Source organism: Papio anubis, chromosome 2 (genome assembly GCF_008728515.1).
Source record: "Papio anubis isolate 15944 chromosome 2, Panubis1.0, whole genome shotgun sequence".
NCBI classification, from domain to species: domain Eukaryota; kingdom Metazoa; phylum Chordata; class Mammalia; order Primates; family Cercopithecidae; genus Papio; species Papio anubis.
Window position 1 is genome coordinate 172,697,078 of NC_044977.1, and position 288,358 is coordinate 172,985,435.

Below are 288,358 nucleotides of genomic sequence, written 5' to 3' on the forward strand. Positions count from 1 at the left end.
GTGAGTCGAGATTGTGGCACTGCACTCCAGCCTGGGTGACAGAATGAGATTCCATTTCAAAAAATAAATAAATAAATAAGAATATAAAACACCCAATCAAAAAATGGGCAAAAGATTAGAAGATGTAGAGATGGCAAATAAGCACACGAAAGGTGTTCACCATTATTAGTTATTCCTCAGAGTCAATATGCATCCTAAAACAACAAGGAGGTAGAGTGCGGTGGCTTACACCTGTAATCCTAACAATTTGGGAAGCCAAGGTGGATGGATCACTTAAGGTCAGGAGTTCAAACCCAGCCTGGTCAACATGGTGAAACCCCATATCTACTAAAAATACAAACATTAACTGGGTGTGGTGGCACACACCTGTAATCCCAGCTACTTGGGAGGCAAAGGCACGAGAATTGCTCGAACCCAGTAAGTGGAGGTTGCAGTGAGCCGAGATCGCGCCATTGCACTCCAGCCTAAGTGACAGATCAACACTCTGTCTCAAAAGCAACAACTATAATGAGATAATCACTAACACCCACTAGAATGTGTAAAATTTTAAAAGGCGTGGCCATATACTAAGTGCTGGTAAAAATGTAGAGCAACTACAACTTTTATATACAACTGATGGCGATGTAAAATGGTGCAACCACTTTGGAAAACAGTTTGACAATGTCTTAAAATATTGAATATATACCCATCATATGACCCATCCATTCCTCTCTTAGAATTTTACTCAAGATAATTGGTAGCATATATTCACATAAGGATTTGTGCACAGATGTTCATAGTAGCTTTATGTAACAGTAACAAACTGAAAACAGGCTGGGCGTGGTGGCTCACATCTGTAATCCCAGCACTTTGGGAGGCCAAGGCAGGAGGACTACCTGAGATCAGGAGTTCAAGACCAGCTTGGCCAACATGGTGAAACCCTACGTCTACTATAAATACAAAAAAAATAAAAAAATAAAAAAAAATTAGCTGGGTTGGTGGCAGGTGCCTGTAATTCCAGCTACTCAGGAGGCTGAGGCAGGAGAATCACTTGAACCCGTGAGGTAGAGGTTGCAGTGAGGCAAAATTGCGCCACTGTACTACTCCAGCCTGGGCAACAAGAGTGAAACTCTGTCTCCAACAAAACAAAACAAACAAACAAAAAACTGAAAACAACTCAAATGTTCGTCAGTAGCAGAAAGGAAAAAAGCACTGCTCAACAAGGAAAAAAACAAACTATTATCTATTGTAAAAAAAAAAAAAATTATGGATCTCAAAATAATTATGTTGAGCAAAAGAAGCCAGCGTAGGAGAATAGGCAGTATAAAATTATATTTATATAAAATTCTAGGAAATATAAACAAATCAACGTGGCAGAAAGTAAATCAGAGTTTGCCTGTGGTCAGAGGATGGGTTGGTGGGGAAAGGCAGGAGGGAAGAATTACAGAAGAAGCTTTTGGATGTGAAAGATATGTTCGTTATATTCTTTGAGATAATAATTTCCCAAGTGTACACATGTGTCAAAATTTATAAAGTTGTATAGTTTAAATATTTTCAGCTGGTATATGTAAAGTAAACCTTCTAAGAAGCTATAAAAGTGACCCATAAAAATACTAGCATAATGGCATAGATCTCTGTTAAAACCTCTAATTAAGTGATACTGACTTTTATCAAATTATACATGCTACCTAAAACCATGCACCTTATGTAAATTTGTACATACCATTTGTATCATCCAAAACAAATACTTATTGGGGCAGAAAAACCACATAATGCCTGCGCCCAATTCTAGCATTATATTTTCAGAAGTGGGAAATGAAAAAAATATGTAAATTGTGAGGAAGAAACTAGACAGATTCTGTTCTTTATGATTTCACCATTAACCTTGTATTAGAGAGGACAAATTTGTTTGAAGAAATTAATGTCAGATCTTCCAACTTCTCAGATCTGACTGGGCTCTTGAATTTTCAGAATATTGCACTTGGGTCGGCTGACTATGATCATCATCCTCACCCAACTAAAAGGCATAAGTGCTTCATTTGTGCAGAGTTGACACTGAATACAGAGCATATTGAACACTGCACACAATTATCCCCATCCTCCAGGAATGCAATGTCTCAGAACATGTGCAATGTCAAAAATGAATGGTCTTGTCAAGATAATTCTCAGCACTGGATATGTGGCAGGAACTTATCTTTTCCTTGGTGCCATTGGGTCAGTGGAGGGCATCAGTTTTAAGACAACCCCATTGGCTTTTGACAAAATGATGTATTTGCGGGCATTTGCCTTTAACATTTTTCTTTTTTGCTCAGGCTTTTAGCTAAATGTGCAAATAGCTTTTCCAATCAGCTTTGTGTTTTCCTTCTCTTTCCCAACTATTCCCACCCCAGTCTCTAGTAAGCACCACTCTACTCTATGAATATGACTTTTTGGATTCCACATATAAGTGAGGTCATCTGGTATTTTTCTTTTCTTTTCTTTTTCTTTCTTCATTTTGTATTTATTTTTATTTTTTTGAGATGGAGTTTTGCTCTTGTTGCCCAGGCTGGAGTGCAATGGTACAATCTTGGCTCACTGCAACCTCCACCTCCCGGGTTCAAGCAATTCTCCTGCCTCAGCCTCCAAGTAGCTAGGATTACAGGCATATGCCACCATACCCAGCTAATTTTTTGTATTTAGTAGAGATGGGGTTTCACCATGCTAGTCAGGCTGGTCTTGAACTCCTGATAGCAGGTGATCCACCCGCATCAGCCTCCCAGAGTGCTAGGATTACAGCCATGAGCCACTGCGCCCCACTGGTATTTGTCTTTTTGTGCCTTGCTTATTTCACTTAACGTAAGTCCTCCAGATACATCCATATTTTTGCAAATGGCAGGAACTCTTTCTAAAGCTGAGTAATATCCCATGTGTATATACTCTACATTTCCTTTATCCATTCATCCATTCATCCAATGATGGTTGATTCCATACCTTGGCTATTATAATGTTGCAATGAACATGGGAGGCTGGGTGTAATGGCTCACGCCTGTCATCCCACCATGATTACGTTGAAAGGCCGAGGTAAGCAGATTGCTTGAGCCCAGGAGTTCAAGACCAGCCTGGGTGACATGCGAAACTCTGTCTCTTCAAAAACAAAATAATAATACAAAAAGAAATTAGTCAGGCATGAAGTCATGGTAGTGCACACCTGTAGTCCAAGCTACTTAGGAAGATGAGGTGGGAGGATCACCTGAGCCTGGGAGGTCGAGGCTACAGTGAGCTGTGACTGCACCACTCCACTACAGCATGGGTGACAGAGTGAGATCTTGTCTCAAAAAAACGAAAACAAAACAAAATATGGCAGTACAGTGCAGTTGATATCTCTTTAATATACTGATTACATTACCTTTGGATACATAACCATATTGGGATTGCTAGATTATATGGTATTCGCTATGTATATTGACATCAGTAGCAGATAATCCTAAGGCAACCCAAGGTATGTTTGAAAATTTCTAGGCTTTAGATGGAGCACCTAGAAGACTGGGACAAGGTCTGCATCACTTCTACATAGTACATTTCTTGGCATGAAGTACTCCATGAATGAATGAATGAATGAATGAATGAATGAATGAATGAATGAATGAAAGAAATAAAAAGTGTACTTGTTCTTCAAAAAAGTATGTTCCAGATATGTAAATGGTTTGCATCGTGTATTGTCTACTGCTACATAAAACACCCCCAATAGTGCGCAGCTTAAAACAATGAACATTTATTATTCTCACAGTTTCTTTGGTTCAGGAATTCAAGAGTGGCATAGTTGAGCTATCTGGTTTAAGGTTTCACATTATATATTGCAGTTAAGATGTCAGTCAGGGGAACTTGCAGTGAGCCAAGTTCACGTCACTGCACTCCAGCCTGGGCAACAGTGCAAGACTCAGTCTCAAAAAAAAAAAAAAAAAAAAATGTCAGCCAGGGCTGTCATCATCTGAAGTCTTACCTGAGCTAAAGGACTCTTCCATAATAGGTTGTTGGTAGGAGGTCTCAGCTCCTCACCATGTAAGCCCCTTTATACAGCTTCATGGATTCTTTATGATATGGCATCTAGCTTCCCCAAGAATGAATGGTCCTAGAAAACAAGGTGGAAGCTACAATGATTTTTATGACTAGCCTCATAAGTCACACCCCACCATTTCTGCAATCTCTTATTGATACTCAGGCCAGTCCTATTTACTGTTGGAGAGGACTAACAAAACCATTAAATAGCAAAAGAGGAGAGTCAAGAACACTATCTTGGAGTCTGTACAGGACACTATGCTTCAGATTCATTAAACCATTCCACTATCTATTGTGACATTGACACCTACACACTCCTTGAACTTTGTCAAAAGCATCATCTTCACTATCACTATGATTTTGTGCCCTTCATTTACCTGTGTATATTAACCACAGGTTCTTTTGGTAGGTACTCAACAAAAGGAATCGATGAACTTTAATTGAAAGACAATAAATGTGTGTACTGATACTGTTGGTACTCCACTCAGATTCACTCTGATCCTAATCCTTTTTACTACTTTTATTAATTCCTCTTCTGGCTTCTCTTTGCTGTTGCCTGCACCTGCAGCTCTTTTTGAAAGACTTCTTTCTAGAGCCACTTCACCTTCCTACACAGAGAGCTGTAAATGTCTGAAATTCTGTGTCCCCTTGGGGCCATTTTTAGCCAGTACCTGAATGATGTGAGAGTATGATATTCTAGCTCACTGGTTTTGGGTTAAAGGTAAATTATGAATGACTTACTAGAGATTCTCTTTCAGAATATGACTGAAGCTCTCTGCCTGATATCACACCTTGTTTAATTTCTTCTTCTTCACACCCCTACATGCCACACATTCCAGTTTCTCCTGAGATCCCTGCCCTGAAAAAAGATTTGCACATGAATCTTTGTCTCAGATTTTGATTCTGGAAAATCTGACCTAAGAGAAACTATATGCTTATAGCCACAAGGAATGGAAAATTCAACTCAAACAGGTTTAAACAATAAGGGAGGTTTATTGGCTCAGATAACTAGATATTTTTGTGACAGGGAAAGTCTCAATGATCAGTGATGATGTGAAGTACACGTTGTCTTTATGTCTTTCTTCCCTCCCTAATGTTTCATCTTTAAGCTGCCTTCCCACATGGTGGAAAAATGGCTGCAGTACTGCCAGCCTTTACATCAGCAAAACATCATCCCTAAGAGGAGAAGCCATCTCTTAGGATAGCTTCTTTACAAAAGCAAGAATGATTTTTCCCCAGTTTTCTGAAAAAAAAAAAAAAAATCACCTTGTATCTTTTTTTGTCTTGATTTGGGTCATGTGTCTAATACTTTACCAGTCTCTGTGAACCAAGGTGGTCACTATGACAAAGGAAATAGAGATAAACAATTGGATTGGTCCCACCAGTGCCCACTTCTGACTTAAGGGTAGGGTCATCTTCTCCACAGAAACAGACAACTGAATGTCAACCTGGGTCCTGTTAGAAAGTCAGAATTGGGGGCTAGATGCTAAACAGGCAAGAAATAAATGTTCTATCCACTCCACTCTGGTAGAGTCTTAGGAAGAGTTTCATGACATTGGCTTTGGAATGGAAAGAAAAACCAAGACCTTAACTCTCTGGAAGAGCACATGGACCCTGTATCAGACCGTTCTGACACTGCAATAAGGCACTACCTGAGCCTGGGTAATTGATGAAGAAAAGGTGTTTAATTGACTCACAGTTCCACAGGCTGTAGAGGACGCATGGCTACAGAAGTGTCAGGAAAATTACAATCATGGCAAAAGGCGAAGGAGAAGCAGGCACATCTTCACATGGCAGAGCAGGAGAGAGAGAGAGAGTGCAGTGGGGAGTGCTACACACTTTTAAACAACCAGATCTCCTGAGAACTGACTCACTATCACAAGAGAAGCAATGGAGAAGTTTACTCCCATGATCCAGTCACCTCTCACCAGGCCCCTCCTTCAACACTGAAAATCACAATTGGCATGAGATTTGGGTGGGAACACAGAACCAAACGACATCAGACCCTCTTTCTAAAGTTGCACCGCCTTAATGTTTCTCAGGACCAATCAGTTTTGCTCTTGGTTTCTTCATCCAAATATTAAAATTCCTCAGAGCACAACTTTGATTGGCACAGCTTTGTTCAATCATTATGACCAAAGGGACAGGATCATCCAGTAAAGGCATTGCTACCTCAGGTCCACTCTTACATGCTAAGGCCATTCCCAGAAAAGGAAACATGGCTGTTGGAAAGGCATCTCCTCCTGGAGGTGGTTATAACCATGCAATGCCCTTAGGGATAGGAAGCTAATTAGCCTCTGATTGGATTCATCTTCTTTCTCAGGACTACATTAACACCATTAGAAGCCCTGAGGTCTGATTACCACACCTCCCAAATCACCACTTATAATTCAAAGTGGAAACAATTCTTACCATAACATCAATGTGGAGATTTGATAAAATTGTGTGATTTTGCATGTTCAGAGTTTCAATGCTTTTTTTTCTGATTTTCTTAAAGCGCCATTAGTACTCTAAGCCTTAGTTTACTGTTCTTTTTTAGTGATCCAACATGGATTGCTGTCATAAAGTATGCTAAATAATTCAGAATCAAACTCAATGAATACAGTAAGTACATAGTGAAGCATGAGTAGGGGTACAGGAAATGCAAGAGTGCTGTCTCTTATGCTGCCATTATTAAAGAACACTGTACCAGGCCCTGCTGATGACCCTCCCAATTTTGTCAGTGCTCACTATGTCCAACACTCCAAGGGTTTCCTCCTGCTTGCACCTGCAACTTGACATCTGAGTATTTTCTCTGACCAAAGAAGTATGCTTAGCCTAGGCAAAGTCCTGTGGAGTTAATGTCCCTGGAAACAATTTTTGGCCAATAAGGAATGTGATGAAAGTTAAATAGTCTACTTCTCCTGTGGGACAACTGTGGCAATTCACAACCGTCTCCCAGAGTCTCCCAGCAACACTGAGCCTCATTTGATTACATTGGATTTTTCCCTTCCTGGACTCCCTTCTATTCTTTTTGGGTGATCCTCAGGATTATCTTTCAAATAAACTTCTTGTAGTCAAATCATTAAATCAGAAGTCTGTGGGAACTTGACCAAAAACAGACTCCAGGGAGAGGCTATAACCAAGGGATGGCTGTGGCCTGGCCACTTAGAACTCACTTAAGTTCTATTTTCTAGATGAGGTGATAAATTCACACTAGGACACAACCTCACAGGAAGAGAAACTAGACTCTCTCCATACACTGTCATGATCAGTGTTTTAGTGTTAAACTCTTATCTAAGTATACATTACTACTGATATGCCAGAAATTCAATGAGTAATTTTATAGTGAGACAGGGTTTGTTCTAGGACGCAGTATACTTTTCTGTCTATGGTGCCCCATCAAAGTGCCTGAAACCCAGTGAGTAATCATGAAGTTGCTACACTGACATTGTTATAGAACAAAAGGAAATAGGTATTTGTAACATCATTTATTTGGGCCATGATGATGTCTGATGAACCTCCCCTGCCCTGCAGTAGAGACCTCTCTTGGCGAAATTCTTGTGATCCCCAGGTTTAGAGGCTCTCTCTGCAACAACGGTAAACTGTTCAGTTGGTATCTCAGAGTACAGCAAATTACCGCTTTTAACTGAAATATTCCTTCTCTACGTGGAACAACCAATCTATAATCATATTCCCTGGCACGCAGTCTCCTCTGCATAGTGTGGGCTCTTTTTTATTTTCACTCAAGGACAAGTATTTTCATTCCATCTTTCCAAGTATTGAGTAGAGACCTCACTATTGCCTACGTACTATTTTTTTAAAACGTTTTTATACTTCATTCTCTTCCAAAAATAACTTAAGATAGCTCAAAGTAATGCATGCAACACCACAAGAAAATATAAATTAGAAACAGGTGATGGAAAATATAGGTAAAATCAAGAGATATGTCAAAAAATGGTGCTAAAATGATATCAAACCAACATGACAGGGCATTTTTGACTCTTAAGTTTTCTTAACACTGTTTAAGAGATTAAATCTACAAATATAAACCCACTTGTAGAAGTTCCAGTGTTCCTATCTCCTGGAAACCAACGTTTGTTCTCTATCTGGGACACAAGATCTTTTGCTCATCCACACAGGAGCCTCCACTGAATTGAAGGTAGTGTATGTCCAAAGCACTTACAAGTGTCCTTGCCACCTTCAATCAAAACAGTCATACCCAAAGTTATTGTTCTCCTCCTCTTTTTGGATCCTCTCCACCAAGAAGAAACAGAATCAGAGAAGTGCCATGAAAATAAATAGAGCTAGTGTTATGTATTTATTTCCAAGGCCTTTACTTCTGACAAACAGTAGCTGAAGCCTTTTATCATTTGAAGATAATTAAGCTGAAATTATGAATGGCTTTGCTATTATTCAAATAATGCAGGCACTTTCACCTCCCTCCCTTTCTATACCCTCTTCCCCATTTATATTCATGGTGACAATTTCTAGAGCTTTTCTCTTTGATTTCCTTACAATGAAATTCACTAAGAGGAGAGCAGAGAGGTTTTTAAGGGGAACTGGAAGCTTGACAGATTACGACGATTTAAACTATTTTAATTAAGTCCTAAATGCTTTCAGAGTACACAGCAAACCAACAATAATAACAAAGAAACAGGAAAAGGGCCTCAGCTTTATGGTCAGCAAAATAAATAAAATGAAGTAAACCTATTCTGTTTAATGCAATTTTTTTTTTTTTTTCCTCATGCTGTGCTCACATGAACGTGTCCTGGAATTTTTGTTCTTGTTGTTATGTGTACTGCAATAGAGCTGTCCAAGCAGCAGCCTTCTCTTCAAATCTTGTCTCTCAGATATGAGGTCGTGGCATGCTGAAATGCCTATCTTCAGCTTTCATTTGTTGTAAGAAAAGATAACTGCATTTCAGAGATGCATACAAATCTCACTTTTCAGGCCAAGCTGAAAGCTGCCTGAGTCCATCTGATTTCCACACACAACCTGATCACAGACTGAAGTGACCAACGAGCTACTCTTTGACATTTCATTTTAATTTTTCTGTTAACATAGCAGTTATCAAAACGGTATCAATCTCCGAGGCATTTTTTTAAGTAAAGGAATACATGCCATTCTGAATCATTTATTTAAAAGTGCCAAAGCCATTCTGAGGGGTTTTAAGATATAGAAAAGTGTTTCCAAAAGTAAACCAAAACTTCCTTAATAATTCTCAGCTTCCTATCTCTCTATAATGGTGGTAAGGCCAATAGCTACCACGTAAGACTGATATGAGAATTAAAAGAGAAAATAAACATAAAGTGCTTTGTACAGGATCTGACAAATAGTAACGACTCATCTAATTAGTTATTTTTATTAGCAGCATCTTCTTTTTTATAATGACCATATGTTGAGCACACATTCTGTCATGTGCTATAAAAGCACTTTTTTGTATTAATATAACTATCTATTACCTTTACAAGAGCCCTGGAAAACAAGTTCTATAAAATTTGCCTTTTCCTGATTATGGAATAGTATATACCCTTTGTAGAAAATATAGAAAATGGAAAAAAAACTGTGCATAAGAAAATAAAATAATCTATTATCCAGAATTAATCACTTTTAATCTCTTAGTATGTTTTTTCCCAATTATAGCCTTTACATATATATATACATATACTTCACATAATTGGAGCCATGCTGCAAACAAATGTGATCTCTCTTACTGACTTCCTTTATAGCATGAGACATTTCCTAGAACACTGCATATTTTAAAATAATATTGGCTATTACCCACGCCATTGAAATAATGCATAATAATGTATTTAACATGCTGCAAGGTAGCTACTGTTGTTCCCAATTGGCAGCTGGAGATACTGAAGCTAAGAAAGCTGAGTGATGTGCTGAGACAGAATAACTTATGGGGAGGAGACCCAGGATTCAAAACCAAGTCTGTCTGACTCTAAAACAGATGCTCGGATGCCCCTTTTAAATGTCATTGACCTATCCTGGAGGTCACCAGCAGACATTTCTGTACATACCCATGGCTTTTTGTCACTCTACAGGAAGCATGCTTGGCTCCTATATGTCACAGCCTGGAAGTGCCTAGGAGCTAAGGTTCTAGGAGTACCCCTCCCAGGATGCAACGAAAGTTGGTACCTAAGTACCTGACATTCCTCACCCCCTAGTGGAAAATTTCAAGGAGTGTCCCAAATAGTACCTAGTGGGATGGAGCATCTGCTGCTCACAGTAGTAACCTCATTTGTACATGCTTTATGGTTCTACTCCCTCCCTGTTTTCCTTTCTCACTCCCTTACAGTGCTTCCCAAGTAAACAATGTGAGCAAAAATCCTTGCCTGAGTGCTTCCTTTTGAGGGATAGTCAAAATAAGAGAATCTCAGTAACACTCTCACTCAGAATCCCTCAGAGTTGCTTGGGCTCTGCCCCACAAACACTCCTTTGCTTATCTTACCATTTCACTATTAGATGAATCTTTTTCTGGTGACCACAGCATTTGCAATATAATGATTTTCATGCTTATCGGCTTCATGGCTTAGAAAGTATATTAGTCCATTCTCATGCTGCTATAAAGGACTGCCTGAGACTGGGTAATTTATAAAGAAAAGAGGTTCAATTGACTCACAGTTCCACGTGGCTGGGGAGGCCTCAGGAAACTTAGAATCATGGCAGAATGGGGAAGCAAACATGTCCTTCTTCACAGGATGGCAGGAAGGAGAAAAATGAGTGAAGGGGAGAAAAGCTCCTAATAAAACCATCAGATCTCATGAGAACTCACTATCACAATAATAGGATAGGAGAAACTGCCCCCATGATTCAACTCTCTCAACCTGGTTCCTCCCATGACACGTGGGGATTATGGGAACTACAATTCAAGATGAGATTTGGGTGGGGACATAGTGAAACCACATGAGGAAGTTATTCCATTTTTTTAGTTTTATTCTTCATAGCAAACCTATTAGGTGAGCATGTTAGTTCTTATTAGGCCCATTTTATAGATGAGGTAAAATTGGCCCAGATAGGTTAGTGATATCACTTAAAGTCTAAAAGAAAGTTTGTGACTATTTTCTGTTGAATCCCATTACATAGATTCTCTATTATGCACCTTGGCTTGCTCTATATTTCACAGTCTGGAATAATATGGAGAACTATGACTGAATGATAATCAGAGAATGAATAATGACCTATTGATTAAAAATAAATAAGACTGTTATAGTGCTTAATACTGTTAAGTTTTAATGTTTTTCCCACAAATTCAATAAATTAGTAATACAGTTTGAACAGCAAGGTGTTTAACCTTATCTGCTAAAAAAAAAAAAAGATAAATAAAATATGAAAAATAAAGGTCACAGTTTAAAAAAGTAACTGCCTCTCCCCTTTTTGTATACATTTCTCCCCTTTAGAAAACTTCCTGTTAGAGCTAATTAATTGGTCAACATAAGATCATGTGCAAAAGGTACTGTATTCTCTGTGGAAAATTTTGAATTGATAGCATAAGATGGAGTTGCTTTGGGCAAAAGTCTGAGATTTCAATCACACCAAAACTACAGAGGAGTTATTAACACGTATAAATAACAACCAGCACATCTCTCACGAACATGCAAAACTTATTGATTATCTCTTCTCTTGAGGCTGTTCCCCAGACTGCAACTCTGTGTTCTGTTTTACTTAGGTTCTCAATCTTAAAGAATCCCATCAGTCCTCCCATTTCAGACTACACTCCTTGTGGATCTTCCTTAATCTAAAACTGAAGATCTCTTATTTTGTTTGGACTCCAGCCTCTTATCTGTAACTACCAGCTGGAAATTTTAATTTAAATATCCTAGTATGGCTTAAAACTCAGTATGTGTAAAAGCAGACTTTTGAGTTCTTTCCCAACATGACTGTCTATGTCTATACACTCCTGTACTCTAAAAATCTTGTGTCTCCTTTGACTCATTCTTCTTTGTTCTCCCCTCCCAACGACTAATTCTATCATTTTTTCCTATTCAAAATGGAATACCATTGCCACAACATCATATAATTACCTCTGCCTGAGTCACATCAACAGCCTTCCTTACCCACTGAGCCCTTCCCTGTCCTCCAGTTTCATGCTCCTTCGTGTATCATTGGGGCATGGGACCAAATCCCCCACTGACTCCATGCAGCAAGTGTAACTTCTTCTGTGGGATTCTCAAGATCCTTTCTAATATGTCCCCATTTTGGTCCAACTCTATTCTTTTCATTCTGCTATATGTACTTTCAGTTTTGATCAATGTCCAAAGTCCCAGAGATCTCTGGTCACTGATCAGAGTTCCGCTCACTTTTTTTTTCCATTATTTTACACAGGTGCATAATATAGAGGTTCCCTAAAGTCGGGGTTTAATTCCTATTCTCTGTTCATAAATGTGCCTACCACAGTGTTAAGCACAAGTAGAAGCTCAATAATTATTCATTATCTCATTAAGTTAATGTCTACAACATGATTTTTGAGAGTTAAGGAGTGCATATTTCAGGTGCCAATTAAAAAAATCCACTATACTGGATATGCATTACAGTTGGTGCAATGCTTCAGGGTTTATAGGCTGGGAGGGACTCTGTGGCCCACTCCTCAGGCAGAAGTACATTGTTGCTCAAGCCAATGATTTGGTTGTCAGAAGGCACAAAGTCCAGGCTCAGGATCTAGTGGGTCAACTCTCTAGTTTCTGATCATATTCCATATCAAGATGTTACTGATTTACCCTGGAACAGAGAGGGAAAGGATAGTATTGGGGGTGTCTTGCCTCTTATCCTCTCTGTCCACTCAACCAAGACCTCATTCTTGCTGAGTCCAATTCTGTTCTCCTGGCTGTAGAAAAAAGAACAAAAAATAATCTTGTATCTGGAAACAGGAAAACAAATACTGCATATGGGCTCATATTATAAGTTGTATCTTTTATATATGAGTCGCATTGCTTGAACCTGACTACTTAGAAACAGAGTTGAATTCAGAGTCAGTGGTCCCCAATCCTGGCTGTTGATCAGTGTCTTGGAGGGAGAGAGGTTGGATTCAAAAACACTGATGCCTGGGCTCCAACAACCACAGATAAGGATTTGGTAGCTCAGCAGTGGAGCCCAGGCATATGCAATTTTTAAAAGCTCCCCTGGTAATTGTGAGCATCCGGGGTTGGAAACCATTGTTCTAGATGTAGCAGCATGAGGTGAGTGAACGTTAAAATTCCTCTTCTGTGTTAAAAGCCTACAATTTGAATGAAGAAACCCATTGCTGTATCAAAGAAAGTGCTTCTGGGCTAGGAAACATGGCTTGATGGAGGAAGATTATGTTCTATATCCCATATCACTCATTTTGATTATCCAACATCGTAGGCTGTAATACAGCTATATGCTTAAACTACTCTCCTTTAGAAAGTTAAAGGAAATAGACCTGTTGGCTTGTATTGACTGAGGATTTTGAATGACTATAACTTGCAAAACCTATTGACCTCATACATTGTAGCTAAGAAGTATTTTAAGCCTAATCAGAAACTTCCTTTTAAATCTTTTCAAGTCGATAAGGTTCAACATTAAATCAACAAGTAGAAGAGGTTCAAGTAGAAATTTGTCAAACAAGGACAAATTCAAATGATGTTCACTTAAAGGAAATTGATGTACAAAGAGGGAAAGAGAAAACTCTACTTTCTCAAAATAGTGAACGTCATAATTTCCCTATAATTCCTGGAATGCCTATCATCTTCTCTTGTGTTCCCTTCCATTTTCCTATTCAGATAATATGTTTGTATTTCCATATGAAATGTCAGATTACATCACTCGCCCACCCATTACGGAAGTTACCTGGAAATATTTTGATCTTCCACAGAAAGTCTTTATGCATTCTTGCCACCACCATTAGTGTGTTTTCAACTTAAAGTATCATCAAATGAGTTTTCACTTTGAAATAAACATAATCGTTCTTAGAAATGGAAGAAAGTGTTGTTTCAGAAAAGAGCTGACTCTGTGGCTGGGCTCCTGGGAGTGTCCTTTATAGACCATTGGTACTTACCCAATCAAAGGACTTCACAAACGTGGAGACTGTTGATTTCAAGGAGCCTTATGGGAAAGTTCATTTTCCACTTCAAAATAAAGCCCAAAGGATTTGAAACTTTATTAGGTATTCATTCCTTTGGGTTAATTTATTGCTAGATTTTATTTAGTTAACCTGTTCACAGTTATTTGTACCATATTCTGAGCTAGTTCATTAACCACTTTCTGCTGTGACCTCCAGCTGTTATTTTTGTCTGGATCAGGGAGAATAAGATGGGTGGAGTCATTTCAGGATGTATCAAATTGATGTGATAACTATGGGCCCCTCAATAAAAGGGCAGGAATTCTACTATAGCAATTGAAGATATCTGTCTGAGCAGTGAAGTAGGACCACGTGAGGTCAAGAAAATTGTTTCTCCAGGAGGTCTAACACATTATATAATGTGCAAATACATACACTTAGCCTCTAACTTTCTCTACCTCACTTAGTCACAGACTGGAAAAAGAAAATTGATAAGCTCTTGGACTCTACATGCCTCCATCTGGATTCTTGGGGATTTTCTGAGTGAATTGTGAAGGTCTTGTTTACCATGTATTTGACCATCCTTTAAAAAGTTTTCAACTGGAGCCCAGCATGGTGGCTCACGTCTGAAATCCCAGCACTTTGGGAGGTCAAGGAGGGTGGATCATTTGATGTCAGGAGTTCAAGACCAGTCTGGCCAACATGGTGAAATCCCGTCTCTACTAAAAATACAACAATTAGCCAGGTGTAGTTGTGGACACCTGTAATTTCAGTTACTTGGGAGGCTGAGACACAAGAATCTCTTGAAACCAGGAGGCAGAGGTTGCAGTAAGCTGAGATCACACCACTGCACTCCAACCTGGGTGACAGAGCAAGACACCATCTAAAAAAAAAAAAAAAAGAAAAAAGAAAAGAAGAAGAAAAATGTTTTCCACTGTACAATAGTACTAAAATGGAGAGAGAGAAATGTAGTGTGATTTTTCTTCAGCCTTCCCCCCTACCTTGAGATAGTCCTAGGCAGGATGACGGGTCTGCAGTGTGAACTCTTCCCCAGGTCTGACTGGGCAACCCAGAAGTCTGACCAACTCGAAACAGCAGAAGGATGTACAAGCCTAGGAGAAGGTTACAAGACAAGTTTGCAGAAAAGTTGGAATATCACCTGCCATGTTCTCCCGCTCACTAGGGCATCATTATCTTTCAACTCATCCAAGGGGACCCCTTGGACATATTAGATCCTTTACACAGTCAATCATCAAGCACAATCCATGTTCCACTAATGTTCCATCAGTGACTTCTCTCCTCCATACACTATAGCACTTCCACTTATTCAGACCTTCATTGTCACCTGGGATACAGCAGCTTCATTCTACCTGATCTCTCTGTGACCAGTCTCCGTCCCTATTAATCCACACCCCACAATATGGCCAAAAATATGTCCTAAGAACATAAATTTTCTTTCCTGAAACTTCAAAGATTTTCTCATCACCCAAGGAGGATTTTCCTAATAATGGGACACTTGGCACTGGTAGCTCTGAGAATGCTTTTAGAGGCCCATGATGACAGCGTTACCTCATGTTAAATCCACAGCAGCAACTTCTCAGATCCCTCTCCACTCTTCTACGGGAAAATTTCACTGTAGGAGTGCTTTATGACTGTCATACTCTTCAAAAACCTGCTCATTTCCTTTTTTAGCCAAGAGATAGTAGGCTGGGGCTCAGAGTTGTCTTTAGGCAAAAGTATCTAGAAAGAGCGTAATAATATAGTTTGGTTTTACTTTATGGGTTTCATTTTCTTGTATTTATGACAAATGGTATGGGTTATTATTTACAATGGTAGTAGAATTTTCTTATAGAGTAAGTTTATTTAGTTTAAAAGAAGGTGAGTCCATTTAAAGACCAATTAAGTAAATGGTTAAAGAAGAGATACTGCAGTACTCAGATCTGGCAAAAATTGTGAAGTTGATACTGAATGACTGAAGTTTGGAAAGCCCTGACTTTAGGGGTTACAGTCTATGCTACTCAACATGGCATTTGAGGACTTCAGCGTACGTTCCCACTTCTCCCTCTGGTGACATTGATGACCACCTTGTCCTCTCACTGTATTGTGTCACTGTGCTGAGTGGCACATGCTAGAGTGAATGCCTAGAGTCCTTCCCTCCTCCTCACTTACCTGTGACTTCCAATTCTTTGAGTCTCAATTTTTTGTCATTGTTGTTGCTCAAAGAAATCTCCTGACATCCCATCTCCATTGCCTATGACAGTTGGCTTTTCTGGATTCACTTATTCTTACTCTACTATATGTCAAATCCACCCACACCTCTCACCGTGCTCCCATGGAGCATTTAGTTTAGTATGGCTGCAAACCCTGTAAAGGAATGATGTGCCATTCTCCACATATATAATATCTAAGTAATCTCCATAATAATAATACTAGAAAGGAGAACTGTGATGCTAATATCACAGATATGAGAATACCAAGATACAGAGATTAACTTTCTCAAGGTCATAGAACTACAAATGGATAGTACCCAACTATGCCAAGGGGAAGACAGGGGAGCGGGATACTTTTTGGATAGGTGCTGTTGGTTCAAGCCACATTCAAATGTAAATACATCTGGATATCACCATCTTGACTATTTGCCACCATACAGAGGAATGCAAAGGCATCAGAGACTGTGCCTGCAGCCAGTAGTGCCGAAACTCTTCTCCCTTCTGTCTGTGAGGCAGAGATGACACAGTCTCTGAGTGCACATGGTCCCAGTCCCTGAAAGGAAGCAACTGTGATACTGTGGGAGACTCAACAGCAAAGACATTGACTAGTGCCTATGAACATTGCTGCTGGATACTGCAGGAGGCAGGATGGGAGAAGCAGATTACATTTCCTTCATACTTTAAAATAATTTAATTTTTTCTCATGCAGTCTAAATGCTCACTGCTTTAGACTAGCAGTGTGTTTTCATTTCATTTCATTTGCACTATCTAATTTCTGCTCACATCCACCCTGAGATAGCTAGCCTTTTCAAATAAAGTCAGGCATGCTTTCTTAGTCTACAGTTAAGAAAACTGAAGTTCAGAGAAGCTAAATTTTGTCCAAGATCGCACAACTGCTTAATTCTGAGAGCTGAGGGTTGAATCTGAACTGCTGGTCCCGAAACCAATGCTTTTTCTATAATGCCATGTGTGTTCCCATAAGGAAGAGGTCAGAGTTGTGTTGTTTTGTATTCACATTACCTCTGAAAGTGTCATACCAGCTGGCTGGGGATTATTTCTAGTCTAAAATGGTATGGGAAAAGAAAAGGATCACTTACAACAAATCCTAGACTTGATGTCTTCATGAACCACAATTCAGCAAAACATTCTGTGGAATGGTTGTGTCCAGATTGGCATTGCTGTGAGAAATCATCAGTGCTGCCACTGGGAGCCAGAAAAAAAAGTCCTTCCTGGTATGGCCAGACAGCCTCTCTGCTTTGTGACCCATCAGTAGGGTCTAAAGTTCAACTCCTTCCTAATTTCTCTTCTGCTGCTCATTCCCCACTAACAAGTTCAATCTCAACAGCTAGGGCACTAGCAATGTCGAGTCTCAGCAGCTGGGCTCTGTGCCACTGTCTTCAGACAGTGATGCAGAAACTAAGCATCAACCATGGCAAAAGGCTGGTAGAGATATAATATCTACTGTTTATGATGCAGTGTAGAACATGGAGCCATTCCCTCAGCCCCTTCTGCCCTCTGCCTCAAAGATGGACTTCCATTTCCATTTGATTGAGGGAACAGATTACCTTCCTTGAATGTGTCCATATCCAACTTTATCTTCTACCACACACCCGTGCTTTACTCTCACCAGACTCTTCTACATTTTTCCAGGGGGCTCACGACACTCATGCCCTCATGACCTTTAACAATTTCTTCATCTAGAATTACCTGCCTTATCTTTTCCATGTCAAAAAAAACTCTGCTTATCTTTAACACTCAACTCAAATACCACCTCTCTGGGGACATTCTCACTGTTTCCTCCTCTATTCCTCTTCTGAAACTCTATAACTCCTTAGTTCTTACACCTCATATCATAGAAGTTACGAGCACTTGCTTTAGAGTCATAGAGTTAGGCTCAAAACCAGTACCTCCAATTACTGATAATAATACTAAGAAGCCCATCAATTGCTCAGAATATTTCTTCACTCATCTTAGAATAGGAATAATAATAAGATCCTCTTCAGGAGACTGGTTAGGAGCTAAATGGCATGGAATAATAATATACATTTATCATAATGCCACAATGTAGATAAAACACTATAATAATTCGTTTTACTTCTTTTGCTACAAATAAGATTTCCCACTCCATACTTTGCAGAGCAGTTACTTGGATACATGCCATACACTCATTGCAGTGGGTTCAGTCTCTAGGCCTCCCAAAAGGATTGAGTGGGGAAGGGAAGAAATGATAAGGATATGAAGATTGAAGCAAGTACAGATTTTTATTTGCCATTTTCTGCACATCAGAAAACTACTGTAGACTCAACAATGTGCTCCTGCTCTTCCAGTTGCAGTCATTTAAGCCAGAATATCTATGACTTTGTGAGTACAACCGCTTCCTCCTCAAGGTCCCTGATACTGTGAAGAATCTGGAATTCCTGATCCCTGCCAAAAAAAGAATACTGCCTGCCAAAGAGGTTGCAACTCTGGATTTTCCCAGGGGGAAGCCATAAAGATTCCTCACCTCATTTCTTAGAGCACTCTCAAGACTAGCGTCTTAAGGCTTTCCTGTTCATAGGTCCTAATTTTAATTCCCAAGACCCAGAAACATACCTGAGAAGTGTTGGCTAGGAGACATTCCAGTGGGAAATGTTAGTCTCTCTGTGAAGATAGCTAATACTTACACAGAACTCACTCTGTACTAGGTACTTTTTTTTTTAAAAGGGCTTTAAAGAGTCTAACTCATTTAATTCTCATAGTGATCATAAAGGGTAATCACTATTATTATCCTCATTTTACAAATGAGGAAACTGAGGCATGAAGAAGCTAACTTACAAAGATTGCACAACTAAAAAGCATTCGAGCTGGGACTCAAACTATAATCGCACCTCCGAGCCATGCCCCATTAAAAAAATAGGCAGACAGCTGGAAAGTCACTTATACAGATGTAAATTTAAATACTGATTTAAACTCTCTCCTTGAGACTCTGATACACTACCACTTTCCCTAGTACCTGTTCCGCCCTCTTCCCCAAACTACCTTAGGTGCCACTTATTTATTTTTCTCTTATCATTCTGCATCCACCTCAACCCTGGATCTCCCCACCCCTACCCAAGACTGTGGACCCTGAAGAACAGATAACATTTTTATTCATCTTTGCCACACCATTGTCTAGCAAAATGCCTGACACAGCAATATTTCGAGAATAAATGAATAAATGATGGAGGCTATATATCTGTCTATTAAATCTATGGGAATCAATCTATGCTATTTCATTTCTAGAGAGTAGGGACAGTCCTTTTTATATCTTCATACCCCCCTAAATGATTAGTAGCTATCTCATAATAAAGGCTCCTTGAGTGCTAGTTGAAAGAATAAATGAATAAACAACCCTTTTCTGGAAGTCCTGGTAAATCTTGCCCCTGCCTCTTTCTCTGTTCTGTGTCTCTCTAATGCTTTAGCCCCCACAGGCTTCATCTGTGTAGCTTATTCATGTTTAAAAATGAAGATGACACTCTACGGTCTTAGAAATATTCTAGACTCCAACTGCTATTTTTAAAAGGGACAAGTGCAATTGTGGTTACAGATCTATGTGAGGAACAGCAGGAGTTTATCATTTGTTGGTGCTGTGGAATAATTCCAACATTTATGGTTCATTTCTCCCTTTCTCCTTCATCGTGTTTTCTCAGTTCCCAAGCTTGATAATGTCCTGCCATGTTATGAGAAAAATAGTACTAAATCTGATGGCAAGTCTGTGTTTAGGGAGTCCGGAAACACATTCTCTCTCTCTCTCTCTCTGTGTGTGTGTGTGTGTGTGTGTGTGTGTGTGTGTTTGTCTCTTTCTCTCTCCTCTCCTCTCTCTCTCTCTTCTCATCAAAAATGGCAGAGGTGGGGGCCGGGGTGTCCTGAGAGTAGTTAACTACCCTCACCATATTGTATCATTAGGGGCACTGTAGAGGATCCAGAAATAAATAATTTAATATAGCTTTTCTCTTTCTCTTTTTCCTGGTCTCTGAATTAAGGAGAAGATGACTAGAAATGTCATCCTCTACACTCTACATGCCAATATTTAGCTGGTAGGGAAACCTGGAGCCAAGGGGTCTGTTGAGTCCCTTTTAAGTGACAGCATAAAATTCTAGTAGGTAACAGTAGCCAACCTGTAAGGTGGCCCACAGTCATCTCTGCCTCCTGGTATGCATGCCTTCATACAGTTCCCTCCCGTATTATACTAGGGTTGGTCTCTGTGACCAATAACCCAGTAACACATAACAGAAGTGATGATGTGTCACTTCCAAGATTAAATTCTATATCTGCTGTGACTTTCATGTGGGTCTTGCTCTTTCTGTCTCTCAGGTCATTCACTGTGGTGAAGCTAGCTCTGTGTCTGTAAGCAGCCCTATGAGCATGCCTGCATGGTAGAAAACTGAAGTTAATTACCAACATCCATGTGAGTGGACTTGGCTCTTCGAGCTCATCAAAGCATTGGGATGACTGTAGCCCTAGACTGTAGTCAAGATGTAAACATCTTGACTGTAATTTCACAAGAGATTGTCAACCAGAACTATCCATCTAAAATGTTCTGATTCCTGATCTCAGAAGCTGGGTGAGATCATCAATGTTTATTGTTATAAGCTGTTAAGTTTTGGAATAACTTGTTTTGCAGCAATAGTCAACTAATGCAGCCTTGTGGTTAATGCAAGGAATTGAAATCAGACTGGGGTTGACATTGCCACATTTTAGCTGTGTGAATTCTGTGGGTTCCTTATTTCTCTGAATTCTGAATTTATCATTTAAAAACAGCAACCTCAACTCATAATACCTACCTCATACAGATATGATTCAATGGGGAAAATACGTGTAAACACACTTAGCACTGTGATTGCCACATAGTTCAGTGTTCATTAGCTCAACAGTAATTTAAAGAAACTCTCAAAATAAATATAAATATTTCAAAACCCTCTTTTATCGCCATTTGGAGTACAGCTAGTTCTAATGTAAAGCAGTGGAGAAAACATATTTACTAGTAAGAATTCAATGAGCAGTACAGATGAGATGGGCAGGAAGTAGGTGAAAATGTTGGTTGTCTGGTAGTCTAGAAGGGAGCTCAAAGCCTGATTCATTTGCATATTAATGTAAATTCCCACAGAGAGATTTTTAGCTATCCAGTAGGACCTGAACACTGTTTGCACAAAGGCCCAAACCCTGATGAGATGTCCTGCTTGTAGAGATTTGAATCTTTTCTCCTTTATTTATGGTTTAGCCTCAGGAAAATCCCCATTAAACATGAAGACATAGTTTCTCATTACACAAACGGAGACACGGAAATGCAGAGAATTTAGCCTCTTGCCTCAGGTTCCCAGATAGACATGCATAGGATTAGAACCCTGGTCTTCTGCTCTGCCTCCGAGTCGCCTGCGTCATCTGTGAGTTGCAAGGAGACATCCCGGAGCAGCTGAGACACATTCAATCCCTTATGCTTGCTTTGCTAAAAGGAGAGTGACTATGAAGCCAAGCATAGCAACTTATGTCTAACACATGTTAAGTACGACTCAGGCCAAATGTATTGCCTGGGAATTCCGCTCAGTGCTCTGATTCTCACTCTCTACATGTCAAAAGTAGTTTCTGCAGAGCGTTAGCAGTGACAAACCCTGTAAATCTAATTGCTCCTCAGGTGGTCTGGATGTGGTCTGAGGCTACCGTTAGGCTCATTTCATCATACTGGGGTCACCACTGACCTTTTAATGCTTCGATGCTATTGGAGATACTGTGATTTTGGTGCTGGGATGCTGCTGACCTCTTCATAGTTCTGTGATGCTGAGGTTGCTGCTGAATTTGTCAAGGTTTGGTTCTATAGTGCCAGGAATGTTACTGATTTTCTCATGGTCAGAAGCAGCTTGCTGAAAAGAAAAGCTTTCCTGTGCAGATATTAATGGGAAGGATTTGCCAGCTCCATACTCACCTTGCACGTGAAGGCTCTCTCATGATTACAGCCCAAATTGAAACTCAAGAGTCTGCAATGGTTGCTGGCTTTGTAGAATAATTCTCCCAAGCTGCCGGTTTTACACAAACTTTTTGGGCTATTTTCCCAGGTTTCTCAAACTGGAGCTCCAGATACAAGAATTTGTTAGATACACATAGTTTACAACAGCATGCTCAGAATGAGGACCAGCTAAAGTCACTTTTCTCTGTGCTGGTTTGGGGCATGCTCTGCTTGTTTCAAAGGCCATAGCCATGGAATGCTAGAGAGTGTGGTAAGATTGGCTAGTCACCAGGGTAGTGCTTACCAAAGTGTCTCAGACATGTTTATGTTATTCCTTTATGATCTGCATGCTCACCACTTTAAGTCTTTCCCCCTCCCAACTTTATTGAGGTGTGATTGGCAAGCAAACACTGTATGTATGTAAGATGTACAACATGATGTTTTGATATGTGAATACATTGTACAGTGATTCCTCCAATCAAGTTAACCTGTCCATCACCTCACACACTTTAGTGAGAACACTTAAGATCTATTCTTTTAGAAAATTCTAGTATATAATACATTATTATTAACTAGTCACCATGCTGTATATTGTATCTCCAGAACATACTCATTTAACAATTCTGACACATAGTCCCCAATTTCCCCACCTCCTGCCCCTGGTAACCACTGTTATACTCTCTATTTCTAATGATCAACTTCTGTAGATTCCACACATAAGTAAGATCATGGGGTATTTGTCTTTCTGTGTCTGCCTTATTTCACCTAGCATAATGTTCTCCAGGTTCATCCATGTTGTCACAAATGGCAGAATTCGCCTTCTTTTTAAGCCCAAATAATATTTCCTGTAATGCATACACACACATATACATACACATACATTTTATCTATCCTTGCACCTATTGACAGACACTAAGGATGTTTCCATATCTTGCCCATTGTGAATAATGCTGCAATGAATATGGAGTGCAAATATCTTTTGGACATGCTGCTTTTATTTAAGTGCCTACTCAGCAGAGGGATTACTGAATCATATGGTGGTTCTATTTTTAATTTTTTAGGAACCTCTATACTATTCTATATAAGGCTTGTACTAATTTACATTTCCTCCAACAGTGTACAGCGATTCTCTTTTATCCACATCCTCACCAACACTTGTTATTTTTTGCCTTTTTGATAACAGCTATCCTAACAAGTGTGAGATAATATCTTGTTGTGGTTTTCATTTGCATTTCCCTGATGGTTAGTGATGGCAAGCACCACTTCATGTACCTATGGGTCATTTGTATGCCTTCTTTGGGAAAACATCTGTTCAGATCCTTTCCTGATTTTTTAATTGGGTTATTTGATTGACTGGTTGGTTTTGCTGTTGAGTTGTGTGAGTTCCTTACAGATCTTGAATATCAGCCCCCTATCAGATATACAGTTTCCCAATATTTTTTCCCATTCAGTTGGTTGCCTTTTCATTTACTGATTGTTTTATTTCCTGCAGAAGAACTTTTCTGGTTTGATGTGGTGCCACTTATTTATCTTTCCTTTTGTTGCCTGTACTTTTGGTGTCAATATTCATTACCAAAACTAATGTCAAGGACCATTTCCCTTATGTTCTCTTTTAAGATTTTTACAGTTTCAGGTCTTATGTTTTAGTATTTAATCTATTTTGAGTTTATCATCGCTCTTTCCAAATGTTGCTTACTTAATGAGACCTTTCCTGGACCACTCTATGTGAAAGTGCAGCTCTTCCTCCAATACTTCCTCTGCCCTTCCTTGCTGATCTGTTACTCTTCGGACTTATCACCTTCTAACAAACTAAATAGTTTATTTTGTTTACACTAAAATGTGTGGCAAAATATTTCATTTGTTTATTTACTCTGGGTTCTCAGAACCTAGAACAGTGTCTGAGAACTCAAATATACTAAGTAAATAATGATTACATTAATTAATATTGACAAAATTAAGAGAAGGAACACATACTTTGCTTTGCAATCTTTTAACATCACTAGTATATTATATCTTCTTAATATCCATGCCTTCTTAATATTCCCTATGCCTTGCCCCATTTTGATCCTCACCCCAGATTGGCATAGTCAGCACTATTATTATTCTCACTTTGATAGAAGCCAGGCTCGGAGTGGTGACATAATTTTGCTAAATTCACACAGCTAAGAAGTGACATAGCTCTGGTGTGAACAGGCATCTGACTGCAATGAGCTGTGACTCTTGAGTGTTTTCTTCTTACTGATGTCATTAGCGACTTAGAGGTGATCCACAGAAGAATTCTGGAAATCAAAGTCTTAGATGTTTTGATGCCCAAACCTTAGTCGTTTTCCCCTTTCTTTTGAGGAACAATACATTAATCAAGTACTAACCATTTTACTAGAAAGAAAGATCAGGAGCACATAGAGAACAAAATCTTCTTTGCTTTTCTTATTAAGCAATTTCACATCTTGGAAAACATCCAGGTGGAAGCATTGGGTAACTTCAGGCTACTTGGTGGCTTGTGGGGATCCCTCCTACAGTACCCCAGCTGGCTTTGTTTCCCTCTCAGCACAATAATGTGGGGTGTAGTGAGCCAGGCTACCACTGGATGGGGCTCCACATGTCCAGGCCTGTTGCTCCAGAGAACCAGAGATCCATTCAGGGACCTCGGGAAAATGTTTGTTAATAACAGCAGGGAAAGTTCATTGACTCAGACAGATATGGGTTCTGATCTCAGTCTTGTTGCTTGTCATCATGGGACCTTTGTCAAGTTAATTAATGTTTCTAAGTCTTGGTTCCTTAAATAAAAAATAGGGTCAATTCTGGTGCCAGACTGCCTGACCTAGAACTCTGGCTCCTCTACTAGCCAGTTGTGCAACTATAGGCCATACTGTTAATGCTTTGTGCCTTGCTGTCCTCATCCGTACACAGGTATAATTTATTATGGCGATGTGAGAATTAAACTAGTTAATATGTGTAAAGTACTTGGAAGAGTGAGTAGGCGTTACCATTATTATATTATCTGACTCCATTGTTTATTATTAGCACCAAATGAGATACATATGTTGTCTTATGTTTTGGCCTCCCTCTGAAGTAGGCCCTGTGATAAAGATTTGAATGCAAGTGGTTTGTCTGGGAGAAGGTCTCAGGAAGCACTGGTAGGGGGCTCAAGAAGGAAGAGAGAAAAGAGGAGGCAGGTCACAAAGTATGCTAATGGTCAGGGTCCTGTTGCGGACATTAGAGACTCTATTCTGCCAGGGACCCCTGGGAAATAGGGAATCTGTGCCTGAGAGCTACCTCTCCCAAGCGGTGAGGAACGTGCTTATTCACCTAGTCATTGCCATCCATCACTGATTGAGAGTTGCCTTAGCAATATTCATTCCACCTCAGTTCTGAGTTCAGTTTGCAGACAGATTATGTGCTTGAGGCCAGAAAGGCTATGTGGTGAGCAGCTTCAATATGCACAGATGAGTGCTGAGGGGAGGTGGGGGGACTACAGTCCTGCTACAGGACAAGTGTCAGATACAGAACCTGGCTTACAATGGGTTTTCAATAAATGTCTGTAACATTCAATCTACTCTTTTTAAAAAAATCTTCTGTGTCCAGGTTCTATTCTTTATGTCTTTTCTGGCTATACAAGGTGATTCCTCCAAAAGGGGTGAGACAGAGATTTGAGGGCAAGTGGTTTATTTGGGAGATGACACCAGAAGGCAACAATTGGGAAGGGGGAAGTGAGGCAGGGGAGAACAGGCAGCCAGTAGAGGGTATGTTATAGATCAGAGTTCTGCTGTGGGTGACTGAGGCTCAATCCCTCAGGGGGACCCTGGGACAGTGCAGGGCACACCTCAGAATCAATCATCTGTGCAAAGGAGCAAGGATGCTGTAGGATGTTTGTCCACCAAGTCCCTGTCAGTCACCGGATGACGGCTGCTTTGAAGCATTATCTCTCCAGTGTGAGGAAGAGACTTTGCTAATCTCTCTCCTTGCCATCATGTTTCAGTGCGTGCTTAACCCAAATTGAGAGCTGTTAAAGCCCTGGTCTACCCAGATTAGGAATTAGAAGTTAGTGATTTTTGTCCAGCTCCTAAGTACATATTCTCTTGTATCAGAAAGCAGTGTAATCAAGTTCTGGAAAAGCACAGTACATCTGGGCTATTACTGCTCCACCTTTGGCCTCCCCTTCCCCGTTAAGACACCACAACACTAGGCCTGTCCTTCCTGATCTGCCAAAGGCGACATGTTTGCCAGACCCTGCCTGACTATGCAGACACCTATGTCATCCCGACAGAGCCTCCAGCAGACTCTCAGGATGAAAACTCTGTTCATCTCAGTATAAATATCCTCTGCCATGTGTTGTTCACAAGCCACATCCACAGGGCAAGCACATCCCAGAGAACTGAAATTCTAGTTGCTGATGCCAAATGCATTTTCAGGAATGCTTTAAAGTTGAACCACATTGAATCAAACTCAGGGCTCACATTTCTGGTGAGCTCACCCCATCCTGGTTGGGTTATGTTAACTTTGTAGTAGTGTAAACACATGGAACCAAGATGAAACAGAGACGGCTCTGCCAGCACGAGCCTGCTTTAGAAGTGGGGGCACACTCACTGGGAAAAGGTTAGTTGCCTGTGGGATCAGTCCAATGCCATCACCTTCTGGGAACTCGTTATCACAGAATAGCTCTAATGCAATTGGCTTGGGAAGAGGTATGTATGACATCACCTTTGCATGTACTCTTCCTTCTAAAAACATGTAAAATATGTTTTAAATTAATTCCTATTCTCAGCTATTCTTTTTCTACATCTGCACCCTTTGCTCAAGCCACTCTAGTTTATAGGCTATTCACAGAGTCATCAGCACATTCACACCACAGAATTTTGGCCCGTACCATTCTTCCAAATGGAATGCCTTGCTCCCAGGCAATGCTGCACATCCTGCCCATGGTCCCAACTCAGTTGAGTTTCTAATCTTTTTCACTTCTGATGAAATCAGTTGATCTTTCATTCATGGTCTCATTGCAGTCAGCAGAAACCTATGTAATAGCACTTTAATTATTACATTTGATATATGCAGTTGCTTTTCCTAGGTGAATCATGGACTACCTGAGTGCAAAGACTGTACCATTCTCATCTTTATATGCCACAGAACACAGCACACTCTAGGCACACAATAAATATGTGTTGAATTGAGGACAATTCACACAATGAAACTGAAAGAATATTAATTATCTTAAAAATAACCAGAGAGCACACAAGAAACTTCTGGGGGCACCTCAGACCTATAAGAGACATGGCAAGAACCACAGGGCATAGGTCATACATGACATTCTTAAAATATTCAGAAGTCTTTTTGGAAAGATAAATTTAGACAGATGGAAAAATACCAAGTAACTCTTTGCAGCATATGATTAGTGCCAAAAACAACATAAATAATATTTATTTAAAAGCCAAGGATGCAAAGGAGAGAAAAAGAGAGAGTATTTACAGACGTGACCAAGGATAATCACTGTTGTAAGGTGGAGACTGAGTTGAGCCATGACGAACAAGTGGAGACTTAGGTAGGTGGAGAAGAAGCTGAGAAGGAGGAGAAAACACATCCACTCACAAAATCTCTACTGTCACAGAGAAAAACCTAAATTCTGCAGTCTGTCATTCAGGCCTTTCCTATCCAACTGTATAGCTGTACCTACCTATAGTCATGTGTCCATTGAACCAGAACTTCTCAGCACTTAGTATGCAAAGGCATGGTTTTATGCACTACAGATACAATGTTGAGCCAGAACAGTTACTGAGCTTGTGTCTTGGTGGAATTGATAGGTGATAAATAAACAATATGTCATCTATGGTGATGCTATAGAGAGTGACAAGGGTGGTCTATTTTGAATAGGATTGTTAAGAAAGTTTTCTCTGAAGAAGAGATACTTGTGCTGAGACTTGAAAGGTGAGAATAAGTTAGTCATCCAAAAAAAAAGGGGAAGAACTTCAGGTAGAAGAGCAGGAAGAGTCAAAGTCTGAAGATGGTAACAGACCTGTCTTCTTCAAGGGTCATAAGAAAACCATCATGACTGAGATAAGGGGTGTGGTTAATGCAGGTGTATTATAGCAAAGTCAAGACAGCACAAAGCTCTGCAGGCCAGAGAAAGGGATTTGGATAGGAAAGCTCTGCAGTATTCCATGTGAGTAAAGGCCATGTCCTGGGTTAGAGCCACAATAGTGGGGATGAAGATGAATGAATGGATTCCGAGTTCACTTCAAAGTAGAATGAACAGACCTGCTGAACCCTCACCTTGACCCAGTTCATCAGTAACCCATGTTTCATTCCAGCTCCTTTCATCCTGCATACCACACTCCAGCCACAATAGACAACTTAGTTGTCATTTTTTAAACTCTCCTTCTTCCACCCACATACAAACCACATCATGTTTCTAAGATAGAGATTATCATTCATAGATGGTTCTCAGGGCCATCCAATCTTTTTGACCATTGAAATATTATTTTCTCCCCAAAGGCCTCCAAAATCCTCCATTAGAATTTATCTCCTTTCCTATACTCCCTTTTTACTTTATTTATAGCCATCATGACAATCTGCTTTAAGGTGGAAATATTAATACATAATTTTTGTCAGTCTTGGTAGTTAGATTCAACTGAGTGTCTCCCTTGGTACTGCTTTGGATGCAGTAAGCATTCAATATGTGACATATATATATTGAATTTAAATAAATGAAATAAAAGCTAAAAAGTCTGGTTTTTCAGCTTGAAGAACTTAATTCCAGCTTTCCTAGAATAATGATATCCTGATGGTAACAATGATATGATGATGACAATGTTAATCATAATCATAATAATGATACTGGTTATAACTGTTATTCATTTAACACATATGCTGGACACTGTGTTAAGCTGTTTAAAGGTGTCATCCCCACAACAAACCTGTGACACAAGATTTATTATTATTTCCTTTTTCTCGATGAGGAAGCCGAGGTATAAAGAGGTTAAGTAAATTACCTAAAATCATAGAGATAATAGGGCAGGACATGGAGTTAAACTCAGTGCCTTTACTCTCAGAAAACTTGCTCTGAGACAGATCATCATGATGGCTGTTTAAAATATCAGGTGTTGGGAGATAAAAATTGAGCCAGAAAACAAAGTAGGAGGCTCTGGCAAGAGATGGTAAGTTTGAATCAGTACAATTCCCACAATGGAGAAGAGAAGATGAACTTTAGACATATTTATGAGGTGGAATTGACAGTAGTTGATGACTAATTGGATGTAATGAGTGACAGAGAGGTAGATGAAGACCATGTCAAGGTTTCTGTTTAAGGCAGTTGGCTATTTGTTGATGGCATCAACAGACTTTGTGGAGGAAGAAAGACACTGCAGAAAAAAAAAAATAGTTGAACATATCATGATTTGATGTGTTGAGACTGAGATACCTGGGAGGCATCAGTTCTGGCATAACACTTGTAAAACCTTGAATGTGTTGCAATGATATTAATATATTAGGAGATAATTTGAGTATAACAAGAATTTTGCATTTGCTTATGTGTGATTTCATCCACAAAAAAACACTAGGTGAAGGCAGAAAACTGCACACCAGTGAATCAAACTACACAGGAATACCAAAACTTGCACACATGCCTACCTCAAACATCTACCCACTATCCCAGTTTGCAGCATTTGTTTGTTATGAGCCACACCCATCCATATCTGGTTTCACAACTTTCCAACTGATTTTACATAGCCCTCTTTCTACCACTTCAGGGTAACACAGAGTACAATGATTTCAAATCACATTTCTACAAGCAAACTTCAAGCCCTCTTTAAGGTAAAGTGCCATATTTGTGATAGTATTTGTGCATTTATTAACCATTTAATATGTGCAAAATTGTGACATTGCTTTTCTTAGGTTTCTATCTTTTTCTCTGTGTCATTGTCTTAAGTGTATTCGGCTGCTGTAACAAAATACCATAAATCCGGTGGCTGGCTTATAAACAACAGAAACGTATTTCTCATAGTTCTAGAGGCTGGTAAGTTCAAGATCAAGGCATCAGCAGATTCAGAGTCAGGTGAGGATTCACTGCCTCATAGATAACCATCTTCTTATTTGTAACTCCCATGGTGGAAGGGGCAAGAGACATCTCTGGGGTCTCTTTTATAATCCCATGTATGAGAGCTCTAGCCTCATGATTCAATCACTTCCCAAAGGCTTCACCTCAGAATACCACCACGTTAGGGGCTAGGATTTCAAGATAAAAATTTGGGGGAAGATACAAACATTCAGTCCACTAGAGTTACTGGCTGACTGTTCTTCTAACTCTGATTTTCCACAAGTCCTACTGTTTTTGTTGCATGATTTTGCATAATGTTGGAATTCATAAGTCACGTTATAGCAGAACTGACTGTGTTTGGTTGAAAATGGAAATACGGATCTCAGAAAAGGGACAAGATATAGATTTTGCAAGATTTAGCAGGTCAACGGTAGTCAAGGACATGGAAATGGATAAGAGATCTCTGAGAGAATTACGGAAAAATAAAAAGACTGAGGGAAAGACTGTGGGCAAGACTGTGGGGAACACTAGCATTTACATGGACAAAGAGCCAGTAAAAGAAATTTAAAATGAAGTACTGTGAGAGGAAAAAGAACCTTGAGAAACAATGCTGGGAAACCGTAAGGGAAGGAAATTTCTAGAAAGAAAATATGGTTGTGAAAAGAAAAGGTTGTGCAAATCAAAACCACAATAAGATACCATCTCACATCAGTTAGAATGGCAATCATTAAAAAGTCAGGAAACAATAGGTGCTGGAGAGGATGTGGAGAAATAGGAACACTTTTACACTGTTGGTGGGACTGTAAACTAGTTCAACCATTATGGAAAACAGTGTGGCAATTCCTCATGGATCTAGAACTAGAAATACCATTTGACCCAGCCATCCCATTACTGGGTATATATCCAAAGGACTATAAGTCATGCTACTATAAAGACACATGTACACGTATGTTTATTGCAGCACTGTTCACAATAGCAAAGACTTAGAATCAACCCAAATGTCCATCAATGACAGACTGGATTAAGAAAATGTGACACATATATACCATGGAATACTATGCAGCCATAAAAAAGGATGAGTTTGTGTCCTTTGTAGGGACATGGATGCAGCTGGAAACCACCATTCTCAGCAAACTGTCGCAAGAACAGAAAACCAAAAACCACATGTTCTCACTCATAGGTGGGCATTGAACAATGAGATCACTTGGACACAGGAAGGGGAACATCACACACTGGGTCCTATTGTGGGGTGGGGGTAGAGGGGAGGTATAGCATTAGGAGATACACCTAATGTAAATGACAAGTTAATGGGTGCAGCACACCAACATGGCACATGTATACATATGTAACAAACCTGCACATTGTGTACATGTACCCTAGAACATAAAGTATAATAATAAAATAAAATAAAAAAGAAAAGGTCAAATGAAGTATGTTGGTCAAAGAGAGTGAGAGTTAAGAAATAGCCACTGGACTTTGTCACTCAATCATTGGTTCCTCTTTTTAGCCACAACCAGGTGAAGAGAACCTTTACCTAAAAGAGCATAGACATCAGAGCCCTTTAACATTAAATTCAGAGACATAGAGTAGATGAGAAGTGTTTTATTCAAAAAACAGGGTAAGCAGGATTGGAGGAAAGAGGTAAAAGGGTATAGTAAAACGTACCAGACTGAGGCTTAGGAGCTCTGCTCTACTCTTGCATCTGTCACTTACTAGTGGCATGATTGCAAGCATTTCCTCTAGGCAACATTCTCCAGAAATACTTCCTTTAATTATGATGTATCTTTATTAATGGTGTAATTTATAAATCTATCTGGAGCATTTATTGTATTTTTTCCATTTTTATAAAGAGTTGTTTATTTAGCATAAATGATGGGGTAACCACTTCTAGGGAAACCAGGTCTTCTGGATCATAAGGCCAAAAGTGAATCATCACCTACTTGGCAGCAATATAATATAATTGTAGGCAAAACACTGCATTGAAAGCATGAAGAATTGATGGTTAAGAAAGTATACACAGAAAACAGGACCCTTGATCAGAGGTTGGCATACTGTGGCTCGCAGGCCAAATCTTGCCTGCTGCTTGTTTTTGTAAATAAAATATTATTCAACACAGCTATATCAATTTATTCATATATTGTCAATAACTGCTTTGAACTACAGTGGCAGAATTGAGTGGCTGCAGCAGAGACCCCAAGATTCACAAAGCCTGAGGTATTTACTATCTGGCCCTTTACAGAAAAAGTCTGCTGGTGTTTGCCCTAGATCAAAATGAACATGAAAGATCTAAATGAGCCTGTCCAACCAAGGTTAGATGAGTGAACCAAGTTTACCAATCCAAAGTCATGAACTCTTCATTCCACAGCCAAGGTCAAGATCATAAATTCCATAGCCATAGGTTTGCAGGAGCATGAAGAAACTCTGAGTTATTAGTACTGAATATCCAATAAACAAGCTAAACATGATAAAATATTTTTAAAATTCAATATTCAATGTTTCAAAAAGCATTAATATATTCATCATAGGAAAAAATAAAACTTTATTGGAATTTCAAAAATTTATTTTATTTTTTATTGCTTTAATTTAAACTGCATATGACAGGTGAGGGCAGAGACAGGTAACTCCAATTTTTCCATGCTTAGGGCCTCTAAGGTCTTAAATCAATGCAAGGTCTTAATTGTGTCTCAAGGACTAGATGTTAGAGGCAGACCAACAAAATGTCATCAGCTGTCATTGTAGCTACTTTTCTTGTATTTCTATTCCCAAACCACCAACTGTCTTTTAAGGTTTTGTCATAGCTCTTCCGCTTTCCAATAGGCTACCTCAGTATAAATTCAAACTCTATTATATTCGTCTGTTTTCATGCTGCTGATATTTAAAAAAAAAAAAAAAAAAAAAAAAAAAGAGGTTTAGTGGACTCACGGTTCCACATGGCTGGGCCTCACAGTCATGGTGAAGGTAAAAGTCACGTCTTACATGGCAGCAGACAAGACAGAATTGAGAACCAAGCAAAAGGGATTACTCCTTATAAAACCATCAGATCTCATCATTCACTATGATGAGAAAAGTATGGGGGAAACTGCCCCCATGATTCAATTATCTCCCACCAGGTCATTCCCACAACACATGTAAATTATGGGAGCTACAACTCAAAATGAGATTTGGGTGGGGACACAGTCAACCCATATCATTCTGCCCCTGGCCCCTCCCAAATCTCATGTCCTCACATTTCAAAACCAATCATGCCTTCCCAACAGTCCCCCAAAGTCTTAAATCATTTCAGGATTAACTCAAAAGTCCACAGTCCAAAGCCTCATCTGAGACAAGTAAAGTCCCTTCCACCTATAAGCCTGTAAAATCAAAAGCAAGTTAGTTACTTCCTAGATACAATGGGGGTACAGACATTGAGTAAATACACCCATTCCAAATGGGAGACATTGGCCAAAATGAAGAGACTGCAGGCCTCATGTAAGCCCAAAATCCAGCAGGACAGTCAAATCTTAAAGCTCCAAAAGGATCTCCTTTGACTCTATATCTCACATCCAGGTTACACTGATGTAAGAGGTGCATTCCCATGTACTTGGGCAGCTCCAACCCTGTGGCTTTACAGGGTACACCCTCCCTCCCAGCCGCTTTCATGGGCTGGCATTGAATGCCTGTGGCTTTTCCAGATGCACAGTGCAAGCTGTCAATGTATCTACCATTCTGGGGTCTGGAAAATGGTGGCCCTCTTCTCATAGCTCTACTAGGCAGTACCCCAGTGGGGACTTTGCTCTATGTGGGGGCTTCAACCCCACGTTTCCTTTCTGCACTGCCCTAGCAGAGACTTTCCATGAGGGCCTTGCCCTTGCAGCAAATTTCTGCCTGGACATCTAGGCATTTCCATACGTCATCTGAAATCTAGGCAGAGATTCCCAAACCTCAATTCTTGATTTCTATGCACTGGCAGGCTCAATACGACATGGAAGCTGCCAAGGCTTGAGGCTTGCACCCTCTGAAGCCATGACCCGAGCTATACGTTTGGCCCCTTTTAGCCATGGCTAGAACAACTGGGATACAGGGCACCAAGTCCCTAGGCTGCACACAGCAGAGGGGCTCTGGGCCTAGTTCATGGAACCATTTTTTTCCTCCTAGGCCTCCAGGCCTGTGATAAGAGGGGCTGGCATAAAGGTCTCTGACATGCCCTGGGGACATTTTCCCTACTGTTTTGGCAATTAACATTTGGCTCATTAATTATGCAAATTTCTGCAGCCAGCTTGAATTTCTTCTCAGAAAATGAGATTTTCTTTTCTATGGTATCATCGGTCTGCAAATTTTCTGAACTTTTATGTCTGTTTCCTTTTTAAAACTGAAAGTCACCTCTTGAATGCTTTGCTGCTGAGAAATTTCTTCTACCAGATACCCTAAATCATCTCCCTCAAGTTCAAAGTTCCACAAATCTCTAGGGCAGGGGCAAAATACCACCAGTCTCTTTGCTAAAACATAGCAAGAGTCACCTTTACATCAGTTCCCAACAAGTTCCTCATCTCCATCTGAGACCACCCCAGCCTGGATTTCATTGTCTATATCATTATCAGCATTTTTGTCAAAGTCATTCAACAAGTCTCAAGGAAGTTCCAAACTTTTCCACATCTTCCTGTCTTCTTCTCAGCCCTTGAAACTGTTCCAACCTCTCCCTGTTACCCAGTTTCAAAGTCACTTCCAGATTTTTGTGTATCTTTTCAGCAGCACCCTACTCTACTGGTACCAATTTACTGTATTAGTCTGTTTTCACACTGCTGATAAAGACATACTCAAGACTGGGAAGAGAAATGATTTTAATGGACTTAGTTCCACGTGACTGAGGAGGCCTCACAATCATGGCAGGTGAAAGGCACATCTTACATAGCAGCAGACAAGAGAATTGAGAGCCAAGCAAAAGGTGTTTCCCCTTATAAAACCATCAGATCTCGAGACATTCACTATAATGAGAACAGTATGGGAGAAACCACCCCCACGATACAGTTGTCTCCCATTGGGTCCCTCCCACAACACATGAGACTTATGGGAGCTACAATTCAAGATGATATTTGGGTGGGGACACAGCCAAACCATATCAGTCATCATTTTCTGTTACTTTGGGTGAAAAACTTAACCTGTTTCTGCCTTCTGTTTATCATCTATAAATTGGGGATAGTTGTATTTACTCAGGAGATAATCAATATAAAGTGCTTAGAACAGAATCTGGCACTTATTCAAACATTCAGAAAATGTTAGTTGTTATAAATGCCTATTTAAATTCCGAATATACTTTCTTCAAAGAATATTTAATAAAAACTGAAAAAGGACAGTTGGGATAAATTAGTTTTTTCTCTATCAATGTTGGATCTTTGCAGTAAAACCATGTATCATGTTCTAATTTGTATAAAATGGTCTTTTATATCCACTATTCTATTCATAAGAATACAAACCACTTTTGAAAATATTTCAGTACAGAAGGAAAGGAAGAGAAGAAACACTGACTAATATTTCAAGTGGTATGCTATATAATATTATCTACTTACATCATTAGAATAAGCCTGTATTATTCCCATTTCACAAATGAGAAAACCAAGGCTTAAGAGTTACTTTTTAGCTTGCTCAAAACACATAGTGGATAGCCCTGCCATGACCCCAAAGATTGTCCTGGTTTCCTTTGGCTTTATCAATGTTACTCAACAAGGAATCATTTTACCTTCCAGAGGACATTTGGCACTGTGAGGTTGAAGAGGTGGAGCAGGCATGCCATTGACATCTAGTAGGTAGAGGCCAGGGTACTGCTAAATACAGGTATTTAACCTGTATTCGTTTGTTCTCACACTGCTAACAAAGACATACCTGAGACTGGGTAATTTATAAAGGAAAGAGGTTTAATGGACTCACAGTTTTACGTGGCTGGGGAAGCCTCACAATCATGGCAGAAGGCAAAGGCACATCTTACATGGCAGCGGGCAAGAGAGCATGTGCAGGGGAACTCCCCTTTATAAAACCATCAGATCTCATAAGACTTATTCACTATCACGAGAACAGCACAGAAAAACTCACCCCTTTGATTGAATTACCTCCCACTGGGTCCCTCCCACAACACGGGATTATTACAACTCAAGGTGAGACACAGCCAAACTGTATCAGTACCCTACAATGCACAGGACGGCTCCAAATTATCTGGCCCAAAATGTGCGTAGTGCTGAGGCTGGGAAACCTTAAGCTGCATTAGAGAATTGTTTTAAAAAGAATATTAGTAAAACAAAATACCTGCGAATAAGATTTCTAAAGGACTTGCTGAAATGGTTTCAGTTGATCGTTATTCAAAGTTATTGGTAAATAGACTCTTTTTAACTTTTAAATTTGATGTTTAACATCTTTTCTTAGTTTTGTCCACTATTCTCTGAGACTTATTAGTACGACTCTTTGTAAAAGGCTTGGAGAGTTTCAAGGAGAGAAGATGTTATTTGGCTTTACAAATACCATGTGGACATTGCCCTATATTAGCAGAATTCCCTCAGAAAACCCTCAAGATGCCAGACATGATTCCCAAGGCCACTGTGAATAATGCTGTGCCAAGCAGTGATACTTAGAGAGGGTAATATGGGGTATTTTTTTTCTAACTAATTGTATTTGTGATTCACATCTCTTTGAGCCACTGGCAGACAGGCAAATGCTGTTGCTCCCTCATCCAAGTGCCCTTCAAAGTATAGGGGCACTTCTTCCCCAACAGCTGTCATGATTGTTGGTTGCTCTGGTCTCATAGCTGCCTCCTTCTTAGAGAATTGTCTTCCATGGAGTGGGAGCTCTTCACCAGGGAGGTGACATCCCATCCTATTGAGCAGCCAAAGGCCAAGGACTGCCAAAGGGTATGAAAGGCTGGTTTCCTTGCTTTTAGGAGGACCAATTCTGCAGTATACTTCATATTCCAGAGCTCTGCATAAGGTCAGACTAAGGCTAGATTCCTGTTAAGACTACATCCTAGTTTAGATTCTTCTTCTGACCCTATTCTGCTTTCTCTCCTCCCCTTCTCTGGACAGTAGCTCCTAATAAAACACTTTCACCAAAATACCCACCGCAGGCTCTCATATTATGGAACCTGACCCAAAACACACGGGGTCCATATATCCAAATGGTGAGTATTACAGGTGCTTCTTTCTCCATAACAACATTCTCCTTGCTCTGCTACACCTCTGTGGTTCTTTAGCCAGGGGCTTAAAGATGATGTATGGGGACAATCAGAGCTAAGAAAAGTTTGATTAGAGATGACAGCATATTTTGCTTGCTAATCAGAGGACTTCTGGGAGCCTGTCTCTCCAAACTCAAACTTTCCTCTGAAAGAAGTTTGTTTCCTTGGCCTGAAACCAGACCCCAAGGCAATTGCAGTTTTGTCAGACTCCCAGCTCCCATCAAAGTTAATGAAGAGGAATTTTCCTTACTTCACCATTCCTACTGAGTTTACACATTTAATATTGTCAGCACAAAATAGTCCATAAAATTTGGTATCCCTTAATAAGGGTATTAATTATATCTTCTGTGAACAGATGAAATTGAATGTTTCCCCTTTTGTCCATGATACCTGAAGTATTAGAAAAATATCCTGACCTATTTGTAATACTCAGTCCACAAAGGTATGTTCACCAAATAATAAACAGAACAATTAGGACTATTTCTTAAGTATAATTTTGAAAACAATACTTGATGAGTGTGGGATTTTCTTTTTGGTAATGTTAGGCTTTTAAAATGCACCACCACCAGGGTAAGAGGAAATTTATGATTTTTCTCTCCACTCTGACCACACGCACATTTCTAGCGGGATTTTCTTTTGTCTAAGTGAAAGTATGCATTCATTTGTTCACTCCTTGCACATTATTCTAATAATTTTTCTGTCCAGGCACTGTTTTAGGCACGAAGAGACAAAGATGAGTAGACAAAACCCCTGCCCTCTTGGAGCTCACTTTCTCATAGGAAAACAGATAATAAACAGAATACACGAACAAAATAATATTAGCTATTGATAAGTGAAATGAAGGAACATTCAGCAGACTAACCCCTCACTTTAATGAAGGGGATAATAATTTAATAATTTAGTTAAATTCTTAACTAAAATTTAACACTTTGTTTAAGATTGTGACTTAATGTTTCTCTAATGAGATGACAATTTAAGTGAGATATGTGAATGAAGAGAGGAAGTAAGATATTTGGGTAATTGGGGAAGAGGTTTTTAGGCAGGGATCAACTAGTGTCAACTCCTTGATATTAAAACATAATTGGCAGGTCCAAGGACCATGGGAGAAGGTCAATGGCTGGAGCACAGAAAGCAACATGGAGAGTGGGGTAGGCAATGAACTACTGCATCCTACCAGAGGTGCTAACAAGCTTGGACAAGTCAGTTCTCCATAACCTCCCCCATGGCAGGAAAATTAGCTTTCTTTGGCCCCAGGTACTAAATGCCAGTAGCACCGAGCTTATCATGACAGCCAAAAATATGCCCCACACATTTCCAATAGTACAGTGGGATATAGTGTTAGTCTGAGTGGAGAACTAAGCTTTATAACAAGGAAGTGACATGATCAGGTTTTCATTGTTAAAGTTATTGTGGCTGCTGAGTTGAAAACTGGCTGAATAGGTACAGAGCTGAAGAAGATATACCACTTAGGATGCTAATGCATCGGTCCATACTAAAGATAATGATGACCAGAACTAGGAGTCATCAGTGAAGGTGACAAGAAGCAGCTGATTTGGGCATCTAGTTTGAAAATAGAGATGACAAGATATGCTGACATTGGAAGTCAAGTGTGAGTGAAAGAGAAGAGTCATAGAAAACTCTAAGGCTTGCTGTTGTTATTACTATTCTTGATTTTGCTTATAAACAAGTGTTAGAAATAATTTAGATAGCTATTTTATCCTCTTTTTGTCAACTTTGCATTTATTGGCATGTTTGTGTGTGTATGTGTGCACACATGCGTGCACATACTTTTACATTTGAAAGTGACTCTGTCACTGGGTTTCTCAGCCTTGGCACCACTTTGTTGGACAGCTATTTTGTGTGTTTTAGGATGTTTAGCAGCATCCCTGACCTCTACCTGCTAGAAACAATTAGTGCCTTCCAGCTTGTTGTGACAATGAAAAATATGTGCAGACATTGCCCAATGTTCCCTGGGGCACAAAATTGCCACTAGTTGAGAATCACAGCTCTAAGCAAAAGTGACAATGAGTCTGTGGCCCTGGTTCTGCCTCTAACTGTGTGTGCTTGGGCAAGCCACTGCACCTCTTGGGGCTCTCTTGCTTCCTGTGTGTTTATCATAAATCTCAGTAAGACGTCTGTTAATCCAAGTTAGAAGCTCTATAAATTGGTTAACCAAGTTCTTTCTGGGGAATTAACTTTCACTGAATTTCAAATGAATAGAGCCTCAAAACTATCTTATTAATATAAACATAAAATTAGTTCCTTCTGTGAGAAAAAAAACAAATGCCCTTACCAATTTGAGGATTGATTTTGTCAATTTAAACTGTAATCTAAACAGATATAATTTGCTATTGGGCATTCTCAGATCCTTAAATAGTTTCCGTAATTTGCCTATTTTCAAAGGACAGTTGAGGACTTATAGCCACAGCTGTCCGCGTGTGTGAGAGAGTGTGTGTGTGTGTGTGTGTGTGTTTTGTGGGCTTTACCAGGCAATTTGGTGCAATAAAGTTTAGCTTTTGGTTGAAAATATTGATTATAGGCACTGCTGATAATAATTTTGCTACATCACATTTGTTTCTTTGCCCAATTAGAGCTGTCCATAAACGGACAGATAAAATTGTCAAAACAGACAGAAAGATTTAGTGACAACCTCTTCTAAATTATTTTACAAAACTCCTAAGAATTTTTTGAAACTATTTCCTCTAAGTAATTGTATGATTTTTCTCATCCACTCCAAACTTTGAAGTTGAAGAGTGTTCATCATCTAAAGAAGTACTGATATAAATATACTGAGGCTGATATAGGTCCACCTCTAACCTCTCATCAGAATGGAGCTGGAACCATAGCTTAGAACTCTTCTTCTTTAGGTCTTGAGCTTTGATCACCATAACTGCAATGCCAGATGCTGAGGAAGCAGGCAAGCACAGATTTATGGGATGGGCTATAAAAGTATATTTACAAATAATGGATAGAGCAGAAAGTCAAATGACATGGCTACATATGTGTGCATGTGATGTAAGATGGCTTAGAGCTATTCTCTCTCTCCCTCCGTCTGTCTCTCTCTCTCTCTCTCTCTCCATCTTTCTCTCTGTGTGTGTCTCTGTCTCTGTGTGTGTGTGTGTTCTTTATTTGGATGAGCTATATGCAGAGTTTCTTCTTTATGAAATCTATAGATGCTTTTTTATTAAATGAAAAAGATAAATCAATTTGCTATATTTAACCTTGCATTCTAGCTTCTCTAAGTTTGACCCCTGCCAGAGCCATTTAAGGGAAGTAGAGTCATCTGAATGGAATGTGTCTGCCCCTTTTAGGCTTTTCCTGAATTCTAGGAAGCCAGGGATTTCTTTCCTGACCTTATTCAGTGTTCAGTTCTTGATGCTAAATGGTGGATTGATTTGTGGCATTGATTACTTTAAATTAAGAATCTATGTGTTTAGAGTGGTACCAATGGGGCTGGATTTGGTGATTTTGACAGGCATAACCTTGAGATGATGTTCATTATTCCAGTAACAACGAGGCAATCAAGCTTCAGGAAAATGGCAGTGATGTGGCCCACCCCAAAGAAGATCCAAGATTTATGGAGCATCTTGACTCTGAAGAGCTCTGTGGAACAGGGCTCTATCTGGAAAAGTGTTTGCATAAGAAAACGGAATACATTCACAGCCTAAGGCAGATCATCAGCATACCTTAGAATCCATTGGACCTAATTATCGGAAGTTCTAAAATTCTCATTGGCCAGACGAATTTCAAAGAAACGATTACTCTTTGTTCTTTCATTCAACAAATATTTCAATGACTAATTTTCACAAAGCTCAATGGTAGGTAGCAAGGGAAATACAAAAGTGAATAGGATATACAGCCTACCCTTAAAGAATGTGTAAATTGCATGGGTCAGATGATCATAGATAGTTTTAACCATATTACATACACATGACAAAATAAAATGTGTTTTATGATAGAGGAGGTGGTCAAACATTGTAGAATAACAAAAAATGCAATCAATTCTAGTTACAAAAGGAACTGTGTGTGGATTCCTCCAACTCCAAACAACTAAATACCCAATTAAAAGTGGCTTAAACCTATTCTGGAAATCTTGTTAAAATGCATGTTATAATTTAGTATTTCTGGAATACTGCCCAGGCTTCTTCAGTTTTAACAAGTTCCAGGTGATATTGATACATCTGGTCCACTGACCTCACTCTTTGAGTAGTAAGAACTTTTAAAATAAGATTTTGTATTATCTTATGTAACCAAAGTTTGGATGTAGGTGGTGGCCTCAGTAAGGACACAGGGTCATTCCATTGTTCCACTCCCCTACACTGGCTTTTCCCTTAAGGTCTCAAGATGGCTGCATTGATTCTAACCAGCACATATAGACATGGCAAAGCTCATGATTAGTAGGAGAAGAAGGATACTGCTTCTCTTGTGATCTTTTTATAAGGAAAAATGTCTTTGCTAAAAATCTCCCAGCAAGCTTCTTCTTAGGTTTCCTTGACTGGAATCGTGTCTGTTTCCCATTCTTCACTGCAAGGGCATCTGAGAAAGTAGATTTTCAGCCTCTGTAAAGAGAAATCGGCTCTACTGGAAGAATGGTGGACAAGATGATGGTCCTTGGGTGAAAAACCAACCATGTCTGCCACCGTGAGTCTGGGGCTCTGTTAGTCATGGCAATTCTGAAGGGCTAGAAATGCCTCATTAAGTTAGTACAAGGAAGGGATGACTGGACTCCATTGTATCATGGGTCACTTAGATAACGCCATATACCTTAATTTACCTCAGAATCTTCTTCTCTTATTGGTCTATGCTTCCCCATACCCTCTTGTCTTCTTGATTCAGAGCAGCAACTTTTCTTACCTGGAGTGTTCATATGGATTGGCTGTGTCCCCAACCAAATCTCAACTTGAATTTTTCCTCCCAGAATTCCCACATGTTGCGGGAGGGACCCAGGGGGAGGTTATCAAATTACAGGGACCAGTCTTTCCTGTGCTATTCTTGTGATAGTGAATAAGTCTCTCCAGATCTGATGGTTTTATCAGGGGTTTCCACTTTTGCTTTTTCTTCATTTTCTCTTGCTGCCACCCTGTAAGAAGTGTCTTTCACCTCCCGCCATAATTCTGAGGCTTTCCCAGCCATGTGGAACTCTAAGTCCAGTTAAACCTCTCTTTCTTCCCAGTCTCATGTATGCCTTTATCAGCAGTGTGAAAATGGACTAATACAAGTACTGTGATAGCGTCCTAAATGGTCTCACTATTCCCATCCCTTTTATACATTCCCACTATGTTGAATACAGCTGTCAAGAGATTTCTAGCTTGAAAATGTGCTTGTGATACAATTTGCTCAAAATTATATTATGGCCCCCATATCTTTTATTTTAAAATGTTAACTCTGTATTACAGTCTTCAAGTCTCATTATAATTTCCTCTCTGCTGCTTCTCTAGCCTCACCTCTCAATACTCCCCACTAAAAGTCAAAGTCTTTTTTTTTTATCTTTTTTTTTTTTTTTTTTAAGTCAAAGTCTTTGATGTTTAAGATGATAAGAGAAAAATTCTGCTATAACCTATGATTAAATTCTGTGGGTAAACAGTTTTGTAGTAAAAACATTCTTTTAATATCTCTGCAGGTTATGAAAAGTGATGATTGAACTTCCCTTTACTTGGAACATTGACACTTACCAATCCATCCTGCATGCTAATGCTTCATCATCAAGGCCATCCTTAAATATGGTAGGAGGCTTTAATAGTGAGAACTCCAGAGCCTTTTTACTGCCTGTAGGGGGAAAGTCACTTGGAGTCAAAGTTTTTATTTCCTTAATATTATGCTTAGGTTGCCTTCCCTTTCATGATTTATTAATTTTTCTTTCTGGTTTGCTCCTTTTCAAAATACATGATTTTCATTATTATCTTTCCCTCCTCTTATTACTTTTATCATTCTGCTAGATATAACTCATAAAATATGCACTGTTTCCCTCCCTGTTCCCCACCTTCCAAATATCATAGCTTTAGTAAAAATTACAAGTATGCATATGACATATTTCAGGTGCTTAGTAAATGTTCTTTCCATTCTCTTCCTTAGGCATGTATTGAGCACCTTGTATCTGGTTTGGTGGTAAGGAGATGAAGACCCAATACATGGTCTCAACCTTTAGATGATCACACTTGAGTTTACCAGGACAATGCTAGTGTGATTATAGACATGTTGGAAGAATGTAGATTGAGCATTGAGAATGAGAAGGAAATAGTCCTTAGGTCTGCCTGGAGAATCAGGAAAGGGAGCTCAAGAGGGTGTTAATGAGAGACACACAAAAGATGAGAAGCTGGCTGAATGAATTGGACGTTCCAGGCTGTATTTCAATGAGAGGCACAAGAATGTGGTGAATTTTGGGGAACTGTGAGCATCTAAGCTCAGTTGTACCACAGAAGAAAGAAGAATGACAGGGGGTGAGGCTAGTGAAATAGGCAGACAGGAGATTATAATGAGACTTGTGGGCTGTGTAATGAAGTTAAAATGTTATCATGAACCATTGAAAAATTTTGAGCAAGGCATGTCAGTCACATTAGCAGACTAAAAGGATCACTCCAACTGCTGTGCAGAGAATGGAAGGGAGGTAAGGGGAGAACTAGGGATGGTGAGACCTTTTAGGAGAATATTGAAGTACTCAGATGAGAAACAATAATGTTATGATTCAAGACAACAGGTGGGAAGAGGAGAGAGAGATGGTGTGCTGTGGGCCATTAGATAGTTATTTAGGAGGTACATTTAGTTGCATTTGGTGATGCACATGGAGGGTAAGGGTGACCTAAAAGTGAATATGTGGTGTGTGAAGAGAAGAATATAGCTTTCAGGTGTACTCATTTTGGAAAGATCTTTGCTTGCTGAAATCGTTAATGGCTCCTTGTATACATAGTTGTGTGCCAAACAAACCCAACAACCTGTAAATACAACTCAACCTTGATTCCTGTTAAAACTCCAGCAAGCACCTCTCTCCGTTTAACTCTTGAGGAACTGAGTACCATGGTTCATAGAAGCGGGGCATTGGCTGCGAGTAAATATTGTGCTTTTTCTCTAGGGTATGATCTCTATTTTTATTGAGCAACTGTCAGTAGGCCATGCAACACTGCCAACAACACACTGAAAATAGAATGAAGGCAATTACCTCAGCAAAGATTAACGCAGAAAGTAAAATTGCACTTATGTAATACTCATCTTTCAGCCACTGAGACTAGCCTTCGGTTGGTTTCTCTGTGTCTGTGTGAACATCATAACAGAGCAACAGCATCCGTGCCCATGTTGGAGGAATCTGCCCTCTGTTTCACTCCTTCTTCCTGTGTTCTCTAAAGCTTTCCTCGGAGCAGACATCAGAACACTGAACCGCTCCCACTGATGATCTCCCAGTAAAATGCTGCAAACAGATGAGAGATAATATTAGCTAGCAACATATCAGCACTCTTCTAGTGTTTGGCAACTGCTTGTCAGTAAACTTCAGGAAAATGCTTGCATTTTGAGAGAATGTCAGGCCTGAGTGAAACTTCAGAGACAGTCAAGCCAATCCTCTCATTTTACGGAAGAAAACACTGAAGCCTGCAGGGATTAGATGGCTTGTCTGTGGTTTCCTTAGTCCCTTTTAAGTTTAGATAAAGGACTGAAATCCCCGCCTCCACTCCAGCAAGGGCATTTCCTCCACACCCTTGGCTTCTTATGATGAAATCAGGACCACAGGGAAAGCTTCCCTGTCAAATCCCTGAAACACCCCCAGTGGGTGGAGAAAACTTTACAACAAAAGAAGAAAATAAACCCCATAATTAGAAACAGAACTGACTCCAGACCAACTAACAGAAATATTGTGCTGGCTTTCACGAGTTCTACGGAAGAAGGAAAAGAAAGCCTGCATCAGCACCTCGAGGCTTACATGTGGGTCTGGTGGAATGCTACCATTTTCATAAAACACACACAAATAACAAAAATGGCTATGATGGGGTGCAAAAGAAACAAGAAAAAACAATTCCTGAGGAGGGCCACATTGGCATCAATTATTGATACCACCTTGCTTTATTTTTTTTGCCCAAATCTCTGGCATTGAAAACTGAATTGGCTTAATATGTCTAGTAAATTGTAGTAATAGGGATATTAACTACATCTTATTGGGCCAAATCTTACATCTGTAAAGTATATATATAATATATAATGTATATACAATATATATTTATATATAAAGTATATATAATATATAAATATATACTATATACATAATATATATACTCTCTATACATTATATATATAATGTGTACATATAATATATATATCTCTCTCCACATGAGCCCCTGTTTTAGTTAGAGGGAGAAGGATGAGGGGGAAAGAGAATATTTGCCAGATACAGTGGTGTCATATATAATATCTCAATTGATTATTACAACCTTAAGAGATGACTATTTTATATTTACAGAGGAATCGCAAAGATAGTACAGAGCTCTCATATATCTTTCACACAACGTTAACATTTTGCATAACCATGTGGGGCTAACTTTCACCAGTTTTTTGAGGTATAATTCACCTACTTAAAGAATATACCTCAATGGCTTTTATTCACAGATATGGGACAACCAACAGTTCAGTCAATGCTAAAACATTTTTATCACCTCAAAAAGAAACCTCACACCCTTTAGGTATCATGTTTTTCATCTCCAACTCACACCACAGCCCTAAGCAACCACTAATCTACTTTCTGTCTCTGTACATTTCTCTGTCCCAGACATTTCATGTGAATAGAATCATACAATATGTGATCTTTCGTGACTGGCTTCTTCTTCTACTTACCATAGTATCATGGCCCATCCAAGCTATAGCATGTATCAATACTTCATCCCTTTTTATGGCCAAGTAATATTTCATTATATGGTTATAATATATTTTCTCTTTCCATTTGTCTGTTGATGGAGACATTTGGGTTGTTTCTACCTTTTGGCTATTATGAATCATGTGAAGCTAATTTTGATGGAAATTAAAATGTCCACTGTATTGCAAATAAAATTGATTGGAAACGCGATTTCAGATCTATAAGGACTTTGATATGTCCTAATACCTTACTTTTGAAGTAAACTGACTTGTTCATTCAGTCACTAACTAAGACCTTCCCCAAAGGGCAAGTCCTTAAGCGCATGCAGAGTGCAGTCTGAACACGTATGTCCTATGAACTTGACATCCTCAAAAGAGATAAATGTAAGGATAATTTTCAGTGTCTTCTTTTAAACTCTCAGTCAGGTAATTTGACCCTCTCTTTCAGAGTTCAAGAGTGAATGGGCCAGAGAGATATCTTAGTTTGGGTTATCCCAGATGCAAACCTTTGGGATAAGTGTGTGAATTCAAGAAATTTATTTGGAAAATTCTGGTAGAGGTGTAGGGCAGTGAGAGAGGGATGGGAAAGAAGCCTATAAAGAGTTCGCTTTGGGGCAAGCTAGTGTTGTGTGTAATGAGTGCTTAATCATACAGAGGACTTCTGGGGCACAGTGTACAACATGCCTTAGAGACAACCCAAAAGAGGAGTTGTGTGTGGATATTTATCCATCAATTCTCATCAGTTATTGTTAATGGAGCAGTAAGTCCCCTAGCACTCCTCAAAAAACCAGGCATAGAGAAGCAGGTGCTTCCTTGCAGTTGGAAGCTGTGGGATTGAGGACAGAGACACAAAGGTGATGTGCTAGAGCAGCAACAACTACAAGAGAGTGAGGCATTATGAAGTCTCCTCATGGGAAGGCAAGAGGAGCAACAGTAGAGCTTCCATCCTGATAATGAGACTTTCAAAGAAGACATTGATGAATACTGAGGCAACACCATAGACCTCCACTTACTTGTCTATAAAATGGGAACTAATTCTTTATTCATAAAACCCTTGATATTTAAAGCTGCAATTATATATGAAGCAAAATACCAGTCTAGCTCTACCCCTTACAGCTTAATACCTCAGGAAAGATTTCTATAAACACATTAATATGTGACTGTGGGATGGTAGATAAAACACACATTTTGGAGACAGATGATCCTGGGTTTAACCCCTAGCCTCAATACAGAGAACCTCTGTGCCCTTGAGCAAACTGTTTTTATCTATGAGAACAACTCCTCTCAATCCACAGTTCCCCTCCATCCACACTCCAACGTCTGGTAAAAAATGAAATGAAATTATGACAACATTTTAGCACGATGGCTGTTGTATAGCATGAGTTCAATAAGTGAGAGTTTTTCATATTTCTACTGGGGTTAAGAAAGAGATGCAACAAGTAAATATATTAACTCATTCAACAAATATTAATATCCTACCCTATGTAGAATTCTATTCCAGTTGTTGGAATATAGTGACAACGGATCCAAATCTCTGCCTTCATGAAGTCTACATTCCAGTAAATCACAAACACTGGGATCACGTTTTCATATTTAAGGTCCTATTTTTATTGTCTGGAAAAATAGGTTCAGTTTATGTTGCTTTTGGGCTTTTAACTTTGAAAAATATAAGCCTTACATCAAAGCATCCCAAAGTACTTCTCTCCAACTTTTAATTAAACATTTTCTGAGAGTCATTCCTCAAATCTTTCTTTGATGTTGCATTAGTTGAAAGCTTTTAGGTCCCAAATGATGGAATGAAAAGTTGAATGACTTTAAGTAAAAAGGGAAACTTATTGAAATGAGTGTATACATAAAAGTTATAGGAGAAACAGAGACATGGCTGGACCTTTGAATAGCTGCATCCAGGGGCATAGAAGCTACAGGGAATTGCCCTGTCTCTCACATCTGTACCTGTGTGGCAGCTTTATCACTCATACTGCAGTGTGGCTTTCTCCACATGGCAGACAATACACCTGCTCATTGCACCTATGATTTATATCTTGCAGCTTTAGCTACCAGAGAGGTTAACCCAACCCTCCTAGTTTTCTTATACAAAATTTCCAGAGAAGAGACAGTTCCACCTTGGGGCAAGGATTCTCTATTAGATCATGCAGCTTTGTAGTTACATCACAGTAATTATGTGACTGGGGCACTCCTAGAATCATTTAGGTATCCATACTATCTGTTAAGACATAGAACCCCAAGAAGGTAGATTCTCATGTCACGGTCGCCTTTCTGGCAAGAAGAATGTATAAACAGCAGCTCTGAAAGTTGGAGAAATAAACAAATAATAGAGCTAGAAGATATCACATCTTATTCAGTCCACACAGGTGTCCATTAGTAGAAGTGAGTCAACAGTACATTACTTTCTGCAAATTTGTCCAGTACATCCAAAACAAACACATTAAAAAGGAATGATTTACCATTTATGTGTCAGGGAAGTAATAATAATGTATGTATTACACATATTAATGTTCCTGTGTGCTTCTAAAATACTGTGGAACTTCAAAACATTTTCCAGTTTCAGGGATTAATTAGCTTCCCTGTGAAGTAGCTCATGACCAATATTGCCATTTTGGAAAATGAATGATTGAATTAGAAAGCCAAGGGATGTTGAATTACTCATTTTTTCAATAGGGTATATCAAGCACATGCTTCATGCATGTCTCAGGGCTGAGGGTTGTGGGGACATAAACTGAAAAAAATCTCTGCTCTCAAGGAACTTAGAGTCTAGTAAGAGAGGGGGACTTCTCAACATTGAGCCCTAATACAAGTCAAAACAAGGCTCAGGTAAGATGGATAAATATGAGAGACTAGAGGAGGTGATGAGATAGGACTGGGAAGAGAGTTAAATTGCAGAGGCTTTAAAAACACCATGAGAAATTTAGTTTCCCTATGTGAAGACATAATTAATTTTTTGATATAGAAAATATTATGAATTCATTTATTGACTAAGACTCCAATTGTTGATGAAATTATCTCAATAAATGAAAGAAAAATTTATCCATTTGCCTAAGTCATTCAAATGATCCATTAGTCCACTGGTTCAGTTTGCCTGGTGTGTTCTGAGCTAAAATTTATGATATTGTTAGAAGACTGGATGAATTTGTACAATTGATACAGCTAAACTGTTCAGGTTTTCATTATCTGGAAAGGGTCTGACCCCTGTTGGAGCTCTCCTGGTGAACCCAACTGCTATGTGGTGAGGAAGTCTTTGAGAACCTATGGTGTGATGCACATGGAGAACCCCGCATGAAGAGAAACTAAGGTCCCTGGCTCTCAGCTCCTGTCGGATGCTCAACCAATAGCCAACAGCCAACACAGCCTATCAGGTATATGGTGAGCCACGTGGGAAGTGGATCAGAGGTGCACCTTCTTCAGATTCAGGTTAAATAAATGATGGCTGTTATTTTAAGCCAAGAAGTTTAAGGATGGCTTGTTATTAGTAGTTAACTGGAACACCTTGTACAAAGGATTCATGATAATCATATCTTCACATTTTGATCCCATTCATCCATTAGACAGCAGAGTTTCAGGCACCTCAACGATTCAGATTTCAGAAAATCAATTCCTGGGCTCAGAGAAATGCATTTTCATTTCTGTAAAGAGTTTCAGAGAGGGAATACAATTTAAAATTCAAAGAATTTCCTTTACATGAAATATGTTCTGGAACATACTGATTTTTCAATCGTGTGTCCCTATTTCTAAAGAAAGTTAAACTGAAAACACCAATAAATCATATTCCCCTCTGTATTTCTATAACATTTGTAATATACACAGACAACTTGTACAAACCATCCATCTCTGACCCACAGGGGCCACTAAAGTAGACGTGAAGGTCCTGGCCCTGCAGCATTAGGCTTCCTTTCTAGTTCACTAATCAAAAGTTACAAATATAGCTTCTGATCCTTCCTTTTCCTCTCTCCTTCTCTCTGTATTGGCTGTCAAGACAAGGCAAGGGTAGCAACCAATCAGCTCTTTATATTAAACAGCATATTTTGCTGAGCTGGACTTGACTTCTGGTTGCTACAAAACAAATCTAAGTTTACATCAGAGGTGACAAACTCCATGCCCTGTCGTTTATCCTTTTTATAGCATGGGTGACACCAACAGTCAACAAGTAATGTTGATGACTTGTTGATGAATCAACAAAAACAGAGAACTTCCAAATCTAGAGGTTTCCTGTGTCCATAGTTAGTAGTATTTTAATTAAAAGACAATTAAATTAAAAACAAATTCTGCTGTTATTTACTATATAATTTTACTTTATGATTACTACAGGATTATATTTTTTAAAAAGACACCCCAAATCCCAGTGCCAGCAGAGATAGCCACTGGTAATGTTGAAGTATATCTTACTGTAGAAATGAGTCTATATACGTATATATTTTTACCAGAAAATATATCATACCTTAACCTCATGTTTACACATTTGTTTGCCAAATAAATCTATTTAATATATTGAGATTTTCTGTGTATTAGGCACCATGCTAAGTGCTTCATAAATGCTATTTCACTTAATTGCAACAATACTACAATGTAAATAGCATCAACCCAATTATACAGTCTATGTATTGGAGGTTCAGGTCCATAATCACAAAGTCAGCAAGTAGAAATGCCTGGTTTCAAACCCAGATTTGTCAACTCCAGATTTTATTTTTTACTATTCTACATCTCACTTTGTGCACCTGAAATTTTTGACTAAAATTATATTACAACCATAAATCATGATAATATTCACCTATTCACCTACAACATTTTAGTGTCTGACTGATATTCCATTGGATAGATTTACAAAATATTTTTACCATTCCTCTCTTGGTAGACTTTTGAGTTTAGTTTTGTTTCTTTTCAATTTTCCACTAATATAAACAACACTGCAATGAATACCCAGGTAGATAAATCTTGTTGCTCAACCTCAGTTATTTCCTGAGGATGAATTTGAAGAATTAGAGTCACTGGAAAAATGAAGTGTAAAAATGTTATGCTTTCAACAGCAATGCCAAATTTTCCTTCAGAAAAACTACACCAAATTACCTACCTGCTATCCAAATGTATCTATGTTTGTGTTCTAAAATGTCTTTTAAAAAACAAAAATTTAAAAAAAAAAACTTTAAACCACAGTCTTTCAAATCACAGTATCATAATGTCTCAGAGACAGAAGATAGCTTAAGAGTCATTTAGTCTCATCTCCTGCATTATGGACCTACTTTTTCATGGAGCATTCCTGATCTGAGGTATCTATCTTGTAATTTGTAGAAGGTGGGACAGAAAAGAAACAAGCAAATTTAAATATCCTTAAACTACAAAGCAATTTTCTTCACCTCTCAGCGATGTAACACTGTTCAAACTGTTGTAAAATGCATCCAGAATAAGAGTGCCTCAATAGAAATGAGGAAACTGGCAGGCTTTCAACATACTCGACACGGGTCATGAAATAATCAAGATTTTTTGGTCTTTCTCCACTTGGAATGGGTTTGCTCTAGGTGCTGGCAGCTGAAAATATATGCCTTGCTCTATGCAGTTGCTCAGCAGCTTGGTTTTCTTCCGCTTTTGGGAATTCAGAAAACAGAGGTGGGTGGTCAGTGGAAGAAGACTGATTGTCTAGAGACCAACATGAATTAAATATATATATTTTTTTACCTTTCCAGTAAAGGGACTGTGAGTCTAGCTGGATGTGTGGCTCCCTCCACCACACCCTAAATCAAAAGTTTCATCCCTGGAGTCTTTAATTCTAGAGCCAGTGAGATTTAGCTCATATTGAAGGAGAAAATGACCTTCAACTGGATAAGCTTTCCTGGAGTACCCATTAGATACAAAACACTGCTGGATGTTGCAGTGAGAACAAACAAACAAAAAGCACAGGGAATACTCATATGTGAGTGAAGAGATAAATCTATAAATATATAAGTTCCGCAAGTTATTGGCAAATAAAATTCTGAGAGGGCAAAGGGAGGGGAAAGATTTCTTCCTCTCTGTCAGAGGACTGGGGTAGTGGAAAAAAGCTGTAGAGAAAAGGTGGTATTTGTAGAGTCTGGAGAGCCGGGTTCCTCTGCCCCAAATTGGTGTCTAGTGCAGATATGGTAAATAATTAAAATCATGAAATAAGAACATCACTAAAACCAGTAATTTGACTTACTCTTAAAACACACGCGCAAACGCGAGCGCGCTCACACTCGCGCGCGCGCACACACACACACACACACACACGCACAATGGCGTGCGCGCGCTTTTTAAGGGGCCTAGAGACTCCATTTCGGCTGCACATTAAAGTCATCCCAGGAAGGAGAAGGGAAAATTGAATTTCACCTTCTTCTGCTTTAGAAAGCTAGACGGGTTGAGGGTAGGGATCAGGGACCACAACTCAACCCCGAAACTTTGGGCTTCCAGAACTGCAGGGGAAACTGATTCTGAGATCTGACAATGGAACCTGGGGCGGGAGGGGGGTACCTTATTCATAATCCTCCCTCACAATAGAGGAGCACAGTACTCGGCACCCAGTAAACACTCATTTGTCGAATTGATTTTAAGCCTCCGCTTTTCCCCCGAGGAGGGCAATCAATCCATTGCACGTTTTGCTCCTTTCACCAGTTTAATTCAGCTCTGATCTCAGTAGTTAGAAAAATGGGGGAAGGAATGGGGCCATAGACTGCTGCAAGTAGAGCTGTGTAAGGGGGTGCGAGGAAGGAAGGCGAGAGCAGCGGAGGGAGTTAATACTCCTACCTCAGCTGGTCTCCTACAGCCAACGCTCAGCCCCCGCCCCCTCTCTCCTTTCCGGACCCCCCAACCGCGAGGCGAGAGAGCAGCGCCGGCGAGGCGCTGGCTGGACTCTGACTGTCACGTTAATTCCCTGCTGCTTTTCTAGTCCCCAGCCGCCTCGCCCCTCCTCCCTCATCCCCAGGCTGGGTTTGGAGGCGATTTCCCTCTAGTGACTGAGCCGACTGCATCTGGGCAAGCGGCGCTTTGCCTCTCTCGCGTCTTTGTCTGCTCTTCCTGCAAGGCTACGGCGCCTGGAGCAGGGTCTGCAGCGGCCGCCGCAGCAACGCGAGCCAAGTCGTGCCCCGCACGGCAGCCCGGGGCCGCACCCTCGCTCGGTGGCGGCGCCCGAAAACGCCAGCCGCGCCACGCACTGCCTGCGTCCCGCGACCCAGCCGCCACGCACCAACCCCGCCGCCTTCGCCCGGAGCCAAGCCCGCCGGGCCGGCCCGGTCCCAGGTGGGCAGCTCGGCTTGCAGCTGGTTGGAGGTGGCGGCCGCTGCAGCCCTGGCAGCGCGCACACCCCTAAGCATACGCACCCAACGCCTCCTCCCTGAGCCACGAGGATGGAGCAGCCACCCCGGCCCGGGACTGGCGCAAGGTAAGGTGCAGCCGCCTGTTGCTTTTCGCAGCGCGCGGGATCATCCCTCTCCCCGGGTACCTAGGCCGTCCCTCCAAGGAACAAGTAGAGAACTATTACCTCAGTTCTAAGCCATGCCTTTCTAAGCCCCCCGATCCCTTTTGCGCAGACCCTGGGAGAGACCTCCTCCTGGAGAGATACAGTCGACCCTCTTTGCTCCTGTTCAGCCGGCTGCTATACAATAGTCTGCAAACTTTTGTGACCCTTCCCTGCGCGGTGCTCACCCCGTGCTGTGCAAGTTGCAGGTTTAGTTCTTGCATTCGCCCTTCCCCCAGCCCCTCTTGCCATATGCATCTGCCCATTTCTCTCTGTGTGTTTTTGCCAGTCGACTTTTCACTCCCCGCAGCTCTGGCTCCTGAGGCGAGGGTTTGGGACCCAGCAGTGCTCATCCTGCCTCTAGGAGCTCGGTAGGGACAGGGAAGGTGAAATAAGAGAGGTGGGACGTGGAGGATGGCTGCGGCCACCCCTGAAGCTTCGTCCAGCGCTATGGGAGTCAGTCCATCCTTGCACACGCCACCCCCAACTCGGCAATGAAACCTTTGGAGTGGCTTGCGGCTGTGCGCCGTGGGAACTGCAAGTGCAGATATGGGTGGGTGAAGTAAGTGGCTCAGGGAGGGAAAGGCTGCTCGTGCGGTGGAGGAGGAAGCTGAGGGTCGGGTAGATCTGCCCACGGTTGAGGGAAATGAAAAGGTACTGCTAATGTGGACGAGGGGCCAGCCCTGAGAGGCCATCTGACGAAGAGGAAAAGGGATTTGAGTCCAGAGGGCGCTGGCCTGGGTATGTAAATACAGATGGGGGAGGGGCTTGGGTACCTGGGGGCGCGTGGAGACAAGGAGTGGAGCCCTGGAATGCCGGGCCCTTGGGTACTTGGGAAGGCAGGCTGCTCAGTGCCTGGGATGGGGCGATCTCCCTCCCCATAAGCAAACAAACCTCCCCGCGAGAATCTGAATGCGTTGGCATCTTGGGTGGTGACTGAATGGTCAGATCGCGGACCAGGGATGCTTCTCCATGCTCTAAGAGGACCATAGTCTGCTCTCTTCTCTGGCACCCGCTTGCTTCTACGTTCCTTCACCTCCGCAGCCAGGTCGGTAGACCCACGCCCACCTTCTCTGCCAGGCGCTCGGGAGTCAAGGATGTTTCCGCAGCCGCAGTGTAGGAAGGGGACTCCTGCCTCCCAGGGGGAGACGTGTGTGCGGGGTAGAGGGGAGTCCCCAGCGCCCGGCGAGTAAACAGGGGTCCAAAGTGGTTGGAGGAGAGCGCAGGAGCGGAGGCTGCGGTGGGAGCCACTTTCCCCCGCCCCTCCACAAATCGCACCTGGGCGGAGCGAGGGAGTGGGGGGAACCCAGTGCTGCGCCCGGGAGGCTGGGGAGCGCAGAGCTGGAGGGCGCGCAGGGAAACGCAGAGCTAGGAGGTGTGGGCCTCGGGTGAGGGAAGACCCAGCTCTTAGACCTGGGAGCCCAGGCAGAGGTGGATCTGCCCACCTTGCAGTTTCCAGGTAGATCCTTCTGGTGGTTCCAGATGCTCTGGCAAATGCAGGAAGGGGAGGTTCTTTTCTCCTGTGCACCCCAGCAATCTGGAGTGCAAGACCGTTTGCGGGAGGGGGCTTAGTCAGCTGTTTCGAAGAGGCAGCCTCCCCTCCCTTTTATCCACCTAGCCCCCTATTTCCGGGTGGGGGCACAGTGACTTCCAAGGACAGTAAGCACCTCACTTAACCCTTCTCTCCCTGAGGAGGTGTATGCTCCTCTCCCAGAGGTGCCTTTGGCTGAGAGTGGATCCCTGGTTCTTAGTAGCCCTATAGGGAAATATTTGGTTGGGTGGGTTTGGAACCCTGTACAACCTTTAGGTCCTCCCTGTTCAGACCTTCCACGTGCAGGCTTTTCTTACTTTCTCCGCGGGTGCCCTACAGAGGACTCCTGCTCCTTTGTACCAGTTGGGAAAAAGCAAAATTCAGAGCAGTTCCTTTTTCTGGGTCCCTCGCCTTGGCCACATCGAAGGAAACGTCGACTCGCCAGGGCTCCCGGGAGAAATCCCGAGGTCAGTCCCTCCCATTCCGGGGCACCCCTGGAGCAGGTAGCTCCCTGCCTTAGCGGTGGCAAACTCCAGAGCCCCAAGGAGCAGAACGGGGATTCCCTGCGCTCAGGCTCCTGGTGCAGTTCCTGAGCACAAAGGCCACACCCTCACAGGACAGGCCTGGTGAGAGAGCCGGGCTTCTTCACAAGCACCTGGATACCTGAGGTAGGATCCTAGACTTAAAACTCACACTCCACGAGATTTAGCTCTGACCCCCGCCCCGCCCCCTCGCTGGGCTCATTTCTTTCTGAATGCTTATCTGTCGCCTGAATTTGCGCTCTGGCCACTTCTTTTTGCATGTCGAAACAAGTTAGAATATGTCCCTTGGTAACTTGAGGAAAGACTCCAGATCCACATCAAGGTGGGTTTATTTCAGGTTGCTGAACCGTGCTAGGGAGACAAATAGTAATGTAACAATCAGCGCTAGCTAGCGGGTGTGGAGTTCTTACTCTATTCCAGACACTATATGTGATATTGTGTATGCTTGTGTTAGATTTAACCCTCACAACAGTCCTGAAAGATGGGTAGAGATACTTATCTCATGTTATAGATGGGGAAACCCAGTATTGAAGAAATCAAGTTGTCTGCTTATTGGCATTCAGCCAGGAAATGGTGGGGCTGATTGGTCTGGTGAGCAGAGAACACTGAGTATGTCCCATACTCCCAGCCCTATTTGGTACTGAAAACCCTTTGTCTAGAAGGAAGCATGAGCGAGGCCCCTAACCCTTTACTCCAAACTGCAGGGGCATCCTGTGAGTGCCAGTCCTGGCCTGTGAGCCCCTGTGACCAGAGTATTGGGAAGACTGATGTTGCATATCGCCTGTCTCAAAGTTTGGTATAGTGGAATACTAGTACTGTAAATCAATTTACAAAACTGGCTACTGGTACTGGACTTCTCTTCTGAACCTTTCGTAGACATTCTCTTTTTAAATAGGAAGATAAATGGAAGGAGGGATCCAAATATGAACAGGGATTTGCTCTGTGGTCAAGAACTAGAGGCAGTTTTATGTAGCAATTGTATTCAGCAAATGAAAGCCTCTCTCTGAATTGAGTCACAGAATTAGAGCTAAGAGGAATCTCAGATGTCATCCCACCCAATCCAGACTCAGGGAGGAGATTCAATGCTGAGCTCAAGGCCGCTTGGTGCATTTGTAGCGTAACTAATGCTAGAACCACTGCCTTTTGACTGTTGCTCAAATATGGTACCATTATACATAAATAAGTTATGCTCACTCCCGCTATTTTTTTTAGCATCTTAAAATTAATTAGGAAAATAATTTTTATTTTAAAAAGAGTGTTTTGCTTATTTTCCCATAAATGCTTCTCAATCAGCATAAGCAGAAAAACTCTATATCATATATAATGAATAAGCTGCCACAAATGTGACTCTTTTTGCAAAAATAAAAATTTGCAGAATATTTATAAGTCTTCAGATCAACAAAAATTAACTATGTAAGCCTCCTCTGGATGATTCTAAATAAGATTAAATGATTTCTAATGATTTTAGCAAAGTCTTCTGTTAGATTGAGTTGCTTCATCCTTCCATACTTCCAAGTATTTGTGAAAATAATAGGGAATTTTTCCTATCACAGGAAACATTCTTTTGAATACAATGGCATGAATTATTGGATTTCTCGTGGATTTTTGACTTTTCATTAAAGTTTATGCTGATGTAAAGCTGAGGCAAAACAATATATTTCTGTACTTGAGGCTCAGAAAGAGGAAAAATAGTTCTTTGTCACTTCCAATAATATTTGTCACTTCCTTGCCTACCTAGCCCCTTCAACAAAGGGGGCTTTCTCCAGTCACTTGAGGATTTCATACACCTTTAAGCATTTCATGAGACAAAGCTCTAGTTTCCAAGAACACCTCATGTCTTTTCTCTATAGTACCAGGATGTCCTCTCTTTGGAGACAAACTAACACAAAGTCAATAGTAATATTGACTATGACTACAGTAATAGTCATAATCAATAGGGGGGATAGAAGAATCCTGTTTTTCAGAATCACATCAGCAGGGCAAGAGTCATAGACAGATGGTGGAAACCTGGTGCCTTTTATGTCACCTGGAATAGGATTTCTATCTCTAATGCTGTGGCACACTAGGACCTAGGTCATCCTATAGTGAGGGAGGTGGAAGAAGAAAAGAAGAGAGTGAGTCAACATTATTGTCAGAGGAGGGATGGGTGGAGGAAGATGGAGGTGAGGCTTGGCTGCTGAGGGACCCAGGTGTGACCAAAATGCCCACAGAGATCCAGCATGCACTAAGAGCTGCTCGCTCTTCTTCCTTTTTTTCCTACCCCCAACCTCAGTCTGCCTTTTGTGTCAGGTCGACTGTTCTGAATCCCCAAGACCCCAGTTATCTCAAGGGGAAGCATTCATTTTCCAGAGAATTCATTAGAAACCAATTTTGTTTTCATGCAAGTAGGAAAAACGTGCACAGCTGCCCCACTCTTCAGGAAGAGCCATTCAAAACCAGATCACCCAGAAGGGTGACCTTCTGGAGGTGGGGATACCAGCTTAGTTGAGTTGCAGCAGTGTTAAAGAAAAGAGATGTAACACTGAAATTAAGTGTGACAATATCCGAAAGAAATGGTTTCTGTCCCAGGGACCACAGGAAAGGGAATCCTTTGGAACCTGGGCAGACATTCTGGTGTCCAGTTCCTAGTTTATTCATGGGAGCTGTATCCTTATCTTACTTATGTGGTCCAATCCCCTCTACTTATTTTATTGTGGCTTCTATGTGGTGCAGTATCAAAAGTCCCACATCACACATCTTCTGGGGAAATTCTTTGGGGTGTGCCTTTATCTTAAATCATATAAATATGAGTTTGTTGACATTTAGAATAACAATTACTATTAAGCAATATGCTCTGAGACAAAGGATATGAAAAAATAAAAACTTTTATTCAGAACACAATGAATAGATATGCTTATACAATACACAGTATGAGTTAAAAGTCTTGGGTTAGATATTTGAAAATAAAAAATAATCAAGATTTAGAATATCTGATCTTGACTATTTTTAATAGCAAGAGAAGCTAAATAATAAGGTTCTGTAGAAAGAGTTTGAAGAAGATACTAAAAAAAAAAAAAGCTGAGAGTAGGACCTGAGAAGCTTTACCCTTATTGATTTTATTTTAAACAAATATAAAATATCTTAATCTATATTTAGATTTGAATAATCCATAAAATTAATAAATTTTGTATTTATTTTATTATCTGCCGATTGTGACTTTGTGAACTTTATTTGATAAGTGGTTTGGAGTCATGATGGAAGCTCTTATACCTTAGATGTTAGTATATATCTACATATACTTTATAAAAACTTAGTGAGTTAATACATCTCAACACGACAATGACAAAATGGTCATTTCATATGAGAATGAAATCTGGAATCTTCTCAAAAGCTGATAGGTTTGAACATACTATTTCTCCACCACAGCCGGTAAGTTAATAGTAAGAGCCATATAGTTCTTTCAAAATAGCTAAAGGAGTAAATACTTAAAAAAAAAAAATCCTCCCCAAATAAAACCAGATTTTATTCTTTAGGAGAATAAATGAACAGATTAGGAAAGGTTATGAAATTTACAGTTTCATTTTATCCTAAGCTCTCTCAGCTACCTTTTATGTTAATACTTGTCCAGTGCAAATGTCACTGCATTTTCAGACAGTTTAAAAAAATGCTTTAGATGCCTTTCATTAGAAATAAAATGGAAACAAATATTTCAAATATGTGAAGCTATCCTCAACCATGGAGTAATATTTGACAAAGTGGTAAGTATGTTTCCAAATACAGATTAGTTTCCTTTTATTCTCTTTTCCTCCTCTACCTCCCGCCCCTCCACCCCGTCTCCTTCCTTCCTTCCCTCCCTCACTCCCTCCTTCGCTTCCTTCCTTCCTTCCTTCCTTCTTCCTTCCTTCCTTCCTTCCTTCCTTCCTTCCTTCCCTTCTTCCTTCCAATTTTAGGTCATTGATAGAAGAAATATTCAGTAACTTACTGGGAGAGACTGCTATAATAGTTCAGGACAAATATGTCCTCTGGTGAGGGCCGTGCTGAAGGCACAGTGCATAGTTCTCTAAAGCTAAAGCACAAAGGTCATGAGGTCTCATGGCTTTCCCCTGAGTCTTCTAACCTGAGCTCTGATTTGGAGAAATAATCATTGTATAGGCCTGCTACAGAGGGCTCCCCCTGTTAGCAGTGACTAAGCAGTATGCTTTTCCTATGCTGCACTGGGAATTTATGCACTGAGAAGAGTCCTGGTCCAGGCTGCTGATCTTCCCTAGATGTCTGGCCATCACGGATTATTAAGTGGAATACTTTTCACCCTTTCCACAATTATATTTAAGCTTAGGGTTTCAAAGCTTTTATTTTCCTGCTACTATGTGTTGTGCGGTCATTTATTGGAGTGGACAGTTTGTTATTTTAACTGTGGCTCAGAAAAAGTATCTGCTAGTAAACTGAAAATGATTCCCAAAGGGAAGATGTACTGTGGACTGTTGATACTCAATGCTTCCGCTACAAAACCTGTGAAAGGGGTATGGTGTGTGGCCAGCCAAGTCAGGAGGGCCAAGCTAGAGGCAGCAGACAACAGCACAGAAAGGTGGGAAAGGTGGGAAAGGTGGGGGCAAGAGAGAAAGAGGAGTAAGAGAAGCATGGCAAAACAAAAACAAAAACAGCAACCACAAAAAACCTACCCAAAGGAAGAGAACCCGATACTTAGCACAGTAAGACTAAGAAATACCTGATAGTAAACCTAAACCAAAGGATAAGGGGGGAAAAAACCAAAACAAAACAATAAGAATAAGAGAAAGCAAAAAAAGAGAATGGGAGTAATAAAGACTGAAAGAAGAGGCTTATAAGATAAACGAATGCACTAAATAACACTGCATAGCGTAGATAATTCACAGGCAGCCTAGCTCCCCAGCCAGAGGACAAGGTCTCTTTCTCACATATCAGAGTGCCACATTAATGTGGCTTTATCAATCTCCAGGCCAAGGTCTTCTCTGATTTACTCCATGGTGCACTTTGACAGTCTGACAAAGCCTAGGGGCCCTGGAATGGTGTGTTTAAATGCATAAAATATAATACATATGATTATAGCACAAACCAATTTTATTGAAATATCTGTTTATCGACTTATAAAAGAAACCACTGTTACTAATGTATGTGCTTCTTACATAATGCCTCTATAACAAGATCTTGTAGTGGGACTAGTGGCTAGTATTGTTTCGAAGTAGGAATGGGCATACATGCTCCTATGAGATAACTATGGCAGCTGTAGTGTGATATGAAAATATTTATATTGGTGACTTAATCACTAGTACTGCTACTATTGAGGTTTATGGCCTGTGTTCAAAATGGAATGAGATGGTACATTGCCGTTTAAGCTTCACAAAGTTGTGATTTTTTTTTCCATGCAGGTTCATGAGTGCGTTGAATTCTATTGGTAGATGCCTTGGAGGTCTCTGACCCCAAGAACTCCAGACAATGGCAACCATATAATTTATCATTTCCCACTGGGACACTTTGGCGAATGAAAGGGCTCTTAGTTGTTTTTCCAAGACAGTAGGTATAAATTGGGACAGGCCCAGGCAAATGGTAATACAGCTGCTTTAGCACTCTGGGATCTTCTAGCGGCGTTAGCACTTTGGGACCTTCCTCCCCAGATCAGTTTTCACTTCTCTGACTCGGGAAAGTGGCTTTTTCTGCTCTGTTCTTAGGGATCAAGACTGTGGATAGTGGTATTGGAAAGTAGAGAAGACCTTCAGCTGGAAAAGGATCCTTTATCAGGGCCACAACCAAGATATGGGATGCCTTTGTGAGAAATGAAAAATGGGCTTCCTTGGAGCAAAAATAGCCTCCTGGATCCTGGCCCGATGAACCCTGGCTTGTGTTTTAGCTCCCAGTGGCCCCCTTGGCTAGGTTCACTGTAGCCTTGGCCAATATCACCTGAAATGAGGGTGAATTATCAGACTCCATTGCATTTCAGCCAAAAGTTTCAACTCCCCCTCCAACAATTTCTCTTGAGTAGACTTGCCAAAATAGTTTTTAAAGATTCACTTCGTTTCCCTTCCCACTTCCCAGTTATCAGGAAATGGCTTCGGCCCAGGCAGGTAGATGGAGAACCATGGGAAGAGGTCAGGATCTGAAGAATTTTTAGAGTAGATAATAAGGCCTTGAGTGATAAAGAGGGAACTGTGGTCCTGGAGTGTTTGCTAAACAGATGGCTCATGTTGTCCAGTGTTGGAAGATAACAGAATGTCCCTGCTCCTGGAAATTAGCATGTTTTTGTTTGTTCTGTTTGATGAAATAGAACCTGCTTAGTAGAAGAAAAAAACTCTTCTAAGAAAGCTTTTGACTTTGCAGGGGTGGCGACATCTCAGAAAATGCCCTCTTTATGTGCGTATAGACTATTTGGGAACCAGGCAACCTAGTTCTAGTTCCAGTTCCAGCTTTGACTGTAACCATCTCTGTGGCACTGGGCTGGTTACGTCAAATGTTCTGGGCTCTACTTCCCCAGTAAGAGGAAAGTTAGGAATTAAATGATTTCTAAAGTCCTTTTCAGTTATATGTGTATATAATGTCAAAGATGTGTCTGACATTGTTTTATTTTTACTCCATATGATGTCTTCTCTGTTTAAGTTAATTCAGACTCATTTCTTTGCTTAGGTCTTCCAGCCCTTACATGTTACAGATCCAACAATGATAGATGGACACTCTACAGTCCTGAGGGTCTGTTACACCTGGAGCACTTCTGGGAACCTACAATAAAAGGATGAGGGGGAGTGACACAGAGAGAGAAATAGCTGACCGGTAAAGGGACAAGGTACGAAGGGGTGAAACAATTGATAACTTTTCTTGCGGCAATAATTGTCATGTAGGCAAGATATAGGAAGATGAAGAAGGGTTCCTTAGATTTTGACTATGTACTTGTGTCCAACTCTTTATAAGCATACGATCATATCACTCTCTGCTAAAATCCTTTAAATTACTCCTGCTTGCATATAAGAGGATTGCATCCTTAGTATGGTTTAACAGGTCCTTGTTTAGCAATGGGCAGGTCTACGCAAACCTATCCCAAAGTTCAAGGAAGCTGAGAGACTGAAGAAAGAGGCTGACAAATCTAGTTTATCAGAAAGAAACCTACAATTGGGACTTAGGAACAGAAGTCATGTCTGTATGTCAGGCGATAGCGAGACAAGATAATTGTCATGTAGGCAAGATATAGGAAGATGAAGAAGGGTTCCTTAGATTTTGACTATGTGCCCATCTTGGTGGATCCCTGAGCCATTACCCACTAGACCCAGGGTTCACATATTATAGGAAAGGGATGATTCCGAAAGGATTTGTAGAACTATTGAATATGGTAACATCAAATTTGTTTGACCTAAGGGCAGGATTTATAGTAAGTAAGTGCCCGCTCTTACACAAGGAACACTAGATAAGTGGAAAATCTTAGAGGCCTTCCAGGAACTGAAGTTAATCAGAAGTCAACATGGTGGATTAGCATCCAAGATGGAGTTGCTTTGGCCTCCACAGTCCTTTGTCACCTGGCTGTTACCTGTCACTTTATGTGCCATTTTCCTTGGCATACCCTGTGCCCTGGTGTGTTCGAACTGGCCCTCTCCAACTCTGTAATCAGATATCACGTTGGCATCATGAAATCAGTCATGGTAGGAGGATTTGCACCACTGTTTATACTACGAAGCAAGCATTTTCCCTTAGAAAGCTGGTTGTAGAGTTTACAAGCACATACTGCTGCCCCTACCCCACCAAAAGACTCGATGCCCCTGCAACAGAAAGCACTTTTTCACATCTGCCTCCGCCGCCATTCCCTATTGCTGACAGTTTATCTGTCCTCCCCTCTCTTCTTCCTTTCTCTTCTTCTCTCTCTCCCTTTCTTCTATCTAATTATTCATCCACCTACACACCCACTCATTCATCCAAAGGTAGCCTGACTACGTTCTAATTAATCTGCCATTTAATAGCTGAGTGAGTGACTGTGGGAAATTTTTCTAACCTTTAGTATGTCTCAGTTTTCTCTATGTGAAATGGGTATAATAATAGGTAGTTGTGAGGCTTAAATGAATTAACATGAACAAGGTGCTTTTTAACAGTATCTGGCACATGAGAAGTACTACTTAAGTCATTGTTATTATTATTGAACAAAATATTATTGATTGCTTACTGTGTACTCAGCACTGAATGTGCACAGATGAAAGCAGGTTTGTAAAACAAGCATAAGAAAATGTTCAAGAACCCTGAACAAAGCCTGATTATCCCAGGGGTATCAGAATTGACTTCATGGTCAATTCTTCGTGGAGCCAGGTCCATTTGAACCGCATCCTGGAAGAAGATTATGTATACCCACCAAATTGATAAGACAGATGAGGTTATCCCAGGAGGAGGGAAAGCACAGACACAGGAAAAGGGAACAGAATAATGACTTGTTAGGGTTTTGTGTAGCTGAGCATGAGGTCACAGACAGAGGAGATCTTTGATCAGCTCTGGGTTATGGCAAGATCTTCCAGGAAGTGAGCTGCAGTCTCCTTTTAGTCCTTTTTTTTTTTTTCTCCTGTTGCCTGCACCAGTGTAGGTCTGAACTTTGGGTTTTCCAAAAGGTGTCAGAAGTCCATATTTTCATGTGTAAGATCCTAATGTTTGGTAGAACCAATTCATTTAAAACATAGTAGAACTAACTAAATTCAAAACAAAATAAAACAAAACAAAACACATATGCAGGCTATACTCAGCTTTCCACAGAAAAGTGGAGCCCTGGGTTTCCAGGCTTGGTTAAGGATGATAAGCTCTGCAGTTGAGATTTCTGATTTTGAATATGATTCTGCCATTAGCCGTGTGACCACAGGTGAGAGTTTCTTAAGCTCTCTGAGCCTTGGTTTTCTGCCAAATGGCTATATTTCTTGTCTTTCATACCTTGCTGTGAGGAGCTTTTTGGATGATGGAGATAAAAGTCCTTGCAAAGAATCAGACAAGTGTTAGAATTCTTCCTGGGTCCTAGCATGCTGTGGCAGAGCCATACACTCAGTACAGCCCTCAGCATGGTTTAAGTCACCCAAAGACACCTGAATGTCCTCACCTGCCTTGTTAATTTTAACAATAGATGGGGGAAGAAAAACGTAGGTGTATTTTTCCCCTTTATTCTGTTAAAAACATCACAAGGAGCTTGACATTCCATTTTGAAAGTCTGTGTGTCAAAGATCCAGCTAAGAGTTATTTATTGATTCTGCATAGATTCAGGGTGACAGAGAAAAGGTTCATTTCACCTCGACATGGTGTGTGTTTGTTGTTTCCTTGAGATGGGGGGGGGGATTCTCTGAAAAGGCATCTGCTGCACTACTTGTTAATGGGGGTTATGTCAAAATCTGCACTTGCATTTGTGTAATTTCCCATCTTTTGATCCCTTTCCATTCCAGGCTGGCTTTGATCATAAAGGCTTTTAAGGAAATGATCAAACCCTATAAAAGTCAAATTATTTCTGGTTGAGGGGCTGAGCTTGGTGAATGTTGGCTTTGACACTGCTGAGAGTTGGATATGTACCCAGCTTGCTTCACTGGGGCTGGCTAAAAGCTCTGTGTAATTGCAGCTTTGCAAAAACTCCAGGCTATTATAATACATTGAATGTTGGTGTTGTCTGATTTGTGTTATCTTTATTTGTTTTGTTGTATTGCCTGATTGAACATGATCATAAGAAGCTTCAAAGATACAGGCAGACCTTGAAATAAGGATACCTAACTTTCAGAAGAACATTCATTATAAGTTTTGGCTCCACTGCAAAAATTTTACTACCTCTGTTTCTGGAACTGACCTGAGCCTCAGAGTCTGTTTTAGTCTCCTCTGAGCCTCAAGCCACCTGGACCTCAGGACTGCAGTGTCTGATGCCTCTATAGCTCCCGTTTCCTGCCAGTTTCTGGAGCCCTGTTCTCCGAACCACTGCAGGAGTCCCAGAGGGGCCAAGGTTCCTCTCCTCTGAGGTGGATTTGAGACACCTTGTTCTACTGAACTAATATTATAGATGAAATAGCACATTTGCTATTAAGGAAGTATCAAAGTCCTAACCCCCAATGAGATGGTATTTAGAGACAGGGCCTTTGGGAAGTAATTAGATCTAGATGAAGTCATGAAGGTGGGGTCCTCAGCATGAGATTAGTGTTTTTACAAGAAAAGACACCAGAAAGCGTGCTTCCTCTCTCTCTCCGCCTGCACGCACCAAGGAAAGGCCATGTGAGGACACAGTGAGAAGGCGGCTGTCTGCAACCCAAGGAAAGAGCCTACACCAGGTATCAACCCTGCTGGTATCTTCTCCAGAACTGTGAGAAATGAATTCCTGTTGTTTAAGCCACCCAGTCTATGGCAATTTGTTAAGGCAGCCCTAACTAAGACAAGAAATTAATGTAGGTTAGCCTGGGCATCTCATCACCTTGTAAGCATCTCTTGGGATAAAAATGGACCTCGCTTTTGCATCTGTGTATATCACAAGTCTGGCCCATAATTGGCACTCAGTAACTATCTGTTGAATGAATCAATGAACACTAATGATTTAAGTGAAAAAATCCAATTTATAAATAAACATTTAGCGAACAGTTTATTCTAGTGTTGGGGACTTCCTGCAATCATGGAATAATGGTTTGAGATGAAGAAAAAAATAAATTATTTTAGGATGCACACACACACACACCCCCAAAATGTTAGCAACCTCTACTTTTTTTACTAGCTCACCCCACAGTGACATAATGATAGGAAAATAAATACAGTCAGCATGCTTTCCTATTTACCCAGCATGCAAGCAAATGACTGTTTCTAAGCATTTGCAATTTCATCAAGATCTCTTAGAACCATTCTCTATAAAGAGATGCTGAATTGAGCTGCTGACCTGCCAAAACCTAATTAACTTGAGTTTAGTAAAATAAAGAAGTCCTTTAAAAAAAAAAAAAGAGAGAGAGAGAGAGAGAGAGAGAGAATTACAGGAAGGGAATTCTAAGGTCCCTTTTAATTTGAAATCCCCAGTGGGCAGGTTGCCATAGAAGGATGTGATTTTTCTTACAAAATAGTGACTTTAGGATTTTTTCTTGTTGCTCTTAGAAATTCCTCAGACACTATGAGGAGTATACTCCATGGCTTTTGCCATTTGAGAATGGAGAAGCAATTTCCTCAAGATGCTATTCATCTTTATTCATATCTGGATGCAGATGAGTTCAGAATGTGTGGGTGTGGGATTTGAAGAGTCTGAAGTGCTTAGGTAACAGTTGGCATGCCAGTTGTGTAATGAAGAATATGTATTGACAATATTAAATTGTGGGCTAAATCTCATTTTTTAGTGTTAAAAAAAACACACACACAACAAAATTTCTAAAAGCTACAGTGTTGTTTTTATGCCAGGGGTGTTTCTAAATGTTGGGACAACAGTGCTGAAAAATATGGGCCTCCAATATGCATCACTTTCTTCTGCCCAGCCTGGGTTTAGTGTGGAAAGCCCATATAGCTTTCTTTTTAACTGGAGAGTGCCGTAGTCTTTCTTTTCCTTCCTTCCTTCCTTCCTTCCTTCCTTCCTTCCTTCCTTCCTTCTTTCCTTCCTTCCTTCCTTCCTTTCCTTCTTTCTTTTTCTTTCTTTCTCTCTTTCTTTCCTTCCTTCCTTCTGTCTCTCTCTCTCTTTCTTTTCTTTCTTTCTCTCTTTCTTCTCTTTCTTTCTTTATTTCTCTCTCTTTCTTCTCTTTCTCTTTCTTTCCTTTCTTTCTCTCTCTCTCTCTCTCTCTCTTTCTTTCTCTTTCTTTCTTTCTTTCTTTCTTTCTTTCTTTCTTTCTTTCTTTCTCTCTCTCTCTCTCTCTCTCTCTCTCTCTTTCTTTCTTTCTTTCTTTCTGACAGAGTCTAACTCTGTCACCCAGGCTGGAGTGCAGTGGTGCAATCTCAGCTCACTGCAACCTCCGCCTCTTGAGTTCAAGCAATCCTCCTGCCTTAGCCTCCTGAATAGCTGTGATTACAGGTGCCTGCTACCATACCCAGCTAATTTTTGTATTTTTAGTAGAGACAGGGATTCACTGTGTTGGCCAGGATGTGTTTCTAAATGTACATTCATATTATATTCAGCTGAGTGAAGGAAATGGCATCAGTAATAACAGGTAAGAATAATTCACTTTTCATATTGAAGAAGAGCCTACCGGTTTCTAGAAAAATTAGTGGTAATTTATTGAGTTACCATGAAGTTGTTGTTTGCTTCTCAGGCTCCACCACCTCAAATTCACCATCAACTTCTAGGGCTTTATCAGGTGAAACTTTGTGCCATTACTTCTTTTATAAAGTCATGTTCTTTTCTCTACCTTACCTTTCCTTCGTGTGGATGGCAATGAAGAGGTCTTCTTTCTACTCAGTTGTAAATTGACCGGGAAGTCTGGGCACACTGTGTCCAGGGCTAGGAAACGTTTGCGGATTCTGTGGATAGCAGGCATCTCTAGTAATACGTGGATATTCAGGGTCCTAGATTAGTCATGGAATGCCTAGAGCAGGAGATTTAGCCATTTTTCCTGCTATAGATCCCTTTGGCAGTCTGGTGAAACCTATGTACCCTTTTTCAGAATGATATTTTTAAATTTTAAGAAAGTACATAGGATTACTAAAAGCAAGACAAATAACACAAAGTACACTGAATCTCACAGAATTTACAACATTATGGATGACTAATATCATCACCCAATGTATCATCAATAATAATCTTAAACTTACTTTAAATAACACATTTCAACATTTTGTTTAACCATCAGATGTGTTTGAACTTGCCTGGTCTAGACTTGTAGCCTACATGTATATCATATTCCAAACAGCAATAGTAACTTTCGAAGAATCAAAAATTCTCATTTGAACTTTCCAATTTGCAAAATTGTAATGACTAATTTAAATGCCTGACTTCTTTCCATTGATGAAGAACAAACAAGTATGAATAAGGAATTCCACAAAGCATTGTAGATGTCTAAATATCTAGGGTGGGATAATGCATCTTCCACCTTTCATGACTGAATGACTGCCAAGTGAAGAATTGACCAATACTTGTCTCTATATATTATGAGGTGCTATGATCAGGAGAAATTAACTATCATGACTTTAATGTCATGATGTAAAAAAATAAATTTTCAGGATTTGTGGAAGAATTGTATTGTCATATAAAAAGAACATTGTGACTTTTATTGGTGATGTCCCAGATATATAATGGTAGTGTAATCTGTTGCCTGCCTTTTAAATGGAAGGAAATGCCAAATTTCAATTAAGGGTCAATGGAAAGAAATGAGAAGAGATCCTACACAGTTGTAGATCCCTTACATTCTGGCCACGGCCTCATCATGGACCTGTCGGACCCTGAAGTTAAAAACTTCTGTCTCAAAGTGTGAACCAATACCTGATGATGTGGAAAATAACAGCTAAAACAGTTCTCAGAAAAATAAGACCTACAGATGGGATTATAAAAAGAATGTCATTTACTGTTTGTTAACTTATTTAACAAAAACGCCATAGTTCAACCTAAAGTTTGCAATTGACTTCATAATTGGTCCCTTTGGAGAGAGATACTGTTGCCTTTATTCAAAATAGTATTGAGTCTTCTCTGAGAAGCAGTGGTATAATATTTTGAATATTGTCATCAATGTTCATTCTTAAATGGTTTTGGGTTGGTTCTGGTGTTTTGAAATAAGCCAAAGTCAATTGAAGTAAGACTACTGAATGAAGAAGGTAATCAAGGTGTGTGAACACCAGACTGGGACTTGAAAATCCTAAGGATTTTTTTGGAAGGGGCTCATCAGCTACCCTGAAGGTTGCTTTGTAGCAGGTGGAGACGAGGTAGGGATGAGATTCAGAAAGGACTGCATTTCCAAAATGATAGCATCCTTGGAGTCAGCTTATAATTCCCTGGAATGACTACTTTATAGAGGAACACTCATTTCCCTCATTAAATAGTCCCATTCTATATAGAGCTGCACTGTTCAATAGAAATATCATGCTAGCCACTTGGGTAATTTAAAATTTTTTTCAGTAATTGCATTAAACATGTAAAAAGAAAAATGTATACTTAATTTCAGTAATATACTTAATCCAGTATATTCAAAATTATCGTTTTGACTTTAATCAAATAAAATGTATTAAATTTTACACACTAAGTCTTTGAGATCTGGTGTTATATTTTATACTTACACCATGTTGCACTTTGGACACTAAGTTTTCATCAGAAATACTTGACCTATATTTAGATTTTATAAAATTTACAGTTGAAAAAAAAAGTTCATATGTCTAAGTTGTTTCAAACATACTTAAACATTTTCCAATGGCTGAATTGGATATTAGTCTTTAAATTTAAATTAATCACAGTTAATAAACTTAAATAATTAGCTCCTCAGTTACACTAGCTACATTTCAAGTGCTCAGTAGCCACATGTGGCCAGTGGTTACTGCATGGGACAGGACAGGTGCAAACTATATGAAGAAACAATTGGAGAGGAATTCATAGGCACCGCATGGGCTTTAAACTCACTGGAACCATTAGAATCATGCTTGTCTTTCCAGTTTTTTGTTGTCTTTTCTATGAATCACTTTGTTTAGTCTTTTTGTTAATCTGATATTTTTCCAAAAATCTCCCCACTTTCTCTTTAGAATCCTTTTGTGTGACCCCTCCCAAAGGCCTTTCCTTATGAGTATTTATTATTTATATCCAGGGACACCACTTGGTCTCTGCTTCATAGACAGAAGGTTCAAGGGTGAGTTTTTAGGTGACTAGATGAAGACAGGAAGTTAATGTCCCTACACCAAGTCAGGATGGATAAACAGCTAAACCACAGGAATAAATGTTCCTTGCTCAGAGCCCCACAAGGCAGCCATCACTTTTGAAGTATCTCTGCTTCTGATTATGAAGATTTGGTGGATTTGGTGTGGGATGTAGGAAACTGCATTTTTGTTAAGTTTCTCTTACTCTCCCTACTCTCCCCACTAAGTGATTCAAAGAGCCTAATTTAAGAATTGTTACCCTAAACCCCTCCCCTCCCACTATATTCTTTTTAGCAGTGGTCCTCAAGCTGTGTTCTTCTCTCTTTGTGAGATCACCATGTCTTGTTAAATTGAAGAGTTCTAGGCTCTGCCCCAAGTCTGCAAATCAAAATATCTGAAAGCATGGCACTAGGAATCTACTTAAAACAAAACAAAACAAACATACCCCCAAAACTCCCTAAATAATTGTTATGCCTTATTAAAACAAACAAACAAACAAAACACTGCTTTATGCAGACCCCAGCTTAGACATAAAGAATTTGCTAATCCCAGCCTTTCTCATTCATCCTCTTTTCCAGTAACTGGCATTTAAAAACCCATGTCATATTTATTCTGCCTCCCCTCTGTCAAGGTTATTTTTAAAATATGGGACTGGGATACAAAGGTATAGATCATGAGGTCCTGTTTCTGATCTCAGAGAGCTTGCAGATGTAGGAGGAAGAGATAGAGACCTGTGGAAAACTGTTTATAAAGCACTACAAGTGGAGTACTGCATGGCATGCTGAGCGTAGAGCACATGAAGAGCACAAGAGTCATATCCACTGGACTGTGAGCTGGTGAAATGGCTTAGAAAGGACTTTGGGCGGGCGCGGTGGCTCAAGCCTGTAATCCCAGCACTTTGGGAGGCCGAGGCGGGTGGATCACGAGGTCAGGAGATCGAGACTATCCTGGCTAACATGGTGAAACCCCGTCTCTACTAAAAATACAAAAAACTAGCCGGGCGTGGTGGCGGGCGCCTGTAGTCCCAGCTACTTGGGAGGCTGAGGCAGAGAATGGCGTAAACCCGGGAGGCAGAGTTTGCAGTGAGCCGAGATCGCGCCACTGCACTCCAGCCTGGGAGACACAGCGAGACTCCGTCTCAAAAAAAAAAAAGAAAGGACTTTGGGAATCCTGAGTTGATCCAGGAAAGGTCAAATTGGTGTTCTGCCGGACAGCTAGAGGCAGGGAAGGACACCTGGAGATTTGATATGAATTAAGGTGTGAACAGGGAAGCAGGGCCCCTGTGAATGACATGGAATAATAGATTTATTACTAGAATAAACAGATCTTCCACAGTTGTGGGAGATACTTGGAATGCAAAGGTCTTGCAGAGCACAAAAAGTCACTCAGTAGGGACCATGAAGGAAGCTGGTGAAGAAATCTATGGCAGGTATTGCCTCTACTGCTGGTGGTGGGACTGAAGTTGCTCTAGGTCAGCAGGGCTCAGGGAAGAAGAAATTGGGACTGGTGTGAGGAGAAGCAAGGGCAAACTAGAACTTATGAGGATGAACAAGGACCTGTGCCCCAGCAGCATAGGTGGCCTAAGGAGAAAGCAGACACCCTTTGCCCTGGAGCTGCACACCCAGACTGGGAAACTGGGGGTGGAGACCCAGGGGGCTGCGGAAGAACTGTGGGCTACTTGTGCTCTCCCCAACACTGCCAGCCAGGAGATCAGCAGCAATGTGTGTTAGCTGAGATAGTGCCTTCCAAGGGTAATTCTGCATAGCATGTCTGCCTTCCAGATCTCAGGATGACTTTTCTCAAGGCCAGCCTCAACTGGATTCCCACAGGAAAGGGAAATCTGGGAAACACGGTCCTACATAGCTAAGTCAACACGATAGAAAACCACTGCAGTTGGCTTAGGAAACCTGAGCTGGTAGTGGCGAGATGGAACGTGGGCATGTTGGGGCAGGGGACTGAGGTGGGATGGCAGGGTGTTAGCCTATGTACAGCGGTAAAGCAGCAATGATGACCTTGAGGAGTTTTATCCTCTATATATTAATGGATTTAAATGGAGGAGTAACTTGATAAAATAGATTTTCTTTAAAAAAATAATACATTTTAAAAAATCAAATTTTTAAAAAATCAAAAAATTTTAAATGTCAGAACAGTTTTCAAACTTTTTGGTATCAGAATCCTTTTAGACACTCAGCAATTACAGAGGATCTTAAAGAGGTCTTGTTCATGTGGGTTATATTTATCCATATTCACTATATTAAAACTTAAAACTGGTAACATTTTTAAATGTTTACTAACTAATTGAAAAAAGTAAACCTACCACATGTTAACATGAAAACACATTTTTATGAAAAAAATTATGTTTTGCAAAGGAAAAAGTATTTCCTGAGAAGAGTGGTATTATTGCATAGTTCTGCACGTCTCCTTCATATCTCGCTTAATAGAAAACCGTTGGATTCTCGTATCTGCTTCTACATTCACTCTGTTGTGATATTCCATGTCAGGAGCCTTCAGAAAACTCCACTGTATGTTGTGAGAGAGAGAGAGAGAGAGAGAGAGTAAAAAAGGCATATCACACCTTAATCACATTGTAGAAATAGTCTCATCTTCAGGAACCCCCTGCAAGAATCTTAGGGACCTCCTGGAGTCCCTGGACCAAACTTTGAGAGCCACTGGTGTGGTGGAGAAGATGGCTCTACCAGCAAGTGGAGATACCAGCAGGCCTTGTAATAACTTAGGGGAGAAAGATGAAGGCCTGCACCAAGGTGTATCTTCAGGAAAGGAGAAAAGGATGAATGGGAGAGAAGCTAAGGAGACATAAGCCATAGAACTTAATAACTCATAGGATGTGGGGATGGAGAAGAGGGCAGAGTCTCTGAGAATGACTTGGCCAAATGAATAGCTGGATGTCAGCAGGCTGCTGGTATAGGTATAGGACATTACTCAGCCACCTTGACCCCACACAAGTCAGTTTCTCTACAGGCTTTGACCCAGTGAAAAGGAAGCAGGAGGTCCAGCCCTAGGTCAATGACTGGACTTTAAGAATATCACTACAGGAATTAAGATGGGCAGAGTTGGCTGGGCACAGTGGCTCATGCCTGTAATCCCAGCACTTTGGGAGGCCGAGGTAGGCAGATCACAAGATCAGGATATTGAGGCCATCCTGGGTAACATGGTGAAAGCCTGTCTCTACTAAAAATACAAAAATTAGTCAGAATTCCTGACACTTCAGACCTGCTGTATATCCCAGACAATGAGACAGAGGCCCAGAGACCCTTGTGAGTTGTCCAAGATCACACATCTAGTGGGTGGCAAACTGGGAGCTGACTCTAAACGCCCAGGCCAGCTCATTCCACCACTCCATGTTGAGTCCTGGGCTGACATAGCCATTTATATATAAAACCATCTATACAGGTATAGTCCTGTTCCTGTAATCCCAGCTCTTCAGGAGGCTGAGGCAGGAGAATCACTTGAACCCAGGAGGTGGAGGTTGCAGTGAGCCGAGATCACACCACTGCACGCAAGCCTGGCGACAGAGCAAGACCCAAAAAAAAAAAAAAAAAAAAAAAAAAAAGGCAGAATTTCCAGAAGCATTTAAGTGTGGGGTGGTTTAGTCTGCGATGTTCACAAATGCAGCGACACAGGGAAAAATAATTGGTTGGTGAGTGACAAAGACAACAAGGGATGAAGTTTGTAAAATGCCCTTCTCCTTGGGGCTGGACACATTCATGGTTGTAAGAGCACTTGGGAGGGACTCAGGAATCCAGAATGGTGATGTGGTTTTGTATACACACACACATGTGTGTGTATGTGTGTATGTATACATGTATATGTATGTATATACATATACATGTATACATATATATATGTGGTTGTATGAAAACACATATATAAAACTGTATACACTAGACATGTACGTGTGTGTGTGTGTGTATATATATATGTCTGTGTTTATATGTGTGTGGTATACCTGTATAGATGGTTTTAAATATAAATGGCTATGTCAGCCCAGGACTCAGCATGGAGTGGTGGAAAGAGCTGACCTGGGCACTTAGAGTCAGCTCCCAGTTTGCCACCCACACACCCACTAGCTGTGTGATCTTGGACAACTCACAAGGGTCTCTGGGCCTCCGTCTCATTATCTGGGATATACAGCAGATGTGAAATGTCAGGAATTCTGTGATACGATGTGCCTTTTTTACAGGCCACAGAGAGTGATCTTCTGGAAGACACAGGGATTCCGTCACTGTCAGAGTTTGGCTAAGTAGCATTTTCCTGAGCCCCTTCTCAATCTTGTCTGTTGAATGATTTGGAAATGAATAAGGACGCAGTCAGTCTGATGTCAGGGGACTATATATAGCAGCTGCATGTCTCAGGAGTTGCAGGTCTTGTCATTTGTTTGGATATGGTCCCCAGTTTGGCCGGGCAACCTTGGCATTTTCTTGTCTTCTTAGTTCTTGAGAAGCCTTTTCTTACCAGGTAATTCTGCATAGACACACATTCATGCACAAGTATGCACACACATATACACACACAGAGCAGTTTGACCATGCTCTGCTCAGCATTTCCAAGTATACCACTGTGGTGTGAAAGGTGGTTTAGATGTGTACGAATTGTTTTTTGATATTTACATATGCTTTGATAAGTATTAGAAAAATAAAACAAGCATAACAAAGCCATTTATGCAGACATTATTTCTTAGGATAAGGAATCATTTAAATAAGTAACTTGACTTCAAGAAGAAGATTACATAAGTATGAACACAGGTAGAGCTTAGATATAGCAGAAATCTTGAAGGTAGTATTTGAGTGACTAATATGTGGGAAGTACTAACTTAATTGTGTTGATGAGGCTTTTGTTCTAACAAATTCAGAAGAGGAGAGTGCCCTACCAGGTAATACCTGGTACCTATGTCAGAAGTGTTTTTATTCATTGATTTGATAACTCAGCCTAAAAATTCCTTGGAGAATCTGAGTTATTTCACGTCTACTTCATATTGGTCATATCTGGTACTTAGAATGTTAGACTTTAACCTGGATACAATTAGGGGGCACAATCTGACACATTTAAATGAGGAAAAATTATGCAAAGCAACTGACCCTGGAATCTACGAAAATGTCAATGTTACCAAGGACAGGGGAAAAAAACCATGCTGGGGAACAGTTCTAAATGAAAGTAAACTAAAGAGATATGACAATGAAATATAATGTGTGATTCATAATGGAACCCTGGATTAAAAATAAAAAGTTATTAAGGGGATTTTGGGACACTTACGGAAATTTGAAAACCCACTGCTCATTAGATATCAATTTTGACCTAGGTATCAATTTTGGACGTCCTAAGTGTGACAATTGCAGAATAGGACCATATTCTTGGTCTTAAGACATTCATATTGAAGTATTTAAGGATAAGTACATCAATGTCTACAACTAACTCTCAAATGGTTCAGCCAAAATACACATACATAAACATATACTCACACATATAATGCCCATATATACATAGATAATATACACATATACACATGCATATCAAAACATAGACCTGCAGACACATACACATACAGACATACATACGCACATGCATAGATACAGACAAAGACACAGACATCCATCCATACATATATCTATACATGGAGAGGGAAAGCAAACATGACAGAACATTAACAATTGGTCAACCCAGAGTGTTTATTTGCAATTCTTGCAACTGTTCAGTAGACTTAGACTTAAATTTTCCAAATTAATAGTTGCAGGAAAAAAATTAGACTTTTTGAGTTAAAGAAATCTCAGAGATAAATCTAAGATGTTTGTCGTGTGGATTAAGTAGCAGGTGTTGAGAACTTGGATAAAATTTTTGAGCCTACTAAAGAGGATGTTTACATTGTGCAGAGACCTGTAGTTGCTTCTCAACTATTCCACAGACAAGAGTCCCTCCACAAAGTAACTATGAGACATAAAGATGGTCTCTGGTAAGCAAAGAAATCATTTAAATAAGTAAATTGACTTGCTCAGACAAACTCAGCAAAGATGGTTCATAGTGACTGCCTGGATTCTAGCTTGCATAGACTTTACTGTAACAGCTGATCGAACAATACTATTACACACAGAATGGCCTCTGCTATTATATATGTATATATATGTGTGTGTGTATAATTTTCATTCAATAAATATTTTTGAATGCCTACTATGCTTCAGGCATTGCTCCCAGGGTCTGGAGGTAAGAAAATTAAGATCCTACTTCTCAAACACATTACTTTCTGGAGTGTGAGGGATAGAAAATAGCCAAACAAGCAATTAAAGGAATGGAGGTATTTCAAAAATTGCAATCTTGTAATGGAAAAACAATTATGAGGGTATCATGTCAGAAAGTGATTGAGGATGGGTTCTCTGAGGAGATGGCCAACCGTTAAGATTAGAAGGAAGAGTATTTTATTTTCCATGTCTCTGCTATTTATTCCTAATTCCCCCAACCTTTGAGTTTGCCCTAATATCAAGGTCAAAGGCCTTCTGAAACCTGACCATTCTGCTGGACTATCCCAAGATCTGTTTCTGACTGTGGTCCCTTCCAAGTGACCATACAATGTGGCCAACCCAAGGGTGTGCGCTTGTTTCCTTGTTCTCTTGTTGACGAATGCAGATGTTCTTTATACACTTATTCACAATGTAGGCCACCTCATCTTTATGATAAACTTTTAAAGAAACTTAATCCAAAAAAAACCACAGAAATCTCCTCATTTGTTCATTCTGATACATGGTGATGAAAGTGAGTTATAATCCCTGAATAATGCAGCAGGAAGCCTTCCAACCAGCGACTTTCAATAATGCCACATTGGCACCCCTCTGAATTATTATCTGCTTTTACTAATTCAATATGACAGGTTTCTAAAGCAATTTGAGTTCATGTAAAAGCAGTGAGAGAGTATTCAAACTTGCTTGAAGGAGAGTGAGGGTAAAGAACTTATATTGCATTCTCCTTGCAACACCGATCAAGATCCATTTGGATTCATTTCCTGGAGGCATTAAGTATGTTTTATCTTTCTTTTGCAGTCACCTTTTCAGTTTCCTCTGATAATTACATTCTATCTGCAGTGCTTGAATTTACCCCAGAGTGTAGAACCAGTGAGCTGATTCTTCAGCCCAGAGGCCACTAAGGATAGGAGGCTAAAAAAAAAACAACAAAAAAAAAACAAAACAAAAAAAAACAAAAACAACAAAAAAACTGATTTTAACATGCAGGCCAAAAAATATGCCCCTCATGCAAAAATCACTCAAGAGATAGGCCAGCAGGTGAAGAGGATCCTATGGAGGATTCAAAATATCAATGTTTTTTCTATTTCCCCTGTTTCCACCTGGGTGAACCAAAGCTAGCCTCCAGACGGTAGGGTGTGAGTGAGGCAGTGTGGTGTAGTGTCAGATATACAGGATTTGGACTCAGGGAACCTAATTTGAGTCCCAGTCCCACCACTTATGGCTGTGAATTTGGCTCAAGGCCTGGCCCATAGTAAGTACTCAGCAAATATGAGCCCCACATCTTCTTTCTCCATCTTGATTCTTTTTACTAAAGTGGGTAGCTCCTTCTCACCTTTCCAACTCATCTCTTTCCATCCGCTCCCTCAGCTACAGCCATACTGGCCTTCTTTCTGTTTGTAGAACATACCAAGAATCTTCCTGTTTCCAAGCTGCTGAACTTACACTTCCTTCTGCTTGATGCCTTCCTGCCTCCAATCACCCCATGGCATGCTACTCACTTTTTTCAGTTCTCAGCTCAAATGTCACCCCTAAGAGTAGCCTTTCCTCCCTTGGTCATCCTCCAACACATGTTACCCTAAGGTTTTTCTTCATGGCGTCTCTCACTATCTTAACTGTTTTGATGACTCATTTGTGTTTTGTGCATATTGTCAGACTCTCTCAACCCAGAGTTCCTGGGAGCAGAGACCATGGCTTTTGTGCTTTCAACCTTGTATGCCACCACCTGGCACATACTAGTTGCTCAACAAATATTTGTTGGATGGAAGTTACTTGGAACTCTAAAAGAAATGGAACAGCCTTGAAGGGCTGTTCTGAAAATCAGATAACACAAGGCTTCTGGGAGTGCCTTAGAAATTATAAAACATTATGTGAATAAAATGTATGATTAAGCCTTCCCTACCTGTCCATGAAGAAACCCTTCCATTGCCCCAGCCCAAATTATCCTCTTCATATTCTTACAGCGTTATGCATCACTCTAAAGATACAGCATTTCTGACACATGATTTAACGCCTGATATGGCTCATTGGCAGGAGTTTCAAATGAAACTTGGAGGAATTTGAAGCAAGAGAAAAAAATCTCCTAGCTTGGAAATTGCCACTAGGCAAAGAATTTACAGGTGTAAACTTCAATCCCATGGAGTACACAGAGCATGCCATGTTCACACAATATCCAGCTTCGGAGGGAAGCTATTAAGAATTTAAGCTACATATAGCTTCCCCGCACCAAGCTTTGCTTAAAGAAAATGTCATATGCCTGTGTTTTGGGGATGAGGAGGCAGAAATCTCTGCAGAGGAGAGTTCAGCTTGGAGCAAGCACAGGGGTACCATGGCCCATTTTTGTTCATTGTGTTCCTTGACTACAACGGTGCCTTGATGAAGGATTGGACTGATGAGGAAGGAGTACATCTTGCCCATGTATGGTATAAGAAGTTTGGGTTATTTATTTATTTATTTTTTCATCTACTTACCTTTGTGGAAAATTTTCAACCTTTACTATTTATAACCTTTTCAGGCTTCAACCAAGATGTACTATGTTGGCTTTGAAAGAGCTTGATTTAAATTGTGGAGGGAAAGAAAGGGGATTTCAGAAATCTCAATCAGTTATTCATGATGTTTAGAAAGATGCGTGTTTTTTTTTTAGAAGTGTGGAAATCGTCCTAATAAAGACTAAATCAGACAGCGATTGGCACTGATTTCAGAAGGTAGAAACCCCTCCTTCCCTGTCGCCTTGTAGATACAGTGCAGAATAGTACTGTGCTTTTTTGTACCCACATTCCATTTTTACACGAAATGAAAAGAGCTTTTTTTTTGTTTGTTTCAGTAAAAACTAAAATCTCCAGTTTTCAAGAAAATGAAACAAAATCCTGAACCTAGTAGAAATCATTTTACTTGGGGCTTTCAAAATGAATACTCTCCATTTTTCTTAAAATATCAATAAAAGGATTTTGAATCCAGTCTGTGTTTCTCCTATCCCTTCCCCAGAGAACCAGAATCCTGCCCACATCTCCTTCCATATGGGCTCTCTTTGTTTGATTCCTAAGAGGACCCCTCACACAAATGCCCATGTCTACTGGGAAAAATGTGTATAGCACACAAAGATTTTGATGCTTGATTTGTAATGTTTAAGCTGTAGCATTTTAATTTTTAATTTGAGTGCTTTGAAGAATGGGCAGTTGCAACACCGAACTTGTAATATGGACTCTGCCTTAACATCAGCAAATGATCTGTAATAAAGACAATGAATATACTGGCTCTCTTAAACCCTCCAAGCTTCCATTCCTCCCTCGAGGCAACTCAAAAATAAGAATGGGGCATTTTTCTCCACTTGAAAGCTGAAAGTTTCTTTTAGGGAGCTTTGTTTGAAGAAAGAGGTGGATTAAGTAGCACAGAATAAATCACATATTAAGTGCAGCCCTGAAATACAGCTCATTTAGAGGATTAAAACACAACCTTTCAAAAAGTGTTTATAATACAGGCTACTTATGTTCTTGAGAAAAGAATTAGAAATTGAGTATAGATCTATGCCTAAAGGGTTCCAAGGGTTTCATCATCTGACTTAGGACTAGCCTGTCCCAAGACAGCAAAACACTGAACAGGATTTTGCTGTTCACACAAAACATCACACAGGTAATCCACTTGTTTGCTCGTTTTCTTTTTTTTTTTTTTTTGAGACGGAGTCTCGCGCTGTGTCACCCAGGCTGGAGTGCAGTGGCGCGATCTCGGCTCACTGCAAGCTCCGCCTCCCAGGTTCAGGCCATTCTCCTGCCTCAGCCTCCGAGTAGCTAGACTACAGGCTTCCTCGCCACCACCGCTGTTTTTTTTTGTATTTAGTAGAGACGGGGTTTCACCATGTTAGCCAGGATGGTCTCTGATCTCCCTGACCTCGTGATCCGCCTCAGTTCCCCGCCTCCCCAAAGTGCTGGGATTACAGGCTTGGAGCCACTCACCATGGGCCTGTTTTGTTTGTTTTGCAAGGATGGAAGCCTCTACTGGTCTTTGTGGAGGAACTACCTTTGGGGTTCTAAGATTAAAAAAGAATTATTTTGCCTCTCTGATTTCTCCTCTATTTTGTTTCTTTGGGAATATTTAGTTGAGAATATTTAACATGAAATACTTTATCAAGGAAGTGAGGAGAACATTCCTAGATCCCAACTGTGTGACTATTTTTCCCCAGATCCCTGTTTTCATACCCTCAAATTAAAAATAAAATCAAACTCTGAGTTTTAATTTCATGGTGTTGCCTAATGTCCTGCATTTTCACCACATTTGAAGGTACAATGTCTCAACTCAGACCTTAACACTTCGTGCCTGTGTCCAAATTCATTCCTCCTTCTCCTTCTCCCTCTACCTCATACTTCACATCACTGATAGATTCATCATGTTAAAATACCACTTTAATTTGGTTACTTCCTTGTTTAAGGCATTTGGTGACCTTAAACTATGTATAATGCCAAATGCTTTAGCCTGGCATCTAAGGCCACCCTATGGGCCTGTTCTCCTTCTCCTAAGATGTTGCATGGTGCTATTCTGCGCTCATGTTGAACATCATCCAAAATGTTTCTTTACTTCTTAACACACTCTGCCTTTTGTACCTCCCTGATGGAGCCCCCACTTGGAACTGGCTCCCTCTTTCCCTCTACTTTTCCAGTGCAATTTCATCTTCTTAAGACCCAGGACAAACGCAAATACAGAAGTTTTCATTGACCACCTGTGATGAAAATAATTCCTCTTTTAAAATAAACTTCTATTTCTTTAATTTATTTGTTCCATGTCTTCTGCCTATATTTCTATGTTTTCTCTCTCAAATTTGATTATAAAACACTTAAAGTCTGAGACCATGTCTCATAGCTTTGTGTGTCTCCACTTACTGCCTACCTTGTCATCTTACACATTGTAGATACTCAGTAAATATCTGTTACCTGCTCTCAAAAGTAAAGTTATGTTCTTTCTAAAAAACATGAAGGTTGTATGGCTCCCATTTCTGTGAGTATTAAACAAGTTTTTCTGTTGAGCCTCAGAGATTGTGTCAGGTTTTTTTGTTTGTTTGTTTGTTTGTTTGTTTGTTTTTACTTCCAGGATATATATGGGTTGCTGGATTCAGAGTTTGAAAGGTCCAAGAGGGAGAGTGTGTAAAACATATTTGGAAGAAAAGATCATGCTAGATCTGGAAGTGAGGAGAGAGGAGTCACGCAGCTCCCCCACCAGTGGCAGACTGAGGTCAGGCCAGTGGGAACAGCACACCCTGGATACAGGCAATAAGCAAGTACAGAGAGAATTTGAAAATATTGTAAAACCAACTCGGAGGTGTTTTGCTTTTTATTTTCACCAAACACTAGCATTTCCAAATAATGTTAGTGATAAAATATCCTTTCTTGTCCAAAATATTTTGTTGTAGTAGTTACTATTAAATTTTAATAATGTCTGTTAGCTCCAAGTAGCTCATTATTATTATTTCTGCTATTATTAGTTAGTAAACACTGTATCCTATAAGAAAATTAATTCAGAGAAGCCCCAGTTATGCCCACTGACACAGGATGTTTGGTGAGTGCACATTTTTTTATACGTAAAATATATTTGTTCCATTTCATGATTATCATTGAAAATCATTTGGTCATATAGAGAATGGGTGTAATTAAAAATGAGTTACTCTGAGACTTGTAAGTACTAGGAATCCCTGTGTATCCAATGTGCTTTTGTTTTACTGAAGAAGAATTTTCTGGGAGGTCATCAGAGAAGGTTATATCCAAACATCACCTCATCAGAGAGGGTTTCTGTGACCAACTGTATGAAATATGTAATCACTCCCTTTTATTCTCTGCCTTTTTCTCTGTCATTTTTACCTGTTTGTTTTTCTTCCCATGCTTGTCACCACCTGAACTATTATAAATGAGCACGTGTGGTGTGTACCTGTGTGTATCTGTGTGTATATTTACTTGTTTAGTATTTGTCTCCTCTGTTACTCTCTAAGTTTCATGTGGTCAGAAAATTTACTTTATCAGTGCTGTATTCTAGACACCGGTGAGACAATCTGGCATAAAGTCAATACTTAATAAATATCTGTTGAATGAATGAATGAATGAATGAATGAATGAGAGAAGTGTAGTAACGTATTCTGAAGAGACAATTCATCTCTTCTCTCTGGGGCTCATTGAAGTAAAAAGAAGCTGAACTTTCAATGGGTTACAGAAATACCCTTTTGCCTTTTTCCTAGCCTTATGAATATGGTCCTCTTGAAGTAGATGGAAATTGACTCAACTTTCCTACCTGTCAGTTCAGCCTGTAAGCCTAATTCAGGAGGTTACCTTATAATAAAAATGGACATATATTGAGAGTTTACTAGCGTTAGACCCTTTAGTACATATTATCTCAATGAATTCTCAAGAATAACCACTTTACAGATGAGAAATGACATCATATCTCATTAGAACTTGCCCAGGATCCTGGAGCTATCAAAAATTGGATTTGAACCCAGGTCTAACTGCAGAAGCAGCTCTTAAGTGTCACATTCTCTTGATGCTTTGCTGCCCCTACTACAATTTTACTGGGCAATGTTGGGAGTGCAAGTACAAAGTGGGTGAATCCACAGCACTTCCCATGAAATGGGAGAAAAGTCAGAGTGTTTTCAACCAGCTGAGGTAATGTTTGGCTTTCTGCAAACCCTACAGAACACTGTACATATGTGGAATAACACCTGCATCATCAACTGGGACTGCTCTGTCCCTGAGACTGGGAGGGAAGGACAGCTGGGGCCTGCTAAGCAGAGCCCAACCCTTTATGGGATCCTTTCCCGTTCTCACAGTCTCTGCTGCCTTGGCACCTGTTCCTGCCAGCATATGCTGCCGGGAAGTGTTAGATGTCACCGCACAGCTGTGAAGTGGGGCGGAAGAAAGAAGCCAAAGGAATCTCACAGGAGAGCTGGGAACTAAACGCAAGCCTGCAGAGGGGTAGTAGAACAGAGTGTGAGCTCAAATCCTGCAAGAAGAAAGGAGAGTCCAGTGGGGGGGGAAATGTATAGGAATCCTTTAGCCTGCAATCAATGGTACATAAAGACAGTGAGACAGTTTCCTACGTCCATGTACTAAGTATGTCTCTGCAAAGGCACACATTATTTTCTATCTCATTCCTTGGATTACTCACTTCCAAAACCCCTGTTTTTCTTTTTTGAAAAATCACAGATGTTTTAGAGATTTCAAATCAACTTTTTAAAAAGTACATAATTTTTTATTTAAAAGTGTAAAATTCTAACAGTTATAACAGCACTAATGAAAGTAAACAAAGCATCTCCCCAGATTTTATTATGCTAAAAAATATTTTTATTTCATTCTGCATTCTTCCCTTTCTAGTTCTTGTCTATATCCATACATATTTTTATTATGGCATAATCTCATATCTCCTATGTGCTGAAATCTATTTCTGGAGATAACTGTCATTTCCACCAGTTCCAGGCATTGCTGGGTCAACAAGAAGGGGATGGGGATGACAGTGTCCCCTAGCAGATGCATACTGAAGGAGAAGTGGCCTCAAAACCTTAGGCCTAGCTTGTGGGGTTAAAAAAAAATGAATGAGATATCAGGTAAGGTGCTAAAGATGACGAAACAAAAATGACTAAAAGACTGGATGAAAAAATTCAATAGACATAAGCGGGGAAAGAGGAAAATGAAGGAAGAAAATATTAGTAGGAATTAATGAAAGGAGAATGACTTGCATCTCCTTGACATTCAGTTCAGCTGGTTTGTGTTAGTCAGAACCTGTACCTGAACAGTTCCTCCATGAAATCTAGAATTTCTGTCATTTTTTTTACAGACAGGAACAAAGACTTCAAAAAGCTGATTTGAAATATTCTCAAAGATGAGCTTGGATATACATGTGAGTTCAGATGTTGCAGAAATTGATCTGTCATTAATAATGGTTTAGGAGAAGCTGACATGTCATTTTTCACTGACTTAAGCCTCTGGGAGGCTGAGAGAGATGAAGTATAAAACAAAACATGTAAACTGTCAAAAGGAAGAACTCACAGAAAAAAAAATAAGCTGACAGTGTCCTTTAAACAACAGTAAGATAACCTGAAGTCTAGCTGAGATTTTTGAGAACTCTTGATCATGCTGGAGGTTTTAGGCCTAAGTCATTTCTCTGAGTACGGCTCAGGACCAGGTGTCAGATTTTCACTATGAATTATCATGTCACCCATGTAAACTCACTGTGAACGGTTTGTTTTTGAGAGCAGACTGTACCCATATGTGTGTCCTGAAGTAGATAGCGTGACCACATGGAAAGATACTGTATTGAAAACAATAGTTCACCTAATAAGTGACATTTAGTTTATTAAGAAGTGAATTATACTATATGGATACTGGAGAAAAAGTTTATAATGCCCATACCTGGTGGCACCAGATGGCTATTTTTTTCCATGTCTAATTAACAGCCTAAAATAGCCTGTGTGATACATTTCCTAGATGGGGAAACAGTCCAAAGCCTGGCTGAATTGCTGTGATGTTTTCCTGTTCCTGGTGATCTGTTTCTAATAACCTGCAAAATAATGGAATAGAATCATGATTTAAAATCTGTCAGAGAGTTGGGTGTCCTGGAACAAGACCAGGATGGACTTCAAAAATGCTGAAGTGGCTGTTTAAGTATTTCTTGAATGCTGTTCAAGTATTTCTTGCTATTCCATCTATACTAAGGCAAGCAGACATAAGAAGCCGGCTGTCCGATAGTGGGGCTTTGAGAAGATTGTGAGTGTGTGCAACATTTCTTCTCAAGTTTTGCTGCATGCTAGAATCTCTTAGAGAGCTCTGGAAAACATCCTAGGTCCAGATTGCACTATATATAAATTAAACCAGAATTTCTAAGGCTGGAACTAAGGCACCAGTAGCTTTAAACTTTTCCCAGGTGGTTCTGATATACAGCCATAAAACAAGGCATGGTATGATAAATGCAAATGAGGATTACCTGTATGCTCTAGGAGTACTTCAGAGAAAAGAGAAATCAGAAAGACTTCGTTGGTGGGGAATAAGGAGGATGTTATAGGCAGAGAGAACAGCATAAGCAAAAATAGAGATGAGAAAGCATGTAGTGGGACAGTGCAAAGTTCTTTTTGGCTATAGCCTGGAGACATAAAGGAACAGCAGGGGAGAATATCAGAACATCAGAATATTCTGTAGAAGTGCTTGGATACCAGGCTGATGCAATCTTATTTGCCATTTCATAGGCAAAAATAATCATTGGAGAAAGAAGGTTTTGTTTGTTGGTTTGTTAATGAACATAGTGCTAGTGAGTAAAAAGTGCCTGGAAAAAAGCAAAAATTATAAACCTGTGTCATATTAGTGGGCTGTTGTTGCTTTAAAGTGGCATTTCCTAACTTGAGTCATTGCCTTAGCATATTCATAATTTTTGAATATAATTGTCTAATATATTTTTAAAATTACTTAGTTTTACTTAAAATATATCTATAAAGGATATCTACCTCTTCATTTATTGATCAATCTATCTATTTAGCTATCATCTATCTATCCATGAACATTTATATTACTCCCTCAATGGAAAACTAATATTGCTTTTCATAAGTTGAAGTTTAACCTTAAAAATCAATACCATAAAAATAAAAATGGTTTCTTCTTAGATACTCCCATTTGCTGCAGTGAATTAAACAGTGAAGAATTTCTTTATCTAGTAAAGAAATTAGTAGGTATTACAAGAAAGAAATAAGCCTGTAGTCATAGAACAAGCATTATGACCCTATCGTTAAAGTCAACGACCAACTAAAAAGGAAATACATTTCTCTCTTACCCTCTGAAGCTCTGTTAAAGCCTGTGAGAGGCACCATAATGTCTGTATCTTGAGTTACTTGCTGTTTGTTCATGTAGACTATTCGTAAAAGCCAAATTCGAGCCTTCTTACAATGGACATGACTAAGGCATTTAGTCAAATGACTGATAAGTAGATCTTACTTGATAAATTGGCCTAGGATTATTAGTAAAACCTGGTAGTACTGAAGGCAAATATTCTTTTTTTCCTTTTCACTAACTCATCTATCCTGTTTTCATTAACAATACTTACCTTTATCTTTTTAGTTATCTTTCATAGATGTGCCCTTTTTATAATACTAAGTGAAGCAGAGCTCATATCTCCCATTCGTCATTATTAGCCACCCTATTACCTTCAACTGCAATTCTAGCTGTGTCATGGTGACAGAAATGCTCAGTAGTGCATTATATTAATAATGTCTACTGGTTACCAAGTTTCTGTCATATGCCAGGGACTGGGCCAAGGTCTGTGCCAAGCATATCACACACATTGTGATATGGTTTAAAATTATCCATGACCTTATTGCTATTTATTATCACCTTTTTACAGACAAGGAAACCACGACTCAGAGACTCAAGGACTAGTCAAAATGTTCATACTAATAAATGATAGTGCTGGACCTCAGACTAAGGTTCATTTGACTGCAAAGCTTGACCTTATCTACTTCTCTATTCTGCCTCCAACTGACTATGCCTGGTTGTCCAGCTTATTTTAGCTCAATGATTTATGAAAGCCCTGAAGAATCACTGCAAGGATGGATTTGATAGTCTCTGTAAGGCAGAACAAGAGGTATATCGGTGCTGCTGCTGCTGCCACTGCCACTGCCACTGCTGCTGTCCCAAATGAGCTGACATGCAGGATGGTTGTGTACTGCAGCTAAGATCGTCTAATCACTATAGCAAATTGATCCAAATATGTAATGATTCACATTACATGATTGTCCAGGGCAGTTTGAGGTTGGTGGTAAAGTGGGACGGGAAGGTAAGTTTACTCCATGTAGTCATTCAGGGAGATAAGTTGACTCTAGCTCTATTATTGTGTATACATGGCTATACAGATACAGAGTAACTGTTATCTCTGTTACTGTTAGCCAGAAGGCAACTAAGAAGAGCATGCATAGGACGATTTTATGGACCAAGTTTCAGAAAAGACATGAATTTCTTGCACTTCCATTCCACTGACCAGAATTCTGTTACATGGCTACATCTAACTGCAAGAGAGGCAGTGGAATATTGTTAAGCCAGGTATCCAAGAAGAAATGAATTTTAGAGAGCACTCGTATTAGGGAAGCAGAGGAAAGCACTTAAGACTAGAAATCCACAGACTGGGATTTGAATCCTGACAACCATTGCTAGAGTCACTTGACAAGTTACTCATCTGAAAATCAGAATCAATGGCTCCTGTTGCTTTCTACTCCACAGGGTAATTTAAAATCAAAATTAGAATGAAATAAGATGTGTGGGTATGCTTTGTAAAGCAAGTTAAGATTTAACATGGGACAAGAGACAAAGACCTAGATTTTGGAATAGAATCTAAACTCAGATTCTTTTTTCTGCCACTTTGTAGCTATGCAAGCACAACTTGGCTCTCTGAGATGCAAAAACTTTTTCTATTATTTAGGAGGAAAAACACTTGCCTCACCTTTTTTATAGGATCCAGAGTATACAACTCAGTAGCACATGATACAGTGTTTAAATATCATTAAATATCAGAGGGATATAAAATATTTGTTTTTAATATAATCAGGGCCTTCTGCTTAAGAGCTTATTGCTTAGAGAATGCTTTCCAAACCACACACTCCCAGCTTTTCCCTCCCATCCTGAATGAAATAAAAATAGTAAATTTTATCAAAGAACTGAAATAGATGCTCACTCTCAACTCTCACCTTTAATGCCTATAAACTCTGTGAGAGAAAAGCTTGAATCACCTCCATGTTTGAAATTCTTAGCATTCCAGGTATGTAGTGCATACCTGATCGATTGAATCCTACTTATTGAATTATATTCAATTTCAAAATTTACTTCGGGTCAATGACAAAAGTGTCCAGTAGTCTGACACAACAGTAGTGACTGAGTCTCCTGGGATGCAACATGGACCTCTTACAACTCCCATGTCTCTCTCTGAGGGTAAAATTTATCCTAAGCGATCACATTCTAACTTTCTTATTTGCTAAGTCACTTCTCTGAGTTGATGGTATTAGTCATTTAAAAAGATTCATGCCTGCTGTCATGCTTTGAGTCGCTCCAGAATTAGTGATTCATTAAGTTATTTTCCTTTTCCTCCTTTTTCTTTTTTCTTGTTGAAGTCCCTTGAAACTTCTTAATTCCAGCCAAGGCGCTCATTACCTTCGAGGCTGCCCTCTGAGCTGCATTTGACAGAGGGATGATTGTCTGGCTTGGCTTTTCATTCATTTCTGGGCTCACCCAACTATGAATCGACAGGCATAGCCTGTTCTTCTAAATGCGAAATGAGATGACTCACTCTTATTTTTCTGAGTTGTTGCAGGTGAGGCCGAATCTGCCTTTTCAAACTTTGATAAGTAAATACCAGGAGATATAAGAGAAAATCAGTGAGAGACTGGATGCCTTTAGTGACAGAATAATTGCTGCATTATATCATAGTACCGACTATCAAATTTGGATAATCTTGACTTTACCCAAGCTACTGAACACCTAGCAGAGTGTCATCCTTTTAGTCAGCTTTTTGGTATTTTTATTTTTATTTTTTGAGATGGAGTCTCGCTCTGTTGCCCAGGCTGGAGTGCAGTGGCATGATGTCAGTTCACTGCAAGCTCCGCCCCCCGGGTTCATGCCATTCTCCTGCCTCAGCCTTCTGAGTAGCTGGGACTATAGGCACCCGCCACCATGCCCGGCTAATTTTTTGTATTCTTTAGTAGAGACGGGGTTTCACTGTGTTAGCCAGGAAGGTCTCAATCTCCTGACCTTGTGATCCCCCTGCCTTGGCCTCCCAGAGTGCTAGGATTACAGGCGTGAGTCACCGCATTCAGCCAAGTCAGCTTTTCAATGAAACATAATTTGCAAATAAAGTGTCTGCAGAGAGATAGCCCAATGCTTCTCAAATTTTCATGTGCACAGTAATTACCTGGGAACTTCTTAAAATGTGTTTTGATGCAGTGGATCTAGGATGGGGCCAGGGATTTGGCATTTCTAACAAGTTCTCCAGGGATGCTACCAGTACCACACATTGAAGAGGAGGGAGAGTTGAGGAGACAGGTCTTATTCTTATCAAAGCCTCATTCTTTATACAAAACACTTTCAAATGATGTGCTCTCTTTGACAAAGAGTAATAACCAGGCTGTACCTATGAAAATAGATGAAAAAAATTGCAATCAGGGGAAAGTGTGATCTGTTGTGTGTTTTTCAATCTACAGTATTTTTACAAAGTGCCACCTCTAGGTCATTGTGAGTTTGCATACTTTAGGCAGCTTCAAGTCTGAGATTGCATCTACACTGACAATAAAGAGGAAAATAATAGATTGTATTGCGTTTGAGGGGTGACATGGACATGACTGCAACAAATTACCTGAAAGAAGGATGGTTAACTGTAAGAGGACGGCTGTATGCGGATCTGCAGACAATTTAAGTATCTGGACTAGAATCAGGTGCTGACTTCCTAATGATTTTGCACAATGCATTGGGAGTTTCAGGAAATGCTGATGTAGATATTGGAAACTTAACTTTACAAATATATTCTTATGTTAAAAATGGGAGGTGGAAGTAAATATGTATGTGTGTATCAACTAATAATAACCATAACCATATGTATGCTGCCAAACACTTTGCAAATACTAACTTATTTTATCTTCACAACAATCCTATGAAGTAGGTACTATTACTGTCTTCACTGAATAAAGAAACTGAATCGCAAAAAGGTTAAGTATGCTGCCTAAATCAGCAGAGCTCAGATTTTGAATCAGGGCAGGCTGGCTGCCTGGCCCATTCTTACCATGCTCACATATGGAACTCACACACTCAAATACTCATGTGATTTAAGTTCAGATTCTTCCATTTGCATTTGTCCTTGAATAAGTCCTTTCATCTCTCCATCCCAGTTCCACCATCTGCAAGGTGGGCCTAAGATGCCCTGGCAACCTCTCAGGATCTTTGGAAAGTTAAAATAAGATAATACATACGAAAGTTTATAAGTGATATACAGATATTAAGACAGATTTAAGAATTCAATGGAAACTGATAAATAGTGCATTCAATTACCATGGAGATAATTTGAATAGTAGTTTGTAAATATCCACTTTATGTTTCTTTAGTCTCTATTTCTATATTTTCTACTTCTTTAGGAAGAACCGGTTTTGCCTGGACACACATGTGAAAAACAATACAAAAAAAAAACCTCTCTTCTTGGATTTACTTTGTTTAGATTTTCTGAAAATAGAATGTTCTACAGAGGCTAAAAACCAATGGAAGATCCATCAGCTGATTTCATTCATTCCTACGTTGTGAAAGATTATCCCCTGTAGAGTCTTCTCCGAAGTGTTAGCCCATCTGGGTTGAAATTATTCTCTAATGCCTCCTGTATTTAGCTCTTTCTTTTGGAAAGGTGTTTCATGATGAAAGCAATTTCACCATAGAATTGTGCTCTCAGATGTAGCCCATACTTTTTCTTGTTGCCTTGCCTTATTTCCAACAAATTTCTCATTCTGCAAAAACCCTCACTTTGCTTAGAGTTTTAATCTTCCAGCTGCACACATTTTTCTCCCTCCAAGTTTTAGTAGGAGAAATATACGGCTCCCCTCATAATTATATTACTCCATCCCTACTAAGTCTAAGATTTCAGAGGACCCGATGACACAGAATTGTGATTCGAAAGGACTATGGGGAGTTTGCTTGCGTTGCTGTGTCTGGTTCCTGGATGCAGGTAGTATAATTGCCCCTTGATTACAGATTCTCTTTTCTCTTTGTCAGAAAGGCATGGTAGAAAAGCAAGTAAATTTTAAGCCAGAACTTCATTCTATTTCATTTCATTTAGCCAGACCAAAATTTGTTTCCTTTTAGGCTGCACACGATGGTAAGTCTTTTAGAGTAAAGGTTAGGGTTAGATATCATTAAGTCTCTTAAATAAGTTATGAAATGCAAAATAGAACAAAGATTAAGTGATTTTTTCTGTGTAAACAGGTAACATTTTAAAGCTGATTTAATAAAAGGAGAACCATCACACATCATCATTTTCCTTCAACTGTGGCTTCTAAGATAGGGTTCATTTAGGTTTTTGAAGTGGCCAGTATAAGATACTTGAGTAGTCAGTACGTGCCTGAGTCTTCCAGAGCATTGCTTGCTTGGAGTATTGTTCTAGAGCAAATGTTGACAAAGGAAGATGGTCTTTTGACATATCTAGATGTATATTACTGATGTAAAAAAAATCCAGACACTATAGAATAATGGTCAAAGATGTAGACCTTGAAGTCAGAGATCACTCAGTCCAAATTCTGCTTTTATCATTTCTGACCTGCATAACTGAGTTACCTATTTTGCCCAGACCTATTTTCTTATTTTTACAATGGAGATAATAAGAATATATACCATGGGATTGTGGTGGGAATTATATAATCATACTGTATGGCATATGGTAAATATATTTTAAAGTAATAAAAATTATCCATATAAGAGTTACTTTTTAGATAATTTTACCCTTGAGCATTATTAATGTGTGATCATAATAGCTTCAAACATTTTTCTTAGATATTTGAACAATTTGAAAAACATCCTGAATAGACTGTGAGTGTCAAATCAGTCAATAGAAGTGCTGACCCCAGGGGTATGTACGTCAATGACTGAAATCTCCCCTAACACTTGCACACACAGATATTAGTTTCTGTTTAGGGGAAGGTCTTGTTCAAAGGGAATACAAAGTGTTATGGCTCCCAATGTGCCGTCAAAAGTCTGATTCCTCTCTTAAGTCTTGCACTGCATACAGAAATGAAGTCTATAGAGCAAGTGCTCATACTTTATCCAAAGTTCACTGTGGTTTTCAGTTCATCTTGTTCCTTCATGCTTAAATTGGGAGAATGCTGATAAATCAGAGAATGACAAATGCCACTCAAAATCTTCTTCCTCACATCCAAACATTCTTAATATTTTGGTGTTTTTTATGTCTTTACGTATGTAGTTGTTGTTAATTGTGATCATACTATATGGGTAATTGTGTATCTTCCCTTTTTACCCTATTTTTAAAAATGTTTCCAAGCATTATTACTAAGTCTTTATAAACGTCATTTTAATGGCTGTATAACATCACATCAAATGGATATATCATAGTTACTGTAGTCAACTTTATAGAGTAAAATATTTATGTCTTCCCAGTTCTTTCCTGTTATAAACACTGCTGCCACGAACATCTTTGTGCATGCTAATGCTGCAGTGTTTATAGTAGTGGTCACACTGTCCTGAATATGACAAATTTATAAAAATCATTACAGTTAGAACTTGGTTGATGCAGCTTCCATTAATTTCCTACACTGCTTTTCCGTGTTTGCTTGGATTCTTCCAGCTCAGGATCAACACCCAAAGTTGTTTTCTGACATTTCTATGCCTTTTAAGGACTGGGAGTCAGGAATTGCAGAAAGGACCAGAATAAAGAGATGTTTTCTCAGAGTTATAGGTTCTGACCTCTGTGACTCCTCAAAAATTAGCAATCCCCTGAGTATTCTGGGGTTCCTCTGAGAAATCTTGTTGTCCTTAACATATCACCCCAGCGTTTACTTCTCTGTTCCAAAATCCAGTCATACCATTAAAGAAATATGAATTTCCTATCTTTCTTTTTTCTTTTTCTTTTTTTGAGACAGAGTCTCGCTCTGTTGCCCAGGCTGGGTGCAGTGGTGCCATTTCAGCTCACTGCAAGCTCCGCCTCCCGGGTTCACGCCATTCTCCTGCCTCAGCCTCTCAAGTAGCTGGGACTACAGGCGCACACGCCACGCCTGGCTAATTTTTTATATTTTTAGTAGAGACGAGTTTTCACCGTATTAGCCAGGATGGTCTCAATCTCCTGACCTTGTGATCCACCCGCCTCGGCCTCCCAAAGTTCTGGGATTACAGGCATGAGCCACCACGCCTGGCCGCATTTCCTATCTTTTAATGAAAGTCCTCCTTTACTCCTCTTGAGTTTGATAATTGAGTGATTTTTTCTGGCTATTAATGCTAGCTGGTTCTATCTTATTTTTTCCTGGACCATTATAGTCAATTAAATTTATTTACTGTTCTTAGACTCTCTGCCATGCCCAACTTGTGCTCCACATTCTGGGATTTGGACAGTTTAATGCAAGAAAAATATTCTTGTTTGCTAGGACTGATATTCATCTGATATGCATGAGTATGAATATACAGTTGTTGAAATATTGAAATGCATTGCTACTGATTAAAGATTTTTGCCACTCTGTTCCCTTAAAGTGCCCCCATTCACCCTTTAACTTCCTCCTACTCCTACTATACCCTGGCAGCCCCAGCCCCTCGTCTGAAATCTCTCTACCGCTGAAGCTACAACATTGTCCATTCTGATTGGTTGCTGTCTAAGTCATTAGATAGATAGATAGGTAGGTAGGTAGGTAGGTAGGTAGGTAGGTAGGTAGGTAGGTATGTAGGTAGGTAGATAGATAGATAGATAGATAGATAGATAGATAGATAGATAGATAGATAGATAAACGGGCATGTATGTGGGATGTTTGTATGAGTGAGTTTTAACATTACCCTTGCTTTATTCAAACTGGGATTTGAGTATGTAACAAAATTTCTTGAAGAGAATGTGGCTACAATGGTGGTGGGAATGTCTCTTGAGTCCTACCACTGCTTTTTCTTGTCACCAACTCAGCCCACTTGTTTAGTGAACAGTCTTTTCTCAGGTTGGTGGTGGGATGATAAGGCCAATAGACATCATTGTTTTTAGGAAGGCCTGAAACTGGTTTCTTTTCCTGTTGCTAATTCTTTTATTTTATGTCATGAGGATTTGAAGTCAAATGGAGCATGAGGAAGGAGGGACATGAGGGTTTGCAGCTGTGTTACTCAGGAGGTGCCTTCCTGGGAATCAAGAGATTGAACCCTTAGGCAGAAGGGGAACCAAGTTCCTGTGCCGGCTCTGCCACCCTTTCACATTGATTCCCAGTGCATCAGACTCTAGAGGCTAGAGCTAGATTGAGTTGGGCTTTAGGCCCTCTCATGCATGATTCCAGTAAAAAATTCTTCCAAAGCATTTCCATAGGTTTCTCCTTTTTTGTAGCCAGCTTTTAGCTTGACTGAGTTCTGTCTCTGGCAATATTTTTGTGCCAGAGTTAGGTATTGTGTTTGCTTTTGTTCATATAGTGATTTGGGGAATTCGTTTTGCAGCTTGTTCTGTTGAAAGCTCACATTAATAATGATTTCACTCCCCCCACCCCAATACACACATGCATCTTCATTTTACTATCTGCTCTTCTAGTAAACTTTTGCATATCTCTATGTCTAATTCTCTTAAGAGTTAGAATTTTGTTAATTACTAAAGAAACACTGAAAAATTGTATAAACTCTCCATTGAATGTAATCATGCCTAAATTGTATTTAACTGAAAGGGCATGTTTATTAATTGTACCTGGTGTTTTTGTTGATTAGGCAATTCTATATCAGTACTAATCAGAGGTGCCTTGCATTTTTCAGCACTGATGAAACTTTCCATTGACTGTGTTGATTTTGAATATTAATTGTATCTAGCTTTCCCAAGGTAAGGGGCGATTCTCAGTGTGGCCGTTTTAGTCTTCACTCTGAACTGGCAAGATGAAAATGGTTATGCCTAAGTTAATTGCATCACTCAAGCCAGAAACCTGGATTTGTCCTTGCCTTATTCCTCCCTGTCAATCAGTACTACAGGTATTCAGTTACCATCTTGCCAGTTTGGGCTCCTACATATTTCCTGGGTTCCATATTCTCCTCCAGTTCAGAACCTTGCCATGTCTTGCATTTTCACTATAGCTTTTGATTGGTCTCCCTGCTGATAAAATTGGATTTTCACTGTAGCCTTTTATTGGTCTCCCTGCTGATAAAATTGCCCCTTTTTAATTCAACCAGAGGATTTTTCTGTGAACACATTTGAACATGTATTTTCATGCTTAAAACCTACCAGCACACACCCATCACCCACCAAATAAAGGCCACACTACTTAGAAGGACACAGAAGTCTTCCTATGCTACAGAACTTCCCAATTTTTTCACTTTATCATCTGCCCCTCTCTAATTTGAACTAGACACCACATGAACACCAAATTATGCATGGTTCTTCTCTGTCTCTTACTCCCATGTTTTGGTCCATGAGTTTTGCTGGAATACTTCATTCACTTTTCATACCTTGAAAAGTCTTCATCCACATTTAGGAGTGAGCTTGGCCCATTGCTTCTTCTAGGAGTTTTGGGTAAAATTTTTTTCCTACCACTGTTGAGAATTTCAGTGTTGTTACATATACAATATCCTTTAAAGTGTCTGTCCCCCCAGCCCCACCACTACTGCTACTACCCCTAGCTTTCTAGGGGCAGAGAAAGTCCTATTGATCTGGTTATCCCCAGCCTCTAGTGCCATGTGTGGAGTCCAGGATTATTGCTAATGTGATGCCAGATCACCAGACTGTAACCAATAAAGTTGAGGTTTTCATGAAAGAAGGTATTTTTGGTTTACTTCCCTAGAAGCAGATCCTATGCTGAAGATTCACATGAAATTGAATTAGTAGGAAGTGGTCCTGTGAAACACTAGTTGGGTGGTGGGGAAGTGAAGAGAAGGCCAAGAAAGGCTATGCTATGAAGAGAGACCCACAGAGATTAATTTTGGGTCAGTTCTGTCATGGAGTTCTAGGAGACAGTTTAGATTTCACCTCTGATTTGTTCCCACAAGGAGTGAGGCAGCTCTCACGTCTATCAGCATTGGTTAAGAGATGCTTCCCTCAAAATGTAAACTCCAAGCCACTTGACTCTCCATGTGTCAGTGGGTCTGAAAATTGAACATGTATCAGAATTACTAGAGGGCTTAATAAAATGCAGATTGATGGGCCCCTCTTCTACAGTTTCTGATCTACTGGGTCTGGGACAGGGTACGAGAATTTACATTTTCAGCACATTCCTAGGTGATATGGATACTGCTGGTCTGTAGATTATACTTTGAGAAGTACCAGTTTAAGCAAAATGGGCTGCAGCAGCCTAAGGGCCATCCTACCATAAAGGTACGGTCAGGCTTTTGGGAGTGAAAGCAGCACTATAGAATCTGCTGTATTTGGAGATCATTAAGAAATCTAAGGGAATGTGGGCAGAGCATCCTCAGCATCTCCTTCTGAAGACTGAGCCATGACTAATGCCCGGGAGGCTCTGAACTACCCAGAGCAGAGTTCTGTGGCCTCATTTCTAATCCAAGGCCAGATCCCAGTTTGAAGGACTGGCTTATCTCAGGATTTAACTTCTAAATCAAACTTCACTTTGCTTGATTGAAAAATCACATTTACTTAACTATTTCTTCCTATCGTTTTTGTTTTCTTCTTGTCCTTCTTATTGTGTTCTGCTAAAAATACTTTCTGGAGGCACCATCGCTTTGTCTTGTTGATGTGTTTTTCTTTCCAGCTTACTTCCTTTTGTGTTCTCTTTTATTGTAATCACCAAAACAACTTCAAAACATTGCCATCTAATCAGAAAGGCATAGAGTTCGGTATTGACAAGTATAGAAAAGAGAGTTGAGGCAACAAGCTATAAAAATATAGTGTGAAAAATAAATAAACAGACACTAAGTTTGGCTAAATGACCAAGAAAAAACATGGAACAATAAATTATTTTCTTGATTTGCCAGGCATTATTTGAAAGCCAGTGAGAAACCTTTTGGTAATTGTTGAAATTCCAGTCAAACCTTAGGTATGCTTTTTAAGCTAAAAGAAAGTTTTCTTCACTGTATTGATCTTGGTTCTTTGTAAGAGTTCATGGAACTCCCAAAGGCATGTGATGTTCACCAGAGTAGCTCATGTCCTGGAAAATCTGTCTAACTAGGTGCTTTGAAATAAATATGAGAGAGCTAAAAGTTTAATGTTATAATTATATCTGACATCATGCTCAAATGTTTGCAAAGATAATAAATCATTCAAGGATTATGAAATAGTCCTTTGGCTATACACCATCTTCATTAATTCAAATCAATTTAACAGAAACATACTGAGAACGTATTCTGTGTAAAACCAGGGGAAAGAGTGAAGGAGAGAGAACCATGGAGAAAAGAGGATTTATATCCATAAGTTTATCGTGGGATGCCTTTGCAAGAGTACTGAGTATGATCTGGATCCTAAAATTAGTCAAATAAATTTAGAAAGACTACAGAGAAAAAAGACGTCAAAGAAGAAAGCAGAGTAACCACAAGGAAAAGGTGAAGACAGATTATTAATAGTGGAGAAGAAAAAGAAAGGAAAATATATGGCTGCCTTCAAATTTATAAAAGTCTATTATAAGACAATTATTTTTCAGTCATACCAAGACAGAAGAAGTACATGTCAAAGAATTTATCTGATAATAGAGAATGTTAAAGATTGGGGGGATTTTAAGGGTGTTCGTAGAAGGGAGGGTAATAATATTTATTAGATCTCTACTACAAGCTCAGGGCTTTGTACCTATTATCACAACCAATCCTGCCAACTACTTGGCAATAGATAGTGCTATTTTTAAATGAAATTAGAAATTTACAATGGTTTTAGTTGTACAGAAAAGTGGTAAATATAGAACAGGGAGTTCCTGTATACCCCCACCAAGTTTCCCCGTTGTTCACATCTTATATTATTCTGGTACATTTGCCACAATTAAGACTCCAAACTGGGTTACATCACTATCAATCAAACTCCAAACAATATTTGGAGGTCGCCAGTTTTCCCACTAATGTGCTTTTCTTTTCCAGGATCCATATTACATTTAGTCATCATACCACTCTTTTCTCCTCTGGTCTGTGACAGTGTCTCAATATTTCCTTGTTTTTCATGACCTTGACAGTTGTGAAGAGTCAGGTATTTTGTAGAATAGAAATTGTTGTTTTTAATAGAAATGTGTCAACTACAACACTTTCATCAAATATAGGGATTTTAACTAAAAAGAGAGGTATTACTAACAACTTTTGCCAGCAACAACAATTATAACTAAAAATTAACTATTTTTTAGTGATGCCTGGGGTCCTTGAATTCTACTAAAATGTCCTTCTGTGTTTTTTTTTTTTTTTTTTTTAAACCATTGTTAGTAAAGTCTCACTTTCAAAAAAAAAAAAGCTCCAGTTGAGACTGGTATACCCAATCCCATGACCTTTCAGCCCCTGGGAGATTTGATGAGGATGCTAGCCTTCTAAGTGAATTTTGAGAATCACTAATACTTGATATCCACTAACTAGACTTAGTGCATTGCTAAGTTTGTTAAGGGTTCTCATTCTATATTCTGTTAAAATGCCTGGGTTGTCATGCAAAGTTCCATACCTCCTTTAAGACTGGCTTTGGCTGCAAATACAGAGACCTGAAAAAAAATTGGCCTGCATTTACAGAGACTTAAAGAAAGTAACAGTTTATTCTTTTCTCACCTAGCAACAATTTAGAGTAGGCAGTCCAGAGCTAGAAAGGGAGCTCCTGAAACTATTCAGGGACATAGGCTCCTTCCATATCACTGTTCTACCATCCCTAAAGTATGGCCCCCAACCAGTCTTCTGATCTAGAAGGGCTGGTGAAGCTCCTGTCATCACATCCACATTCCATGGAATTGGATAGAGCAAAAGAAGGGTGTGCCTTGTCTCTTTAAAAAAGATTTTCTGGAAATATCATATAATATTTTCTCTTTATATCTCATTGACCAAAACATGGTCACATGGGAACTTACTAAACGAACAGACTGAGAAATATAATCTTCATTGTAAGCAGTGCTGTGCCTGGCAAAAACAGGGTGTCTCTTGTCAAAGAAGAGGATGAGCCTGGGCGTTGGGAGACAAACAGTGGTCACTACCACATTTGGCAATGTTGTCCAACCCCGAACATATAAACACAGATCATTGGATTACCAGCAATTGTTAATGCACTGTCAATATTGAATTTTTGACTCAACAGTGTTTTGAATCTGCCATTAAATTTTGCATAAGTAGTGTTCGGACATATAATTTTCAGAGTACATGATGGGGCATTTCTGGGTTGCAGTTAGATACTATTATTAAAAAAATATGAGTCTGCTCTCTTTGTAATCTTCATGGGGAATACATAGAGTAGGTTAGTTTTCTTTTTTCCCTGCATTAACGAGCCCTGTTGAAAGAATCCGAGAGCGTTTTTTTCATAGGATGTGCTCTGAGAAATGACTAGACTTTTCCAAAGAGTAGCAAGCAAGAAAGCTATGAGGGGCCATAACAGAGCCAGAGCTGGTTACTTAAGGGAGTGATTGGGCATGACATTAGAGAGCTTAGTGGTGCAGGATCAGAAAAATTTGGGGGCCATGAAATTGCCCAATAGGACAATGGGGGATCCATTGAAGGACTTCAAGGAGTGTGATAGGATAAATTTTGCAATGGAAATATAATTGTTCTGGCCAGAAACTCAGTTTTTGTGGAATGTACATTTAGTTTTAGAATGCACATTTAGGTTTCCATAGTTTTCTACATCACTGTAAAGAAATAGGTCCCCCAGGAACAAGGAGAATCAACTATTAGGGGTGTTTTCCAAGAATCTGGGTTTTTAAGTTTACAGAGGATTGCTAAGGCCTTTTTAATGTGGCAGCATTGAGAGCTTTTGTTAACTTGTTTGCTTTGCTTTTTTGTTGCTTACTTTTACTGCAAAAGGATAAATAATTATTGTTAAAATTTTGGAAAATACAGAAAAGCAAATAAAATTCCCTAAACCATTTTAGCCAGCAATGAACAGTTACCATTTCAGTATATGATCCTCTGGCTCTTTTTCAATGCATGTAGACTGCAAATTTTGCTGAATATCATGCTGGAATGCCTTCTATAAGTCTATTTTTATATTATGAGTATTTAATAGAAGAGAAGGGGTTCAGTAGTTCCTATTTGGCAGCTGAAGAACTCTAGGGAGCTGTGGATTGCTTACAAGGGTCCTCAAATCCACATACTTATCAAGCATTGTCTATAGACTGAACAAATTAATATGTCATATACACTTGTTCAACCACTAAGTAAACATGCAAAGATGCTACTCATTAAGATTAATAAATGCAAGTTCATCCAAAAGTCCTACTGAATTTAGAATAGCTTGCTGTCCTTAGTTATTTCTTTTAGTCAGTGAACATTAAGGAGCTCAACTATTTTATGGATGTTCCAATGTATTCTTGTGTTTGTGAAGCTGAAAGCAAAAATTTGATGGGGAGACGAGTGTCGTGCAGAGCTATTGCTTTTTCCACTATGCCATTTCTGAGCTCATGCCAGTTGTGTGCTTCTAGAACAATTCCTTCTTCAGTTTTCTCTTTTCATTACTTTCATTAAGATGGAGTGAACTGATTGCATTGTTGGTTGGGCCTTCTTCCATAATTGGATTACAAAACTCAACTAGCTTTACTAGATCTAGTAAATGAAAGATTTAATTCTTCAAGCAAAAATATTGTCTAAATTTACAAGTATTTGTGAAATAAGGAGATGGTGAATATTACCTTTTTAATCCCATGATAACCCCAAGAATCATGTAGCTGAACTCCAATTTTCACTAATTGGTTTATTTTTATTTTCTAAGATTTACTCTGTTAGTAAAATCTGTCTTATTTGAAGACAGCAAACCAATAACTTGGAAAATAAAAGAAGTTTCCTATTTGCCATTTAAAGAAAAAGCTATTTTATACTTCATTTATTTTCTTTCCCCAAAGTTGAATCTTACTTAATGTCATATGGTTGCTGGCGAAAGATGATTTTTTTTGGATTTCCATAAGTGGCATGTGCTAACAGATATCCCTCACAGGCTGATTATTTTATTTTAGTTTATGTTGGTTTGGTTTTGTTCAGTTCAATTAGATTCAGTTTGCTTCCTTGAGGATGGGGACTGGTTCCCAGGTGAGAGTCCTCCTTATCCACACCATTACATTCCAATGTTCATCACATTTTCTTGAGCTTAATACAATGCTCCTTCCCCTCCCTCCACCCTGCTCTGCTTTTTCAAGTTATTGGAATTAATATTCCTGATGTTTTCTGGACCTGACTGGGTCTACTATCAGTTTAGAGCTTCATGCTAATCACTTTTTTTCTTTTGTCTCATGCATTTTTGTCTTGTGTGTGCTGTTAATCCAGTTCTTTCATCACAGGAGAAGAAATGAGGGTGGTTTAGGAAAGGACGTGCATTTCCTGGTAGATGCTCAGTTTCAAAGAGAAGTCATTTCCTCACTTTGCCTTGCAGAAATGAGAGAGAGATAAAGCAGTCTCCTAGAATACAGACAGACACATCAGTAGTATGTTTCCAAATATAACTGAAGGGATTTGGTTTTGTGTCCTGACCCCTTCTTCTTACCCATTGCACGCTAGAAGGTCATAATAGATTATACAGTGTAATGTTCATTGTGTTATGATTCTGAAGGCTTGATTTCTTGTTCATTCTACCACCTATCTTTCAGCCAATTATTTCTTTCTGAGCACTGGGTTTTTTAATCTATAAAATGGAGCTAAGGATATTACTAGGTTGTCTGGGAATCCCATGAAATACCACATGCTCTATAAAAATATCAGTAATTATTACTATATCAAAGGTTTTATTAAGCTGGAGGCAAAAAACGTTTGTTTCATTATTGTGGCGAGAAGTAGTGAGTCCACATATGAATCTCATTTTACTAGTTAACTGTGTGACCTTGAGTAAGTTCCTTAACCTCTGTGTGTCTCAATTTCCCCAAGTATAATATAGAGATAATCATAGCTACTACTTTAGTAGGTTAAGAAAATGGAAAGCAATAATCTACATGAAAAATTCAACCTGGTATTGAGGACATAGTAAAAGCTCAATAACCATTAATGGTTTTATTATCACATGCAAAGAACTATCAAGGAGAATTCTGGTGCCTTAGTTCTTTTATTTAATGTGTGTTCATAGCATGCTATGGCATTTGCCTAATACTATACTCAGTATTGGGAGAGGTGGGCACAGTCTACCTTCTCATGTATCTTATAAATGTGTGTGTGTGTGTGTATGTGTGTGTGTGTATATGTGTGTGTATATATATATATATACACACACACGCACACATATATATATATAGAGAGAGAGAGACGAAGTCTTACTCTGTCACCAGGCTGGAGTGCAGTGGCATGATCTCAGCTCACTGCAACCTCTCCCTCTCAGGTTCAAGAGATTCTCCTGCCTCAGCCTCCCAAGTAGCTAGGACTACAGGTTCGTGCCACCACACCCAGCTAATTTTTTGTATTTTTAGTAGAGACGGGGTTTCATCATGTCGGCCAGGATGGTCTCAATCTCTTGACCTCATGATTTGCCTGCCTCGGCCTCCCAAAGTGCTGGGATTATAGGCGCGAGCCACCGTGCCCGGCCATAAAAATAATTTGTATACTTGGAGTGATCAACACTAGCTCTTTTCTGCAAATGAAGAAAATAAGTCTTAGTATGTGAAGCTACTCAGGATTTGAAGCAAATTAATTTAACCAGAACCACACTTTGGGCCTTTAGATATCTGCCCTAGAATTCTTTCTCTTATATTTGCAAACTTGGGGTTGCCATCCTTCCTTGACAGAAAACTCCCAGAAAGGCCAAGAATTTAAATGTTGTTGTTTTTGAACACAAGATCTATTTAGGCAGTTGAAAATGGAAACTCTAGTAAACTAACAATGACTCATTGTTAAACGCATTTTAAACACATTTTAAAGACCTTACAATAACATGTTCTCTGCACCTCAACACCCCCAGCTCCAGGCTTTAGACAGTTAAAGAAGTTGTTGCTCAGTAACTGAGGTGTTCGTTTATCATTTTGTTTTATGTTTTAATTAACACAGTGAATTTTGAAGAAAATAGTTTTGATTTTTTCAAAAGGCAAAGCAGAAGATACTAAGAAAAGAAAAAGTGTCACAGCCTTTAGTTTAATATCCTAGAAATCACAGTCAGTACTTTGTTTTGTTTTGTTTTGTTTGTTTGAGACAGTGTCTCGTTCTGTCGCCCAGACTGGAGTACAGTGGTGTGATCTCAGCTCACTGCAAGCTTCGCCACCCAGGTTCACGCCATTCTCCTGCCTCAGCCTCCCGAATAGCTGGGACTACAGATGTGTGCCATCACGTCTGGCTAATTTTTTTGTATTTTTAGTAGAGACAGGGTTTCACTGTGTTAGCCAGGATGGTCTTGATCTCCTGACCTCATGATCCGCCCACCTCGGCCTCCCAAAGTGCTGGGATTACAGGCGTGAGCCACCACACCTGGCCGTACTTTTTTTTTTTACAGGAGAAGGGTAGTGATTAATAGGTTGCAATAGGCCATGCACTTTTGCCAGTCTGATTTCTTATATTTATCCTTCAGTTGGTAGCTCAGTTCTTAATAGTTTAGTAAGACTTGGTTATGATGTGGAGATATGAAAATATCTCCTCATAATTTCATGTTAATTGTAAATAAACCAAAACAAGTGGCCCTTCACATGAGGGCCTGAGAAGACACGGGGAAGACCACTTTTTTTTGAAACGGAGGATTAGTTCTATCATCCTGTTTCTGAACTGGCAGTTTATACTCAGTTTCTGCTCCCAGCCTCCAACCTAGTCAGCCTAATGGTAATAACCATTTTTATTGTTAAATGTAAAGTCTTAAATTTATTATCCAGTTTCTGTTAGCAAATGTAATCTCAGCCCCAAATCTATTGCTCCAATTACAGTGGCTATGTTATGTAGCTGCTTCAGATTTTTGGATTCAGTATATTTTATCTTTTCCTTTTTCCCCCCTTTTCATGTCTTTGAAATACATTTCTAATAGAGTATATCCAAGTCTTTATGGAACATCTTAATTCAGAAATGACTCCATAGTACGCTTTGTTTAAGGGCCACTTTTTGGAGCAAGAATATTGTTAATACTCCACCAGATCAACTGTACAGAATGACTTTGAGGGAACAGCATTTCTCCTTCAAAATGTGAAATGAGGGTTCTGGTTGGCGATTTATTGTCTAAAAATTTTACTCCCTAGTCCAGTCTCATAGCACCTGAGAATCAAATTTCTAGCCTCGGCACATGTCAGTGTTGCCATGTGAAATGAATCTTAGAAATTACTCTTAAATAAAACAAAGATCTGCTGCAGTGGCAAGCAATCGTTTTCTGCATAAATATAAAATCAAGAAAAATCAAAGTGGTCAGAGGTTGCTTTTATTTTTTTCTAGAAGTCATCCTTTAAAAAAAAAATCAGAACATGCAGTATTGAAAACTGAGTTCATACAGTCTTTTATTTCTCTTATTTTAAGGTTTTCACTTCAAACTATACTGATTATAATGCTATGCCTTTAGATACACTTTGTGTGAGATGAAAATCCAACAATGCTGAAGAGGGTATTGGGAGATAGGTAGATGGGGAGAAAAAAATAGTACCAAGGTTGAGCTACAGAACAAAGAAAATGTACTTCATTTCATGTTAAGTTTTGTTCGACTGCTTGGAGAGGTTCTGAGAAGCAGTCTTAGAAAATTAGGCAGTGCAATAAGGTATGGTGGACACAAATACTTTCTGGTGCTTGCCTATTTTATATGTCTTCTTTGCCTATAAAAGAGATGAGAATAGTCCAGTGGTTTCAGTAGCCCGACAGCATGGAGTGGAAGCAGTACCCTCCATCTTGCTTCCTGGCTCGGGTCTCTAAGCTGCTCTCCCTTCTTACTGTGTCGTATGCCCTGGGAGATCCCCCTCATATTATCCCCATCCCTACCTCCGCCCACTGAAGAACAGCCTCCTCCACTCAAACAGGAAGTCTACACAAAATCAGTCAGCTCTAGGAGAGTTTTCTTAATGCAGTGCATTAATTGGTGAGTAACACTCACCCTGTCCACTTTTTGAGGTTCTTGTTCCTGAAATTGGTCCCTGGTTTGTGAACCACATTGGAAAGCCAGCCAGACTGTAGGAGACCCAATTTCATCTCCTAACCTAGTGTAGATTGTAAATAACAAATAATAAATACATAACAAAGAAACACATAGGCTTGTCGACGATGAGCTTTTGAACTAAGTCAACTTTGTGATTTAATAGAAATCATTTAAATCACTTGAATTTTTGGAACAAGCATACTCTACATTTTATAGACGAGGAGAGGTTTATGTTGAGTTAGTTTTTGGATTACTGATGCTGTACTATCAGAAATATGATGAGTTTCATCACTTCCAAAAAAGTTAATTAATGGAGAAGATCCCTCTGAAGTCTGTGGGAGGTTGCACTATCTTCAATTCAACAGGTTAATTATGAATATTTGGTAAATATTTTTTGTCATGCTGTCATAGGACAGAAGCAAAACATTTACTTATGAATGTAAAAACATTAACATGAAACTAAGTGGACTAAAATAAAATTTAAGCTTTTGACTAATTTAGCCAGATCAAAATAAAGTAAAATATTGATATTATGCAAATGACTTAGTACTTGGCTTCTATTCTTGTTTTCTTATAAAAAGGAATGAAGGTTGCATTTTAAAATTTCTAAATGAATTATATATTTCAAAACAAGTTTTCTCAAAGAATAAAAACATTCTATCTATTCTATTCCTGATGTTAAAATCTAGGTTATTCATGGAAGCAGGGCCTATATTCTCCCTTGTGCCTAGCACCACATACAGGATTTGATAGTAAATACATACATAAAATAAATATTTTAGATGACTAAATGAAATTGTAAGTACCCACTAGATATCACAACCAGGAAGCCCCACAAACAACTCAGATTGGGCATTTCTAAAAATGAACTCATCCTTGCTCCCTCCTTATTTGCTCCAACCTACATCCTTCTCCCTACTTCTTCTCCCACGTTTTCCTTCTCAGTGAAGTCACCTGGCCTAATACCTGAGTATCAGTGTAGACCAGCGCCTGTCTATTGTTTTCCTGAAGATTTCCCAAATAGCATGGGCTTAAATATAATTTAAAAATGATTCCAAGTAGTTTTATGTTGGGCTATTTTATTGATATTCCATGACATGACTTGAAATAATTGGAAACACCCTGGGGTATCACAGGCAGAAAGAACAAGAAATCCTCCTCTCAACATGTTCTAGTCTTTGATCTTTGTTTTCTGTGTGCTCTAGTAGTATGTCTTCCTGGTGTGGTTCTGCCCACCTGATTCTATTGCATATAAGTAGATACCTATTTAAGCAGGTAGATACAGGTAGGAGCTTTTGTCATTTTCTTAAAATAAAATGGATACATTCAGGTATAGCATATAAACAAAGCCAGTGATTCTTAAAATCAAGTCTGCATGTGTCTGTGATACCCCAATCAGATGAATTCACCACTGACAAGGTTGAGGTTGTGAGTCAGGCCTATGCTATGAACTCTAGGTGCCACATGCCCCTTCCTGGAGTACTTGCTACCTTCAGCCAGACACACACTGTGCCAACTACCCACTGTCTTCCTGGCGCTCCAAAGAGTGAGAATGTAGGAAAAGCGGTTGGTGGCATGGAAACAATTAATTCTCAACTTCTTTCAGTTTGCCCAGAATATTCCAAGCTGTGTGAAGAAGCCCCAGTGACTGTTTTTTCCATTTTTGCCAAACAGCACGTGAAACTGGAAGTTTGACAAAGGTATTGATAAAAAATAAGTTAATTGGAATAACTGGTTTTTTTTTCTGGCATTGTTGAATATATATGCATATATCTGAATATATACTCAGGTTGGCAAACATGTATCAGTTAAATAATTACAGCATAGTTAAAGGAAAATTGTTCTAATTTAAAATTTGAAAATATACAGTGTTTTTAAAAATAGGTTGATATGAAACACCTTAATTATTGTTTCTTGGGGAAAACTAGCCCTTATTCTAGAATGTTTATCTTCTTATTCTAGAATGAGAATTCTTATCTAGAATGAGAATTCTTATCTAGAATAAGAATATCTTCTTATTCTAGATAAACATTCTAGAATGTTTATTTTCTTTATGATGAAACATATCATTTCTTTTATTAAATAATGGTGGTAGTTGGTAAAATAAAATGTGGCAATCTGACATCATCCTTTGTTCATTTCATTTTTATATTTGCACATCCATGAACACTGATCTGGCAGTGTGATTTATAAGGAGGAGGTCCAGGCTTCACTGTAGACATGCTCTGGGTAGAAGTGTAGAATGGAGGTGTTAGTGCTTCCAAACCACAATATAAAGCGGGGTTGGGCAAGGTGTCATGCTGGAATAGAAATGACACTAGTCTAGGGGTCAAGAGCACACATTCTTATTCTAGCCCCATCACTGATGAGTCAAGAAGGTGAGTCATCAATCTCATTTGCAAAATGGAGACAAAAACCATACCTTCCTTCTTCGCAGGGACATTGAATAATCAAAGAAAATTGTGTGCATGAAGTACCTTGATAACTGTACAGGGCTATGCAAAAATAAGGCACTCATCATACAAGGAAGCCCTGTTTTTTTTGTTTTGTTTTGTTTTTTTTCTGGAGAGTGGGAATGTGAGGGGAGGGTTGATACTGAAAATAAACACCAGTATTCTGGTGTACTTCCCATAAGCTGTACTTCCCATAATCTTTCATACCAGGGTGAATCTAAGGGAGGTTCAGCTAGTGACTGGTAGTGGTCACAACCCTGGGCAGGAGGCACTGTGTGAGGTGTTCATTTGCCTGTGATCGACTTGCACTACTGCCAGGGAGCAGGCTGCTCACTAGCATCCTACCTGCATTAGAAAGGCTGACAGGTTTGTATGTGAGGAAGGGATGGCCTGTGTGAGTCAAAGCAGATTGGACGGTAGGCCAGCTTGTTGGGGGACACTGGGAGCATCCCTGTGCCAGTGGCATAGACCTTTGAAGAATATTTAGAGCATGTAAGGACAATAATGCCACAAGACCAAAGAAACCAATGTATACATATGACACATTCTTATTGTCAGCCAAAGTTGAATATAAATATGATAAATAGCCTTTTTTTGTTGTTTTGCCTTTTTTTTGTTATTTTTTTTGTGAGACAGGGTCTCACTCTGTCATCCAGGCTGGAGTGCTGTGGTGTGATCATGGCTCACTGCAGCCTTGACCTCCTGGGCTCAAGTGATCCTCCCACCTCAGTTCCCGAGTAGCTGGGACTACAGGCATGTGCCACCATGCTTGGCTAATTTTTATATTTTTCTTCTTTTTTGTTTTTTTTTGTAGAGGCAGGATCTCGCCATGTTGCCCAGGCTGGTCTCAAACTCCTGGGCTCAAGTGACCAACCTGCCTTGGCCTCCCAAAGCGCTCGGTTTATACGTATGAGCCACCATGCCCAGCCAAGATTGGTATTTTTAACTGTAGTTTTAGGTACATTTGAAAGTCCAAGAAGCATTCCTGTGAAATTTATCAACATATGGGAAAAGTAGTGGAATTCACTGGGTGAGGTGGATCACGCGTATAATCCCAGCACTTTGGGAAGCTGAAGTGGGTGGATCACTTGAGGCCAGGAGTTTGAGACCAGCCTGGTCAACATGATGAAACCCAGTCTCTACTAAACATACAAAAATTAGCTGGGTGTGGTGGCACACGCCTGTAATCCCAGTTACTCGGAAGGCTGAGGTAGGGGAATAGCTTGAGCCTGGGAGGCGAAGGTTACGGTGATCCAAGATCACGCCCCTGCATTTCAGCCTGGGTAACAGAGTGAGACTCTGTCTCAAAAAATGGAAAAAAAAAAAAAAAAAGTAGTGGGATTCCTGGTCAGTGCTGATGCCTGAAGAATCAGATTCTGAATCCTGAGTAGCATCTATACCGAAGGTTTGTACCTAAGAGCCAGGGGACCCTCAAAACCACATGAGAAGCATGATGCTGGTTCTTAAAGTTTACTCTGAAAGAAGGATTGGAAAAGCACCACAACAGGAGGATATTAAATCATAGATTCATAGAACCAGATATAAAAATGACTTTGGGGGTTATCCAATACCCAATTCATATTCTGTTGACAGTTAGCACAAAAGCCTTTAAGAATAAAGAGAGAATAAAGACTTTCTGGGAAGAAGAATTATGAGTTGTTTCATAAGTTCTTTCAATGAGAAAGACGTGTACCTTTTCTCTTTCTCATTAAAAACAAAAAGTGAAAACTGAAATTCCTCTAACATCACATCTTCCAGGAATATTTGAGTGGGCTCTGTTGACAACAGGTCTGCTATCATACAACAAATACAAATGTATTTGATGAGAAAAGATCTTATCAAATCCTATGCTCACGAATAAGACAGCATAGGATTGTTATGCATAACCATAACCTGGACAGCTAGAACCATTCATTCATCCATTCATCAGTTATTCATTCAGTTATTCAAATATTTAAACAGAGTTGGACAAAATCCTCTAGGTTGGACAGTCTCTCATCTGGGTGCTTCTGCAAGAAAGATGATAGCAGGTAGTCTTGGTGTGACCACAACAGCCAGAGCGATCTTTTCAATATGTAAATCAGTTCATCTCACTTCTGTGATCAAATCCCAGTGGCTTCTCATCATGCTTAGAATAAAATCCAAACCTTCTGGCACAGTATTTGAGATCTCCATGGTCTCCCTGCTGGCCTCGCCAAGCCTGTCTCTACCACAGTGCCTCTGCCTGCTTAGCTGCAGTCACACTCAACTTTTCACTTTTCCTCAAAGAAGCTGAGGGTGGCTCAGGGTCTTGGCACATGGTGTTCCTTCTCCTGGAGCTCTGTACCTTTCACTGTCTTCACAGATTGTTTCCTCACTTCAGTCAGTTCTCTGTTCAAGTGTTACCTCCCTGGGGAGGCTTCTACTAACCTTCCTATTTAAAATAGCACCATCCACTGCAACATGTTCCGTGCTTTTATTCTCTTTATTGTTATTCTGCTTGGTAGTTATTATTTCTCCTGACATTACATCATGTATTTGTGTGTCACCTGTCCTCCCTGCCCTCCTCCACCAGAATGCAGAGCTTTATGAGTGCAGAAACCTTGTCTGTGGTGTTCTCTGCTATAGGCTCATCATCAAGAACAGTCCCTGGCATGTAGGAGGCTCATAAGAAAATATCTGTTAAATGAGCAAATAAATGAATGAGAGGGAGTGATTAAAGGATTTGGGTTAGGAGAACAAAAGTGTGTCACATAACAGAGAACACAGAATCCCTGAGCTTCATTTTCTCCACTGGCCACTATCCCATCCTCTACAGAGCTCACTTGCTTTTCTTCTTCAGCCTGCAGAGGAGGCCTAAGCAGAGCGATTCAACTTTCATGTGCAACAAATTTCCCAGATCTTGTGAAAATGCAGATTCTGACACAGTAAGTCTGAGGCAGGGCTTGAAATTCAGTATTTCTAGAACTCTCCCAGGTGACACAGATGCTGCTGGTTCACAATCCAGGGAAGGGCAAGTATTACAAAGCCAGCCCTACAGGCACAGGTGCTTCCCAGCCTTTCCAATACCACCTCTCTGCCCCCACTTCCCAGTAAAAACACCCATTGAGGCAGGAAAAATTAAATGTACAAATTCTCTTCTTGAAGTTTCTGTGTTTAGGAATCCTGTTAAGTTGTGCTTTTGGAATATTTATCTCATTAATCTATTTAGGAAATGGTTTGCATCTCTGTTTTAGAAATAAAGTAAAAGAACATTCTTAGAGGATTTCTCCTATTTGAGGTGTAATGCCACGAGCAAAGATTGTAAATTTCCCCAAGGGGTCTGGGAAATAGAAGTTTATATTGCATCCATTTGTGGGTAGGGTAGCCCAGAAATGTCACACATATCACACCTCAGTAGTTCCCCAAAGCCTCTCCATCATTCCATGTCACAGCGTGCAATTCCTACTCTACATCCCAGTATTGTCCAAATAATTGACCTCCCATATCTTCACACAGAATGTCGTAAGCCTGTGCATAAAAATATGCCAAGATTATTCGGCATTGCATTTGGTAAAGGAAACTCTATAGCTGATTTTTCCCTCCTTGTCTCCAACAGCTTTGTTTCATTGTGACCAGAAGATACAAAGTATAGTCTAGCCCAGACAGGGGATTTATTTTGGCGCATCCTAAAATACAGAGTTCCAAATATTTCAGAAAAGCATCCTAATCTAGAAAGAAAGTGTTATCTTTCCTATTTCATTATTAATCATAGAATTTAGTTTTGGAAGCCAAAGACCAAAGTTAGCATTGGACAGAGAAGAGAAAATCTGTTATTTTGTTCTCTCGAATATTTATTTTTATCACTTATATACTACAAAAGACAACTGAATTATTGTGGTCTGGAGTAGGCTTTTTTAAAAAATAGCTTTTGAGGGAGGAAGAAGAAAGGAAGGATAGTTTGGAAGATAATATCTAGTTTCTGTTCTTATTGACATTGCTTGTACTTTTTTATTGTTCTTTTGATGTTTATGGAAGTGCTTTTAGACATAATTAACATAATGTGAATCCTTTGGGATCACACTGAATTGTATTAACGAACATAATTATAGGTGTAGATTTTGTGGGGAGAAAAATGTGTCCTATTTAATATGTAGTTTTAACAGGGAAATTGACTTGAAAACTAAGGCTAAATTAAATATACTTATGAGAACATATTAGTAGCACATGTAACCTCTCTTCCTCACAGTCTACTAGGGAAGAACAGGCATAAACCTCATTGTGTCTGCTGAGCAAGAGACAATATTCCATAATGTTTATGAGCTCAGGTTCCAGAATTGGCAGATTTGGATTGAAATCAGGCTTTGTAATTATTAATAATTCAAGCAAGCTTCTCTGAGACTTGATTTTTCTTATCTGTAAAAGGGGATCATAGTGATTCATATCTTTCAGGGTAGCTCTGGAGGTGAAATAGGATAACATGAAGTGTATAAAGCCTATAGTCCCAAATAAGGGCCAAATAAATGTCAGCCCCTACAATTATAGTAATTATTCTTCTCAGTATATTATCATTAATGTCAATCACTGTCAGGCACTAGAGTAGCAACCAGATGGTTGATAGATCTGGTAAAAACAAAAGTATTTCTAAAATAAGCCAAAGCCCCTTGAATTGAATATAGTAATCCTCACTTATCCTCAGGGGATACATTCCAAAACCCCCAGCAGATGCCTGAAGCCATGAATATTACTAAACCCTACATATACTATGTTTTTTCCTATACATACAAGTTTTTGTGTATACATTTCTTGTCATATTATATCCTATGATAAAGTTTAATTTATAAATTAGACACAATAAGATATTAACAACAATAAATAATAAAATATAATGATTATAAAAATATTCTTAATAAAATTTATGTGAATGTGGTCTCTCCCTGTCTCTCTCAGAATAACTTATGGTACTGTATTCACCTATTTGGGGACTATGGTTGACCAGGGGTAACTGAAACCATGGAGAGTAAAACCGTGAATAAGAAGGTACTGTGGTTAACTCCCAATCCCTTCCCACACAAGACTTGCCAATAGCTTTGTAGCTGCCGTTTCCTCTTGTCCAACTATTTTTCATGCTTCTTTTGTTTTTCTTACATGTTACCTAGGCTTGAGAACCCCTATACACATAGCTTGCCTCTCATTACTGCCGCCCTTTTCCTGGCAAACTCTCAAGTTCACTGCCTCTCCTTTGCTTCTCCTGCCACCTCTCCAACCTCAAACTTTCATGCATATGTACTTTGTCACTTGCAGAAAAGAACTGCTTTGGTTGCTTTCTCCAGTCAACTTATTTACTGAATAACTGTAGTTATTCATTACTACATTTCCTTTTGCCTTTGTTCCTGGTGGGAAGACCTATTTATTTTCCCCCAGGAAGTCCTGTCATTGAGATGCGAAAGTATGTTTCCTGGCCAAGTGCCACCAGAAAGACAGTGCCCAGCCTGGAGAAAAACTAAATGCTCCTTTTGGTGGGGCTGTCATTCAGTTTTAAGTACCACTGGGCCTCTGCACAGCTCCCCTCTCAGGGTTCTTACAAAGTGGCATTGCCTCAGTGGATAGTTTTCCCCTCCCCATTGCATATTGCATGTGGCATTCAGCTGCTGCACATTAACAGTGTCAAAAAATTGCTGTGTTTCCTCTTCTACATCAATTAGCTCTGTATTTCCTGTTTCACTTTTCCATTTTGTTTACCCCAAACAATGTAAAATCTGAGAATTTCTAATTTATACCCTGTGTTTCTCTCACAGGCATTCTGCAGCCTGTAAGAATGACACACAAAAACAATCCTATCTATAGTTTTTATGTCAGTTTTTAAACTCCAGAAGCTCAGTTCTGATATCTTGTTTATTCCAGTCATGCTTATTTGGTTGCAAGCTGTTCTGGGACTTCTAGGGCACCATTTGGGAATGGGAGGAGGTTAGGAAAGGTCAAGACCAAGGAAAGAGAAACTAAGAGGCTGTGGTGCATCCCTTGTCCCATCAAGGAAGAGGGCAGCAGTTTAAAATCACACTACAGTCTAGGGGCATCCTTTGTCCCATCAAGGAAGGAGACAGCAGTTTAAACTACATTATAGGACCAGCTTACTGCACGATGGCATTTCAATACCACAACCATCTGATCTGTTGGGTAAATTGTGGCAGCAGCAGTTGAAATATCCAAATATTGGCAAAGCCAGATTTGAGTAGTTGTAGCATCATAGTTCTTTGGGGCCCATCAGTTTAGGCCAAACAGAAGCTCCAGCAAGGTCTGGAGAAATAAAGAAGGGGGTTGGAAAAGATATGCTATGAGTTGGATCCCCAGGAGGCAGAGGTTTATGGCAGGTCCTCACCAGCGAATGTTGAACTCCAATGAGGAATGAAAGCACAGCCATATTCAAAGTCCTTGTCCATGAGGTTAGGAAGGCTGTGGCTGGGTGGAACCATACGTGTATAAGGTTGCACCCTGTTGAAACAGTGAAACTAAAAATACTACCTTCTCAAAGCAGAACCAGTCCACCACTCTGATCAGCCCATTAGTTATCAATTCTTCTGGCCTAAGACAGCAGCCTTGCCAGCTTTTCATTTTCTATCTGCGCCCCCCCCAACCTCATTTATTTGTGTAGAGGTAGGATGCACACTTTTCCTAAGATATCTGCAGCACAATTTCTCAGGAATAAGTCTCTATTCTTACTTTAGAGCACTTTGTCAGACAAATCTTGGCACCAGCTCTTTGGGTTCCTTTTTGAGCATAAGTCATACTGATGTCTGACAAAAGCTGATCCTTTGTCCACAGGGCTTGTTTCTCTCAATATTTTCTCAGGATCCTTCTGGCTGAGTTGTCTGCTATGGACTTGTCCCATTTCTCCTGGTGAATCAGCCAATTTAGATGATTTGCTCAAGTTATTCAGTCAGGATCACGGTCGGATGAACAATTCCTTGGAATCTTTATTCTCCACGTTTTTTGAAAACAAAGTTGGGAAAGTTCCAGCCCTCTCTATGCTTTCACAAAGCTTTGTGCTCTCTGATAGTATCCATAGTATCCAAGGAACCAAGGGTGAAAGTAGATTATATGTAACTGTCAATCCCATGGTTCCCAGTGAAATTAAGTCAGTCTCAATCTATATGGCATTTAAAGGACTGTGCGGTATTCAGAAATGGGCAGGTTGGCTGGAAAATTATGATACTATCCTTGCCTTGACCATGATATGTGCTGCATCTGTGCTTACTCTTTTCTATCTCCTTTCTGACAATTTCTGGTTCTTTACTTCAGCTCTCTTTCTGACTGCCTTAGTCCATTTTGTGCACTATGACAGAACACTGAGACTGGGTAACTTATGATGAACAGAAGCTCATTTTCTCACAGTTCTAGATACTGAGAAGTCCAAGATCTAGGTGCTGGCATATTGCAAGGGCTCTCTTGCTGCACCACCACATGGCAGAAGGCGGAAGGGCAAAGAGACAAAAAGGAGGCCAAACTTGTCCTTTTTTAATGGCATTAATCCACCTAGGAGGGAAAGCCCTCATAGTTTAATCAACTCTCAAAGGTATCACCTCTTAATACTACGGATAGCACTTAAATTTCAACACGTGTTTTGGAAGGGACAAACATTCAGACCATAGCACTGACTTTCTATAAACATATGTAATATGTTCAGAGTGGAACTCATTATTCATTGAGATCCCTGAGTTCACCAGTAGCAGATCTTTGTTACTCCATTCTCACATACAATGGAGTGCTTGCAGTCACTCAAACACAGGGGTTTTTCTTCTTTTTTTCTTTTTCTTTTTTTTTTTTTTTTTTTTTTTTTTTGATGGAGTTTTGCACTTGTTGCCCAGGCTGGAGTGCAGTGGTGCAATCTCAGCTTACTGCAACCTCCACTTCCTGGCTTCAAGTGATTCTCCTGCCTCAGCCTCCCGAGTAGCTTGGATTACAGGCGTGCGCCACCACACCCAGCTAATTTTGTATTTTTAGTAGAGATGGGGTTTCACCATGTTGGTCAGGCTGGTCTCTAACTCCTGACCTCAGGTGATCCACCCATGTTGGCCTCCCAAAGTGCTGGGATTGCAGGCATGAGCCACTGCACCTGGCCCACACAGGGTGGTTGTTGTTGTTTTTTGGGGGGTTTCATGTTTGTTCATTTGTTTTTGCCTTCTTGATTTTACTTGACTTTCTTGTTTTCTAAAATGATCACCTCCCTTTAGTCTCTGCTTGTCAAAATGCTACCTGTCTTACTAGTATGTGACCAAGGACCAGTCATTATATTTCTCTGAATCTTAGTTTGTGTAAGGAGGATACCCAACTGTAACAGTGAACTTAGGCTCAATAATTCTGTGGTAAAAAATGAACCTCAAATCTCAGAAGCTTAAAAGGACAAAAGTTTATTTTCTCATTCATGTTGTGTGTCCAATATGGATCAGTGAGGAATATGGTCTTCCTATTTACTCATGGACCAAGGAATACTGGGGTTGGGGGTGGGGGGTTTGGGGAAGGCCTAAAACTCACACAAGTTCTGCTCAGACTCATCAGCCAAAGTGATTACATGGCCACACTTAACTTCAAAGAGATTGGAAGCTGGGCATGGTGGCACAGGCCTGCAGTCCCCACTACTCATGGGAGACTGAGTCAGGGGGATCCCTTGAGCCCAGGAGTTTTGGGCTGTAGTACACTGTGATCACACCACTGCACTCCAGCCTGGGTGACACAGTGAGACCCAATCTCTAATTAATAAATAAATAGAAAGAGTGGAGGGGGCAATCCTACCACTTCCCAAGGAAGAAAAACTGAAAATTTTGCAAAGTATAGTAATGATGAGTCCACTTCTGTAAAGGTACATTATAAACCTTAAGACACCACTCAGATGTAAGGCGATATCAGGATACTTCCTCTTTGCAAGAGCCAGCTTCAGTGTGGTGAGAGAGAGGGCAAGAGAGAGAACTTCAATTGACTTGATATGCTTTTTGTTTGCACAGCCATGATAATAGTGAGAGAAAGTCCGATGTAGTGCTTAGCATGGATTCTACATGGGTTCAAATTCTGGCTTAGTCACCTACCAGCTCTGTGACCTTGGAGGAACTAATTTCAGTGTGCCTCAGTACTTCTTTTTTTTCATCTGGAAAATGGGGATAATGATTGTAAATAACTCAAAAAATGGTTATGAGTATTAAATAAGTTAGTCATTGTGAAGATATCAGAGTAGTACATAATACCATACAGATATTTGCTAATTAAAATGGACTTATGCCACAACACAGACTGTTTTGCAACTGGCATTTTTTTTCTTTTAATATTAAGACATAGTAGACTCCCCCTCTCTCTCTCTCACTCTCTCTCTCTATATATATATTCACATATATACTTCAAATCTATACAAGCTTCACTCATATATATATGTGTATATATATCTATATACCTCATTTTTTAAAAAAACTATTTACTATTACTATTTTATGACTATACCTTAATTTACTTAGGCAGTGCAATTGATGGAAATTTCATATACAATAATTCAGAAGGATCTTAGTTTCATGAATCTCCATTAACTGAGCAAGTTGCCTGCTTTCCTCCTCTTGACTTGGGGTTTAAATACTGTGTCCCATTTAGTGGTTCAGTGGGGGGACATGCCCAGATATGCTCCACTGATAACTTAGTCCAGTCTCTCAGTTATGATATGTTTTTCTGGTGGCAAACATTCTCTAAGATTCTATTGGAAATAGCTCTCTCAGATAGAAAATACTAAGTTCTTAGGCTTAGTCCTCCCCCCCCCCCCCCCCACTTTGAGACGGAGTCTCGCTCTGTCACCCAGACTAGAGTGCAGTGGCCAGATCTCAGCTCACTGCAAGCTCCGCCTCCCAGGTTCACGCCATTCTCCTGCCTCAGCCTCCCAAGTAGCTGGGACTACAGGTGCCCGCCACCTCGCCCAGCTAATTTTTTGTATTTTTTAGTAGAGATGGGGTTTCATCATGTTAGCCAGGATGATCTCCATCTCCTGACCTCGTGATCTGCCCGCTTTGACCTCCCAAAGTGCTGGGATTACAGGCATGAGCCACCATGCTCGGCCAGTAAATGGTTATTTCTTAATTTTCCATGCTCCTTATGGTAACTTCAACCCTGCTTGTTTAAATATTTAATTTGAAGCCCAATCTTTTTATTCAGTTTCCATTTGGATCATTCATAGCCTTTTTCTCTTTGGCATCCCCCATCAGCCTACCTGCATTTCTTCTTTGATGTGTTACATAACTTAACTTCTTGAGATATATACCAACCTCATTCACAAAAGTACATATTCAGCTCAGAAAAAAAGTGTTAAGAAAAGAAAAAAGCCAGAGTGGGCAAAGATTAGTGACTATTAACTGTTGCATGTTAAGATCCTAGGGAAGAAGACTGAGATGGGATTTGGCATGCAAGAGGTTTATTAAGGAGTACCCTTGCGATCAACATTTGTGAATGGGGTGGGAAGGAATGGCAAGAAGGGGAAGATGAGCTGTGATGCAGAACCAACGACAGCCTCAGCCAACCTCACAGCCAGCTCTGGCTCTAGAATGGTCCTTCAGGGCTGTCCCATATTAGGCTGAGGGAGCCAGACCTTCATCCTCCCCCACTGGTCAGTCATCGGATGTGGGCTGTTTCTGGAAGGCAAAGTGTCTCTCTGCCACAGAGACAATCCCTGAAGCGGTCACTAATTGAAAACTCTCTGCAACCTACACTCCCAGAAGCTGGGGCAAGCCCTTTGTTGCAGGGTCATCTAGGTGGTACCTCACAATGTCCACCACTGAGAGCAGGACAGGGCACTGGGGACTGTAGTCCAACCCTTTCTTATCTTTTAAGTGCAGGGAGAAAAAGACGATTCCATTTGCTCCAGGGTTCTGTTCTCTCCCTGCCATTCTACCTGTGTTGGTAACAGTGGTTTTAAAGGTCTTAATGCATTTTTCTTCTGGATTTTAATACAGCCTTTGCTTGCTTCTGCTTTTGCTGTCCTTAGCATAATCTTTTAAGGAAATGTCCTCTTTATTTAAAATGTTTGCTGCTATGACAATCAGTGTATCCTCTGCATTATAATTGCTCTAAATATGTTCTCAGCATTCCTTTCTCTCTAGTTCTGAGGGTATAGTATGCTTCCAAATATGAGTTTGTTTAATAAAATTTGGGCTTCTCTGTGTGGCATGCTGCCGCTGAGCATATAATTGCTTTTTCTTTTCTTTGAAGAAGCTACTGTTAGAGGGAGCTACCCCCACTTCTTTTTTCATCCCAGAGATCGTTTCCATACAGCCCACTCGATATTGCCTGGCAGCATGGGGTACAAGAATAGCAAGGAGAATTGAAACCCACAGAAGAGCTGCAGCCTCCTCCCTTGGTGTACTTGTGAGCTGAGCTGCTAACAAGTGGTAGAATCTATTCATTTGAATTTCAACTTCCTTCATTTCCTCTGTCTTCCCTCTGGTGCTGGTGATAATGAGCAATGAAAATGACCCAGGACTCAGGAGATAGATCGAATGGGAAGAGTATCAAGGGTTGAGATAATCCATAGTTTGAATAAGGAAGAATTAGCCTTGGCTCCTCTGCTTCCTGCAGCTTTATCTCATTCCACAGCAGCCACTGGATGGAACCACCAAACAAGGACATGCTTCACAAGTAGCCTCTGGGAAGACTTTTGTCAGATTCCTCCTTGCTTTGGTGATATAAAGACACTTCATTGAAGCTTCCATCTTGGTTACATCAGAAGGCGGCTCAGGTATCCTCGTGCACACAGGAGGACATAACATGGAAGTTTTATGATAACAGATTAATAGAAAAGGGATGAACCTACAAAGATATATCCAGATGTGGACCCATAAATTATGTTGAGTAAAAAATAATTAAAATACATCCACAGCTCTTTCTAGACATCTGGGCATCTTTACTTTTCTGGTCAGCAGAAAAGAATGCTCCCTTACACAGAAGAGCAGGCACACATTTTAAATAGAGAACCACAGAAAAAATAATATTTGCTGCTGCTTTGTGCCAAGGGTAAAAGCTTGACTTGGTCAGGGAATATTTGCCAGCACCAATAAAAAATAATGACTGTTTCCATCTGCATTAGCCTATTCCAGGATTGCTATAAAAATACCTGAGACTGGGTAATTTATAATGAAAAGAAGTTTAATTTGTTCATGGTTCTTCAGGCTATACAGGAAGCATGATGCTGGCATCTGCTCAGCTTCTGGGGAGGCCTTGGGAAGCTTTCAATCATGGCACAAAGCAAAGGGGAATCAGGCACATCTTACATGGCCAGAGCAGGAAGAAAGAGAGGGAGATGCCACACACTTTTAAACAACCAGATATCGTGAGAACCCATCATGAGAGCAGCACCAAGGGGATGGTGCTAAACCATTCATGAAAGATCCTCCCCTGTGTTCCTATCACCTCCCACCAGGCCCCACCTCCAACACTGAGGATTACAGTTGAAAATGAGATTTAAGTGGGGACACAGATCCAAACCATATCACCATCTCACCCCCATAATCACTGCCTAGAGTACAATTTTTCACCACTTTCGTTTGTGGCTGTAGAATGACAAGAACAGCATTTCCACAAATAATTGTTGGTCAGTTGTAAACAGATGTGCCTAGATCCCCAAACAGATAAGAATCTACTACCTGCAAAGTAGAAGAATCAACTTTTAACGTCATCAAGGCCTCAGTTATCCCATAACCCATTATGAGTGCCACCTTCCACAGGTGGAGAGACCTCAGTGTCTGCAGACCTGTGATGTTTCCTAGACTCCAGGGAGTTCCAGCAGCTGAGCATGAGGAGCCCTTATAGACTCTCAGATGCTCCACCTCCCTAAGGGTTGATAATGATGTCTTTCCTTCTAAGTTGGAGACAAAGTAGGGGAAAAGAGAGAAATACTGGTACATTTAAAGTGAAATATTTACTTAGTACAGATTCAGTCTCTCCCTGACTCTCACTCTTTGTAAATATTTTACCTTCATGTTTTGACTAGATGTTTCTCAAACTTGTAGACCAGGCTAGCATCACAGGCTCAATAACAGTGCATCTGGGATGCCAAGACCAGTCCTGACATGTTAAACAATGGTGACCTTCTCATGGAATCTGACCTCCCACTGACAGTGGCCATCCCTGGGTGGCTTTCTGGGAGAGTAGAGGTATCATCTTCTTGATCTTTCCAGATTTTAGGTTTCATGAATTACATACTGTTGTTTCCATTTCTCCAAAGTGAGAGGCTCTCTCCTTTTGTTTTGAACCTGATTGTGCAAGGAGGAGCTGGTAATTAGTGTCTCACTCTCTCTCCTGCTCTTTCTCCATTTCCATATGGACTTCCATAAAGAGGTGGCCAAATCTGCATTGTTAAGGGTACAGTGGCCCACCCCCGGGACTTTTAGGTTCTCGAGAGGCTTCCACCATCTTTTCAGCCATCCAGATCTTCATTGAGCAAACATGTTCTGAGCACAGACTGTATTATTTGCTCCAAGGTAGCTCTGGGATGCCCACAGCTGTAACAGTCAAATGGTCCACAGGCCCACCCACACATGGGTGTTTTACTCTGCTCTGTCCAGTCCTCCCATCTGTGACTTTTGGTGTTGGTGAATTGGAAAGACAAAGAGGAGGAAATGCTCAGGGTGGATTGTGCCTCTGCTTAGACTGAATGTTACTAAATCAGGGAATTGAGGAGACCCCACTTGGTTCCCCACCACCTTCCTCCTCTTACATGCTATGACTCTGCACAAAGCAAAAGCCATAGGCATGGTAAACATGTAATACATGGGCATACCTGACCAAACACAGGTTTGTTGAGCTGAATATGGATAAAAATTGGTTTGATGTAGTAGCAATTTGGTTATGATTCCTGAAACCACCCCAGATGCAGTGAAATTTGTGACTTCATGTTAATATGATGATGTCTATTTTTAAAAGATTGTGCAAGTATCTAAAGAAGGCTAGATGAAGATTTACATTATCTTGTTCTGGAAATGGCTGTCTCTCCTCTGCTTGACTTTCTTAGTTTTGCCTGCATGGATTCCTCCTGTCTTTACTAATCTTACCTGCCAGCTGGTTCACCAAGAGAGAATAAATACTAGTTTGGAGAATGCCAATCTGGTTTTATTTAAATTGATGCATTATGTCTGAGCAAGGAGATAGGGAAAGTCTTACTGCATCATGCAGACAATTAAATGGGTTTGGAAAGTTTTATTTGGTTCATTGTTGACAAAAGCTAAGTCCCTAGGTAGCTGTTAATTTTTCCGGGTGCTTCCCAGAGGAAAATCAACTCAGAGCAACATTATTTCTCTGTGGAACTTCAACGAACTGCACAGTATAGAAAAGATGGGTGGTAATCTCAGTTCTGATTTTCTTTTTTGTTCTTGGGGGTTTCCTTACTATGAAAGGAAGATTTCTCTTGGTTGGAAAAAATCTATGTCTAACTGAGAAGATAAACTGTTCATGTGATAACAGAGAGGCAAGAACATTTCTAGGCTATATCCAAGTAATTGGTTTAAAAGGGTTGCCTAGTTATCTATTGGCATAATTAGGTAAACAGGAGGCAGCCTATCTGATTATCTTACTGTTAGAATTACATTTCCATTGGTAGTATTTAGGCAACTTTTTGTATGACTTCATTGTTCTACAAATATTAGTTGGTTGGTTTTTCCATTCTGTCATTTTCTTTAAGGAATGAGGACTTAAGCTTTTATATACATACATATACATGTATGTATGTATATGAATGTGTGTGTTTATATATATGTATGACAGGATAAATTCAATGAGGACAACTTGACCTTACATGATCCCCATGTGGTCACTGAGAAGATGAAATTTGAAAATTTACATTAGAATGCTTCAGAGAATGGAGAATCTAATTCTGAAATCAAGGGGAAATTATATGAAGGTTAGGGATAATTTATACACCACTTTACTTCTACCAAGAAATTGGAGGGATAGTTATTCCATTTGATTTGATGCACAGTGGTTCTGGAAAAGAAAAATGAAGAGATTCACAAGAGCAACTTTGTTTTGAGATGATTCTTGAAAATTTGGCTTTCTATTTTATGCTTCATTTGTGTAATCTATCTCAACTCCAAGCTGCTTACCCACCTCACTGACTCTGTAACCAGATTTTTGACTTCGTGATTAGGAAATAAAAACGGGAAGGAAGGATAAGTGTTATGTGAAAATAACTTCTCCATCCATCTCTAATTGAAATCAGCATCCAGGTGTTGGTTTTAGGTCATTAGTCTGGATAATTCAGTGAGAATTTGCATGATGCCACAGTTCTGGACAAGGTTTGTTGGGGAATCAATGGCCAAAATGAAATGGGGGAGAGCACTCTTGATAGCCTACTCTTCAGTCATGGATAATGGAGAGTGGGCTCCATTTGATGGAAGCCTTTTGCAGACATAATATTGGGTGAGAACCTTATACTCTCCACATGCTGGCAATACTCCTGAATTAACAGAATGTTATTTATGTCAGTTCTGTTTCATCAGAATTACCGAGACATGTCATTTAAATTCTTCACTGAATCTCTAGAATCTTTTGTTTCCTTTGTAGTTTTCTCTTTGATGTTTGTCTTTGTGTTTGCAAGAGAGCTTCTGAGAGCTACAGAGAATCAACAGGTACTAGGATGGCTATCCACACATGTCCACTAAGATGACTATATGCCACACAGGCTCTATTTCCAAGAGTTTGTTTTAAAAAAAAATCACTCAACAAAGAGAAATAGCTAATATTTATTTTGCACTCACTCTGCCAGGTCTCATTCTAAGTATTTTACCTAAAGAATATCACTTAGTCCTTTCCACCAATAGAAGAAATAAGTACTGCTGTTATACTCATTTTACAGATGGAGAAACTGAGGTAAGGCAAGGTTAATATGGAAACTGGGGTTTAGACTCAGATAGTCTGACTTCTGAGTCCCTGGTCTTAACCCCTGCACTACACTAATAGAGCACTAATTCCACACCCGGAACTGTGCTAGACACCGGGGATATGTGAACAAACAATATTTAAATTTTTTATTCAGATTAAACCTTAGAAGTGCATGGATAGCTTTCATCTGTGTATCAGTTTTTCTCAGCTGCTTGAAAGTTACCATAACAACTTAGAACATTATTGACTGTCATGGTCAGCAAATAGAATTAAACAATTTGGTATCTAATGACAATGGAACTGCTGTGTCCTTCAGCATTGAGCCATTACAATACTTTAAAATGAGGTTTCTACTATGCTTTTATTAAAAAGCATACTATTCTATTAGTTGTTAGTGCATATGTGTGAAACAAATATCAGGGTTTGTGATAAAAACATAAATATAAATATGTTAACTTACTTAATTGATAAAATAGCCATGTGTATCAGTTAGCTTTCTCCACATAACAAGTATTTACAAATTCAGTGGCATTTATTATTGCTCACAAATCCATGAGTAGCTTGGTGGTTCTTCTAGTCTTGGCTCATTAGCCTACGGGTCAGCTGCAGATCAGGTAGCTGGCTCTAACGATCAGGCTGGTTTTCCTATATGTTTGGAGGGTGGCTGGCTCTAGGCTTGGGATACCTCAGCTAGAACAACAGGCTTCTCCTTTATATGATTTCTTAACATCCAGCAGGCTAGCCAGGGCTTGTTCACATGATGGCTGGGCAGGGTTCTCAGAGCAAGAGCAGGGACATTCAACACCTTTTGGAGAAGCCTAGGATCCGAACTGGCATAGTGTCACATCTGCCTCTTCAATCTCACATCTGCCTCAACAGTCCCAATCTAGACTATATTTAAAGAATGGGAAAATAGGCTCCAACTGTCGATTTAAGGAGCTTTAAGGTCACATTGCCAAAGACCATGGATAATGCAAGATGAGGAATCATGGAATTCAGTTTTGGAAGCAATCTATCAAACCATGTGAAATAGATATCATCATGCCAATTTTATAGATGAAACCGTTGAGGTCCAGTGTTAAGTAACATGCCCTACAAATCACGAAACTGATTAAGTTCAAATTACTAGCAGTAACTAGTAACTACTAAGAGGCTGAATGACAAAGTTAGACAAACTTAGGTATGCCTAATTACAAAGTCTTTTAAAAAACTACAGCTTTATAAGGTTTTCAAAGCCTTTAAGGGTAATAGTATCAAATAATCTTTTCAAAACGAAAAGTGGTATCTGAAGATGAGGGAACAGCAGAGGATAAAATTGAAACACAATAGTCCATTCATCTTCATTTACTTATAAGTATGTCTAGTTTAAGTCTAGGGACATTTCTTTAATAAAACAAAAAATAACCCTTGGTGATAACTATTGATTATTAATTTTTTCTTCTCTGCCTGCAATAGACATTAGTGGGTGGTGGGTGTTTCTCTATGGTAATATTATGCAACCTGACAGTGATCGAGTGCAACTAGAATCCTCATTTGCAAAACTTGTCACCTCATACTCTTCCAGAATATTTAGGTAAAGTGTGAGTGTATTAGTAGTAGTAATTGTAGTAGTAGAGGTAGTATTAAAAGTTATCCATTTAAATCTGAATGTATTAATTTATTAATAGCAATGTTTCATTCTACCAGTGATTTCACTATAAAAATAAGAAGACCTGGGGAGGCCTTCAGCAAGGAGCCAAACATATTTGGGAAAATCTGGGTTAATAAATACTTTACTGCAACTATCAGAACCTTTAACAGGCTGGTATCCATTGTGAGTCTCAGAAAGAGTGTTTTTCAGACTTACGACTTCATAATATTCATTTGTAGAATTCTCAGACAACTATTTTCCATAGAACCCCTGGAAAATGTTAATGTGATTCTGATCCCTTTGAAGTTGTATTCAGAGCTAATAATATTTGCCAAGCATCTACTATGAGACAGTCATTATCAGAACCACATCAGAACTCCATGAAATAAGCATTATTCTTAGTTCCAGTTGAGGAAACTGAAACTTGGAACAATTAGTTGGCTTGTCCAAGACCTCCTAGCTGGTATCAGAAATGAAAGTTGAACTTGATTTTATCTAGCTTCAGGTTCCGGATGATTTCTGTACATTTTGTTGAGACTAAGAAAGTTTTTTTTTTTTTTTTGAGACGGAGTCTCGCTCTGTCGCCCAGGCTGGAGTGCAGTGGCGCGATCTCGGCTCACTGCAAGCTCCGCCTCCCAGGTTCACGCCATTCTCCCGCCTCAGCCTCCGAGTAGCTGGGACTACAGGCGCCCGCCACCACGCCTGGCTAGTTTTTTGTATTTTTAGTAGAGACGGGGTTTCACCATGTTAGCCAGGATGGTCTCGATCTCCTGACCTCGTGATCCACCCGCCTCGGCCTCCCAAAGTGCTGGGATTACAGGCTTGAGCCACCGCGCCCGGCCGAGACTAAGAAAGTTTAAACGGTCCAGGGTGGCTCCACTGGTAAGAAGAGGTACTATGTCTCATATACTTTCATATCTACCATAGCACTTAACAGGAAATAGGTCGTCTGTCAATGCCTCCTGGCCAATCTCTTTGTTTGTTGCTTAGTTATTATTATGATTATGCACATGGTGAAAAATTATGACTATAGAAAATGGTGTAAGGTAAAAAGTAAAAATTATCCTTAATATTATCAACCTCCAGAACTCTCCCCTAAAGGTAAACTACTATCAATTTGTTCTTGTTTTTCCACAACTTTAAAAGCTTTTGTGTGTGTGTGTGTGTGTGTGTGTGTGTGTGTGTGTGTGTGTGTAGATGCTTCTGTTCTGCCTTACACAGATGGGATTACACATTCAAATTTTTCTCTCAATGATGTGTATTTGACATCTTTTTATCAGGATTTGCAGATTGCTTCATTCATTTTGTTGATGTGCCATATTTATTTAATCAATCTATTTATGACAAATATTTAAATTAATTCTATTTTTTTAAAAAATACTTCTTTATTTTTCTTTTTTGCTGTAACAAAAAGACAGTTTGAAAAAACCAGTTTTATATACATGTCTTTGCACAGTTATGTTTTTAATAGAAAACACATAAAGGGCATTACTTTTCCCCAATGTCTCTTCTTAGGAAACATAGGGGACTATTTCTAAGAAATGTTATAGTGTCTGTAGATAAACATGTGTGTTTAAATATATATTTTTGACCAAAAAATTGGACCCTGACTTTCTGGTCTGCTCTGTTCTAACAAGGGAGCAAAAGGACTGAGACAATGGTTCTCATCAGAGCCTGTATGTCCAAAATCTACAATGGCCAAAACCAGGAGAGGGCATTTCAGCCTCCTCAGGCTATTACCTTCCCATGGAACAGCTCTGCATAGTTTAACTTTGATGCCAAGGACACAGATGTAACCAAACTTTTCTCATTTTAAAGGTATTCCCATTTTGTTATCAGCTGGCTCTTTCAATGATGTAGACCAGGAATGGAATAATTTTATTCCCCATTATTTGTGATAGCAAATCATAGGAGACAACCTAAATATCTAACAAAAGAATAATGTGTAAATAGATCTAACATATAACCCCATTCACTGTGGTACCGTGTAGGCATTAAAATGATGAAGGTCATGACAATTTACAACCCTGAAAAAGATAGAAACGCAAAATTGTTACTTATGCTAACATGGCAACTGTGAAATGATGTGTATATACATGTATAAGGCGTGGAAGAACAAAGTATTTGATGGGTTACATGTATGAATTATGCATTTTTTTAAAGTTCAAATGTTTTTTAACACTATTTGTAAAATTTTAAATTAATAGCCTATAGGGGCTAATCTCTGTGGATGTCTAGGAAGACTGTGAGCTGTGTATGGAGATTTGTTTTAGTCTCGGGGATTGACATATTCTTTTAAAATGGCATTCTGTAAATTTGATCAAACTGTCTCCTAACTCTTAAGAATGCTGTTTTTAAGTGAGGTGTGAGGTGACTACATGTTCCATTTTGCCTGGGACTGTTCCTTCTTGAACCTGTTGTCCCAGCACAATTGTCACTAGCACTGCTTTTCACTGTTAGGCGTGTCTTTGTACAATACATTCTGTGGGCCCCCCACTGTAAGGGACATACTAACTATCCTGTTCCACCACATTTCTATCTCATCCTGGTTTTATCCTTACCTCTAGTAAAAATCATCCCTAGATCATAATTTAACTTTCTATGGCTTAGAAAGTCTTGTACACATCAATGACTTCACTGTATGCCTAAGGTCAAAGAAGCATGTATCTGCATCATCAGTGAAATCTTAAAGACGTTGTCCATTATGTTCTCTGGCAGCTCTTTCCTAGGATTTTTTGAAAATGATAAAATCTGAAAAAATTTTATCTCTGCTAATAACTAATCGTTTTGACTGTTTTAGATAATAACCATTTTGTAATTTGATGTTTTTGTTTTCTTTCTTTAGCTGCCAGAAAACTCAGTTAAGAGAGGTACTTAGTTGCAGCAAAAACTCGTAATGGGGAGTCAGATGCAATTGACTTCAAGTTCTATTCTCCATTTACTACTGTATTAGTTTCCTATAGCTTCTGTAGTAAATTGCCACAATCTTGGTGGCTAAAAATAACACACATCTATTTTCTTATAGTTCCGGAGGTAGAGTCTGAAATAAGTTTCAATGGACAAAAAAATCGATTTTTTGGGTAAGGCAACACTACCTGCAAAGGCTGTAAAGGACAATACATTGCTTGCAACTTTTAGCTTCTGGTAGCTTGTCAGCACTTCTTGACTTGTGGCTATATCACTTCAATCCTTCCTTAGTTGTTACATTGCCTTTTCTTCTGTGTTAGATCTCCCTCTGCATCCTTTTGATAAGAACACTCAAAATTACATTTAGGGCTCATCCAGATAATCCAGGATAATCTCTCCATCTCAAGATCCTTAATTTAATCACATCTGCAAAGATTCTTTTTCCATAAAAGGTAGCATTCACAGGTTCCAATGATCAGGACTTAGATATTTTTGGACCATTTTTTGGCTTATCACAATCTACCTTCTGATTCCCAAAGATTTACCTCCATCCTCCATGCAAAATATATTAATCATATTCAGACATCCTCCAAAATTCTCAACTCATTACAGCATCAACTTAAAGTACAAAATCTCATCTAAATATCACCCCCAAACCCTCACATTTTAGCATTTAAATCAGATACTCAAAGACTCTAGGTATAAGCATCATGGGAGCAAAATTTCTTTCTATTTTTGAAGTAAAGCATTTGGCCCAGTGCCTTGTACATAGAAGGTGCCCACAAAATGTTAGCCACCATCAGAATTATGCCCTTCATCCTCTTCCTTCATTATGTGGTTCACTTTCTTTACCATTCTATGATTCTGATTTAGCTGTGTCTCTGAACGTGGATCCCTCTTGGAATAACATGAAAAAGTTGGTAAAATGAAATTATTGACTCTTTAGAAACATTGTCATAGCAGAAAGAAGACAAGGTGTAAGATGGTGAAGGCTCCGGCCGGGCGCGGTGGCTCACGCCTGTAATCCCAGCACTTTGGGAGGCCGAGGCGGGCGGATCATGAGGTCAGGAGATCAAGACCATCCTGGCTAACACGGTGAAACCCCGTCTCTACTAAAACTACAAAAAATTAGCCGGGCGTGGTGGCGGGCACCTGTAGTCCCAGCTACTCCGGAGGCTGAGGCAGGAGAATGGCGTGAACCCGGGAGGCGGAGCTTGCAGTGAGCTGAGATCAGGCCTCTGCACTCCAGCCTGGGTGACAGAGCCAGACTCCGTCTCAAAGAATTAAAAAAAAAAAAAAGATGGTGAAGGCTCCACATTGTCATAGCAGACATCAGTGTAAGATGATGATGGTGGTGGTGGTGGCAGTAGTACTAGGAGTGGTAGTAGTAACTCTGACTGAGAGTGTATCTTGTAACAACAGATCTTCTAAATGTTTTACATGTGTTATCTCATTTAATCCCCATCTCACCCTTGTGAGGTGGAACTTTTATTACCCTCATGTTCAGATGAGAAAACTAGGATAGAGAAACTATACAATGAGTTAGTGGCCATATTGGCCAATTAAAACCAAGTACACCTTGCACATGTCTCATATGGCAGTGAAATGGAGTCCTGGAGTTCATGAAATGCAATTGCAGATGAGAATCACTGCTCATTTCACCTGGGGTTTCTATTTTGTGTCACTCTGAGGGGATAAGCCTTACTCTATCTAGGATTCCTTAGACTTTTTTGCATCACCAAATCTTCCCCTTGATTTTAAGGTGTGGAATCTCCCCTACCCCAAATTTTTATTTGAAAAATTTGAAACGTTAAGACAACTTGAAAAATTGGTACAATGAACACTTGTATATCCATCACTCTCCCTTTAAAAATTGTTAAATTTTTTCCACCACTGTTTCTCACTCTGTATAGGCAGATATATTTCGTTTTCACTGAATAATTTGACAGTTGCAGTTGTTAAGACACTTTACCCCAAAATACTTCAGTATGTGCCTCCTAAGAACAACAACTGCCTCCATTCTACTCATATCAGGATACATTTCAAGATGTGTAAATTTGATGCAATAATACCTTACATACAGCGTACATTCAAATTTCCCCCAGTTGTTCCAATAATGTGCCTTTCTAGGATTTCCTTTAAATCCAGAAGTTGATCTCTTGAATTGTCTTCAGTTTGCGACATCTCTTCTCTTTAATCTAGAACAGTTCTAAAGCCTGTGTTTTATTGTAATTTTTTTATTTCTTTTTATTTTTGCTTTTTGTTTTTCTTGTTTTTCTTCAGTGAAATTTCAAAAAGTCCAGATTAGTAAAATACCTCAAGTTGTGAATTGGTCTGATGCCTTCCTCTTGATTAGATTTGGGTTAAATATATATTGGCATGAATATTGTATGTGATGTGAGAATCATTTCCTAATTGGTTATACTTAAGAAAAAGAAATGTGAAACCCTCAAAACAGAATGATCTTATATTTTAGGAAAATAATTAAAAGTTAAACCTAATCATCTTTGAATGGTCATTGACAGTTTTTGAAGCACATTTCACATATATTTTATTGTCTCCATGTAACTGTGAGACCATTGAGGTGGATATTATTGATGATAGTCCTAGGGCAACTAAGGGATGGAAGTACGAATGTTATGCTAAATTCCTGAAATTCCTTCCTTGGGAAGCTGAGGTTTGAATCCAGTTTCTGAGTCTTCATTTTGGATCTCAATCCTGTGTTTTTCCCACCAACCCAGTGAATATTATTACAGCATCTTGTGTAAGAAGGATAATGCAGGGTTAAGCAGGATATGTTTAAAAAAAAATTGTGACACTCATCCTACTCAGAAGTACAACTGAATTCAGCATAAGTAAGGGCTTTCTAAAGGAAGCTTTCAAGTTATCCTGGACTCTGGTGAATCTTGGAGAGCCTACATTTATGTAGATTAGATGTTAAAAGTTTGCAAAGCTCTCACGTTGTAAATGTCATAAGCACTTGCTGTGAAATAATAGTAGAGAAACAGAAAGAAACCAAGATGGATAGATTCCCACTCAATCTCCCTACAAACTTGCAGCATGTTGCATAATAAATATGGATGTTAGCAGAGACATCGTGGTATCTTTATGCTGTGCTCAGTACCCACAGAGGGATAAATGCTGGGTTCATAAAAAGTGGGTTTTAAAAAATGTATTTGTTTGTTTTTCCAGTGAATTCATTGGTAGGAAAAACTTTAAATCCACTCTGAAGATCTATAAGCACTAGATCTTGTAGGAAGGAGTTAATGTGTTCAGAAGAGTCAGTTCTTTCCCAATATACTGAGGGTTTCCTTGAAGATTTATCTTGTGAAATAGATTTCAAAAGTGGAAAAGCAGTGCCTTAATTGACTGAGATCTAGAACAAATGGATTTCGTGTGATTTTGATAAAAGTTTTATATCAGAGTGGCCTTTAAGAAATTCTAACAGGAGAAGGGGTTGTCTCCCTCTTTGATTTTCCCAACTTGGCAGAAAGAGGTCACAGAGGGCTGGTTAGGCATTTGAAACTCAGCATTTGTGTTTATAGACATTCATATAAAAAAGTAGCCAGGAAAAGAGATATAGAAACCAACGCATGTTAAATGAGACCTGTTCTGGGGGATATCTGAGATGCAGGTTCTTTCCTTCTGCTAACCAGCTGTGTGGCTTTGAGGAGTCTCCATTTTATGAGTTCCTCTACTGTATTAACATAGAGACTAATAATGTCCACTATGTGTATTTGACAGCGCTGTTTAGAGATAGTCAAATGAGAGCATGCATGTGAACTTGCCCCACAAGCTTCTAAAGTAGTTCACAAATGTAAGGCAAATGGATAATTTTAGAGCTTTTGACTTGGAAGTATACTTCCTTTAATTTAAAAATCCATCTTGGTCCTTGTTTCCTATCTTAGTGGAGTCAGTTTGGAAGGAAAAAAGTGTAGTTTAGCTGTAAAATGGTGTATGGTGCCATGTTTGATCACACGTGCTCTGGAAGCCAAAGGACTTCAGTTAAGCTCTTGCCTGTGTAATTTAGCACTTGTTACCATAAATGGGTTATATAACCTCTTTAAGCCTCAATTTGTTCATCTGTACAAGGGTTGCAATTGCTACCTTTTAGGGGTTTTGTGAGAATTGTGGTGAGGTGATACATGCGTAACCAGCATAAAATGAAACTTTCCTTCTTGCCTCTACTGTTCCTTTAATTTCTATCCTCTTGATCATTCTCTTCTAGTCTCTGAATGCAAATTAGTAAGCCCCATAATGTTGTACTTACCCCTAGATAATAGATTATCCTAATATTATTTTAAGTTACAAACTCAGTTAATTTAAACGAAAATAAAAATTAAAAATGATCATTTAAATGTCTAGCTTAAGAGATTTTAAAAACCCTGAATTTCATTTATTATTTAACTGTTCTCCCCTTCCCTTTGTTTCAGGCTCAAAGGGAAAGAGGATTTAGTAAGTGGCTTGATTTCTCTTCTCTGCCTTCCATTCCACCCCACCCCGAGGTGAGCATGACTGGGTGGCAGCTGCTCAGGAGGTAGAATTAATAGGATGAGAGGATTCAGGTCTCTTTCTCCTGAGGCTTTCATGCTCTCCCACCGTGTGGCTACCCTGACTCTGACAGTGGATTCATTTCAGGTGGCCACTTGCTCAAAATCTAAGTGTCTACGCTACAGTTTTGTGTTGCTGGAGTCCTTCTGTTCTACGAAGGAATCTTATGGGACAGTGAAATAGGACTCTAGATGCTTGCTCCTTGAAAATCTCTTCCCCTCTAGTGACCTCATTTGACCTATAGGAAATAGTTTCCCATCCCTTATTGACAAACTCTGGGAGTGTAGGCTTACCCCAACATCGAAACATCACCCAACTGCATCTCCAAACAACAGGTTAACCTGGTTCTTTTTCCAAGACACTCTGCCTCCCAACTCCAGGGGTCATGTAATAAACTTTCTCCTTTCCTTGGGAAGGTGACAAGATAGGTACCTCTTGACCTTTTTACTTTCAAAGTGGGCAAGGACACGTTGACTCACAGAACATGTGTCAGCCAAGCTTTATATGGTAACTTAACCCCTTAATTCCAAAAAAAGTTATATGGTAACTTTTTAACTCTACATTCATTTAACCAAGAACCTTGTCAGAATTTCAGTTTTACCATCCTGCTAGATGAGTTCATCATTTAACAAATACCTGATGTGTAATAAATGTCAAGCAAATGATAGCTGTGTTACAATGAAATGAGAATGGATTATAATTCATTTCAATAAATGTTTATTAAATTCTTACCATGGGCAATGTGAGAATGTAAAATGGGTAAGACACTGACCCCACCTGTTGGAACCTCATGGTCTAGCAGTAGAGAAGGTAAAGTGATGTCTTTAATATGAAGTAGAAAACAGTAAATAATATAGTAGAGGCTGGGATATTAGAGAAGGGAGAGTTTGGAGATTGCAAGAGTTCCTCGCCTTAAACAGTTCTGGATCTGCTACCAGATTATCCTCCTTTTAAATGAAAATATTCTCTGTTCTTCATGCATCTGTCTGCCTTGTCAGTTCATATCCTTGACTAAATGATCACAGCTGTTGTTATTAATGGGCCACCTAAATGACTCATGGGCCAGATCTTTATAATTGGATTTTAAATCAGGAAAGCTATTCTACAGTGTAGAGATCTTCAGTTGGATTGGTTTATGATAAATTTCGTATCTGTGGAATGAAGTGCCATTCATCATCAGTTTTCTCCTCATTGAGCTATTTGTTGAGTTCATGTTTCTGTGTCTGTGTAAGAAAACATGGCGGGAGATACAACTGTAAAAGGAGATTGTTATGAACCATCGGGGGTCATTAGGGCTTTTGTGACCTGCAGGATGATGTGGTTAAGAGTGTTACTTTAACCTGACGTTAGAAGAATGGAAGCAGAGAGACTGGACACCAACAATTCAGGAAGGAGACTTTTGCTCTTTCAGAACAGGATGTTGGAGATCTGAATTAGGAAAGAGGCCATGAGAATGCAAAGCAAGGGACAGGTGGAATGGAGAATGGAAATAAAAACTTCAAGAAATCGGGATGGAAGAAAATGTGGTCTACAGTGGAGGCAGAAGTTGTTGGGTAAAGCTGAGTGTAAAATTATGATTTTACTTTTGGGTATGCAAAGTTTGAGGCCCTGAGGAACTCTTCCTGTAGTAGACAGTTGAGAATGGAAATGGAGAACTAAAGTCCATGACAGAACTCAGTGCTAAAGATGTGAATGAAGAAGTTATTATCTCCAAACATGATCCCAAAGACCAGCAGTGGAAAAATTACCTATGCAGTTTATTCGCTTGAATTAACCAGGTCCCAACTCTCTTTTCCTAATAATTTTAATCACAAATACACAGGAATTAGACATATTGATGGTTTATGCAACCAATACTTATTTTGTAGATAACCTGATCATATAAATAAATCATATCTAAGCTCTATGATAGTCAATAAGACTAATTTTGGAAATATTGCATTAAAGATATCAAGTACTCAAACTTTAGGTTTTGTGAAAATAAATAAAAACCACCCAAATGAGAATAAGCAAATGCTATTCATTCAGAGCTTTCTATAGCAAAAGAGGCAACCACCATACCTTGCATTTGGCAGAGAGACTCAAAGGCTGGCAGAGGAGTGTAAAAGCATTATAGTGAGAAAAAAGGAAGGCTTCAGGTGAGTTCTGATTGAAGGCTGTTGACATGGGAAAGCTGGAGGTGGGCTAACTAGAAGCAGGGCAGCATACGTGATTGGTTAGGGGTGCATATCTGGTGTTCTTGAATTGGTCCTAAGTTGGAAGCAGGGTCAACATTTAGGAAAATTATCAGTTAATAATCAGCTTCTTGGATGATTTGGTTGTTTGCTACAGAGATTGTGGTTTGGTTTCCTGGTCTGGTTGCTGCAGATTGTGCATCAGAAATCTATTTTTGTACATGGTGTGGCTACTGTCCGTTTGTATATTCAGTCTCTCATCATGAAACATGTACTGCTTTTAATAATTCATTGTTCTTTCATTTGCCTTTGCCATCTTGGCCACCATTGTTCAACTCTTTCATGCACTGAATAGTTGCTTTCTGAGGCATTAAATTTGGGTTCATTTTTTGGCTAATCCTAGTCCTTTTGCATTATATTTTAAATATTTACTATAAAATAAAATATACGTTTATACCATAAGGAATTAAAACCATACAAAAGAATATAAAATAGAAAGGCAATTCCTCTTCTCCCCCTGGCAGCGCGTCAGTTCCACTAGTCACTTGGGGTTAACCATTACTAATAGTTTCTGACATATCCTTTTGGAAGTGATCTATACATATGTAAACATATTAATTACATATTTATATTTGCATATTTATCTTCTTTAAAAAATCTACACAAATGTGATTATATTATAAGTATTTGCTTTTTTATTGAGCTGCTCTTTAGGGTAATCTTTGGACATCTTTATATCATCAATAGCTTATTCTTCAATTTTAAATTTTTGATAGATAGTCCCAAATTGCTTATATGACAAGAGTGCACCAATCTATCCTCTTGTCAAGTGTTTGAGAACGCTTTGTTCTTAACATGTTTATTGACACTAAATACTATGCCTAATTTTAATCTAGATGATAAGTACTTTAACCTGAATTTATTGTACTGTCAGTGAAATCAAGAATCTTTTCATATAGTTTATTTTGTATACATCATATGCATTGCCATTTATATATATTATTTCCCATCATTTTTCTTTTCTGCTTTTTTTTCTTTCTTTTTTTTTTATTTTTATATTTAGAGACAGGGTCTTGCTATGTTGCCCTGGCTGGACTCAAACTTCTGGGCTCAAATAATCCTTGCACCTCAACCTCATAAGTAGCAGGGACTATAAGTGTGTACTGTTGCACCCAGCTCAGCTCTCCATTTTTTAAATTAGATTAGTTTATTATTCTTTTGAAAGGATTTTTTGTGTATTAAAATAATCAACCTTTTGTTTTGTCATTTGTTCTTTGACTTTGTTTATAACCTTAACTTTTTGCCATGGAGAAGTTTTAAATTTAAAATAATTAAATGTATGAGGGTTTTTTCCCCTTGATCTGAATTTTATGTTTTAAATTAAAAGCCCTTCCTGTTTTGCTATCTATTTCCTTTTTAATCAAATTCTCCTGTTTGGTAATAGAGTTGCATAGACTATAATTGGAAGAAACTGGTGTATCTGGCATTTCTCTGTGAATTGATACACTTAGTTGTCTCAGAAGGGTTAATAAAAGCTTTTGTGTTAGAATCTCTGAATGTTCCTGTCATTTAATGATGAAAAGAAAGAAATAAGCAGCAAGACAGTTGTTAATCAGCCGCTGAATGGCCTGTCTTCTCACTGAATGAACACCCTGTTAAATGCACTGTTTTTTTTTCTTCTGGAAATGGTATTTGATGGTTGCCACCCAATCCCAGAATTAACTGCTAATGCTCAGAAACCTGGGTGGCAAGAAAATACGAGCGAGATATGAGTCTGGATAAAATAATTCTCCTTTGGGGTGCAGTGAATACTTAAACACCACATCCAGAAATATTACGGCATCCTGCTTGACCCAGACATAGTTAAAGGGAATGAGTAGATGGGGACAGGGTAGTCCAGTGAGTCAAGATTTGCAGAGGGGCAGTTAGGAGGGAGGAAAGACGCTGTTTAACTTGGTCCGTCCCTTTAATAGATCTTATTCTTATCAGAAAGACAGGCAGTAACTGCTGTTGTTGTTTTGCCATTACCAGTGTGACCCCAGGTCCTTCTTTATGTTCTAACCACTCATTCTGAAGTTAGTAGGAAGGCAGTCTTCTTGCCCAGCAGCATAGCTTGTTTACTGCTTGGGGTTTGTGTATAGATGTGATTCAGTCAGAGCAGGAGGGAGTTTTAGGCTTCCAAGCTTTTTAGCCCTGTATTCTGCTGGATGATAACCAATGTCAGAAGAATATCCACCTCTTTTTCTCTGAGGCGCATATCCTCATATCTTCTTTTTCCAACAGGCATTGTTGACCTATCTAGTAATATAAAGCAATGTCAAACTGATAATCCCTTTGGAAATTACAGAACCAGTATCATGGAGTGGAAAGCAGCTCTTCCATCCTCCCTGGTGAAGATGACCTTGACTTGGTGCCTTTGGCTTTGTTGTCTACATCCTGGACATCTGTCTAAGTCTATTTGCACTGCTAAAGCAATAGAAATTTATTTCTTACAGTTCTGGAGTCTGCAAAGCTCAAGATCAAGGTGCCAGAAGATTTGGTTTCTGGTGAGGTCCTGTTTGTTGGCTTATAGATGGCTCTCTTCTCTCTGTTTCCTCACATGGCAGAAGGGATGAAGGAATTCTCTGGGGCCTCTTTTATAAGGGCACTAGCTCCATTCATGATGGCTCTGCTTTCATGACCTAATCACTTCTCAAAGACCCCACCTCCAAATATCTTCACACTGGGGATTAGATTTAGACATCAGAAAATGTGAAGGACACACATACTCAAACCACTGCAGCATCCCAGGGCTCAGCTGTCTACATCCTGCATCTTTTGTCACTTTATTCTGGTTGGGGGTGATGGCTGTAGAGGCTGACTCACAGAGGCTCAGCAATATAGCCAATCCCAGAAGACTTTATTCTCTTTTTATCAAACATAATAGAGAGAAAATGAAATACTCAGTTCAAGTCCAACTTCTTTGAAAGCAAGGGGTGCTCTGTATTTATACTCCTAACAAGCATTACATCCAGCTCACAGGTAGACCATTTGGGATATGATGGATTCCATCTCAAGAAAGATTGCAATCTGAGTAGAGAACTCAACCTGTGTCCTAAACATTTCTTATATGTGACCATGACCATTGGACTGATCCTTCTGGAGAAACCCTGAATAAGTGTAAAGAAGCCTACTGAGGAAGAGTTCCATTCTTCTTTCCATCTCCTAGGAGCCTGAAACACATATGACTTTTCCTAAGTCCATTATGTTGCCGTGTAACACCAGTAGACATTTGATGAACCAATGTTTATGTTTAAAATATTTATAAAAATAATTGCCATGGAGAATAAAAAGCATAGCTAGACTCTTCAATATTTTGTTGCTTTATTCATATAAAAGATATTTATTTAGTCCTCACGATATGCCAAGCACTATGCTGGGTGTTGGGAATGTATCCGATAATAATAATAGTAACTATGGCTAAGAAGCATTGAACTTTTACTACCAATTTCATACTGTGCTAAGTGCTTTACATGAATTACTTCATATAACCCTCAAATCAACCTTGTAATTAGGTGCTTTTATCATCTTTATACAAAAATAAAGAAAATGAGATCCCCAAGAACACCACTACTAATAAGAATTAAAGTTGGGATACAGCCCCGATGCAGTGGCTCACACCTGTAATGCTAGCACACTGGGAGACCAAGGTAGGTGGATCACTTAAGGTCAGGGGTTCAAGATCAGCCTGGCCAACATGGTGAAACCCTGTCTCTACTAAAAATAAAAAATAAAAAAAATAGCTGGACATGGTGGCATGTGCCTGTAGTTCCAGCTACTTGGGAGGCTGAGGCGGGAGAATTACTGGAACCCGGGAGGCGGAGATTTGCAGTAAGCCGAGATCACACCATTGCTCTCCAGCCTGGGCAACAGAGCAAGACTCCATCTCAAAATAAAATAAAATAACAAATAAAGCTGATATGCAAACTCAGTGTACTTTCTACTTTTTAATTGCTTACTGTTGTCTCTGCAAGAGGCAGAAACAAGTCTCTGTCCTCATGGAGCTTGTACTCTGAATAGAGAACACTTTACTACACCAAACTCCTTTAATGAATCCCGAGAGAAATATGAAGTGTCCTCCAGAAACGGCTTCTCATCTTTCAGCATGTTTTAGGCTGGTTGCACATACTCAGTGGAATCACTTGGTTGATGTGGACTCCCTTTATTTTCTTCGATTACATTAATTTCTTCTATCTCCTGTGTTTTTCTCATGCCCCTTTCCTAGAATTCATTGCCTTGTCCTTCTACTCCTCTGTCTTCTCTCTTCCCTTTCACACCTGTTTATTTTTTTTTTCTTTCCCATCTAGATTCCTATAGTCCCCAAGTGCTATGCAAGACAGTTTTGAAGGGAAACATGAAAGGGAGGATACTTTCATTGTCAATGAAATGCTCTGGTGATAGAGGGCTTAGTAAGCTTAGGGTCTCTCTTTAGCATTCTCTGGTATTTAAGGGACTCAGTTTTCCAAAAGCACATCCACTGCATTCTGCTGTTGCTAATCTCATTTTTTCCATGATTAACAATCCAGATCATTATGTTTTCAGCTCACATTAATCATTAATCTTCTCTTCTGTGAGTTCGGTAACATTTGGAGTCATTTCTCTCTGTATTTATCCATCTGGGATCTTCATAAAAGATAAGTTTTCAGAAAGTCATTAGTTGCTCATGCAGAAAGTTGTGTGTTGTTCACTGCTGTAAGAGGAGTGAATGCTCTTCTTGTTTCTCAGATCCTGGGAGGGAATCTTCTCAGTCAGGCATGGGTTCCCTTTGAAATGCAGAGGGACCTCTCACTTGAGCTCCATGGGGTCCTCAACTTGGCACAGTATTCATAGCATAAAAGATAGGGCTGCAACATAACAGCATCATAAATCACAATAAGCAATGCTTGCTAAATACTTATAGAGCAGATGAGATTGGAAGAGAGTGTGTGGATAGTGGAAAGGGCTTTGATATTAATGAGTCAGAACAAAGACTTTGGCTTGAGTCCTGTCTCTACATCTCAATCTGTTTGACCTTGTGCAAGAAACCTCATCTCTCTGGGATCCACTTGTCTCCTCTGTGAACTGGTCCCAAAGATGTGTGCTTTCCTCTCTATATTAAAGGGTAATTTTGAGAGTTAACTTATATTCTTATCTCTGCTCTCTGCTGTCGAGTAAGTTTCATAACTTTGTTCATATCACTTAATTTTGCAATTTCTGTGGCCTCTGCCAACACTAACAGTATATATATGCAACACAGAGAGAGTGAAGTTTATTGGGAAAGTTTTCAAAGCCAGTATTTCTTAATTCTCTTGTTATATAAAAAAGTCTTATAGGTGTGTGTCATATTTAAGCATTTATTGGGATGGGGATATGGTCCTTAGAAAAGAGAGAGAGGATCCTCTGGAAATTCAGTTAAAAGCATCCTCCCAGGTATAATGTAATTTTAAGAGGTCACAAGGAAGGCAACTATCCTGGAGGTTCTTGGTTGTCAGCCTCTAGCAGTATTTTGTTGTGAAGGTTGGAATGCATTTATTCTTTTCTTAATTCAAGTAAGATGTTTCTTTAGAGACAATATTCCAAATTGGGCATCCATTCAAAAGCCATGACAGATATCCCTGTCTATAATCATTAACCATGAAATGTTGGTATTATTTCTCATTGCTGCCCAAGTGCAGGACTAAATTGCATTAATGCATCTGTTGTCTCAGAAAGGGTGAGCGGCGTAATTAAATTTTATTTCTGTAGAATTAGAAGGGGTCCAAGATGTGGAGATCAGCAGAGAAATAGGGAGTGTTTGTTCTCATTCTATCCAACTGAAAACCAGGCAACAGAATTCAGAAGTATTTTCATATATTGACAGTTCTCTCCCCCAGCACTTGGGATTTGAACAGGAGACTCCCATTTCACAGAGAATTCCTAGTGGCATTGATGGAAATTACCTGCATAACCTAACCCCCTACCCACATAGAATGCCAGACACCTGAGAGCACCTTTAATTACAATGTACCTCCCTTTGCAAAGGAGCTAATTGCATCTGTTTCCCTTTCCTTTAGGTGCCCAAGCAAGGACAGAAATAATGAAGAGACACATGTGTTAGCTGCAGCCTTTTGAACCACGCAAGAAGGAAATCAATAGTGTGGACAGGGCTGGAACCATTACCACACTTGTTGGAGTAAATGAGGAATGGGCTCGTGATTATGCTGACATTCCAGCATGAATCTGGTAGACCTGTGGTTAACCCGTTCCCTCTCCATGTGTCTCCTCCTACAAAGTTTTGTTCTTATGATACTGTGCTTTCATTCTGCCAGTATGTGTCCCAAGGGCTGTCTTTGTTCTTCCTCTGGGGGTTTAAATGTCACCTGTAGCAATGCAAATCTCAAGGAAATACCTAGAGATCTTCCTCCTGAAACAGTCTTACTGTATCTGGACTCCAATCAGATCACATCTATTCCCAATGAAATTTTTAAGGACCTCCATCAACTGAGAGTTCTCAACCTGTCCAAAAATGGCATTGAGTTTATCGATGAGCATGCCTTCAAAGGAGTGGCTGAAACCTTGCAGACTCTGGACTTGTCCGACAATCGGATTCAAAGTGTGCACAAAAATGCCTTCAATAACCTGAAGGCCAGGGCCAGAATTGCCAACAACCCCTGGCACTGCGACTGTACTCTACAGCAAGTTCTGAGGAGCATGGCATCCAATCATGAGACAGCCCACAATGTGATATGTAAAACATCCGTGTTGGATGAACATGCTGGCAGACCATTCCTCAATGCTGCCAACGATGCTGACCTTTGTAACCTCCCTAAAAAAACTACCGATTATGCCATGCTGGTCACCATGTTTGGCTGGTTCACCATGGTGATCTCATATGTGGTATATTATGTGAGGCAAAATCAGGAGGATGCCCGGAGACACCTCGAATACTTGAAATCCCTGCCAAGCAGGCAAAAGAAAGCAGATGAACCTGATGATATTAGCACTGTGGTATAGTGTCCAAACTGACTGGCATTGAGAAAGAAAGTAGTTTGCGATTGCAGTAGAAATAAGTGGTTTACTTCTCCCATCCATTGTAAACATTTAAAACTTTGTATTTCAATTTCTTTTGAATTATGCCACTGCTGAACTTTTAACAAACACTACAACATAACAAATAATTTTAGTTTAGGTGATCCACCCCTTAACTGTACCCCCGGTGGTATATTTCTGAGTAAGCTACTATCTGAACATTAGTTAGATCCATCTCACTATTTAATAATGAAATTTATTTTTTTAATTTAAAACCAAATAAAAGCTTAACTTTGAACCATGGAAAACAGAGTGACTTATTGGTCAAGAAAACAGTATAGTCATTCTACTTGCTCTAAAGAAAAACAGACAACCTTTATGAACTCAAAGAACTATCACAATGAAAAAATGTGTTATTAAGCCCTACTGTACACTGGGGAGCCATAGCTGAATTATTGGCTGAGTTAAGTATCTGTCAGACTCTAAAATACTGAACTTTACTAGGTGGTTATACACAAGTGTGGCATCCTTTAGAGGCTTAAGTCAGGATGCCTTTTGGCATTTACTCTTCAAAAATAGATATAATTGGCTATTGAATCCAAATACTTATTGTACCTTTGCACTATGCTGGACAAAATGGAAAAGAAAAAGACAGCACATAGCCTGTCCTCAAGACTACTTTCTGGTGGACTGGGGCATGTTTGACAAATGTAGAAATGGTTATGCTAGGGAGGAAGGTCCTTGTAATCATGTAGCATCAACTGGGTGCAAGCACTGTGAGAGGCATTTTTATGTTATTATTGTGTCTTTAAACTCTCCCAATAAGATAAGAGAGTGACAACTGCTCTATTTACATAGGGAAAAACTTCAAGTAAGAGAGGTTCATTGATTTACCAGGTAGAAAGTCTTAGAACTTAAATTTGAATCAAATCTTTCTGTCTCCAAAGACAGGTCTTCACATTAAATTCCTACGGAGTTGGTTTATAGTTATAATTTTCTTAGATTAGGTACACAGTTCTATGAGTTTTAAAAAATATATACTCCTGGGCATCTGTCATACAATCAAGATATTGTGTCCTTGTCATTGGCCAGAGATAGGAGAAAGCACATTTGGTTCTTGGAAGTAGGGAATTGTGTGGAAGTTATTGGTTTTAAGGTACCATTACAGATAATCCTTAAAACTTGGGTGGGATCTCATAAGATGATGATGTAGACAAGGAAGATAGAAGAAGCAGAGGGAGCAGAGGGATATCATATAGGGAGGTGTTTGGGATGAAGGAGTCTGTGCAAAGAAGTGAGAAATAAGGCTGGAACTATATAGTAGAGATCTCAGTTCCAGACTAAGGAATAGTAGAACTGATGGCATTTATGGAACACTTACTATGCAACAAGTACTTTCTTTGGAGTATCTTAATGAATCCTTACAAACTCCCCTATGAGATAGTCTTTTGTGAACGAGAGTCAGAGACACAGGAGTTAAGTAATTAATACAGAGTTTGTAAGAATAGCAGGCATTGAAACCCAGTCTGTCAACTCCAGAAGCTATGAACCATTTATCCACTGTGCTGCCTTATGCTCATCAACTTTCCTACCTAAAGTTGCTGATTCCTCAGACCTATAGTTCTGCAGTCTCCTATGTGATGGCTTTATTTTTTTAATACCACAAAAATAGCCCTTTGTGAGATTTATGTAGGGAAGAGGGAACCTCTGCCATTTTGAGACACTTAGCCTTCTCCAACCCAAGTTAGGGTATCTTTGGGCCTAATATTTCTGCTCTCAGAAAGCCCTAGAGGTCCTAGGTAGCAATAGTATCTTTAAATGTTTATTTATTGTAAGGGACAATCAGGGTCAGCTAATCCAGGACCTGTGGCGAGGCATGCAGAGTACTGCGGCCAGGCTCTGCTCATAGTACACACCCCAGGGCCATGGGCTTTTCACCCCAACCCCACCAGACTTGCTAAAAGTGTTATATCTAGTCTAGAAACCTGGGGTAACTCCTCGATGTAAAATTCAGGATACAGGCCCGAGAATTCCTGCATCCCAGCAAGAAGGAAGCCAGAATGTCTGCTTTTACTAACTGAATTGAGAATTCACCTTCCCAGTGAGATTGAAGCTTTGTTGAAGATTTATCGCCCCCTGGAGGGCAATACTATAATATATCTCTGCAGGTACTCTAGAAAGATACCCAACTGAACTGAAATACACATATTTTTTCCTATAGAATAGGAAAATCAAGCCTTTGCTAAGACAACCCTTTAAAAAAGTAAATTAACTGTATTTATTTGAGTATATGAGTCGCATTCATTTTAGAAAAGCTTTCACAAATCAGATAATCCATTCCAGGCTGCTTCTTCCAAAATAATCTTTGTGTCCTCACTAATGAGAGCTTATTTTCCCAATGGTCAATTATATTATTCAAGTAAAAGCACTTGTGAAGCAAAAATCCCTGAAAAGGACTGTAAGTATAGTCATATCCTTGTTCAGATGCAGGAAAGTTAAATTTCCACATACTTACTTTGAAATTCTCCATATACATAGAGCTGAGAGATGTGTCATAGGTTAATAATGCCCCTGCCTGAATTATATGTGTAGATTTTTAGTTAACAGTGCCTCAAGTACTTTTTTGTTTTTGTTTAAAAAGAACCTTTAAGTTCGGTTGCCATGAATCAGGTATAAGCCACTGGAGGAGAAAATTAATTCTTTTGTTTGTTTCATTATTTTAAAATAAATACCAGGCTATGGCACCCATTTATGATCAGAATTGAGAGGAAATGCTCTTCCTGCCAGCTTGTGGGAATGCTCTGTCCCCCAAGGCCAACAGTATATGCTGCCAATGAGTGAAAGGAACTAAGACTCAAGTCTGCACAGAAAAAGGCCCAACATGTATGCTTCAGTTTTGATCCCAGCTTGACCCTTAATTTTCCAAACCTTTGCAGATGGAGAGCTACCTATTTGGGGACTGTAAGATTTTTGAAATTAACTATCAACTCAAGACACATAGTATCTAACCTATATCTTACCTTCTAAACATTTTAAATAACAGCTTTTCTCAGCCTCCTGTTTTGGCATCTGTTTCTTAACCCCAACCTTTTAAATTCAGAAATACCTAGGAATTTTAGCCTAATCTTTGACAATGTGCTTATCTTTGAAGCAAGGAAAAATCATAAAACATGCCAACCCAACTGGAACATTTTTAACAAAGTGATGAAAAGTTATGTAATGGAAGATTTAACTTTCAAGAACACTTTGGCAAATTGTAATGCAATGATATACAAAATCTGCCAGGTACGCATTGTTCTTTTTTAACGTCCTTCTCTGATTCTTCACAATAATTCTTGTCCTGACATCAACAAACATAAGGCAGCCTCGGACGTGGGTAGGTTTTCCTTATTGGTTTAATACTTTCAATTCATATAGTAAGTTCTCTCATCTATCGGCAGAGTTAGGAAGTGGAAAAATCTGCTTAATTAAATGTCTTTGTTACTACAGCTAGGTGAATGCCTAGATTGTTAGGGCTGGGAGAGTCTTAGGGATGAGCTTGCCTACTTAATTTACAGGTGTTGAAATTGAAACTCTTGCAGGCCTGCAGATTAGCACTGTGTCCTCATGTTCCCCAACCAGTGTCCCTTAAAGGACACTAATTTCCTCTCTTGATAAACAACACAACAACATACACCATGAAAATGTCACTGGCCATCAGCAAGTTTCCTTGAGGATTGGAAAGGCATGTAAGGCTCCCACATTGTCACAGAGTCACAGTAAAGAATATTTATGATTCCAAAAGCCCTCTTGTTCTTTCAAGATAGGATAAGGAGATCAGTTTGCCTTTTAAAACAGCCCCCAGATAACATGTTCCATGTTGAGCATGACCTGGTTTCCCAGTGGAGAGGTGGAGAAAATTATCCTGGTGCAAGTTGCTGGAGAGGGAGAGTTGATTAGCATTTGTTTCCTTGAGTACCAACATAAACCACAAGTGATTGAGTGCATCCCTGCTTGGCATGAGGAGAATGACTATCCATAAATGATGCCCTTCTCCATTTCCAGAGCCCTTGTTAGCTTGACTTCCCAAAGTGATATCACTCATCTGTCAAGCTGATTGGGTCTGACCCGTACAGAGCAAACCAGAGGCAATCTCAATTACCACACATTTATAAATGTCCTGTCCGAAGTCCAAATAGGTGAATCTGAATTCACACAAAAAGGAAGATCTGCATTCCTCATCCACATTTGCCCACACTCATGATACGGATGGTCCCAAATGTGCCATATGACTTAGTGGGCTACATATCCCCAGCCAGGGCCACTCCTCAAGGTCCAAGACTTCTTCATTCAACTCAGGGAAATTATGCGGTAGAGGCCACAAGGTGAACATAGAGTCTCATGGTTTCATTGGTGGAGGACAGTAAAAAGGAAAGTCACTAGTTTTATGGCTATAATCTCCTCAATAAGAAAAGAACCAGAAGCTAGTGAGGATCACTTAGGAACCATGCACGTGTGCATGCATGTGTGCATGTGTGTGTGAGTGTGTGTGTGTCTGCGTGCACATTGGGGTAACATGGAATTGGGTTGTGAAAACATCAGGAAAACAGATGTTGGAAACATTGAAAACAAAGCGTACTTGCCAAATTTGGCCTAGGGATGGCCTAAGTTTCGTGTTTCTGGGGAAATTACTAGATATATTTTTAAGGCTGTCTCCAAGTTCAGTGCAAACATTTACACTTGTCACTCACTAGTGGCAATTGAGTTGATCAATTTCATAAGTTGTGTTTCTTCTTTGGCTGGAAAATGTTCTGCATTTTGCTCACCATTTTCAAACAAGAATCAATGTATTTGCTTTCTTTCCCTATGGATGTCCAGGCATTCAAATGGCAGGAGTTCTCTGGATCTGACCTCAAAAGCTAGGCCTGAAACGAATAGATTGTAGGTCTCTCTGGGGTTAGAACCAAAACCTCATGTTTTTTGTTTTATTCTTTTTATTTTTATTTTCTTACAAAGAAGAGTTTGTAAAACAAAAGGCAATCTGAAATCTGGCTGTTGGTCTAAGAACCAACAAGCAATCTGTTGTGCTAATCTCATCAACTGTTGAATAGATTTCCAAAGAAAATGACCCATGGGGAGTAGGATGAGGTTAATTCACAGAAAGCCGGCTTCCTTGGGATTGTCTGCATTTCTTCTGAAGGAAAATGTCTGAAAGATGCTGGTCTTCTCTCAAAGTCTTTCATTCCCACAGACAGCCCTGCCAGTTCTTGGGCTCTCTCAGGAGCCAACTGACAAGAGGCAAATGCGATGTGAGAAAGGAAGAAGAAAATCTCGAAAAAGTATTGCCTGGAGTAAGTCTTTAGGGGGACAAACAGGACTGACTTAAACTGACATTTTCAGCACTTCACCATTTACAAGACTTTTTATATTCACATGAACTGAGGAATCCTGTGCATAAGTCACAGATAAAGAATCTCTTATCAAACAATTCCACTTTTCCCTAACAATGGTTATCATTTACTTGGCATAGTGCAAGATTCTGTTCCCATCTTCCCTAGTTCTCACAACATTTATTATCGAGTAGATACTATCATTTTTCTCATTTTGCAGATGAGGAAACGAAAACTTAGAAAGCATCCTGCAAGAGCAGAGCCAGGTAGCTATCTGCAAAGCCCTTTGCTCCACCAGTGTCACATTGCCTAGTTATTCCGCATCCTTTCATTTTATGAAGTCTCATCTTAAGACTCTTGATAAGTGGAGGAGGATAGGGAAAGACATTTTTCTTAATTTGCACAAGAGGGAAGTGAGGTTCTAAAGAACAAAGCAAGTCTTAGCTCACTCAGCTAGTTAGCAGAGCTTGGTGTTTGGGGATCACAGTGGTTTATCCCTTTTTTATACCCATCGCTTTAGGCCCAGCCAGCTCTGAAATCCCACATACACTTAAGTAAACCAGGCTCCAGGATGGGGCAGATGTACATATAGTTTTCAATCATGGGGATGATGACTTTTATTTTCAGGTTGCTCCTGGGATGGTGGGGATGTTGGGGAGGGTGGTGTCACTGGCAGCCACATCTGCCTTCAGTCTTACCATTTGCATGTACACCAGCCAAATTCTAACTGGCACCTCCTGCATCCACTTGCCTGAGGGTTTTCTGTGGTCACCATGGCATATTTTGCCACTTACATAGCAGGTTTGGAATGCTGGCGAGTTGCACCTTCAAGGTGCAATCGTCAGCCAATGACTAGTAAGAACTTGGTGTATAAACACCCAGACCCCTCACTCTGGGAAGCATATATTCTACCCCATGTTGCAGAGTTTCCCCAGAAGAATGAAGCTCAACTCATACATCAAAATAATGGGCTTTGTAAGGCACGAATTTTTGCTGTCTTTCTTCCCTTGTCTCACTTTTCTACTTCCCTTTTGATGTTTCCCAAATAAACTTTTGGGAAACACTTCCTAAATAAACTCTTTGCATTCAAATTTCATCTCATTGCCCACTTTTTGGGGAAACCCAACCTAAGTCACCTGAATATACCCTACATCAATACTTTCCAACCCGGCTAATGATCAGATAGATTGAGAAAGACTTTGAAAAATATTAAATATGAACGTGTTACCCAGATCTACTGAACTAAAATCTCTGGAGGTTGGGTTCAGACCTCTGTCTTTCTGTTAATCTCCCCTCTTCTGAAGATTTAGTGATTAGTCAGGATACCAACACTGACCCATAAACCATCCTGCACTAGAAATTTTTTCTGGAACATTGCACTTGGCAAAACTTTGCTGCCATAAGAAAAAAAAAGTGAACTCTATTCCTTCATGAAGTGAGTGTCATGTGAACCCATAATAACGTTCCCTGTTTTGCCTTACATCCTAGGAATATCATAAGCAAAACAAATTTATGCTTCACATATACAACCTCACAGCCCATCTAGCTGTAGCCCAATTTCCTATACTTTTGGCTATTTCATTTAAGTCATTAGTTATTTTGATTATTTTAAATTTGTTATTTGTATGTTCCCATTTTGTTGTATTTATTTACCATCTCTCAAATCCTTTATGTAATGAAACATGGAAGAAAATGGCATTTATTTGCTGTCTTTTACATTTCTCTCAAATTTATAGACAGTTCCCAGACTCATTTAATATTCTATATTGCTCAAGTTCTGATTTCTTATAATTTGTTTCCTCAAACTTAGTTTCATGTTCCAGAAATATTGGATATCCATTTATCCTTTGCTATGAAACTATGCCTTGATCACCAAGATTCAAGATCAGACACAAGTTCAAGTCTCCCAATCTCACAGCCCCAAGGTAGCTTTTGCTAATTTGATCCCCATTCACCTTGGAAGGAGGGAGGTAGAGTGGATGAGAGCATTATTTTTCAAATGAGGGAATTGAGACCCAGAGATGCTAAGTTACTTGCCCAAGGTGTTCCCTGGTAAGAGAGCTGGGACTTACAGAAAACTCACTTGACATGAAAGCTCAGGTTCTGTCCACTTCTCATTTATGAGGCATGAACATCTTTGGAGAGGCATCAGGCACTTGCAAGAAGAAGAGTAATGCTCTGGCTTGAGCAGCTTCTTGGTTTTCTTTGGAGTGAAAAAGGGCCATATTTATCTCTTTGTTCAGATTTGGAAGATTATCTTATCACTGTTGCTATTTTTATAAGAGAACAAACAATATCTTAGTTGCTTTATTGTTTCATTTTGTCAATTTGTGCTTTCCAGCTGATGCTATATATAAAATGGGCTGAATTACGACAAAAAGTAGTATGTTGAATCTCTAAGCCCTAGTGCCTCAGAATGTGAGTGTATTTTGAAACAGTGCCTTTAAAGAGGTAAGGTAAAAGTGAGGCTATTAGAGTGGGCCCTAATCCAATCTGACTGGTGTCTTAAGAAAGGTGAATAGGACACAAAGAGAGTCACCAAGGGTGTATGTGTTCAAAGGCTCAGTGAGAAGTCAGCCATCTGCAAGTCAAAGAGAGAGGCCTCAGAAGAAACCAAACATGCCAACATCTTGATCTTGAACTTCTGAAGGCTTCAAGAGAGCTGAGAAAATGAATTTCTGGTGTTTAATCCACGCAGTCTATGCTATTTAGTTATGACATTCCAGCAAACGACTACACCATATTAACCCTTTATCTCCAAGGAATTTTGGAAGGTTTTCTTAGTAGATAATATGGGAAAATTTTAGGTAGTGAAGATGATCAATTAATGCCATCCCATTTTGAGTGCTATGTGTGTATCTTTCTATGTTGCCCTTAGTTTTCAGGGGCAACTTTGCCTTTGAAGCCAATCTACCTCTGTCTTTTGGAAATGCTCTGTGCTGACAAGTATGTATCATACCTCTGAGAAGTGAGAACTTACGTGTAGATACATGAGAGCAAACGAGAAAAAATGAATACATGATCAGATCATGCTGCCTCTATTTCCAGAAAATTATTTTAAAGGGGAAATAGCCATATATAATGAAATATCTTAATTGGGAGAATGATATAATTATGTGCATTTAATTACATTTGAATTCTTATTCTACCCCCCAGTGCCCAGCTTCATTAGGAATTTTCCTCAGAGCTAAAAATCCCATATACCCATTAAATTAGTTTTCCTTAAAAACGGGGGGAAAAATGTGAAAGCTTTATTAATTCCCTTCCAGCATTTTTCACAGCAGACTGGCTCTGTTTACAACTCCAATGATCACTTCTGAGATTGGGAGATCTAAAAACTCTGACCAGGATTATAAATGATGGCTCTTGTATGTTTCCTCTCAAAGAGTAACAAAAACACTGTAATTAGAATCGGCTTACCATTTGGTCAATGATACTCACAGTTGGCTCGGCTCAGCTAGCAGGGGCTATGGTTCTGCCAGTAAGAGACTCAAAAAGACTTCTGCAGGCAAGAAATTTGGAAGCCAGAGACAGTGGGAAGCCTATTAGAAAGCAGGTCATTGGGCCAGAGATTTAGCTACAATAAGAGACAAGTGCAGAGGGGCCCAATTAACTTGGTATTTTAATTTGCCTTGTGGAGTGGTAAAAAGAAAAAAAAAAAAAGAAGCTCAGGACTTTTGCTTTTCTTTTAGTTTGCTTACAAAACAAAAATAACTTCAATGTTTAAAAATCGGAGGGTTTAAAATCATGTAGAAAATGAGAGCAATATTAAAAGACACTAAGAGAAATTATAAATTATTCCAAAGCCACTAAGAAATAAGTATTTTTTCCTATTCTGTGCTTTCTTTTAGACCTCTTCTCTCTCCCTGCACATTTCTAAAATTTCATATAGAAGTGACATATTATGCACATTGTTTAGATACATTTAATAACTCCCTATGCCCCTCTCAATAATGCTCAGGCCAGACCCCTTTATGCTGATATGGCCCTTCCAGATCAACCTTGTCCAGTTTTCTGGAATAATCTCTTGTCTCCATCCTCATAACCCATTAGGTTCCTACCTCTCTTATCTTGAATTCCTAGAAACAACAACCCTCTAACCCACCACCCCACCCCACTGCAATTCTTTGAAGAGCTCCAAGCTGAGATGGGAGTGTGATCAGCTTTGTATTTCTGAAAGCTAACTGGCAGCAGCATTCAGAATGAATTGTCAAGAGTGAGAGGAAAATTGGATATAAGTAGCTCAGGTATTTGTTGCACTAATTCCTGGTGAACAAAAGCTAGAGGCATAGACCAGAGTTGTGGCAGTGGAGACAGAAAGTAGGTAAATTTGAGAGATGCTTGGGAGATGCAATCAGGCATGTGTTAGATGCTATATATCTATCTATCTACCTATCTATCTATTTATCTGTCTGTCTATCATTATCATCATTTTTGTAGTTATTGGGCTCTGGCCCTTAAGTTTAATGATTATGAAGTTCATGATTAAAATACATGGAGTCGATGAGGCTTTGTAAAACCGGCTTAATTATTTTAGCCAGCAACACAGTTTCACTGTCAAGTTCAACCTGATCTAACCAAAAATAGGTTTGATTTCGACTGTATCACAGAATAAATGGTCTCAAATCTTTTATATTGGTTGCCAGAAAAGGATGGAGTTAATTTTGTTTGAAGACATCTTTTAATGAAGGCTTTATATCAAAAACTATAATCACTTGTCACCTTGCAAGAAAATGACTGAGCTCCTGTTAATGTCATTTATTACATTTCTTGTCTAACTTTTGCACTAAGAGTTGTAATCAGCTGGAATCTCTGCCCTTCTAGCACCTTCCAAATCTCCACACATATGTGGACCTGTTTCTTGAAAAGCCTAGGTAATGTCTGAGCTTTTTATTCAGGAAATTAGGGTGTGGCATGCTGTACCTGGAATTCACCAAAAGAGGTGTCTTTTAAAGGTGGGTGAACACAACTAAATATTCTTTTCCAAGCCACTCGGATACCATCCCATGGAGTCTAAAAGACCAGCAAAAAATGGCATAAAGGATTAATGCCTGGTTGTCAAAATAAAATGAAGTACATTGTTTTTAAGACTCAGTGTAATAAAATGCCCTCTAGGACCCTTTAGTGTTGCATAAATTTAACACTTTAAAATAATGAAAATGATAACTTTTAGCTAACAACATTTATTAAGGAATTACTATGTGCCAGATGTCATGCTAAGCATTTTTCATGCCTTCTTTGATTACTGTTCACAGCAACCCTCTGAAGTAGATACTATTACAATTCATATTTTACAGATGAAAGAACTGAAGTTCAGAGAGGGTAATAAACTTCTCTGTGGTCATACCTTCTGCAAGTGGTAGAGCAGGGGGATGCAGGTCAAGCATTCTGACTCTAGAGGTAACATCACCAAGTCACAGCTGTGCAACGCTGCCCCATGCCAGGATAATACACGTCTACATGTTTTTCATCACCATGATAATTAACACTTGGGTTAATTCATTTAAGCTTGAGAACGTATATTATGTACCATTATAATCTTCCCTGCCCCCAAACTTTTAGTGTCTCACCAGCCTTTCAAAGTTAGTAAGGCAGAATGGGAACCATAACCTCAGTCTTATGACACTCCAAGCTGATGAGTGTGATGTATTAGCATCATATAATCTATTTCCAAGTCTGTACTGCCAGTCCTGAATTTAGCTACTTCCTGTCATGCAGAAGAGTAGCTGAGCATGTTACAAATTAAGGAACACTGGATTTGTTAAAGGTAATTATTTATATGTTTTAACCGTCTACCATGATGTGATAAGAACTCTTGTTCATCATAAGTAATAGACTTGACAATTTAATATTAATAAGCACATTCATGTTTGATTCTCACCTATATTACAGTACACTGCCAGTACTAAGAATCTGCCAACCATTTTAAGATAAAAAGATCTTACTTAAGACAATAAATTAAAATGCATCACATTCTGGGCACATGCTTTATTCCAATTCATGAATGTGTACATTGCTCTTCTCTATGGAAAATCGGGTGATTTATCTATAACATACCGACTTTTCTTTGAGAAAGTATGCAATAAATTTAGTTTCTGGTTCTTCCTAAACAGTGGAGGCATCTCCCAAACACAACTTTTTTATTCATCCCAAAAAAATACAAAAAGTAAGAAAAATATCAGCTTTGGGGTGAAGTAATCTTGGTGTAATTTTAATCTTCTTTTTCGAGGGTTTAGCTTTGCCTAAATTAAATATACTTTAAAGTGGCTTTTCATATAGCTATTTGCCATGATTTTATATATAGACATAGATATCAATATAGATTTAGATATATAAAAAGAGGAATCAGGTGGCAAAATTTAAAGAGCCAAAAGGAGGAAAACAAATGTCCCTGTACCAGTACGTTGGGTGCCCTGTAGCAGATTAGATCATAGTCCCATCACTTCTTACCCAGTGCCATGTGATTTGCAGTACCTCCCACTGGTCGAAAGTAACAGTGTGCCCATTCAGAGCCGCGGTGTCAAATGTTTCCACATACTCTCCTACACTTCTGCTATTCATTATTAGAAGAACATATACCAGGTAGCCATTGATCTAAGAAGGCTGGCGGACTCATGAAATGACTCCTTGAGTCCCCTGAAGTGGACCACCTAGCAGCTTGAAGCAGAGTCATCCTTGCTGACTTTCAGAACAATGAGCAAGAGAAATAACTGTTCCCTCTTTTAAGCCACTGAGACATTTAGGTTGTTTGTTATGCAGTATGATGGCAGCAACAGTTAACTGCTACAACCCATAAGATATAACCCTACAAGTATACCTAAAACAAAGGGATGAGAAAAAGAGTGACCTAAAATTTTCTGCCCGCTGCTGTGAGTGAATGCTCCCCACCATCAACACTGGAGAAATTGATCCACTGCATTCTGAGTCTGGAGGGGACAACCACTTTATTTTAAGAGAAAATACACCATGTGTGTGATATGTATAGAAACAACCTATGCTCTTCTTTTGTAAAATTCTTTGGGAAAACCATTCATCAATAGCAAATGCCCTTGTGTATTCAATCTGATTCTGACATAAAAAAATGAATAATTGTAGGCATTAATATCAGTTAATATTTAGCTCGCTTCTGAAAATAGCTGTAGATGACTTTAACTGAACCATTCCAAGTCACATGTCCCCATTTTAATCTAAAAGATCTCCCTGAGATTGGCATAATAACTTCAAAAATCTCAAGGGAAACATCATCCACAGGAAATAGAAGCTGTTAAAGTTTTGTGAGATATTAGCACTTTGCATAAGAACCAAGGTACTCACTGTACCCAAGCGTTTTCCATCAGCTGAGCTGTAGTTCATTGAGAAGAGTAGGCAGCAGGAGCATCACAAATCTACACCCCACTTTCTCATCTACATTCTGTGTCAACATGCATTGTGAGCTGGAAGCATGGCCTTGTATGATTCACAAGGAATGCTTTACAATCTGTGTCACTATACATGTCACAACTATATAGAGAGAGAGATCCAGGTTTGAATCGTGGATTTTCCATTTATTAGACAATTACATGGGGTGGCTTACGTTCTATGAACTTCCGTTTCTTCAACTGTAAAATAAGAGATAAAAATAACTCTCTAGTAGAGGTATTAAGAAGGTTAAATGAGATAATATATAGAAAGTACATAGTAAGGAGACCTCACCTTCTTGGTACTATAAAGCCTGCCAACCATAGCCATTAGTTGTTTGTTCTGTTCCTGAATACAGCCCCTGTGTAACCTTATATGGTGTGTGATATTCCTCTCCCTGGGGATGTGAGTATATGTGACTAATAAATGGTTATCAATGTCATCTGCCCACTATAAGGTGTTGTATGTTTAGCCATCCCTATAATTCTTGGGCAAGAACCTGTCTCTTCACAATGTGTTGAACAGGGTATGATCAAAAGAAATACCTACCACAATAAATGGTCATTGGTGTTATCATTTTCAAGGAATAGAAGCCCTAATATTGCTTACCAGCCACCCAGAAACACTTTTAGAGTTGCTTCTCTCCAAAGCAGAGGAGTTGCCAGCCTCTGTACTGTCCAGAAGCTGACATTTGGAGCCTAGGGATATGGAAGAGGAGTGAGAGCCATAACTGCAGCAAAAAGGGTGTTTGGCCTACGTGATTCCTGATCACTGTGGCCCACAATATAAAGAAAACAGAAATGAAAAGTCCAGTTCCATAGTCACTATAACTATCTCAACATCTCTAGGGTCTCTTATGCCACTGTGATCTTATGGGATCACCTCAGGGACATGTCAGTGTCATTGACGTTGTATTCCTGGAAGCTTCCTGGAAGCTTCTTGACCTGTGAGTCCGGATATAAACCCAAAAGTGGATGAGGGGAAGCTTGAGTTCAAAAAGGACCTCTGAGGATTCTTAGAAAGCTACAGATGGAGACAGTATATCCTCAGTTGTTGGTTCCTGCTGCTTCCTGAGGAACACTTCTTCATGAAGCTTCAGTCACTACACTAAATACGAAGCAGGGGTGTATTGTTCACTGTAGCCTTCACAGTGCTTAGTATGATGCCTCACATTTAAAGGACTTTCAACAAACTTGTGTTTAATGAATTATTGTTTGAATGAATTCAAAAGTGAAATGAATTTACTGTATACTTAGTACAATAAGAGTATAAGAATTGTAAAAGATGGTCCCTAAAATTAAGGAAACTGCAGTATTTTTGAGGAGACAAAACCCCAAAACCATATGAAGCAAGGGGAAACTCAGTGTGCACAAGGATAATTGTTGGTGGCTCCTTGAAGAAGGTAGATAATTGAGTCTGAAAAGAGAAGAAATTGGGTCAGCTGTGGGTGAGAACAGGGTGAGCAAATACCTGTGCTTTCCCATTTAAGAATACTCTACATGTTTCTTGCCCCTTATTTCAAGAAGAAGGAAAGAAACATGTAGATAAATAGGCACATGTTGTCCTGCAGGAAATGCCTGTGAGCCTTTCAAATAAATTGTCTTTTATGCATCATACTCAAAGTATGAAAATTAAATCAAAGAATTTCTCATAATAAAAGATAGCAATTTTGTCCCAGTTACCTTTCTTTTGAACAACATTATCAATGTTTGAATGTTTCCATCTATGAAATGCAGTGTACCCAGTGTGATACTAAAATACAGTGGATACAATGTAAATGAATTCCCACCTCAGAAATAAACTCATGAAAAGTGTCAGTTTTCCCTTGATGCTCTTATTCATTATGTGCAGAATAAAAAGAGAGTCATGGTGTAAAAAAGACTTGACAAAGCAATGTTGAAGCGACAAATATCTGAGGCATAGAGTTGAACTGTGGCATAAAATACGATCACTAACGGAAAATAATGGTACCTTTCAAATTAAAAAAAAAAATCCTCACTACAGAAATGGAAAAATGGTAGTCATGCTTTTAGGAAGACATGAAGTCAAATTCATTCCTACTGTTAAGGTGTGGTTCTATGTCAAAATATTAGAATTAGAAATTGAAATATAGGTTTAAGAGCCTGGATTAATGGATGAAAATCACATTAGTAAGCTAAAAGGGGTTGCTAACCTTCAGCATAAAATAAATTGTATTTGGAGACAGCATTCCAAGTCCATTGTGAACAAGAGAGATACAGAACATTCACTGATAATTTAAAAGTGTTTTATGACTGATGTAAATAGCTTCTATGTATTATTTTTTAACATACACACGTGTGCATTCATGCACACACACACAAACACATACACTGTTCCTTAGTTACTATTTTGAAATAGAGACTTCATTTCTAAACCAAATGAACCATGTTATCTTTATGTCTGATGAATTTACCTCAATATCTCACCCTCGCCAAAAATTCTGAAGGATACAATGCTTTCCTTTAGTCAGAAACTTGAGATAACCAACATTGTGTTGTATTGATTAGTCTTTTCTAGGGATTAGGAATTTGTGATTTGGGCTTAGAGAGTCTCTGTCATGGTAATACAAATGATTTTGCATTAACTCAAGGAAAGGCATGAATGCTTTCTTGGTCATTGTAAGGTCACGCTATTAGTTCATGAAAGAAAGTCAAAATTAAATTAACATGAGGAATAGTTGTTTCTCAAGATGTTCTGACTTGAGACTTGGGAAAGAAATGAAACCTTATGGTATTGTGATGTGTTTGAATTTAAATATCCCTAAAGGGAACAATTTACTGCTTGGAGTAGAACCCCTCTCTCATTCTTCCCCTTTCTGAGTGAATGGGAACCAAGCTCATCCCCCACACAGTGTCCAAGCTTTTGTACACTGAGATCAGAGCAATATCAACAAAGCAAAGGATAAAAATGTTGCCAACTGATGCCCACGAGTATCAAATTTGTAGGACATAAGAAGGGAAAATAGAGACTAAGAGTTGATCATATTCTTGGTAAATCTGGTGGCTCCCCAAATTTTAAAAAATGGACACTGGGGACCTGAGTAAAAAAGAACTAAAGGAGAAAAAGTTTCAAAAGTAGAGGGGGAAGCAAGCAACAGAATGTCCTGGTTGAAAGCTCCTTTTAGGAAGGACGCCTTCCAGAGTATTACTTATTTCATGGGTGTTACCTAAAACTGGATATAGGACCTGGTGCCAAAAACCCTATTCCCCTCTTCAGCTCTCTACTCCTTTGGAGTAATCTCTCAAACCCCTTTAGGTAAGGACATTGAAATTCTTCTTTGAATTCCACTTAATAGAGAAGTGGGTTTCCTTTCTTCCTGATTATCAGTAAGCAGAGGTAGTACCCTCACAACAAACCACTGGTCAGGAAGGAGCTTCTGTCTGAGGTCAGACACTCAGTGGGAAGCACAGGATAATTCCCTCCAACCCGCCAACTTCTCCTCCTAGATAGCAAAACTGTGAACAGAGAAAAACTAGTAGTGCAAGGGAGTTTCTTCTTTGGTTGCTATGCTTCCGTTATGTTTTCCAGTTACAGAACTATTTCAACATGAAAAAATAAATCGAGAAAATCAGTTTGGGCCTGATTTGTGGGATGGCCAACAAGCCAAACATTGAGTAGAAAACCTTGCCCAAGCAGTCAATGCCTTGCATCAGGCACCCTGAGCAGAAGGTCCACATAACTTTACCAACCATCAGGTAGAGGCCCCAAAAGACAGATGTTTAGTCCACCCCAGATGGAGCCAAAGCCCCTGTAGCAGTTTCTCATGTAGGTCATTACCCAAGGAAATTTAACAGGAAATGGAGATGGAGAAGAGGAAGTAAGAGAGAAGCGACTAGGGCAAAAAATCGTGTGAATTCTGCAGCCTTTAGAAATTAGTCCAGTGGGTCTCAATCTTGACCACACATTAGAATCACCTTGGGAAACTTTAAAAGTCCCAGTGCCCATGCCACACCTTGGACCAATTAACTTAGCATTTTAATGGGTGGGACTCAAGTATTAATTTAGGTTCCCCAAGTGACTTCAATGTGCAAGAAGATCGTGAACCACGACATTGGTCCATTTTTATGTCAGAAAGCGATGGGGGAGGGGGGGCGTATGCGGTGGCTCATGTCTATAATCCCAGCACTTTGGGAGGACAAGGTGGGAGAATCACTTAAGGTCAGGAGTTTGAGAACAGCCTAGCCAACACAGTGAAACCCTGTCTCTATTAAAAATACAAAAATTAGCCAGGCATGGTGGCAGGCACCTGTAATCGCAGCTACTCAGGAGGCTGAGGCATGAGAATTGCTTGAACCAGGGAGGCAGAGGATGCAGTGAGCCAGGATTGTGCCACTGCACTCCAGCCTGGGCAACAGGGTGAGTCTTCATTTTTTAAAGATGAAATGAAAAATGAGGCCTGTAAAATCAGATAGAAGGGGCAAAATTAGGCCTTTGAAACGTGATCAGTCTTTATAGGGTCAGTAGAGTGCAAGGTGAGTGTACATGGAGGTGAATTTGGGTAAATAACTTTGGATCAGACTGTAGTAAAGTTTTAGGTTCCAGAGGCATCTTTATATAGTATCAGGTATAGAATTAAAGAGATCTAATGGTTCTGAGAAATCAGATGCATCACCTTAATCCCAGTCCTTGGGATTTCCAGGTGGGCCATATGTCGATGAGCAGGTGACTTGGGTGAAATGACCTTTCCTGCTTTTCCTCTATCTGAATGGTGAGGACATAGATTGTGTCCAGCTGGGACAATTCTTCCTTTAGTTAATGATACCCCTAATGAATTTCAACCATATGTCTAGGGATAAAATTGCCCCACCCAGCATATTCTGCAGTGGACAATAATTGGTGCTGAACTGGGTGAGCAGAAAGAATCAAGTTTTCTCATATTTCAGAAATACCTTGTCTTATAAATGACATCTTTATTGACCCAAAAAAGAAATAATTTAAAACACTGACATCATTTCCATCATTTTCATACAGTACTCCTTCCGTACAGGTGAAGCTGGTTTTCAGTTTCCCACTGAAACTCTATTCCAATTTATTTCTTCTTATTATTTATTACACATGGGTCTCTAGAGATATTAAAAATCATTTCTTTAAAAGTCACATTCCTTGAAAGCATTGTGAAACAATTCCAGAAACAGTCCCATCCTCACTAAAATTAATAACAAACCCCTCACCCATCCCACCAAACTTTTCCATTCTTAGTAGAGTCCAATTTTGAGTCCCAGCCATTGAAGCCTTCTCTTAAATCAGCAGTCAACAAATTTTACTTGGATATCTAGGCTTTGGGTTTAAGCATTAGGTTTAATTGAAAAAAACACACACAAACCAACCAACAAACAAAAAAACAGAACGGAAAAGGAGAAACTAGTCCCTGGCTCAGCAAATTAATCTGGATAATCCAACTACAAATCCTTTTGTTAGGGACAGATTTGAAAAGCCTGTCAACACAAACGGAACCTTTCATAAAAGCCTCTCTCTGCCACATAATATTTCACTCTCTTAATCTTAAAAAGCAGGCCTTTCCAATGAGATGCCTAACACTCTGCATTATTTAGTCTTTTTAATCCTTTCTAAAGTTTTACTACATTAAAAAATAAGATCAAGGAACTGCAGGTGTCACAATAATAGCATGTTCATACAATTTGCAAAATTATTCCTGAAATTGTGTACTTTACCCTATTACTTCCTTTATTTATGCTTATGATTATCTTTTTCTATTTTCAGTTGTCATTCTTTTCTCTCTCTTTCAGCCCTTTCTTCCTTCTCCCCTTTTGCTGCCAAGTACAAAGTCACCTTAGAATATATTCTAGAGAAATACATTTTTCCTGATTTTTCAAAGAGACAGATTCTTTTCATGAAATCCTATCCCCTTTTCAATGGAATGTCGCATTTGGTTTATAGGATGCTTCAAGACTTCTCAGTTTCTTTAGAGCTGGAGATGAAGAGAAGAATGGAAGCTCATAACTTGGAGGAAGTTTCCTATTTTTATCTGTAATGTTTAAGTCTACAGTTCTGCGTGAAGGTGACTTTTATCACTTTAAAAGTTGAAGGAGGACAAAGATTGGTCTATTTCCCTTCTAAAGAAAAAAAAACAGCAATTTTGAAAACTCTGTGGAAATAATGCTTTCTCAAGGACAAACTGCTTTTATTTCAGAGGTTTCTGGAATTCTACAGCACTCTTCTGGGGGAATCGCCTAGTGTCCAAAGATGGGATATGTTATAATTCAGTTGGAGGCCATACACTCAGAAAAGTAAGTGGTTAGGCACAGAAACAACTACCATGATGAAATTTAGCGTTTGTAATCAACTTTGCCAAGAGCTGTATCTCAGCTTCAGGTCAAGATATAGCCAATCTCCATTTTATACAAATGATCTCAGAAGAAATTATTCTGGTCAATTGAATATGTTAACTAGGTTATTCTAAATGTGGTTCATTAATTCCATACAAGTACATACCATATTGTATAGTATCATTCTGTGCTTTTGTCTCTCCATCAAACAGCTGTTTAATATTTAAAGTCAAGAGCTATGTTATATTTATCTTTGTTGGCACATACCCAGTGTGGAGGAGACACAAGCATAAGTTAAGCATTGTTTTAATGTGGCAAGTAATGAAAAATGCCACTCAAATTGGCTTAAAGAGTAATCTGAGCAATCTAGAAGTAATGCTAACTGTAGGTAAAGCTTGATCCAGAAGCAATGAAGATGCCTTCAGGTACCTTATATACTTAGTATGTAAGCAAAAGTTTAAAAGTACTTAAAATTATTTGACAGTTTTTAAGTACTTCTTCCCCAGGGTATCTGTGGTAGCAGAGGAAAGATGATCAGTCCCTTGAAGTCATGTGATTGGAAGAAGACTTGAAAGGGTCTCACTCAGCACCCTGCCACAAGTACTTTCAAACATGTGCCTAATGGCTGAAAATTATTTAACAGTGGACTAAGGTGTTATAAAGAGACCAGATTTATAAGGCAAGCATTTTTGAATGAAAAGAAAAACTGGAACAGATCTTCCCTCCAGAACGAATGATTGAGAGAATCTTTGCAAGAGAAAAGAGTTGAATTCTGGACCAAGTGGAAGCAATGCATGTAAAGGATGAAACCACTGTTCCTGCCACTTGGAGATGTTGTTCCTCTGCTTTTCACCTCATGAACACCTACTGATCCTAAAAAAACCTTGCTCTTATTCATTCTTATAGCCCCAGTTGTTGAATTAGGGCCTGGTTCAAAATAGGCTCTGAATAAATATTTGTTGAGGACAAGTTTATTGAGACCCATTCTATTGTAAAGGAATAAAGGAGATGTCAGTCATATAAATCCAAACTCCAGCGGCCCTCATGGCGAAGACATCAGTCCTGTTGTGTCGAAGGCCTATCTCAAGAGCAACCCTGAAAACGCAGCCAAAGCTTGTGTGAGGAGGACCCGTGGCACCTTGTAAGATCTTATTCTCTGATACAGACTGCACAGATGGGGAATGGTCTCTATACAAAAATACACAGCAGTCGCTTTCTGACGTTTTTAAAATAGAAACTTATTTAAAATTTGAATTGTATAAAGTACTTCAAGGGTTTAAGATATCAAGAAAACTTTTTGTTTGCAGAATTGTGGGTAAAATGTCAGTTTTGAAAAGGGCAAAGCTCTCAAATGCTATTGACAGAAAAAAATTCAATAACAAACATGACAGAAAAAAATTCAACAACAAACAACAAACAAAAAATACCAGCTAAGATTCCTGTTGGGAGTAACTTTTCTTTATTGGGCTTCTTGATGTTTATCATGCATGTCAGGGTGCTTTACGAGGTAGAAAAGAAAAAAAAGGACAGTAGGAATAAAATTATATGTTACATTGACCTCACTCTAAAAGTATTTTGGATATTAAATTACAAATTCATGTGGAAGCTAAAGGAGGAGGAATGAAGTACTCATTTTTAGCTTTATATCATTTATTCATTCTTTTATTCATCCATATCATCTTTCATTTCAAAAATGATTTTCATGCAACTTAAAAACATTTAAACACTATAGAATGGTGTATGTGTAGCTGTTTAATAATTTACTTTGAGGGTCAATCACTGCAGAGAAGGGACTGAGTGAGGGCACTAACTGTCACCCAAGAGTAATTTTTCTGACAATAAGCAAGAGGAAAGACAGTGCAAGTGCTATACATTAAATAAAATGAAGCTTTTATTTAAAAGGCAGTCCATTTGGTTTTCTATCTGGTATGCCATCCTATCACTTACAGCCAGGCACATTCTGTCACCATAAATATAGACTCTCTTGTCTCTTGGGAAGAGAAGCTCATTAGTGAGCTGGTGGGTGGGATGAATCGGGACTGGATGGGTCAAGCACTCAGCAGAGAGTTGTGAGTTGGGTAGAATGAAATGATCTCTCTTCCCCTGTGTTCCCACAAAACTCAAATATAAGCTTATTTTCTCTAAGAAACCATGAGGATGGGAAGAGGGCAGGCTTGAGTAACAGGCTAGATTTGAGCAATGCCTACACTGAACATCTCACAAACACAGGATCTGAGTGGAAGAGGCCGTAAGGAATTGCAAATAGTAATTCACAGACATGTCGAGGAGAGCCATGTTTTTACAACGCTCCAGTGAAAGAAAGAGCCCAAGTGACATCTGGATTCCATATAGCTGCAGAGCCAACGGCAAGCCACTTTCTGCTTTCCTTCCCTCTACCCCATATTTGCCCCACTCATGTCAAGCTTTTCATCACCACTCCTGCATCTTCCAGCCCCAAATAGGAGGAAAGATCACTATACGAACCTTTCCTTTTGAACTTCATCATGGCCTTTCCACATTTGACACACTGAAGCGAGCACCTACTTAGGTCTTAGTTTATACATCAGAATTCGTGTCCTTGCTTTAAAAAATCATTGACTTTCCCATGGAGAAATTTTTTTAATTGCCTTAAAAAGTGTTAACTAGATGCCTGCATCTCATTACTGTTCCTAATTTCTGTCTGAATACCTCAGATTGGGATTTTAGGAAGTTTCACTTTTAGTTTATTATTGTTGAAGAATGCACTGAATGAGGTGATCTATGGGACCACCTCTCAAGGCAGAATAGAAGAGTCAACATTATGCAGGCCACCAAAGTCTTATTTCAGACTTAAAAAGTAATTGTAGCCTTGCAAATTGCCTTTATTACCAAAAAGGCAGCCCCTGTCTTCTAAGGAGTAGCCTCTCTCATTTCATATGAAGCAGCTTCTTGATACTAATTACAAACATCATGAAGCATGCTACACCCAACTGAATTCCTTAAAGTCCAGGCCCAGCTCACCGCCAACCAAATAGTTCTCTGAAGCATATGGAAGATACAAGTTTGAGGTGGCATTGTGTCGTGATGACCTCCCTGGGAGGTAGAGCTGTAAGTGTACTGGAAGATCCCTATCCTTCACAAATGTAATTGCTAGCTACTGGTACTTGAAAAATAAACAATGTTAACCTCTGTGCATCTCCATTTAATAAACAAATGGCCCTTGGGAAACTCACTTGCTTGTAATATATTGCTGTTTGTATTCATCATTTAATCTGATGGAACAAAGAAAGCAAGTAAACAGGCATCATGATGAAGAACCAAGATCCAGCCATGTCCAGGACACCTTGTCCCTTAGAGTAATTCTAGCTCCAATCCATGTGGACATTTGGGAAGTAATGTGGAGCATGTGGTATAAGCAAAAAGCAGTGTGGCCCCAGACAAATGGTCACTTTCTCTGTTAACGATTCCCTCAGTGAAAATAAGAGACAAGAGCTAGATAATTATGGAGGGCCCCTCCCTTAACAACACAGGTGGTGGAAACTGTCTGTTCATAAGTCCAATCTTCTTTCTGTTGTTCATGAAATCAAGTTCAGATTTATCATGTCAGTTTTACATGCCCTCAACAATCTGATCCCAATTTATATTACACTTCTCTTCCCTCCGCCCACGCCCACAGCCACAATTTATTCTCAAGAAGGCAGGAGATAAGTACACTTATTCTGAGCTTCAGGAAACGGGTGACACCTGTGGGCCTTCCCCCATTAGTCTCTAGCCCAAACTTTTTCCTTTTTTGAATGCCTCGGCTGACCCAGAACCTGGAACGTTATAAGTATTCAATAAGTAATTGTAATGAAGAAACACAATAACTTACTTCTGCCGGGGCCATTTATTTGTTAAATGGAGATGGACAAAGGTTAAAATTGTTTATTTTTCAAGTACCAGTAGCTAGCAATTACATTTATGAAGTATAGGGATCTTCCAGTACACTTGTAGCTCTACCTTCTGCGGATATCATTATACTCCCAATGCTGTGGTCATTCTTATCTTCCATCCTTTTTTCATGCACTTTCTGGGGCCTGGTAAGGCTCCCCGTCTGCCTCCAATTTTTCCAAGTTCCATATTATCCAGAAGGTCTTCTCAATATGACAGCCTATATTTGTCTTTGCTCCTCTAAAGTTCCATATCAGCATATCATCTAACATTAACTCACTGTTTATTCATTAGTATTTAATATTTCATAGATAAAAATTTAATAGGTAAAAAGCTCCATGTCCTGCATGTAGTAGCTGCTTTATTATTGTATTTTGAATACTTAAACTAGACAAATTTTGAAAGTAGCCATTGAAATTAAATCAAAATACATTGAAAGAAATATATAGATTTCATTTTTCAAAGCATATTCTTTCAAGAGTTTATTTTTACTTCACTACTCTGAGATTTAAAATATGGGTTTCTCTGGAAAGAATTCCATATATCCAAAGTGAGAATGAAAATATTTTAAATGCTACTAAAGGGTTATAGTCATATGCTTGACAAATTCCATATAATTAGGTAATTGAAATATTTCCTTTTCTCTCTTTTTTTTTTCGTTTTTTTGCATGCGGCACTTATTTTTAGTTTTATTGAGAACCATTTGCTTACCATAAAGTTAATCCTTTTAAAGTACAGAAGTCAGTGGTTTTTAATATATTAGAGGAGTGTACCCATCACCACTGTCTAATTGCAAAATTTTTAAAATAATTTCCCAAATAAACCCTGCATCCATTTGCAGTTATTCCTCATTCTTCCCTTTCACCGGCCTCTGACAACTATTAAACTACTTTTTGTCTCTGTAGTTTTGCCTATTTTGGACATTTTCTATAAATAAATCACACAATATGTGGTCTTTTGTATCTAGCTTCTTCCACTTTGCATAATATTTTTAAGGTTCATCTATATTTAGCATATATCAGTGTTTCATTTCTTTTTATGACTGAATAATATTTCATTGTATGGCTACACCACAATTTGCTCATTAACTCATCAATTCATAGACATTTGGTGCTTTTCTGCTTTTTTGCTCTTATGAATAATGTTCTTATGAACATGTGCAGCTTTTTGTGCACACATTTGTTTTCCATTCTCTTGGGTACATATGTAAGAGGGGAATTGTTGGCTCAAATGGCAGCTCTGTTTTTAACTTTTTGAATAACTCTTAAAACAGAAATACTGGAGGATATACAGGTATAAGATTAATCACACATATTTTATTTGTATTGTTGCTAAATAATAAGTCCCAACTTACCCCTCCACTTCTGTAATCAAGCAACTTAGTGACACACTTGATGAGCGTCAGGGACACTGAGGAGGAAATTGGGCTTCAGTCATGAGTAGCGTGAACTAGTACAGATAGGGAAAGCCTCATCATTACTAACTCTGTCCCCACACACTTTGTGAAGATAATGCCAGTTTTCAGAAATCAGTGGAGTAGGAAATGTCAGCAGAGAGAGCAGTTATCTGTGAGATTGCTTCAAGGGAATGAGTCCTGAGTCTGATAGACACAGCACAAGCAGCTACCAATCTTTGGACAATTTGTCAGAAATTCTTCCTCCTTTTCTTTATTCTCCTTATTTTCTGGGAACATCTGCTTTTCCTCTTCCACCCCACAAATTATTTTTATTAACAATCTGGGAGCTAATTTCTTAGTGAAGATCAAAACATTTGGAAGACAACCGATTCTAAAGCTGATTCTGGAATGTACCTGAATCTGTGTTCTCATCTGCAATGATACCTATTTCAAGGGATTGTTTTGAGAAAATATGAGATAATCAACGAAAACTGCCTGAGGTGGTGTGATCATGTAGAAAAATTCTAAATGAACCTTTCAAGTACTTTCCCTTCTCTCCAATATAATGCTAATTTGGATGGTCCAAAGAATAGTAGACTTATAGACAGAAGACATAGATTTAGGTTTCAATTTATTTTTACTTAGGTTTGTTTTTCTAGTTCTATGAACTTGGACAATTCAATCTAGCCTGTTTTGCTGTCTTGAAGATAGAGATAATCATGCCTCCTTTGCAGCTGCCTACCTCCCAAGACTCTCAAGAGAGTATAAAGAAGTGCTTTGTAAATGTGCGAGTGTGTTTACTCTCACTCACATTCTACGAATGTGTATTAATAGTATCTCTTTTTTCCTCCATTCCCTTGACTGGTTCCATTTTTTATTCATGTTATCATTGGTAACAAGAGATTCGAGGAAAATAAGACACACCTTGACTACAAAAATTTGGATTGCCATGGGCTGCTATCCTCACTCACACTATGACACATACATTCCACAATATTTGGAATCAAAATTTCTCTTCTCCTGATTTCTGAAACTCAATACTGAGATAACATTATGTTGCACTAAAATGAAGATAAATCTTCCAACATGGGGCAGTAGCAAGTCAAGTCTCCAGGCTTCAGAGATGGCACAGAGTTATTGTAGGTCAGGCAGAGGTCAAGTGTACCCAAGTGTGTAATTTTTATTACTAACCCTTCATCATGGTAAAGCACACAATATCAGATACATGTCCCTGGAAGACCAGTGAATGCTTTATTTTCTAGGGAAGGGGGATTCCAAAGAAGAAAGCCTAATGCAGTTATCCCTTGGTATCCACAAGGAATTGATTCCAGGACTCCCTCAGATAACAAGATCAGCAGATGCTCAATCCCTTATATAAGATGGTATAGTACTTGCATGTAATCCATGCACATTTGTATACTTTAAATCATCTTTCGAGTATTTATAATAGTTAATAAAATGTAAATGCTATTCAGATAGCAGTAATACTCTGTTTTTATTTTTGTTACTTTTTATTGTTGTATTTTTAGCTATTTAAATATGTTTAATCTGCAGTTGGTTAAATGGGCAGATGCAGAGCCCACAAACATGGAGAGGCAACTGTTCTTACGGCATCTAGTGTAGACCACCTGACTGAGCACAGATTCTAGCTTGCCCTTCTGACCTAGTGAGTCTGTAAAACTACAAGTTACCTTTTAAAACTCTCGTGAAGCTAGAAGTCCACAGGTAAACTAAGTTTTACCACACAGACAATCCCATGTTTCTTAGAGGGAGAGAGAGAAAATTGAAGCAGTGCTCCACACGAGAAGATTCACTTTTTGGAAAACAGGTGTCTGATTACTCTGGACCATAGGGAACATGGTAAGATCCAGGCCTTGGTATGATATTTCTGAGTGGTAGATGGTAGCAGCAGTGATATTTCTAGGAGAGAGCTTCATGATATGGTTTGTTTTATTTCACTGCATTGTTCTTCACTGAGTAGCATCTAAGCCTGAATCCCTGTGAAATACTTAATATCATTTCATAGCTCTTTCTGATCAATAGCTATAGTGGATTCTGTTGTCAGTGACTAAGAACCTTGAGCAAAAGTACTCCATCAAGGTATTCTTACCAGAATGAAAAAGAACCACTGAATTCTAATTTAACCAAATATTTGTAAAGCTTCAAAAAGAGGTATTATTTTTATAAAATTAGTTCCATGTAATGTTTCTAATAGTATGATGTTGAGAAATAGAATTCTTATTCCAATGATTGTAATAAATTTAGTGTTATATGTATGTAAGGTTGATGTAGTTACAAAGCTGGTATTTTTTCTGTAAAGTCTATTTTTCCTTTTTAATATTTTCAAACCTTTCTTCTAGCTCTGTTTTTCTCAAATTAAGAACAGCAGCTCCCTGCCAAAAGCCACTAAGGATATTTTAATTGGTGTTAGGAAAGCTACTTAATTTGCAAATACAGATATTTTAAAATTATGATTTGTAAAAATAACACAGAGTTAAACATATTTTGCCCTTCTGGGAATGTTCTGCTGTAGAACTCTTGGTTTTTCTGGCCCTAGACCTGGAGGCACTACATCGAAAACATGGGTTGTGCCTTGGAAGAAATTTTGAGGCAGAAACACCTGTATGTATTTTAGACAAGACAGCTGGATGAAAGTCATAGCATCTGGCTACTGCCCCATTCTTGTTAAAAATGTTCACATTAGTCTCTAGTTCCAAAACCTGGATACTTTCACTATTTCTTCAGTTGAAGCCCCTATTCTATTCTTATTTGAATTTCCCAAACTGTAGTCCTTCTGTCCTTCTTTAAATCCTTTTTAAATTTTTTTTATTTTTCTGGAGACAAAGTCTCACTCTGTCGCCTAGGCTGGAGTGCAGTGGCATGATCTTGGCTCACTTCAATCTCTGCCTCCCAGGTTCAAGCAATTCTCCTGCCTCAGTCTCCCTAGTAGCTGGGACTACAGGTGCACACCACCACACCCGGCTAATTTTTGTATCTTTAGTAGAGACCGGGTTTCCCCATGTTGCCCAGGGTGGTCTCAAACTCCTTAACTCAGGCAATCCGCCCGTCTTGGCCTCCCAAAGTGCTAGGATTATAGACCTGAGCCACCATGCCTGGCATCCTTCTTTAAATCCTAAGCACTTTGCTAAAGCACTGTAATTGGTTGAAGAATGTCAAAGATGATCTCCCTGTCTGCTCAGAGCAGTGCTTGTTAACTTCTCATAATTAATTAATTCATTTGGTGGATTACTTTCCATGTAATGGACATTGGAAAGTCCATTACATGGACATTGCTATATATTTAACACAACCTGTTTCTTCCTTGTGGTTGATAGAATAAGGCCTCCCAAAGAAGTCCAAGATGATCACATTCTAATTCCTAGGCCCTATGAATAGGTGACCTTACATGGTCAAAGGAAATTTGCAGAGGTGATTAAGTTAATGATCTTGAGATGGGAAAATTATCAGAGATTATCTGGTGGGCTGAATGTAATCACAAGGGTTCTTGGAAAGCAGGAGGCTCAAAGTAAGAACAGAGGTGATGACAGAGGTCACAGAAACAGAAGATATTGAAGGTGCTACACTGCTGGCTTTAAAGATGGAGTAAGGAGTCATGAGCCAATAAATGTAGGCAGCCTCTTGAAGGTGGAAAAGGAAGGAAAATGGATTGTCAGCTAGAGCCTCCAGAAGTAATTCAGCCTGGCCAACACTTCGGTTTTAAGACTTCTGAGCTGCAGAACCCAAAGATAATAGCATTGTGCTATCTGCTAAATTTGTGGTAATTTGTTATAGCAACACTGGTATATTAATACATTCTTCTTCCTACTAATACATTCTTCTAACATAGTTAGACTACATTTCCCAACTTCCTTTGCAGCTAGATGTGACCATATGACTGAGTTGTGGTCAATGGAACGTGGAAGAAGTGAAAGGCACGATTACCAGGCCAAGCCAATATAAAATCTTTTCTCATGATCCTGCATGATCTTTCCCCTTTAGCTAGCTGTATGAAAATGATACAGCAGAGGACTCTAAGACTGTATGAAAGGCTAGAGCCAGAATATGGAAGACTATTGCTATTGCTACCCTGAATGTCCATATGGAAAGTAATCCACCAAAGAACCACATTGAACTGATATATAAGTAAAAATAAAGTTCTAAGGTATTAAGTCACTGAGATTTTAGGTATGTTTGTTATGTAGTAGTAATGTATCACTTGATCAATAAATATTTATTAAGCACCTACACTATACTAAGCACTAACAAAATGGTGAAAAAGAGACATAATTTTTACTCTCTTAAAGTTTATAATGTTCTTAGACAATTTTCTGTCTGCTTACTGAAAAATCTCAACACTAAATGATGTTGTTAACACCAGTTACCTCTGTGGTGCTGGTTTTGTGTAAAGAAAAATGTGAAATGATGTTAGTGACGAGGTTAATAATACATTAGTGACTCACTTGCAGAAATAAAAATAACTACATCTGTTCATCAGATGATACTAACTTTATAATAAATAACCTTAAAATCTCAGTGTTTTAACACAATGAAAGTTTGTTCCCCTTTCTTTCTTGTTCCTGAAAAGTTCGCTGTGAGATTAGGTTCTTTTGGATAATTTATGTGAGTGTTGACTGAGAGACACATTCATTTCCATCTTATAGCTCCAAGATTCCTTGGGTATCCTCTAGTCAAAAACTGGAGAGAAGAAAGAGTGAGGAAGGCACACAGATTACATTTGACCAGCTAGGATCAAAGGTGTCACACATCACTTCCACTCACATACCATTAGCCAGAGCTACCCACATGACCCCCTAGGTGCAAGAGAGTTGGGAAATGGAGGTCCCAGCTGGATCATTATTTCCCATTAGTCATTCTGGAAGAGGAGCATACACTGTGAATGGTCTACGAAGCCATCTCTGTCAGGGATCAGTGGGCCATGGATTTTATTATTTACTCTCAAAGAAACTCTATGAGATGGTTATATTTTCCCTAAATTACAGATGAGATAAATGTGGCTCAGAAAGATGAACTAACAAGGTTGTGTAGACACTGTAGGGGCAAAGCCAGGATTCAAAGAAGTTTTTAAGCTTGTGTCCTGAGAACATATAGAGTTATCAGGATAGCAACCAACATAATATAACCTAAAAAAAAAAAAGGATAAATTGACAACAAAATTGAAGCAGAAATTGAACTGGCTTCTAACCTTCTGGCGAGATAGATTGCAGCTCACCTTCAGAAAGGAGTGCTTATAGAGACTTAGGGAATGGGAATGACTGAAACAAGACTGCCTGGCATTTTGTGTACTGTGGTAAGAGAATACCTTTTCCTTCACCTCCATTACCCCCAGGGAACTTGTCCCTTCTTAACAAAAGGATTGTTCAATGTTGGGGAAGTTCTGTGTGGAATTTAACCTACCACCACAGCCTCTACATTATCTATATTATCCTTGGGAATTTAAAACATGAGAAAGTTTTAATGCTGAAAGATACAAATCTGTCCGGGTGTGAGCAATTCCTTAGCACTTTTCTTCCACTTCTTTTTTATAGTAGGATTGAAAACTCATGTAGCTTCTCACAGGAATTCCCCTTTGCTACTGCCCTGGAGGAGAAGCCAAAAGAATCAAAGAATATACACTGTATAGTCAACAACATAAGGGAAAATGTATTAGAGAGGTAAATTAGGTAAAATGATGATAATAATATGCTTTTCTGGATTGGGCTATATTTATTTTTGCCCCAGAGGAGAAGCCAAAAGAACCCCAAGCTTTTCTTCTGTGTGCCTCAAAGCATGATTAGCTTGACTCTTACCTTTAGACAAATAAAACTGAATGCAGTTCTATATAGACAAAAAATGCTAGCATAAATGTTATTATTAGGAAGCTTGATTGTGTTAGTCTGTTTTCACATTGCTGTAAAGATATACCCAAGACTGAGTCATTTATAAAGGAAGAAGGTTTAATTGATTCATAGTTCTGAATGACTGGGGAGGCCTCAGGAAACTTACAATGATAGTAGAAGGGGAAGCAGACACCTTCTTCACAAGTCAGCAGGAAAGAGAAGAGTGAAGGAGGACTTTCAAACACTTATAAACCATCAGATCTCCTGAGAACTCTCTCACTATGTCAAGAACAGCATGGGAGAAATCACCCCCATAATCAAATCACCTCCATCCCTTGACATGTGGGGATTACAATTCAAGATGAGATTTGGGTGGGGACACAGAGGTAAACTATATCAATGATGAGGATGATGATGATGATAATGATGATGATGTTAACAATAAATAAGAGAAGGCTCAGGAAAAGGTTTTCATTAGTATTGCAAACAAACTCTACCCTAACAGCTCCACTGATTTCACAGATCACAGCTGCAAGATCATCTAGCTCAGGGTCAAGGCAAAAGCAGCAAAAAGTCCAGTTCTGTGGATGGGTAAGGCTAGGAGTTGGGCAGGTGGTGACTCTGGGATGCCTAGTGCCCAACTGCAGAGAAAAAGAAGGCTTTCACCTGCCCAGAATCACCTTCTCAGGAAAGCCTTCAGTAGCTCTTAAAGGCAGAGCTCGCTTTAGCTGGTTATCTATTTGCACTGGGGCACTGTGTTCTCCTGTATCCCTAGTTCCAATGTTAGGCAGGGCCAGGGTAGTAAGTGGTAATTTTGTGTCTGGACCTAATGTATATGGTGGCTCTTGCTACATAGTGAAAATAGTAATTCCTACTTTCCTTTCTTTAATAACTGTCTATATTGAGCACACTGTATGGCCTCCTCACTGTAGTGAGACGAAAACAATGGTCAGCTTAAAAGCTGATAAAGAAGGGACCAGAGCAGGAAGTAAAAAAGGAGAATCTGTTCTGTTTAGAACAGCACATCCATGTGATCAAACAAAAGGGCTTCCTCTGTGGGGACAAAAAGGTTGTTTTTAGGTACATAAGTTTTGCTTTCTAAGAGTGTTTAAAACATTAACAGAAGAACTTTATTTTTACTGGGTTGGGTAGTAACTTAGGAAAGAGAGGAAATTGGAGAGAAGCCTGTTCTGAATGCTGGTAGCCCTTCAGGATCCCAGATGAGAGGCGAGCAGGATCCCAGATGAGAGGCGAGGGTGCTCAGAGAAACAAGATTGTGTGCATGTGTGTGTCTGTGTGTGTGTGTGTGTGTGTGTGTAGAGAGAGAGAGAGAGAAAGATTTTAAGAAGTTGCTCATCTGATTGTTGTGAAAGCTGACAAACCCAAATTCTCAAAAGCTTCAGGGTAGGACAGCAAGCTGGAGACGCAGGGAGCAGTTGATACTGCAATTCAAGTCTTATGGTGGTCTGCTAGCAGAATTCCCTTAAGGGAGATTGGCCTTTTTTCTATTCAGGCCTTTAACCAATTAGTTGAGACTTTACTCAAATCTTCTGTATTAATCTATTTTGCATTGCTATGAAGGGATATATGAGACTTATAAAGAAAAGAGGTTTATTTGGCTCATGATTTTGCAGACTGTACAAGAAGCACAGTGCCAGCATCTACTTCTGGTGAGGCCTCAGGAAGTTTCCAATCATGGTGAAAGGTGAAGAGGGAGCAGATGTGTCACTCACAGAAAGGGAGTAAAAGAGAGGGGAGGAGGTGCCAGCATCTTTTAAACAATTAGTTCTTGTATGAACTGATCGATTGAGCACTCACTCATACCCATGAGGCAGGCAGCAAGCCATTCATGAGGATCCATCCTCATGAAAATCTCATATAAAATCTCATATAAAAATACCTTCATAGATATATCTAGAATAATATTTGAGCAAATATCTGGGTACCATGGCCTAACCAAGTTGATAAATTAAGTTAACCATCTCAAAGTGCTTCTGTGAGATTCACCCAGAAGACTGCTGGTTTTTGGGGGCCTCAGAACCCCTTCCTTTTTTTTCTCTCCATAGCATAGGGGTCTGGAGTCTTGCATCTGACTCTACCACCTTAACAGAAGAGCCCGGTTTGATGCTTATGTAATTTGAGTGGCCGTCTTTGAGAAATAATTAAAAGACATAAAGCAAAGTCCATTTTTCGTTTCAGACATTACTGATAAGAGCAGAAAAAGAAATAAACATTTTGTAGATCAGCTAGTCAGTTTCTTATGAAGGTAACCATTTCCTCTACCCTATGATAACAAAGCGATTCCCCTCCAAAATGAAAACATTTGTCTATAAAAAGACTGCACAGGAGTTTCATAGCTTCTTTATTCATAATAGATCCAAACTGATAATAACTCAAATGTCCATTAAAACATAAATGGACTAAAAATATTGATATATTCACACAATGAAATATTACCCAGAAATGAAAAAAGGAATTACCAATATATACAAGAACATGCCTAAGAATTACCAATATACACAAAAATGTGCCTAAGTATATATAAAAACATTATGCTGCACTAAATAAGCCAAATATAAGAGTACATGGTGTAGTATTTCATGTATATGAAGTTCTAAAACAGGTAAAACTATTCTATAATGTAAGCAGATAAATAGTTTCCCAGGGCTGGGGATAGAAGGTGACTTACTTCAAAAGGACACAAGGAAACTTTCTGGGATAATGGAAATGTCCCAGATCTTGACTTGAAAGGTGGTAACATTTGTAAAGTTTGTCAAACTCAAAATTCAACGTATGTAAAGTACTGAGTATGATGCCTAGTCCGTGGTAAATACTGAATATTGGTGCTTGGATGAACACCCCCACACCCATTTCAAATCTACTGTCTCCAGCCAATCTCCATCCTGAGCCCCCAACCAATACATTTAATATACCCACACAGTAGCTAGCTCCACATGGAAGTCCACTAGACACTTAATCATCCTTCCAAAACATTGCTCCTTCTGTCATTTCTACTTTGTTGAATGACAACACAATCACAAAGTTACTCCAGATTTAAAAAAAAGTTATTTAGGTAATAATTTTAGGTCACTGCCATTCATTTAAAATATAACACGAACCACAAATGTGAGCAACATAGGTAATTTAAAATTTTCTGGTAGCCACAGTAAAACAGTACAAAGAAACAGGTGGAATTAATTTTGATGACATATTTTGTTTAATGATATATCCAAAATGGTATCATTTCAAGGTGATCAAGATACAAAATCATTAATGAGATATTATACATTCCATTTTAATATTGTGTCTTCAAAATTAGGTGTGTATTTTACACTTACAGCATGTTTCAAATTGAATTAGCCATGTCTAAAGTGCTCATTAGCTACACATGACTAATGGCTACTATGCTGGACATCATGGCTCTAGACTCTACCAACTTGGTCCTCCCCACTACACATCCAATTGATCATCCATTTTCATAACTGCTATCTTTTTGTTGCCTTCACAGTCTCTTACCCTCTACCTTCACTGGTCAGTGAAGAGGGTTTTTTATCCTAAACTGATGCCTCTGTCTTCTAATTATTTTCCCTTTCTTCAAGCTCACTTGCTTCCAGTCTCTCTCTCAGGCTTCTACCAGTGGATCTCTTTGTGAGAGCACATTCAAGATCAAATGCTAAGGCCTTAGCTCATCACACAGGGTCCGTCATACATGGTCCCAGGTTATCCCCACAGTTATATCTCCTACTCTAACACATTCTTCTCATTGATCTTGAGGAACATTTGACATTCTTTCAACAAATATCTATTGAACAAAACAAAATCCTTGACCTTAGTGAGTTTTATTCTACCTACATAGATATGCACATGCAGTTCCATTTCTTTGACATGACTGAGGGCTCTTTTCCCCTTTCCTTCAATGGTCAACTTCTGCAACAATTCCCTCTGACAGAATTTATTACCACCACCTCATTTATCAGGATACTTAGCCCTGTGTTCTTATAGCTCTCTCTTCATGGAACCATTAAAATGATCATTATATACTGTTCTGTGCTTGCTGGTTTCCTCATCTGTCTCCAGCACTTTACTGTATGTGTATACGGAGGGTAGAGGCAAGATTTTACTTAAGTTGCTGCCCCATCACCTGGCATAGGGCCTGAAACATCATGGGTCCTCAATAAATACTTTTTGAGCCCACGGATGAAACCAGACCAGAAACAGCAATGCTGAGTTTTATTTAGTTCATGTTTCATCAATAAAACCTAATTTCATATTTTAAAACGTGAAGTAAGTCATTTCCTCCCACTGTTTGGCAAAAAGGACATTTCCCAGGCCCATTTGAGAAGGTTACTGAAAAAGTGTAGGAGAGCTTTTAACATGTTTTTAAAAACCATATCCCGCACAAAAGGCATCTCAAAAGAAGATTAAATAAGCATCTACCTAAGAAAATCTGACAATGGTCTATTTATGTGGGAGTATCCAGGGTTCCCAGGGATTCCAACCAAGAAAACTACCAACTTGTGTCCTTGTCTCAATTTTGTCATTTGAATAAAAAGTTTTGCTTTTAAATTCATTCTGTAGCATGTTGCATAAACAGCAGAGTGAGCAGATGTGCTTTTCTTTTAGTCAACTGATTTATACAAAGTCTGATCCATTGGAAAAAAAAAATCATATGGGGCTTTCTTCACCTTATGAAAAGGTTTACCTACCATGTAGGTAGAGCTGCACAGCTGGTACATGTACCTAATCTAGGCTTCTGAGCTGCCGAAGAAGATCCATCAGGATCTGGAGGAGCTGCAGGCCTGGCTCTGCTGCCATATGCCAACCAACAGGATAAGATAGCAGATCAGTAACAGCACGCATGACCTGCAACAACATCCAGTACCTTGCATTGATCTTGAGAGCATAATGACTACTGATTTGCTTCTATCTCCCAGATTGCATGCAAATATCTTTGTGGCCATCCCTAACGTGGAACTTTATAGGGAGAGACTTCTGGATGTTTCCAGCTTTGCTATGTTGACACAGTAAATAGGTGCCAAAGTCTACACTCTTGATTTACTCAAGATTCTTCAGCTTGACAATGGTAGAAATCTATCTAAAAATGGTTTGATTTGGCTGAAGGGATTGAAAAGTCTATGGCATCAGTCCTCAGGCATGATTAGTTCCAGATGTTCAGACAATGTTGCCAGAAATCTGTACATCTTCTTGACACAGCAAAGGAAACAGTCAATAAAGTGAAAAGGCAACTTACGAAGTGGGAGAAAATATTTTAAAGCCATATATTTGATTAAGGGCTAATCTCCAAAATAGATAAGGAACTTCTACAGCTCACTAGTAAAAATACTAATAACCCATTTTAAAAATGGACTAAGGACTTGAATAAACATTTCTATTTATATGCCATAAAAGACATACAAGTGGCCAACAGATGTATGAAAAACAATGCTCAACATCACTAATCATCAGGGAAATGCAAATCAAATCCACAGTGAGATATTACCTCATACCTGACATGATGGTTATTATCAACAAAAATAAGACCACAAGCATTGGCAAGGATGTGAAGAAATTTGAATCCTTGCACAGTGTTGGTGGGAATGTAAAATGATGCAGCTGCTGTGGAAAACATTATGGAGGTTCCTCAAAAAATTAAAAATAAAACTACTATATGATCCATCAATCATATATATGTCTATCAAAATAATTGAATTCATGATCTCAAAGAGACAGTAGCACTTGTATGTTCATTACAGCACTATTCACAATAGCAAGATGTGGAAATAACCTAAATGTTCATTGACAGTAGGATGGATAAAGAAAATATGGTATTCAGTTGGTACAAAAGTAATTTGCGGTTTTTGCCATCACTTTTAATGTCAAAAACCGCAGTTATTTTTGCACCAAATGAGTATATTCATACCATGGGATACTATTGAGCCTTTCAAAAAAAAGGACATTTTTACATGGATGAAACTTAAGGACATTATGCTAAGTGAAATAAGTCACTCATGGAAAGACACATACTGCATTATTCTACCCTATATGAGGTATCTAAAGCAGTCAAGTTTGCAGAATCAGAGAGTAGAATGGTGATTGCCAGGGGCTGGGGATAAGGGGAAATGGGACATTACTAATCAACTGACATAAAATTTCAGTCACTCAAGATAAATGAGCTCTAGAGATCTGCTGTGTGACATTGTAGCTATAGGCAACAATAACGTATTGTACACTTAACAATGTGTTAAGAGGGTAGGTCTCATGTTAAATGTTCTTAACACAATGAAAAGAAATCTGTATTTACTTATCTAAGTGTCTTGTTTTTCTCGTGGTTGATTTTATTCACAGATGGGTTTTCCCAATGTGGTGGCAAGAATTACCATCAAGAGCTCCCAGCTTGCATTCTACTGGCTTGGGGACCCTTGAGGAACAAAAGTATTTCTGTTCTGTAGGGTTCTCTATGATTCTAGAGTTTTAAATAAGGCCTTGTATTGGTTTCCCAATGCTGCTGTAACAAATTACCACAAACTTAATGACTTAAAATAGACCAAGTGTATTATCTTATAACTCTGGAAAAATTCAAAATGGGTCAGCAGAGCTACATTTCTTTTAAAAGCTCTAGGGGAAAATGTATTTCCTTGATTTCTTCAGCTTCCAAAGGCTGCCTGCATTACCTCACTCATGGCTTCTTTTTCCATGTTCAAAGGCAGCAATACAGCATCTTCAAATCTCTCTTTTCTCTCTCTCCTCTCTCTCTCCCTGACACACTTCTATTTCTGTCATTACATCTAATTGTCTGTGTGATGGTTAATTTATAATACATGTCAACCTGACTAGGATTAGGCTATAAGTACACAGGTATGTGGTCAAATATTGTTCTTGTAAGGATGTTTTTGGATGAGATTAACATTTCAATCAGTAGACTGAATAAATCAGATTATCTTACCTAATGTGGGTGAACCTCACTCAATCAGTTGAAAGCTGAATAGAACAAAATGCTGACCCTTTCTCAAGTTTGAGGAAACTTTTCCTGCCTGACCACTTTGAGCTGGAACATTGGTGTTTTGTTTTGTTCTCCTTCAAAAACATTAGCTCTTCTTGAGTCTCTAACCTGTGGTTTCTGGTCTGAAACTTACACCACAGACTTTCTTGGTTCTCAGGCTTTCAGACTTGGACTGAAACAACACCATTGCCTTCCTGGGTTTCCAACTAACTAACTGTAGATCTTAGGACTCCTTGGCCTTTATAACCATATAAGCCAATTCCTTATAACAAATATCTTCATGTGTGTGTGTGCGTGTGTGTGTGTGTGTGTGTGTGTGCCCACGCGCATGCATGCATGAGCACACATTATATTGGCTTTGTTTCTCTGGAAAGCTCTGAGTAATACACTCTGACTCTAACTCTCTTGTCTCCCTCTTATAAAGACCCTCATGATTATATTGGGCCCACTCAGATATTCCAAGATAATCTCCCCATATCAGGACATAATCATACCTATAAAGTCCCTTTTGCCATGAAAGAAAACATATAGGTTTGGGGAATTAGGATGAGGTGGGCATCTTTGTGGCCATGATTCTGTCTACCACAGGTTCTCATTGGCCCACAGTGGGCTATTTCTTCATTTCTGAACTAATCTCTTTAGCTTGGGGGATCTGGTGCTTGGATCAACTATTTCTGAGACATTTGATCATATCTTTATCGAAGCAGAGGAAGTAAGTAGCGCCAGCCACAATATGTGTACCAAAAGCAGTTGGGTCTCACATGCTCTTTCCATATTAAAGGGATTTGGATGCTGGAAAGACAAAAATTAAAGGTATTCTCTACAACCCCAAATCCCAAGGTCTTTGAAAGCTCCTAGGACTGTTTTATGACAAAGTGCTGTGGAGTTGGAGTCAACCCAATTCTGCTTTAAACTGTAGTTTAACACCTCAGAGCTGTTTGACTTTGGATGAGTTACCAAATTTCTCTTAGCCTTAGATACTTTGTTTTTAAAAATAGGGATAAAAATATCTATAAAGCATGGCTGTCATGTTGACTAAAAAAAATCAAGTATGTAAAATTTCTAGAAAATGAGTGGCCCTTAGCTGCTATGCAATAAATTAAAGGTTCTTTCTCCTTTCCATTTCTTTTCTGTGATAATCTGTATTTAAAACCCCACAAGGTGAATTTATCAAATCTAATTCTCAAGAGCTCTGTTAAACTGAAATCAGGATGATTTTCCATCTGGCATGTAACATGCCCATTTGGAGATGTTCACTTCTAACCGACAGATTTGAGAAACCACAATTAAAATGCGAGGAGCTCATTTTTCATAAGTCTACCTGGCGAGAAGGGATCAAAGACAATGATTGGCACCAGTAGCTCCTAAAGAATTTAGGAGAACAGAGAATGAGAGGGAAATGACCTTCAGAAGCTGGGAGAAAGACTCTAGGCACTCTCCATGCAGGGTTTTCTGGGAGCGGATCACAGACTTCTATGATCTCTTTAAAGTCCCTTCTAATCCTACCAGGTCATCATTATCAATGTCTATTAGTTAAGGCCTAGAAATAAATAAACTGGCGCTCTTCTAAGAGGACTGGTGAAGAAGTTAGTAAGCATGAGGAGGTTAATAAGCAAGTGTTCCTCAAACATATAATATGCTGCAAGGGTTAAACAATAACATTAAATAACTGTCTTGAAATCTTTGCTATTTTTCATCAATACTTACGCATAAATTAAAACATCAGAGAAGGTTAAAGAGTCCGTCCACAGTACAAAGTTTGTTGGGTATGTTGGTAGAAAATGTGGGGAAGGAAAGGAATGTGTGGTAAACATATGGAGGTTGGGACTGAACAGTGTTTATTTTTGGACTTTTAAAGAGCTGGCAGAGCAAATTACTGAGCTGTGATTGACCAATTTTGGCAAGTCATCAAGGACAGGGTGTACACGTATTTAAATAAAATTCAAGTATACACACAGGCCTCATTTTCCTGATCCCATGTGATCTGAAAAGCTGATCAAGGTCAGGATGGTGGGTATGTGATTAGGAGACAGGCTTGGAACTCGGAGGTATGGCAACCTCTGGGGATCATATGGTATAAGAGAAGGAACCCTGACATATAAGTCAGGATCCTAGTAAGTCTCAGCTCAAACACTGTTTGACATTGAAAGACAAACTTCTCTCTCTGATTTTATCTTCTCATCTGAGAATCCAGGTAGTGCAGATTAAACAATCCATTCAAACACAAGCATCCTGTAATTCTGAGAAGAAAATGGTCTGTAAGGGACTATCTCCTCATCCTCTGTCACCCAAATTAAATGTTCTCTCCTTAGTACTTGGAATGCTTCTGCCAAACTCCCATAGAAACTGTGCCTTCTACAAAGGTATCAATTATATTTCACCTTGTATTAGAGCAATTTTGCATTTCTCCAACAAAATTAGCTTTTCCTTCAGGACAGGGGTCCTGGCTGATACACGTTTGAACTCCAACCCCTAATATAAGGCCCAGCCTATAATAGAGGTCTAGTAAGCATTGCAGAAAACTGAGCGGAACTTTTCCTGTTGTCCTAGGATTGGCAACAAGGCCCCAAAGCTGGAGACAAAGAGACTAAGTACTAAACATTCTGCTACCCCTTATCAAAAATGGGTACCAATTCTCCTTCAGACAATATGAGTAGAAGGCTGTGAAAAACAAAGGAAAAGATGGGGAAAAACAATCATTAAAGTCAGGAATTGGCCTATTGGGGAGTTGGGTGGATGCTCCTTTCACCTTGAAGCAAAGTGATAGGGGCCAGGAGAGGCAAAGGAGAGTGATGTGTGGAGAATGGAGAACTTTGAGTGATTAAGCACAAGAACTTGAGAGTCAGACTCTCTGGGTTAGAATCTCATTTCCAGCAGTTATTTACTCTCTCTGCAATGTAGTTCTCTGTGTAACAGAGGTAGTAATAATGTCTACGTCATAAGTTGTTGTGAAATTGAATTAATTATTATATATGAAATGCTTAGAATAAGGCCTGGAACATTGTAAACAAACATACAATACAAAACATTTCTATTATATATATAAATAAAATAAATAGTTTTATTGTTATTTCATTATTAAATATAATTTTATTATAAAAATGAAAAGAATAAAATAAAATTATTCAGTACCTTCTGAGTCCAAAAGATATCATCTGGGTTTACATCCTGGTCACCGACTAAATTTGTGCTCACAGCCAACATATTTGCCAGAGGAACATTACTGCATGTGGCTAACCACTGATCCTCTCTCCCAGTGGCAAAGAACAGAGAGTGTATTACATAGAACCCAGGTGGTGATGTCCTGGAGCAGATAAGGTAGCACAGTGACTTTGGAGAGACATGGAACATGGATTCTGATTCTTGTTCTGGTGCATGTTATCCATGCAACTGTGGGCCAGTTCTCACCTTACTGGGCCTCCATTTCTTCGAATTAAAAATGAGACAATGATACCTTCCTTTTACTATGATAGTGAAGCTTGAAAGGAGAAAATGCACACGAAGTACTGAATACAGTGCCTAGAACATCAAAAACCCTTAATAAGGGTTAGTTTTTATTTTTACTACTATATTAGGAAGTAATGGAAAATAGATAAGAGCAGAAAACAAACTTTGGATCAAGGAAGAGAGTGCCAGTTAGGAGAAAATTGAGCACTAAGCTTCCGTTAGGTTTTCTGCAGCACTGCACTGACGGTTTAGTTCTGGATCTGACACAAACATAGAACGCTGTGCAATAGGACAGTCCTTTGTGGCCAGGTGGGAGTAAATGGCAAAGCCCCTTCAGAAGAGGACAGATTTCAGCACAAGAGTGAAAATGGTGGGAGCAGCTGAGAATGAGAGAGAGAAGGCACACTTGGACACTCTGCAGCCAAAATCTCAAACTCATTCCTGTGAGACTGTGCTGCAAGCATCTCCAAAAAATTGTCAGTTTGTTTTCCTGTCCTCTTTCTCTGTGTTGCTACAAATGTGAGGTTTGAAATTTTTTAAAAGATACTCATTACCCTTTGCAAGAGAGCTTTGGGAGGCATAAAAACACCAATACTGAAAACCACAACAACCGCATAAGCTGGATGCCATAAAAAGTGCTCCACAGCCTAGCAAACATAGCTGGCAGAATGTGGGCTGCATCTTCTTGAGGTCTGCTCTGGCTGGGCTCTGTGGTGATGAGCAGCCCAGAACAAAAGTCACGACATTATTGGCCTCCAGAATAAGTGAGGAAACACCAGCTAGGAGCTCCCGGGATTCTGATGCCCCTGCAAACTCTTAGGCACAACCCTGTTCCAAATTGTCCTAACTTCTACTCAGTGCCCTACCATTCACTGAGTGCTCACAGTAGCCCATTGTGCCCCCAGTTTTCAAATATATTGAACAACACTTCCACTTTGTGGATAAAGCTCCACAGCTATGAACTTGCCCGATGACACATATTATCTAAATATGGATCTGAGACTGCAGCCCAGACTTCTGATCCAAATTCAGTTCTGTTCTCTAGCTGTAAATGAGTGGAGGATGCTGTAGGGAGGAGTGGGGGAGGGGGATAGGGAAGCAGGGGAAGGCCTGGGCGGGCCTGAGGCTCAGGTCTTTTATGGTGGAATGACCTATGAGAACCTTTGTTTCTTCCCATTTAAAAGGACCCCCTCAGTTTTATTCTGGAAGACCTGCCATTGTCTTTAAGGATTCTTCAAGTCAATTTCCTTTGCTTGTTTTAAACTCAGTTTTATCTTCCAGAAAACAGTGTATAATCTCACTGGAAGAGCAGAGAAGGAATCAGAAAATGCCAGGAAAGCCATTAGAAAACTTTATGCTATTAAAATGGTGGTATGTATGAAAATGCTCTCATAAACAGCAACTTCTTACATAGAGTTTTCCCCTCTCTATTAATTATTATTATTATCAGCTTAGCACATGGAGTTCTAGCATGCATTAGAATTACCTGGAAGACTTTTCAGCCCATAGATACAGATTGCTGAGGCCTGCCCCAGAAATCTACATGATTCAGGTGATGATTTGCATTCCTCTAATTAGGATTTCATGTTGCTATTAGGCCACACTTTGAAAGGCCACTGTCCTAGCAGAAAGGTGTGCCTTGCTCATGCATGAATCGCAATCTCTCCCTTCTCTTGAGCCCTCACCTTCAAATCTATTTAACCCATGGGTTGGATGTTATAGGAGAAAACACTTTGGGTAGTTTTTCAGCATACAAATCTCTCATCACCATGAATGGTTCCAAATTACGCAGTGCTGAGTTCCTACTGGAAATTTTCTGTGCTGTGTAATGTGATTTGTGGTTATAGTTGATTGACCTATAGGTAAATGACTCATCCATGCAGGGAAAATAAAACTGGGACTAGGACCTCTTCCACTGGAAATATTCCAAGCCTTTTTCACAGCTCTCAGGATAAAGGGCAAAATCTTTAGTGGGCATATTAGCCAGGGTAAGCTAAGGCTGAAACAGCCCCGACATATCAGTGGTTTAATCTAATAAAGGTTTAGCTTCATTTCCAATCCAAACAAGTTGGCAGAGAATGGCTCTGTTCCGTGCAGTCATTCAGGGATTATGTACCTTCTAATTTGAGGCTCCACCACTCTTTAGAGTTTTGTTAATGAGTAGCAGATAAAATAAGAAAGAGTGGGGTTCCAGTAGGAGGTTTAAGGCCTAGAGGTGATCCTTATTAATTTCCACCCATATTTCATTAGCCAGAACCTACTCAGATGGCTGCCCCTCACTGCAAATCTGGCTGTAGGCCCAGGAGGAAAAGGTAGGGGTTTGGTTAACAGAAATGTTTCTCTTACATGCAGCTTTTAAGGCCTTCTGTGATCTAGTCACTACACAAATCCATTCTGTTCCAACCTCAGGGCATATGCTTCTCATTCATGTAAAATATTCTTTATCCCATTGTTGCTTTGTAAACTTCTAATTAGCCTTCCAATTGTAACACTCAATTGTAACTTCCAATTATAACTAGGAAGGTAACTAGGGACAGGTTGTTCTAATATGCATATTTTAATAAAATAATTTGCCTATCCTTGAAATACAAATAGTTTTAATTATGCTGATATTTGTGTGATTACTTCATTAATTCTACATTCTCTATCCAGTCTACATTCCTCATGGGGCTGTAAATCCCATGAGAATAGAGGCTAGTTCAGTTATGTTCATCGGATCCCTATTGCCTATCACTGCATTGAGCAAATAGTAGGCATTCAATGAATATTTGCTTAATGAATGGAAGGGAGAGAGGGAAGGGAAGGAAGGAAGAAAGCAAGGAAGGAAGGAAGTAGGGAAGGAAGGAAGGAAAGAGGGAGGGAGAGAGGGAAGGGAAGGAAAGGGAAGGGAAAGGAAGGGAAGGGGAGGGGAGGGGAGGGAAGGCAAAGGAGAGGAGTAAAAGAAGGAAGGGAAGGAAGGAAAGGGAAGGAAAAGAGGAAAAGAAGGAAGGAATGAAAGAAGGAAGAAAAAGGAAGGAAGGAAGGAAGGAAGGAAGATTAGTAGAGCCGTTTTTTGTTATGGTTACATTCTGGAAAGAAGTTTCTGTTTTCCATGCTGTTGAGATTACTTTTTTTCATTACTCTTGTATAGTCAACCCTTCCTTCTATTCTTTGAGCCCCCCAAAGTTTTTCTGATAAATCCCCCCTTGAAGCTTAAACAGAGCCAGTTTATGTTGCTTCCTAACAAAATAATTCCAAGTCAGTGTTTTTTAAACTTGAGTATATTTGAATACCTGGAGATCTGGCTAAGATGCAGATTCTGATTCAGGAGGTCTTGGAGTTGGCATGGGATCTGAGGCTATGTATTTTTAACAAGAGCTCAGGTTATTTTGATACTGCTTCTTCATGGACTACATTTTTTAGGGGTGAAATCTGTCTTGGATACTATAACCCAACTGGATGATCATTCAAAGAATTTGTTCTGGAGTACCATTGCCCTTCAGCTCATGGAGGAAGGAGTGAATTCTCTTTACCTATCATGCTTCTACACTAACAGCTGATTCACTCCATTTGATTTCAAGTCTTTATCCTCTAGCTGCCCTCATGGCACCCATAGCACCTATGTTGATTGTTGAGTTTGACTTCCTGCCTCCTGACCTAATGCTAATTTTAAATCTCACATCACTTGGCCAGTTCACTGGAATGTCTGAATATTTACTACCAGCATTTAATTACACCAAACAATGAATTAACTATCAAAATGCCAAGTCTAGCAGATACAGCCTACTTTTGTAAATGGCATTTTCACTACTGTTGCTTTAAAGGGCTCAGCAGCTGTCATCCTTTGGGCACTGGCTGGCCTGTTGTTTTGAAAACTATTAACTCCTCTCAAGATTCTACATAATCTACAGCTCATTCATACTTCCCTCTAAAGAAATAGTTACAATACTTTAGTTTTTGATAGTTCTTCCCATCTCACAAAACCTATTGATATATGTCATTTCATTCTATCATCACATCCTTTAAAACTAATTCTGCATCATCATCTATGGAGATGGCACCTCCAAGGACTGTGTATTGTATCACAAGTATGCATCATTGCTTTGCAGCACCAGGAACCACAGATTTATATGTGAGCCTTGTGTCGAGATGGCAATTTTCTGAAAAGCTCTATGAACCAAGCAGCACCATGTGAGTCTCTGTCTAACAGTGTGTAACATGAAAGAACAAACATGTCTTTACCTGCTACAATGGAAGTCCAGACAGCAGGTGATTCTAAAGAGAGGCAATGTCCACCTCCCCCCAGGGAGGCGTATCAGATGAAAAAAGAAGTATGTTAGTGTGTAAAACCATTTTTCAAAAGGATTTGGCTATTTGATTATTTTTCAGTCATTTAAGTAACTTTGATAAAAGGTGAGATATTATGTTTATCCATTTATTAAGGACAGCTTAAACTTTGTCAGGTTGTCAGCCACATCAATACGAGTGCTCTCGGGCCTACTGTGGCAATGACAGATTTCAAATAAAGTGACTGGCAATGCAGACTTATGCAGGAGCACATGGGAGCCCTCCCCAGAAGGGTTTGAGCAAAAGGAGCAAGAAGCAGGGGAATTTAATGTCACTGCTATTTTCCCCTTTGGCAGCCACAGGCTGGGAAGTTCTGGGTAAGTAGAAAGTGTGGTCCATATTTTTAAGACATGCCAGTGAAAGTTACATAGTTTTCACATAAGCTAATTATTAGTTTTAGGAAAAATGTAGATATTGAAACTTTGTGATGGTTGTTCATGTTTGATAGTGACATGTCAAGCTCTGCACTGATATACAGTATGTAATTTCTCATAAGAACCCCTTCAAATTGAATACTGTTAGCTGCAACTTAAAGATGGAAAAACAAAGGCTTAGAAAGATCAGCAATTTTCCCTGGGTTACGCAGACTACAACCAAACTCAAGCCTGGCTAACTTGACTCCAAAGCCTGCTAATACCTATTCACCAAAGCTAATTCCTACTTTGGTGATTTTTTTTGGATCTGCTGTGTAAACCATAGTGACCATGGTGTTGACACCACAAACTGGGTTAAAGAGAGAAGAGAGCTCATTGCACCAGTATTATCTTCACTGCTTGTCCATGCTGAAATTATCCAGAACCTCCACAGCCTTCCAGTTCACTGCATATATGCACAGTGTTTCCATAATATGCCATTAAGAAGTTCAGAATTAAATATCCCACTAAGTTTCTTTTGTTCTGTGGAGAAATCTGAGTCATTACTGGTCTGCTGAAGTGATCCCAAAGGGCTCTGGTATCAGCCATCTACCTCTCCATCAGGTAACCAAGTTTTTGCATCTGAATCAGATTTTGAGATTATTATAAGTAGAAAGAAAACTCCTTCCCCGACCTTCCAAATAAGAACATAGATTCCACTCATATAAACATGCACCTTTGCTGGGAGCCTTCTACCCTTCACACTGAAGAGAGATAGAAATATGTTGTAGCTTCTTAATTGAAAAGAAAAATTCTGTTTCCTTTTAAACCCTCTGTCCTTCCTTTGCCTTGTTCTTTACAGATTCTTGGTTATGATGGCCCTTATAGGGCATTCTTTTTGGCTCAAGATTACTCAGGGGATACCCTCAGGGTCTACCATAGACTAAAGAAACTCTTTGTTCAGAAAGAAATTCCACAGGAATTGTTTACTATTCCCCATGCATATTTAATCCCTGCAAAGAGATGAAAGACATATGCAAAATAATCATATAAGTTAAATATTTAAAAGTGCATTATCAAGTTCTTACTGTAGGCAAGGGAAAAATAGGTTTGGCTATAAAATGTTCCCAGTCAGGAAAAATTATGTGAGAGAAACAAAAAGTGTGGGGATATGCTTGAAAGTCTTATAGGGACCCTCTGGACTATATCATCAAAAGAACAAGAAGCAAGAGGGAAGAGGTGCAAATGTGATTACTCTAGTATCTCTTTTAGTTCTGGTCAACTTGTCAATACAGTGCAAGAGAACATGTTTCAGGATCAAGGGCTCTGAATACAGTTTTAGTGTCCTAGAGGGCTAGATAACTGTGAAATATTCAATCTCATGGTGGTTTTGTGTATCTAATTACAGGAAGGGATTTTTTTTTAACCTCTTCACTTGGCAGCTTAAAATCTTCTAGGACTCAAACCCTTAGCCACACTCCACATGAGTGTCAATTTCTAGTGTTTTAAAAATGAATATGTCAATGAATACTGATGTTCTTATAAGAAACCACCCACAGGCCAGCAAAACCCTGACGAGAAAAATTTGCTTTGAAATGTGCCAAACATTCAGAATATTATTTACCATGGGATTTGCTGAGACTGTTGACAAATCCCAGAAGATGCTGTGTGGAACGTTTTCAAGGAAATGGTTACATCTCACCATCTAGAGTTTTCCAGAGGGACCCAGACGCAGAGCCTAATGCAAATGAGCTCACATTATCCTTGAAGGAGGAGAAAAACTGTTGGGCTGCAGATTAAGTTACTGAGTGCTTCATCCACTCCAGCCTTTGTTGAAATCTTGTCCGTAGAGTAAGCAGAAACAGCACTCCCCACCCCTGATAGTCACAAAAGAAGAGCATGTCAGGAAGGTGGTGATGATGGGGGAACTGCCTCCTGGATACTGGATCTCACAAAAATAAGAGACTCTGGTGTTTTATCGATACCAGTGGGATTCTAGAACTGTGTTCATGGCTTTGGGATTGTAAGAAAGAGAAAGCACTAGTATGGAAGTGGGTATTTCCAATCACTAATCCCAGCTGTGCTGTGTATCTACTATATGACTTTGAACAACTCACTCTTCCTCTTTTGGGGTCTTAGCTTTATCATTTGTAAAATAAGTAAAAAATTCCAACTTGACCAATGTAATAATCCCTAGTTATGCGTGAATTAAATTAAAATTTACTTTATCAGTCACACTACTCAAATTTCAATGCCATGTGTAGCTAGTGGCTACCATATTGACAGCACAGATTATAAACCATTTCCATCATCACAGAAAGTTCTGTTGAATAATGTTGGTAGAGAAGATGTATTTGGTCTTTTCTAACTCCAAAATTCTGAAACCATGCCCACACCATCTGGGCTAGCCAGGATTATACAGCATGGACTCCTGGCCCTAGAACAGTAGCCTTTGTCTGCTAAACAGATAATGAGTGTGGCATTTGTAACAGAGTGGGGAGATGTTGGCTGGGATTGGTATTCACCCACCAAACAGATGCAACAAGAAACACAATGGAAAACCCCACTAAAGAGGAATGAGGGAGGGAAAGCTGGCTGGCCAGATGGCATGCCTGGGTTCCCATTCCCAAACCTCACACTTGGTCAAACCTCTGAAAGAGACAGAAATACCAGACCCAGTCCTCAGAGAATAAGGCCTTTTATTGTTTATTCATTCACAATCAGCTGACTCAGGATAATTTACAATTTAGAACTTGGTTAATGCCATAAGAGCTGAACTCCAAAAATAACCCACCTCCAGAAAAGTTAGTATCATGGGCTCACCTTTCCAGCAAGCCCATGGAGAAAATGTAACTCAGTTACCCCCTGTGTCTGAAAACATGGAACTCACAAAACCAAATCAAGATACCTTGTTTGCTTAGCTCCTATTCTATCCTTTGATACGGCTGACTTTTGGTTGCTATTGTGGTTGTTTAGTTTTAAATTTTTATTCAAAGAGAGCTCTGATCATGGAAGAGGGACACTGTTGGCAGGAGATGAGGATCCAGGCCAAATGGAAATAAATCCTGCACATTACTCATTCTAATCACTTACAACTAAATCTACAGCTGACTCATTTAATCATGGGTTCAGGGTCTATGGAAAACCCAGTGCAGAACTCTCCCCCTAAAGGTTATATCCTATATTCAAACTACGCCAGCCCTTTCTCTAAAAAAAAAAAAAAAAAAAGACTGATAACAAACATTTATCTAGCACTAGGTATGCAACTGACATGCTTCCAAAGGCTTTAGATGTATTTAGTAATTTAATCCTCCCAGTAAACTTATGAAGGAGAGACAAAACTGTTTCTATTTTAGAGTGCGAAACTGAGGCACAAAAAGTTTCAATGCTTTGCACAAGATCACACAGCTGGGACATGATAGAAACAGATTCTGCACTTAGGAATTCTAATTTTAGAATGTCCATGAGGCACCATGTTTCTATACAGCCATTCTAAATCAATTAAACTGTTATTTGAAAACCAGAGTGTGAATAGCATTCTATGTAAAATGTACGGTTTCAAAGTTGGCACATAATAGAAAAGATGACAGAAAAAGCAGAGTGGCTGTGACAGGAGCTGGGATGAGTTTGGCTGGTCCTGTTGAAAACAAATTAGAGACCACATCGGTCATGCAAATCAAAACCCAAAACACATTCTTACAACAGAGGCTCTTAGCCAAGACAGCATTAACTTACTGAACTTTTTCTTTTCCTTCTTTACTCTGAAAGGGCAAGAAACAGTGGAATAGTCCAAAGGAAGAACGTATACAGACTATGGGCACATAGAAAAAGAGGTCTAGATAAGCAAGAAGTTAGTATGAATATGAAGCATGAGAGGAGCTCACTTTAGAATGGGTTTAAACTTAGGTTTAAGTTTAAGGTGGTTTACTCTATCAAGAAGTGCAGTGAGGAAAAAGTCACTTCTTCCTAGGCGTGATGCCTGTAATTCAGCGAGCTGCCACTGCATGGTTAGAAAATGTGCTACGATAGTAGTCAGTATTAAACTGCTCCCAAACACAGATATCAAAGAAAGCCAAAAGGTTAGTGCAGTCACAGTGTAACTACAATTTCTCAATAAAATAACCCTGTCCTGGTGAGGCACGTTGGCTCACGCCTGTAATCTCAACACTTTGGAAGGCTAAGGTGTTTGAGATCAACCTGATCAACATAGTGACACCTCTAAAAAAAAAAAAAAAACAAAAATTTTTTTTAATCAGCTGAGACTGTGGCACACACCTGTGGTCCCAGCTACTCAGGAGGCTGAGGCGAAAGGATTGCTTGAGCCCAGGAGTTTGAGGCTACAGTGAGCTACAATCATGCCACTGCCCTCCAGCTTGGGTGACAGAAGGAGACTGTTGAAAAAATAATAAAATAACCCTCTCCTATGAAGCAGTCGTAGAAGATAATTTAATGCTTTTGTGAAGACAATGGATATGATAAGCACGAACTTAAAAACTTAGTTTATCCGAGGGCTATGTGGGAGCCTCTCTCATACTCACTCTGTATTGATTGATTGCCACTTTATCTTTGGTGGTAAACATTCTTGTATTTGTTTCCTAGAAACAGAGATTCCAGGAAGGTTTTACTGACATGGCTAGTACTTTCATCTGCAACATTTACTTTCTCACACACGCACACCCCTCAAGCTGAGTTCCAGCAGCAAGGTCATAAGCATTAGGCTTTCTACTTTTCAGTTCTCTGCTACATCTGTTCTTGTCCTTTTGCACCTTTACTGACAACTTCCATTCCCTAAATGATGAACTCCTCTCTGCAGGCAGAGGATTTACATTTTAGATCCAGCCATTACTAAGTTCCTATCTGGTTTTGGTCACTTGATAGCTTTGTTAATATAGAAAATGGAAAATTTTCTCATCGCCTGTGAGCTTTATTTTCCTCATCTGTAAAATAAAACTGGTGGTTCCTACTTCACGGCGTTATTAGATGCAGATAAAATTTCTGGTCTATCGTAAATGTTTAAATGATCAGTTTATTTCATCTATTTCTTCCTTTCTTAGTTCCAGGGACTGGACAGTGATGGATATTAATAAGTATTGATTAAATGTACGTATGAATGAAAAAAAAAATTAGGAAGTGTTTTCTGTGGGTAACAATGGTTCTGAGCTTAACACGGTAAAAATACCCTCTGAGTACACTAGCTAAATAAATTCTGGTCTTTTACTTTCCTAAGTACCTTTCTCTGTCTTTTTACAAAGTATAAACCTGAATCTTTTGTTCATGTCATTAAAATAAGACGTCTGACTCTAGAGATACGTGGTATCAAACAATTTCATAAGCTGTGTAGTACTTATAGTTAGAGGAATAATAAACGAAAATTCAGAATGGAGCCATGCAGTTGAATCGAATCAAACGGTAAGGCAGAGTGAGTTGTAAAGTTCCTTGAATAGACAGAAGAATAAGATACTGATAGAACTCATGCTCAGGATTGTGGGCAGTCTGCCCTGTTTAAGTTTTAGAGTCCTTGTCACAGTGACCATTAAAAAGCATGCAAATAAATTTTAAACAAGACCGTATCTCTATTTCTTCTGTAACTTTAACTAGTTAAGAAGATAACCTCAAAACCATCCAGATAATATAATTGTCTTATTAGCAAATAAGAATCTTTTATTCTTGAGAAAAGTTGGAAATAAATGTAGACATGTTTAAGAAAATTATGGTACTAATGTTTTATATTAAGTACATGCTTGATATTTTAAGAATTTGTAACATCAAAAAGAATTTTGCCTTTGAGAGTAACATATCAGCTTTATGATTCCATTGTGAAATGTATAACTGAGTAATTGATTTGGACGTGATTTGAGGTTGAAATACACACACACACACACACACACAAACATATATATTCATTGTGGAACTGCTTAATACAAATTTAAAATTTAAATAAGTTTCATAAGTTTATAGATTTGAAAGAGTAATTTAGGTGCTCTAAAAGTTTTATTTGCTTGTTAGTTATTTGAAATTCTTAAAAAGAAAATTTTATGTTTTAATGCGCTAAGTTTATAAGGTGAGCTTAAAATACAGGAGTTTAAAACTTAAAGCTGAGCTAGGCTCAGTGGTTCACGCCTGTAATCCCAACACTGTGGAAGGCTGACGCAGCTGAAACACTTGAGGTCAGGAGTTTGAGACCAGCCTGGCCACAATGGTGAAACCCCATCTCCACTAAAAATGCAACAAATTAGCCAGGCGTGGTGGTGGGCACCTGTAATCCCAGCTACTCGGGAGACTGAGGCAGGAGAATGCCATGAACCCAGGAGGTAGAGCTTGCAGTGAGCCAAGATCACACGACTGCACTCCAGTCTGGGCAACAGTGCAAGACTCCGTCTCAAAAAAAAAAAAAAAAAATTACCTGGGCATGGTGGCAGGCCCCTGTAATCCCAGCTACTCTGGAGGCTGAGGCACAAGAACTGTTTGAACCTGGGAGGCTGAGGTTGCAGTGAGTCGAGATCGTGCCACTGCACTCCAGCCTGGGCGAGAGAGCAAGACTCAGTCTCAAAAAAATAGGCCAGGCACAGTGGCTCACGCCTGTAATCCCAGCACTTTGGGAGGCCAAGGTGGGTGGATCACCTGAGATCAGGACTTCGAAATCAGCCTGGCCAACATGGTGAAACCCCATCTCTACTAAAAATACAACAAATTAGCCAGGCGTGGTGGTGGGCGCCTGTAATCCCAGCTACTCGGGAGGTTGAGGCAGGAGAATCCCTTGAACCTGGGAGAATGGGGTTGCAGCGAGCCAAGATCACACCATTGCACTCCAGCCTAAGTGACAAGAGCAAAACTCCATCTCAAAAATAAAATAAAACTTAAAGCTTTAAATTGGACAGCATACTAGTTGAAGTTCCTTTAAAACTGAGGGACATTTTTGTTAATTTTATAAGTACAAGAAGAGATTTGCAAGTATAACTTAAAATAAGAAAAAATAGATTGTTGTATTGACTTCAATAAACCAAATATTCATATTTAAAATTAAACAACATGCGGATAATATTTTCTGTTAATGTTTTACTGGGAAACCCCAAATCTTATCTTCACAGCTCACCATACCTGATATATATATTTTGGTCAATCTCTTAGACTAGACTAAGAATTTGAATGGCAGCTACTAGAGGGGCCAGACTAAGGGGTTCTAAGCCATCACAGAAATGAATTAGAAAAATGATTCCCGGTAACATAGGTGTCCACAAGGAACTCTATCCATAATGGACAAAAACTGTCAGTGTAGTTTCCTCCCTCAGAACCATGTGATGCCCCTCAGAGAGGGACTAAAGGAAGATAAGGAAGGAGAAAAGAAGAAAGGGGGAAGAAAAGGAAAAGAGCAACATAAAGCAACAACAACAGAAAAAGAAAACAAACAGAAACAAAACAAAACCCACCAACGCTGAACTGGAATTCGCCAGTTGGGTAAGTTGAGCAGAAACCAAAGCATGAATAAGAATGCCATTCCAGCAAGACTGAAGGTTGATCCTAAGAGCTAAATGTGGAGCTATTTCATATGCATTGCAAAAAAAGAGAACAGTAATTACAGAAAAGCAGCAAGCATGTAATCTACATAAAAGTATTTGGGAGCTATTTTGTTTCTTTACACATGCCAGTTGCTTCTGTTTATTGTAAGTTGACAATGACCACCTGTAATCTGTTGTGACTGCCAAAATGTGGTCACATAAAGGTAATTCCAAATAAATTACAGCATTGTATTATATTAATACATTTAAATAAATGTCTTATTTTGACTATATAGAATGGAGTATACACTTTATGAATAGACACTTAGCTTCTCTCTAACAAATGTTAAACCAAAAAATAAACAACATTGGTTTGAATGGTGTGCTGATTTATGGCCTACTGGGTTGCACACATTGGTAAGGAAACTGAGGGTAGCTGTAATTCTATAGACTTAACCTATACTTGGGTCAAATTTCCATAGCCTTGTGGAGCACTAGCAATTTTCAATACACATTCTTACTTAAATGGTATGCTTTGATTTATAAATCTAATGGAAAGAAACTGAAACGCGTTTCCAATCCCAGAGTCTGTTATCTAAATCGTAGGAGGAGAGCCAATAGGCATACAGAGAACCCCATGGGACTTGCTACCATGGTATCCCCAGGGTCATGGTTAGCGCCATTTCTGTGTTACAACTGAATGATTCAATGGTATGATTTCTGCAGGTATATCAAAATGAATCTTATGGCTTATTAAAACTGAATCATTAAGGAATAAGTACAGTTGCAAATAACAGAAAATATAATAACAATGCTTTAAAATAGAAGAGATTATTTGTCTTTACAATCTAAAATCTGGAGTTAGGTAGTACAAGGCCAGTGCAACATCTCAATAATTCAAGCTCTCTCTGTCATCCTGCTCTGCCATCCTTAGCATGCTCACAGTATCGTCATAATTGTAGTCCTATTGTTGCAAGACAGATACTTCAGCTCCATCTTTGTATTCCATGGGGCAGAAATATAGAGAACACAAGGAAAAAAGTCACACAATTACCTATAATCCAAGCTTCAAAGTATCCAAAAAATTGTCTCTGTAGCAGGCACATGTAAAAAGACAGTAAGTGAAAATGGAAATTGAGTACACACCACCCAAAGATATTTTACCAATGTTAGGACAACACAGAACACTACTACCACAAATGACTATGTAGTCATCTAGAGCATTTGTAAGCTGCCATTTAAAATGATGTCACAGCAAAAGACATGATAAACAAAATAAACAGACAATCTACAGGATAGGAAAAAAATATTTTCACTATGCACCCGACAAAAGGGTAATATCCAGAATCTACAAGGAAGTCAAACAGCTCAACAAGAAAACAACAAACAACCCCATTAAAAAGTGGGCAAAGGGCATGAACAGACATTCTTCAAGAAGACATATAAGCAGCCAACAAACATATGAAAAAATGCTCAATGTCACTAATCAGAAATGCAAATTAAGAATACAGAGAGATACCATCTTGTACCTGTCAGGATGGCTATTATTGAAAAGTCAACAAATGACAGATGTTGATAATGCAGAGAAAAGGGAACGTTTATACACTGTTGGTGAGAATGTAAATTATTAAAACCTTTATGAAAAACGGTGTGAAGATTTCTCAAAGAACTAAAAATAGAACTACTATTCTATTGAGCAATTCTACTACTGGATATATATCCAAAGGGGAAAAATCATTCGATCAGAAAGATAACTGCACTAGTATGTTTATTGCAACACCATTCACAATAGCAAAAATATGGAATCAACCTAAGTGTCCATCAATGGAGGATTGCATAAAGAAAATATGGTGTATATATACCATGGAATACTACTCGGCCATAAAAAAGAATAAAATCATGTCTTTTGCAGCAACATGGATGGAACTAGAGGCAATTATCCTAACTGAAAAAACTCAGAAAAAGAAAGTCAGATATCTCATGATCTCACTTAAGTGGGAGATAGAAAATAGGTACACATATACATACAGGGTAGAATAATAGACATCAGAGACTTCAGAAGATTGGAGGAGAGTGAAGGTTAAAAAATTACCTGTTGAGTACACTGTTCACTATTTGGGTGATGGGTACATTAAAAACCCAGAATTTACCACTACACAATGTATACATGTAAGAAATCTGTACTTCTATCCACTAATATTAAAAAGTGGTGCCAGTGAAGACTGTATAATGGGAAAGTCCCATGACTGAAGGTAAGAGAGCTTGCTCATACACAAATATTGCAACTTGTAAAATACATATAAACATGGAGACTCAGGTTGGAAAAGAATAATTAGAAATGAAATTATTACTATGTTCAGTTAGTGAGATTATAGATAATACTTATTTTAAAAACAAATTATTCTAGTCATAATATTGTTTTACAAACACAAAGAGATTTTAAAATGTTTTTACTTAAGGAAACCCATCTTCATGGACAACAAGGCACTCCTGCTTTGTTTTTATTTAGGTTCATTAATTCTTTATTTTTTGTTTTTATTTAATTTTTGTGGGTACATCGTAAGTGTATATATTTATGGGGTACATGAGATGTTTTGATATAGGCATTCAACATGAAATAAGCACATCATAGAGAATGGGGTAACTATCTCCTCAAACATTTACCCTCTGAGTTGCAAACATTCCAAATATAATCTTTAAGTTATTTCAAAATGTACAATTAAGTTATTGTTGACTATAGTCATTCTATTGTGCCACCAAATAGTACGTCTTACTCATTCTTTCCAACTATTTACTTTTGTACCCATTAATCATCCCCACCTCTCCCACCCCAAGCTCCCTATTCCCCTTCCCAGTCTTTGGCAACCATCTTTTTACTCTTTATGCCCATGAGTTTAATTGTTTAATTTTTACATTTGTAGATCCCACAAGTAAGTGAGAACATGTGATATTTGTCCTTCTGTGCTGGGTTTATTTCAAGTAACACAATCATCTCCAGTTCTATGCATGTTTTTTCAAATTACTGGATCTCATTCTTTTTTTATGGCTGAATAGTACTCCACTGTGTATATGTGTCACATTTTCTTTATCCATTCATCTGTTGGTGGACACTGAGGTTGCTTCCAAATCATAGCTATTGTAAACAGTGCTGCAACAAACATAGGAGTACAAGGTATCCCTTTAATATACTGATTTCCTTTCTTTTGGGCATACACCTAGCAGTGAGATTACTGGGTTCTATGGTAGCTAAATTTTCAGTCTTTTGAGGAACCTCCAAATTATTCTCCATAGTGGTTGCACTAATTTACATTCCCACCAACAGTGTATAAGTGTTCCCCTTTCTTCATATCCTCGCCAGCATTTGTCTTTTGGATATAAGCCACTTTAATTGGGGTGAGATGATATCTCATTGTAGTTTTGATTTGTATTTCTCTGATGATCAATGACATTGATCATCTTTTCATATGCTGTCATTTGTCTTCTTTTGAGAAACATCTATTCAAATATTTTGCCCATTTTTTAAATCAAATTATTAGGTTTCATTTATTTGAGCTCCTTATGTATTTTGGTTATTAATCATGTGCTAGATGAGTAGTTTGCAAATATTTTCTCCCATTCTGTGGGTTGTCTCTTTATTTTGTTGACTGTATCCTTTGTTGTACAGAAGCTTTTTAACTTGATGTGATCCCCTTTATCCATTTTTGCTTTGGTTGCCTGTGTTTCTGGGGTATTGCTTGCTTAAGAAATCTTTGCCCAGATCAATGTCCTGGAGATTTTCCCAGTGTTTTCTTGTAATAGTTTCATAGATTGAGATGTTAAATTTATGACTTCAATCAATTCTGATTTGATTTTTGTATATGGCAAGAGATAGGGGTTTAGTTTCCTTCTTCTGAATATGGATATCCAGTTTTCCCGGCACAATTTATTGAAGACACTATCTTTTTTCCAGTGTATATTCTTGGCACCTTTGTCAAAAATGAGTTCACTGTAGGTGTGCGGATTTATTTCTAGGATATATATTCTTTCTATTGGTCTTTGTGTCTGTTTTTATGCCAGTACCACACTGTTTTGGTTACTACAGCTCTGTAGTACAATTTGAAGGTAGGTAATGTGATTCCACCAGCTTTTTCAGTTTTTGTTTTGTTTTTAGGATAGTTTTGGCTATTCTGGGTCTTTGTGGCTCCACGAAAATGTTAAGATTGGGCCAGTCACAGTGGCTCAAGCCTGTAATCCCAGTACTTTGGGAGGCCAAGGCAGGCAGATGACCTGAGGTCAGGAGTTCGAGACCAGCCTGGCCAACTTGGCAAAACCCTGTCTCTATTGAAAATACAAAAATTAGCTGGGCATGGTGGCAGACACCTGTAAACCCAGCTACTCAGGAGGCTGAAGCAGGAGAATCACTTGAACCCAGGAGGCAGAGATTGCAGTAAGCCAAGATTGTGCCACTGCATTCCAGCATGGGTGACACAGCGAGACTCTAAAAAAAGAAAAAAGAAAAGATTTTTTGTATTTCTGTGAAGAATATCATTGGTATTTTGATAGAGATTGCATTGAATGTATAGATTGCTTTGGGTAGCATGGACATTTTAACAATATTGATTCTTACAATTAATGAACATGGAATATTTTTCCATTTTTTGCTGTCCTGTTCAATTCCTTTCATCAGTGTTTTATAATTGTCATTGTAGAGATCTTTTACTTATTTGGTTAAGGTTATTTGTAGGTATTCAATTTTATTTCTGGTGATTGTAAATGGGAGTACTTATTATTTTATTTCTTTTTCACATTGTTCACTCTTGACATATAGAATGCTACTGATTTTTGTATGTTGATTTTGTATCCTGAAACTTTACTGAGTTTATCAGATATAATAGTTTTCTTGTGGAGTCTTGAGGTTTTTCCAAATGTAAGATCATATCATCTGCAAACAAGGATAATTTGATTTCTTCCTTTCCAATCTGAATGCTTTTTATATCTTTCTCCTGTCTGATTGCTCTAGCTAGGACTTCTAGTATTATGTTGAATAACTCTTGATATGATGCATCACACTGATTAATTTGCATATGTTGAATCATCCTTGCATCCTAGAGATAAATCCCACTTGGTTATGAGGGATGATCTTTCTAATATATTGTTGAATTTAGATTGCTAGTATTTTGTTGAGGATTTTTACATCAATATTTATCAGAGATGTTGGCCCCCCTTTTTGTTTTTCTTTCTTTCTTTTGATGTGTTTTTGTCTGGTTTTGGTATCAGCATAATACTGGTCTCATAGAATGAGTTTTTAAGTATTCCCTCCTCCTCTTTTATTCACAAGAATTTGAGTAGGATTGGTATTATTTCTTCTTTAAATGTTTGCTACAATTCAGCAGTGAAGCCATTGGGTCCCAGACTTTTCTTTACAGGGAGACTTTTTATTATGACTTTGAACTCATAACTTGTTATTGGTCTATTCGGGTTTTGGATTTCTTCCTGGTTCAATCTCAGTAGGTTGTATGTATCTAGGAATTTGTTCATTTCTTCCAGATTTTCCAATTTATTGGCATATCATTGTTTATAGTAGCCACTAATGAGCCTTTTAATTTCTATGATATCAGTTGTAATATCTTGTTTTTAGTTTCTGATTTTATTTGGATCTTCTTTTTTTTTTGTTTTTTGAGACAGAGTTTTGCTCTGTTGCCCAGGCTGAGTGCAGTGGTGTAATCTCGGCTCACTGCAACCTTCGCCTCCCGGGTTAAAGTGATTCTCCTGCCTCAGCCCCCTGAGTAGCTGGGATTACAGGTGCGCACTACCATGCCTGGCTGATTTTTGTATTTTCAGTAGAGACACGGTTTCACCATGTTGGTCAGGCTGGTCTCAAACTCCTGACCTCATGATCCACCCACCTTGGCCTCCCAAAATGCTGGGATTACAGGTGTGAGCCACCATGCCTGGCCCTCTTTTTCTCTTGGTCTGACTAATGGTTTCCCAATTTTGCTTACTTTTTCGAAAAACCAACTTTGGTTTCATTGAATCCTTTTATTCATATTTTTAAATTTCAAATTTATTTATGCTCTGATCTTTATTATTTCTTTTCTTCTACTAATTTTGCATTTGGTTTACTTTTAGCTTTTCTAGTTCTTAAAGATGCATCATTAGATTGTTTATTTTTCTCTTTTAGTACTGCTTTTGCTGTATCCCATAGGTTTTGGTATGTCGTATTTCCACTATCATTTGTTTCAAAGAAATGTTCAAGTTCCTTCCCAATTTCTTTATTGATCCATGGGTAATTCAGAAGAATGTTGTTTAATTTCCATGTATTTGTATAGTTTACAAAATTCCTCTTGTTTTTAATTTCTGTTCTATTCCATTATGGTCAGAGAAGATGATTGATATTATTTCAATTGTTTTGAATGTTTTAAGACTTGTTTTGTAACCTAATGTATAATCTATCCTAGAGAATAATTCATGTGCTGAGAAGAATGTGTATTCTGCAACCATTGAATAAAACCTTCTATAAATATTTATTAGATATATTTAGTCTATAGTGCAGATTAAGTCTGATGTTTCTTTGTTGATTTTCTATCTGGAAGATCACTCCAATGCTGAAAGTGGGGTGTTGAAGTTTCCAGCTATTATTGTATCAGCGCCTATCTCTCTCTTTACCTCTGATAAGGTTTGCTTTATATATCTGGGTGCTCCAGTGTTGGGCTTATATATATTTAAAATTATTATATTATCTTGCTGAATTGACCCCTTTATCATTATAGTTTACTTTCTTTGTTTTTTCTTATAAATTTGGTCTTTAAATCTATTTTTTCTGATATAAGTAGAGCAATTTCTGCTCTATTTTGATTTCCATTGGCATGGGATGTCTTTTTTCATATCTTTATTTTCAGCCTATGTGTGTCTTTATAGATTTAGTGTGTTTCTTGTAGGCAACAGATTAGTGAGTCTTGTTTTTTCATCCATTCAGCCAGTCTATGTCTTTTGATTAAACAGTTTGGTCCATTTACATGTAATGTTATTAGTGATCAGTAAGGGCATACTCCTGCCATTTTATTTGTTTTTTGGTTGTTTTGTGGACTTCTCTTCCTTATTTCCTTCCAGTCTTCCTCTAATGAAAGTGATTGTTTTTAGTGATATGATTTAGTTTCTTGTTTTTTATTTTTTGTGTCTCCCTAGTAAGTTTTGGCTTAAGGTTACCATGAGACTTGCAAATACTATTTCATTTGCCATCATTTTAACCTTTCAACAACTTACCACTGTTTGCATAAACAAACAAACAAGGAAAAAGCAAATTCATAAAAACTATATGGCTTAATTTTGTCCTCTAGCTTTTAAACTTCTTGTTTACTGACTTTTTCAATATTCAGGATGTCTTGAAATGTTGTTGTAGTTATTATTTTTTATTGGTTCATCATTTAGTCTTTCTACTTAGCACAATAGTAGTTTACACACCACAGTTGCAATGTTATAATATTCTGTGTTTTTCGGTATACTTACTATTACCATTGAGTTTTATACCTTCAGGTGATCACTTATTTCTCATTGATGTCCTTTTCTTTCTGATTGAAACACTCCCTTTAGCATTTCTTGTAGGACAGGTCTGGTGTTGATGAAATCCCTCAGCTTTTGTTTATTTGGAAAAGTCTTTATTTCTTCTTTATGTTTGAAGGATATTTTCTGCAGATACAGTATTCTATGGAAAAAGTTTTTAATTTTCCTTCAGCATTTTAAATATGCCATGTTACTCTCTGCTGGCCTGTAAGGTTTTTCATGAAAATTCTGCTGCCAGAGGTATTAGAGTTCCATTTTATGTTATTTGCTTCTTTTCTCTTTCTGCTTTTAGAATCCTTTATCCTTGATCTTTGGGAGTTTGAATATTAAATGCCTTGAGGTGGTCTTCTTTGGGTTAAATCTGCTTGGTTTTCTATAATCTTCTTTTCCTTCCATATTAGTATCTTTCTCAAGGTTGGGGAAGTTCTTTGTCATTATACCTTTCAATAAACTTTCTCCTCTTATCTCTTTTTCTACCTTCTCTTTAAGGTCAATAACTCTTAGATTTGCCTATTTTCTAGATTCTGTAGGTGTACTTTATTGTTTTTTATTATTTTTATTTTGTCTCCTCTGATCACATATTTTCAAATAGCCTTTGAGCTCACTAATTCTTTCTTCTGCTTAATCATTTTTGCTATTAAAGGACTCTGATGCATTCTGCAGTATTTCAGTTTCATTTTTCATCTCCATAATCTATTTGATTCCTTTTAATTACATCAATCTCCTTGTTAAATTTATCTGATAAAATTCTGAATTCTTTCTCGTTGTTATCTTGAATATCTTTGAGTTTCCTCAACACAGCTATTTTGAATTCTCTTTCTGAAAGGTCACATACCTCTGTTTCTCCAGTATTGGTCCTCTGTGCCTTATTTAGTTCATTTGGTGAGGTCATGTTTTCCTGGATGGTGTTGATACTAATAGATGTTCTTCTGTGTCTGGTCATTAAAGAGTTAGATATTTATTGTAGTCTTCACTGTCTAGGCTTATTCATAGCCCTCCTTCTTAGGAAGGCTTTCCAGGTATTTGGAAGGACTTGGCTGTTGTGATATAAGCTGCCTCTACCTTAGGGGGCACCACAAGCCCAGTAATGCTGTGGTTCTTGAAGACTTATAGAGGTACAACTTTGATGGTCTCGGCCAAGATCCAGGAGAATTCTCTGGATCACCAGGAAGACTCTTGTTCTCTTCCCTTACTATCTTCCAAACAAACAGAATCTACTGCCTCTGTTCTGAGCCACCTAAAGCTGGGGGTGGAGTAACATAAGCATCCCTGTTGCCACCACCACTATGACTCTGCTGGGTCAGACCTGAATTCAGCAGAGTACTAGGTCTCACGCAAGGCCTGCGGTCACCAGTCCCTGGCTACTGCCTGTTTGCTCAAGGCCCTGGGGCTCTATAATCAGCAGGTGGTAAAACCAGCCAGGTCTGTTTCTTTCCCTTCAGGATGGTGAGGTCCCCCAGGTCCCAGGTGGATCTAGAGGTGCTATTTGGGAGTCAGAGACTAGAATCAAAACCCTTAGATGTCTACTTGTTCTATTGTATTGCAGCTGATCTGGCATTCAAACCACAAGAGGTAGTCCTTCCCCCTCTTACCTCCCCTTTGGAAAGGCAGAGGAGCCTCATCCCATAGCCACCACCATCCAGGCTGCAAAGAGTACTGCCAGACTGACAGTCAATGTTCCCTTAACACCCAAGGGCTCTTAAGTCCACTTGCAGTGAATGCTGCCTGGCCTAGGACTCATCCTTCAGGGCAGTGGGCTTTCCTCTAGCCTAGGACAGTTCCAGGAATGCTGTCCAAGAGTCAGTTCTTAGAATCGGGGACCCCAACAACCCCCTTGGTGCTCTGCCCCGCTGTGGTTGTGGTGATACCTAAGGTGCAAGACAAAGTCGCCTTTACTTTTCCCTACTCTTTTCTCAAACAGAAGGAGTTTTGCCCCACAGCCATCTCAGCTGAGATGGAGCTAAGTCTCACTTGAAGCCAACTAGGTCGCAGAAGCTCACCCAAGGTCCTCAATGCAGTACCTGGGAATCGCTGGTAATATTGTGGGCCCGAGGACTCTTCATTTAGCAGATAATGAATACTGGCAGAACTGGGTTTTTTCCTTCAAGGCAGTGGGTTCCTTTCTGGCCCAGGGTATATCTAGAAATGTCTGACAGCAGGGCCTGGAACAGGGGCCTCATGTCTGACTAATGCTCTACCTTGCTGTGGTTGAGTTGGTATTCAAGATGTAAGAAAAAGTCCTCCCTGCTCTTCCCTCTCCACTCTCCAAGCAGAAGGAAGAGGTCTTTTTTGGAAATGTGAGCTATGTAACCTGCAGTTAGGGGAGGAGTGATGCCACACTCCCTTGGCTGTCCCAGCTGGTGTTTCAGTATGTTGTGTGCCCCCTCAGTCCGCTGTCTCTGGGCATAGTTCAGCACTAGTACTCACCTAAGGGTCTCAGTCTTTATGGCCTAGACTGCCTTTCAAGTTTACATGGAGACAGAGAGTGCTGTAGCCCTCAGTGGTGAGATTTGCAGGCACTCAAGTTCAGATCACCAGGACCAGCAGTTCCCCTCTGGATAGGGCTGGTTTAAACGCTCCCTCCATGGGTGAGTGTCAGCTGAATTTGGTCCAGTTTTCACTTCTGTACAGCACTGAATTGTTGTGTTCCCTCCACCCCCAATGCCCAGTTGTCTCCACACAACTCTGCTGCTGCTGGGTGGAGAAGGAGTAGCATCAGCTATTCAAGACTATCTCTTCACTTGATGTTTCATTCTTATTAAGGTGTTTTTTCTGCGTAAATAGTTGTTAGCTTGGTGTCCTTGTTGCGGGATGGTGGGGTGAAAATTGGCGGAGCTTTCTGTTCTGCCATCTTGCTCCACCTCCTCTACACTCCTGCTTTGAAAAGCATTATTTTGGTGAGAAAAATAGCCCTTAAAAGAATTTGATGGAAAATTTTAGTCAAATAAAAGGTGACACAACAACAAGAACAAAAGAGTTTCAGAGAACATGTGGCGTATTTTGTCAGGTGGATCCTTTCAAGTTCTTCAGAAAAATTTCTTGGATACTTTGTGATTCTGGTTTCTCTGAGAAGATCGACTGCCTGGAAGAATTGTATAAAGACGGAGACTAACGTGCAGGCAAAAGATGAGAGGGTGAACGTGGAAAGAAAAGATTTCAGGCTTTAAATCCTTCTGGAAGAGGTTAGCTTGGGACAGAACATTGCCTGAAGAGCAATGACAAAGCAGTTATCATTTTGAGTAGAATTGAAGAAATGTTTCCTAGGCCATCCCAAATGATAAATAGTGTTAGATTGAGTGACCATTGGCTTAGTAGCCACTGGGTTTAGCATGAGGTATGGGCGTTCTTGCAATTAGTCTCAGATTAGAACATTGTTTCCTGAGTGGACAAAGGGAGCCCAAATGGGTCCATGAATGGAAAACTTCTTTATTGACAAGAAAACATGTGTAAACTTGTGATTATTGCAGGTTGGCTCAAAAGCTAATGTGAGCTGTGACTGCCTTTTTGTGTTGCATGGGACAATGGAACATATGGAAGACAGACAAAGGAATGATTCAGATTAGTGTCTAATAAATGTCAAATTCATTAGCCATCTAAGTAAGAAATAGACTTATTCGTGTAGAAAAATTGATATGCTTGAGTAACAGGAATTTAGCCTATTTTTTGTTTACATACTAGTTAAATACATTTCTTAATACATGGCGAAAATAGTGGTGAATTAACATTGATTTGTAGAAAAGACATCTGAATTATGATAGAGACTGGATGAAGTTTGGTATTGGCGGCATCAAGTCAAGAGTGTTGAACCATGTATTTCCTGGTTCTTTGCTGTCACTCCCTGTCTTCATTCCACTCAACAAAGTAAAGCATGCATCACTTCAGGAAAGCAGTGTCTCGCCTATTTGAATGAGTTCTTTCCATGTTTTTCCTTTCAATTCCTTTAAATTGTTCTGATAGGCACCCATTCGCTTTGGTCCCAACTTCAGAGATAAGTAAGATTGAGCCTTCAGTGGGCCTCCCATATAAAGTTATCATTATTCTGAATGATGAATATAAAAGTACTTGCAAAATGAGAGCAACAAAAGTAGAAAGACTGTAGGATGCACCATGATCCTCTGCAGAAAAAGGGAACAGAAGGCATTATAGGGAGGTGCTAGTAAGTCAGTACTTACTATGGGATTCAAACGCTGATCCAGATTATGCTTTAACTATACCAGTATCAGAATTCAACCTTCACAAAGTTTAAGAAGTGAAAGAAACTTGGTTAAATGAAAGGAAAGTGTGATCACAGAGGATTAAAATAATAAGAAAAATACATGACTAAATACTCAGTGAAAATTTGGCCAACTTACAGAATTTTGGAAGTAAAATTTTTGAAAATGATAAAGTCTAAACCTTTAATTCATGGATGAAGAGATTACAAGTCTTGTACAAGGATAGTGGTAATGCCAAGACTAGAATGCAGGTCACTAGCTTTATGGGTCACTTTCTTTTCTGTTGCACCAGGGTCATTTGGATGCTATGACTGTTGCGGGCATCAATGATGACCACAAAGCTTGGCTGGTCAGATGGCCCACAGTGCTTCCTACTGCTTGCCTTCAGGAGTTGACACCATATCCCTCAGAAATGGAGAGGTCTCTTCCAATTAAACTTTACTGACAAAAATAGGTAGTTTTCCATAGTTTGCTGATTTGATTCTTTTGGAATATTGCATTGAAATAGCATTTCTCTTGACTATGGAGTTTGGGGCCTGTTCTGAAGTTCTGCATTGGAGACAAATGTCTCCTTCACCTCCCCCTAGTTCCAGCCTTGGTCTTACTATTCTTTGGTTAGGAGGAGAAATCTTCTACCTTGCATCTGGTAAGGTATAGGAACTTAACTAGCCACACAAAATTTACATTACTTTCCTCATGTTTTTCTTGGAAAATTTCCTGCATGCTTTGTTATGATTTCATTCGCTATGTTTAATTCTTAAGACTCCATAATGACTATATACTTTTCATGAAAATATTGCCCATCTACTTGGACTTCATCAGGCCAAAGCTTTCAAAAACAGTTGCAAATAGAGTAAAAGCTAACACACTTTAAGGAAACACAGGAGGGATACTGGAGCTGGCCAGAAAGGAAAGATGGAAGGAAGGTTTCCTTTAAGCTACCATGAGAAGATCCAACTACCACATATTTGTCAATAAATTCAGTTAAGTATTTTGCAGGGTGTAATGATATAGAGAAAAACGACAAGGGGTGGGGATGAAGGAGAATCCTTTAGAATCAGATATATCTGAATTTTATACTGCCTTCCCCTTGAACAATTTAAAGAGGCCAACATCCATCAACGATTGTGATTTTTGCAGAATATGATATTTCATTCATTTCTTTGTTTAACAGATGTATTCTGGGTACATACTATGTGTTAGGCACAAATATAAGAGCTTAGGAATCAGCAGGAGGAAAAATATATTCCTACCTTCATGGGGTTTATATATAGTGGGGAAACAAACAATAAAAGTCAGGCATTTACACTGACTACTCCTTCTCTGGGAACCCATACCTCCAGATACGTTCATGGATACTGTATACTTTTTCAAGGCATCTAGCATCTACAGACTATATATATTCATAATTCTGTATTTGTTTTATCTTTTCTAACTTTTATTTTAGGTTCAGGGGCACATGTGTAGGTTTGTTATACAGGTAATCTGCATGTCATAGGGGTTTGATGTGCAGATTATTTCTTCACCAAGGTAATATGCATAGTACTCAATAGGTATTCTTTCTGATTCTTGCCCTGTGGCTGGGAGGAGGGAGAGGATGTGTTTAGATGTATAGTCCACAGAATGCCCTAATGGATTGGATATAGGGTGTGAGAGAAAGAAGAGTGGACATTGATTCCAAGGTACTGTTTCAAGCAACTGAAAGGATGAAATTACAACAAACTGAAATGGGGAAGAGTCTGTGAGAGAGGTGTGTTTGACAGGGAAGATCAAGAGTTCAGTTTTGGATTTGTTAAGGTCGAAGTGTCGTCAGATAACCAAGTGGAAATGTTGAGTGAACAGCTGGAAATCCAATTACTATTAATAGTAACAATATCAATAACAGCAGAATTCTTGAGTGCCAAGTATATTTCTATGTAGTTTACATGCATTTATATTGTTTTATTATCTCTATTTTATAGATGAAATTCAAGAGGTTAAGTAACTTGGTCTGGTCAGTGGTTGACAAACTATATAGGTCTTGGACCAAATCCAGCCCACTGTCTGTTTTTTAAGTAAAGTTTTATGAGAACACAGCCACACTTGTTTGTTAGCATGTCTGTGGTTGCTTTCATGATGCAAAGGTGGAGTTCAGTAATTGTGAAAGAGACTGTGTGGCCCACAAAGTCAAGATATTTGCTACCAAGCCTTAACCGAAGAAATTTGCCAATTCCCACCCTTGGTTATTCAGCCAGACAGTGACAGACTATGGATTCAAACCAGCCAGACTGACCTGAAAATGCACATAGCCTCGCCACTATGATCTACTTCCTCCCAATTACATGCACACCTGTTCTAACTTTTAAAATAAAATTGAATGTTAGTTTTCTTTCTCTAGAAGCCACTAAACCCATATTTTTGCTCTACATTCCAAGCCCTTCTTCTCATGGAGTAGAATAAACACATTTCCTGTGAATAATGGTTAGGGGCTTAGATCTCGGAGAAATTAAACATTGCTAGATATACCATGTGTTCTTTCTTTGAATAAAAGTAGCATGATGAAGGCTCTGGTGTAGAAGGGAGAAAGGGGGTATTGAATGAAACCAAAAGCAGAGAGGTGCCACACTGAAGTATATGGAAACCTCAGGGCCCTGCCTCAAAAGCGGGCTTGGCAATATGTAAAGTACCAGGTAATGTAGACAGGGAAAGAAATGCTGCAAGGAGCACTGTTTTCCCGACTAAGAGTATGAGGGAGTTCACCGACACAGGTTGCTATTGGGGTGAAATTTGCTAAGGCTAGCTATCTGGCCATTCCACATCCAGAAAGCCCACAATCCTGTTCTTTAGTCATAATATAAGTAGGCTAATGTCTTGCCCATGTTTTCCATTATCGAAGGTCATCATTTTTGGTCACTCTGTGAAGGTTTCATTCCTGACACATGTCAGGATATTAGAAAGCATAAAAGAAGCCCCAAGGATATTGGGAAGTCTATAGTTGTGGAGGTAGTAGCTCCTGAAGTTTGGGTTCAAATCAAGAAGGCTAAGAATATTTTAAACTGATGCTGAGGTTGGAAAGTTGTCATATAAGAGGATTAAATGAAAAGAATAAAATATTTTTAACAAAGTGCTCATTAGAATGTTTGGAACATAGTTGGTGCTCAGTAAATGGTAGGGTAATAGAGACTGTAATGGGGAAAACTCTAAGTAAGACTTGCTACCTCGACACTGTGGAAGCGAGATGAGATTTAAGGGCTCTGGATTTTAGAGAATCGTTGAAATGCTTCAACGGATAGATAAAAGATATTTGTAGCTATCACACTCATTTTGGAAATGCCAATGCATCTGCTAAAGAGATTGAAATTAATTTGTTGGCTTTCACCCGTGAGGCAGATAAACACTGCCCATGTTTACTCTATCCATTTACTCAGCAAACCCTTTGATCCATGAAGTTGCTCCACAGTGAAAGGATAAATTTCATTCCTGCCCTATGGAAACACAGAAGATTGTAGATGAGAGAATTCCCCAACAGCACAATCTGTCTATTATAGGGCTAAATTTTGGTAGCTATGATAGTGTCATTTTCTGAGCCAGGAGCAGAGCTTGTGCCCAAGGCTGCACTGTTAATGGCAGCATTAAAAAATTGTTGAGACTAGACAATTCTGGCTTTTACAGCGTCTACAGCACCTCAAGGCCAGTATTTCCTTTATGACTGTCATTACTACCGGACTGCAGACTTTGGAGCTTGGTTTGCAACTAGTGAACTGTTAGCAAGTAGAAAATTGATGATAAGTAGCATCAATGCCAAAAAGAGTGATTGGGTTATTAAGGCTTTTAGGGAGGATACAGTTATCAAGGCTCTATAGAGGCTACCAATGAGTAAATAAAACCTCTCTTGATCCCTTCTCCAATTGTAGTGAGTGATATCTTCTCTTCTGATATCATTTCTTTATTTCACATCTTATGGGAGTTTCCTCTTTCTGACCACCAGCTAAAGTGGAGGTAAATGGAAAGAATCTAATTAACACTCTTCTCAAATCCCACCTACAACAGCAAAAATGATGCTTTTCAAGCAGTCTTTATTTGAAATTAAAAACAAATTTAATTCACTTTGAGAAGTATTTAGTAAGCATTTCCAATGCTTCTAGAATTTTATTGGACACTGTTGGGTACCAGGATTGTCTAAGACATAAAATGGTTGTGGTAAATATATAAGATACTTCCTTCTAAAGAAAAATTCAAGGTTAAACCCTCTTATATAGCCCAAAATGGTGAGAAAATGAGTAAGGGTTGTCAGTCTGTCTTCACCTGGGAATCCAGGTGATTGTATAATACAATTTGGTTGTAACATTTCTGTTAGTGGTGAACAGATCTAGGGTATTAATTCTCAATTATCTGAAATTCTGGTTGTACCTCCATTATTGTAATTAGTGTTGTATTACCACTCTCCCCTGCTAACCTGAGGAAAGAAAACCCAGTTATCATCTCTATTAACCCATGGTATAATGCCTGGTCCAAACAAGATGATTATTAAATGCTAATTTTTTAAATAAAAAGACAAGTGAATAAAAGTATTAAAAATGAGGACTGATAAAATTACTTAAATAATATGGGCAAAAATTTGTGTTCTTCAGGTGCCCTCCCAAAGATATCTCTCAAAGATATACACATCCTAATCCCCAGGATCTGTGAATATGTTACCTTACACTGCAAAATGAATTTTGTAGGTGTGATTAAGTTAAGGATTTTGAAATGGGAACATTATTCTGGATTATCTAGGTGGGCCCAATGTAATCACAAAAGTTCTTGAAAGAGGGAGGCAAGAGATCAGAATTAGTAAGAAAGGTGACAGTGGAGGCAAGAGGTTGGAGCAAAGGAAGGAAGGGGCCATGAGCAAAAGATTGCAGGCAGTTGCTAGAAGCTGAAAAGGGCAAAGAAATAGCTTTTCCCCTTAGAGCCTCCAGAAGGAACCAAACCAGCCAACACCCTGGTTTTAGTCCCCTAATATACATACAGAGGACTGGAAAACAGACCCTCTGGCCCAGAAGGCAGATTCATGGGGCAGAGACGATTATTTCAGCTCTCACACCTGATGGAATTTGCCCAGTTAAGTTTTGAAATTGCTTGGCCCCTCCTTCTTTCCTTTCATTTTCTTCTTCTGGGGATGGGAATATATATACAACTGTTATCCTATGCCTGTTCCATCACCTTATTTTGGAACAGATAATTAGAGTCTTGAGTGTCATAGATTCGTAGGTGGAGAGAAATTTTGTGCCAGGATGGAATATATTCAGAGTCTCATTTATACTTCATTTAGGGAATTTGTATGATGAGATTTAAGACTTTTAAACTTGTGAGACTTAGATGAGATTTTGAACTTGAGTTGACTCTCTAGTGGATTAAGAGTTTTGGAGACCTGGGGATGGGATGACTTTATTTTGTGTGTGGAATGGACATGAATCATTGTCATAACAGCAATAGAAAACAAGTACAGTGTATTATTAAAATATTTCCAAAAGACCTTTAATTTATTTGTTAGTTTGCTTCTTATTACTTTCAGTCACAACTGCTTGAAAGTGAATATGAATAATACAGGAAAAAAATTCCTCCCTTTTTTATCAAAGACAGAGAGATACTTCCATCTGTTAAAGAAGTCAGATCTTTATTCTGATATTTTTATTGAATGTAGCAGCATTGGGACATCCACACATAGGATTTGTTACTTTGGGTTAAGATACAATCACCAATGTACCATGGCCATGATTCCATGACACATTTTTAAATTTTCATCATTCAATCACATTTTTCCTTAGCCCACTGCTTTCTAGTCACTTGTACAGAGTAGTAGATTAACTTATTTTTTGCTTGACTAATTATAATAAATCCTCATACCTGGATCATGTCTCAACATAAGGTCACTCTCAGGATATGTCAATGTTGTCAATATTGTATTGAGAAACTTAAACCCAATAGATCTCTTGGTAACTAAGGGAAAAGTCCTGCATCTCAGTAATATCACCAGATGTTACTGATAAGCTAATAATTTATTAAACTTTCTTGTTTTGATATATTTATAAAAGTCTAAGTCAGTGTATAAATTAGTACTGCAAATTCCACACTCTGTATTCCAAAATTCTATTCACCATTTTGTTGTAAAGTATTGTTAAGTCACTTTTGTAACACATAGAAAAATATTTAGGGCCCTTCTGAGAGACATAAAAATTACAAAAGCCTCATAATATTCAATTCTAAGACAGTAGGTCTTTTCTAGTTCCCTGAATTTGTGCAAGGTTTAATAAAATTTGCTGAATAGTGAATTATTGCTGTAAATAATTTGATGAGAGGAAAAATTTGAAATCAATCAATTTGTGTCAACTAGCTAAAACAACAAATTGATAATATTTTTTAAAAACCTACTTGTCAGCCAGGCGCAGTGACTCACGCCTGTAATCCCAGCACTTTGGGAAGCCGAGTTGGGCAGATCATAACGTCAGAAGATCAAGACCATCCTGGCTAACACGGTGAAACCCTGTCTCTACTAAAAATACAAAAAATTAGTCGGGCATGGTGACGGGCGCCTGTAGTCCCAGCTACTCAGGAGGCTGAGGCAGGAGAATGGCGTGAACCCGGGAGGCGGAGCTTGCAGTGAGTCGAGATCACGCCACTGCATTCCAGCCTGGGCAACAGGGCGAGACTCCGTCTCAAAAAAAAAAAAAAAAAACCTACTTGTCCAAGAGTTGCGGGTTTGTGAAGACAATATACCTAATATACCTTTCATCGGCCAAGATAAAGGCCACTGTCCTCAGATTCTCACAGGCTTTAGAACCTCACATTCATTTCTGTATGGCTGGCTGGTGCACAAGAGCTCTCATGAGGCAATCACAGAGAAAAAGGAGAAGTGGAACATGTTTCCCAGCCACTGGGAATCTTATCAGCTTGCACAGAAGCAGAAAAGTATCCAAATTTTATTTTACTATTTGCTTTAAGAACAGTTCAACTTTGAGAGAAAGCAGACTACCATCAAAAAGGGAGTTTTGTATTCCACTATACGTATTAAATGGTGATATTCTGAGGAAGAGAAGGAAAAAAAAATTATTAGACACTCTCTTAGAGCGTTTATTTTTTCTGTTTGGAATCCCAAACCCCTTGCAAGAAGACATGAAAAAAAGGAGGGAGAAGAGCTATGGCCATAGGATTCTTATCTATCTCATCCTCCTCGCTGGAACAGTCTGTGCTATTTAAATACCAGCTAGACACAGACCACTCCAAGATATGATCTCTAGCCACTCTACTGAACATTACACATAGTTGCTTACTGACAATGCTGCACAGATTTCTCAGACATAGCATGACCAAATCAGAAATTTTTTTCTTCTATTTTTCTACAAACCTACCCTGCCCTGGGGTTTGCCATCTTAGTTAATAGCATCTTCATCCATACAGTCACCAAAATCAGAAACCTTGACTTAGGGTCAGCTCCTCTTCCTCCCTTGCTCCTCAAATCTAATTCTCCACTAAGATTTGTTCATTCCACATGTGCAGTATGTCTTCAGTCCATGCTTTGTTCACCATTCCTTGTGCCTTTGCTAATTGCAAGCCCTGGAAAGTTGTCTTTTGAACTCTTTCACTATCACTGAAAGATTCTATTGACCTGTGCCATCTCCAGTCTACCTTTCATGCAGCCGCCAAAACATATCTTTTATTTATAAGTTAGAATTTTGGAGGATGTAAATAAAATTCAAACACAGTCTCATTGCAGTATATCTATATCTATACCTATGTCTATATTTAGATATCTATACAAACACACATACACACACAGATATATAATAAAAAGTATCTCTTACATTTCCCCACTCCACTGTCATCCCCAGAAGTTGCTATTATTGATGTATTAGTGTCCTTTAGACTTTTTTCTATACATTCAAGTAAATATGTACTTCTACACATACTCATTGCTGTTTAAACATAAATGGAATTATATTTTGTGTCTTGATTTGTAACTTGGTATGTTAACAATGTCTTTGAGATTATTTCATATTAATAGATATTATATAATACAATCTAACACTTATTTAGCAATTATTTTATGCTACTTACTGTTCTAAGTGTTTGCTATGCATTATCTCACCCAGCTATCAGATAATCTCTATGTAGTGAGAACTATTATTGGTACTGTTACTTTACACATCAGAAAACAGACATTTAGAGGTTAATTGCTCCCTGAAAATCCATAATTAAGAAGCAGTAAAGGTGAAATTAAAACATAGACAATATGATTCTAGGACCCACATTTACTCATTTTATGGTAATACTTCAGTATTAAAACAAATGCATTCTTTTATTAAATGCTTCAGAAGTCACTTTTGATTGCATGTTTTTTGCCATGCTCTATGCTAAGAACTGAGGATAGAAGGTTAAAGAAACTATTCAAGGTCCCTGCTCTTGTGAAGTTTACATTCCAGCAGGATAATATTCATAATATGTGTGTGTTGTATTTTTAAAATTTTTTCTACTGAAGAATATTTGAATTTCTTAAAAACAACAACATAACAAATGTTATTGTACAGCATATGCATTTGTGTGCTCATGAGTGAGTATTTCTGCAGAACAAACTCCTAGAAGCAGAACTGTTCATGTGAAAAGTATACACATGTAAAATGTTGCTATGTCCTGCCAAATCATCAACTCAAAAAAAGATATACCAACATTTACTGCCATAAACAGTGTACAAAATGCCTGATTTTGTTCAGTTTTATCACTGTGTACTTGAGAAAATGAGCATTCTTTAATCATGCATCTTTAATCATAGGTAGGAGAACAATATACATACTCAGTAGGTCAAGTTACATAATTGTGTTGTTTAGATCATCAATATTCTTTTGAATTGTAAAAATTACAGGCCGGGCGCGGTGGCTCAAGCCTGTAATCCCAGCACTTTGGGAGGCCGAGACGGGCGGATCACGAGGTCAGGAGATCGAGACCATCCTGGCTAACACGGTGAAACCCCGTCTCTACTAAAAAGTACAAAAAACTAGCCGGGCGAGGTGGCGGGCGCCTGTAGTCCCAGCTACTTGGGAGGCTGAGGCAGGAGAATGGCGTGAACCCGGGAGGCGGAGCTTGCAGTGAGCTGAGATCTGGCCACTGCACTCCAGCCTGGGCGACAGAGCGAGACTCCGTCTCAAAAAAAAAAAAAAAAAAATTACAAAAAAATCCTTAACAATATTTAAAAAATAGTTATCTACTAATATCTACAAATATCTGTACAATTTAGAAGTTAATAACAAAATTCTAAATAAGAAACACATCCATATTTGGAAGTTTTAAAAACACATTTGTAAATAAATCATGGGTCAGAGGAAAAATCCTAATTTAAAATTTTTAAAAATATTTTTACATCTATGATAACAAATACACTATGTATGAAAATTTGTAGGATATAAGAAGAGTGAAGCTTCAATAAATGTATAGTGATAAAGTATTTATGTTAGGAAAGAATAAATCCTCAAAATTAAAAAGGCAAGCACTCATCTTAAAAATTTAGAAATAATACCAGAAAAATTCAAGGAAAATAGTGAAAATATACACTAAATATGAAAGTAAAAGTCAATTAAAATGGAAAAATATATTAAGAAAGGTTAATAAAGCCAAAAGTTGGTTATTTGAGAAATCTCACAAATACACAACTGCTATAAAGACTAATAGATAAAGATATACATAAAAAATAAATAATATTATGGATGAAAATGAAAATGCAACTATAGATAAAATAGAAATTTAAAATATAATAAAATTATTTACCTAGGTTGTATAATATAACATCCATTTAGATTTCTATATCCAGCAACAAACAGAAAATATTAAAATGTATAATACAATAGTGTGAAAAAGTCAAGTAGGTAAGAATAAAAATAACATCTTGTACACTAAAACCTATCGAATGTAATTGTGGGAACTTTAAAAATACCTAAATGAACAGAAATACATTACATTCCTATAAGACTTAATATTAGAAAATGAATAAATTCTCTATAGATTGATCTACAGAATGAATATACTACAATTAAAATCCCACAAGGGAGTGTGTGTGTGTAAAGTGACAAGATTCTAAAGTTTATATAACTATGCAAAGGGCCAAGAAAAGCCAAGACAATACTGAAAAAGACCAATGCTGAAGAATTCTTACAGTCAAATATACCATTTATTTTAAAGGAATAGAAATGGAGGTAGTATGGACAACAAAACATATGTCACAGAACCAAGTGCTCAGTGATAGACACATACATTTACAATTACTTGCATTATGAAAAAGATGCCACTGCAGGAGAAGTGGAAAAGAATCATCTTTTCAATAAATGGTGCCAGGAAAATTTAATATCGCATGAGGAAATTCAATCTCGACCATAACTCATGCTGTCTATAAACACATACATACATACAATTACAAATTGGTTATATATATTAAAACAGGAAATAGAGTATGTATAATAATTTATGTAAAGTTTCTAGAGGAAAACTTAGGAGGAGCTCTTTAAAATCTTGTGTTACACAAAGATATTTCAAGTAAGTCACAAGAATAGAAAATCTGTAAATAAAAAATTAATAAATTGGTCAAATAAAAATGAATGAGGAATTCCATTTCTCAAAGACACCATTTAAGACAGTGAGAGGTAAGTCGTAGAGTGCACAAAGATATTTGTCATGTATACGTAATAAAAGATTTGCACCTAGAATATATATATTTTTAAACCTAACAAGGAAAAAGACTTAAACAAACACATCACAAAAGACATCCAAATGACCAGTAAATCTATACAAATGGCTTGATATCTTAATCATAAATAATTAAACCATAGGGAGGTACCACTATCCACCACCAGAATGGCTATAATGAAAAGACTGAGAGTACCAAGTGTTTAGTGGAATGTATTATAACTGTGCTTACGAAAGTTTAAGTTGGTACAACCAGTTTAGAAAAATGTTTGAACATGCTCATACCCTGTGATTTAGCAATTCCAAAAGGCATGTATAAGCACTTCTGGAGCCATTTATATGAAATAGAAAATAAGGATTCTTAAAAGTCTGGTGGAACTCATCCCCCTAAATTATCTGAACTGGATGCCTGCTTAGGGATAGATATTCAACTCTTTTTCCTTTTTAATGTTCTTCTATTTAAGAAATAGCCAAAACTGGAAACACCTCCAATGTCCAACAAAAATAGAACGAACACAGTGTGGTTTATCCACACAAAGAAATACTACACATTAATAAAAATGAATAACTTATAACTATATGCTGTGGTGTGGATACATTCTTAAGAGAAAAGTTAGACACAAAAGTACATACCATGTGACTCAGTGTATATAAAGTTCAAAAACAGGCAAAATTAGTCTATAATGGTAAAACACAGGATAGTGGTTACTCTAGCATAGTATCCCTCAGGGAGAATAAAGGGCATTTCTGATATTTGACAAGATTGTATTACTTTTACTGAGTACTACTTTTATTTATATTCACTTTCGTGAAAATCTAGTTTAAACGTGTTTTGTGCATATTATATGTGATACTCCTATAAAATTTAACTTTAAGAAGACAATGGAATTAATATTACTATGGTAACAATTTTGGAAAATTATATGAAATGGGCTAATTTTAAGAACCATATAACTTTCTGTAAGTAAACTCAAGAAAAAATACAATACTCCCAAACTGTTAAAGATAATGATGATTTTTTTGTGTATTCCTTTTTCAATTGTGATGTCAGAGTTATGTTAGCCTTGCAGAATAATTTGAAGAGGATTTCATATTTACCATTAACTTATCTCATCTGGACCAATTTCTATAAAATGGAGATTATGGGTTATTAAAAATTTGGTGAAACACAAGATACTATTTGGACCTGATGTTGACTTAGGTATATTACCATGTTTAATGTTTTTTTCAAGTAGTCTACCTGCAATCTATGCAGTTTACATAGATTTTGTAACTGCTGCTTCTTTGAGTTAATTTTGGACATTTGAATTTCCATAAAATTTTGTCTATATTTAATACATTTTAACTGCATTAGGAATTGTTGAGCAAGTACTCTGTCTACCTTTGAAGGTATCTGTAGAGTTCCTTTTATGAAAGTAAGTTTAATTGTTGCGACTAACACATGCAGAAGAAACACCTAAAGAATTGGATTTTTATATAATTTTAGGGACAGGTGGTTAGGAAGGTGTAGTGAAAGAACAATCGTTTCATGGGATGAAGAATGAGAGAGATGGAGCCAAAAAGATGAAAGAAAACAACATTGTGTAATGTGATCCTTCCTCACTATTCTTCAAGTTTTCATCAGTTTTTAAAGTTAGAAAATTCTGAGTATGATACCATTTCTCATGGGAAATCGCAACAAGACTAATGTCTGTCTACTAGTTATCAGGGGTCTGAAAAAAATAAGTGTGTGCTGCTGAAGAAAATGTAAAGTCAGAAAAAATAAGAAGAAAGTATTGGAAGTTATTAGGACAACTTTGAACTGAAATGAAAAGTGAGATTAATCAAGTGTCCCATGTGCAGGAGGTCACAGGGGTCTTTAGACTACATTTATATGCCTTATTCTTACCACATTAGTTGGCATGATGTAGACATCAACATATATGTGTTAAATTGAAACCAATGTTGAAGAACATTTCATCATACTCTTACAGTGATCAGTGGATCCTGGAAGTTATCCAAGACAATGAGATGAACATGTGAACTATCAGTTTATAGTCTCAAAAAGTTATTAGATCCCTGCTCTAAGCATGACGCAAGCTTCTGATAGGCCGATCGAGTGGCCTAAAACCCCAATCATCACATTAGGCTCCAAGAAAGAGAAGAGTATCTGGGAGTGGTGATGACAAAGTAGACAAGCTTACTATGAAGAATTTAAGATTCTGGCAAGGGGTAGATAGGTATAGAAAGGAAATTGGGCTTTAACTGCCTATCCCTCCACAAGAAATATTCTCAAGGTGACTTCTGCCCTCTGTTCTCTTCAGCTTGATTATGAGTTGAGGAATGGCCTGTGAGTCTATTTCTTTCTAGATAATTCCAAACACTGTAGACTAACCATTAAATCAGGCACATAAACTTGGTAAAATGTGTATCTGTAGTTCATTCTATGGGTTATTTCAGAGGCAATGCCATGGGAAAATGGGTCTGTCTGTAAATTCCTTTTTTTTAAGACACAGACTTTCGTCATGTAAGTTTTGGAATGCAAATACATTCTCCTTTTTTTCAACTTTCACTTTGGGCATTATAATTAAATAATGCTCTACTCCCCCCTTCAACCAAAATAAATAAATAAATAAATAAATAAATAAATAAATAAATAAAATAAAAAAGACTATGGGCTACACTCTCTGACTTGGAAGTTAAAACCAGTAATTTGTGTTTGTTTGTTGTCCGTCCTCAAAAATTTCAAGTTATCTACAGATGGCCTCACCTGACATTTTATACTTTTATATGTAGCCATATTTATTCCTACAAGGAAAATGGTCTCCACCTTGCTCTTACTGCTACCCAGAGATGTAATAGAAAGGGAGAAGCTTATAGGTGTGGCTTAGGAAGAACACCTAAGTAAGGGTGTCAGTGACACATGGTGGCAGCTGCTCTGTTGGATGTCATGAGTCATGCAAAATGATTCCTCCTGCCAATCTCAGGAGCTTCTCCTGAAGTCACATATTCAGAATCAATGCTGGAAGAGACTTGGCATATTTGGTACAAAAAATACCTAGATGAAATCTACCTAAGGGTATTCTAGTGTTGGTATGCAACACTTAAATTCTATTTCTAAACGTTTTACTTAATATGTTAGAGAACAAAACAATCAGCTTTCTTACTTATTGTATTACTTGTTACGTTATTTATTATTTTCGAGATCAAAACAATCAGTATGGACTATCTTTCGTCCATGCTGATGACTACATCTGAAACAACCAATATGCTAAGGCCTCTGTCAATCATACTATAATCTAAATATACAGCATGACTAGAAAATGATTAAAAGTTATACCAGCAGGCTATTAATTGAGTAGATAAAACTCTAGGGAAGGATGAGATATTAATAAAGGTAAATGATACAAACTCCTTAAAAATTATAATAAACCACACTGATAAACTGCTCAGGCTCTAACTAATACATCCTAAATATATTAAAATGTGGCTTTAGTGACTCCCAACCCTGTTTTTATCAAGAAGAGAATTGATATACTGCAAGCTTGTTTGTTGGGCCAAACAGAGTAATAAACTATGTTTTAATTTTCAAGAAAATTTTACAATCTTGAGAATTTTTCAGACTATGGCCCCTTGTAATAGTAAGGAAAGAGAACCAAGATGCCATGGGCTCACAAGAAGATAGGTGAACATCCCCCAAGACATCTGATGTCTAGGTATTAGAACAGAACCTGCCGTGCCTTCTCTTTAATGTCTTAATAATGTCCCACAATTCATAAAAATTTTGGTTGTTACTATATTTGAAGGGAGATTTAAAATGGAGGTAAGTATATATTCCTGTTTCATTTAGATAGAAGTTACACTTAACCAACAAGATTTTACACTTACCTCCATTGTAAATCTCCCTTCTTTTTTCACTCAGCATGAGTCCTAAAAGAATAATATCGATTTGACTTATTGTATGTATCCAACCTGTTTGTTCCTTTTAACTACTGAGTAGTATTCCACAGTATGGATGTGTCAGTTTGCTTAACCATTCACCCACTGGAGGATATTTGGGTTGTTTCCAGAGTTTGGCTATTATGAGTAAAGTTGCTATAATTTTTTTTACAAAAAAGAATATCCTCCAGGTGTTATGCTGGACCTCCCTGATAGAATGTCTATTAGGGCAACATCAAATAAATAAATCCCTTAAGAGTCCATATGCCAAATAAGTATTTTCATCTTTAATGCACCTCAGCACTGCAAAAGGTACTACTTAAAAATAACAGAGTACTGGCAGTATCTATGGAAAATGGCACATGAAGTTATTGAGTTAGAAAGAGATAAATAGGAAATAATATAGGACAATATACTGGAACCAATCTAGGTCAATGAGTTTCTTGCTCACTGTTATATGTCAAGCATAGAGTACATGCAGAGAACATAGTGGATGCTCAGCTACCATTTGTTAAAAGATGGATAAATTAATAAGTAAATAATAAAATAATTGTGAAGTTAGGTAACACATTCACAATTATAAAATGTAGGCAATTCACAAAATCCTATTTCTGAGGAGGAGGATAGTTGGAGGGAAGCAACAACAAGAAACGTACATGAAAGATATCAGTTCTAAAGTAAAGTTACACATATTTTATCTTTAACAAATAGAAATATATGCAGATTATTTTTCTTAGATGAAATATGAAAGAAATGTCAAATTTTAAAAAATAGCCTAAGCATTACTGAGCAAAAGGGCTCATTGTCCAATGTGCTAGAAGTTAATACCATGACACCAGGTTTTTTAAAAAAGAAAGCCATTCTTTGTAGGTTGAACAATAAGGACACAGGAGTCCAGCTCAGATTTGTCTGTCTCCACCTTTATTAGAAAAGGGTTAGGGAGCCAATTTGGGGATAAACATGTGATTAGTGGAAAGAAAGAAGGGGCCTGGAAAGTCCTCAAGCTTGTGCAGTATCTCTTTATGCCTCCTCATGGGTCACATGTGATAATTTCTGGGGAGTTCATATTAAAAATGCAGTAAAAAATGGGCTGTGATGTCAGCAAGTTTGTTCTCAACAGACTCCAATTGGCCATATAGGTTCCAGCTGATTTAGCCAGTTTTGGTATCTTACAGGCAGAGAGAGTTTCAGAGTTTCAGCAAGCTGCTTCTTTTCTTATGTACCATCCTGCAAACTCACGAATTCCTGTTAATCATTGGTTTCTTTAACTCCTTAGGGCAGTTTCATAAGCCTGAGAAAAACACAGTCAAATGGAAGTATAAACAAAATAGTTAAAACAATAAGATGATGACTGTTCATCTAAGCAAAATGGAAGAGTTTCAGTAAAAATATCTTAGAAAGTTGAGGACCAAAAGCCTATTACATGCAGTGACAGTAATTCTAAATGAATGCTAGACTGGCCTAAGCCATTGTCTGTGCTCCAGTAAACAACTGTTGGTGAAAGTAGAATTATCACCTATTAATTTTTCAATTATTGGAACATATTAGCCAGTGAATGGATGTTAGCCAAAGTAAAAAAAAAAAAAAAAAAAAAAAAAAAGTACTATGCAGCTAGAAAATTTTAGTTAGCAAATTACACTGTAAATCTCTAAAATGAGACAGAAATAAAGTCAAAAAATGTCTTCATTTCTCTGATGACCAGTGATGATGAACATTTCTTCATATCTCTTGGCTGTATAAATGTCTTCTTTTGAGAAGTGTCTGCTCACATCCTTTCCCTACTTTTTGATTTTCTTTTTTTTTTCTTGAAAATTTTTGTAAGTTCTTTGTAGATTCTGAATATTAGCCCTTTGCCAGATGGGTAGATTGCAAAGATTTTCTCCCATTCTGTAGGTTGCCTGTTCACTCTGATGATAGTTTTTTTTTTGTTTGTTTTTTTTTTGCTGTGCAGAAGCTCTTCGGTTTGATTAAATTCCATTTGTCTATTTTGGCTTTTGTTGCCATTGCTTTTGGTGTTTTAGTTATGAAGCCTTTGCCCATCCCTATGTCCTGAATGGTATTGCCTAGATTTTCTTCTAGGGTTTTTATGGTGTTAGGTCTTACATTTAAGTCTTTAACCCATCTTGAGTTAATTTCTGTATACGGTGTAAGGAAGGGATCCAGTTTCAACTTTCTACATATGGCAAGCCAGTTTTCTCAGCACCATTTATTAAATAGGGAATCCTTTCCCCATTGCTTGTTTTTGTCAGGTTTGTCAAAGATCAGATGTTTGTAGATGTGTGGTGTTATTTCTGAGGGCTCTGTTCTGTTCCATTTGTCTGTATATCTGTTTTGGTACCAGAACCATGCCGTTTTGTTTACTGTAGCCATGTAGTATAGTTTGAAGTCAGGTAGCATGATGTCTCCAGCTTTGTTCTTTTTGCTTAGGATTGTCTTGGCTATGTGGGCTATTTTTTGGTTCTATATGAACTTTAAAGTAGTTTTTTCCAATTCTGTGAAGAAAGTCAGTGGTAGCTTGATGGGGATAGTATTGAATCTATAAATTACCTTGGGTAGTATGGCCATTTTCATGATATTGATTCTTCCTATCCATGAGCATGGAATGTTCTTCCATTTGTTTGTGTCCTCTTTTATCTCATTGTCATGATATTGATTCTTCCTATCCATGAGCATGGAATGTTCTTCCATTTGTTTGTGTCCTCTTTTATCTCATTGAGCAGTGGTTTGTAGTTCTCCTTGAAGAGGTCCTTCACATCCCTTGTAAGTTGGATTCCTAGGTATTTTATTTTCTTTGCAGTAATTATGAATGGGAGTTCACTCATGATTTGGCTCACTGTTTGTCTATTACTGGTGTATAGGAATGCTTGTGGTTTTTGCACATTGATTTTGTATCGTGAGAATTTGCTGAAGTTGTTTATCAGCTTAAGGAGATGTTAAACTAAGATGATGGGGTTTTCTAAATATACAATGATGTCATCTGCAAACATAGACAATTCGACTTCCTCTTTTCCTAATTGAATATCCTTTATTTATTTCTCCTGCCTGACTGCCCTGGCCAGAACTTCCAACACTATGTTGAATAGGAGTGGTGAGATAGGGCATCCTTGTCTTGTGCTGGTTTCCAAGGGAATGCTTCCAATTTTTTCCCATTCAGTATGATATGACTGTGAGTTTGTCATAAATAGTTCTTATTATTTTGAGATACGTTCCATCAATACCTGGTTTATTGAGAGTTTTTAGCATGAAGGGCTGCTGAATTTTGTTGAAGGCCTTTTCTGCATCTATTGAGATAATTATGTGGTTTTGGTTGTTGGTTCTGTTTATGTGATAGATTACATTTATTGATTTGTGCATGTTGAACCAACCTTGCATCCCTGGGATGAAGCCGACTTGATCGTGGTGAATAAGCTTTTTGATGTGCTGCTGGATTTGGTTTGCCAGGATTTTATTGAGGATTTTTGTATCGATGTTCATCAGGGATACTGGCCTAAAATTCTCTGTTTTTGTTGGGTCTCTACGAGGCTTTGGTATCAGGATGATGCTAACCTCATAAAATGAGTTAGGGAGGATTCCCTCTTTTTCTATTGATTGGAGTAGTTTCAGAAGGAATGGTACCAGCTCCTCTTTTTACCTCTGGTAGAATTCAGCTGTGAATCCATCTGGTCCTGGACTTTTTTTGGTTGGTAGGCTATTAATTATTGCCTCAATTCAGAGCCTGTTATTGGTTATCTCTGTTATTCAGAGATTCAATTTCTTCCTGGTTTAGCCTTGGGAGGGTGTATGTATCCAGAAATTTATCCATTTCTTCTAGATTTTCTAGTTTATCTGTGTAGAGGTGTTTATAGTATTCTCTGACGGTAGTTTGTATTTCTGTGGGATCGGTAGTGATATCCTCTTTATCATTTTTTATTCTGTCTATTTGATTATTCTCTCTTTTCTTCTTTATTAGTCTTGCTAGTGATCTATCTATTTTGTTGATATTTTCAAAAAACCAGCTCCTGAATTTATTGATTTTTTGAAGGGTTTTTTGTGTTTCTATCTCCTTCAGTTCTGCTCTAATCTTAGTTATTTATTGCCTTCTACTAGCTTTTGAATTTGTTAGCTCTTGCTTCTCTAGTTCTTTTAATTGTTATGTTAGGGTGTCAATTTTAGATCTTTCCTGCTTTCTCTTGTGGGCATGTAGTGTTATAAATTTCCCTCTATGCACTGCTTTGAATGTGTCCCAGAGATTCTGGTACATTGTGTCTTTGTTCTCATCGGTTTCAAAGAATATCTTTATTTCTGTCTTCATTTCTTCATTTTGTTATTTATTCAGTAGTCATTCAGGAGCAGGTTGTTCACTTTCCATGTAGTTGTGCAGTTTTGAGTGAGTTTCTTAATCCTGAGTTCTAATTTGATTGCACTGTGGTCTGAGAGACAGTTGGTTGTGATTTTTGTTCTTTTACATTTGCTGAGGAGTGTTTTACTACCCATTATGTGGTCAATTTTAGAGTAAGTGCAATGTGGTGTTGAGAATATATATTCTGTTGATCTGGGGTGTAGAGTTCTGGAGACGTCTATTAGGTGCACTTGATCCAGAGCTGAGTTCAAGTCCTGGATATCCTTATTAATCTTCTGTCTCATTGATCTGTCTCATATTGACAGAGGGGTATTAAAGTATCCCATTATTCTCCCATTGTTATTGTATGTGAGTCTAAGTCTCTTTATAGGTCTCTAAGGACTTGCTTTAGAAATCTGGGTGCTCCTGTATTGGGTGCATATATATTTAGCTCTTCCTGTTGAATTGATCCCTTTACCATTATGTAGCGGCCTTCTTTGTCTCTTTTGATGACAGTCTGTTTTATCAGAGACTAGGATTGCAACACCTGCTTTTTTTATTTATTTTTTTTACTTTCCATTTTCTTGGTAGATCTCCCACCATCCCTTTATTTTGACCCTGTGTGCATCTTTGCATGTGAGATGGGTCTCCTGAATACAGCACACCAATGGTTCTTGGCTCTATCCAATTTGCCAGTCTGTGTCTTAATTGGGGCATTTAGACCATTTACATTTAAGGTTAACATTATTATGTTTGAATTTGATCCTGTCATTATGATGTTAGCTGGTTATTTGGCCTGTTAATTGATGCAGTATAGCGTCGATGGTCTTTGCCATTTGGCATGTTTCTGCAGTGGCTGGTACCAGTTGTTCCTTTCCATGTTTAGTGCTTCCTTCAGGAGCTCTTGTAAGGCAGGCCTGCTGGTGACAAAATCTCTCGGCATTTGCTTGTCTGTAAAGGATTTTATTTCTCCTTCACTTATGAAGTTTAATTTGGTTTGATATGAGATTCTGGGTTGAAAATTACTTTCTTTAAGAATGTTGAATGTTGTCCCCCACTCTCCTTTGGCTTGAAGGATTTCTGCCTGGAGATCCGCTATTAGTCTGATGGGCTTCCCTTTGTGGGTAACCTGACCTTTCTCTCTGGCTATCCTTAACATCTTTTTCCTTCTTTTCAACCTTGGTGAATCTGACAATTATGTGTCTTGGGGTTGCTCTTCTACCATCCAACACCAGAAGAATGGCAATCATTAAAAAGTCAAGAAAACAACAGATGCTGGAGGAGATATGGAAAAATAGGAATGTTTTTACGTTGTTAGCGGGAGTGTAAATTAGTTCAACCATTGTGGAAGAGAGTGTGGCAATTCCTCAAGGATCTAGAACTAGAAATGCCATTTGACCCAGAGATCCCATTACTGGTATATACTCCCAGGATTATAAATCATGCTACTATAAAGATAGATGCACACGTATGTTTATTGTGGCACTATTTACAATAGCAAAGACTTGGAGCCAACCCAAATGTCCATCAGTGATAGGCTGGATTAAGAAAATGTGGCATATATACACCATGGAATACTATGCAACCATAAAAATGATGAGTTCTAGTCCTTTGCAGGGACACGGATGAAGCTGGAAACCATAATTCTAGGCAAACTATTACAAGGACAGAAAATCAAACACTGCATGTTCTCACTCATAGGTGGGAGTTGTACAATGAGAACACATGGACACAGGGCAAGCAATATCACACACCAGGGCCTGTCAGGGGGTTGGGGACTGGGGGAGGGATAGCATTAGGAGAAATATCTAATGTAAATGACAAGTTGATGGGTGCAGCAAAGCAACATGGCACATGTATACCTATGTAACAAACCTGCACGTTGTGCACATGTACCCTAAAATTTAAAGTATAGTAACAAAAAAAGTCTTCGAACTGGATTTTTAAAATGCTAGGTACCTTCACTTCTAAAAAGGATAAGTAGAGTCCCACATTACTATTGCTTCCATCCAAAAAAAAACAAAAAACAAAAAAACAAAAACCTAAATAAGCTGTAAAATCATAGTTTTTACAAACATGTCAGAGATCTGAGGATACAAACAAACCTACATCAACCAATTTCCAGAATATGGCAATACATTCTTAGAAGTGAAGCACTCCATGACCACTTTTATTCTTTGAAAATCAATGAAAAAAAAAGAAAGCATCTACCCTAAAAAAGGATAAAGAGAAACTAGAAAAAAAAGTTAACAAATTTTCGACAATGGCGTGTTGAATGATATGATAAACTGGAATCCTGAGAAGCCCCAACCACAGAGCAAGCCCACATTCGTATACCAACTATTTTCCCTCAGCTTTTGCTTAATAAATGGTACAGTATTCTGAAGGCTCAGGGCAGGCAATAGAGCTGAAATAAACCTCTCCAAGGCACTTTAGGTCTTCACCAAATGCATTATATTCAAACTTGCATGGCTGGAGATAGCATAGCCAGATAGGTCTTTCTAGGAACAAAAAGGCAATGGTGGAAATAAAGAATATAGAGAACATTCCTCAGCAACTCAGAGAGTAGATGACAAAGAGTTAGGCTGTGATTTGGAGTCATATCATAAGTGATTCAGAAAACTGGCAGTGTGATGTAAAACATAAAATAATTTCTAGAATCTCAAAGATTCTAAGATCCAAAGCCCTGCTACAAAAGAAGTCTATATTCAATTATCAGAAACATTCTAAGACAATGGTTAATTGCCTCCAACTAAAGCTGCAACAAAACTCAAACCCAACTCAAATGCAGCTTAGATTAACCAAGCCACCAATACCAGAAGCCCTCCTTTTTACAGCAATAAAACTTATTTACTTTTCTACACACACAAAGTTCAGAATAAAATGGGAGATTATGAGTACATAAAAAAAATCAAGAAAATGGTAAAGTGAAGATACTCTCAATAAAAATAGCTACGGATGTGGGCCAGATTTTGGAATTATCAGATGATTTTTAAAAAATAACTGTGGTGAATATATTAAAAGATCTGCTGCTAAAGCTAACAGCATGCCTAAATAGATGGAATAGACGGAAATGTTGTAATCATGTAATAGTCAAACAGCAAAAAAAAAAAGAAAGAAAAAGAAAAAGTATCATAAAATAGGAAAAGAAGTATCTTATTTACAGGAAACCACAACATGAGTGATGGCTTAATTCTAATCAGAAACAATGTTGTCCTCCAGATAGAATATCATCCTTTAAAATCTGACAGAAAACAGAAGTGTCAATCCAAAATTCTATCTTCAGTAAAAACTAGCATTAAAGAAGAAAGTAAAATAAAAAAACATTTAAGACAAATAATAGGTGAGAATATCTGTCAAAACAAATCTACACTACTAGAAAAAAAAGAACAAAGTTGAAGGATTTGCACTACCTGATTTCAAGACTTACTAGAAACCTGAGTTAATCAAGAAACTATGGGTTTGGGCATAATGATAGGCAAATAGATCAGTGTAACAGAATAGAGACCCCAGAAATAGATAAACTCTCAGCTATTATGCATGTATGTGTTTTTTTTTTTTAACTGAGGTACGATATCAATTCAATAGAGAAGAAAATCATTTTCAACAAATGGTGCTGGAAAAAGTAGATATCCATTTTGAAAAACATTAAAACTTAATCCCTAAATAACTCTCTAAACAACAATTAATTTGAAAGGAATCATAGATTTAAATATAAAAGATAGAAAGAACCATAAAGCATCCAGAAGAAAACACTGAAGAGTATCTTGCAACTCATGGGGTAGGCAAAGATCCCTTAGATAGTACATAAAAACCACGAATGATAAATAGGAAAGTTGATGAGTTACATTTCATCCTTTTGTAAAATTTCTGATCATCAAAATCAATGTTAAAAAATGAAGCCACAGACTAGAAAAAAGTATACACACACAAGCATACACAAATAAATATTTATATATATTATATATGATAAGGAACTTTTATATAAAATTTATATTTTGAAATGCTTGCAGATTAACAAAAAAAACAATAAAAATGGACAAGTCATTTTAATGAACACAAAATAAACACATAAAAACGTGCTCAACATCAATTTATCATCAAGAAAATTCAAACTAAAACCACAACGATGTATAGTTTACCAGAATGTATAAAATTTAAAAATTGACAATACCAAATGTTGACATGGATGTGTAGTAACTAGAACTCTCATACATTCCTAGTAGTAGCATAAAATGGCAAAACCACCCTAACAAACTGCATGGCAGCTTCTTTTAAAGTTAAAGATGTATATAAACCTATGATGTTGTTTCATTTCTGTGTGTTTAGCCAAGGGAAATCGAAGTAGATTTATATGAAAATGTTCATAGTAGATTTATATATCTACGTAAACCAAAAACTGGAAGCAACCTGTTTGTCCATTAACAGAACTGATATTTGTAGAGTTGAATACTACTTAGTAATAAGAAATACAACCACTCACAAATGAAACAATATTTAAAAGATCTGGGCGGGGGGCTCACGCCTATAATCCCAGCACTTTGGGAGGCCAAGGCAGGTGGATTACAATGTCAGGAGATCGAGACCATCCTGGCTAACACGGTGAAACTCCGTCTCTACTAAAAATACAAAAAATTAGCAGGTTGTGGTGGCGGGCGCCTGTAGTCCCAGCAGCTCAGGAGGCTGAGGGAGGAGAATGGCGTGAACCCAGGAGGTGGAGCTTGCAGTGAGCCGAGATCATGCCACTGCACTCCAGCCCGGGTGACAGAGTAAGACTCCGTCTCAAAAAAAAAAAAAAAAAATCTGAAGATCATTTATTTAATAAAAGACAAGAGACACAAAAGGATACATACTACATGATTCTACTTGCAAAAGTACACGAACATTTTTTTTCTGATGGAAAGCTCAGGAAAATCTTTTGTTGGGGTACTGAAAAGGTTTTATATCTTGCGTTGAGTGGTGGTTACATGATATTGCACTTGTTGTTTGGGTGATGTCAGAACTCATGGAACCACATATTTAGGATCTGTGTGTTCTGTTACATACAAATTTTACCTCAATAAAATATTTAATTAAAATAGTACTGTTTTAGTTTGCTCAGATGGCCATAACAAAACACCATAAACTGGGTGGCTTAAAAAACAAATGTATTTTTTCACAGTTCTGAAGACTGGAAGTTCAAGATCAAGATGCCAACAGGCTTGGTGTCTGGGGAAGGCTCCCTGCTTGAACTCCAGGTGTCTGTCTCCTCTCTGTTGGTTCAAATGACCTTTCGCTGCTCCTGTGCCTGGGGAGAGAGTGAGCAAGCTCTCTGATGTTTTTTCCAGTAAAGATACTAATCTTATTGGATCACAGTGCTATCCTGCGACTTCGTTTAACTTTAGTTACTTCTGTAAAGGCCCTATCTCCAAACAGAGTTATACTGGGGATTTGGGTTTCAGAATATGAACGGGGGAGAAGATGACAAACATTTGATCCATAACAAATACTGAGAAATAATTTCTTTAGAAAAGAAGACCCAAGTTTATTGGAGAGGATTTCTCGTTTCGAGAGTTTTGTTGTGTTTTTTTGTTTGTTTGTTTTAGACTTCCTTGCATGGAACATGAAATTAGATGAAAGAAATGAAAAGAAGTACAATTCTACACTTGGAAAAGTACCTGTAATGTGCTGAGAGAAGTCATTTATTTTTAAAATTAATTCTCACAATGCAAAACAGAAAATTGGGTTAGCAAACAGAAAAGGTTTTGTGAGAACCCTTCAGTTATGAAGATATGAATAATTCCAAACATTTGTAACACTTTAAAGTATTTTATAAAATAATGTTTTAAAATCCTGTCTCAAAATATAGGAGGAAAACAAACCAACCACCAAGTACATGAAATGTTAAATTTCATGATGAGAAATATGGAAAAAGTGCATGGTGATAATGAAAACCAATGACTTAATCAGATGTTGAACTGAAATATTATTCAGAAAAATAATTCTAAGAAGAAAATGTTTTGGAAGAAAATTAATCGAAAAAAAACCATACAGGCTGCTCCTTACTTCTAAAATATATCCCAATTTGAAGAACAAAAAGCCTCTTTTTCCACTATTGTCTCTAAGATATTCAGGGCACACATTACAAGGCTGAAAATAAGAAAAAGGTACTTTACTCCTTACCATACATAAATTTCCCAGGAAATGTTTTTTTTTTCTTCTGATAGCCAACAAAGAGCAAAGACCACTTCTATACCTAGGATGTAATCAATGATGTAAAATAAATGTGGGCATAAATGGTGAAACTAGTATTGCTCACAGCTAAAAATTTGATGTGTTTTATGTATGTAAAGGCCATAATAAATCAATATATTTTCCAAGTAAAATTTTTGCCTCTCAGCCTCAGAGGCAGCAGAGATTTTTAACTAATTTTTCCTTTGTGTTCTTTATATCCCAATGTTAGTGAGGTATGTTACTTTTTTTCTTCTGCTTTATTTGTCCCTGAGAGCCTGCCTCTATGTATTGAAAGTATTTCTGTAGTTTTCATTTTATGACAAACTCATTGTTGGAATCAGCTCCATCTTTTATCTTAAATATTGTTTATCTGGAAGTAAAGATAGGATCCAGTGAAGAAAAGAGACATTTTACTATCAGGTTTTTAAAATCCCTTTGCAAATAATCTTAGAAAATAATTGAAGTCAATCTTTTCCATAAACTTAATTAGAATTTCTGTACAAAGGTGATCTATTTTTTTTAAATAAACAAAATAAAGGAGCCATATCATGCAGGTCTTTAATCATCTGTGAGGCCCAAATATATAATCCATGCAGCAAATTTGAGCAAATTAATAACTTACTATAAGTAGCAGATGCTGTTCCTTCACCACCCAAATTCCCAACCCTACACACATAGTGCATATCTGCCAGGTTTACAACGGCATCTCTGCTTTTTTTTTTATTTCAATAGCTTTTGGGGTGCAAGTGGTTTTTGGTTACATGGATAAATGATATAGTGGTAAATTTTGAGATTTTAGTGCACCCATCACCTGAGCAGTGTACACTGTAGCCAGTATATCGTCATTTATCCCTCACTCCCTCCCAACCTCCCTCTGCCCAAGTGCCTGAAGTTCATTGTATCACTCTGTATGTCTTTGTATTCTCATAGCCTAGCTCTCACTTATAAGTCAGAACATACAGTATTTGGTTTTCCATTCCTGAGTCATTTCTCATAGAATTATGGCCTCCAACTCATCCAAGTTGCTGCAAAAACATTATTTGTTCCTTCTTATGGTTGAGTAGTATTCCATGGTGCATATATATCACATTTTCTTTATCCATTCATTGGTCGATGGGCACTTAGGTTGGTTTCATACCTTTGCAATTGCAAATTCTGCTGCTATAAACATGCATAGGCATGTGTCTTTGTTAGGTAATGACTTTTTTTCCTTTGGGTAGATACCCCGTAGTGGGATTTCTGGATTGAATGGTAGATCTACTTTTAGTTCTTTAAGGAACCTTCATGCCGTTTTCCATAGAGGTTATACTAATTTACATTCCCACCAACAGTATACAAGTGTTCCTTTTCACCACATTCACTCTAACATCTATTGTTTTCTGACTTTTAAATTATGGCCATTCTTGCAGGAGTAAGGTGGTAACTCATGGCATAAATTTGCATTTGCCTGATGATTAGCAATATTGAACATTTATTCATATGTTTGTTGGCTGTTTATATGTCTTCTTTTGAGAAATGCCTATTCATGTCCTTTTCCCACTTTTTGATGGCATTATTTGTATTTTTCTTTCTGATTTGTGTGAGTGCCTTTTAGAGTCTGAGTACTAGTCCTTTTTTGGATGCATAGTTTGCAAATACGTTCTTCCACTTTGTGGGTTGTCTGTTTGCTGATAATTTATTTTGCTTTGCAGAAACTTTTTAGTTTAATTATTAGGTTGATACAAAAGTAATTGTGGTTTTTGCCATATTTTTGCAAAAATCTATTTGCCTAATATGTCCCATTTATTTATTTTTGTTTTTGTTGCATACACCAATGTAGCTAAAGAATTCATTACTAAGACCCTAAAAAAATGAGGACTGAAGAGAGAAAAATTATGTTTCAAAACTTACCTTGCACTTGTCATTAAATCTAGTTTTGTTAGTTGTTTTTAAGTTTTTACCTACATTTTAAACTAATGCTGTTTATTTCTGTGAACCAACCACTGATTTCCAGCTACAGCTCAGAAGAAACAAAAGATATGGGTAGGTAAACATCTGACTCAATATTCTAGTTCTGGGTAATTATCCTGCAAATCCTGCCAGGTGATAAGAGTAAGTAGGGTGCCCATAACCTAGAGGTTTCCTTGTTTGGGAAAACAAGACCAAAGAGGCTGACCAAAGCCAAGCCCCATGCACCCAAATCTTAGCAGGCATAACTATAGCCACCAGTTATTAGGGCATGTTGGCAGCCTCAGGATTTTTAAGCTGTCTTTACCCCCTTGTTTCATTTTTATACATGTTGTCTAATAACCTGGTTTGTCCTTCTCACCTTCTAGCCATCAGACTCCAAATGGTTGTGCAACCAGAGCCTTGCAAGATGGTTCCCTTTAAGAGACCCTTAGGTAAGACTCTGAGGGAGATCTAGCTGCCATCTTCCCAAAAGATTGCCCTTTGTCAGCAGGAAGCAGTTATGATCGGTCATCATCCCTATTCTAACAGCAGTTAGATGTACCTCTTCAGAGCAGGGAATCGATAGTGACTGGAGGCAGTCAAATGCCTACGCAGATGGGGAGGGGCCCGGGTAAAACCCCACCTCCAAGCCAAAGAGAGTTTAAAGCCTGAAAGCCAAGCTACAAGTTAAATCCTCAGACCAGGTTGAAAACCTGTCTTCCTGTTTGGCACACTTTCCTCTGACTGATCCCCACTCTTCACCTATTTTACATATACCTACCCTTTCCTAATTTGGTTTTCTATACTGCCATGCCCACCTTTGATTGGTGTCTTTGCTTTAACCTTTTTTTGCATACTGACAAACAAATCAGCACCCACTCCCCATTCTGAGTCCATAAAAAGCCCCAGACCCAGCCACAGAGAGAAATAAAATAAAATAAAATAAAATAAAATAAAATAAAATAAACACCTGACTGTGGGGGGTGGGGGACCCCAAGTCCCCTCATCTCCTCTCCACTGAGAGCTGTTGTGTCACTCATTAAAATTTTTCTCTGTCCATCCTCACCCTTCAACTTTCAGCATATCCCCATTCTTCTTGGATGCAGGACAAGAGCTCAGGAACTGCTGAACACAGGTACACAAACTATAATACAGGTGAGCTAGGGCATGACCAGCCATGAGCTGAGCCGGTGTGCAAGCCAGACTTGGTCTGGGGAGGCCAAGTAGGCAGGGCACCTCCAGTGGCAGGCCTGGGGCTGAGTTAGGCCCAGTGGGGTTGGGGGTTGTTGCCGGCCAGAGGTCCCAGCTGGCAAAGTGACTGAGAAAATTCCTGCATCACTATTAGTCTAGAGAATAATTTTATTTTCCTCCACCTGGGAAATCATAAACCTTGATACTGACATTTTGGGGACAGGAAGAAAGGGTTGCTGAGGGTCTCATCATTTGATGAAACTTCCCTGTTTTGATTATGTTGTTTTACCTTTGAGCTCACCTATATTATGTGCCCTAGAGCCTTGAGACTCTGTTTCCATTTTTCCTAAAAATAAACCTCCACTTTTTTTCAGGGATCAGAAAAAAGATTGCTGCTTGTAAAAGGTAAGACTGGTAAATAACTTATATATTAATTTCACTAATTAACATATAGTTATCTTTCTATTCAGCCCCATGCCTTCATCCATATTTCACTGGTTCTTCCATTTCCTTTTTTTTTTTTTTTTTTTATGAGACTGCAGGCTGGACTGCAGTGGCATGACTCCCTCCCAGACCCAACAAGTAGCTGGAACTATAGGCATGCACCACCACACCCACACCCAGTTAAATTTTTTTTAAGAGATGGTAGTCTCCCTATGTTGCCCAGGCTTCTTCAATTTCTGACATTTTCCAGGATGAAGCAAGGGGTATCAACCTTTTCTTATTATTGATCCTGTATGCTCTTAGGTTTCAGCTTCCTCTGCTGTGTCAGTCATCACTCTTCCAACTGAGGCCATGCTTCACCTACTACTGTTTTCCTCTCCAGTTTTCTTTATCCTTATAGCCTTATTATTTTCTTGCTTATTCCTTTTATGGTTTTTAATGGGATATAAAAATGAAACAAAGAGAAACACTTGGATTAAAGCCATCATGATTAATAAAAACTAGAAATTGTTTTTTCAAGATAATATTGGACAAGGTTATCAAAACCATCATAAGTTTTACCATGGTTCTAGTTCTGCAATGTGTATGATCTGAGAGTATGTTATGAGAGTTGTGTGTCTTCTCTGTAGAGAAGTTTTATCATAAGAGGTAGGAATAAAGACCTCAAAGAAAGAGGATGATTTACCCTGCTGCAAAATTATGTTCAAGATATACAAGCCAAAGTAGGATGGCAAGATGCCCAAATAAATGTAGCCAGGTGAAACAGCTCCCACTGAGAAACGGAGAGGCCTGGCATGCTCCTAACAGGTCTTCAAAGGGAAGGTACCACGAGTGAATTCAGGGAAGACACAGAAGCTGGGCTGAATAGAGAAAAGGTTGGGAACTCTGCATGAGGCTACCATGCACTGGGACTCATTCCTGGCCCCCAAGGGCTCGAGGAGAACAGGTGAGCTGAACTGACAAGGAGCAACCCACTCCCACCAAGGGCCTCTGGAACCCTGGCAAGAGGAGAATTCCTTGACCACCAAGGACACTCAAGGTGGCAGGACATCTTAGAGAAGTGGTAGGGGCAGCAAGCCAGCTGATGAGCAGCCCAGAGGGTTTGTTGCAGAAGGGTCTATAGCACAACATGGCCTGGGATGGCCATTCCCATGGGCTTGACTTTCTCTTATAGGATACTTTAGCCCTAGGAGAACTAAACTCTGCAGGGAAGTCTTGCCAGTCAGACAAGACTGGTCTGACCTGAGCATCTCTTGATCTGCTGGCTTGTCCCAGGGCCCCAGCTGGGCCACACCTGCTTGCAGGGCAGTCTGAAGTACTCGGGGGGCCCACACCATACCTTCTGCACTGGCATGCCATGCCTACCCACAGAGCGCTTCATCAGGTCAGCCCCTAAGTCCATACACCAACCTGCATGTGCCTTCCCTATACTGCAGCTTGTCCCAGGCCCATGGCAACTCCCCACATCACTTTACTGGTGAATATTTGCCCAGATGAGTTTTGATTTCTTTGCTCCACCAGTTCATGGGAGAGCAGCCTGTTCCCCTTTCCCCAGATGACCACCATTGCAGACAGAGCCTTTACAGCCCATCCTCACAAGTACCCTGCCATTGCGCTAACACTGTGCAGAAAACAGTGGATAATTCCCCTACCCCCAGTGACCACGCCTGCCTTTGGAGAACAGAAAAGGCAGCCAGAGCTGAGCCTACCAGTAGCCCACCCCCAAGCCAACACCACCTCTAGTGGACTGTCCAGACAGTCACCAGCAGGGACTCCCTGCCCCCACCAGCTGCATTGCCTCTGCCTCTGTGGAGAATGCCCACAGGGAGATAGGCAACTCCCACCCACTAGCACTCTACCACAGCTGCTGCTACCATGGCTGCTGGCACATGCTAATGAAGATGGATCCTGCTGTCACTGCACTATAAAATGCTTTGGCTGACACCACCCATCAGAGTGTAGTGACCAGCAGTCTGGGGCACCTTGCTCGCCTCAGTACAGTGGATTTCTAACCTCAAGGAGCCAGAGAACAAATTCAGGACCTAGTATAAGTCCCCCAGAGTTAAAGCACATAGTCCAGGAGTTAGGAACTGAGCATTAGTCCCCTAAAATCTTTCAGAAACAAAGCAGTCAGCTGAATTCACCTTATACCATAATCAAACCCTCAAAGTCATCAATAGAATTAAAAAAAAAAAATCCAAAGGTCAGTAACCTCAAAGATTAAAGGTAGATAAGCCCACAGAGATGAGAAAGAATCAGTGCAAGAACCCTGACGGCTCAAACATTCAGAGTGTCTTCTTTCCTCCAAATGAGTGCAGCACCTCTCCAGCAAGGGTTCTGAACCAGGATGAGATGGCTGAAATAACAGAAATAGAATTCAGAATACAGATAGGAACCAAGATCACTGAGCTACAGAAGTATCTTCAAACCCAATCCAAAGAAGCAAAAAAATCATGATAAAACAATGGAGGAGCTGACAGACAAAATACCAGCATAGAAAATAATGTAACCAACCTGATAGAGCTGAAAAGCACACTATAAGAATTCTATAATTAAATTATAAGTATTAATAGAATAAATAAAGCAGAGGAAAGAATCTCAGAACTGGGCAACTGGCTTTCTGAAATCAGACAGTCAGACAAGAATAGCAAAAAAAAAAAAAAAGAAGCGAACAAAACCTCCCAGATATATGAGATTATGTCAAGAGACCAAATCTATAACTCACTGATGTCCCTGACAGAGAAAAGGGTGAATGGAACCAACTTGGAAAACATATCTCAGTATATCATCCAGGAAAATTTTGCCAACCTAGCTAGATAAGCCATCATTTAAATGCAAGAAACACAGAGGACCCCAGTAAGATACTCCATGAGAAGATCATCCCCAAGACACAAAATTGTTAGATTCTCCAAGGTTGCAATGGAAGAAAAATTGCCAAGGAAGCTAGAAAGAAAGGTCAGATCACCTACAAATAGAAGCCTATCAGACTAACGGTGGACCTGTCAATGGAAACCCTATAAACCAGAAGAGATTGGGGACTTACATTCAACATCCTTAAAAAAAAAAAAGAAATTCCAACAAATAATTTCATGTCCAACCAAACAAAGCTTCATAAGCAAAGGAGAAATAAGATCCTTTTCTGACAAGCAAATGCTGAGGGAATTCATTACCGCCAGACCCACTTTAATAGAGCTCCTGAAGAAAGCACTAAATATGGGGAGAAAAGACTATTACCAGCAACTACAAAAACTCACTGAAGTACAAAGACAGGCCAGTGACACTATGAAACAACCACAAGTCTGCAAATTAACCAGCTAGCATCATAATGACAGAAAAAAATCCACACATATCAATACTAACCTTGAACATAAATGGGCTAAATGCTCCAATTTAAAGACACAGAATGGCAAGCCAGATAAAGAACCAAAGACCCATTGGTCTGCTGTCTTCAAGAGACCTATCTACATGCAGTGACACATATAGGCATAAAATAAAACAATGAAGAAATATATACCAAGTAAGTGGAAAAGAGAAAAAAGCAGAGATTGCAATCCTAGTTTCAGACAAAACAGACAGAGTTTAAACCTAGAGATCAAAAAGGACAAAGAAGGGTATTACATAAAGGTAAATGGTTTAATTCAACAAGAAGATCTAACTCTCATAATATATACATGCACCCAACACAGGAGTAACCAATTTATAAAGCAAGTTCTTAGAGACTTTCAAAGAGACTTAGACCTCCATGCAATAATAGTGGGAAATTTTAACACTCCACTGACAATATTAGATAATTGAGACAGAAAATTAATAAATGTATTCAGGACCTGATCTCTGCAGTGGGTCAAATGGACCTGATAGATATCTATAGAACTCTCCACCCCAAAACAACAGACTATATATTCTTCTCATTGCTATAAGGCACACACTCTAAAATAAATCACATAATCAGAAGTAAAACACTCCTCAGAATATGCAAAAGAATGGAAATCCTAACAAACAATCTCTCAGACCAGAGTACAATCAAATTAGAAATCAAGACTAAGAAATTCATTCACAAACCATACGATTACATGGAATTTGAATAACCTGCTCCTGAATGACTTTTGGGTAAATATTGAAATTAAGGCAGAAATCTATAAGTTCTTTGAAACTAACAAGAACAAAGATACAACCTACCAGATTCTCTGGGACATAGCTAAGGCAGTGTTAAGATGAAAACTTATGAAACTAAATGCCCACATCCAAACGTCAGAAAAAAATAAAAAAAACTTAAAGTTTAAAAAAGATATAAAAGCCTTTATATTTCTGTAGAAGCTGTGCTTTGTTTGTTAAACAAGGTCTTTTCAGAAGAACTATGTATATTTTCATTTAATATGTATGAATCCTGCATACTTGGTGCCAAAGTGGTAATTTTTGCCTTATGGAAAAATAAGAACATTAAGAGTTTGTACATCTATCCACAAAATGAGTCTTAGAAACAGTCACACAGAGTCAGTGAACTTGATTAAGTATAGCACATTAAAAGTCAAACATTTGAAATACATTGAGAGCTAAGAAGTGGAATGTAAATAAATTTATAAAAATTGATCTAACTTCATCAAATTAGGATGTATCTAATGAAGCATAAACCCAGAATGTAAAGAAGAAAAAAACTGTCTTGTAAATAGGGTAACTATATGGGTGAATATACCCAGTGCAGTTCCCAACCAATGACAACCAAGACTCAGATCAGAAGTAATGCTTTGACATGATCCCTTACCAGTAAAATCAAGTCTATCATGTTTTTAACCAAGAATCTCGATAAAATAATGTGATTTCATTTATCAAAGGAGTAAGTTACGTGTTTTAAATGGGATTCAGATTTGGTATGTCAAAAGAATAAAAGAATAGTTTCAAGTGAGTAAGCATAATGGATTTGCAAGTGGTGTAAATATTAAATGGCAGTTAATACTGAAATTCAGTTGCACTTCCTAAAGATTACCTGGGTCACCAAATATAGAAATATGTAATTATTTTACTAAAATTGCTGCAACTAAGGTAAGCAATCATCAACCACCAGAAGTTTTAACTGGTGTTTAGTCTTTGACAATGACATAGATACATTCTGGCTTCATTAAGGGTAGCTAAGTGATGCCATGTATTTTACATGCCAGGGGGGAGTCATTTAATCTTGATGTGATTACTTTTCTTTGGATTTCTAATTTTTTTGAGTCATTTGAATTACCTGTAGAGTATGGCAAGGGAAACAATACAAGCTAACTGTTGTTTACTTGTATTGTTTAAGACTCCAAATAGTACATTCTACATGTTTTATTAGCAACTCATAAAATATGCCAGAAAATATTAGGATTGACAGACTCTAACTTCTCCCTTTAACTGACCATGCTCAAAACGCAAATTCAGAGAAGCAAAAAAGAAAATGTGTGCCTTACATTTACATTAAAATATTCTTAGAAGAAGAGCAAATTCCAATTATTTTACTGCCATATGCAGTTAGAGAGTAAAATGAGGCTTTTAACCTCAGTGAAGAAGAGAAACAGGTTTATGGGAAGGAGAGAAGGTACAGAGAGAGAGAAAGAGAGAGAGAGCCTTTTACAATTTATAAACCAGTGTTCTTAATAAATCTCAGAATTTAAACAGAAAATTTGCTTAGGGAAAATGTAAGGGGCTGTGTTGAGTCCAATTTGGTGATTATTTAAAAATAATTTTTGTAACTTATTAAATCAAATAAATTCTGCCTGGCATACAGTAACTTTAAATGATAAAGTTTTATTAAGGAAGAAGTGTGATATTCATGACCTATACCCTTTCATTGTTTCAAGGGCTTCAAACAAAAAAGAATTTAAAATGGCCAACTATGAATAAAGTCCATTCAGTACTCAACCAAGCAAATGGAAACAGCATATGCCAGGGAAAGATAAACACTCTGATATGACCTGTAAGGGCAATATCAGGAGTTATGTCACAGATATATGTGTATATGTAGAGTTTCAAAAGAAGTCTTTCCTCATGAAAGATCTCAAAGTTTATCTACTAGGTATAATGTATCCATGCCATAGTCTAAAACTAAATACCATATAAAACCCATGGCAGAGAAAAAATACAGCGAATGTAGCAAATACTAAATGTCAAATTCTGTATATCTTTGTTGCTAAACTTCTATATGAGTAAAACAGACTCCTTAATGAAAATCACTATTCTCTGTAAATTACTTTTAAATTAAATATTTTTTAAATTTTAGTTTGAATTTCAAAATAAGACATTCTAACTTTGTTAGAACTTCCCTTTGTTTACAATCAGTGTTTAAGTTATTAATAATTAACAGCTGATGCATAAAGCAAACCCCAGTTCATGGATTTGTGTACTGTATATCCCTAAGGCAAATCAATTATTTACTCCTGAATGGTTAAAACTTTCATTGGCTTCCCACTGCAGTTGCAATAAAATCCATACTCCCTATCAAGGCAGAGAAGACTTTATATCCTGTCCCCTGGGTCTCTCTCTGACTTTAAATTGTACCTCACTCACTACAGTTCTGTCTCACTGCCTGTGACAGAATTCTAAGATGCCCACCAAGATTCCTATGCACTGGTATATATTCCCTGCCTAATCTTTTCCCCTTGCGTGTGAGAAGAACCTGTAAATATGATGTGATAGCAGCCACCTTCTTGATTAGGTTATGTTACACAGCAAATGTGATGAGATAGTCATTTCATGATTACCTACTATTACATAAGACTGTATTGGTGGACTAGAGATACTCTTGCTATCCTTGAAGAAGAAAGATGCCATGTTGTGAGACAGTCATGTGCTAGGACCTGAAGGCAGTCCTTAAGGAGCTGGAAGGAACCCTCTGAATATCCTGCAAGAAAACAATGCAACGAATTAAATTCTGCCAACCAGTGAGTTTGAAATAGGACCCCAAACTCCAGATGAAAATGCAGCTCAGCATTCTTGATTCAGGCATTCCTCTAAGCAGAGATCCCAGGTACACATGATAGAATCTTGACCTACACAAAATCTGAGATGCTAAATGTGTGTTGTTTTAAGTCAATAACTTTGTGGTAATTTCTTATGCAGCCATAAAAAATTAATACATTTCTTTCCTTTGTTCTTCAAACATGATAAGCCCATTACTTGGGTGGTCTTTTTTTGTTGCAAAGTTGTTTTTCTTCAACTTTTAAGTTTGGAGTACATGTTTAGGATGTTCAGGTTTGTTACATAGAAACATGTGTGCCATGGTGGTTTCCTGCACAGATGAACCCATCAGCATAGGTGGTTTCTTATTTAAATTCAGATCTTAGCTTAAAATCACATTCTCTGATAAGCCCCAGTTGCCAACCACATCTAAAGTTCGACCCACATATGTACCAGTTCATTTCCTGAAGATTACCGTCTTCTATTGTCATCATGGCACTTATTACTACTGACAAGTATCTGCTTAGTTTTCACATTTTAAAAAATTTTAAACAAAGTAGCTCATGAACACAGTTTAAAAGGCAAATCATACTAGAAGACTTACAGTAATAACAACAAAAGTGCACACTCCTGTCTTACATCTCACCAACTCGAAGTATAGAGTTGTTTCCTGCTCTCCTATGTCAGATCCTTTGTAATCTTGATCCTTTGACCTCCCCTTGATCCTCAGCCTCCAGTGGAACTGTTTCAGCTAATACCACATGGAGCAGAGACAAACCTTCCGTGTTGAGCCCTGCTCAAACTGCAGATCCACAAGCTTAAATAAATGAATAAATAGTTATTTTATGCCACTAGGTTTTGAGAGTGGTTTGCTATGCAGCAATTTATCAGAGCACCAGCTAACGATTTCATGACAATCAGTTTGTGTAGTATTCAATGGTGTGCAATAATAGCTTAGAAGTAAAAAGTTATCTTTCAGAATTGCCAACAACATAGAAAAAGAGAGGTTGCATCTCCTCCATACAGCATTATTAGTCATAACATTGACAAAGTAACTGAAATTCCATCTTCAGGTCTAACCCTACTGAGTTAGACTATTAAAATACACACACATACACACGCACTGCTCTAGTATCTTGATATTCTACAGTTATGATTCTAAGGCTATTTTTCATGAGTTGAGACATATATTATCTATAAATCATATATAAAATATCCATATGCCAGACTTCAAAACATTCCACTATAGGGGACAGTGGTATCTCAGCACCACAGGCGTTTGTTCTCAGGATTCCTGTGAAGATCATTTAAAAATTAAACCTTTAAATATGACTTTTTAAAACGATTTCAATAGCCTAGGCAATATAGCAAGGCCTCATCTCTACTAAAAATAAAAATAAGTCAGCCAGGCATGGTGGCATGTGCCTGTATTCCCAGCTACACAGGAGGCTGAGGTGGGAGGATCATTTGAGCCTGAGAGGCTGAGGTTACAGTGAACCGAGATCACACCACTGCACTCCAACCTTGATGACAGGCTGAGACCCTGACTCAAAAATAAATACATAAATAAAGATGTCAAGGTAAATTATGACATGAGCAAATCATCTAGAATGAAATGATTTAATTAAATTGCAATGGAATGTCCCTGATTTTAGCTGATAAAGGCAATTACAAATGTATGTCTGGTTTTCCTCTTTCCAAACAACATTAAACTTGAATTACAAAATCATAACATTACAGACTAAGTGAGACGTGACCACTTGGCTTGATGCAAAAGACATTTTTTCTTTTGAAGGAATTTAGGTATTCAGAGTAAGTTGCATAATTCTTTTGAGTCACTTGTAGATAAGATGACCAGAGAAAGCCTGTTTACCTAAATGGCATTGGAGAAAGACTTGAATGAAGCAAATAAATGAGATGAGAATATCTGAAGGAAGAGTATTCTAGAAAGTTAGAAAAGGAAGTACCAAGACACTAAGATAAGATTATGAATGGAAAATTTTTTGTAGATCACTTAGATTACTTGCTTGAATGAAGTTCATATACCCACTTTCATAGTGGAGCTACTTCAGATCCCAATCTAGGGCAAAGCTCTGCTCTAAATGGCCTCTAAGTATCCACAGATGACCCCATGACAAAAGCAACCATCTTTGAGGTACCTGACTTAAAGTAGGGGCAGAAAATATGAAGAGACAACAGTGAGATAATAGAGCCAGAGGACTCCAATTCATGTACTAGGTGCTTAATTAAAATGTACTTATCTCTTTAATGACAACAGGATGAAGCATCTCTGATTCACCTCTTCAAGCGCTAACCATACCAATATTTTACTGGGTCTTGTCGCTTTTTGAAGACGATTCTTCCTTCACTTAAGCATTATAGTTGCGTTGAGCAAAGAGTTGAACTATATCACCTAGCCCACTATTAGGAGCTTAAAATTCAATAAATACTTCACACTATGTACCGCTTTACATATTTTTATTCCAAATGAAATAAATGTACCATCCTTTTAAATTAACTTACGTATAAGTTTTTTTAAAAAATCAAAATGAAGAGGTATATGTATATACAATGGGATACTACTCAGCCATAAAAAGGAATGAATTGATGGTACTCGTAGCAACCTGGATGGGATTGGAGACTATAGTGAGGTAACTCAGGAATGGAAAACCATACATTGTATGTTCTCATAAGTGGGAGCTAAGCTAAGAGGATGCAAAGGCATACAAGTGTCACAGTAGACTTTGGGGACTCAAGGAGAAAGGGTGGGAAGGGGGCGAGACATAAAAGACTATAAATTGAGTTCTGTGTATATTGCTTGGGTGATGGGTGCACCAAAATCTCACAAATCACCACTAAAGAAATTATTCATGTAACCAAATACCACCTGCTCCCCAAAAACCTATGAAAACAAACAAAAACATTTAGGTGCTTCAGAAAAAATGGTTTAATAAAATAAAATGAAGAGGTATAATTTTTCACAATGACAGGAAATTAAAGGTGATATTTAGCAGAGGCTTAGGCAAGCATAGGCAAGTTTCTTTTATGGAGAGAGAGGAAAGAGTATAGATTTTATTAGAAATGTTTATATTTAAGCAATTACGTGAAAAACTCATAATCAGCAGAAGATTAACATTACAAAAAATCTTCCAAATAAGAAACAAAGGGGTCAGAGGCTGGAGAATGAAGAAATCTTTATGTAAATAGGAGATAGGAAAGAAGACAAAGAAAAGCAAACAAAATAGATAATAAAAATATTTGGTTGTATATAGTTTGTTATGTTAAAAATAAAGAACTGTGAAAGAAAAGCTTATTGAATATTTTTTTCAAGATGGAGTCAAAATTTGTATCTAATCACTTTGCTTCTCTTGAAATGGTCAGTGGATCCTTGCTGGTTCCACTTAAAATAAAGTCCGAGGTATTTTCATTTCTCTGGAGTGTACATATCCCAATCTGAACATTATTGTTTTCTGTTCTGTCTTCCTCATTTCATATAAGAGATTACTCCATAGATCAATAAACAATTCATGTCATATAGGTCACTGAACAGCTGGTCCACAGTAATTGTACTGCATTCTGGCTATACCAAACTAAATTTCCTCTTATTTAGTTTAGGAAGGAAGAAATGCCTTGTTACAGTCTCTTTCATCTAAACCTCTCTTCCACCCTGGAGAAGGCCAATATGCTCAATAGATATCATTAAGGTTGATTTTTTTTCTTAAAAATTCTACTGACTTTCATTTTTGACCAATCTTCTGTTTTGCATAATTTTAAGGATACGTGTAAATTAAGTGTTACAGTAAATATTACTTCAAAAAATTAGAAGATAGAAAAAAAACCACAATTTTCATGAATTTGGCATGGGAAGGGGAGTCCTTGGGAGTAATTCAAAGATGGGCTCACTAAAGCCCAAAGTGCCTAAGGACATACAACTACTTATCGATGGACATGAAACCAGAACTCAGGTCTTATAGAATGTATCAAAATTGTTTACACCTTTTAAAGGTCTATCTGTGTAATACTAGAGTCATCAGTTGAAAAGTAGAAAGAGTGCTTTGATCAGCTAGTACTTTTGTCTGCACCTTATGTAAGCAACGTGGCTTAAAGTTACAATGCTATCTGTGTTACAAATGTCTTCTGTGAAGTCTGGTTGTCTCCTCCACACAGAAGATCCTGGGTAAAATTTATAGCTTCCCATCTCCCATTCTGGCACTAAGGATGGAGATGTATGTTCCATATCCTTAAAATTTTACATAAGAAACTCCTATGACATAAACCTAGAGCAAAATTCAGAGATTTCAATAATAGTTCATCTGCTCATTAACCTCAACCATGTGCAAAATTTCATAAACATCTACTTAACATCAGACATCCCAGATTTGTTATTTCCATTAGAATTATAAGATGGTAGAAATGAAAGATATCTTAGAAAAAATCTACTTGATTAATACATGAAGAAACAGAGGCCTAGAGAAGTGAAGTGATTACCTGAAGTGTCACTTCAAATGGTCCATACCAGGTCATCGACTATAATTCACATCTTTTCATTCCCACTCCAGAGACCTTTTACCATTTTGGAGAGTAAGGGGTATAAGATGGGAGAGCTATTCAGATTTTTGTTCTTCCACTGATCTATTTTTAGTTCTGATATTTATAAGCTAGTCTTTCTGAAGACAAAACACTAAGCAAGAAGGCTTACGGTAAGAAAAACAAAAACAAAAACATTTATTTATTCATTGAATAAGTAGCATGCACTGCTCCAAATAGTAGAGATGTAAATCCCCTCACTTTAAATGGAACTTACATTTTAGTAGGGGTTAGGGAGGTGCTGGTAGTGAAGGTGTTGGAGACACATAGTCTAAAGAAAATAAATTGATAAGCCAAATAAGTTCACACAGTGATACATTCTGAAAAGGAAATAAAACAGAATGAAAAGGAAGAGGTGACTACTTTATATTAAAGGGCTTTCTGAGGCATTAACCCTTGCACTAGAAGCTGAATGATAACAAGGAGTCGGCCATGTGAGGCCTAGGAAAGACCATTCTAGACAGTGGTGGCAAAGGACTGGAGGCCAGAACAAGACTGGCAAAATAATCCAGGAGAGGAAAGACTAGTGGGGCTAGAGTGTGGTGACTAAAGGAGACAACGGGGAGAGATGAGGTCAGGGGTATGCAGAAGCCTTATCATTCCTATGACAGGAGGTTTGAATTTTATCCTTAGTATAAAGAAATCCATTTGAAGCTTTTACACAGAGAAACTTCATTCTTCAATTGATTCTTTTATAATATCACCATGAGTGCATATGTGAAGAAGAGATTACAGTGATGGCACTGTAATTTGGTCTATATTTTATGACATGTGACAGAGAGTAAAACAAACTAATCAGATAAAACAAGGCCAAAATAACTGGAACTATTCAAATGTTATGTTGTCAAACCAACTGCAGTAACAAAATCACAAAAAAAGCTGGTTGAAACCTGGAATTCTGTACATCTGGCTGATAAAAGGAGGACCTTGATATCCAGTGACACTCAGAAGAGTTTTAGAATCCAGCAACTTTGAAGATGGTCATTAAAACTCATGGTACAAAATACATGGTCAAAATCAGTCCATTTTGCAAAAGTCACTGTAGTGAATTTTAATGAGTACATTAATGCATTATATTCTCAATCGATCTTATTTTCACATTCCCCTCTCATGACACTGATCACTTATTGTACATTTTCAGAATCTGTCCTTTAGGGAATAAAGATGCTCCATCAGCCATTTGCCTCATTCTCTGGGAAACAAAACACTTACCTGTTGAAGTGTGCTTATAAAGTATAGACCTTACCCTTATGTAGGAAAAGACCCAAATGGTAAATTGCATCATTTGTCAGTATTTGTTAGTATTTTACATATGCCACCTAGTTGATGTTAACAGAATCATACGATAGGTGCTATTTTTACCGTGTTCCAGATAAGAAAGGAGAGGCTTAAAATATTGGACAAACTGTCCAGGTTCACACAGCCTCAAAATAGCAGAGGTGATATTTTTAACCCAGGAAAATATGACCCCAAAGACCAAGAGTTTCTGTAGCAGTCCAGAAAGAATTCTTCATGCTGTAAAATAAATTCAGGTAGGAGAGTTTAGGCTGACCTTCCAGTAGATCTTGTGGGACCTGGAGTGTATTCCAATTTTTAGACATAATCACCTTCTCCTCACCAACAGGAATATTGTCACACATTTTATAACCTGAGTTATAATTAACTGAACACAGTGGTAATCCAGGAAGTTAGGACTAATGTAGCATTATAATTGCTTAGGAAAGTATGACTAGTGTGGCATTATGAGAGCATTAAAGTCGTCTTTTATAAAACAACTTTTTAAAAGGCTGTATTTCATATAAAAATCTTCCTCCAGTCCCATTACACTTCAATGATGCAAATTGTTTTTCTTTTTGTGGTAATTTAATGCTCCCCTGAACTGACTCCCTTGATTTCAGAAGCTGGCCTCGAAACCGTCATGCTCACTGATACAGACTTGGCACAAAGAGAAATTCATTTTCTGCTTGACTTTGTAAGTGAAATTACACCCTGACAGCACTCCTTTCCACTGCCACTGAAAGGTATTAATGAAACATGGCACCAGAAATTTATTTGCAAGGTTGTCTTCTAGTTTACCCTTAGGTCTAAAAATGCCTTTTTAGATCTATGTGACAAGAGAGGAGGGCGAAGGAAGAAAACTCTTGGCATGGCTGGAAAAATCACACAAGTTGTTTGGTCTCCAGATTGAAAAGAAGTCAACGTTTCACAGGGGTCTTAGTAAAAGACAGCTGTGCACAGATAAAAAATACATAGGTTTATATTTCATGATTGAGTCCCAAGCCTCTCAGGTCAGAAATCACTAGACAACTAATTATCCTTCGGAAAGGAAAATTATCTATATAATGAAACTCAACTGTTCAGAGTGTAGTTTCAGAAGCAAGATGTTTAACATTGAGGTGAAGTTCCTCAGAGTATTTCTGTATTGACTGATTCCTTGTTCTTCTCTCCATGCTCAAAAAACTGAGCGATCCTAAGTGACAGAAAGGAGAGAGAGAGTATTTCCATAGCAGCCCACTCAGATGGCTCTGACCTGAGGACAATTCACTGAAGAGTCTTCCAGCACTCTGTCTACACTCTTGCCAGTTCACCATGATTTACTTTCTAGAATGATTGTCAGTCCTCCTTACTATAGACTGTGTGTGCTAAGAGTTTATGACCCATTTATTTTTTTCTCCACGACTTAGCAGAGGACCTAACATGTAATTGACTCAATATTTTTGATGAATACATGAAGAAAGAAAAAGAACAAATCGATTGATTGATACATAAATAGATAGATGGATAAATGAAACTTGATTCTGATTCTGGGGAGACAGGCAGGGCTCTGGCATAAATCCTCAATAGACTTTTGTCCTCAGTGAATAAATCTGATGTTAGAGTCTGCATGATTAAAAGTGACATCTATTGGTCAGGGGCAGTGTGATAAAGAAAGCAAGAGCCCTGAGAACTTTTTTTTTTTTTTTTAACCAACTTCTCATATACTACAGTATTTTTCTCTAAGATCTAAACTTCACATGCCTTTTGTCGAAGTTAAAAAGATGAGGATATCCTAGGTAAACATCAGCATCTCTCAGTATGGAATTGGAAGAGAGTTTGATGGAGTTTATAAGTTTGCCCTAGTTTTCTGAAACACTTCCTGATGTGGAGAGAAGTAGATAAAGATTACCAAGTTCCTCCCTTATACTTCTGTATAAACTAGCTCTGTGCTAGCTTAAAAAGACAGCCAAGCACTGGTAAATTACTGCAAGATGCCATGGGGGAAGAAACAGCAATTTTTTTTCTGTCTCAAGAGCCCAATCTTAGTTCTCACTGCCTAGAGATCATTATTATTAATAATGTCAGGCCATGGGCTAAATGAGACTGGCATGCATTAGCATATTTAATGCTCATGACATCCCACTGAGATACAGGGCTAGTCACATTTTATACAAATTGGAATCACACAAATTTTAATAACGCAAATATGAAATAGTTTAATATAAAAATATCAACACATTCTCACTTTATTTACAAAATTTCAAATATAGTAAATATCTTCCAATTTAAAATAGTATGAAGAATTGCCTAATTTAAAAGACAAGCCTAGAGAATTTTAAATGACATTTATGCTTTGGTCATGTGAGGATGTGGTACTTTTGCAGGAAAATAAAAATTGTTACAATAAAATCTAATACTTATCGAATATTAAGCACTTCATAGATATCAGGCTATTTATTTTTCACAAAAAAAGAAGATTCCGCGAAGCAACACTCTTATCCCTCTTTTGCAGAGAAGGAAAAGGTGATGTGCAAGCTCTGAGTAGCAGAGGTAGAATTTAAACTCTTGCAGCCTGGCTCCAGACCCAATCAAATCAATGCCTGGCCTTACTTTTTAGGATTAATTTTTACTTATATGCATTTTTAATTGAATAAAACCTTTAGGAATCCTTCCTTCACATCAAATATGCCTGTTTTGTAGGTACTATTCTCACTTTTGAAATTGAAGCCTTAAAGTAGTTAAGTAACTTGTCCAAGGCCTCAAAGATAATAGAAGCCAAACTCACCTAACAGAGACAAAAGTAGTTATTTCTAGATAAGTTCGTAGACATGCCTGAGAGATCAATCAGAGCTTGAGTCCTCCAGTTCTGTGCCTTTGTTGACTCTCTGCTATTTCCATAATGTTAGTAAGCTTGGCCCACAAAAACCCTCATATTCAATCCCATCGTCTGCTTTCCTCCCCAGGATTCCTACTCTTCTCCTAAGGAAATTACACATGTCCCAAATGTCTAAATACACTGCCTTATTCTTCCAATTAAAGTTCAAACAAAAGAACCTCTCAGCACGTCCTCAAGTATCCCACACTCCTAACAATGTCTGCTCTGTAACTGCAACACCATCTTGTCAAACAGCAACCGGAATCAACAAATGCTTGACCCAGGTCAAATACCAGGAGAAGTGGAGGCAGTTCACCACTCATAACCCCATTACACATTCTTGTTATCAAATTCAGATAGATTCTTGCACTACATGTTCTGCCCAGTGGTAAATACAAGATATATTCTTTCCAGGTGGGCATCAGAATCAACAAAAACTGTTGAAACTCATGGAAGCTGAAAATTAAGGACATGTCCTTTACTTTCTTTAAACAGAACTCCACAGCAGATAAAGCAAAGCATTTGTGTGAGAACAAGTTGACAATGATGTGTTGTGCAGGATAACAATGAATTTTTTTCAAAGATGATGCTGAAGCATTTTGCTTTATATGCTTGCATGCAATACACTTAGCATTGATTAACCCAGATTTGTGTGTGTGAGTGTGTGCGCACGCGTGCGTGCATGTGTGTGTGTGCCTGTGTGTGCCTAAGCACAGTACATGTGTAACACTGGTAGGAAAGAAAAACAGTTTTCTCAAGTAAGGTGACCAGAGCTTACTAACCGTAAATCTTCCTTGGCACAAAATAAATGGTTTTCCTTAGAGGAAGAAAAGATCCCCAAAATAGAAAAGTTCATAGCAATCCATAGCTCTGTGTCTTGACTGTCTTCTGAGAGGGTTTGGGCACTGAATAATCAGCAGTGTTTTTGATTTCAGGCCAACTGAAGTAGCTATTGCAATCAATTAAAAATAATAGCTATAGAAAAATATTAGTGTATAATATGTACTAACATATATTATGTGTATTATATAATAATTTATATGTAATTAAAACACAAATAAAAAGTATATATTATATGATATATTGTATAGTATATATTATATATTTATTAAATATGCTTTATGTAATAAAATATGTTACATATAAACATATAATTCTTTTTTACAATATACGTATATATTTCAAATTAAATCCACAACCTAGTTTCTTCTTTTTTATCACAACCATTACCACCATTGTCAACATTTAACATTTTCTGGTATCTGTAAGTACTTATTTTACAACACTCTCAATTGTTTAACACAATAAACTTCTAAGTTTCATTTACAGATATAGACATAATTTAATAGAGAGGTTAAATTACCTGTCCATGATTAACCAGTGATGGATCCAAGGCTGGAACCAGCAGCCCTCCTTCTTTAACTGAATATGTCATATACCAAGGAAGTTCCTCATTCCTTCTGACTTCTTTTTTTTAAATTATACTTTAAGTTCTAATTATACATGTGCAGAACATGCAGGTTTGTAACATAGGTATACACAAGCCATGGTGGTTTGCTACACCCATCAACCCATCATCTACATTAGGTATTTCTCCTGATACTATCCCTCCACTAGCCCCCCCACCTCCTGACAGGCCCTGGTGTGTGACGTTCCCTTCCCTGTGTCTATGTGTTCACATTGTTCAACTCCCAATTATGAGTGAGAACACGTGGTGTTTGGTTTTCTGTTCTTGTGTTAGTTTGCTAAGAATGATGGCTTCCAGCTTCATCCATGACCCTGCAAAGGTCATGAACTCATCCTTTTTTATGGCTGCATAGTATTTCTGCTTTTAAGAGATTATTATCTCTCTTCCTAGGCCTTCTTAAGAAAAGGATGTATATTATGAAAAGGGGCACAAGATCATTTTCTCAAAGGAGCCCAAGAAGAATATGGAAATGAGAACAAGTCAAGTCAGACAGCAGGTATTGTGGGTGAGCAGAGTAGCACCTTCTCCCAGTTCTTCCCAGACCACCTGAGTCTGCACGGAACCTGGGTCTTCATGGAAATATCAAGGAAAAGAGATATTTGTTAAAGGTCAAGGCTCAACAATTTTAGTTTAGTATAGAGAAGAATAGTTGCAATTATGTAATGACAAAAAGAAGATGGAGAATGAAGTTACGGAGTTCAGAGGCACCAGGGCATCTCTGCAGGTTGGGGAGTAAGGCATTGACTAGGATCTTAGGGCAGACAGATCACAGCTCCACCACTAGGACTGAATGGAAAAGCAGCCACTGAAACTCTCCAACCTTTTAGGAAGGAACTCCAGTTGGCTGGTTTTGTTCATGTGTGGAAGTGGAGTACAGTTTCTTGGTTGTCCCAAGTTAAAATAGATGGCAGGCAGCCAAAAAGTAACAAATAGCTACTACAGCATGTTTTAAAATGTACTTTCAGATGCCTGCTCATATATATTTATCACAGCACTATTCACAATAGTAAAGATTTTGAATCGCCGGGCGCGGTGGCTCAAGCCTGTAATCCCAGCACTTTGGGAGGCCGAGACGGGCGGATCACAAGGTCAGGAGATCGAGACCATCCTGGCTAACACGGTGAAACCCCGTCTCTACTAAAAAATACAAAAAACTAGCCGGACGAGGTGACAGGCGCGGGAGAATGGCGTAAACCCGGGAGGCGGAGCTTGCAGTGAGCTGAGATCCGGCCACTGCACTCCAGCCTGGGCGACAGAGCCAGACTCAGTCTCAAAAAAAAAAAAAAGATTTTGAATCAACCTAAGTGTCCATCGGTAGATAAATGCTTAAAGAAAATGTGACATTTACACACAATGGAATACTATTCAGCCATAAAAAGAATGAAATCATATCTTTTGAAGCAACATAGATAGAACTGGAGGCCATTATCTTAAGAGAAACAACTCAGAAACTGAAAGCCAAATACTACATATTTACACAAATAATTTTAGGTGTAAGTGTGTACACATGGACATAGAGTGTGGAATAATAGACATTGGAGACTTTGAAGGGTGGGAGGGGGCTGAGGAATGACCAATTACTTAATGGGTAAAATGTATGTTATATAGCCCAGCTGTCACTCCTATACAACACATCCATGTAACAAAACTGCATTTGTACCTTTAATGTATACAATTTTTAATGTACTTTCACAGTATTTTAAAGGCTATTTTTTTATTTGACTCCAACAAGCAAACTTTCACTCAAAGAACAGGTAGATACTGCTATTTCTACTTTTAAGATGACAAACTAAAGATTAGGGATGCCAAGAGATATGCCTAAGGCTATGTGTGTAGAAGGTAGTAATGTCTGCATCTTAAACCCAAGTGCTCTGACCTGTGTCTTAGTTGACCCCTCACACACACACTCATATTAATGTTGGTTGATCATGTCAAAGAAATAAAAATGGAATCAGGTCACACCGAGATCAAGTAGTACGAGTTTCTGGGGAAGAATCTATGCATTGCTATTTTTTAAAGTGTCCCAGGTAATTCTAAAGTGCAAACAGAGATGAGAACCACTTTTCTAAAAAAAAATAATCATTTGAATGTCAGGTGAAAAAGTAGTTATTGAAACTTGTAATAAAATGCTAAAGGTATGATTATACTTTTGCTGTGTTTTCTATTTGAATGCTGTCCTGTTCCTATATGAGCTTAGATTTATAGCTGCCAACTCTGCAAAAGATAACAATTTGAGAAGAACCTGAGGTTGCTAGGGGCAATCCAATTTACCAGGGAAACCAGCTGAGCGGAGGAGCAACATTGAGTGAGCAACATACACCTAGAATGCTCTCTGTAGAAGGGCATGCTCTCTTTGTTTCTTTAGGCAGAAATTGGAACATCATTCCCTTACCCTTGGTAAAAGAGCATTTCACTCTTTGCTGGAAGATGCACTTATATAACTAAGACTTTTCTGTTTTCTGCCTTTGCCATGAAGAACAGTGTAGTCCCTACAGAGAAGCAGGAGCCAGAAGTGAGAGATCATTTTTTTTACTTCTCCCTGGAGACACTTAATCCAGGAAGCATTCTTGTCCTTTTTAGCTAAGAACCAGTGGTTTCCCTGTTAACATGCAAAATAGTTAAGGTGAAGAATTCAATAATAGCAAATAGTTTATTTACAATCTTGCTCTAAATGTGTATCACCTTTATATTTGCTATTTCAGTGTTGCTACTTGCTGTTTAATAATAAATGGCTATGAATAAATGACTGAAAACAAATACTGAAGAAATCTGTAGATAATATAATGTGAATCTCAACTTTGAATACATGCTGTCATCACACACCTATGTTCTATATAACAGAAATTATAAGTGGATAGAAGAGAAATGAAACTTTCTTGAGTGATAAACTTGTGAATCAAAGTCAAGTAAAAGCAAACGGCAATTTTATGAACTAATATCTCAAAAATGAGTTTATGAGCTTATATCAGTGTCTCATCTATATAAATATCACAGTTCAAGGTGTTTAAATGTGATGATGTCTCATGATAACTCAAAAGGTGCCTTTTAGTTATTAACTTTTACTTTTTGGATGTGTGCTTGTCAAAGCTATTGCTCTAGCTCCGCGTACAGATAGACAGTAATGCCTTACTTTATGGCCATGACCAAATCTAAGTCAAATGTTTACAATTCAATCAATGTATTTTTTTAAACCTAATTCCTAGTTAATGTTTGGGTATCAGTTTAGTAACATCTCCTTTCAGCTGTCTTCCCCATCGCTATTGTGACTTTCAAACTCCATGTGCTCATAATATCCTGTGCTAACATTTCCATAACAATGATCATATGACATAGAAATTTCCAGTCTAGACTGCAAGTTCGTGGGTGCAGGGATTAATTTCATTCGTTCATTTTCTCAAAACATATTATTAATATTACCTACTGTGTATCAGCACTGTCCTAGGTCCTGAAGGTACAACCAAAACAAAAATCCTTGCCCCTAGGAAGTTTACATTTTGGGGAAGACAGGAGGATGTGAAATGTGTGTGTGTTACGGTAGTGGCGGACGCAAAGCTGAGTTTGGAATTTTACATAGGATATCTCGAGAAGGCCTCTGTGGGAAAGTGACATTTGAGGAAAACCTGAAGGAGGTGAGAAAATAAATGAAATAAGATTCTGGGATAACAAAGTTCAGGCAGGGGAAACAGAATAGGCTGGGATAAGAAAGTTCAGGCAGGGGAAACAGAATAGGCTAAATCTAAGTTATGAGAAAAATGTATGCCTGGCATGTTCCAGGAACAGCCAGATGGCCAGCAATTTTGGAGTGGAAGGGGAGAGCAAGAGTATATTACGTTCATTGAGGTGCTGTGCTTAGGTACTAAGTAACTATTTTTTGAATTATTTTAAAATAATAAAATTCCCCGTCTCTACTAAAAAATACAACAAAAGTTAGCCAGGCATGGTGGCCGGCGCCTGTAGTCCCAGCTACTTGGGAGGCTGAGGCAGGAGAATGGCGTGAACCCGGGAGGTGGAGCTTGCAGGGAGCCACAGTCGCACCACTGCACTCCAGCCTGGGCGACAGAAAGAGACTCCGTCTCAAATAATAATAATAACAAAGTTAATAATACATTTGACAGAATACCGTATGATTTATAAACTATTATTCTACTCAAACTAGCACACTTTCTGGAAGAAAAAAAAGATGCAGGTTTATCCTCTGTAAAATAAAGATATGTTCACAAACATTCAAATTTGGAGGAAATTTGGGGTTTTATGTACCAGATTATCTGAGAGTAGATGAACTATATTCAATGATAGGCTACAGTCATCAAATTTTAACTTCTTTCAAGGTAATTTGACTGTTAAAGTGAGTTTCACCTTTGCTGTTTTAATTTCCTTCTCATAACCCTCATCTTTTGTGCACATGATGGCTTTTGGGTAAGCACTGATTACTCTTGATTCTCCTTGTTGAGTGTTCTCACTGCTCCAAAGCACCATAATGGTGCATTCTTCTATGGATCTCTTGTTTCTGTAACTTCTTCCCCAATCGTTATTAGACAATGAGTTCCTGACCACGTCATGATGGCACTAAGTAATGAGGAAAATGCCCTGTCTCAGTGTGTTGGTAACTCTGACAATTAGAAGTAGAAGAGAAAAATAAACCTCTTTACTCTGCCACCAAAGAACTATTCCATGATGATATGAAGGGGGATGAGGTACTCCTAAAGAACTGCAAATGAAAGGGGTAAAATGGAGACCCTTTTATCAGATCCATCTCTTATGTGCTCAACGGTGCTGTACTGTAGGAAAACCAGCCTGATGAATTGGGCTTTGAAACCTAATTTATAGCTTGACTTGCTAGGCAATCTTAAGTGAGTCACATTATCTTGTCTGAAGCTCAGTTTTTTAAATAAAAACTGGAATAAGAAAATCTGCATTGTTTGTCTCCTAAGGATGGGATAAGGATTAAAGGAACACTGTGTATGAAAATATTAAGAAAATAATGAAGGATTATAAAAGAACACTGTTTGGATTTAAATGGAAAAATAATACAGAATATAAAAACAAATTGGTGGGGAAAACAAATGTTTTTCTTAAAAGTTCTCTTTAATATTGTTTGGAAAATAAATGGTAACTATTATTCTCAGGTGACAGCAATTCTCTAGATACCAGATGCTATCAGCACTACCTCCAAAATATACCTTTCATCTGTCCGCTGTTCCCCTTTTCCAGTGCTGCATAAGCCTGCATCACAGAGTTCTGCAATAGCCTCTGAACTAGTGCTTCTAAATTTGACTTTCTCCACCTGTTAATCCTTTTCCCACAGAGTATCTAAAGTGCTCTTTCAAAATTGTAAATCAGATTATCACTACCTTATATTTAAAGTCCTCAAAAGGTTTTTGATCACACTTAAATCCCAAATCGCTATCATGAACAAAGGACCCTACTCTGCCCTCAGGACTTTATCCACGACTTAGGTCTTCTTCTCTCATGATGCTTCAGCCTAATGCTTTTTGCTGTTCCTTGAACACACCAAATCTGTATCTGCTTTAGAACTTTTGCATTGCTGTTTCCTCTCCCTGGAAGTCTCTTCTCCCATCTATATTTGAATGGCTCCTTGCACAATTAATCTCCTTGGGGAGGCATCTGTTGCTGCATCATCTAATGGTGCCTTCTTTCCAGTCATCCCATCACAAGGGATCCTAGGAAATGGTGCCTTCCCTTGCTCCGTTATTCCATCTTTATTCTTAGCACTTAAAATTTGTGAAATTGTTGTATTTGTTTACATGTTATTGCCTGTGTCCCTCAGTCAAATGTGAGCTCCATGACAGGAGTGGCCTTGTTATTATAATAGCTCATTTCATCATTGAGTCTTCTGTAATGAGATTTTCACCTGGAACATAGTAGGTGATCAGTGAATCTTTGCAGAAAAAAAAATGAGTTACAGAAACTTGAAGTCTCAGGAATGGTTGTTAAGTGCCATTTGTAACAGGAGAGATTTCAAATGGTTTAGATAAAATGATTATTCAGCATAAACTCGTTTCCTTGAAAGGAAGTTTAGGAATGAATTAGGAGACTGTGCTGAGGATGATGATGGCTTTGTTTTTCAAATGTGTGTAGCATGTCAGTTGGAGGCAAGCAAGAAACTTATACTTAGCTCCTTACAAGTCTATAATGTCTATTCCAATTTGTTACAAGTCATAAAAATGAACCTTGGCCGGTCATGGTGGCTCACGCCTGTAATCCCAGCACATTGGGAGACCCAGGTGGGAGGATCACCTGAGGTCAAAAATTCAAGAACAGCTTGGCCAACATGGTGAAACTCCTGCTCTACTAAAAATACAAAAATTAGCCAGGTGTGGTGGCGCCGCCTGTAATCCCAGGTACTTGGGAGGCTGAGGCAGCAGAATCGCTTGAACCCGGGTGGCAGAAGTTGTGGTGAGCCAAGATCACGCCACTGCACTCCAGTCTGGGTGACAGAGTGAGACACCATCTCAATTAAAACAAAAAACAAAAACAAAAAAACAGAAAGAAATTTGACAACAAAATTGGAAGCCTGTGTCTTTAGTATAACTTCCATTTCAGAGAAAATATATAGCCACCCACCAGCTCTGTGTTGGCACAGTGAGGTTCCTACCGATTATAAAAATAGAAAAAAAAAAAATACAACTTTTTTAACAGCTCCATCAGGGGACCTTTATAGTGACATCTCTCTGGCAGCACTTGCAAAAGAATTAGGAGCTGTTTTCAATCATTCTGTGTATAACATGACATTTTCAAATAGAAAAGCAAGGGAAAAGAACAAATGCTTCATAAGTAGTTTTAGACTTCGGGGATCTAGAGAGCAGACTAGATCCACCCTTCAGTCCCTACCTATTGAATTATATACAAAAGAAAACACAAACAAACAAACAAACAAAAAAGTGAAACTAAGAATATTGGTCCATAATTGGCCAGATGTCAGAATCAATTTTTACAAATCAAACAAAATGGTAGCTATAGCAATTCTACAGTGCCAAAAAGGTAGAGATAAATTTTACAGTTTAATTTTGGTGTTGTTATTCTACTGGTGCTTTAGCATTTAGACCCCATGACTTTAATTTATCCCAATTTAAATTTAAGGGATATTATACCATTCCATGTATACAATGAGAACTTTACATAGTGTAATGTTATTCCTCCATTTCTGACTTTTCAGGTATTGTTGTCAGGTATTTTACTTCTTCATATTTTTAACCTAACACTACACTGTGATAATTTTTATTTGAAGTTATTTATTTTTTAAAGCTATTTAAACAATATCTTTAAAATCTTACGTATTGACCCATGTAGTTACCATTTCATATAGTTTTTTTTTCACATGATATAATTTGCCTTCTGTCTGAAGGACTTCTTTATTTCTTGCAATGCAGATGTGCTGACCATGAATTAGTTTAAGAGTTTGCATGTCTTAGAAAGTCTTTTGCCTTTGTTTTTGAAATATATATTCGTTGGGTGTAGAATTTTAGGTTGATACTTTTTGCGGGACTTTTGTTTGTTATTCTTTTAGTTTCAGTACTTTAAAGATACTGCTCCACTTTTTCTACGTGCATTGTTTTCACCAAGAAGTCTGTTTTGCTCATATTTATCTTTGTTCTTCTGTACAACACGTCTTTTTCTTCTCTAGTTATTTTTAAGATGTTATCTTCAGCAATAACTTTGAACAATTGCATCTTGCTGCTTGTTAGTATAGCTCTTTTTTTCTGTTTCATCTGCTTGTGGTTTATTGAGATCTTTGGAAGTATAAGTCTTTTTCATAAAATTTAAAAAATGTTGGGCGTTGGTTCTTCAAATATTATTTTCTTTTCCCATTTTTATCTCTCCTTCAGGAAATCCAATTATATACAATTAAGCTTGTTGTCACACAGTACACTGCTATTGGGTTCTTTTTAAAAATTCTTTTATTTCTCAGTATGTTCTATTTTAACTATTTCCATAGATATGTTTTCAAGATCATGAATATTCTTCTCTGGGATGTCTAGTCTACCATTAATCCAAGTCAGTTTATTTTTATATCAAATCTAGTAATATTTATGGCTAGCAGTTAAATGTCTTTGCAATATCTTCTGTGTCTCTACTTATTAATTTTATGTAATTTAGTTATAGTGATTGTTTGATGCCATTGTCTACTCATTCTAACATCTGTGTCACCTCTGGTTAAGTGTGAAATCAACTGATTTTATTTCTAATATTAAAGTTGATGTTATCTTGTTTTTAGATATCTGATAATTTTTTATCCAATGGCAAGGTATTTTGATTGGATATGATATTGTTGAGTAGTGGATACTTTTGTACTCTCATACATATTTTTTAGTTTTCTTCTGGGACAAAGATGAATTACTTGGAAACAGTTTGAACATTTGAAGTCTTGCTTCGAAGATTGGTTACATGTAATCAATTATCACACAATATCTAGGACTAATTTTTCCCACTATGGAGGCAAGAAACTCTGAGTACTCTACCCAATATTCCAATGAATTACGAGATTTGCCAGTCTGGCTGGTACAAACAGGCACTGCTTCTGGACTTCTGTGAGCGGAACATTTAGCAATGCTAATGTTCAGGATTTCAACTAGAATTAGTCCAGAGCTAATTTTTCCTTACCATGGAAACAAGACACTTCAAAGTATTTTACCCAATACTCCAATTAAATATGAGATTTTTCCAGCCTGGTTAGTAGAAACAGACACTGTTTCTATCCCTGCATGAGCATTAAGTACTGTGGTGTCTACCCTTTAAAGTGATTATTTCACCAGCCTCAAGTAGTTTTCTCAAATGCATGCAGTGATCAGTAATCTACAGAAAACTTGAGGGGTCACTCTGCAGATCTCCAGAGTCCTGTATTCTGCCCTGTGAACTCCAGCTGCTCTTACTGTCCAAATCCCCAGCTCTGTCTGCACAACAAGTAATGTCTACTGGGCTCTGCCTGGGCTCGCCATCCCAATGCCACTGCCTGGAAACTCTCAAGGCACGAAGTTGGGTCAGTCAGAGAGCTAATGTTGTTTCCCATATCTCTTCTCAGGGATCACTGTCCTTTGTTATATATTGTGTCCATTGTCCTGAAAGGCATTCTTTTTTATATTTTGTTCATTTTTTTTTTGTGACAGTAGATTGACTTATTTCATATTTGCTAGAAAAAGAAACATTAAAGCTTTTTCATTATTGATAGCAATAGTTAAATACACATAGATTCAGCATTACCTTTTGAAAATTAAAATAAAACCCTTTGTAAAAATAAAAACACTAAAAAATCATTTGAGAAATGTAAAATTCATGTAGCAATAGACAAAAAATAAATATAAAAATATGACAGAAAGAAAACAAACATATTAGTTAACATAAACATAAATAGGCTAGGCCGGGCCCCATGGCTCACACCTGTAATCCCAACACTTTGGGAGGCAAGGCAGGCAGATCACGGGGTCAGGAGATGGAGACCATCCTGGCTAACACGGTGAAAACCCGTCTCTACTAAAAATACAAAAAATTAGCCAGGCGTGGTGGTGGGGACCTGTAGTCCCAGCTACTCAGGAAGTTGAGGCAGGAGAATGGTGTGAACCCAGGAGGCGGAGGTTGCAGTGAACCGAGATTGCGCCACTGCACTCCAGCCTGGGCAACAGAATGAGACTCTGTCTCAAAAACAAAACAAAACAAAACAAAAACATAAATAGCCTAAACATTTTGTTAAAAGAAAAATTTCTTGACTACATGCTACCTACACAAAAGGCAGAGCTGAAAATAAAGTGACTCTAAAAAGTAAAACTACAATATGGACACAGGTATATCAAGCAAAAATAAACCAAAGGCAAACATGTTGAGTGTAAACAGTAGTATATACAACTGTATACATAAAATTAGTATGTGTCAGATAGATGTTTGAAAATAGATAAGCGTATGAAGTAGGAGGAAGAGGAAATGAGGAAGAAAGATACAAAGAGAATGTAAAGATATTTACTAACACATTTTCTTTTTGGCAGTAAAGATGATTTGGAAGGTAGTATTTTTTTCTTCACAATTTTCTAAAATGTATACATTTATACATTTCAAATTTCGTAAGAAGAATTGAGCAATTATTACTTTCATAATCAGAAAACTCTACTTAGGTTTTCTCCCCAGTGTTCCCTTTGTATTTTCTTCCACTCATTTAACTCTTTTTATCTCTTGAATTATCACTGTTGCCTTTAAAACCTAGCCTGCTGTTTCCACTATCTGTGTTTGGATAAATTTAAAGTGCAACAATTATAGTAGAGAAATCTTACATTCAAGAAAAAGTGCAAACCTCAAACAACCTTGGTTTAGGAAATAGAAATTTTAAAGGGGGCTTAAAAAAATATCTCAGATTGAGTTTCACTCAACTTGACTTGGGAATATTTAAGGGGAGACGAAAAACCTCATAAATCAAGAGAAATACTATTTAAAGGCAAATGATTTTTAAATGGTTTTGATTGTAACTCCAAAGACTTTTGGAGCTCCCTAAAATTTTGTACTCAAGATAAGTGCCTCATTCGCCTCACCCTTGTCCTATCCTTCCACCCAATGCCACATAAAAATATGGTCTGCTCATTTGCAAAGGGATTATCTGGCATAAAAATGGCTCTTCTCCTGCCTACAATCAACAGAGTGGGTGGAAACAAATTAACAATCTGGCATGACCAAATAACAGGGACTCCTGCCATCCTCCATCCAGTGTCTTCCTTTTTTTTTTTTTTTTTTTGAGACGGAGTCTTACATGCTGGAGCAGAGTGGCAGGATCTCAGCTCACTGTGATTTCTGCCTCCCAGGTTCAAGTGATTCTCTTGGCTCAGCCTCCCAGAGTACATGAGACTACAGGCATGTGCCACCACTCCTGGCTAATTTTTATATTTTTTGGCACAGATAGGGTTTCATCATGTTGGCCAGGCTGGTCTCAAACTCCTGACTTCAAATGATTCACCCACCTCGGGCTCCCAAAGTGCTGGGATTATAGGCATGAACCACTGTGCCTGGCCTCTGTACCTTCCCTTCTATGCCACCTTCTTCAATATACGCACCGCCAAAAGCCCTTTTTAAACACTAGCAGTTAGAAAGAACCTGGCTAATGAAATGCAGCCTTTATCAGGTTTAAAGAGTCAGCTAAGAGGAAATTGCTGGAAAATTTCCTTCCATTTTGACTTGATCTTTGGCAAAATTGGGCCAATTATGAAGGATGAATAGAGAACTGCACTCTCACATTTTCATATTTCCTTTGTCTGCAAAAAAAAAAAAAAATGTAAAAGAATCTAGGCCATAATAAGGTTGACGTAAGACTGAGCTTACAGGATGCAGAAACCAGGATGCAAAAAACCATATAATTTTTGTCAGAATATATAGTACATTCCAAGTCTCCTAAGTCCCAGTTTAAATAGTGTTTTTATGGTACAATTGTCTAACCAGACAATTGTACTGTCAATTGTATATATTAGCATTTATTTTAGGAGACTTGGAAACTAGTAGACATTTTCTCAACCAGGAAGGTTGAGAAAATTACCACTCAGCAAAGGTATGCTTTTAGTCATATATTATTTATTTGCCATGTCCAACTAATATTAGAAGAATAAGAAAAACTGAAGACCTGTAGATACGTTAATCTAGAGAAGAAAACCACATTAGGGTTCTTCTACCTAAGTGAATGTTAGACTAATCATCGCTATATTTACAGAGAGAGTGTTAAAAATATCATTATTCTAAAAATATATAAAAACTCCATAGAGTCCTTGGGTACTTTAGGACTTCATAGAGTTTTCATATATTTTAAAACTGTAATAACCAATGAAATGGTAAATACACAGCTGACATGCTTGCTCCTTGGGCTTGTTTATTGGGAGCTATCAGTAGGTGATGACGACAGTACCACCCACCAAGCCTGGATGCAATTTACGCAGTATTGTTTTATACAACATCTGGAGCATCCACCAGCCAAAACTCTCTGAGAAGAAATCGCTTACTATCACTAATTTAGGGTGTAGATTAAAAAAAAACACATTTAAAAGTTTTGCATTAAAGTATAACGATTATGTAGAAAAGTATACATATCATAAGTTTACTGCTGGAAGAATTTCTGAAATTCCAGCACCCAAATTAAGAAGACCATGACTCTAGAAGCCCACTTCATGTCAGTCTGTCATCTGTGACGGGTTAGTTTGGTTAAGCTATAGCACCCCGTATTCAATCAAACACTAATTTAGACCAGCTGAGGTGGCTCACACCTATAATCCCAGCACATCGGGAGGCCAAGGCAGGCGGATCGCTTGAGCCCAGGAGTTTGAGATCAGCCTGGCCAACATGGTGAAACCCTGTCTGTACTAAAAATACAAAAATTAGCCAGGAGTGGTGGCACGTGCCTCTAGTTCCAGCTACTCTAGAGGCTGAGTGAGACGATCGCTTGAGCCTGGGAGGTGGAGGTTGCAGTGAGCCGAGACCACACCACTGTACTCCAGTCTAGAAGACAGAGTGAGACCCTGTCTTAAAAACAAACAAAAACACTAATTTTGGTGTGGCAGTGAAGATGTTTTGTAGATGCCGTTAACATCTATAATCATTTGACTTTAAGAAAAGGAGATAATTTTCATTATATAGGTAGGCATTATCCAGATCAAAGACCTTAAAAGCAAAACTGAGATTTCTCTAATGAAGAAAAAATTTTTCCTCAAGACTGCAGCATCAACTCCTGCTGGAGGGTTTCCAGCCTATTACCCTACCCTACAGATTTTAGAATTGCCAGCCCTCACAACTGCTAGAACAAATTCCTCCAAATTAAGTTCTTTATATATGTATGTGTGTGTGTGTGTGTGTGTGTGTGGGTGTGTGTGTGTGATCTCCTCATGGTTCTGTTTTTCTGAAGAACTCTGACTGATATACAGTCACTGCTTTCCTGAGGGTAACCTTTTTTCAGATATAGATTCATTTTTATTAAACAATATTTAAAAGCATAATTAAAATGAAATTTGTTATACTTTAAAGGTAATGGTTATAACTACCATGTATTATGTATCATTATCATTGTGGCAGTCACTGCTCTAGGTCTTCACAGTCCTTATTTAAACCTCATGATTCATGCTTGCCTGTTTTTTTCCCCTAATTTTGCAGATCAGTAAATGGAAGATCAAGGAGGTTAAGAAATTTCTCCAAGGTTCCCATAGCAAGTCACTGGCTTTATTGCCTCTTTTTCTAAATCAAACAATTGTATGCAGTTTCTATAACATGAAATGAAAAATGGCTCTCATAGCCAACAAAGTAAACTGGCTCAAACTATATTAAACTACAATTTACTCAAGAGTATAAAATTTAAATGTAAGTGCAATTAATAGATTGTGCTATCCCCACAGCTATGTTAAAGTTTACCACTTAAAGATGCAGCAAGGATTTCCTTATTCATGTTATATTTCAAAAAATAGGTAAAGTAGAAGAAAAGGGGATGGGTAGAAGAAAGAAAGCTCTATCAGAGATTGATATTTGTCCTAAAGTCTTGTAATTTTCAAAGTAATAAATTGCAAAGAAGGTAACACAAGTTTTCATAAAAGTATAAAATATGAGAACTGGAAAGTAATTTGCAAATTACTTTACCCAATTTGTTCTTTATTATTCAATATGTTACTGCATTATACAAGGAAGAGAAAGGCACTAACATGCTCACTGTATGCCAGGCACTACCCTGGGAGCTTTTCCTATGTTAATCTAATTCAATACTCATATCATCCCTGACATTTTCCATAATGTACAGATGAAGAACTCAAGCCTTGGAGACTTAAATGTAATCTATCTACCAAGCTTTGCAATGCCTGCCCTTCTCACTGACCCCTTCTATGTTGTTCACACTGAGGTAGTCACAACCAAGTTGTTCATGCCCTCAACAAAGATGCTGCCACCCACCTTTCTCTTCATGTCCCATCCTTCTCCAAAGATGTCTTTGCCTCCCATATCACTGATTACATCAAATGCAAATTTCTTCCTGATCCAACTCACAAAAGTAACCTTCTTGCTACACTTTCTCTTCATCTCTAAAGAACAGGTGACCTCCCTTTTATTATCCTGGTGACCAGCATTTTCTACTCACCTCTTCAATAGATTCCAGAATTATTTCATCCCCTAAAGCCTCAGCTGCATTATTTAAAGAGACTATAATTAAATTTACCTATCTCAAATTAACCTAAATAAGGATTTTTAAAATAAGGTCATCTATGGAAAAATCTTTCTGGCCACTTTAGTCAAATGGTATGCAAATGTAAGAGATTACTCTTTATTAAAACAGAATATGTTTACAACCCAGAAAAAATCCAAACAAAACAAAAATCCTCAAAGGAATATTTCATTTCAACAGTATTATTTTCACTTTATATCATTTTATTTCAATAATGTCTGTTACATGTTTCTTTGAGAGATGTTGAAAATAGAATTAAAATCGCACCAACCATCTTATAAGTATTTTATTTCCTCCTCTTTTGAATTTTGCACATAAGGGTTCCCAATGGGTGAAAGATAGATAATTGTTTTATGTTGGTAGAATGCTCAGCTATCCAGTATGACACCTCTGAGAAATATATTTGCCTAATAGTCATTTGAGATTATCTGTCTCTGTAGTAAAAAGAATGACATTATTTCCAAATTTGAAAGTTTTGTACCCTATTAAGGAGAGGAGTAACTTAATTTCTCTGAAAACTCCCCTAAATGATTAGCCTCAGAAATGAATAAATGTATATGAGAGTTTGCTTGGATTAATAATTATATAACTTTTAAATTATGGGGTGTTTTTCTTTTAACAATTTGTAAGCAAAATTTATTTTGCAATAGGTCTTAAATGTATTAAATTATTTAGAATATCTCCCATAGGATGCCATATTAATTAAAAGGAGAAGTAATGATATTTTAAAACCATGATCTTTAACAAATGATAGCATGATGTGATAGAAGGAACAGCAAGTTCAGTGAGCATGTGGCAAGAGAAAGAGCTTAAAGTTCTCATCTATTCCAATTTTGCTGTGCCACCTTGACAAGCCATGCCACTTCTGTGAACATCTTGACAGGAAGCTTAGACTACAGACAGTGATAAGCAATCCATCGACCCCAGGCTGCCTAGCAGATGCTTTCCAAAATGACCCATAACTCTATCTATCACAACTTGAGTAAATATTTATTGAACTCCCTTCCAGGGACTAATATATTGTTATGTAATTTAACACTACCAATTCTGAGAGAAGTCAAAATTATCCCCATTTTACAGGTGAGGCTCAGAGGTGTTAAGTCACCTTGACATTACCAGAAAGAGAAAAAGCCAAAGATGATTTGTTTTAAGCAAAGGTTTCCTCTATTTTATAAGATATTTCTCAAAGGAGAAAATTAAAACTTAAATGGAGGAGTGCTAAAATAATATAAAATAGATATTAATCTTAGGTCAAATGGACCCACACAGATGCTATAAGTTGGGGTTTCATGTTCTATCATAAAATATACGTGTGTGGTGAATGTTCACATCCAAGATGGTATCAGCAGAGGGTCAGCTGCCAATCACATGACACCAATGTCCTATTCCATTTTGGCATTTCCCCCTCTTTTAGCAACATTCAGATAGTAGCTTGAAAAATCTGATACTAATCTAGTTATGGGAAATTTAGATACTTTAACTTGACAAGGCATTAATAAGTACTGGAAAATGTCTAGAGGGCCACAAGCAAGCTCTTTCAGAAAACTTATCAACAAGGAACTCCCTGAGCACTCATGCAGTTGCTAAAATGCTTTTCCAAAGGTAAATTTGGTGTTGGCAGAGAGGTGAGCGTTCTGAGTGATCTCTGGGTCCTTCAATGCCGCCCCTGTTATAATGGCTATTGAACTGGTTTCTATGTGGGTGGCAGAAAGTAGGAAAAGCAATAAAATCATGCTCTTGGTGTCTAGAAGGATATCTGAGGCTACCTTATTAGTAGAAGCATCTATCTTGGAAAAGGGGGAACACTGATTATTGATTTACTTTGCCATGTGCCACCAAGATAAGAAACATGAGTCATTTCAATGGGTTATAAAGTACAAGGCTTTACTGAGTCTGAGGAAGTTTTGCTTTGCTGTGTATTTTAGGGAGGTTAGATCGACTAGATTAAATCCCACCTGCCACCTACTCATACTAAGGTGGTTTTTCATGGCCAAGGCAAAGTCAGAAACTGGACAATCTTAAGGCAGCACTTAGATAATGTGCCTCAGCTTAGGTAAGACAGTCAATGAATGGCCACTTGCCTTGAATAAGGACCAGCCACATAACTGATCTGCAAGGAGGATATAAAAGGAGAGTATATTTATGAGGAGGATTTATTTGGAAGAAAAGTTGTTCTGAATCTCACATCTGCCTCCCAGTAAGGAAGCAGGTATGGAATCTCCCAATCCTATGCCTTGTGAAGGGGCTTTAACACAACCCTGGGAGAGCTTTATATGTGTCCTTGCGATTAGGGAACAGAGAGCACTAGCACCATCCCAAACCTAGGTAGTGACCAAGAGAAAACAGGAAGTAAGCTAATTGATTCTGATTATCAAGGAAGAGTCACTAGGAGGAAGGAATGGATTATTATTCCATTCTAGAAGTTTGGGAGATGAGAATCCAGGCTGCTTCATTCATCCTGTCTAGTTATTTCCTTGCCTTTCATCTCTTTCTCCCCTCACCTCTTTCTCCAAGGAGATATTTACAGTATTACACTCATTTTCAGTTTCTTCTCCTAGCTCTCTTCTGAGCTCTCAGCTTCCTTTGGAGGGGTCTGCCCGACTCCATCACATAGGAACCTACCCTCCACTCTTCACTTTCTTCTTATGTTGGACTCTTCTCCCCTTGGCCCAGGAAGAAGGAAGAAAGAGACCCACCTTGATTCCTTCATCTTTAGGAAGGCTCTCCCTCTCCTCTATCATTCTTTACCCATGGAGCTACCACTTCCCCCCCACCACCAAATGCTAAGAATAACAGTCTGTTAATAAGGAGAGGAGTTCACAGCCACTTAAGAAGAAAATAATTTCCAGGGGAAAGAAGGCAGAGTACTTTCCAACATCCTTTTGTAAAACCTCCCCCTTTGTTTTGCTATTGCCTTTTCCCTCATTCTTGGTTTTAACTATTCTACCTTCAAGTTGTTGTTTTGTGGTTAATCTGCTATTTATCTTTTCATGTTGAAAGAATGGCATCACCCCAGGAGCTAGAAATAAACACGAATTACCCAAGAAACTGACCTGCCAGAGCAAGAGGAGTCCCCCAGCAACAGAAGGTGGGGTAGTAGCCACCCTACCTCATAACAGGGCAGAAGCTGCAGGGAGATAAGAAGCCTCCTGGCAGGAAAGGCCCCAAGAAGTTTGACTACCAGTGGGTCCCCATAATGGGGTCACCTGAGAATCCACCCAAGCTCTGGTGAGAAGAGTCAACTTAAATCATCATGTGGGGCCAGGTTGCTCAGGGCTGACTTTGGACCTTGGCAGGTAGGTAAATACATTCTGCCACCTTTACTGTCTCTTTCTGACCCCTCTTCTCCCTGTCCAGTGGCAGGGTCAGAATCAGTAGCCACTGATACAAGGGAAGGTAAAGCTGGAAAGAGAAAAGGCCCACATGCTCCACCTCTGCCCCAGTCCTCCTGGAGGAGGGAGGGAAGATGATCTAACATTCAATCAGGTTCTTGGTTTTGATTATGGTTTGTAACAGATAATTTTCAATTGCTAATGAGATGACAATTGTGATTTAATGGGACCATCAAAATGCATTATTTCAGAGTGACTTGAGAGCTTCTAGAGTTTTTCCTAAGTTTCCATCAAGAAGCAAGGAAAGGACCATTCCCACTAAATACATTTTAAAGGGAGAGTGGGAAACAAAATAAATGCATTTTCTGATTGCTTAGCATGAATCTTTCTTGGTCAATGCACTGGCTTCCATGGTTTTCACACCTGATTTATCTGGGTATTACCTGCTGAAACAGTTTTCCTTCTATTTTGCTCTTAGATTGGTTGGATATATAGATTGTTGATGTGGGAAGGGACTTCATTTGAAAACTATCTCTGGTTGATTCCATTATGTTTATTTTAAGAGAGTGTAAATTTGGTCCTTCATGAATACACACAGTTCTGCAGCTGGTGAATGTTATGGGAGTTTCCTCAAATGGTTCTGCCCACACTGCTTGGCCTGCAAATGAACTCCCTCCCACCAGCCCCCTTCCCTCCTGCCATACACAATGTGTACGCATGCTTCCAGGCACAGAGAATTTTATTTACCCACATGCCCACAGCTCGGACCCCAGAAAAGCTCCCAGTTTCGCAGGCATAATTATTTATGTACTTTTCCACTCATTCTCTAGGACACTGGTAACCAGAAAATCTGCATAGACTGTGTCAAAACTAAAAATGCTGATTCACTTTTGCTCATTTCAATCATCTCTTGCCTATTTACGCTTCCATTTTCCAAATAAAAAGTCCTTATTCTCTATCAGGCATTTAAAACCCTCTGCTCTTCCTCTCTCCTCTAACATGCACATACTTTGCCCCCAGGAAGAGAGAACTCTCTTATAAGACAAGAAGAAAATGTAGTCTCAAGGTCACAAAATGGAGCCATCATTTTAAAAAATGGGTCACTCTTTGTTGCCTTGGCTCTTTTTTTTGATGAATGTGATTCCAAATAGAATAGGATGTGATCACAATCCTCTTACCTTGGAACTATTTGGTTTCTATACTTTCTCCCCTTTCCCATGAAGTTGTAAGGTAATGTAGTTGGAGAAAAACTACCAGTGGCAGATGCACATAGCTTCCTTCTGTTTGCCTTAGGCCATAAAACAAAACAAAAGAAATACCCCAGAATATAGGGGACACAGCTTCCAGTACTGGCCTTGTGTCAAGCAGAGGCCTTTGAGTTTTGTCCATAATTAAGCTCTGATCAGCAACGTAAGACTTAGATGAAGATTTAGAGCTGAATCAATAAAGAGTGAAAGTTTTCTATGGGTATTCTTTTTGCATGTATTCCCTAGCTGGAACAGTAGTGATCTTGGGAGGGTAGTGTTGGTCTAGCCTTCAAAGTTAGGATGTCAGCTGTGTATTTGTGCACAACGTAACATCTATATTGTCAAAGGCTTGACCTGTTTATTACCAAAACCAAATGGTAACATGTAATTAATGTCCAATGATTATTGGGGGTTATTTTGAGGAGAAGGATTAACCAACTGGGTGAGTTTCATGGCGAAAACAGAGTTAATATGTATCACACAGCTACTGCATGGTACCAGAGTGCAAACAGATTTGAATAGAATCTCATTTAATCCTCTGATTATAATAATGTCTCATGGATGCTTTAGTACATGATGAACTAAAATGTATCAATCTTTAAGTTAGTTATTATTACTCTCATTTATCAGATAAAATGAAAAATCAGAAAGGGTAAGTGACTTGTATGAAGTTATATTTTAATGTCTTCATGAACTTGGCCAGTTATGTTTGTGTTATGAGAAACACAGTCAAAATTCAGTCTTCCCCTGTATTATTTCCTGTATTATTTCCTCAACCATTGGTCCACTGCTATTGTGGTGTTAAAAGACATAAAGAGTTGTCACATATGCATTAGTCTTTTAATTCCAATGTTGTATATGCATTCCTTAACATGAAAACTTAAACTATTTTCTCAAGTATATGAGTCTTGTGGTAGCTCAAACCTTGTCAGTTATACCTTGCGGGATAGGGGAGGGAAAAATAATATATGTGCAAGAATTAAAAGCTGTTACATAACAAGATGATGAGATTCTTTAATATTCTTCACAATATATTATTTTTTCCTTTATTTACAATTTTTAAAAATTTTTCTCCATGATCATTTGTTATCTTTTATTAAAATTCTACTCAACACAGCTTAAGAACTACACTAAGGAACTAGACACAAAGTAAATAGCAAAATATGACATGTGCCCTTAAGAAAACCTCACTAATAAAGAAAAGCAATTCTACTCACCAGTCTCTTCACGTTTCCAGTTACCTCAGTAAGGCCCCAAGAGATAGTTATAGCAATTTATTTTAAAGCTCTTGACTGCTACAGTGAGTGGTCAGCCGTTCCAGGACTCAGCTATCCATGTTTATAAAACCCATTAGTTCTAAAATGCATTGCTAAAAAATATTGACACACTTATATTTGAAATGTAGCATTTATGGCTAAACTTAAGCTATTGCATTGTAATTAATCTGCAGTAATCTTTTTTATAGTAAAGGGGTAAAGGGGGATTTTTCTAATGATTAAAGGGAGGAAGACCTATGGCAAAACAATGAATATAAATGGAATGTTTCTGAGAAGCAGGCCAGAATGCTCTAGGAAAGTTTAGAAAAATGAGAGTCAGAGAGGTAATCATTGGTTATGCCCATCCAAGCCCTTTACAAAGAGCCAAATGGTAACCACTTTAAATAAACCTCTTTGAATATCATTTTTCCTCAGTTCTTCACAAATAGTAAGAGCTCTTTCACAGTAAGAATTACTTGCACTTTCCAGTAATTAAGCTCTATATTCATAATGTTATAGGGAGAAAGGGAAGTATAGGATTGCAATGAAGAATTACTTAGAAAAAAAGTAATAATAGTATATCCATAAACACAAAATTCAAACTATTTGCTCACTTAAGCATATCTCAGTTGCCTTAGGTATTTGTGACATATCAAACAACAAATGCTTTTATGTTATAAGTAATAAGATTTGTTTCTTTGTAGTTCCCTTTAAGCAATAGAATGCTAGCAGTTCAATGCTTCTTAAAGCCTTGCTATAACTCAACAAATTTTGGTTTTCCCTTCTTTATCTGACAAAGAGAAGGAAACCTCTGAGGGATTACGGATGACCTCATCTTTTTCCTTCTTCAAGTCTTTGCTGCAAACCTAGCTGTGAAGGAAATATGAATTCAGCTAACACCATGTCACCTCCTTTATTCTTAGAGGCTGAAACAGTAGAGAAATTTCCTCTGAGGGAGCTCCCAGACAAAATAAGACCTAGCCTGAAGAATAAAGGTGATATTGGATTATATTTTCGCCATCCAGAGAAGGTCTGTGCCAGTCAGAATCCAATCAGAAAAAAAAAAAAATGACTCAATATTTTAAACAGTGAATCTAATTCATTGAATTGGTGGCACAGGTGATAAAACAGCCAATGAAAACAAGAGACTGTGAGGCCATTAGGGATTAAGATAACAGGAATCCACTTCCACCCTTAGGATAGAAGGGAGCAGTGATAACATCAGTTCCCAGTGTTGTGACATCCAAGGGAAACTGGAGCCATGGTGGGCTTGCCTCATGTAAGGGGTGAAGCCTGCAGCAGAGAGTAAGGCACAGAATTGCCCTGGCTTCTCCCTTCTTCCCATTCTCTAGTTTCTGGGAAACATCACCTGGGGGCTCAGCAGCAGAAGGGCAAGGAATAGATCTCAGGGCAAACAGGACAGGATTGGCAAAAAGGCTTAGAAGCAGAATTATTTCACTATACTGTACTTCAAGCTGTACCTACAAGAATTGAGCTGCAAGAGATGCAGATTTAAGTGTTGGTCCAATGAGGTACAACCATCTTACAAGCCCAGTCTAACCTCTTTCCAGGAAGAGGAGCAGCTATAGGCCTGCAGTGGAAACATATGTCAGAATTGTTTGTGAATTCATGTTTGACACTTGCAGCATCCCCCTCCCAACAAAGATCCCCCAAATCTTTGAGACTATGAAGAAGCAGAGAAGAGGAGGTGCTAATGGCCCCCAGTATTCAAGGAGACTAAGTCTATGAAACTTCAATTATTACCATAAATAGGACCTAGCATTACTTCTAGACTAATGATATGTGGAATAATTCTGATTGCTCATACATGTTAGATAACTAAACAGATATACATCAACAGTGATTATCTCTATATTTTCCGAAATTTCTACAATTAGTTTATATTACTTTTATTACTTTATAAGGTTTTCAAAAATAAGGTACCATAATAGATTTTGTTTAAAATACTTTTTTTTCCTGGTTGGACTTTGACTCACATGGACATTTCTCAGTAGCTAGCATCTGATTATCCATCTCAAGGCAGTTCAGCAAAGACCCATCTCCCAGAGAACTGCTTGCCGTGAGCATATTTAATTGGACTCCCTTGTCAAAACTAGGCATTCAGCTTTGACTCTTGAGCTTCTCTGAAAGCATTTAACCAAAGGAAAACCTCTGACCAAGGCAGCCTTAATGCTCCCCACAGCTTGACTACACTTTAGACAGTTTTTTTCCTGACTATAGGCCCCTGACCTCCTTTTTCTTAGAGCATTTACTTTACAAAACTTGTAATTGTAAATTCTTCCTCTGACTCCTTTGAAATAAATCTCCTTAGAAATCTCCTTAGAGTTTTAAGACCCAATAAATGTCTTTCTCAAGGACCTGGGAGCCATCTCTTTGAAATGTCAATATCAGAGGAGATAGCTCTCCAATCTTCCAGTTTCTGTGGAAGAGTAGGAGCCGAACTTCAGTGGGCTCCTTGCTCCAAGTTGTAAAAGTAATTCTTGTCATGAAGACACAGAAAGTTTACTTTTCCTCTGGGTAGAAGCCAGTTAGAAATCACATGTGTCCTATGATTTCTCCCACCCCAGCTCCTGAAAACCCTCCAGTGAGAAATGATTGTGAACTCACGTTTGATACCTGCAACATCTCCCTTCCAGGTTCTCTCACCCCTACTGTGATAGTCTTGAACAGTCTTCCTGTTTAACTTTTTCCAGTACAATTCTTACTTTGACATCTGCTGAGATTATCCTATATTTATGAATCAGCAATGATTTTTTAGCAAGGGGAAATAGGATTTTCAGTTGGCTCCCTCAACTCTCTGGAGCGCCGAGGCAGATCAATGAGAAGCAAGCTCAAAAGGGTCTTGCAAGTTGCACTTTGAAAACAAGTTGCCTTTACTACTAAAATGCCTCCAATTAAAAAAAAAAAAAAAAAGTGTTGGGTTCCATTCTCTTCTTTCTCCTCTCTCCTCTCATTTCTCGTCTCTTTCTACCTTTTCCCTACACAACACTCCCTGACTCCCACACACAACCATGCATACACCTCTCTACCTATGTCATTTACAATAAGTAGGTACCCTTCTCGTCGATTTAGAAAAGACACTCCAGGCCTAGCATAGGCTCCAACAACCAGGTCCCCCTTCAGTGAAGGACTCATTGCCCAACTGCCTGGGAGGGCTATCCATGGACAACCTTTAGTTGTCAGCCTCTTCAACAAGTGTCTCCCTGTAGTGTTTTTACCCCAGACCACTTGTCTGTCAGACACAGAGTGGCCTCACTCAATGACTGCTAGCTGCAGTGGTATGAAAACCTGGGCTTGACCCAACTCTGGACAATTTCTCATCAGGCTCTTCCAGCTGCAGAGCTCCCACAGAGTAGACCAAGGCTGTTATTGGGTTACAGCATAGTTTGACTTCTTCCTTTGCCCATTTTGCTTCCTCCCCTCTCTTTTTCAAGTGTTGATCCCAAGAATACTTTGGAATATTCTGCCCACTAAAGCATCTCAGTGTCTGCCTCCCAGGAAATACAGCCTGCCACAGAGTTGTTATAACAATCAAATTAAATGTATGGGAAAGTCTTACCATGATGTGCAAATCAATGGAAAGGTAAAAATAATAATGACTACTCATTGAGTACTTTGTTAGGCACCTTAGTAAATGTTTAATTTTAACCAAAAATTGCACGATAATTTTATTCTTCATTATTTTGAGATAAGAAGACTAAACCTCAGAGAGGTCTTTTTTTTTTTTTCTTTTTTTCTTTTTTTCTGTTTTCCAAGGTCACTGAGCTTGTTACAAAGTGTCAGTGCCTGGTATTGGACCTAAGGGTAGTGTGATTCACTTTTATCCCGCTGCCTTGTAACCTACCACAACCTCATATTGGTTGAGACAGTTTCTCAGTCGAGTGCCATTAATGGACTAGAAAGCTATGACTTTAAGAAATAAGAGTATTAAGAGGGAATATAAAAAAGCTTTCAGGTGGGGAGAATGCATGTGAGAACCACCAGTGAGAAGTTCAGCTGCCTCCTTCCTGATGGTTTCAGGATGTGCTTCCTGCTGAGAACAGAGAAAGGTTTTCAGGTCTATTAACCTCAGCAAATGTAAATGGGGACCCAGATGCTCTCATCTAAAATAAAATCCTCCCCAACAGATGGTCAGGTTTAACAACTTGGTATGGAGACTGGAGCTTCCAAATAGCTCATCTGTACAAAAGCAGAATCAGATAGAACCAAAAAAAAACTTCAGCCAACCCATTTTCTGGGGCTTGGATGCTGGTCCCAAGAAGGGTCAGCTTCTAAAAGTAGCACCTTTCATCAATGCCAGTATCCACCTGGATACCAATACAGAGCAGATTATTCGATTACCTGTTCAAAGGGGGCATGATCTGGTGAGGAGGAGACTGTCTAATGTAGGACAATCCTGTGGGAGGAAATAATTCCCTCTTTTGAACAATGTACATTGAGCATCTCTCACATGCCAAGAACTGACTCCGTGGCTGGAGATTCCAAGTGAGGAGAGGCAGTATTTGCCATTAAAGAGGACATGGGCCAATGAGGACAAATAGCCAAGTAAGCGGGAAACTTTTATACATGTGATTTAAAAGGCAGTGGGAGAAAATTAGAGGAGGGCGGAGCAAAATGGCCGAATAGGAACAGCTCCAGTCTCCAACTCCCAGCGCCAGCGACACAGAAGACGGGTGATTTCTGCATTTTCAACTGAGGTACTGGGTTCATCTCAATGAAGGCCGGACGATCGGTGCCGGTCAGCTGCCGCAAGTCCTAATCAGCAAAGAGCTGGAAGAAAGGGCCGCAGCACGGGCCTCACCCGTAGCCAGCGAAGAACCCTCCAGCCAGGGGAACTGAGACACACAACACCTTGAAAATCGTGGGTAACTCCCACCCCCAATATTGCGCTTTAAGCAAACAGGCACACCAGGAGATCATATCCCACACCTGGCCGGGAGGGTCCCACGCCCACGGAGCCTCCCCTCATTGCGGCACAGCAGTCTGTGATCTACCGGCAAGGCAGCAGCGCAGGGTTGGGGAGGGGCTCGGGCCATTGCTGAGGCTTATGAACAAAGCTGCTGGAAGCTCCAACTGGGTGGAGCCCCACAGCAGCTCGTTGAAACCTGCCTGTCTCTGTAGACTCCACCTCTGGGACAGGCAACAGCTACACACAACAATAACAACAACAACAACAAAGCAGCAGAAAACTCTGCAGACGCAAACCACTCTGTTCAGCTTGAAGAGAGCAGTGGATCTCCCAACAATGAGGCTGAGATCATAGAACGGACAGACTGCTCAAGGCTCAAGTGGGTCCCTGACCCCTGAGTAGCCTAACTGGGGAGACATCCCCCACTAGCGTCTGATACCCCACACCTCACAGGGTGGAGTAGACCCTGAGAGGAAGCTTCCTAAGCAAGAACTGTGACAGGTACACCCCGCTGCTGTTCAGGAAATATTCTATCTTCTGCAGCCTCTGCTGCTGGATAGCCCAGACAAACAGGGTCTGGAGTGGACCAAGCAATCTCCAACAGACTCCACAGCTGAGGTCCTGACTGTTAGAAGGAAAACTATCAAACAGGAAGGACACCTATTGACCAAAACCCCATCAGTACATCACCATCATCAAAGACCAGAGGCAGATAAAACCACAAAGATGGGGAAAAAGCAGGGCAGAAAAGCTGGAAATTCAAAAATAAGAGCACATCTCCCCGGCAAAAGGAGCTGCCAGGCTCATCGGCCAAAAGCAATGGATCAAAGCTGGACGGAAAAATGACTTTGACGAAGATGAGAGAAGAAGGCTTCAGTCCATCAAATTTTAGAGCTAAAGAGGAATTAATACGCATCTACGCGAAAGAAACTAAAATCTTGAAAAAAAGGGAAGAATTGATCTACAGAGTAATCTAATGCAGAGGCGTCAAACGAAATGAAAGAGATGAAAAACCATGACACGAGAAATAATGCGGACAAATGCACAAGCTTCAGTAACCGACTCGACCAACTGGAAGAAAGAGTATCAATGCATTGAGGATCAAAAATGAATGAAATGAAGCTTGGTGAAGAGAAACCAAAAAGAAAAAAGAAGAAAAGAAATGAACAAAGCCTGCAAGAAGTATGGGATTATGTAAAAAGACCAAATTCACGCCCGATCGGGGTGCCTGAAAGTGAGGGGAAAATGGAACCAAGTTGGAAAACACCTTCAGGATATCATCCAGGAGAACTCCCCAACCTAGCAGGGCACAGGCTAACATTCAAATCCAGGGAAATAAGCAGAGAACGCCACAAAGATACTTCCCTCGAGAAGAGCAACCTTAAGACACATAATTGCTAGATTCACCAAAGTTGAAATGAAGGAAAATCTTTAAGGGCAGCTAGAGAGAGGTCGGTTATCGGCCAGTTGGAAGCCTATCAGGGACTTCACAGCAGACTTCTCGGCAGAAACTCCAAGCCGGTGAAGAGAGTGGGGGCCAACATTCAACATTCTTCTTCAAGAAAAGACCCAAACCCAGAATCTACATCCAAACAAACCAAGCTCACAAGCGAAGGAGAAACAAACCTCATTGATACAAAATGCCAGAGACGGTCACCACCAGGCCTCGGCCTCACAACATATTAATCCCCACAGCCACCCAACACGAAAGGAACAACCGTACCAGCCATTGCAAAACATGCTAAAATGTAAAGACCATCGAGGCTAGGAAGAAACTGCATCAACTAACGAGCAAAATAACCAGTTAATATCATAATGGCAGGATTACCACACATAACAATCTTAACCTTAAATGTAAATGGACTAAATGCTCCAATTAAAAAAGACACACAGACTGGCAAACTGGATAAAGAGTCAAGACCCATCAGTCTGTTGTATCTAGGAGACCCAGACCCTACCGCAGAGACATACATAGGCTCAAAATAAAGTGGGATGGAGGAAGATTTTACCAAGCAAATGGAGAACAAAAAGCAGGGGTTGCAATCCTAGTCTCTGATAAAACAGACTTTAAACCATCAAAGATCAAAAGAGACAAAAGAAGGCCATTACATAATGGTCAAGGGATCAATTCAACAGGAAGAGCTAACTATCCTAAATATATGTCCAAATACACAGGAGCACCAGATTCATAAGCAAAGCAAGTCCCAGGAGACTTACAAAGAGACTTAGACTCCCCATATTGGCCAATGGGAGACTTCAACACTCCACTGTCAACATTAGACAGATCAACCAGACAGAAAGTTAACAAGGATGTCCAGGAATTGAATCATCTCTGCAGCAAGGTGACCTATTAGACATCTATAGAACTTCCACCCCAAATCAACAGAATATACATTCTTTCAGCACCACATCGTACCTTACCCAAAATTGACCATAATTGGAAGTAAAGCACCTCAGCAAAATGTACAAGAACAGAAATTATAAATGAAACTGCCCTCAGACCACAGTGCAAATCAAACTAGAACTCACAGGACTAAGAAACTCAATCAAAACCACCAACCCTACATGGAAACTGAAACAACCCGTCTCTGAATTACTGGCACATCACTAAATGAAGGCAGAAATAAAGATGTTCTTTTGAAACCAATGAGAACAAAGATACAACATACCAGAATCTCTGGGACATTTAAAGCAGTGTGCAGAGGGAAATTTATAGCACTAAATGCCCACAAGAGAAAGCAGGAAAGATCAAAATTGGCACTCAACACATCAAAGAATTAAAAGAATCCAGAGAAGCAAGAGCAAACACATTGCAAAGCTAGCAGAAGGCAAGAAATAACTAAGATCAGAGAGAACTGAAGGAGATAGAGACACAAAAACCCTCCAAAAATCAATGAATCCAGGAGTTGGTTTTGAAAAGATCTAAAACTGACAGACCACTAGCAAGACTAATAAAGAAGAAAAGAGAAGAATCAAATCTACCTTAAATTAAAAAAATGATAAAGGGGATATCACCACCCACCCCACAGAAATACAAACTACCATCAGAGAATACTATAAACCCCATAATTAAATAAACTGTCCGTGAAGAAAATGGATAATTTCCTGGACACTCCTACACCTTCCACTTGTCCGGTGGAAGAAGTTGAATCCCCTGAACAGACCAATAGTAGGTTCTTGAAATTGAGTACACTAATAGCCTACCAACCAAAAAAAGTCCAGGACCAGATGGATTCACAGCTGAATTCTACCAGAGGTATAAGGAGGAGTTGGTACCATTCCTTCTGAAACTATTCCAATCAATAGAAAAGAGGGAATCCTCCTCTAACTCATTTTGTATGAGGCCAACATCATCCTGATACCAAAGCCTGGCAGACACAACAAAAAGAGAAATTTTAGACCAATAACCCTGATGAACATCGATGCAAAAAATCCTCAATAAAAATACTGGCAAACCGAGGGATCCAACAAAGCTTCATCCATGAGATCAGCGGGCTTCATCCCCGACGCAAAGGCCGGTCTCAACATCTCCAACCAACAAACATAATCCAGCATATAAAACAGAACCAAAGACAAGAACCACATGATTATCTCTTTAATAGATGCAGAAAAGCACTTTTGACAAAATTCAACAGCCCTTCCCTCATGCCAAAAACGCCAATACCCGTATTGATGGAACGTGACTTCAAAAATAATAAGAGAGCTATTTATGACAAACCCACAGCCAATATCATACTGGAATGGGCAAACTGGAAAAATTTCTTTGAAAACTGGCATTACATAGGGATGCCCTCTCACGCCCTATTCAACATAGTAGTTCTGGCTAGGCAATTAGGCAAGAGAAAGAAATCGGGTATTCAGTTAGAAAGAAGAATCAAATTGTCCCTCGTTTGCAGATGAGACATGATTGTATATTTAGAAACCTATTGTCTCCAGCCCAAAATCTCCTTAAGCTGATAAGCAACTTCAGCAAAGTCTCAGGATACGTACCAATGTGCAAAAATCACAAGCATTCTTATACACCAACAACAGACAAACACAGAGCCAAACATGAATGAACTTCATTCACAATTGCTTCAAAGAGAATCAAATATCTAGGAATCCAACTTTACAAGGGATGTAAAGGACCCTTCAAGGAGAACTACAAACCACTGCTCAGTGAAATAAAAGAGGACACAAACAATGGAAGAACATACCATGCCTATGGATAGGAAGAATCAATATCGTGGAAAATGGCCATACTGCCCAAGGTAATTTATAGATTCAATGCCATCCCCTATCAAGCTACCAATGAGTTTCTTCACAGAATTGGAAAAAACTGCTTTAAAGTTCATATGGAACCAAAAAAAGAGCCCTCGTGATCTCCAAGACAATCCTAAGTCAAAAGAACAAAGCTGGAGGCATCACGCTACCTGACTTCAAATCCATACTACAAGGCTACAGTAATCCAAACAGCATGGTACTGGTACCAAAACAGAGATATAGACCAATGGAACAGAACAGAGTCCCTAGAAATAATACCACCACACACATCTACAGCCATCCGATCTTGGACAAACCCGGAGAAAAACAAGAAATGGGGAAAGGATTCCCCATTTAATAAATGGTGCTGGGAAACTGGCTAGCCATCAGTAGAAAGCTGAAACTGATCCTTTCCCTTACCCTTACAAATCTAAAATCAATCCAAGATGGATTAGAGACTTAAATGTTAGGACCTAACACCATAAAAAATCCTAGAGGAAAACCTAGGTAGTACCATTCAGGGAAGCATAGGCATTGGGCAAAGACTTCATGTCTAACACACCAAAAGCAACGGCAGCAAAAGCTAAAATTGACAAATGGGATCTCTATTAAACTAAAGAGCTTCTGCACAGCAAAAGAAACTACTCATCAGGAGTGAACAGGCAACCTACAGAATGGGAGAAAATTTCAGAATCTGCTACTCATCTGACAAAGGGCTAATATCCAGAACCTACAAAGAACCCAACAAATTTTACAAGAAAATAACAAACAACCCCATCAAATAAGTGGGCAAAGTTGGATATGAACAGACATTTCGAAAAGAGGACATTCATACAGCCAACAGACAAGGAAAACGCTCATCATCACTGGCCAATGAGAAATGCAAATCAAAAACCACAATGAGATGACCATCTCACACCAGTTAGAATGGCGACCATTAAAAGTCAGGAAACAACAGGTGCTGGAGAGGATGTGGAGAAATAGGAACACTTTTTACACTGTTGGTGGGATTGCAAACTGAAACCAACCATTATGGAAAACAGTATGCATGCATTCCCTCGTTGATCTAGAACTAGATGTACTATATGACCTAGCCATCCCATTACTGGGGATATACCCAAAGGATTACAAATTATGCCGCTATAAAGACACATGCACACGCCATGTTTATTGCAGCACTATTCACAATAGCAAAGACTTGGAATCAACCCAAATGTCCATCAGTGACAGATTGATTAAGAAAATGTGGCACATATACACTATGGAATACCTGCAGCCAAAAAAGGATGAGTTTAAGGGGCCTCTTGTAGGGACATGGATGAAGCTGGAAACCATCATTCTGGTAGCAAACTATCACAAGAACAGAAAACCAAACAATCGCGACATGTTCTCACTCATAGGTGGGAACTAAACAATCCAGGATCACTCTGACCAGGAAGGAACATCAACAATCGGCCCATCATGGGGAGGTGGGAGGGGGGAGGGATTGCATTGGGAGTTATACCTGATGTAAATGACGAGTTGATGGGTGCAGCAGACTTTCAACATGGGTCAAGCATACATATGTAACAAACCCGCGCCGTTATGCACATGTACCCTACAACTTAAAGTATAATAATAATAAATAAATTTAAAAAAAAAAAAAAAAACAAAGTAAAAGGCAGTGGGAATAAGCAACGGGTTCAATGAGAAATATTCTTGATATCAGTCTCTTTTCAAATGCATAATTTGCAGGTATTTCTCCCATTCTTCAACTTATCTGTATACTCTGTTGATTATTTCTTTTGCTTTACAGAAGCTTCTTAGTTTAATTAAATCGCATCTGTCTATTCTTGTTTTTGTTGCTTGTGTTTTTGAGGTCTGAGTCATGAACATCTCCTAAGCAGCTTTTCTTGGTCACAGCCCGCTTTCCAGAGGAGGCTGAGATATTGAGACTGGAACACTGAGTAGGAGTTAGTTAGCCACAAAATGTTTGCAAGGGGGAAAAGAACTCATAGGTAGAGGCAACTGTTTCACAAAGACTCAAGGAAAGAATGGCGTATCTGAGGCAGAGTAGGTTCGAGACAAGTTTTTTGTATAATCTTGGAAAAATGTAAAATTGGTATGATAAATTATGTATTATTTTATAGACTTTTTGAAGCATGATCATACTATGTAACATCCACATATTCAACTGATATTTCCTGAGCTTCTACTAAATGCTAGGCACTGTTCTAGTCTCTGCGGTTACAGTCACCAGTAAGACAGAGCTGCCCCACTTGCTAACAAGGTGTATACTGAGGGAATGCGATAAGCCAGAAGCCCTAAATAATAGGACAGAACAGTGGTTCTCATTCAGGATGCAACACTGAAATCACCTGGGGAACCTTTGAAAATTTTGATGTCAAGACCACACCCTATCAATTAAATATGAAAATCTTGGGGAGCAACACAAACGTAGTTTCCACAGACCTGGTGACTTCAGTGTGCAGTCACATGTAAGAAGCAGTGTACTGGAAAAGTGGTTTTCAGAGTTTAACTGCACCAAAATCATCTGGAGGGCTTGTTAGAGCACAGATTGACAGGCTCTGCCCTGACAGTTTCTAATTCAGTAGGTCTGGGGTAAGACCCAAGAACCTGTATTTCTTTTTTTCTTTGTATTAATTTTAAAAGTACCACTGCAGTTTTGATACATGGATACACTGCATAATGGTGAAGCCTGGGTTTTCAGTGTAGCTATCACCAGAGTGATGTACGTTGTACCTATTAAGTGATTTCTCATCCCTTACACCTCTCTCATCCTCCTAAATCTCCAATGTCTATTATTCCACACTCTACGTCCATATATACATATTATTTAGCTCTTATAAGTGAGAACTTGCAGTGTTTGACTTTCTGTTTCTGAGTTGTTTCACTGAAGATAATGGCCTCCAGTTCCATCCATATTGCCGCAATAGACATTATTTCATTCTTCTTATGGCTGAATAATATTTGTGTGTGTGTGTGTGTGTGTGTGTGTGTGTGTGTACTACATTTTTTTCTTCAGTCATTCATTGATGGCACTTAGGTTGATTTCACATCTTTGCTATTGTGAATATTACTGCAATAGACATCCAAGTCCAGGTGTCTTTTTTATATAATATTTTCTGTCCCTTTGGGTATATACCCAGTAGTAAGATTGCTGGATAGAGTGGTAGTTCTATTTTTACTACTCTGTGAATTTCAGTACAGTTTTCCATTGAGGTTCTACTATTTTACATTCCCACCAACAGTGTATAAGCATTTCTTTTTCTTCTCATCTCTGCTAACATCTACTATTTTTTGACTTTTTAATAATAGCCTTTCGGGCTGGTATAAGGCGATATCTCATTCTGATTTAATTTTCATTTCTCTGATGATTAGTCATAGCGAGTATTTTTAAAATATGCTTGTTAGTCATTTGTATGTTTCCTTTTGAAAAATGTCTAATCATGTTTTTTGCCCACTTTTTAATGGGGTTATTTGTGGGGTTTGCTGTTGTTGTTGTTGTGAGTTGTTTGAGTTCCCTGTAAATTCTGTAAATTCTGGATATCAGTCTTTTGTCAAATGCATAATTTGCAGATATTTCTCTCATTCTTCAACTTGTCTGTTCACTCTGTTGATTATTTCTTTTGCTTTACAGAAGCTTCTTAGTTTAATTAAGTCCCATTTGTCTATTCTTGTTTTTGTTGCTCGTGCTTCTGAGGTCTTAGTCATGAATTCTTTGCCTACACCAATGTCCAGAAGACTTCCTAGGTTTTCTTCTCATATTTTAATAGTTTCAGGTCTTACATTTAAGTGAGCCCACATAGTCAAAGCAATCCTAAGCAGAACAACAAAGCTGGAGGCATGACATTACCTTATTTCAAATTATACCACAAGCCTATAGCAACTAAAACAGGTTGTTACTGACATAAAAATACATCGAGAACCCAGGAATAAAGCCTCATATCTACAGCCAATTGACCTTTGAGAAAACTGACAAAAACACACACTGGGTAAAGGACACTTTTCAAAATAATTGGTGCTGGGAAAATTGGGTTGCCATATGCCGAAGGATAAAACTGGACTCCTATCTCTCACCGCATACAAAATCAGTAATCGGTATTTCTAACAAGATCACATGTGTCATGAATGCTACTAGTTCAGAAATCAGACTTCCAGAATCTGTGTACTAGAGTATGGAAACTTCTTTGTATTTGTTTATCTCATCAGAAAAAGAAAACCTTACTCAATAACCCTATATATTAATTATACCTGTCTAACTTAGTGGCAGATTTCCTCTTTCAAGTAAGTTTTCTTCCAAGAAGGGGATGAGAATGAGAACTTGGAAAGGAGTATTGGTTTTTAAATTAAGCCTTCTTCGTATGGAGAGTTTCCAAAGGGGAGAAGCACCAGAATAAGACACAGAAGAGAGGGCTCTCTTTGTCCTGGTAGCCTTGTGTAGAGTTTAAGAGCAGGGACTCCGGAGCTGCTTGGGCTATCAGGAGCATATCTCTGCAACCTATCAGCTTTGCACTCTCCAACAAGTTATGTATTCTTTCTGTGTTTCAGTTTCTTCTTAAATTGTGATGGCTAAAATATACCCACTAAGTGCTTAGAACAGAGCCTGGCACATGGCCAGAGGTACATAAGTGTGTGCTATTGCTACTCGTTTCAAATCAGCCCAATATTTTTCTTGATCAGTTTGTAACAATATTATAAACTACAAACATCATCTTTTCTCTTTTATGCTCCATATTTCAGATATCAAGCATGTCTTCTGAAGATTGTATCAGTGTGACAGTATGTATTATGAAGAAACAAAGAAATTCATGCTGAGTACAAGGCTATGAATGCTAATAACATTTGTATAGGCTCAAAAGGAGCTATGTAGATAAGACATAATACTACTCTCAAAGAACTTAATACTTGGTGAGAGACAGATGGCGTATTTGTAAATAATACCCCAAAACTGGTCTTATAAGGCTATTAAGAAAAATAAGAAAATTCTGCAGATCAGAGAGGAGAGAGTGGACATCTGGTTGGAATGATAATGGCTCATGGCTGTGGCTTCAAGGAGAATATGACAGTTGATTTGGCTCATCAAGGATGAATAGGAGCCCAATACACAGAGATGGTTGTGGGAAGGGCACCCCAAGGAGAAGGAATGGCATGTGCAGAAAATTTAAGGAAATAACACATATTCAGGTTAGTTTATGCAAGCAAACAGCACATGCATGGAAAACTACAATAAGTCTCACAGTGTTTATCTTATCCCTTGCAGCCTGCAGAACTAGTCTGCCTTGATTCTTACTCCAGCAGATGAATGAGTTCTTATAATAATAAGATACTGGTATTTCCTAAGGGATAAAGTTTATATTCTTGCAGTTAAAAAATCAAAGGAGCAAGCCAAAAAATATGCATTAAAAGCAAAATGCACAGGTGAGGTATCGTACAAGTCAGCTTCAACATGTTTTGTTGTTGTTGTTGTTGTCGTTGTTTGTAAATGCGTTCTGGCACTTTTCCAAAGCAAATCTTAATTGGTTTTCACCTCTCTTAATTGTATGTTTAGCATATTGGCAGCACTTAGGCAGAAATAAATCAAATCATAAGGCTTTATAATTATTGGCCTTTTAGAAATTCTCACATGACAAGTATAAAAGTAATGACTGTCCAATAAATTACTTTTCTTGGTGCCACACAGCCCAACTGTATTGTCCAGAGCTGGAAGAATATTGCATGAGAAGAAAAGATTGTTGGGGTTGCGGGTATGGGTAAGGATCTCCTAAAACTCATAACTCTGCCTAGAATTTGAAGCAGAGAGTTTTACAGAGCCTTAAAACAGAGCACTATTAGTAGAGGAGGCAGGAGGTAGAGGTGGTCAGAGAAAAAACTGTGCAAAAGTCAAGAAGGACAGGAAATTATATGTCCAATCCTGAATCACAGTTGGAGTTTCCCATATTATATGATTTCGGAGACAGAAAAAGAGTTCCTAGACTAGGAAAATCCTTTCTCACCACGTCACTGATGTCTAAAATTTCACTATTTGGAACTTCAACACTTTGGTCACTTGGGAAAATAGTCACATTTTATTGTCCTGTTATTCATTAACACGTCAACATGAATTCATTTCCCAGAATGTTTCATTCAATAAGCATTGATTGATTTGCTCATTCAATATTGGTTACTAAATACTTACCATGTGCCAGGCATTTTGATGAAGGCAAGGGTACCAAGGGGACATACACGGCCACATGGCTCCTACCCTTACCAGGCTTGGAGTACAGCATAGCACACCAATCTACTTTCAGGTTTCTGGTAGGGAGTGAGAAAGAAGAAAGCTTCTGCAAGCCAACTGAGCAACTATCTCTTCCTCCTCCAGGTTCTCTTACAGAACAATGCAAGTATGCATTTGCCCTTTTATTTCCTCTTTTAAATTTTGCTGTGCCTGGAGCTTCCTTCAAATCTCTATTGTTTGGGGGATGGGGGGAGGTTTTCCTTTATAAACACTTGGCCATTGTTTACCAATAGAAGCATACATGACAAAGGAGAACACCTTACTAGCTCATAGATCCACAGAATATGGATCTCTATCAATGTTGGGACTATAGGGCTACCACCTACCCACCATGAGCAACTTACATGATTTGCATAC

At 38.7% G+C, this 288,358-nt stretch overlaps 2 protein-coding genes and 1 long non-coding RNA gene across 11 annotated transcripts; 1 reads left to right on the forward strand and 2 right to left on the reverse strand.

The window, feature by feature from the left end:
- Positions 1–10,820: 10,820 nt before the first annotated feature.
- Positions 10,821–30,923, reverse strand: LOC116273844. Its single transcript, XR_004182311.1, has 3 exons — positions 15,593–30,923; positions 15,025–15,135; positions 10,821–12,829 (listed from the first exon to the last, which is right to left on the reverse strand). It is a non-coding gene; the product is annotated as an uncharacterized LOC116273844 (long non-coding RNA).
- An 11,632-nt stretch (positions 30,924–42,555) lies between these two features.
- Positions 42,556–54,697, reverse strand: LOC116273845. Of its 2 annotated transcripts, none has more exons than XR_004182312.1 (2): positions 54,608–54,697; positions 42,556–44,809 (listed from the first exon to the last, which is right to left on the reverse strand). XR_004182312.1 is itself a non-coding variant. In XM_031663780.1 (2 exons), exons 1-2 carry the CDS (start codon positions 54,406–54,408, stop codon positions 44,617–44,619), a joined length of 864 nt encoding a protein of 287 aa, XP_031519640.1. In that variant the 5' UTR covers positions 54,409–54,435; the 3' UTR covers positions 42,556–44,616. The 2 variants fall into 2 exon arrangements, 1 of the variants encoding a protein (XP_031519640.1); XM_031663780.1 differs by lacking the exon at positions 54,608–54,697 and adding an exon at positions 53,738–54,435.
- Positions 52,825–237,977, forward strand: LRRC3B (leucine rich repeat containing 3B). Of its 8 annotated transcripts, none has more exons than XM_009201810.3 (3): positions 52,825–53,638; positions 62,420–62,576; positions 141,191–142,453. In XM_009201810.3, exon 3 carries the CDS (start codon positions 141,351–141,353, stop codon positions 142,128–142,130), a length of 780 nt encoding a protein of 259 aa, XP_009200074.1. In that variant the 5' UTR covers positions 52,825–53,638; positions 62,420–62,576; positions 141,191–141,350; the 3' UTR covers positions 142,131–142,453. The 8 variants fall into 8 exon arrangements, 6 of the variants coding, with proteins under 6 accessions (XP_009200074.1, XP_003895235.1, XP_009200076.1 ...); XR_004182313.1 differs by lacking the exons at positions 52,825–53,638; positions 62,420–62,576; positions 141,191–142,453 and adding exons at positions 54,425–54,454; positions 234,191–234,256; positions 234,885–237,977; XR_002520201.2 differs by lacking the exons at positions 52,825–53,638; positions 62,420–62,576; positions 141,191–142,453 and adding exons at positions 233,359–234,256; positions 234,885–234,939; positions 235,370–235,400.
- The last annotated feature ends 50,381 nt before the right edge of the window (positions 237,978–288,358 follow it).

Excerpts from the sequence above, each read along its gene's own strand:
- LRRC3B (XM_009201810.3), top strand. The coding sequence starts at position 141,351 with ATGAATCTGGTAGACCTGTGGTTAACCCGTTCCCTCTCCATGTGTCTC.
- LOC116273845 (XM_031663780.1), bottom strand. The coding sequence starts at position 54,408 with ATGGCCTCTCAGGGCTGGCCCCTCGTCCACATTAGCAGTACCTTTTCA. Across the intron at positions 44,810-53,737 it reads AGGCATGGCTTAGAACTGAG|CATTTTACTGGGAGATCATC; the intron begins GTAATAGTTCTC and ends ATCTGTTTGCAG.